Raw genomic sequence first — 231,765 nt, 5'->3', positions numbered from 1 at the left:
TCCTCTTTCTAGGGCTCTAGTCTCTTCTTTCTAGGGCTCTAGTCTCCTCTTTCTAGGGCTCTAGTCTCCTCTTTCTAGGGCTCTAGTCTCTTCTTTCTAGGGCTCCAGTCTCCTCTTTAGGGCTCTAGTCTCCTCCATCTAGGGCTCTAGTCTCTTCTTTCTAGGGCTCCAGTCTCCTCTTTTAGGGCTCTAGTCTCTTCTTTCTAGGGCTCCAGTCTCCTCTTTTGGGGCTCTAGTCTCCTCCATCTAGGGCTCTAGTCTCTTCTTTCTAGGGCTCTAGTCTCCTCTTTCTAGGGCTCTAGTCTCTTCTTTCTAGGGCTCTAGTCTCTTCTTTCTAGGGCTCCAGTCTCCTCTTTTAGGGCTCTAGTCTCCTCCATCTAGGGCTCTAGTCTCTTCTTTCTAGGGCTCTAGTCTCTTCTTTCTAGGGCTCTAGTCTCTTCTTTCTAGGGCTCTAGTCTCTTCTTTCTAGGGCTCTAGTCTCTTCTTTCTAGGGCTCTAGTCTCCTCTTTCTAGGGCTCTAGCCTCCTCTTTCTAGGGCTCTAAGTCTCCTCTTTCTAGGGCTCTAAGTCTCCTCTTTTTATTGCTCTAGTGTCCTCTTTCTAGGGCTCTAAGTCTTCTCTTTTCTAGGGCTCTAGCCTCCTCTTTCTAGGGCTCTAAGTCTCCTCTTTCTAGGGCTCTAGTCTCCTCCTTCTAGGGCTCTAGTCTCCTCTTTCTATGGCTCTAAGTCTCCTCTTTCTAGGGCTCTAAGTCTCCTCTTTCTAGGGCTCTAAGTCTCCTCTTTTTATTGCTCTAGTGTCCTCTTTCTAGGGCTCTAAGTCTCCTCTTTCTAGGGCTCTAGCCTCCTCTTTTTATTGCTCTAGTCTCCTCATTCTAGGGCTCTAGTCTTCTTGTTCTAGGACTCTAGTATAGGGTCCCATCCACAATGCACTGCTACAGCAACCCATACCTACCCTCCTGTGAATGTTTGGCCATCCACACCCATATGGATTGGACTTTGTGGGTGCCGACAGTAGAACAGTAGAGGACGGGGCGGAAGCAGTTCCTTATCAGACCTCTCCCCAGGCCCCCCAGGACTCCTTATGGTGGGTGTGAGATTTAAGGACATGCTGCATTCAGTAATGCTGTGAATGTGTTGGTTTCACTGGTCTAATTAACTGCAAATATTTGGCAAGCTCTGGGCTTTGGGCAACCTGAGCCGCCATAGGACACAGAACACCACCTGCCGGTGAAGGGCCCTAATGGGGGCCAATACATTATGCATAAAGGGACAGGTGTAACCCTGACATATTGGTACTTGCAGTGTGAGAACAGGGGCAGAACTAAATAGCTGAGGTTTCCAGCCCCTTATTTGTTTGTTTTATGTGCCCTTTAGTCTGAAAGATGGGATCCCAAATGTCTGGGCGCCCAGTGGGAGACAATAGGAACCAGTTAAGAGGGAAATCCACTGTGGCTTCTGAGCTCAGAGAAGGAAAACAGGACTAACTGCACCCCAACCCAACTCCAGGGCTTTGTGCCAATGGCCACCTTAAATCGCATTGTATTGGCTGACCTGTGAGTGGGGGGGTTAAGAATTTGGCCCCTGTATGAGATGAAATGGTATGGTAGCTCCCACGCATAAGAATGAAAAATGTGCAGGTCCATAAGGTGCCATGGGCAGAATAACCAGTCCTGTGTCACAACAGCTCCCAATGAGAAAGCCACAGAGTACCCATTCCAGCTGCCATTCTGTGCCCCGGTCATGCTGAGAGCCCCCCATTATATATTGCCCCTCATGTACCAGGTATATAGCCACTTTGCGGTAGCCAGAGGGGTCTCATAGATAAAGGGGTAAGAAACAATACTGTCAATCCCAGATTCATTCCTTCCCATGCTCTCACTGTACCCCCCCCATCCTAGAATTAGCCCCCTCTTTTATTTCTCTTTATGTCCAACCATTCAGTTCTTAACCCTTTCCTGCACCCTTCTAAATCTTAATTCTCATTCATTTAACCCCCACCTGCCCCCCCATAATCCTTCATTGCCTTTTTTCCCTTATTTATATTTCTCTTTCCACCCTCCTTCCATCCCTCTCTTGTCTCCTCCATTCCATTGCAGTTAGTCTTCCCTGTACTTAACCCTTTCTAGGTCTTCTCCTAAAACCTGCCGTCTCCCCTTACATCTCTACCTCTTTCTATAAGTCGCCCCTATTCCCATTGCTTTCTATAAATCGCCCCTATTCCCGTTGCTTTCTATAAATCGCCCCTATTCCCGTTGCTTTCTATAAATCGCCCCTATTCCCGTTGCTTTCTATAAATCGCCCCTATTCCCGTTGCTTTCTATAAATCGCCCCTATTCCCGTTGCTTTCTATAAATCGCCCCTATTCCCGTTGCTTTCTATAAATCGCCCCTATTCCCGTTGTTTCTATAAATCGCCCCTATTCCCGTTGCTTTCTATAAATCGCCCCTATTCCAGTTGCTTTCTATAAATCGCCCCTATTCCGTTGCTTTCTATAAATCGCCCCTATTCCCGTTGCTTTCTATAAATCGCCCCTATTCTCACTGCTTTCTATAAATCGCCCCTATTCCCGTTGCTTTCTATAAATCGCCCCTATTCCCGTTGCTTTCTATAAATCGCCCCTATTCCCGTTGCTTCTAAATCGCCCCATTCCGTTGCTTTCTATAAATCGCCCCTATTCCCGTTGCTTTCTATAAATCGCCCCTATTCCCGTTGCTTTCTATAAATCGCCCCTATTCCCGTTGCTTTCTATAAATCGCCCCTATTCCCGTTGCTTTCTATAAATCGCCCCTATTCCCGTTGCTTTCTATAAATCGCCCCTATTCCCGTTGCTTTCTATAAATCGCCCCTATTCCCGTTGCTTTCTATAAATCGCCCCTATTCCCGTTGCTTTCTATAAATCGCCCCTATTCCCGTTGCTTTCTATAAATCGCCCCTATTCCCGTTGCTTTCTATAAATCGCCCCTATTCCCGTTGCTTTCTATAAATCGCCCCTATTCCCGTTGCTTTCTATAAATCGCCCCTATTCCCGTTGCTTTCTATAAATCGCCCCTATTCCCATTGCTTTCTTACTTGCCCCTAAACCCATTTATGCCTCGGCACTTGTTCATCACCTTTTATTTGGTTAATGCAACTCTCTCTCATTCCCCCTTCCTTTGCTCTTCCCAAATGTCTTTACCTGCTATGTTTGCACCCCAGTCACTCTCAAATCTACATTAAATTTTCCTTCCCAGCTCCACCCTCTGTCTCTCACCCCAATTCATATTTCATGTATCATGTCTTCTCCCCAAACTCCCCACCTTCCTAGAGTCGCCTACTCACTTCTTTCCCTAACACCCTTCTCTCTCTGAGCTCCATCTCACTCATAACTGACCCTTTCTACCTAAAGACAGATAATAAATGTACCCCCAATCCTTCCATGCCTCTGTCCACCTTTCCCTAGATCCCTCCCCAAAATCATACGGATGGTTGGTCCATAAACCCTCCACTAATAACCCATTTAACATTTCTCCATTCAATTATCGTGCCCCATCTTTCCTCCTCATGTAACCTTACTTTATTCTCCCTCTTATTCTTGCCCCTTCCCACCCAACAAGCAGCAGATATCAGACAGTGAAGGAGAGGCCTCCCCATTACTTACAGTGCTCCCCTTGGCAAGAGCGAGGTTGCGTCTCATGTCTGTACCTGTGGGGCTCAGCAGTGCAGCTCCCGGTGCCTCTCACCTGAGTCACAAGACGTTGCTAAGAGCCCAAGAACAGGTGTCACCAAGGCTCGTTCCCTGCTTGAATTCCCCAGCATTGTTGCAGGACGTGCTCCACTACCCTAAAGTCTCCCCGTGTCCCAGGGATAAGGTGCCGGGCTAATGGGCGGAGTAACCATAGGGTGGGGGTCTTTATTTGGCACATTTTCTTTCTGTGAATAGGTAACTGCCGGTCCCTTAGACTGATTCGGCAGCTAATCGGCCCATGTATGGGCACTACCGACGGCCTGCCCGACCAATATCTGGCCTGAAATCGGCCAGATCTTGATCGGACAGGTTAGAAAATCTAGTTGGATCAGAGACCGCATTGGCTTGTTGATGCGGCCCCTGGACTGACTTTGCCTATACCCGTCGTTATAATTCCATCATTTGGCCCCAGGGCCAAACGATTGAATTATCCTGGATTCTCCCAATATCGCACTTCCGTAGGTGGGGATATCGGGAGAAGATCCCGTTTGAAAACGACCGAATTAGCCTGGATTCTCCCGATATCGCACACCCGTAGGTGGGGATATCGGGAGAAGATCTCGATTGAAAACGATCGAATTAGCCTGGATTCTCCCAATATCGCCCCCCCCGTAGGTGGGGGATATCGGGAGAAGATCCGCTCGCTTGGCCTTAAGGGGACCTTAAGGTCTGACCTTTTCGACATCAGCTGCTATGCAGTTCTGAGTGTCAGCACTGTGCCCGAGAAACACAAATACCAGACACTGGTAGCCTTATTGGGCGGTACAGCTTTTGATTTTACCAGAAGTTGCCCAAATGGTCAGATCACATGACCTTACTTCTGGAATAACGTGCGTTTTACAGCAATAGCAAATATCCGGCTGCTCGGAGCATCTCTCTGGTTTGGGTTTGCGTAGCCTTTACAGATCCTGTATAATTTATCCCAAACTGTTAATCTTGTCGGCTCATTTTCACTTCTCCTTCGCCTCTTGTTCGTTTAAATAGGGCCCCGAGGTGCCGCTGTCATACCAATTGCTGGCGGCCGGGAGATGCCATAGGGCTGTCTGTTTGTATGTACATTGGGCTTCATGAATAATAACTGCCGCCTAATGCGCCAATGAGCAGATCCACACAGGCCGCAAATGTTTCTGAGGAGATTATGGTGTTTAGAGAAACACTTTCTGGGCTACTCATGGGATTGGGCTGTTAGATATGTAGTGCATTTATTTAACTTCTAATCTTAGCTGCTGTGCATGTATTCTTTCCATTGGTTGTATGAGCCGAGATTGTAGCCCTGGGGTCATTAAATGGGATGTTGTTAGTACAGCTTATTGTGTGCCCAGAACATTCCTTCTCTGTATATTTGTATTTATACATATGGGAGGGAGGTGCCATAGTGTTTCCCTTAGACAGTACAGTATGGGGGTACAGCTTATTGTGTGCCCAGAACATTCCTTCTCTGTATATTTGTATTTATACATATGGGAGGGAGGTGCCATAGTGTTTCCCTTAGACAGTACAGTATGGGGGTACAGCTTATTGTGTGCCCAGAACATTCCTTCTCTGTATATTTGTATTTATATTGCAAGAAGACAGGCACTCACGTATAAGTAGGTCCAAGGGAGCCTGGGTGCAGTCCCAAAATAATACATGGAATAGCTGTAGAGAGAGTCCGCACTCACAGGTCTTAAGAAAATATAGAAGTTTTATTCAAATCAACATCTAACGTTTCGGCTGCATCCACAGCCTTTCTCAAAGACTTTGAGAAAGGCTGTGGATGCAGCCGAAACGTTAGATGTTGATTTGAATAAAACTTCTATATTTTCTTAAGACCTGTGAGTGCGGACTCTCTCTACAGCTATTTGTATTTATACATATGGGTAGGGGGTGCCATAGTTTTTCCCTTAGACAGTACAGTATGGGGGTACAGCTTATTGTGTGCCCAGAACATTCCTTCTCTGTATATTTGTATTTATACATATGGGTAGGAGGTGCCATAGTGTTTCCCTTAGACAGTACAGTATGGGGGTACAGCTTATTGTGTGCCCAGAACATTCCTTCTCTGTATATTTGTATTTATACATATGGGTAGGAGGTGCCATAGTGTTTCCCTTAGACAGTACAGTATGGGGGTACAGCTTATTGTGTGCCCAGAACATTCCTTCTCTGTATATTTGTATTTATACATATGGGTAGGAGGTGCCATAGTGTTTCCCTTAGACAGTACAGTATGGGGGTACAGCTTATTGTGTGCCCAGAACATTCCTTCTCTGTATATTTGTATTTATACATATGGGTAGGGGGTGCCATAGTGTTTCCCTTAGACAGTACAGTATGGGGGTACAGCTTATTGTGTGCCCAGAACATTCCTTCTCTGTATATTTGTATTTATACATATGGGAGGGAGGTGCCATAGTGTTTCCCTTAGACAGTACAGTATGGGGGTACAGCTTATTGTGTGCCCAGAACATTCCTTCTTAGAACATGATCAGCACAATATTCTCCTTTAACACAGTATACCATTCCAATCTACCATTGTTAGAGGAAGATGTTGGTAAGTGCCCTCAGTGTTTCCCACCTGTTTGAACCCAGCAAACGATAGCTCTGCACTGGAACACAATTACTGTTGCTCTTAACACAATCAAATAATTCCAATAAATATTTTATTTCTCACCACACAAAATAAACTGTGGGAAGAGGAAGCTCAGCTTCTGATAGGTCTACAGACGGGGCGGTTTTACTGGATCAAGTCGGACACATGAACAATTATTTACAGACTCTTTTCCTCCGACCCATCAGTTTGGACCTTCTCTGCAAGACCATTGAGATGTCTGGGCTGCAGATCAGCAATGGAGTTTGAGTGTCTACAGCTTCCTTCATTGGCTCCTCCCAGCCGTTCTGGAAGACCTATCACAAAATAAACATCTTAAAAATGCGGCCCGCCTTTCTTTATTTTATCCGCATTGAAGTACTTGAATTCACCCAGGTACGTCTGGACTTTACAGGACACCAGGCCGTAGTACGTTTCGAGGACAGAGCACTCCTTGCCGTTGCTCATGTCCCTCCAGAGGAAAGACAGTTCTTCTTCTCCCACCGAGGAGGAAGAGAAGATGAACCTGTAGCAACATCTGTTATACGTGATGTGTTTGGGGCCGGAGAATCGGGAGCTGTGAACGGGAACGACCCCTGCCTTCCGAGCACACATCCCGAGGAAGACATCTGGTGGTAGCAGCGTTGTCTCATCTTTGGAGACCAGATAGACCTTCCTTGCTACATCTTGAGAAATCACCAAGGCGGTCCCGCTGCAGTAGTCGGGGTAGAAGGCATCTGGATAGGAAGAAGTGGGGACAAAATGGAGACTCTTTGGTTCTCTATCTGGAACCCCCTGGTGGATGACTCTTCCAATGTAGACATCTTCAGAACGTCTTTCCAAGGTCAGCAGGTAGCTCAGATAATCAACTAGGCTCTCCACGTTCACAAACGCCTCTTGGTCGACTTTGAGGATGAATCTGGCGTTGGGGCAAAAGGTTACAATCCACTCCATGGACGTGATGACTTTCAGTGTTCTGTTCTCATAGGTATCCAAGAAGCTTGCTTCCACCATGTCCTTATGGACCTGGGATTCAACTAGGAGCTCCGCCTGAGTTTCTTCCGAGGTTGGCCTTCCCAAAGCAAACATCCGCACCACTACAAGGTCTTTGTAATTGGTCATGTTACCCCAAGTGCGTCGGATCGTGTCCCGCCTTGTCTTGTTTTCTGGGCTGCTGGAAACCACCATAAGCAGAAAGACATCCCGACCAGAACAAAGACCTTCCTCCCTAATTACATAGGACTCGGAGATATTTTTCTTCAGGAGTTGCATGTTCAGGTTCCTCGCTTGTTCTCTGATCTCAAGGAACCTTCCTTCTGTGTAAGACACGGGCACAGATTGCATCAGGTATTCCTCCATGAAGTCCGCTCCGAAGAGCAAGGCGTGGAACAGCACAATGTTGAAAAGGATGAAGCACCATTGGTGGGTGCGGAGCCTGCAAGGTGCCACCTAGAACACATTAAAAAGAGAATTTTTTATGTTTGGCTAGTAGAACCAAGGAATATGGAGAACATTCATCAATCAATAGGAGTGGACCTGTGGTGTTAAGACTGTTGGGGTGATATATCTGAACCAGCCCTTGGAGACACGGTTGTAACCAGTGATCTCCTTGATGCATCCTTAGGGCAAATAAAACTATCCTCTTCAGGGTATGGGAGGCAAAAGTGATTGGTGCAATTGCATGATCACTCTTAAGACATCCTTGCCAATCAAAATTAGCTGATGTGTGGTTAACCAGTCACAACTAAGTAATTAAGGCATGGCGTTCTCCTATAGGTCCTGTACCTGTTCTATATGAGAAAGCAAACTACCTTATTAAGAGGAGGACTACATGAATATTCTGTGGGTAGGGGGCGCCATATTGCTTAACCACTGGAATGGCTGTGAACTAAAAGCAATATGGCAGCTCTTTGTGGGAAATATGAATGGTCAGAGCTGAATATTAACTACAGCACCAACTGGAGGCCCAAACTACAGCCCCCCAGCATCTCCCCCACAGCCAAGGCCCAGCAGATTCAGTTGCACCACGGCCTTCTATTGTTGGAGGAGCAATATCTGGAAGGCTTCCAGTTTTCGAGTACAAGACTATTTCCCCTTTGCTTCCCGTCTGTTTTAGGGCAGTGGTTAATATTAACTTCAGCACCAACTGGAGGCCCAAACTACAGCTCCCCCATAGCCAAGGCCCAGCAGATTCAGTTGCACCATGGCCTTCTACTGTTGGAGGAGCAATATCTGGAGGGCTTCCAGTTTCCGAGTACAAGACTATTTCCCCTTTGCTTCCCGTCTGTTTTAGGGCAGTGGTTAATATTAACTTCAGCACCAAATGGAGGCCCAAACTACAGCCCCCCAGCATCTCCCCCATAGCAAAGGCCCAGCAGATTCAGTTGCACCACGGCCTTCTATTGTTGGAGGAGCAATATCTGGAAGGCTTCCAGTTTTCGAGTACAAGACTATTTCCCCTTTGCTTCCCGTCTGTTTTAGGGCAGTGGTTAATATTAACTTCAGCACCAAATGGAGGCCCAAACTACAGCCCCCCAGCATCTCCCCCATAGCAAAGGCCCAGCAGATTCAGTTGCACCACGGCCTTCTATTGTTGGAGGAGCAATATCTGGAAGGCTTCCAGTTTCCGAGTACAAGACTATTTACCCTTTGCTTCCCATTTGTCTTAGGGCATCATAAGGTGATTCCCTTTGCCCCAATGCAAACTGGGTGGCTCTCATGTTGCCCCTCTCTTATATGGTAACTGCCTGCCCCCTGCTGGTGCCCCTTTTCTTTCTCCCTGGTATTACAGATACCATAGCTTTCAGTTATGGGAAGGCTCCGGGGCATCAATTGCACCACATATACAGTAAATAATTGATCAGGACTCATATAAAATAAAGGTATTGCTTACCTGCATGCTTCTGGGGCTTCCCGTCCCCCTCGGGCCGATATTCACTTTAATATAATAATGCCCCGGAGGAACGCTATCAGCCCCTCGCCTCACTCCCGGCTCTGCTTATTGCTGGAAACCCTCCGGATAAAGTTACTTTCCCAACCACCTGATCCACGTTTCCACTCCGCCGGAGCCCAAGGCATAGGAAATAGGAGCCCACGGTGGGATCAGGTGGCACCGGCGCTTGTCTGTGTGCGCCCTACGGAACAGGCTCTTCCCAAGGGTGCCACGCAGCACCATTACTGTCAATAGCAGGATTAGGGGGCGTCTGTCCCTCTACTTTGGACTGTATATAATATAGCAGCATATAAGGGGCCAATATTTGATCTTTATTCATACAGAGCAGCCTATTGGCTGTGTGTGAGACATCATCATTGTGATATAATCTCACAATTAGACACTTTTATTTAAATACCAGGCTGCTGTTTTACCCCCTACTGTATATGATTAGGATATTCAAAGGGTTCTGTGACCAAACTAGGTTGAGAATTATAGGGGACACTTTATTATAAGAGATAATGTCTCCCCTACTGTAACTCAGTGACTTCTAATATCCTTATCATTTACAGTAGGGGGTACATTATCCCTTATAATACATGAGTGATACTCAGAGTTCCCTGTATAACTCAGCCTGCAGCCTTGTGCCTTTATATGGGCACAGAACCCCTCAGTGACTGCTAATATCCTTATCATTTACAGTAGGGGGTACATTATCCCTTATAATACATGAGTGATACTCAGAGTTCCCTGTATAACTCAGCCTGCAGCCTTGTGCCTTTATATGGGCACAGAACCCCTCAGTGACTGCTAATATCCTTATCATTTACAGTAGGGGGTACATTATCCCTTATAATACATGAGTGATACTCAGAGTTCCCTGTATAACTCAGCCTGCAGCCTTGTGTCTTTATATGGGGGGCACAGAACCCCTCAGTGACTGCTAATATCCTTATCATTTACAGTAGGGGGTACATTATCCCTTATAATACATGAGTGATACTCAGAGTTCCCTGTATAACTCAGCCTGCAGCCTTGTGCCTTTATATGGGCACAGAACCCCTCAGTGACTGCTAATATCCTTATCATTTACAGTAGGGGGTACATTATCCCTTATAATACATGAGTGATACTCAGAGTTCCCTGTATAACTCAGCCTGCAGCCTTGTGCCTTTATATGGGGGGCACAGAACCCCTCAGTGCCTGCTAATATCCTTATCATTTACAGTAGGGGGTACATTATACCTTATAATACATGAGTGATACTCAGAGTTCCCTGTATAACTCAGCCTGCAGCCTTGTGCCTTTATATGGGCACAGAACCCCTCAGTGACTGCTAATATCCTTATCATTTACAGTAGGGGGTACATTATCCCTTATAATACATGAGTGATACTCAGAGTTCCCTGTATAACTCAGCCTGCAGCCTTGTGCCTTTATATGGGCACAGAACCCCTCAGTGACTGCTAATATCCTTATCATTTACAGTAGGGGGTACATTATCCCTTATAATACATGAGTGATACTCAGAGTTCCCTGTATAACTCAGCCTGCAGCCTTGTGCCTTTATATGGGGGGCACAGAACCCCTCAGTGACTGCTAATATCCTTATCATTTACAGTAGGGGGTACATTATCCCTTATAATACATGAGTGATACTCAGAGTTCCCTGTATAACTCAGCCTGCAGCCTTGTGCCTTTATATGGGGGGCACAGAACCCCTCAGTGACTGCTAATATCCTTATCATTTACAGTAGGGGGTACATTACCCCTTATAATACATGAGTGATACTCAGAGTTCCCTGTATAACTCAGCCTGCAGCCTTGTGCCTTTATATGGGCACAGAACCCCTCAGTGACTGCTAATATCCTTATCATTTACAGTAGGGGGTTACACTGTTTATAAACTCTTGTGTATATTTGCATATAACATCTTTCTGTGTGTGTCTGGTGTATTAAGGGAGAAATTCGGCGAATCAGATCTGGGATAAATTCAGCGAATCAGCATACAGCCTCTGGCCGGAGCGGGAATTGTGGGTGCTTCCAAGAAAACATGATACAAACGCAGCCAGATCTGGAATGACTTTAATTCCGTTAAAAGATGCGCCGGCAACATTCCACCAATCAGTTCCTCATACGCCTGCCGTAGATCAGCATTATAAATCTTATATACAAGTAGTACGGGCGAAAGGAGCCAAAGGCGGCGGTCAGGCTCGGCCTGCGGAATGCAAGAGGGTGTCACTTCAGGGAGTGTCTGTTGTGCAAATGTCTCAGGTAGGAGGGGCTTGGTCCGGAGTGGGGGAGCTCATTGGACCCCTTCCTCTTCCACGTACGTCGAGGGAAACCACCCAATCTGTAAGAAGGAAACAGCAGTAAATATCACCTGGCTACAATCCGTTTAGCACATCGACTGGTTGCTAAGGGCAGAGGCCTTGGAAGCCAATTCATACACCAAGACACACACATCTGGATAGAGCCGCCATGTTTTTTTACCCACAATGACGTATCCCCGAAATTTCAGTGTGATGCATCAGCTACAGCTGCACCAGTGTTGCCCTTCTAAAGAGAAGCCTTCTGATTGGCCCACGCACTCACCCTGCCATTGGTCTCTCCTTTCCACCATCCCTGGTCCCCTCCAATCCGGCTGTAGATCCTGACGACGTCCCCTTCCCGTAGGGAAAGCTCGCGCATGTCTCTGGCGGCGAAGTTGTACCTGGCGATGGCCGTTCCTACCGGTCGTGGCGTGAACACTGCCGGGGGGAGAAAGTAAATGGTTTGGGGGTGAGGGGTGTGGCCTGTCTGTCCCATTGGCCATCTCTGGCTGCGGCTAAGGGCTTGGTGCTACAACCAAACACTGCAGCCACTTGGGCCACTCTATTCCTACAACTCATTGATTGTAAGCTCTTGGTACGTGGGCACCAATGGGTACACTTATGGGCACAGAACCCCTCAGTGACTGCTAATATCCTTATCATTTACAGTAGGGGGTACATTATCCCTTATAATACATGAGTGATACTCAGAGTTCCCTGTATAACTCAGCCTGCAGCCTTGTGCCTTTATATGGGCACAGAACCCCTCAGTGACTGCTAATATCCTTATCATTTACAGTAGGGGGTACATTATCCCTTATAATACATGAGTGATACTCAGAGTTCCCTGTATAACTCAGCCTGCAGCCTTGTGCCTTTATATGGGCACAGAACCCCTCAGTGACTGCTAATATCCTTATCATTTACAGTAGGGGGTACATTATCCCTTATAATACATGAGTGATACTCAGAGTTCCCTGTATAACTCAGCCTGCAGCCTTGTGCCTTTATATGGGCACAGAACCCCTCAGTGACTGCTAATATCCTTATCATTTACAGTAGGGGGTACAGTATCCCTTATAATACATGAGTGATACTCAGAGTTCCCTGTATAACTCAGCCTGCAGCCTTGTGCCTTTATATGGGCACAGAACCCTTCAGTGACTGCTAATATCCTTATCATTTACAGTAGGGGTACATTATCCCTTATAATACATGAGTGATACTCAGAGTTCCCTGTATAACTCAGCCTGCAGCCTTGTGCCTTTATATGGGGGGCACAGACCCCCTCAGTGACTGCTAATATCCTTATCATTTACAGTAGGGGGTACATTATCCCTTATAATACATGAGTGATACTCAGAGTTCCCTGTATAACTCAGCCTGCAGCCTTGTGCCTTTATATGGGCACAGAACCCCTCAGTGACTGCTAATATCCTTATCATTTACAGTAGGGGGTACATTATACCTTATAATACATGAGTGATACTCAGAGTTCCCTGTATAACTCAGCCTGCAGCCTTGTGCCTTTATATGGGCACAGAACCCCTCAGTGCCTGCTAATATCCTTATCATTTACAGTAGGGGGTACATTATACCTTATAATACATGAGTGATACTCAGAGTTCCCAAGTAAAAGTAGTATATTTATTTAGCTACTGGAGTTAAGCTCCAATCTCCCAGCAACCCCAGCCAGCCAAGCAAGGGCAGGTTCACTAACTGACCCAATGGGAATGTCTATACCTCCATTAGCTGAGGCTGCTGGGAGTTGCAGGTTGGAATGCTGTAGATCCAGGAATGATGGATATGAAAGAAGCAGGACTGTTGGGTGAAAAGACAAAGAAAAAGGACGTAACACATGAAAGGAAATGGTATTAGAAGGTGACTTCCTGCCCTGTGCCAGGCTAAATGAGACGGGGGGCTGCTTTATACAACCCCCCCAAACAGCAGCACCGAGCCCCCTGCTGCACAATGACAAACAGCTCCATGCAGTGCCCAGACATGACCACAAGGTGACGCTGTGTTCCACATGTAACGAAAGGCAGGAAATAAAACAAAAAAAAAACCCATTAAAAGGGCGCCAGTACCTGACCAGAAGGGAGTGGACGGGTTCTGGCAAGGGAAGTTGAGGCCCTGAGGACTGAGAAAAGAAAAGTTGTAGGAAGCGCAGGAGGCTGCAAAGAGGTCAGAGAAAAACAAAAAGGTAGAAGAACGGCAAGAAGTAAAGACCATTTCCAAAGCAGCAAAACCCAAATAATAAAGTTCTAGATTAGGTTCTAGATTAATGCTTACAATTGCAAAGTAACTGGGAGAAGCAATTGGACAAAATATAAATAATTTAGGTTAAATGGGAAAGCGCCGGTGTGACCAACCCGCCCACCAAGGCACGACCAATGGTAGGAGCCTCCAACTTATCCGCATACTGATCCGTGCGCTCTTACCTGGGGCCCGGGGCGTATTGCTGCTGCTGCTGCTACTGCTGCGGCCCGTTCTGGATTTGTAGGGGTACTTTAACGTGGTGTCCAGCTGCTTAAAGCTTTCCTTCAGCGAGTGCGTCTGATAGTATTCCACCAGTTCCTGCGCAGACAAAGACCAGGGCATCAGTTCCGCCACCAGTTCAGCAGGAACAGCCTGGTACTGGCATGGGCCTATATCTGCCCTATTATCTACCCCCCCAAACACGAGCCGCACTTACCAATAAGCTTTCAAACTTCTTGGCCTCTGTGATGTGGATCCAGTTGTTCTTCTCTACAACCTTTATGTGTTTGACTTCGTCATTGAACCTGCCGAGGGATAAAACGACAGTCAGTCGGAGGAGAGGCCAGACAGAGGCTATCAACTGGCACTTAGTAAGCCCTGGGTACATACTTAATGCTGATGGCGAAGCGTTCGGCCTCTGCCGGCCTCTCTCGGATTAGGTACGTCCCACTAACGTGGCCTTTGAGAAGGTTGTCCGCTTGGGGCCTCTCCACGTTACCGGCAAACCTACAGGGAGAAGATGGAGAGAAGTTAGCTTGGAAGGTCGGGAATGTTACGGACACAAAACATCAGTAATGTGCTGGGACCTACCACGGGTATTTACTGTAATCACTGCGGATCACAAGCTGGATGGGAAGAAAGGGAAAATAAGACTTGTTATGTAGTATTCAAAGCAATTTCATAGAGGAACGCCAAGGGAGTGATAAAGTAGCGCTTACTGGTTCCACAGGACATGGCTCCACCGAGGAACTTGGGAAATAACCAGACTTCTTAGTAAGCAATAGCCGTCCCTGTAGAGCAACAAAAACAGCAGCCATGTTAGTTTTACAGAGCATCAACCAGGCGGAGTAGGACATAGACCCGCCCCTCCAACCATCGCCAAGAATTAGTGCACCGAGCCTCAACATCTTCCATGAACAATTAGAGAATGGAGCCTTGAATCATCGTCTTCTCCCCACCACCACTGAGAATGAACACATTAAGCCTTGACTCAACCTATCAATACTAAAGCGCAACTCACCCACCAAGAGTTAATTGATGCACCATCTAATCTTCACCCCACTACCAAGAATTAGCACACTGAGTCACAGCTCTTCACCCCACCACCACTGGGAATTATTGCAACAAACCTTAACCAACCACCAACTACTGGGAATTACAGAACCAAGCCTCAAACTCTTCATCCTACCACCGAACAACTCAAACTCCATCTCAAATCTTCACCCGCGCCACCAAGAACTAAGAATTCAACACTGAGCCATGATTCTTGACCCTAGCACTGAGAATTAGCACACTAAAGCTTGACTCGCCACTGGGAGTTTGTGTTTAGCTGAGAATTAGCCATTGAGCCTTGGTTCACACTCCACAACTGAGCATTAGCGAAGAAAGTCTCAAACTCTTCATCCTATCACCAAGAATGATTACACTTGGTCTTGAATCTTCACCCCGCCACCAAGAATTGGCAAACTGAGCCTTGACTTGCCTCCCATCACCAAGAATTAGCTCAATAAGCCTCAAACTCTTCATCCTATCAACAAGAATGAATGCACTCGGCCTTGAATGTTCATCCCACCACCAAGAAATGGCAAACTGAGCCTTAACTTGCCTCTCATCACCAAGAATTATCTCAATAAGCCTCAAACTCTTCATCCTATCAACAAGAATGAATGCACTCGGCCTTGAATGTTCATCCCACCACCAAGAAATGGCAAACTGAGCCTTGCCTCACCTCTCATCATCAAGAATTAGCTCAATAAGCCTCAAACTTTTCATCCTACCACCAAGAATGATTGCACTCAGCCTTGAATCTTCATCCCACCACCAAGAAATGGCAAACTGAGCCTTGCCTCACCTCTCATCAAGAATTAGCTCAATAAGCCTCAAACTTTTCATCCTACCACCAAGAATGATTGCACTCAGCCTTGAATCTTCATCCCACCACCAAGAATTGGCAAACTGAGCCTTAACTTGCCTCTCATCATCAAGAATTAGCTCAATAAGCCTCAAACTTTTCATCCAACCACCAAAAATGATTGCACTTGGTCTTGAATCTTCACCCCACCACCAAGAATTGGCAAACTAAGCCTTGACTTGCCTCTCATCACCAAGAATTAGCTCAATAAGCCTCAAACTCTTCACCCTACCACCAAGAAATGCCAACTGAGCCTTGACTCACCTCCCACCACTGAGAATTAGCTCAATAAGCCTCAAACTCTTCATCCTATCACCAAGAATGAATTCACTCGGCCTTGAATCTTCATCCCACCACCAAGAATTGGCAAACTGAGCCTCAAACTCTTCACCCTACTACCAAGAAATGCCAACTGAGCCATGACTCACCTCCCACCACTGAGAATTGGGGTCACCTCGCAGCAACTCGATCACATCGTCTTTCTGAAACGTTAACACGGGTTTCCCTGGAGGCGCCGGGTTTCCAAAGTAGTTCTGTACCGCAACCATTTTAGGCCCTAGAAAGAGGACACGGCGGTCAATAACCCAATGGGCGTAGAGCGCCATCATGCAAATCCTCAGGGAGCCGCACTCCGTAGTATCACACAGCATGCAACAAGCCTCGGCCTCTATACCCTTCTACTTAGGGGGAGGCTACGAACATGGGCAGATCTGCGTCACTGCAAAATAAGTCTGGCTTAACCAGCTGAGCGCCGACGATAAATCCCCATGTGGGCGGAGCTGCTTATCGTAATAAGGTCGTTAAATTAAATTATTGAGCTTGATAATCAGATGCGTCAAACGAGAGGCTATAAGTTCATTAATAAATCACAGATATGGATGAGTTTTTAAGCCAAGCTTATTTCAAGGACACGTTTAGGATCCTTCCCGGACCATGCGCGTTTCGGGCTCCGTACCTTGGTAACATTTGAGATTTATCAAATTACATGAGCTGTTTCTCAGAAGGCCGGAGAAATCATTTGTCACTGCACTTCTCATTTTCTGCTGTGTCCTACATGGGAGAGTCCTGCCCCCTGGCCGGGAAGGGAGCAGTGCAGGTTAAAATTGGTGCCCGGGCGTCGCCCAAAACCAGTGCATGCACATTGCCTTATACCAACGGGGGGCGCCAGAGGGAACTGTCAGTGGGATGGACCATAGGGCAACAGGCAAACATGGCTGGGACTCGGGTTGTGAAATGGTAGGTTAGAATGGATGGCGCCCCCTATTTATATGTATAGTTATGTGTAACGGTCTGTCCCTTCTCTGCACTGCTGGTTCTGACTCCTGATACAACTCCCCAATACCCATTCATCCCTCATTCTCACAGGGTTTATAGTTATGTGTAACTGTCACTGTGTCTGTCCCTTTCCCTTCCCTGCACTGCTGGTTCTGACTCCTGATACAACTCCCCAATATCCATTCATTCCTCATTCTCACTGGGTTTATAGTTATGTGTAACTGTCACTGTGTCTGTCCCTTTCCCTTCCCTGCACTGCTGGTTCTGACTCCTGATACAACTCCCCAATACCCATTCATTCCTCATTCTCACTGGGTTTATAGTTATGTGTAACTGTCACTGTGTCTGTCCCTTTCCCTTCCCTGCACTGCTGGTTCTGACTCCTGATACAACTCCCCAATATCCATTCATTCCTCATTCTCACTGGGTTTATAGTTATGTGTAACTGTCACTGTGTCTGTCCCTTTCCCTTCCCTGCACTGCTGGTTCTGACTCCTGATACAACTCCCCAATACCCATTCATTCCTCATTCTCACTGGGTTTATAGTTATGTGTAACTGTCACTGTGTCTGTCCCTTTCCCTTCCCTGCACTGCTGGTTCTGACTCCTGATACAACTCCCCAATACCCATTCATTCCTCATTCTCACTGGGTTTATAGTTATGTGTAACTGTCACTGTGTCTGTCCCTTTCCCTTCCCTGCACTGCTGGTTCTGACTCCTGATACAACTCCCCAATATCCATTCATTCCTCATTCTCACTGGGTTTGGGACTGGGCATCCCCTTTAGGACACTGGATCTGATCTGGGAGAGACTGCGCCAGTTTAGCACCAATCTCACTGACTATGTTTGGGAACCCAATAGGACATTACGGTACAATCCGGGGGAGGAGCTGCCATAGTGAAGGTAGTTGGCGCTTACCTGACACTGTGATTAGAGAATCCTGAAAAAAGCAAGGGCAGACTTTAGAAATGTGACAGAAACAAACATATTTACAGACAGAGATGGAGACAGAGACAGTAGAGAAAGAGACTACAAGGCAAGGGAAAGGGGAAATCTTACCACATCATCCGTAGAGCCACCTGAAATAAAAAAAAAAATAGATATATATTATCTGGATACAGCTATATATTATCTGGATACAGCTATATATTATCTGGATACAGCTATATATTATCTGGATACAGCTATATATTATCTGGATACAGCTATATATTATCTGGATACAGCTATATATTATCTGGATACAGCTATATATTATCTGGATACAGCTATGTATTATCTGGATACAGCTATGTATTATCTGGATACAGCTATGTATTATCTGGATATAGATATGTATTATCTGGATATAGATATGTATTATCTGGATATAGATATGTATTATCTGGATACAGCTATATATTATCTGGATACAGCTATATATTATCTGGATATAAATATATATTATCTGGATACAGCTATATATTATCTGGATACAGCTATATATTATCTGGATACAGCTATATATTATCCGGATATAAATATATATTGTCATTCTGGATATAGATACATGTTATCTGGATATAGATATATATTGTCATTCTGGATATAGATACATACTATCTGGATATAGATATATATTGTCATTCTGGATATAGATACATGTTATCTGGATATAGATATATATTACCGATTTTGCAGGCGTGAATTGTTTCCAGGCACTCCTTATGGACCCCAACGCCGCACCGTGAACAAAAATATCCCTGGTAAAAAGTGCCCCTGTGGGGGGAGAAAAGAGAATGACAATCTATTACTCCCCCTGCCCCACACGTGGCACTTTCCCAACTATATACTAGTAATGTGCCCCGTTGTTACTGTCTCTTTAAGAGCAAACTGTATTTTACCTTTATAATAAAAACTGATGGGGCAGATACACATTTCTTCCCCCCCTCCGTCCGGGCCCCCCGGTGCTTATTTTATTACTCTGATTCGATCGCCAGCGCTGACTCAAAGTGATATTTAATTGCACGCTCATTACTGATGGATGATTATGGCGGGGGCTTATCAGCGAATGGGAGAGCGGCCACGCGTCGGATGAATTACTCGGTCACGTAGAGTTCAGCTGCAGCCAGTAAAGTGCCAGACGGGCACCCCAGGAACCCGCTTGATTAGCCTTCTCCATAAATCATCTTTGGGGGGGGGCCAAACCATACAATGGGGGTGGTGCCGTCGGCGCTTTCTGAGTATCAACTGCTATAAAACCTATTGACTGTTTATTAGATTTCCTACTTACAATGCACTGTTTGAAAGCATCTATGTGATTGGTTGCTATGGGTTACTAGACCCCCTGCTACCCTTGTTAGAGTACCAGCGCAGAGTCGTCAAGTTATAGCTTAAAAAGTAAGTTGATGAACCATGACAGGATCCCGGGTCGGACTGGGCCACTGGGAAAAATCCCGGTGGGCCCCGGCTCTAGTGGGCCCCCGGGAAAAATCCCGGTGGGCCCCGGCTCTAGTGGGCCCCAGCAACCCAGACCCGACCCTTGCTGCGCTCCCTCTGCCCGACAGCTCCTCCCGATGCGTTAAATTATGCGCACTCGGGGGAGGACGTTGGGTGGGGGGCGCTGAGAGGGGGGTCAGGGGGGAGAGACTTAAGGGACGCAGCCGGCGGGAGCCCCGGTGGGCCCTTCACCCCCCAGTCCGACGCTGACAGGATCAACCTTTTTGAGAAGGAACGGGGCTCAAGTATGAGAATCTGGCAGCTCTTCTGATAGAGTTCTAGATCAAGGTCAAGCTGAATTACCACTACCATGGAGACAAAGTATAACCCACTCACCTTAGGAACATCTTGCAGGCTTTGCAGTTGGTGGTTTTGTCGAATGTAAACATCTGGAAGTTGTGGTGGTTGGCGTTGGCCTTGTCGGGCTTTATGTTTGACCTGATAGAAATGAAAGTTTAGCTAGGGTTCCCTTCAAGATGGCCTGAGGGACCTGCCGACTACTGGAGAGGTGGCTAGGGGTAGCCCATATGCAGTATCTTCATCTACCCAAGAAGCTTTTATTGGTCTAAAGGAGACTGGTTGTCATGGGGTAATGGACTGAAAGACGACACTTGATTGGTTGTAGGTGGCTAGATGACTGCCAATGTGATTACTTGCTATGGGCTGAAACTAAATGTGATTGGATTCGACTGGGGGAGCAACCACCTTCATTTTCTCTTACATTGCCATTTCAAACTGCTCCATCCACTTCCTCTTCATCTCTTCCGTCTTGCAAAAGAACTGGAAGCCCTGCTTGCCCTGGAGATGGATCAGGAAGAACCCATAGGACCACTGAAAGAGACAGAGACAACATGGCTCCTTGAGTGAGGGGAGTGGCAATTAGACATCTCCCAACACCTTCAGTAAACCAGCCAAGAGAAAGCCACCAATAGGACAACCCTAGAGGCCCAACCATGGATAATGGAGAAGAGGATTCGGGGGGGGGGGGGGGGGAACATGCACCGCCTCCTTTGCAATGTCAAACTGAATGAAGAAGAAGACATGTTCAATAAGTTCCGTTGAGGTGTCCTTACCATTTTCCCATGGGACTAGGTCAGCGTAGGGGGAGTAAAGTAGAGAGAGGTAGTTAGACATAAGGAAACATTATACCTATCAACTAAACAGAGGTTCTACTTCTACTCAATGAGGTCCTTGGACCACTGCTCCCACCCACACCCAAGGCTCCACTCAAGGAAGTTTGTGGGTTCCAAGGAATGCTGGGAGATACTTAAGGCCCCTCACCTTTTTAACATCTTTGTTGTTCATGGGGTCGTCGCTCATCTTGTGACACAGCAGTTCGATGATTTCCTTCAGCTCGTAGTTGTAGCCTCTCCTTTTGCAGACAATCACTACTTTGTCGAACAGAAAGAGATACCTGACCGGGTAAAACACGAGAGTCATCGAGTCACCGACACGATCTAACCAGTCAGGAGCAACGTTACTGAGAGCGCCACTCACCTGTCCTGTTTGGCCTGGTTGACCATGGAACGAACTTTTAACTCCCCATCTATCTTTGGCCGCCCAAATTCTTCCAGGTTGACTTGCTGGAAAAGGAGGAGTGGGTTTGGGTATAGACTATTGAGTGGGAATGCTTAAACATCACATAGATCCAAACACGGCATCTGTACAGGTGACTGCAGGCCGGTAGATACTATTCTAGGAAATCGTATCTCTGGAAGAACTTACCAGGTTCTCTATGGAGTTCTGGAACTCGCTAATTTTCTTTAAGGTTTCTTTGTCCCGTTTCACTTCATTAATGTACATGGCAAGGTCCTACAAAAGTGAATGGGTTTAGTATATATCCAATCAAGTGATCATTTCTGACCAAGAAGCGAACCTCTTGAGAAAACCACTGATGGCACAATCTGGCTAGGGTCACCCATCGGCTGATGACCTACCTGCATGGCGTCCAGGGCTTCCTTTAGCGTCTGTCTCTCTGGGCTGTCTGCTGTGTGGCTGAGAAGTTCCTGCAATGAGAAGCCATCTGTCAACCCTTATAAAGCCAAACGTCTCTGCTGCACCCTATGAAGAACTGCACCCACATTCTGGAACAGAACCCACAAAGCTCAAAAATCTAGAACCACTTCTTATAACTGGTAGACTGTGACCAAAAGTAACACTCTCTTGTGGCTGAATGGGAGCAACTCCCAGCAGCACTGTTCCACCATCTAGTGGGAACCTTCCCTGACTGAGCCCTGAGCCCAACCCAACTGAACCCCTGTGGGATGGAACCCCGACTGTGAGCCTGATCCCCAACATCACTGCCCAACCTGACTAATGCTCTTGTGGCTGAATGGGAGCAACTCCCAGCAACACTGTTCCACCATCTAGTGGGAACCTTCCCTGACTGAGCCCTGAGCCCAACCCAACTGACCCCTGTGGGATGGAACCCCGACTGTGAGCCTGATCCCCAACATCACTGCCCAACCTGACTAATGCTCTTGTGGCTGAATGGGAGCAACTCCCAGCAACACTGTTCCAACATCTAGTGGGAACCTTCCCTGACTGAGCCCTGAGCCCAACCCAACTGCCCCCTGTGGGATGGAACCCCGACTGTGAGCCTGACCCCCAACATCAGTGTCCGACCTTACTAATGCTCTTGTGGCTGAATGGGAGCAACTCCCAGCAACACTGTTCCAACATCTAGTGGGAACCTTCCCTGACTGAGCCCTGAGCCCAACCCAACTGACCCCCTGTGGGATGGAACCCCGACTGTGAGCCTGATCCCCAACATCACTGCCCAACATGACTAATGCTCTTGTGGCTGAATGGGAGCAACTCCCAGCAACACTGTTCCACCATCTAGTGGGAACCTTCCCTGACTGAGCCCTGAGCCCAACCCAACTGACCCCTGTGGGATGGAACCCCGACTGTGAGCCTGATCCCCAACACTGTTCCACCATCTAGTGGGAACCTGTGGCTTTAAATGTATTTATGGAATTTCTTATTTTATACAAATGAACCTGAACTCTTCAGGTTGAGTTTGGACTTTGTTCCCTGGTGACATTAATACGTAACTTACTTTGAGCAGGAGATGGTACTTGAGGACTCTCTGCATGGGAATCACCAGCAAATCTTGCAGCTTGAACTTCCCTTCCTGAACCTTGAGGGAACATTCCTGCGGGGCGAGGGGGGAACAGATTGGGGGGGGGGGGGTGTTAATGCAATCTCACTTCCAATGCCTCCCCCGATCATTGGGGCTGAGATGCAGTACTTGCACCATTGAGTTACTCCCTACCTCCAGTTTAGTACGCACGTCTTCACGGGTTGCTATGAGCTGGTCCAGGGTCTTCTGGGAATATTCAATATGGCTGCAGTACTCCCCGTAGATGAGCAGCCTGTGGTTGGTGACAAAATTGATATTGGTTTTCCCTTTGGTCACCTAAGTCCTACTGCCAATTCTGCCTATTAAGGTCCCCCTGGAATCAGGGCTATCGAGAGCCAAGAGCTGTTCCAGAATGTGCCGCAGATTTATACACAAAGTGTTCTGCCACTTGGTTCCGTATAAGGAACCTGGAATGCTCTGCAGAGACCACGGCCAAACCTAATAAACCATTAACCATGATTTAAAACCCAACGGTCCAGTGTTCCCCCGTCCAAACCACAAGCCAATAAAGCTGGGAAACGGCCCAAACTGGAGAAGAGAAGCCGCCCTTTGTGCATTAGAGAAAGCCATGTTCCACCGCCCACACTATGGCTTTAGCAAGAACTCACAAACAAGCCATTAACCCCGGCCAATAAACGTCTGACCTTGGCCGCTATGTTTGAAATGAAACGTTTCCATTGAAACACATCAACAACAACGGGTCGGCACAACTGCTTCCTACACAGAGGGGTCTCAATTTGCACAGGGGACACTACGACTTAAGGCGGCCATACTTGGCAAGCTATTGGCCTGTGCTTGGGCCCTTCCAATGGCCTTCATGACCAATAGGTCATCTGCATTCCTCCTCAGGCGGGACTTCACAAACAAGCCATTAACCCCGGCCAATAAACGTCTGACCTTGGCCGCTATGTTTGAAATGAAACGTTTCCATTGAAACACATCAACAACAACGGGTCGGCACAACTGCTTCCTACACAGAGGGGTCTCAATTTGCACAGGGGACACTACGACTTAAGGCGGCCATACTTGGCAAGCTATTGGCCTGTGCTTGGGCCCTTCCAATGGCCTTCATGACCAATAGGTCATCTGCATTCCTCCTCAGGCGGGACTTCACAAACAAGCCATTAACCCCGGCCAATAAACGTCTGACCTTGGCCGCTATGTTTGAAATGAAACGTTTCCATTGAAACACATCAACAACAACGGGTCGGCACAACTGCTTCCTACACAGAGGGGTCTCAATTTGCACAGGGGACACTACGACTTAAGGTGGCCATATTGGCAGCTTATTGGCCTGTGAATGGGCCCTTCCAATGGCCTTTCCAAAGGGCACAGGCGGGACTTCCTAGAGCCCCTTATCATTGATCTGGGAGGCCATGCAACTGGATCTTGGCCCAGTGTCTTCATAAAGGCCACCATCAAGAATCACGGAGCCCCATACTATGTTGCCGTGGGCAAATAGCTCTGTCAACTATTAAAAAGGTCCCCCCCCCCCATGAAAAAAAAGTCCTGAGCATGCAAGGCCACTCCCCTTATACCACCTAGCCACACCCCATTAGGAAAAGGAAATGCACTATACAAGGCTGCATCAAATGAAAGCGTTGGACTGGCCTGAAACCCTGTCTAATTCAGATTAATAGGATTAATAATGGAAGGCGCAGACGGCCTGCGTGATGTACAACCTTAATTATAAACTAAACAGGAGAATCACAGGAGGTCTCGGAATAATTAGCGTTCCTTCGGAAATGAAGTTTCCAGGCTCACCACTAGGGGGCAATGTTGACAAAGCTAAACAAATACAATGGCATAGATCAGATGTACAGCAGGCTATATACACCAGCCAAATGACACACTGGGCCTTGCAACTCCTCATGGGAACAAACAGTAGCCAACCAATCCCCAGCCCTTTCATTGCCATGTCATTGACCCCCCTCATACTTTTACCCTGGGGAACAGCTTGCGCCCCAACTGTCGGTATCTGCTTATGGAGGTTACTGCTGTTTCTGGCGGTAGGGGGAGGAGTCACAGAACTCACTGACAGCAATAGGATCAGTCCACTGGGGGTCCCCCAATGAGCCAGCCCCCCAACAAAATCACTTCTGAAAAAGAGTGGCACAAAGTGATTGGGTGTAATGTATCTGCCCCATAGCCAGAGGCATCTATTCCACCCAAGGGAAGTAGTGCCTAGCCCAAGCCTACCTGTGGGGAGCAGTACCTAGCCCAAGCCTACCTGTGGGGAGCAGTACCTAGCCCAAGGCTACCTGTGGGGAGCAGTACCTAGCCCAAGCCTACCTGTGGGGAGCAGTACCTAGCCCAAGCCTACCTGTGGGGAGCAGTACCTAGCCCAAGCCTACCTGTGGGGAGCAGTACCTAGCCCAAGGCTACCTGTGGGGAGCAGTACCTAGCCCAAGGCTACCTGTGGGGAGCAGTACCTAGCCCAAGCCTACCTGTGGGGAGCAGTACCTAGCCCAATGCTACCTGTGGGGAGCAGTACCTAGCCCAAGGCTACCCGCGGGGAGTAGTTCCTAGCCCAAGGCTACCCGCGGGGAGCAGTACCTAGCCCAAGGCTACCCGCGGGGAGCAGTTCCTAGCCCAAGGCTACCCGCGGGGAGCAGTTCCTAGCCCAAGGCTACCCGCGGGGAGCAGTTCCTAGCCCAAGGCTACCCGCGGGGAGTAGTTCCTAGCCCAAGGCTACCCGCGGGGAGTCGTTTCTAGCCCAAGGCTACCCGCGGGGAGTCGTTCCTAGCCCAAGGCTACCCGCGGGGAATAGTTCCTAGCCCAAGGCTACCCGCGGGGAGTAGTTCCTAGCCCAAGGCTACCCGCGGGGAGTAGTTCCTAGCCCAAGGCTACCCGCGGGGAGTAGTTCCTAGCCCAAGGCTACCCGCGGGGAGTAGTTCCTAGTCCAAGGCTACCCGCGGGGAGTAGTTCCTAGCCCAAGCCTGATATAAAGCTTTGCCAATGTGCCGTGTTGGCACCTTTGGAAACATTTCTCTGTATGGAATACAATGGCGTCTGTATCTGTACCACCATGTTTTATATCTCATATCACAGGAGCTAAACTCACTTTATGGTCAATGTGATGGAATCCAACTCAATGGTACCAAGAGCTGTTGTGTTACCAGGCCTGCAAACAGCCCCTGATAATATCCAGAGAGAGAATCTCAGGACACTCTCTTTAGGATAAAGGAATTCCTCGGGGTCCTGACCGGGAAACCCCCCCAGGCCAACGTGCGTCTAGACTTTCTATTATTCACCTTAGCATCGCATACCTCTGCCCTGAGTCAGCGCAGCGGCCTATTCGCTCCCCCCATACCTTCCATTCCCGTGTTCCTGGCACGGCCCAGTGATGTCACCCAGCAAATATGCCCACCCCGGGGCACAGGCACGGAGTATAACAAATGTATTGCAGAAACATGACTGAAGAGTTAAGTTGCCCTTTAATGTGTAATGAAAGAGCCATGCAGCGGGGCAAGAGGAAGCCAGGAGCATTCCATAGGCATAACTGCCCCGGGGGTAACTGTACAACTGTTTTACCCTCCCCATTTCGGATTAAGTGCAGAGACTGAGCTCCGCTGGCCGATGTTTTGGCTTTTACGGCTCCGGCCCATAAAACTGACGATTGAGGAGGCAGAACCGGTAATGGAGCCGTTTATATTGGGCCACAAATCGCCGGGAGAAATAAAACTGTAATTTCAGCTGGAATTCTGCGCAATAAATAACCCCAAACGGACTACAGAGGAGAGTTGCCTTTATTCTGTACCGGCCGGAGTCAGGCCCCTGATACAGGCCGGCGGGGCTACCGGGGCTTGGGAAACGGCCACTGGGCAAATGAGGCAGAGAATGGGGGGTAAAGTCCTTACTTTTCCTTATAATCCAGAAACACCTGCCCGATGGTGCTGCCCCCCGACATGACCGAGAGCTCGATGGTCCGAAGGAAATTAAAATGCACCTTGATGAGTTCCTAGAGGGGAATAACGAGAAGAGAGTGAGTCCAACTGAGCTACACAGGATGCCTCCTTCTAATATCCTTATCATTTACAGTAGGGGGTACATTATCCCTTATAATACATGAGTGATACTCAGAGTTCCCTGTATAACTCAGCCTGCAGCCTTGTGCCTTTATATGGGCACAGAACCCCTCAGTGACTGCTAATATCCTTATCATTTACAGTAGGGGGTACACTATCCCTTATAATACATGAGTGATACTCAGAGTTCCCTGTATAACTCAGCCTGCAGCCTTGTGCCTTTATATGGTCACAGAACCCCTCAGTGACTGCTAATATCCTTATCATTTACAGTAGGGGGTACATTATCCCTTATAATACATGAGTGATACTCAGAGTTCCCTGTATAACTCAGCCTGCAGCCTTGTGCCTTTATATGGGGGGCACAGAACCCCTCAGTGACTGCTAATATCCTTATCATTTACAGTAGGGGGTACATTATCCCTTATAATACATGAGTGATACTCAGAGTTCCCTGTATAACTCAGCCTGCAGCCTTGTGCCTTTATATGGGCACAGAACCCCTCAGTGACTGCTAATATCCTTATCATTTACAGTAGGGGGTACATTATCCCTTATAATACATGAGTGATACTCAGAGTTCCCTGTATAACTCAGCCTGCAGCCTTGTGCCTTTATATGGGCACAGAACCCCTCAGTGACTGCTAATATCCTTATCATTTACAGTAGGGGGTACATTATCCCTTATAATACATGAGTGATACTCAGAGTTCCCTGTATAACTCAGCCTGCAGCCTTGTGCCTTTATATGGGCACAGAACCCCTCAGTGACTGCTAATATCCTTATCATTTACAGTAGGGGGTACATTATCCTTTATAATACATGAGTGATACTCAGAGTTCTCTGTATAACTCAGCCTGCAGCCTTGTGCCTTTATATGGGGGGCACAGAGCCCCTCAGTGACTGCTAATATCCTTATCATTTACAGTAGGGGGTACATTATCCCTTATAATACATGAGTGATACTCAGAGTTCCCTGTATAACTCAGCCTGCAGCCTTGTGCCTTTATATGGGGGGCACAGAACCCCTCAGTGACTGCTAATATCCTTATCATTTACAGTAGGGGGTACATTATCCCTTATAATACATGAGTGATACTCAGAGTTCCCTGTATAACTCAGCCTGCAGCCTTGTGCCTTTATATGGGCACAGAACCCCTCAGTGACTGCTAATATCCTTATCATTTACAGTAGGGGGTACATTATCCCTTATAATACATGAGTGATACTCAGAGTTCCCTGTATAACTCAGCCTGCAGCCTTGTGCCTTTATATGGGCACAGAACCCCTCAGTGACTGCTAATATCCTTATCATTTACAGTAGGGGGTACATTATCCCTTATAATACATGAGTGATACTCAGAGTTCCCTGTATAACTCAGCCTGCAGCCTTGTGCCTTTATATGGGGGGCACAGAACCCCACAGTGACTGCTAATATCCTTATCATTTACAGTAGGGGGTACATTATGCCTTATAATACATGACAGTTTACCTCTAAATTAATGAATATGGTGGAGATCTCCTGCACACTCAGTATCTGCTTGAGGGGGATCATGTAATACTGAAGGAGAGAGAGAGAATTTACAGATGAGAAGTCGTTACTGCGGCTCCTACACATCCCCATGTTCTTTAATCTCTATTATTATTATTATTATCATTCATAGGAACAAGGTGCGGGGGCCCCGCTGTATGAATGACGGGCGTTTTTATGAGAAGATGACTAGAGACATTAGATAACAGCCGTTTGCATGTCAGCGCCGGGGCAAGGTCCTTCTTTACTGCACGGCCATAAAGTAACAATTTATGCCCCCTGAGATATGGAAGTGCCTGCTCAGGGATATCAGGCCCCCCTTGTTGCACCCATTATCTTTTTCGGCACCTCCCTGAGCTTAGGGACCGGCTCCCGATATACAAAATTAACTATATAATGTTCCAATGATTTTCCCATAACCCCTAAGCTTAGCTTCTCAGCAGCAGTCCAGAGCACACTGAGCACGTGCAAAGCCCAGGGCCTTACAAGATCTAAGATGGAAGAGCTGCTATAAAAAAAGATTAGTAAAGACTTATACCCCACCCCATTAGATTTAAATATCACCAATAAAACAAGTGGTAATACCCCCCCCCAACACGTACAGTCTTAATATCCTCTAACGTTCTGTAATACCGGTCTTCCGTTTCCCGAATCTCCAGTAAGCAGCAATTCCTTTTGTCGTCCTCCGTCATGCCCATTTTCTATGGTACAAGAGAGGGTATATTGTAAGATCAAGGGCAAAACCTGGTACCTTATGGGAGATATGGAGATGGCCAAGCATGCTTGGGGCTATTGGGGCGGTTCTGGGAAGGTCACAATCAGTAACGTCACAATTATCAGCGACGTCACAATTATTCATTAGATGAATGGTGCAGTTTATGGGTTCTAAATGGAAGTCCTGCTGGATTACGCTCACTTTCAGTGTTGGACCGGACTCCGAGGGCCCACCCCTGGCAAGTTATTAGAGGAGGCCATGCCAATTGGTATAGAGGTTATGGTGGAAACAGAAAGGCGCTGATGGAATTGCCCCAGAGTGGTGGCCCAATAGGAAATTCCCTGGTATCTACACAGGCCACTCCCACCCTACTCTCCTTATTGAGAGTTGTCATTGGTTCTGAGCTGTGAAAGGCTGGGCCTACAATTCAGAACATCAAGGATGAGCAGGACGTCCCTAATAGGAAGATGAGCAGGACGTCCCTAATAGGAAGATGGGCAGGACGTCCCTAATAGGAAGATGGGCAGGACATCCCTAATAGGAAGATGGGCAGGACGGCAAGCATGCTTGGGGCTATTGGGGCGGTTCTGGGAAGGTCACAATCAGTAACGTCACAATTGTCAGCGACGTCACAATGATTCATTCGATGAATGGTGCAGTTTATGGGTTCTAAATGGACGTCCTGGTGGACTACACTCTCTTTCAGTGTTGGACCGGACTCCGAGGGCCCACCGGAGACATCCCCGGCCAATTGGTATAGAGGATATGGTGGAAACAGGAAAGCGCTGATGGTGGCCCAATAGGAGATTCCCTGGTATCTACACAGGCCACTCCCACCCTACTCTGGGCCTTCAATTCAGAACATCAAGGATTTGTAGAACGAACAGAAAATCCATGGTATCAGAACTAATTTTGGGTCATAAATGGGATAGAGAGGAACCTTCCTTACCTGCATATACCTTATCTGAGGCATGGAAAGATAAGCACAACCATTAGCTCAGGTTCAACCAATCAAACAACTGTGATCCCCCATTCAGATCCAACCCCAATTTAGGCTTGCAAACAAGTAAAACGGACCTTAGTCAGAACCGTAGATATATATATGTATATACATAGAAAGGAACTGGTCAATAAATGTACTATTTAAGAAGTAAAGGGTAAGTTCTTTGGGCACCAAAATTATTATAAGAAGCCTACACTCCAACCAATGGGTTCTCAGGAACCTTGATAATGAGTTCTGTGTGCATTTTGGGTTGGACTTCTCAGATTTCCATAGAAATATCTGAAAGGAGCACAGGAAGTGCCGTGCCGCCGGGGCAGATATGAGCGCTTCCATTTGCCGTGACAGTTTGAGATCTCTAAAGCCCCCACAGAGCAGCCGGCTCTCTCTTCGCTCTCAAACCGCCGCCCTCCCCTCCCTGATCTGTCAGCTCCTCGCAAGGAGGATGCTTTCCAGACTGCCAGCCTTTGGGTTTCCAGCTGATCGCAGGGTCGCCCCGAGGCAGCTTGGGAAGAAAAAAAACAAACTCTGTGCCTATCGAGGCAAGAGACGACTAATGGCTCCTATTCTCCTTCCATATGTCTCGGAGAAGGGCAACTGGCTTCATTTACAGAATAAAATACTATGGAGTTTGGTCAAATTGGCAACACTTGGATTCGGTAGGACCCTTAATATCATGTGACTTTAGACCACTAGACAACTAAAGGTGGCAAACGGTGGCTTTGTTGGAGTCCTACATCAGGTTGGGAAACCATGGTCAGGATTTGGGTGGAAAATCGGTCTCCATGTCTGGCTAAAGTCTACGTTCCTATGGTTCCTCCTCAGGTTCCGACCCAACTGACTCACCATCGGTTGCTGGTTTTCAACTTTGATGATGTCTTCGTAGATATCATCCTCTTCGCACGGGACGTCGTACGTATCATTCTCCCCCAGGTCGTGCTCGCTGGAACCAACAAGAAGGCAAAGTCAGGGCTTACAACAAAGATGGGCAGAGGTGCTTATTATATATATCTTATTGGCATCGGTGTAGTCATCTAGACAAGGGAACCCCCAACCAAGTCCTTTGGGGGTGCCAAATAAGGGCTGTGATTGGTTATTTGGTGGCCCCATGGGGACTACTGGCCTACAGAAGGTTCTGCTTGGAGTAAAATGGAGTCTCTGGGCTTCCATAACTTGTCTCCAAGCCAGAAATATAAAAAATGGGCACCTACTTTGAGGCATCAAAGAAGGTAGCGAGGAACATGTTGCCCCCGAGACACTAGTTGGGGTTCACCTAAAGTGTCAGAAGGCACCACGGTACCTGAAGGCATCACTAGTGGCTGGACAATATATGAGTTATGGGCCAGGGTAAAGCTAAAACTTGCCCTGGAACTTTCCCCCTTGGCCCCATTGTCCCCACTTGGCCAACTGGAAGTAACCCTCGTGGTTTGTCACCACTACTTCCTGTGCAGGGAGTTATACTTCCCCAGGTGTAACTTACAGGGTACATAGGGTACATCATGAATTTTGGGGTTATCATACTATTATCTTAGGGGTCGTTCCCCCCTAAAGGGGTCTTATTTATCCCAACACCCCTTTGGCAGAGGACATATAGCTCCACCCATTATACTAAATATGCACCCACAATTATATATCTTGGGGCGACTCTGCCATTGGGCCCTTGACTACAGTACCACTTGCACACCCCTAATAGTGGCCATGCTACTTTGGGCAAAGAGTAGAGTGCTGTTTGGATCTGGTTGCAGGTCAAAGCATGGCCCCTCCCCTTGTGATGTATTAATGCTGGCCACACCCCCTATTGTGGCTGATCCCGCCCATTAATAAGTGATCAGATGGGATTTGTATTGGCTGCTGCTCATACAGTAGAAGAGGGCTTTAGGTTGGTTTGGGTGCAGGTTGGAAAGCAGTGGGATCAGGTTCAGGTTTGAACCGGTGGCCAAAAAAGGGGCAGAGCATTGGCCAGTTTGGCCAGACTCATTACTTACAACAATGGTCATGACAAACCCCGACACCACTGTTTGGGAGCTACCAAACTATAAGATCTGGGGGGGGTGGGGAACCCTACTTCGAGTAGGCACTTACTTGCCCCAATGACTCTCTGGATTCTGCCCCCCCAGTGCTCCCCCTTTTTGCTCAGAGTTTATTGGTGATTTCCCGGATCACCTTTGAGTTCTGAGCCAAGTCATAGAGTGGAGATCCCAACGCTTATGGGATCCAATGAGAAGCCTGCAGCCCTGGCCCCATTCCCCCTCCCAGTAGCCCCACAGAAGCAGCGACTTTATGAGCCGCATTGATATTCAGCCCCAGAGGGGAGTCAGCAGTTCAGAATAACATGTACATCTCTGTCACAGGGACCCCCCCCCCCAGTATTTGTCTCGCTCCGTAAGGAGGAACAGCCACAATCTGCTGTTTATTTAACCCGCTAACATGGCATCTGTCAGCAGCGCCAGAACCCTCAGCATCCATGGTAATGAAAAGTAGCGCAACATCTGACAGCCAGGAGCGATTTCTCAGCAAAGGGAGAGGGTACATGAGGTCAGAACTCCAGTGGTCTCTCTGTATTAGGGGGGGTTCTCATTCCAGATAGGATCTGTGCCACTGTGACAGAATGCTCTGTTATACAGATAGCTAGAATCTCAGCCATAAAGCAGGGCAGGACTGCTGCTTACAATGGGGGGATCAGATAGGATCTGTGCCACTGTGACAGAATGCTCTGTTATACAGATAGCTAGAATCTCAGCCATAAAGCAGGGCAGGACTGCTGCTTACAATGGGGGGATCAGATAGGATCTGTGCCACTGTGACAGAATGCTCTGTTATACAGATAGCTAGAATCTCAGCCATAAAGCAGGGCAGGACTGCTGCTTACAATGGGGGGGATCAGATAGGATCTGTGCCACTGTGACAGAATGCTCTGTTATACAGATAGCTAGAATCTCAGCCATAAAGCAGGGCAGGACTGCTGCTTACAATGGGGGGATCAGATAGGATCTGTGCCACTGTGACAGAATGCTCTGTTATACAGATAGCTAGAATCTCAGCCATAAAGCAGGGCAGGACTGCTGCTTACAATGGGGGGGTCAGATAGGATCTGTGCCACTGTGACAGAATGCTCTGTTATACAGATAGCTAGAATCTCAGCCATAAAGCAGGGCAGGACTGCTGCTTACAATGGGGGGGATCAGATAGGATCTGTGCCACTGTGACAGAATGCTCTGTTATACAGATAGCTAGAATCTCAGCCATAAAGCAGGGCAGGACTGCTGCTTACAATGGGGGGGGGATCAGATAGGATCTGTGCCACTGTGACAGAATGCTCTGTTATACAGATAGCTAGAATCTCAGCCATAAAGCAGGGCAGGACTGCTGCTTACAATGGGGGGATCAGATAGGATCTGTGCCACTGTGACAGAATGCTCTGTTATACAGATAGCTAGAATCTCAGCCATAAAGCAGGGCAGGACTGCTGCTTACAATGGGGGATCAGATAGGATCTGTGCCACTGTGACAGAATGCTCTGTTATACAGATAGCTAGAATCTCAGCCATAAAGCAGGGCAGGACTGCTGCTTACAATGGGGGGATCAGATAGGATCTGTGCCACTGTGACAGAATGCTCTGTTATACAGATAGCTAGAATCTCAGCCATAAAGCAGGGCAGGACTGCTGCTTACAATGGGGGGATCAGATAGGATCTGTGCCACTGTGACAGAATGCTCTGTTATACAGATAGCTAGAATCTCAGCCATAAAGCAGGGCAGGACTGCTGCTTACAATGGGGGGGATCAGATAGGATCTGTGCCACTGTGACAGAATGCTCTGTTATACAGATAGCTAGAATCTCAGCCATAAAGCAGGGCAGGACTGCTGCTTACAATGGGGGGGGATCAGATAGGATCTGTGCCACTGTGACAGAATGCTCTGTTATACAGATAGCTAGAATCTCAGCCATAAAGCAGGGCTGTACCCTCTCCCCCCAGTTAAAATGATACAGACCCTTTTGGGGTGTGGGGATAGGGGGGTATTGGTGGGGCAGGAGGGTAAGTGCTATTGTGGCCACAGGGCAATTTGCTGCATCTGACCATTAAAACAGTATAAGAGAAGCCCGGCGCTGCCTGGAACCAATTTGCACCCAATACTCGGGCAGCACCCTGTATCCCACAGAGCCAAGGTTTCCCCGCTGATCCTGCCCAAGGTGATCAGATCAATTAAGCGCACAATTAGGCGTTTATGTAGCGCTGATATATATCTACCCCCCCCCCCAGTCCTAGCCATCTGCTGCCTCTCCTGCCCCCCCCGGGCCATCTGGCCAACGTATCCCAGGTAAGCGGCTCCAGTGCAGCCATCAGCGTCTGCCAGAGGTAATGGGGGGCCTGTAGCCTGTCCTAGAACTGAGTAACCCAGCGGGGGCGCTACAGTATTATCCTTTATATCAAATGCATTCCATCCCAGGAGCTCACTGGGGCAGGGGCTGATGGGAATGTGATAGGGACCTTAGATTGTAAGCTCACTGGGGCAGGGGCTGATGGGAATGGGATAGGGACCTTAGATTGTAAGCTCACTGGGGCAGGGACTGATGGGAATGTGATAGGGACCTTAGATTGTAAGCTCACTGGGGCAGGGACTGATGGGAATGTGATAGGGACCTTAGATTGTAAGCTCACTGGGGCAGGGGCTGATGGGAATGCGATAGGGACCTTAGATTGTAAGCTCACTGGGGCAGGGGCTGATGGGAATGCGATAGGGACCTTAGATTGTAAGCTCACTGGGGCAGGGGCTGATGGGAATGTGATAGGGACATTAGATTGTAAGCTCACTGGGGCAGGGACTGATGGGAATGTGATAGGGACCTTAGATTGTAAGCTCACTGGGGCAGGGACTGATGGGAATGGGATAGGGACCTTAGATTGTAAACTCACTGGGGCAGGGACTGATGGGAATGTGATAGGGACCTTAGATTGTAAGCTCACTGGGGCAGGGACTGATGGGAATGGGATAGGGACCTTAGATTGTAAGCTCACTGGGGCAGGGACTGATGGGAATGGGATAGGGACCTTAGATTGTAAACTCACTGGGGCAGGGACTGATGGGAATGGGATAGGGACCTTAGATTGTAAGCTCCACTGGGGCAGGGGCTGATGGGAATGTGATAGGGACCTTAGATTGTAAGCTCACTGGGGCAGGGGCTGATGGGAATGGGATAGGGACCTTAGATTGTAAGCTCCACTGGGGCAGGGGCTGATGGGAATGGGATAGGGACCTTAGATTGTAAGCTCACTGGGGCAGGGGCTGATGGGAATGGGATAGGGACCTTAGATTGTAAGCTCACTGGGGCAGGGACTGATGGGAATGTGATAGGGACCTTAGATTGTAAGCTCACTGGGGCAGGGGCTGATGGGAATGGGATAGGGACCTTAGATTGTAAGCTCACTGGGGCAGGGGCTGATGGGAATGGGATAGGGGCCTTAGATTGTAAGCTCACTGGGGCAGGGACTGATGGGAATGGGATAGGGACCTTAGATTGTAAGCTCACTGGGGCAGGGGCTGATGGGAATATGATAGGGACCTTAGATTGTAAGCTCCACTGGGGCAGGGGCTGATGGGAATGGGATAGGGACCTTAGATTGTAAGCTCACTGGGGCAGGGGCTGATGGGAATGTGATAGGGACCTTAGATTGTAAGCTCACTGGGGCAGGGACTGATGGGAATGGGATAGGGACCTTAGATTGTAAGCTCACTGGGGCAGGGGCTGATGGGAATGGGATAGGGACCTTAGATTGTAAGCTCACTGGGGCAGGGGCTGATGGGAATGTGATAGGGACCTTAGATTGTAAGCTCCACTGGGGCAGGGGCTGATGGGAATGTGATAGGGACCTTAGATTGTAAGCTCACTGGGGCAGGGGCTGATGGGAATGTGATAGGGACCTTAGATTGTAAGCTCACTGGGGCAGGGACTGATGGGAATGGGATAGGGACCTTAGATTGTAAGCTCACTGGGGCAGGGACTGATGGGAATGGGATAGGGACCTTAGTTTGTAAGCTCACTGGGGCAGGGGCTGATGGGAACATACAACCTCTTTGCTGATAAGAATGAAAGCAGCCCAGCACAGCAATGCAGTAAAGCACTGAGCCACCAGGCTGCCATTGGGGCCTATCTGTAACTGTATATGAATACATAGGATTAAAGAGCCCCCCCTGCCCCCCTGACAGTGGATGGAGGGACGCACAGAAATGAGAGGAATGAGGCTGCCCCCCCGCGCCCCCCCAGGCTGAGCATACGCCGCTCACTGCCCCGAGGGGAACACATGCTCTAACGGCACAATCAATACAGGGAATCTGGCGCCGGAAGCCCGGGGGGGTTGGGGGGGCTCATTCATTCATTTCCCCCATTCATCAGAAAGGCATTTATAGCGCTCAGGCTGTTAGGGATCGATTGCCCTAACGAGGTCACGCTGGCAGAGATTGGCATCATAGGGGCTCAGTGTTAAACAACTAAAGCACCCAGGGGTGGCATCATGGCTTTGGGTGCTGTACCGTGACTTAGAGGTGCTATACCTTGGCCTTGGGGTGCTATATCATAGCCTTGGGGTGCTGTACCTTGGTCTTGGGGTGCTATACCTTGGCCTCAGCGTGCTGTACCTTGGCCTCGGGGTGCTATATCATAGCCTCGGGGTGCTGTACCTTGGCCTCGGGGTGCTATATCATAGCCTCAGGGTGCTGTACCTTGGTCTTGGGATGCTATATCATAGCCTCAGGGTGCTGTACCTTGGTCTTGGGGTGCTATATCATAGCCTCAGGGTGGTGTACCTTGGCCTTGGGGTGCTATATCATAGCCTCAGGGTGGTGTACCTTGGCCTTGGGGTGCTATATCATAGCCTCGGGGTGCTGTACCTTGGTCTTGGGATGCTATATCATAGCCTCAGGGTGGTGTACCTTGGCCTTGGGGTGCTATATCATAGCCTCAGGGTGGTGTACCTTGGCCTTGGGGTGCTATATCATAGCCTCGGGGTGCTGTACCTTGGCCTCGGGGTGCTATATGATAGCCTCAGGGTGCTGTACCTTGGCCTCGGGGTGCTATATCATAGCCTTGGGGTGCTGTACCTTGGCCTCGGGGTGCTATATATCATAGCCTCGGGGTGCTGTACCTTGGCCTCGGGGTGCTATATGATAGCCTCAGGGTGCTGTACCTTGGTCTTGGGATGCTATATCATAGCCTCGGGGGGTTCTATATCATGGCCTCGGGGTGCTGTACAATGGCCTTGGGGTGTTGCATCATGGCTCCGGGTGCTGTACCCTGGCACCTGGCTTAGGGGTGCTATACCTTGGCCTTGGGGTGCTGTACTGTGGCCTTGGGATCCTATATAATGGCCTTGGGGTGCTGTACCTTGGCCTAGGGGTGCTATATCATAGCCTTGGGGTGCTGTACCTTGGCCTAGGGGTGCTATATCATAGCCTTGGGGTGCTGTACCTTGGTCTTGGGGTGCTATATCATAGCCTTGGGGTGCTGTACCTTGGTCTTGGGGTGCTATATCATAGCCTTGGGGTGCTATATCATAGCCTCAGGGTGCTGTACAATGACCTTGGGGTGTTGCATCATGGCTCCGGGTGCTGTACCCTGACTTAGGGGTGCTGTACCTTGGCCTCGGGGTGCTGAGGATTACAAGGAGCACAGCTGCGCTATGTTTGGGGATATTTCCTGCAGCACTGGGGGTGCCTGGAGCGTGAAAAAAACAAAACAACCCCCCCCCCCCCCCTTATTTCCCAGGCAGAGTGAAGAGCTGAGTGTTATTATACAGACTCCTCCCCCCCCCCCCCCGTAGGGATCCTCTCATCCAATCGACTTGTTTCTGTCTAATTTACAGGCAGTGATATTAATATAAGGGCCCCATGCTGTTACCCTGTCAGGCTGGGGAGCCCCGGGGGGGAGCTTTATACACGCAGCCACAAAGGCAAATCAAAGAGCATGAAATGGAAGTCAAAAACGCATTTTGTGCCGGCAAAGAGCTCCGCCCCCCCAGCAGCCCCTCTTTTACTGGTGGAAAAAATACTAAAATATCTTTCTCAATATCAAGGCTGTATCCTAGCGCTCAGCTGCAGTACTGCCTGCATCCAGGAGATGGCGACAGGATAATGCTGTACTCAGTAGGCCAGCTCATAGCAGGTAATATACAGTAAATTGCATTATATTTTGGGGTGCAATGGGCAATAACTCACTCGGCAAGTTCCTCCAGGCTCCTGTAGATGTCATCATCGTTCTCTGCGGTGTCCTCAGAAGGGAAAGGCCTGCAATGGAGAAGGGAGATCAGAAAGTTGTGTTGAAATAAGCAGTATGGCAGCACCCCCCCATATTAATACATAACACAAGAGGGTCTTCTGACGATATAAAGGCACAAGGCTGCAGGCTGAGTTATACAGGGAACTCTGAGTATCACTCATGTATTATAAGGGATAATGTACCCCCTACTGTAAATGATAAGGATATTAGCAGTCACTGAGGGGTTCTGTGCCCCCCATATAAAGGCACAAGGCTGCAGGCTGAGTTATACAGGGAACTCTGAGTATCACTCATGTATTATAAGGGATAATGTACCCCCTACTGTAAATGATAAGGATATTAGCAGTCACTGAGGGGTTCTGTGCCCATATAAAGGCACAAGGCTGCAGGCTGAGTTATACAGGGAACTCTGAGTATCACTCATGTATTATAAGGGATAATGTACCCCCTACTGTAAATGATAAGGATATTAGAGTTCACTTATGGCCATGGAACTCTGTAATATACTTTATCATGGGGGTTACAATATAAGCTGAATGGAACGGATGCCCCTAAGGCCACAGTACAACGGGGCAGGAATGAGGAAAGGGCACAGCGAGTGAATGGAGAGAAGAGAGGGCTCATTGTTTGAGCCGCAGGAGAGAGGAGGAGGCGCCGGCGCAGGAAAAATAAATGCAGTGTGTGTGGAACAGGAGCAAGTGCCCAAATCACTGCGATTTTTCATGCTTGTTCCCCGGCACTGTTCCTCCCAGGAGCAAAGTTTGTCAGTACGAAGCTTATTGTACAGCTTATTGTGTGCCCAGAACATTCCTTCTCTGTATATTTGTATTTATACATATGGGTAGGGGGTGCCATAGTTTTTCCCTTAGACAGTACAGTATGGGGGTACAGCTTATTGTGTGCCCAGAACATTCCTTCTCTGTATATTTGTATTTATACATATGGGAAGGGGGTGCCATAGTGTTTCCCTTAGACAGTACAGTATGGGGGTACAGCTTATTGTGTGCCCAGAACATTCCTTCTCTGTATATTTGTATTTATACATATGGGAGGGAGGTGCCATAGTATTTCCCTTAGACAGTACAGTATGGGGGTACAGCTTATTGTGTGCCCAGAACATTCCTTCTCTGTATATTTGTATTTATACACGAGGAAGCTTCAGTTATTTAGGCCCCACTAAGCTGGAAGTGACAAGCCCGGGACCCTACACGTGAGACTCAGAGGGGGCAGATGAATGCCAGGGGGCAGTACAGTAAATTATATCTGACGCTCCGCTCAGTCACGGGAATGAATACAAATGCTTTTAAATAAACATTATCCCTAAAACACAAATTGCTTTCTATAAAGGCCCCCCAGTCACGGTTTACTGCAATGTGGTTATTGTGCAGCGCCAGTCAGTAGGGGCGGAGCCGGATACACCCGCCGTTACATGAATATTTCATGCGCCCAAAGGCTCTGATTTCTCTTCTTGCCCCTCGGACATTTTACCATCTAGGAATCCGCACAGAGGCCTCAAAACCAGGCAGTGATCTCTCTGGCACTGCCAGGCTGACAGTTTGACAGCTGTGAATCTGACACTTTTGGGTGGATCCAAGAAACGAGCCAAAGTCTCCGGGCGCTGGGAATGCGGATGTTGCCAATGGCGGCTGGGAGTGCACGTTATGGCGCAGCCTCGTTCTAAACGCACCATTCGCCACTTTCCTAAATGACAGTTTATGACTGCAGATAAATGTAACGGCTGCTAACTGTCGGCCAAGTTTGAGTCCAACCAGGGCATGGAAGGCTGTTTTATGCCCCCCGCCGGCGGTGCCAAGTTTCAAACAGAAACATTCCAGCCATATTTCTTAATTCCCCCGTCCTCCATTCCTTCATTTTATCCACGAGAGCCCCCTCCCCGCTCTCCAAACTGTCATACAACCCTCGGCCACGGTGCTCGGGCCCTACAGACAGACGGCGGCCATCATGCTGAGCCTGCGTGGGTGGCTGAGCAAACTCCTGAACTGTGGCCGCCACATACCTCTGGCACAGAGAGGGAAGAATGCGTATTTGGGAAGGATTTCATAAGCCGAGTAGGAGGTTTCTCCCGCGGCACAATAACCCCCTGAGGAATCTTTGGGCAGGGGAAATGGCTCTTTGTTTCTGAGGCGGCTTTTTGTTATCTGGCCTCCACTTATGGGATACGGTGGGAGACATAGAAGCTACACGGGCCTGGAAAGTGGGGGCAGTAGGGCTTCTCCCTCTTCTTCATCTTTCACCATCTCACTGTTATGGCCTCCCTTTCACTTATCTTCTGCCCCAGTACTGCGATTTTCTCATGTCTCCAAACAGGGCACGCCCTCTTCTGGTGTCAAGACATTGGGCCAGTTGGAGTATTCCCTATTCTGCTAGAGCCTACATAGATCAGTCTGTGGGTACATAGATCCTGTCTGTGGCCTCCTCCCAATCCAATTTGGGTTATCTCTGTGCCAGACTTTGTAAGCAGTTGGTAGTTGTGGTGATCAAGTTCCTATCGAGAGCTGAGGGAAGGTGTAGGAGATACTACATGTAAGTCAGATAGTTGTAGGACATGTATCCCCATGTAGGTCAGATGGTTGTAGGACTCATCTCCCCATGTAGGTCAGATGGTTGTAGGACTCCTATCCCCATGTAGGTCTGATGGTTGTAGGACTTCTATCGCCATATAGGTCAGATGATTGTAGGACTTGTATACCCATATAGGTCAGATGGTTGTAGGACTCATATCCCCATGTAGGTCTGATGGTTGTAGGACTTCTATCGCCATATAGGTCAGATGATTGTAGGACTTGTATCCCCATATAGGTCAGATGGTTGTAGGACTCGTATCCCCATATAGGTCAGATGGTTGTAGGACTCCTATCCCCATGTAGGTCTGATGGTTGTAGGACTTCTATCGCCATATAGGTCAGATGATTGTAGGACTTGTATCCCCATATAGGTCAGATGGTTGTAGGACTCGTATCCCCATATAGGTCAGATGGTTGTAGGACTTGTTGCCCCATATAGGTCAGATGGTTGTAGGACTCATATCCCCATGTAGGTCAGATGGTTGTAAGATTTGTATCCCCATATAGGTCAGATGATTGTAGGACTCCTATCCCTATGTAAGTCAGATGGTTGTAGGACTTCGCCTTCATGTAGGTCAGATGGTTGTAGGACTCGCATCCCCATGTAGGTCAGATGATTGTAGGACTCGTATCCCCATATAGGTCAGATAGTTGTAGGATTTGTATCCCCATATAGGTCAGATGGTTGTAGGACTCCTATCCCAATATAGGTCAGATGATTGCATGACTTGTATACCCCATGTAGGTCAGATGGTTGTAGGACTCGCATCCCCATATAGGTCAGATGGTTGTAGGACTCGCATCCCCATATAGGTCAGATGGTTGTAGGACTCGCATCCCCATATAGGTCAGATGGTTGTAGGACTCGCATCCCCATATAGGTCAGATGGTTGTAGGACTTGATCCCCATATAGGTCAGATGGTTGTAGGACTCCTATCCCAATGTAGGTCAGATGATTGTAGGACTCGTATCCCCATATAGGTCAGATAGTTGTAGGATTTGTATCCCCATATAGGTCAGATGGTTGTAGGACTCCTATCCCAATATAGGTCAGATGATTGCATGACTTGTATACCCCATGTAGGTCAGATGGTTGTAGGACTCGCATCCCCATATAGGTCAGATGGTTGTAGGACTTGCATCCCCATATAGGTCAGATGGTTGTAGGACTCCTATCCCAATATAGGTCAGATGATTGTAGGACTCGTATCCCCATATAGGTCAGATAGTTGTAGGATTTGTATCCCCATATAGGTCAGATGGTTGTAGGACTCCTATCCCAATATAGGTCAGATGATTGCATGACTTGTATACCCCATGTAGGTCAGATGGTTGTAGGACTCGCATCCCCATATAGGTCAGATGGTTGTAGGACTCGCATCCCCATATAGGTCAGATGGTTGTAGGACTTGCATCCCCATATAGGTCAGATGGTTGTAGGACTCCTATCCCAATATAGGTCAGATGGTTGTAGGACTTGCATCCCCATATAGGTCAGATGGTTGTAGGACTCCTATCCCAATATAGGTCAGATGATTGTAGGACTCGTATCCCCATATAGGTCAGATAGTTGTAGGATTTGTATCCCCATATAGGTCAGATGATTGTAGGACTCGTATCCCCATATAGGTCAGATAGTTGTAGGATTTGTATCCCCATATAGGTCAGATGATTGTAGGACTCGTATCCCCATATAGGTCAGATAGTTGTAGGATTTGTATCCCCATATAGGTCAGATGGTTGTAGGACTCCTATCCCAATATAGGTCAGATGATTGTAGGACTCGTATCCCCATATAGGTCAGATGGTTGTAGGACTTGCATCCCCATATAGGTCAGATGGTTGTAGGACTCCTATCCCAATATAGGTCAGATGATTGCATGACTTGTATACCCCATGTAGGTCAGATGGTTGTAGGACTCGCATCCCCATATAGGTCAGATGGTTGTAGGACTCGCATCCCCATATAGGTCAGATGGTTGTAGGACTCCTATCCCAATATAGGTCAGATGATTGCATGACTTGTATACCCCATATAGGTCAGATGGTTGTAGGACGCAAATCCACATGTAGGTCTTATAGTTGTAGGACTCCTATCCCCATGTAGGTCAGATGGTTGTAGGACTCGTATCCCTATGTAGGTCAGATGGTTGTAGGACTTGTTTCCCCATGTAGGTCAGATGATTGTAGGACTCGTATCCCTATGTAGGTCAGATGGTTGTTAATCTTTTTAATTTCAAGCATCTCTTGGGGGTCCAACCAAGCACAGTGCAAGAATATCTATGACATCAATAAAGTTTTAACCTACAATCTCATCAACCTTCAAGCTTTGCTTTCAGGAGTGTGTAGGAGAGCCAAAAGGCATTTTCACCAGTAGCTGCTGACTCGGGTAAGTACCACCCCGACTCGCCTGTACCTTCTCACAGCGTTTATTATAAAGAGAAGGTGTCACAGGAGACAGCTCCCAGGGGAGGCGCGCAGCATGTCGGGCAGTCGGGGCCGGGGGTGACAAGCAACGTGTGATAACGGAGAATCTCGAGTGAAAGGAATGGTGTGAAATTGAGAGGGATACAATGGGTACGTAGCCAGGAACCCCAGAGGGGGGAGTGAAGCTCAACTGGAAATGTGTTTGCGGATTATCAGGTGGGGCTTCTCTTTAATTTGTCCCCTGGACCCCGTGCAAAGGTTGGACCTGCGAGGCAATGTTAAACACTAAGCTGACTATGGGAAACACTATGACACCTCCCTCCCATATGTATAAATACAAATATACAGAGAAGGAATGTTCTGGGCACACAATAAGCTGTACCCCCATATTGTACTGTCTAAGGGAAACACTATGGCACCTCCCTCCCATATGTAGAAATACAAATATACAGAGAAGGAATGTTCTGGGCACACAATAAGCTGTACCCCCATACTGTACTGTCTAAGGGAAACACTATGGCACCTCCCTCCCATATGTATAAATACAAATATACAGAGAAGGAATGTTCTGGGCACACAATAAGCTGTACCCCCATACTGTACTGTCTAAGGGAAACACTATGGCACCTCCCTCCCATATGTATAAATACAAATATACAGAGAAGGAATGTTCTGGGCACACAATAAGCTGTACCCCCATACTGTACTGTCTAAGGGAAACACTATGGCACCCCCTACCCATATGTATAAATACAAATATACAGAGAGGGAAAGTTCTGGGCACACAATAAGCTGTACCCCCATACTGTACTGTCTAAGGGAAACACTATGGCACCTCCCTCCCATATGTATAAATACAAATATACAGAGAAGGAATGTTCTGGGCACACAATAAGCTGTACCCCCATACTGTACTGTCTAAGGGAAACACTATGGCACCCCCTACCCATATGTATAAATACAAATATACAGAGAAGGAATGTTCTGGGCACACAATAAGCTGTACCCCCATACTGTACTGTCTAAGGGAAACACTATGGCACCTCCTACCCATATGTATAAATACAAATATACAGAGAAGGAATGTTCTGGGCACACAATAAGCTGTACCCCCATACTGTACTGTCTAAGGGAAACACTATGGCACCCCCTACCCATATGTATAAATACAAATATACAGAGAAGGAATGTTCTGGGCACACAATAAGCTGTACCCCCATACTGTACTGTCTAAGGGAAACACTATGGCACCTCCTACCCATATGTATAAATACAAATATACAGAGAAGGAATGTTCTGGGCACACAATAAGCTGTACCCCCATACTGTACTGTCTAAGGCAAACACTATGGCACCTCCTACCCATATGTATAAATACAAATATACAGAGAAGGAATGTTCTGGGCACACAATAAGCTGTACCCCCATACTGTACTGTCTAAGGGAAACACTATGGCACCCCCTACCCATATGTATAAATACAAATATACAGAGAAGGAATGTTCTGGGCACACAATAAGCTGTACCCCCATACTGTACTGTCTAAGGGAAACACTATGGCACCTCCCTCCCATATGTATAAATACAAATATACAGAGAAGGAAATTTTTTTTCCTTAAATGAGCTGCTAAACTTCAGGCAACGTTCTCTCCCTCTGGGGCCTCCGTCTCTCTCTCTCTATTTTTCAGTTTAATATTAAGGGAGTCAAACAGCACCCCATTCACTGGAGGAGGCCGAGTGATTGAGATAAAACAAGCGTTTTGGAGACACAGGGGCAGGAACAGAACTTTGAGAAGGTGGCACAGATGGACAACGAAGAGGTGGGAGAGGGAGGTCCAAGACCAATGAAGGAATATAGACCAGAAGAGCCACCGGGGTCCATCGGCCATCTTGCTGTGCCCTCATTAAGTGAAGAGGGTGGTACGAAAGCTTTTCCCAGGGGGCAGTAGCCGCACAGGGTGTAGGAACATTTACACACAGGGATGAATATGTTCAACGTAACAGCTGCTCTGGCCCCCGATTGGCCCTGTTGGATTCAGTGCAGGATTAGGTTACAGAAGAACATATAAACATCGAGGTGTGGTCCTGCCGGCTGGATCTATGAGATATTATGTCTGGCTGTGTGTGTGTGGAAGGGAGGGGGGTGCAATAGGAAACAGGCCAACCCCACCATCCAACAGGCCCATCTACCCCAGCTTTTCCATCAGCCACTTCTACACATGAATATTTGCCAACCTGGTTGCCCCACTAGTATCAGCTCAAGTACCCTGAACCCCTTCTGTATATACAAATAGTAGCTATGGGGCTCCCCCACCTTGGAGGGAAGTGTAGAAGTGGCCAATTAGGGTTAAACAAATGACTATTTGGTCTTCTAAATCTTCATGGAGGAGGCATGAAGGTCAAATCGAGTGAGATTTGGTAAGCAGATGAATTGTTGGACCTATGACTGATTGATACAGTAGGTTATTGTGCTTCAGGATTTGCCCTTGCCCAGCTGCTCCATCTACAGGCACCACAGATGGATAGGGAGAGTGGACATTTGCTCTCCTAGATACACCTAAACGTCCAGCTTGAAGGCCAATTAGGGTGGGATTTGGGGTGGATATTTGCTGCCCTAGACATTCTTGAATTCATGAACTATGACTAAAGATACACCAATGTTTTCCTATATCTGTACCAACCTCGCAAGCTTGGGGGGGGGCTCTTGCCAAATGTTGGACCTTTACAGCAAGCACCGACCAAAAGTTGGACCATTAAGGAAAGAGCAGACCAAAGGCCGGACCTTAAAAAGGAGCACTAACCAAAGATTTGGCCAACCTTCAAGGGGGGCACTGACCAAAGGATGGACTATCAAGGGAGGAGTAGATCAAAGGTTGGACCTTAAAAAGGAGCACTAACCAAATGTTTGGCCAACCTTCAAGGGGGGCACTGACCACAGGATGGACCATCAAGGGAAAAGCTGACCAAAGGTTGGACTGGCCTTCAAGGGGGCACTGACCAAAAGATGGACCATCAAGGGAAGAGCTGGCCAAAGGTTGGACCTTAAAAAGAGCACTGACCAAAGGTTGGACTGGCCTTCAAGGGGGCACTGACCAAAAGATGGACCATCAAGGGAGGAGCTGGCCAAAGGTTGGACCTTAAAAAGAGCACTAATCAAAGGTTGGACCTGCCTTCAAGGGGGCACTGACCAAAAGATGGACCATCAAGGGAAAAGCTGACCAAAGGTTGGACTGGCCTTCAAGGGGGCACTGACCAAAAGATGGACCATCAAGGGAAGAGCTGGCCAAAGGTTGGACCTTAAAAAGAGCACTGACCAAAGGTTGGACTGGCCTTCAAGGGGGCACTGACCAAAAGATGGACCATCAAGGGAGGAGCTGGCCAAAGGTTGGACCTTAAAAAGAGCACTGACCAAAGGTTGGACTGGCCTTCAAGGGGGCACTGACCAAAAGATGGACCATCAAGGGAGGAGCTGACCAAAGGTTGGACCTTAAAAAGAGCACTGACCAAAGGTTGGACTGGCCTTGAAGGGGGCACTGACCAAAAGATGGACCATCAAGGGAGGAGCTGGCCAAAGGTTGGACCTGAAAAAGAGCACTGACCAAAGGTTGGACCTGCCTTCAAGGGGGCACTCACCAAAAGATGGACCATCAAGGAGCTTGACCAAAGGTTGGACCTTAAAAAGGAACACTAACCAAACGTTTGACCAACCTTCAAAGGGGGGCAACTTGATCAAATTTTGTCTTCGGGAACCAATTAGATGTTTGCTATCATTATTCTAACTGTGTTAGATGGGTAAAAGGTAACTGGTGATTGGTTGCAATGGATTACTGGATTGGTTTAGACAGACAGTAGGAAGTGACAGACGGTCCTTACCGAATCCCCTTGGTTTGGGCAATGTTGTGGTAGGACACCTTGGACAAAGCGGCAATCACCTGAAACACAAAAACAGCAAGAGGAGCCCATTAGTGAGGGAGCAGAGGGGGGGATAACAGAACCCCTAGAGGGCAGTGGGACAGCTGAAAGGGCGCCCCCTGTCTGGGACGTACCAACGAACCCTGACCGATGGGATTCTCTATTGAGGGGCTACTAAGTGCCAGTTAAGCGCATTACCCAGACATTATACGTCCGGCCAAGGGTCCCATTAATACTTGTCTCATTTTGGCCTAATCGTTATTGACAGCTCCCCAGGTTAGAACGGGAGGGCGGGCCGTTGCCATGGCAACACTAAGCCACTTCGATAAAATGGGACAATATTCACCCGCGGGTACAAAATGGGGAATTATTACTGATATGAAAGGGAAACAGAGAGGTAAAAGCAGGTCTCGTGGGCCTCATTCTCTCCCTGACTCCTCCCCCCAATCCAGCCCCCCCCCCCCCACATGTCATTTAAACAGTTGGAGTGATTAGTAAGAGCGCGTGGGAGATGCAATTGCGCTTGTGGTGATAAAGGGAGAGCAATGAAGCGGAAAAGTTATTTTCATGTCTGGGAGGCTTCCCCATTGGTTCAATCAGTCGAATATAAATAGGGCATTAATGAAATGAAAGCGCATTACTGGCTCAGTATTGGAGGGGACCGGCCCATTGGGGTTCTGCCCCGGACATGTGATTCTCCGTAACCCCCCCAGGTGGCCACGGGCCGTGGGTTGGGAGGAAAGGCGGCTAACGAGCTCATTAAATATTAGAAAGTGAGGAGAGTGAGGCCTTCTGGGAGTGCGAGTTAATTATCTCTGTCTCTCACACTAAGGGAAACAACATTCTGTTTAACCATAGGGAGAGCTCTGGAGGGGGGTGTGACTTACCCGCGGGGGTAACAATGCCTGGGCCTTGTATAATGTTGCCCCCCGCACTCACTGTATTATATCCTTATAGTCTCACCCCCCCGCACTGTATTATATCCTTATAGTCTCACCCCCCCCACTCACTGTATTATATCCTTATAGTCTCACTCCCCCGCACTGTATTATATCCTTATAGTCTCACTCCCCCACTCACTGTATTATATCCTTATAGTCTCACTCCCCCCCGCACTGTATTATATCCTTATAGTCTCACCCCCCCCCCGCACTGTATTATATCCTTATAGTCTCACCCCCCCCTGCACTGTATTATATCCTTATAGTCTCACTCCCCCGCACTGTATTATATCCTTATAGTCTCACTCCCCCACTCACTGTATTATATCCTTATAGTCTCACCCCCCCACTCACTGTATTATATCCTTATAGTCTCACCCCCCCCACTCACTGTATTATATCCTTATAGTCTCACTCCCCCGCACTGTATTATATCCTTATAGTCTCACTCCCCCACTCACTGTATTATATCCTTATAGTCTCACTCCCCCCCGCACTGTATTATATCCTTATAGTCTCACCCCCCCCCGCACTGTATTATATCCTTATAGTCTCACCCCCCCCGCACTATATTATATCCTTATAGTCTCACCCCCCCCGCACTGTATTATATCCTTATAGTCTCACCCCCCGCACTGTATTATATCCTTATAGTCTCACCCCCCCGCACTGTATTATATCCTTATAGTCTCACCCCCCCGCACTGTATTATATCCTTATAGTCTCACTCCCCCCCGCACTGTATTATATCCTTATAGTCTCACCCCCCCGCACTGTATTATATCCTTATAGTCTCACTCCCCCACTCACTGTATTATATCCTTATAGTCTCACCCCCCCCCCGCACTGTATTATATCCTTATAGTCTCACCCCCCCGCACTGTATTATATCCTTATAGTTTCACCCCCCCGCACTATATTATATCCTTATAGTCTCACCCCCCCGCACTGTATTATATCCTTATAGTCTCACCCCCCCCCCGCACTGTATTATATCCTTATAGTCTCACCCCCCCGCACTGTATTATATCCTTATAGTCTCACCCCCCCCCGCACTGTATTATATCCTTATAGTCTCACCCCCCCGCACTGTATTATATCCTTATAGTCTCACCCCCCCCCGCACTGTATTATATCCTTATAGTCTCACCCCCCCGCACTGTATTATATCCTTATAGTCTCACCCCCCCGCACTGTATTATATCCTTATAGTCTCACCCCCCCCCCGCACTGTAACATATCCTTATAGTCTCACCCCCCCCCGCACTGTATTATATCGTTATAGTCTCACCCCCCCGCACTATATTATATCCTTATAGTCTCACCCCCCCCGCACTGTATTATATCCTTATAGTCTCACCCCCCCGCACTGTATTATATCCTTATATTCTCACCCCCCCCGCACTATATTATATCCTTATAGCCCTAACCCCCCCGCACTGTATTATATCCTTATAGTCTCACCCCCCCACACGCTCACTGTATTATACCCCTTATAGTCTCACCCCCCACTCTCACTGTATTATACCCCTTATAGTCTCACCCCCCCACTCTCACTGTATTATATCCTTATAGTCTCACATTATGCATGGAGACAAATCAGGCTGTGTAATCTCAATACTCTCCATTTAAGGCACAAACAGGAGAGAGTAACTGCCCCCAGGCACGTGCCAACCCCCATATGTATAAATACAAATATACAGAGAAGGAATGTTCTGGGCACACAATAAGCTGTACCCCCATACTGTAGTGTCTAAGGGAAACACTATGGCACCTCCCTCCCATATGTATAAATACAAATATACAGAGAAGGAATGTTCTGGGCACACAATAAGCTGTACCCCCATACTGTACTGTCTAAGGGAAACACTATGGCACCTCCCTCCCATATGTATAAATACAAATATACAGAGAAGGAATGTTCTGGGCACACAATAAGCTGTACCCCCATACTGTAGTGTCTAAGGGAAACACTATGGCACCTCCCTCCCATATGTATAAATACAAATATACAGAGAAGGAATGTTCTGGGCACACAATAAGCTGTACCCCCGTACTGTACTGTCTAAGGGAAACACTATGGCACCTCCCTCCCATATGTATAAATACAAATATACAGAGAAGGAATGTTCTGGGCACACAATAAGCTGTACCCCCGTACTGTACTGTCTAAGGGAAACACTATGGCACCCCCTACCCATATGTATAAATACAAATATACAGAGAAGGAATGTTCTGGGCACACAATAAGCTGTACCCCCATACTGTACTGTCTAAGGGAAACACTATGGCACCTCCCTCCCATATGTATAAATACAAATATACAGAGAAGGAATGTTCTGGGCACACAATAAGCTGTACCCCCATACTGTACTGTCTAAGGGAAACACTATGGCACCTCCTACCCATATGTATAAATACAAATATACAGAGAAGGAATGTTCTGGGCACACAATAAGCTGTACCCTCATACTGTACTGTCTAAGGGAAACACTATGGCACCTCCCTCCCATATGTATAAATACAAATATACAGAGAAGGAATGTTCTGGGCACACAATAAGCTGTACCCCCATACTGTACTGTCTAAGGGAAACACTATGGCACCCCCTACCCATATGTATAAATACAAATATACAGAGAAGGAATGTTCTGGGCACACAATAAGCTGTACCCCCATACTGTACTGTCTAAGGGAAACACTATGGCACCCCCTACCCATATGTATAAATACAAATATACAGAGAAGGAATGTTCTGGGCACACAATAAGCTGTACCCCCATACTGTACTGTCTAAGGGAAACACTATGGCACCTCCCACCCATATGTATAAATACAAATATACAGAGAAGGAATGTTCTGGGCACATAAGCTTTGCCATTAAAGTGCTTATAAATGGGATCGTTCCTTCCTGTAGAGCGCTGATTGGAGAAATGGACACCGAGAGACCATATTGAATAGAGTGCATTACAGTTATTAGACAGACACAATGCGAATAAAAGCAGAGAGGGCCCTGGCCGTTAGCCACCGAGCTGGTTTAGATGCCAAGTCCTGGCGCCGTTTTGATTTTAATTGACCTTTCCATTTGGGTAATAGAATTTTATTTGGAATCTGCTTGCATAAACAACCCCCCCCCCCCCCCATTCGTGCGTCACTAGATCACAGATAGGGAATAGTCCCAGACTGACTCTCCCATACTCCTGACTAAATTGCCGGTCAATACCTAATAGCGAATGAACTCCGAGACCAGTCATTTGTCATTTTAAAGGCCAAGTAAAGCCCCAAGGAAATATAAAAGCCATTTTATCCGATATTAGGGTTATTCAGTTACGGTCCCTTATTCATCCCTGACTCCTCCTTCATGCAGCGCTATTGAAATATTAACGCAGGGTTTTACTTGCCCTTTAATTTGTATTCTGGCGCTTATAAGTAACAGTTAATGGTCGGATTCTCCTATTGGGGCGGGCCGGCCAACCCACCAGGCCTGCGTCAATCTCTAATTCTATTAAGGAGGAAAAGTGATTAGGGGTCTCGCTAACGCGGTTACAGGGTCTCTGGCCGGTCTGGACAAAATCATGGCGGATCCTGCGCTATAAGGAGAAGGAACTCAAATCAGCCGAGTTATTTAAAGAGACAGTACACCTTATTATCCCAATAAAATGACTTGACTGTATAATGAACTCCTCCTTATCTGTAAGCCTGAGACACACAGGCAGAGGGGATAAATGCTCCTTTATAGGAAGCTCCCTATGTGATTCCTGGGGGGGAATAGTAAGGGTTAAAACGCGGCCGCCACCCATTGGTGCTGAATAAAGGATTTTAATAGGCGGAACACATTTTCATCACAAGTCGGGGTTATTTTGCTTCTAATGAAGGCGTGCATTAATTACAAGCCCCCCCTGCAGTACCACTTTCCCCCTCTGTGTGGCGCCATTCCTTTCAATGCAGTAACTGTGGAATATGGTAAATGCAAAAATAACACAACCCATTACTTCCCCTTTAAACACTTATCTGACTTTTTTTTCCCTTCAATACACATTGGAAACATCTACATATCACTGCTTTGGGACACTGCTGTAAATGGGAGTGTCGCTGCTTTGGGACACTGCTGTAAATGGGAGTGTCGCTGCTTTGGGACACTGCTGTAAATGGGAGTGTCGCTGCTTTGGGACACTGCTGTAAATGGGAGTGTCGCTGCTTTGGGACATTGCTGTAAATGGGAGTGTCGCTGCTTTGGTACACTGCTGTAAATGGGAGTGTCGCTGCTTTGGGACACTGCTGTAAATGGGAGTGTCGCTGCTTTGGGACACTGCTGTAAATGGGAGTGTCGCTGCTTTGGGACACTGCTGTAAATGGGAGTGTCGCTGCTTTGGGACACTGCTGTAAATGGGAGTGTCGCTGCTTTGGGACACTGCTGTAAATGGGAGTGTCGCTGCTTTGGGACATTGCTGTAAATGGGAGTGTCGCTGCTTTGGTACACTGCTGTAAATGGGAGTGTCGCTGCTTTGGGACACTGCTGTAAATGGGAGTGTCGCTGCTTTGGGACACTGCTGTAAATGGGAGTGTCGCTGCTTTGGGACACTGCTGTAAATGGGAGCGTCGCTGCTTTGGTACATTGCTGTAAATGGGAGTGTCGCTGCTTTGGGACATTGCTGTAAATGGGAGTGTCGCTGCTTTGGGACACTGCTGTAAATGGGAGTGTCGCTGCTTTGGTACATTGCTGTAAATGGGAGTGTCGCTGCTTTGGTACATTGCTGTAAATGGGAGTGTCGCTGCTTTGGGACACTGCTGTAAATGGGAGTGTCGCTGCTTTGGTACATTGCTGTAAATGGGAGTGTCGCTGCTTTGGGACACTGCTGTAAATGGGAGTGTCGCTGCTTTGGTACACTGCTGTAAATGGGAGTGTCGCTGCTTTGGGACACTGCTGTAAATGGGAGTGTCGCTGCTTTGGTACATTGCTGTAAATGGGAGTGTCGCTGCTTTGGGACACTGCTGTAAATGGGAGTGTCGCTGCTTTGGGACACTGCTGTAAATGGGAGTGTCGCTGCTTTGGGACACTGCTGTAAATGGGAGTGTCGCTGCTTTGGGACACTGCTGTAAATGGGAGTGTCGCTGCTTTGGGACACTGCTGTAAATGGGAGTGTCGCTGCTTTGGAACACTGCTGTTAATGGGAGCGTCACTGCTTTGGTACACTGCTGTTAATGGGAGCGTCGCTGCTTTGGTACACTGCTGTTAATGGGAGTGTCGCTGCTTTGGTACATTGCTGTAAATGGGAGTGTTGCTGCTTTGGGACACTGCTGTAAATGGGAGTGTCGCTGCTTTGGGACACTGCTGTAAATGGGAGTGTCGCTGCTTTGGGACACTGCTGTAAATGGGAGTGTCGCTGCTTTGGGACACTGCTGTAAATGGGAGCGTCGCTGCTTTGGAACACTGCTGTTAATGGGAGCGTCACTGCTTTGGTACACTGCTGTTAATGGGAGCGTCACTGCTTTGGTACACTGCTGTTAATGGGAGTGTCGCTGCTTTGGTACACTGCTGTTAATGGGAGCGTCACTGCTTTGGTACACTGCTGTAAATGGGAGTGTCGCTGCTTTGGTACACTGCTGTTAATGGGAGTGTCGCTGCTTTGGAACACTGCTGTTAATGGGAGTGTCGCTGCTTTGGAACACTGCTGTTAATGGGAGTGTCGCTGCTTTGGTACACTGCTGTTAATGGGAGTGTCGCTGCTTTGGTACACTGCTGTTAATGGGAGTGTCGCTGCTTTGGAACACTGCTGTTAATGGGAGTGTCGCTGCTTTGGGACACTGCTGTAAATGGGAGTGTCGCTGCTTTGGAACACTGCTGTTAATGGGAGTGTCGCTGCTTTGGAACACTGCTGTAAATGGGAGTGTCGCTGCTTTGGAACACTGCTGTTAATGGGAGTGTCGCTGCTTTGGAACACTGCTGTTAATGGGAGTGTCGCTGCTTTGGGACACTGCTGTTAATGGGAGTGTCGCTGCTTTGGGACACTGCTGTAAATGGGAGTGTCGCTGCTTTGGTACACTGCTGTAAATGGGAGTGTCGCTGCTTTGGTACACTGCTGTAAATGGGAGTGTCGCTGCTTTGGGACACTGCTGTTAATGGGAGTGTCGCTGCTTTGGGACACTGCTGTAAATGGGAGTGTCGCTGCTTTGGTACACTGCTGTAAATGGGAGTGTCGCTGCTTTGGTACATTGCTATAAATGGGAGTGTCACTGCAAATGGGAGAGTCACTGCTTTGGTACATTGCTGTAAATGGCAACGCCTGGAAGTACTTACTGCTTGGAAACAGGGCGGGGGCGGGGGCACCAACCCCAAAATACTAAAAGTTTCAGCACAGCAATGCCAGAAATCCCTATCTGCCCTAAATGTCCCTATTTCAGCCAATTCAAACTCATCATTATGCCCAGGTAACCGCCACGGAGCCCCTGAACCCCCAAATCAGATCTCTGGCCTTGGAACTCTGTAACCCCAGACCGAGAAACGTTACGTAGTAAAGCTGCACGTATTCCGACGTACTGACCCGGTGTCTTTATTTAGCGCCGGCTGTGTATCCGATCTGATCCGAGCCCACTGGGAATGTTCCCACTGTGTAAACACACGGAGAGCAGAACGAACCCCCCCGGCCGGGTCAGGCCTTTCCCATAACACTCATCCCAATACGGAGTCAGACTGGGGGTTCTGTCTCTCTGGGAGTCTCCTCCATCCCTGGCACTCACATCAGAGACAGCTTGGGAGAGAGAGCGCAGCCCTGGCCATCTGGGATCAGCCCTGCCCAAAGCTCTGCGGGCCCCACGCTTGTTTAATAATACAAGGACCTGTTATCCAGAATGCTCGGGACCTGGGGTATTCCGGATAAGGGATCTTTCCATAATTTGGATCTCCATACCTTAAGTCTGCTAAAAGAAACTTATTTAAACAGAAATTAAATCGAATAGGGCTGTTCTGTCCCAATAAGGGGTAATTATATCTTAGTTGGGATCAAGTACAGGTACTGTTTTATTATTACAGAGAAAAGGGAATCATTTAACCATTAAATAAACCCAATAGGGCTGTTCTGCCCCCAATAAGGTGTAATTATATCTTAGTTGGGATCAAGTACAGGTACTGTTTTATTATTACAGAGAAAAGGGAATCATTTAACCATTAAATAAACCCAATAGGGCTGTTCTGCCCCCAATAAGGGGTAATTATATCTTAGTTGGGATCAAGTACAGGTACTGTTTTATTATTACAGAGAAAAGGGAATCATTTAACCATGAAATAAACCCAATAGGGCTGTTCTGCCCCAATAAGGGGTAATTATATCTTAGTTGGGATCAAGTACAGGTACTGTTTTATTATTACAGAGAAAAGGGAATCATTTAACCATGAAATAAACCCAATAGGGCTGTTCTGCCCCAATAAGGGGTAATTATATCTTAGTTGGGATCAAGTACAGGTACTGTTTTATTATTACAGAGAAAAGGGAATCATTTAACCATTAAATAAACCCAATAGGGCTGTTCTGCCCCAATAAGGGGTAATTATATCTTAGTTGGGATCAAGTACAGGTACTGTTTTATTATTACAGAGAAAAGGGAATCATTTAACCATTAAATAAACCCAATAGGGCTGTTCTGCCCCCAATAAGGGGTAATTATATCTTAGTTGGGATCAAGTACAGGTACTGTTTTATTATTACAGAGAAAAGGGAATCATTTAACCATGAAATAAACCCAATAGGGCTGTTCTGCCCCAATAAGGGGTAATTATATCTTAGTTGGGATCAAGTACAGGTACTGTTTTATTATTACAGAGAAAAGGGAATCATTTTTAAAAATGTTAATTATTTGATTAAAATGGAGTCTATGGGACATGGCCTTTCCATAATTCAGAACTTTCTGGATAATAGGTTTCCAGATAACGGGTCTGATACCTGTAATACTTCCCTCTGATTCGCTAGTGATCGACACAGATAAAGGACCAATGGGAGACTGTGACGCCCCTCTACGGAATTATTCACATGTATAGGAGCTGCCATATTGCCATTCCAATACACAGGATCTGGTTGCTTTATTATATCAATATAACTAGGGCCTTGGGGGGCCTTGGTACATAATGTACCCCCTCCTAGCAGGCACCATAATTGGGGGGGGGTGCTCCATTGGGCCGGCCAACCAGCGCCCGAGCATAACACCCCATTCGGTGCCAAGTGCTGCAATAAAAGATCAAATTTTAGACTTTTTATATTTCAGGGAATTGCTATTTCCAGGGTGATATCATCCCGGAATTATTCCTAAACTTGCCATTCTGTTCTTTTTTGGTAGCTGAAAGGCTCCCTGTAATTACTCCCTGCCCCTCTGTAATTGGCCGCCGGCACGCTGAGACTTCTCATTATGTCACATAAACCCCCAATTGTCTGGGGATGCGCTCACGTGCCAGCGAGTACGTCTCAGCGTGAGAGGGGAGAGATGGGCATCCCAGGCGTGCCAAGCGTGGCACCGAAACACTATGGCACCTCCCTCCCATATGTATAAATACAAATATACAGAGAAGGAATGTTCTGGGCACACAATAAGCTGTACCCCCATACTGTACTGTCTAAGGGAAACACTATGGCACCTCCCTCCCATATGTATAAATACAAATATACAGAGAAGGAATGTTCTGGGCACACAATAAGCTGTACCCCCATACTGTACTGTCTAAGGGAAACACTATGGCACCTCCCTCCCATATGTATAAATACAAATATACAGAGAAGGAATGTTCTGGGCACACAATAAGCTGTACCCCCATACTGTACTGTCTAAGGGAAACACTATGGCACCCCCTACCCATATGTATAAATACAAATATACAGAGAAGGAATGTTCTGGGCACACAATAAGCTGTACCCCCATACTGTACTGTCTAAGGGAAACACTATGGCACCTCCTACCCATATGTATAAATACAAATATACAGAGAAGGAATGTTCTGGGCACACAATAAGCTGTACCCCCATACTGTACTGTCTAAGGGAAACACTATGGCACCTCCTACCCATATGTATAAATACAAATATACAGAGAAGGAATGTTCTGGGCACACAATAAGCTGTACCCCCATACTGTACTGTCTAAGGGAAACACTATGGCACCTCCTACCCATATGTATAAATACAAATATACAGAGAAGGAATGTTCTGGGCACACAATAAGCTGTACCCCCATACTGTACTGTCTAAGGGAAACACTATGGCACCCCCTCCCATATGTATAAATACAAATATACAGAGAAGGAATGTTCTGGGCACACAATAAGCTGTACCCCCATACTGTACTGTCTAAGGGAAACACTATGGCATCTCCCTCCCATATGTATAAATACAAATATACAGAGAACCGGATCCCTTTAAGTTTGGGGGAAAGTCTCATAATGGCAGACATTTAATGGGCCCCATACAGACCCCAGCACACAGCAGTAGGAGGGGGGGTAGCTCTATACCATATGCCACATTCATCCAGTAAAATAACAGGTCAGCACTCTGGTTTCCCCCAGTGAGAGACACGTGCAGGGGAGAGGGGCGGCTGGGTATCTTGCAGCCAATAATCGAATCTCGTGCTGCTGACACAGGGCAGAACCGGCCGCTCAAGGTGAATAGAACTGCGCTGGGAACTATCCTTTATCTAAGCTTAAAGGGGAACTACAAATAGTTTTTAGCATAATAAAGGGTTTATAGTTATGTGTAACTGTCACTGTGTCTGTCCCTTTCCCTTCCCTGCACTGCTGGTTCTGACTCCTGATACAACTCCCCAATATCCATTCATTCCTCATTATCACTGGGTTTATAGTTATGTGTAACTGTCACTGTGTCTGTCCCTTTCCCTTCCCTGCACTGCTGGTTCTGACTCCTGATACAACTCCCCAATATCCATTCATTCCTCATTCTCACTGGGTTTATAGTTATGTGTAACTGTCACTGTGTCTGTCCCTTTCCCTTCCCTGCACTGCTGGTTCTGACTCCTGATACAACTCCCCAATATCCATTCATTCCTCATTCTCACTGGGTTTATAGTTATGTGTAACTGTCACTGTGTCTGTCCCTTTCCCTTCCCTGCACTGCTGGTTCTGACTCCTGATACAACTCCCCAATATCCATTCATTCCTCATTCTCACTGGGTTTATAGTTATGTGTAACTGTCACTGTGTCTGTCCCTTTCCCTTCCCTGCACTGCTGGTTCTGACTCCTGATACAACTCCCCAATATCCATTCATCCCTCATTCTCACTGGGTTTATAGTTATGTGTAACTGTCACTGTGTCTGTCCCTTTCCCTTCCCTGCACTGCTGGTTCTGACTCCTGATACAACTCCCCAATATCCATTCATTCCTCATTATCACTGGGTTTATAGTTATGTGTAACTGTCACTGTGTCTGTCCCTTTCCCTTCCCTGCACTGCTGGTTCTGACTCCTGATACAACTCCCCAATATCCATTCATTCCTCATTCTCACTGGGTTTATAGTTATGTGTAACTGTCACTGTGTCTGTCCCTTTCCCTTCCCTGCACTGCTGGTTCTGACTCCTGATACAACTCCCCAATATCCATTCATTCCTCATTCTCACTGGGTTTATAGTTATGTGTAACTGTCACTGTGTCTGTCCCTTTCCCTTCCCTGCACTGCTGGTTCTGACTCCTGATACAACTCCCCAATATCCATTCATCCCTCATTCTCACTGGGTTTATAGTTATGTGTAACTGTCACTGTGTCTGTCCCTTTCCCTTCCCTGCACTGCTGGTTCTGACTCCTGATACAACTCCCCAATATCCATTCATTCCTCATTATCACTGGGTTTATAGTTATGTGTAACTGTCACTGTGTCTGTCCCTTTCCCTTCCCTGCACTGCTGGTTCTGACTCCTGATACAACTCCCCAATATCCATTCATTCCTCATTCTCACTGGGTTTATAGTTATGTGTAACTGTCACTGTGTCTGTCCCTTTCCCTTCCCTGCACTGCTGGTTCTGACTCCTGATACAACTCCCCAATATCCATTCATTCCTCATTCTCACTGGGTTTATAGTTATGTGTAACTGTCACTGTGTCTGTCCCTTTCCCTTCCCTGCACTGCTGGTTCTGACTCCTGATACAACTCCCCAATATCCATTCATTCCTCATTCTCACTGGGTTTATAGTTATGTGTAACTGTCACTGTGTCTGTCCCTTTCCCTTCCCTGCACTGCTGGTTCTGACTCCTGATACAACTCCCCAATATCCATTCATTCCTCATTCTCACTGGGTTTATAGTTATGTGTAACTGTCACTGTGTCTGTCCCTTTCCCTTCCCTGCACTGCTGGTTCTGACTCCTGATACAACTCCCCAATATCCATTCATCCCTCATTCTCACTGGGTTTATAGTTATGTGTAACTGTCACTGTGTCTGTCCCCTTCCCTGCACTGCTGGTTCTGACTCCTGATACAACTCCCCAATATCCATTCATTCCTCATTCTCACTGGGTTTATAGTTATGTGTAACTGTCACTGTGTCTGTCCCTTTCCCTTCCCTGCACTGCTGGTTCTGACTCCTGATACAACTCCCCAATATCCATTCATTCCTCATTCTCACTGGGTTTATAGTTATGTGTAACTGTCACTGTGTCTGTCCCTTTCCCTTCCCTGCACTGCTGGTTCTGACTCCTGATACAACTCCCCAATACCCATTCATTCCTCATTCTCACTGGGTTTATAGTTATGTGTAACTGTCACTGTGTCTGTCCCTTTCCCTTCCCTGCACTGCTGGTTCTGACTCCTGATACAACTCCCCAATATCCATTCATTCCTCATTCTCACTCTGATCCAAGTTGGCCTGAGTCGGGACACAGAGGCAGCAGGAAGGGGGAATCCAGGAATAAGTGAGGGCTGCCTTCATTACATGCCAGGCCGCGGGCGGAGATACCCGGCTGCCCGGCACTGAATACCCCCCGGCACAGACACTGCTCTCTGTCGCACAAACAGTGTAACGGGGCGGCTCAATAACAGCGTTTTCAATGAATGGATATTGGGAAGCTGTTGGAATTACATTTTCTTTCCATTTTTGGTTTAGTTCCCCTTTAATTTGAGAACAAATCAGGATTATGTAGTGCAAAGCCCCCCAGCATTCCCCACAAGCCACCAGATGGGGGGCTTTATGAATGATGGGGTTCCCTGCTCAGTAATGGGCAGGTTTGGGCACCCCACACCCTAACCATAGGGGCAATAATTACTCCAGATCATCATCATGGGGCTTATCCATATTTCTTATATTATATTAAATATATTATCAATATTTTACCCCTTTAAAAACAGTACGATGCAGAGAGTGATATTCTGAGACAATTTGCAATTGGTCTTCATTTTTTATTATTGGTAGTTTTTATTTGACTTTTTGTTCAGGAGCTCTCCAGTTTGGAGTTTCAGCAGCTATCTGGTTGCTAGGGTCCAAGCTACCTTAGCAACCAGGGAGTGGTTGGAATGAGAGACAGGTATATGAATAGGGGAGGGGCTGAATAGAAAGATAAGGAATAACAAGTAACAATAACAATAAAACTGGAGCCTCACAGAGCAATAGGGTTTGGCTGCCGGGGTCAGTGACCCCCATTGGAAGAAGAAGGCAAATAATTAAAAACTATAATAAATAAATAATGAAGACCAATTGAAAAGTTGCTTAGATATGGCCATTCTATAACATACCAAAACTTAACTTAAAAGGTAACCCACCCCCTATAAGATGTTTTTCTGCCCCCACCCACTTCTGATGATGTCACTTCCGGGCTGCAGCAAGAGCACTTCCTGTTTAATGGGGGTCAGCGGGTCACAGATAAAAGCAATTAAAACTGTTAATCAGGGCTGTGGGTCCAGATACAGTAAAGAAGAATGGGCTACTACGCTGTTTGGCACAACTTCCCCTTGAAAAGCCATTGACCAATCGGTGACGGACTCAGGGAGCATGCTCAGTAGGGGCTGGAGCTGCCAACTAACGTCATGGGAACCATTAATTCTGGGTTTAACAATAAAAATACAAACGACCGAAAATGATCATTTTCTTCAGTTTCAAGGGTATAATGTTTCCTAGCAACCCAGATACACAAAGCCCCGCCCCCTCCCGCAGGGCCTGACCCTGATTTCGGCCATGATGGATTCCCTAAATGAGATATTAAGCGCAAGGGGCCGAGTTTACGATCCATAACGACATTCCGGCCGCGCTGGGGCTCAGCAGGTGGAGGGATAATTCCAATGACTGATGAACCAACATCTCTGCGCCCCCCCGCCGGGTCCGAATGGAGGACTATTTAACCCTTTGAAGTCAATTTATCCACTAAAAATAAGAAAATTATTCATTCTACAGTCACAGAACAGAGGCATTCTGTATCCTTTGGGGGCAATCGCACATTAGGAAATAGCTGCCATGTTCCCTAGCAACACTGCCATAGCAACGGCAATGTTGGGCACCGCCTACCCATATGTATAAATACAAATATACAGAGAAGGAATGTTCTGGGCACACAATAAGCTGTACCCCCATACTGTACTGTCTAAGGGAAACACTATGGCACCTCCCTCCCATATGTATAAATACAAATATACAGAGAAGGAATGTTCTGGGCATACAATAAGCTGTACCCCCATACTGTACTGTCTAAGGGAAACACTATGGCACCTCCCTCCCATATGTATAAATACAAATATACAGAGAAGGAATGTTCTGGGCACACAATAAGCTGTACCCCCATACTGTACTGTCTAAGGGAAACACTATGGCACCTCCCTCCCATATGTATAAATACAAATATACAGAGAAGGAATGTTCTGGGCACACAATAAGCTGTACCCCCATACTGTACTGTCTAAGGGAAACACTATGGCACCTCCCTCCCATATGTATAAATACAAATATACAGAGAAGGAATGTTCTGGGCACACAATAAGCTGTACCCCCATACTGTACTGTCTAAGGGAAACACTATGGCACCTCCCTCCCATATGTATAAATACAAATATACAGAGAAGGAATGTTCTGGGCACACAATAAGCTGTACCCCCATACTGTACTGTCTAAGGGAAACACTATGGCACCTCCTACCCATATGTATAAATACAAATATACAGAGAAGGAATGTTCTGGGCACACAATAAGCTGTACCCCCATACTGTACTGTCTAAGGGAAACACTATGGCACCTCCCTCCCATATGTATAAATACAAAAGCTCTCATTCTGTACTTGCTATTTAATGGAAATAAATCAAATTAGAAACTTGCCCTCGGTTAATTTTTCTTTATTTGACATTTTCTACCAAACTGCTAAAAAATTCCCATTCCCCGCCCCCTGCGTCAGGCTGCCTAATGGCGCTATAACTGTATAGGGAGGCTGAATCCTGCACAGTATCTCTCTTATAGGGGGGGGTTAATGAAGTGCAAGGGAAGGAGATCTCATTAACGTATTCGCTGCAAATAATGTTCCTGTATTTCCCTGAGTAATGAGGCAGCAAACCCAGAGCTGGAATATACCCACAGGCACCGCTATAGCACTCTGACTGGCGCCTCTGTCATATGGTCTGTACCCAGCAGCCACGTAAAGGGCAAGTAAAGCCCATAATAACAGTCTCACTGGGTTTATAGTTATGTGTAACTGTCACTGTGTCTGTCCCTTTCCCTTCCCTGCACTGCTGGTTCTGACTCCTGATACAACTCCCCAATATCCATTCATTCCTCATTCTCACTGGGTTTATAGTTATGTGTAACTGTCACTGTGTCTGTCCCTTTCCCTTCCCTGCACTGCTGGTTCTGACTCCTGATACAACTCCCCAATATCCATTCATTCCTCATTCTCACTGGGTTTATAGTTATGTGTAACTGTCACTGTGTCTGTCCCTTTCCCTTCCCTGCACTGCTGGTTCTGACTCCTGATACAACTCCCCAATATCCATTCATCCCTCATTCTCACTGGGTTTATAGTTATGTGTAACTGTCACTGTGTCTGTCCCTTTCCCTTCCCTGCACTGCTGGTTCTGACTCCTGATACAACTCCCCAATATCCATTCATTCCTCATTCTCACTGGGTTTATAGTTATGTGTAACTGTCACTGTGTCTGTCCCTTTCCCTTCCCTGCACTGCTGGTTCTGACTCCTGATACAACTCCCCAATATCCATTCATTCCTCATTCTCACTGGGTTTATAGTTATGTGTAACTGTCACTGTGTCTGTCCCTTTCCCTTCCCTGCACTGCTGGTTCTGACTCCTGATACAACTCCCCAATATCCATTCATCCCTCATTCTCACTGGGTTTATAGTTATGTGTAACTGTCACTGTGTCTGTCCCTTTCCCTTCCCTGCACTGCTGGTTCTGACTCCTGATACAACTCCCCAATATCCATTCATTCCTCATTCTCACTGGGTTTATAGTTATGTGTAACTGTCACTGTGTCTGTCCCTTTCCCTTCTCTGCACTGCTGGTTCTGACTCCTGATACAACTCCCCAATATCCATTCATTCCTCATTCTCACTGGGTTTATAGTTATGTGTAACTGTCACTGTGTCTGTCCCTTTCCCTTCCCTGCACTGCTGGTTCTGACTCCTGATACAACTCCCCAATACCCATTCATCCCTCATTCTCACTGGGTTTATAGTTATGTGTAACTGTCACTGTGTCTGTCCCTTTCCCTTCTCTGCACTGCTGGTTCTGACTCCTGATACAACTCCCCAATATCCATTCATTCCTCATTCTCACTGGGTTTATAGTTATGTGTAACTGTCACTGTGTCTGTCCCTTTCCCTTCCCTGCACTGCTGGTTCTGACTCCTGATACAACTCCCCAATATCCATTCATTTCTCATTCTCACTGGGTTTATAGTTATGTGTAACTGTCACTGTGTCTGTCCCTTTCCCTTCCCTGCACTGCTGGTTCTGACTCCTGATACAACTCCCCAATATCCATTCATCCCTCATTCTCACTGGGTTTATAGTTATGTGTAACTGTCACTGTGTCTGTCCCTTTCTCCTGTCTGTCTGTCTCTTCCATTGGAAACTTACGGGAAATCAAAGCGTCACATTTTAGCGATGAATACGGTTTAAACAAAATGTCAGACGTAAATTGATCACCTTCCCCTCTCGCGTTGCCCATTCGCTCCCATAGATCAGCGACAGTGATCCCAAAGACGTGACGGCGCATTTGTTTTTCCAATCGCCACTTTCAAAAAGCACAAAGGTGTTTCGAGCAGATTAAAGGGGAAGTTCATCTTGAATGTTTGCAGATAGTGATACCTTAATAACCAGCTTCCCATTGGCTGCAAAGGGGCCACTTGATACCCCAAAGTGCAGTCTCTGGGGTGAGAACTGCCAGTGCCAAGCCGTATTGGGAACATCGTATACATCGTACATGTTTCACAAGTATTTATTTCCCCTTTAAAGCCAAAAGCCTGGATGTTAAAGGCCCCCGTCGGGGGTTTCTCCTGCTCTCGGTTCCTTCCTTCCACCCTAAATGCGACATTATTAGTTCTGGAGCGACGGAACAGCGATCTGATATATTGTCTGCCATGAGTCTCGCTACCCAAACCCCAGGCTTGAATGTGGTTTCCTTGGAAACAGGCGGAAATGCGGCTGCGCAAGTCCCCCCCCCCCCCCTCACCGCCGGAGGATTATCAGCGGGGGGTACAAGGAATTAATAAAACTGGGGCGACCGGTCTTTTAACCTCTTCCCGTGAAGTCGGCACGGAGTCACTCTTCCCTTCTCAGCCTGAGATACTGGAACAGGGCATTCTGGGGATTATTGTACAGCTGGAAAGGGATGACCGGGCAAGTCTCTTGTCTGATGAGCTTGCAATCACAATGGCAAGTCGGCAAGTGTATGAGGTTCCTTAACAACGACTTAACCCTAGGTCAGTGGTCTTCAAAAGTTTTGGCCAAGGCCTCCTATTATCAACTAAATTTGGTTGGGTTTCTTATATCTCCATAGTTCCAGGTATATCTTGGACAGTAAGGAAGCCACCTAATGCCCTCAGGCTGGACCAAGCTATCCCAGGAAGCCACCTAATGCCCTCAGGCTGGGCCATGCTATCCCAGGAAGCCACCTAATGCCCTCAGGCTGGGCCATGCTATCCCAGGAAGCCACCTAATGCCCTCAGGCTGGGCCATGCTATACCAGGAAGCCACCTAATGCCCTCAGGCTGGGCCATGCTATTCCAGGAAGCCACCTAATGCCCTCAGGCTGGGCCATGCTATCCCAGGAAGCCACCTAATGCCCTCAGGCTGGGCCATGCTATCCCAGGAAGCCATCTAATGCCCTCAGGCTGGGCCATGCTATCCCAGGAAGCCACCTAATGCCCTCAGGGCTGGGCATGCTATCCCAGGAAGCCACCTAATGCCCTCAGGCTGGGCCATGCTATCCCAGGAAGCCACCTAATGCCCTCAGGCTGGGCCATGCTATCCCAGGAAGCCACCTAATGCCCTCAGGCTGGGCCATGCTATCCCAGGAAGCCACCTAATGCCCTCAGGCTGGGCCAATCTATCCCAGGAAGCCATCTAATGCCCTCAGGCTGGGCCATGCTATCCCAGGAAGCCACCTAATGCCCTCAGGCTGGGCCATGCTATCCCAGGAAGCCACCTAATGCCCTCAGGCTGGGCCATGCTATCCCAGGAAGCCACCTAATGCCCTCAGGCTGGCCATGCTATCCAGGAAGCCACCTAATGCCCTCAGGCTGGGCCATGCTATCCCAGGAAGCCACCTAATGCCCTCAGGCTGCCAAACCATGCCTAGTCCATCCCAGGAAGCCACCTAATGCCCTAAGGCCGTACCATGCTATCCCAGGAAGCCACCTAATGCCCTCAGGCTGCGCCATGCTATCCCAGGAAGCCACCTAATGCTCTCAGGCTGGGCCATGCTATCCCAGGAAGCCACCTAATGCCCTCAGGCAGGGCCAAGCTATCCCAGGAAGCCACCTAATGCTCTCAGGCTGGGCCATGCTATCCCAGGAAGCCACCTAATGCCCTCAGGCTGGGCCATGCTATCCCAGGAAGCCACCTAATGCCCTCAGGCTGGGCCATGCTACTCCAGGCTGGTCAGTCTTAAGGTCTTGGGGATTTGGGGTGAAGGACACATCACCCCAAGCTCAGATTCATACTAAATTTGGTTGGGTTCCTTATAGCTCACAAGACTTTAGGTTGATAAAGGTATATTCAGGACAGTAAGGAAGCCACCTAATGCCCTCAACTGGCCCATGCTATCTCAGGCTGGTCAGTCTTAAGGTCTTAGCAATTTTGGGTAAGCGGTAAAATTAACGGCAACAAGGTATTTACTGATTGTTGTCCACCTCCATGGGGACCACCAAGGAGCTCCTGGTTCCTTTGCAGGATCCAGCTCTGAACAGGGAAGGTTGAAGCTCAGATTCAAGCTCCTGCTCTGCAGACATAACAAGGTTAATTCGCCGAGTCACTGCCGAAAAAGTGTTAAGCTCAGACTGACAGCGAGAGCCCCCAGGCTCCGACAGGAGTTATTGAAATACAGCTCAGCGAGAAGCACTGTCTTTCACATCATATGGCGCTGGATACAAAGAGTCTTCCTGGGTAATTTTACGATCAAGCAGGAGGGTGCGGGAAGTAATTGCCTGGCTGATTCCCGCTGAATAGAAGAAAGATATAACCCTGGAAGTTCTGCTGTGGAGGAAATGTGTTTCTGCTGATCATGTATATTCAGGAGAAGTCTCTAGGATGGTGACTCGGCCACACTGTGGGTTCAAGACAAAGTGAAACGTTCTACCTCTATGGAAGTAACAGTTACTAAGGTCTGGGTTCAAGAGAAAGGACAGTGTCTTAATGATTATGACTTCCACCACTGTGAGTTCAAGACCAGGGTAGAAGACCAGGAAGTTGTATTTGACCCCCTATGATACTGATGTTGCCATATTATGGATAGAAGAAGACCAGGAGATGTGATGGTATTGCTATTCTATGTGTTCAGGACTAGGATTCTAGATCAGAAGTTGAGTTTGTTCCTCTACAGTAGAGAACGGTAGCGATTTCAACATAATATGGGTTCAGGAGCAGGCTAGAAGACTAGGAGATAAGATCATATTGCTATTCTGTGGTTCCAAGACAATACTGCAATACCGGAAGGCAGATTCTGCCTCCTTCCGGGTGATTGTGTTTCCTTTCTGTGGGTTCAGGACCAGGATCAGCAGTTGTATCTGTTACTCTGTGGTGGTGATTGGTATTGATGTTGCCATACTATAGATTCAAGACTAGACAAGATAGAAGACCATTTTAGGTTAGAAGACCATTCTATGGGTTCAAGACTATTTTAGGTTAGAAGACCATTTTAGCTTAGAAGATCATTCTATGGATTCAATATTATTTTAGGTTAGAAGACCATTCTATGGGTTCAAGACCATGTTAGGCTAGAAGACCATTCTATGGATTCAGTATTATTTTAGGTTAGAAGACTATTCTACGGGTTCAAGACCATTTTAGGTTAGAAGACCATTCTATGGGTTCAAGGCCATTTTAGGTTAGAAGACCATTCTATGAGTTCAAGACCATATTAGGCTAGAAGACCATTCTATGGGTTCAAGAGCATTTTAGGTTAGAAGACCATTCTATGAGTCCAAGACCATTTTAGGTTAGAAGACCATTCTATGAGTCCAAGACCATTTTAGGTTAGAAGACCATTCTATGGGTTCAAGGCCATTTTAGGTTAGAAGACCATTCTATGAGTTCAAGACCATATTAGGCTAGAAGACCATTCTATGGGTTCAAGACCATTTTAGGTTAGAAGACCATTCTATGAGTCCAAGACCATTTTAGGTTAGAAGACCATTCTATGGGTTCAAGAGCATTTTAGGTTAGAAGACAATTCTATGGGTTCAATATTATTTTAGGTTAGAAGACCATTCTATGAGTCCAAGACCATTTTAGGTTAGAAGACCATTCTATGGGTTCAAGAGCATTTTAGGTTAGAAGACAATTCTATGGGTTCAATATTATTTTAGGTTAGAAGACAATTCTATGGGTTCAATATTATTTTAGGTTAGAAGACTATTCTATGGGTTCAAGACCATTTTAGGTTAGAAGACCATTCTATGGGTTCAATATTATTTTAGGTTAGAAGACCAATCTATGGGTTCAAGATCAAAGAAGGCGGAACCCAGTGCCCATAATTAATCACCAATACCAATTGTTACCCCCCCCCCCTCGTATATTCTCTATATAGCATCTTGTGACTAGTTCTAAGCATTATTAATGGTATTTTTCTCCAGTAAATTTATATTGGAAGATTGAAAACAATTGCTCCACTGATTTATGGCACGGGATCGGTGTGTAAAAGGGCAACTCCACCCAAACGCTGTTTTGTTAGCATAAAGAACGAATGTAGCAGCGGCCAACTGATTAACATCAAGGGGGTGAAGTTCCCCTTTAAACCAAACAATGCCTCCTAGTGAGTAGCCCGTAGCTAATCCATCAGCCGTGCCAAGTGAGCGTCCCTAACCCAGAGAGAGCCAATCAACACATCTATCATCATCCGCCACATGACAGGGAGATCCCAGGCCACTAAAGGTCACACAAACTGCAAACAGACAGTGTGAATCCTCCCAATTAACAAGAACCGGAGGCCCCCCCCATCTCATCCAATTTGCTTTAGGCCTGACCCCCTCCCCCTGCACTTTCCTTCTTAATTTTATCAACACATTTGTATGCGCCAACATTTCCCAATCAGCCGGCTGCACTAAGTGTCGACTCACAGTCGGGGTCCTCCCTGTATTGGCTCCTTATCATTAGCCCCAGTAATATCTCCCCCTCCTTCAATTAAAACTCAACACAACCAGGATTTTTTCAGTAATAGCTCAGATAACCCATCTTGCTATATAAAAATATACAGAGAAGGAATGTTCTGGGCACACAATAAGCTGTACCCCCATACTGTACTGTCTAAGGGAAACACTATGGCACCCCCTACCCATATGTATAAATACAAATATACAGAGAGGGAATGTTCTGGGCACACAATAAGCTGTACCCCCATACTGTACTGTCTAAGGGAAACACTATGGCACCTCCTACCCATATGTATAAATACAAATATACAGAGAAGGAATGCTCTGGGCACACAATAAGCCACACACTCAGACACTTGCCCATCAGAGCGACACGCCGGCAGTAGGTTAATGCCTCCATAAAACAAACACAGACCCCGGCTCCTCACCCCCAAACAGCTGGGCAGGCCCGGGACATATGTTCGCAGGCAGCGCAGCCATCAGAGCGCAGTGACCATTACGGGAGCCTATGAGAGCGGACTCCCGGGGGGACCCTGTAGGAAAGCCTACCCCCCCACCTTATCATTTTAATGGCAGTTAATCTAATAATTCATGCAGGACTATTGTGCCAAGTGGCGGCCGTACCCCCCGCCCAGCTGAGCCCTCCCTCTCGCTTTGTGGCGGAACAATGATACATTAAGTGACTCCGAGTGTCGGGGGAATAGCCGCTCATTTGTGGCTCCTGTGTTCCCTTTAGCGGCAGACAAAAGGGCCCGACTCCTCCAGTCCCTAAATCACAGGGCCCCTCCCCAGACACGGACGCCCCCCCGCTGGGTCTAGTCCGACTCTATTTGCAAACACAGACGCCGGAGTCTGGGGGCCAAACGGCACAAAGAGCTTATAATTATAACCAGACGCCCCCCCGCACTGGCTTTCATCCCGGTAGCCCCCCCATTTATATCAGAGCCCAATCCTTACAAACACTGCTCTGGAAAGGGCAACTTAACCCGATAACATAATTGTTTTACTATATGTGGAAAAGTACTGAACTACCCCTTTAAGTTTGCCTAAAAGGAAGTCTGTAACTCAAGCAGTGGGCGGGACTAATAAAACTCTGATGGCAGCTCATAGGGTGAGGGGAACGAAGTCTTTAACTCAAACAGTGGGTGGGACTAATAAAACTCTGATGGAAGCTCATAGGTTAAGGGGACTGAAGTCTTTAACTCAAGCAGTGGGCGGGACTAAAACGCTCTGATGGAAGCTCATAGGTTGAGGGGAATGGAGTCTGTAACTCAAGCAGTGGGTGGGACTAAAACACTCTGATGGAAGCTCATAGGGTGAGGGGAACGAAGTCTTTAACTCAAGCAGTGGGTGGGACTAATAAAACTCTGATGGAAGCTCATAGGTTAAGGGGACTGAAGTCTTTAACTCAAGCAGTGGGCAGGACTAAAACGCTCTGATGGAAGCTCATAGGGTGAGGGGAATAAAGTCTTTTACTCAAGCAGTGGGTGGGACTAATAAAACTCTGATGGAAGCTCATAGGTTGAGGGGAATGGAGTCTGTAATTCAAGCAGTGGGCGGGACTTACTTCCCCTCACCCTATGAGCTGCCATCAGAGTGTTTAAGTCTTTAACTCAAACAGTGGGCGGGACTAATAAAACTCTGATGGAAGCTCATAGGTTAAGGGGACTGAAGTCTTTATCTCAAGCAGTGGGTGGGACTAATAAAAACTGATGGAAACCCATGCATAGAGGCGGGGCCGGAAATGACTTTCACTTTCCATTCAGCACGTCACAGATACAATTGCGTATATTTAACCTGCGCATGGGCTCAGGTATCAGGTTCAAAAATGTGGAGCATAAACAAGATTTTGGGATGAAGTTTGTTTTAATTTCAAAATGGCAGCTGCCTGCTTGCAGCGATTGTGCACTTGTAAGACTGAGGGAGACACGATTTATATCATTAATTTAGTATAAATAAAGTCGATTTTATTGAACTAACATGATATAGAAGGATCTGGAATTATTTCTTAAGGCCCCCTTTAAGCTTTAGTTCCCCTTTAATGCAAGCAAGAATAGGATTAACCCCTACTTTGCAGTTTCCCTCACAGGCAGCAAATGTCCTGACCTCCCCTCAGTCCTACAGGGTTCCCTCCAATGTCATCTTCATAAAACTGGTGCAGCCCCGGGGGGGGGGGGGGGAAATACGGACATCGAGGGTCCGCTCCGTGACACAATCCATGGGAACATCTGTCTGTTTGTATTACTGTAGAGCAGCCTCCTCGACCCTAAAGGAACCCTGTAACAAGGTCGACACCCCTCAGGCTGCCATGGTGGGTCGACCCAAGCCCTGGGGGGGAGGCAGTCCCCCCCCCCAATGCATTAGTCATGGCTGACTCGAACAAGGCGACTTCGAGAAGGATTTTATGGGGGGGGGATAATGTGTTACAGTTGATAGGATGGGCACAGGTTCTACCCATACGCTAACAAGGGCCATACCACTGGGGCAGGGAGGGGCTCGCCAACTCTATCAGGGCAGGGGGGGTATTTAAACAAAGGCGAATGGAGAGTAAATGCTTGCTCTTGAATATTATGATTACCCTTCATTTATATACCCCTCCCAGGTCAGCACCTCCATATCCTGCATCATGTGGGGTTATTAACACCTTGTCAGTCAGCTATAGAGGCAGGGTGTTATTAACCCTATCCCTGCTGGCTGGAAAGACAGCTGAAATACCCAGAATGCTTCTATGACGAGGGGGATGATTCTGTGCCACAATATTGCAGTATAAATATAATTACCCCTTATTGGGGGCAGAACAGCCCTATTGGGTTTATTTAATGGTTAAATGATTCCCTTTTCTCTGTAATAATAAAACAGTACCTGTACTTGATCCCAACTAAGATATAATTACCCCTTATTGGGGCAGAACAGCCCTATTGGGTTTATTTAATGGTTAAATGATTCCCTTTTCTCTGTAATAATAAAACAGTACCTGTACTTGATCCCAACTAAGATATAATTACCCCTTATTGGGGCAGAACAGCCCTATTGGGTTTATTTAATGGTTAATGATTCCCTTTTCTCTGTAATAATAAAACAGTAACCTGTACTTGATCCCAACTAAGATATAATTACCCTTATTGGGGCAGAACAGCCCTATTGGGTTTATTTAATGGTTAAATGATTCCCTTTTCTCTGTAAATAATAAACAGTACCTGTACTTGATCCCAACTAAGATATAATTACCCCTTATTGGGGCAGAACAGCCCTATTGGGTTTATTTAATGGTTAAATGATTCCCTTTTCTCTGTAATAATAAAACAGTACCTGTACTTGATCCCAACTAAGATATAATTACCCCTTATTGGGGCAGAACAGCCCTATTGGGTTTATTTACTGGTTAAATGATTCCCTTTTTCCCCACTCTAGGGGAGTGATGGGGGGGCTATAGGGGAAGCCATAAAGCAAGGAACACTTGTGTTTCTGCACCATTGCCCTATAACACCGGCACCCCCGGAGCAGGGAGACGACAGCTTGATCCGCCAATTGCACTTTTAAGCCTAAATGCCACCTAGACTTGTTTCCCTGGAGACACAGCTGTTTTGGGGGGTCTCGGAAAGGGCACTGGTACAGAGCGAAGACAAGGGGGGCAGCAGGGCCCCGGGGCTACTGGGGGGGGGGGGGTGTTAATAGCAGCGCTCGTGACAAAGGACTCTGTTAGGAGAGGCCACACCGAGGAGGAGCTGGCATTTGGAATGCGTGCCGCACTGGCACAATCAATGGGGGCACTGTTACACATCCCCGACCCTGAGGGGCCCGGACACACAGAGACCCTCACAGCTTATAGGGCATGTACGAGTGCAGAGACCCCCAGGGCAGAGTAGGGTGGGGGGGATACAGATCAGTAAATAACCCCTTCACTGCCAGATGGGCGACTAACACATACTGAGACCCTCTGGAACACCCTGATATGGACCCAATGCAAAAAGGCTAGATTTTTGCCCCCAATAAGGGGTAATTATATCTTAGTTGGGATCAAGTACAGGTACTGTTTTATTATTACAGAGAAAAGGGAATCATTTAACCATTAAATAAACCCAATAGGGCTGTTCTGCCCCCAATAAGGGGTAATTATATCTTAGTTGGGATCAAGTACAGGTACTGTTTTATTATTACAGAGAAAAGGGAATCATTTAACCATTAAATAAACCCACTAGGGCTGTTCTGCCCCAATAAGGGGTAATTATATCTTAGTTGGGATCAAGTACAGGTACTGTTTTATTATTACAGAGAAAAGGGAATCATTTAACCATTAAATAAACCCAATAGGGCTGTTCTGCCCCCAATAAGGGGTAATTATATCTTAGTTGGGATCAAGTACAGGTACTGTTTTATTATTACAGAGAAAAGGGAATCATTTAACCATTAAATAAACCCAATAGGGCTGTTCTGCCCCAAAAAGGGGTAATTATATCTTAGTTGGGATCAAGTACAGGTACTGTTTTATTATTACAGAGAAAAGGGAATCATTTAACCATTAAATAAACCCAATAGGGCTGTTCTGCCCCCAATAAGGGGTAATTATATCTTAGTTGGGATCAAGTACAGGTACTGTTTTATTATTACAGAGAAAAGGGAATCATTTAACCATTAAATAAACCCAATAGGGCTGTTCTGCCCCAATAAGGGGTCATTATATCTTAGTTGGGATCAAGTACAGGTACTGTTTTATTATTACAGAGAAAAAGGGAATCATTTTTAAAAATGTGAATTATTTGATTACAATGGAGTCTATGGGAGATTACCCTTCCGTAATTGGGAACCTTCTGGATAATGGGTTTCCGGATAATGGGTTTCCGGATAAGGGGTCCGATACCTGTACTGGTTATAGGCACGGGGGGGGGGGGGAAGGGGCTTCTACGCTTTGCCTCTCTGTCGCTGTTCATTTAGCCAATGAAATCAGTTTTCCGCTGTACAAACAGTCTGACAGGCCCACAGAGGGGCTCCTAATGCCGTCGCAACAGCTCATCAATCCGCACGTTAGACTGGAAAAGTGGATTACGGCGCAGTGTGTGTGACACGCAGAATGCAATACAGCGCGGCTGATAGATGAGCTCCAATACGGCTGTAAATGGAGGTAGAAATGTCCCTGAGCGTCAGCAATTACCCTGATCCCTATAAACCCCCGATAATGATTCCCCACTCTGCACGGCACCTTCTGTGTGTTATTCCTTATGCTGCATCTCATATGCCCAGAAACTGACAGCGGCTATAGTGCCCTCCCCAGTGGCACAGTGACAGTTACACATAACGATAAACCCAGTGAGAATGAGGAATGAATGGGTATTGGGGAGTTGTATCAGGAGTCAGAACCAGCAGTGCAGGGAAGGGAAAGGGACAGACACAGTGACAGTTACACATAACTATAAACCCAGTGAGAATGAGGAATGAATGGATATTGGGGAGTTGTATCAGGAGTCAGAACCAGCAGTGCAGGGAAGGGAAAGGGACAGACACAGTGACAGTTACACATAACTATAAACCCAGTGAGAATGAGGAATGAATGGGTATTGGGGAGTTGTATCAGGAGTCAGAACCAGCAGTGCAGGGAAGGGAAAGGGACAGACACAGTGACAGTTACACATAACTATAAACCCAGTGAGAATGAGGAATGAATGGATATTGGGGAGTTGTATCAGGAGTCAGAACCAGCAGTGCAGAGAAGGGAAAGGGACAGACACAGTGACAGTTACACATAACGATAAACCCAGTGAGAATGAGGGATGAATGGATATTGGGGAGTTGTATCAGGAGTCAGAACCAGCAGTGCAGGGAAGGGAAAGGGACAGACACAGTGACAGTTACACATAACTATAAACCCAGTGAGAATGAGGAATGAATGGATATTGGGGAGTTGTATCAGGAGTCAGAACCAGCAGTGCAGAGAAGGGAAAGGGACAGACACAGTGACAGTTACACATAACGATAAACCCAGTGAGAATGAGGGATGAATGGATATTGGGGAGTTGTATCAGGAGTCAGAACCAGCAGTGCAGGGAAGGGAAAGGGACAGACACAGTGACAGTTACACATAACTATAAACCCAGTGAGAATGAGGAATGAAAGTATATTGGGGAGTTGTATCAGGAGTCAGAACCAGCAGTGCAGGGAAGGGAAAGGGACAGACACAGTGACAGTTACACATAACTATAAACCCAGTGAGAATGAGGGATGAATGGATATTGGGGAGTTGTATCAGGAGTCAGAACCAGCAGTGCAGAGAAGGGAAAGGGACAGACACAGTGACAGTTACACATAACTATAAACCCAGTGAGAATGAGGAATAAATGGATATTGGGGAGTTGTATCAGGAGTCAGAACCAGCAGTGCAGGGAAGGGAAAGGGACAGACACAGTGACAGTTACACATAACTATAAACACAGTGAGAATGAGGAATGAATGGATATTGGGGAGTTGTATCAGGAGTCAGAACCAGCAGTGCAGGGAAGGGAAAGGGACAGACACAGTGACAGTTACACATAACTATAAACCCAGTGAGAATGAGGGATGAAAGTATATTGGGGAGTTGTATCAGGAGTCAGAACCAGCAGTGCAGAGAAGGGAAAGGGACAGACACAGTGACAGTTACACATAACTATAAACCCAGTGAGAATGAGGAATAAATGGATATTGGGGAGTTGTATCAGGAGTCAGAACCAGCAGTGCAGGGAAGGGAAAGGGACAGACACAGTGACAGTTACACATAACTATAAACACAGTGAGAATGAGGAATGAATGGATATTGGGGAGTTGTATCAGGAGTCAGAACCAGCAGTGCAGGGAAGGGAAAGGGACAGACACAGTGACAGTTACACATAACTATAAACCCAGTGAGAATGAGGAATGAATGGATATTGGGGAGTTGTATCAGGAGTCAGAACCAGCAGTGCAGGGAAGGGAAAGGGACAGACACAGTGACAGTTACACATAACTATAAACCCAGTGAGAATGAGGAATGAATGGATATTGGGGAGTTGTATCAGGAGTCAGAACCAGCAGTGCAGGGAAGGGAAAGGGACAGACACAGTGACAGTTACACATAACTATAAACCCAGTGAGAATGAGGAATGAATGGATATTGGGGAGTTGTATCAGGAGTCAGAACCAGCAGTGCAGGGAAGGGAAAGGGACAGACACAGTGACAGTTACACATAACTATAAACCCAGTGAGAATGAGGAATGAATGGGTATTGGGGAGTTGTATCAGGAGTCAGAACCAGCAGTGCAGGGAAGGGAAAGGGACAGACACAGTGACAGTTACACATAACTATAAACCCAGTGAGAATGAGGAATGAATGGATATTGGGGAGTTGTATCAGGAGTCAGAACCAGCAGTGCAGGGAAGGGAAAGGGACAGACACAGTGACAGTTACACATAACTATAAACCCAGTGAGAATGAGGGATGAATGGATATTGGGGAGTTGTATCAGGAGTCAGAACCAGCAGTGCAGGGAAGGGAAAGGGACAGACACAGTGACAGTTACACATAACTATAAACCCAGTGAGAATGAGGAATGAATGGATATTGGGGAGTTGTATCAGGAGTCAGAACCAGCAGTTCTGTTTGGCTCTATATCAGGGGGTGGGGGCCACATTAGGAAGGGACCGGGCCCCCTGCGTTCGCTATATGCCGCCAACTTACACCCCGCGCAGAGCGGACATGTTCCCCATTAGGGATGTTCGGCGGGGATTAAAGGAACAGGCGCGGAGTAAAACACAAAGTAAACGTAATCCCTCATAAAGCCACAAACTGCAGTTTCCCTGCCCGCGGCGCTGTTCGTGCAGGAGCCGCCATCTGTCTCTGGCGGAGAAGGGCGACAGCTGAAACCCATTTCGGACCATTTCCGCTGCCCATAAATCCGTAACGGAACGCTGGTGCTGAAAAGCGCTGGAACGTGCGACATGATAAACAATATTTATTCCATCTGTTCTTCAAATAATAGGCCCGACCCAAAATCCAAACTTCTGCTGCCGCTCTGCGCCGAACGTTGGAGCGAGATCCTTCTACCCATAGGGGGCGCTGCTGTGGTAATGCTGGGGGTCCTGGGGCCGGGACCCCTAATATCCCTATCCCTGCAATCTGTTCCTTCATTAACTAGGAATAAATCCCATGTTTATATGCTGAAATCCAGCTGCAAAACGGTTCTTCTCTTTCTGCATCATTTGAAATCCTGGCAGGGGAGGAGGGACTGAAACACCGATGTTACAGATTGTAACAACTTCTCCACAGCTTACAGACAGCCTGCAGGAACTACATAACCCACAATGCATTGCACTGGGATGTTCCTTTCCTTATTGACATCACGTGTGCAGCAGGGGATTGTGGGATTGGGAGGAGGAAGGCTGAAAAGTAGTCAGATCAGCAGGTGAACAGGGGGCGGGGCTTAGGGAACTGTTCCAAACCAGATTATTACATTCAAAATAATGAAAATGCTTCATATTGTTTAACTTATGTATATTGCAAAGCTGCTTGAAATTATGTTTTATGGTTTGGAAGTCAGAGTTCCCCTTTAATAAGGCATACATTTTACCTTAGGAAAGAAAATATTGTAACCAACTCCCCAATATCCATTCATTCCTCATTCTCACTGGGTTTATAGTTATGTGTAACTGTCACTGTGTCTGTCCCTTTCCCTTCCCTGCACTGCTGGTTCTGACTCCTGATACAACTCCCCAATATCCATTCATTCCCCATTCTCACTGGGTTTATAGTTATGTGTAACTGTCACTGTGTCTGTCCCTTTCCCTTCCCTGCACTGCTGGTTCTGACTCCTGATACAACTCCCCAATACCCATTCATTCCCCATTCTCACTGGGTTTATAGTTATGTGTAACTGTCACTGTGTCTGTCCCTTTCCCTTCCCTGCACTGCTGGTTCTGACTCCTGATACAACTCCCCAATATCCATTCATCCCTCATTCTCACTGGGTTTATAGTTATGTGTAACTGTCACTGTGTCTGTCCCTTTCCCTTCCCTGCACTGCTGGTTCTGACTCCTGATACAACTCCCCAATACCCATTCATTCCCCATTCTCACTGGGTTTATAGTTATGTGTAACTGTCACTGTGTCTGTCCCTTTCCCTTCCCTGCACTGCTGGTTCTGACTCCTGATACAACTCCCCAATATCCATTCATTCCTCATTCTCACTGGGTTTATAGTTATGTGTAACTGTCACTGTGTCTGTCCCTTTCCCTTCCCTGCACTGCTGGTTCTGACTCCTGATACAACTCCCCAATATCCATTCATCCCTCATTCTCACTGGGTTTATAGTTATGTGTAACTGTCACTGTGTCTGTCCCTTTCCCTTCCCTGCACTGCTGGTTCTGACTCCTGATACAACTCCCCAATATCCATTCATCCCTCATTCTCACTGGGTTTATAGTTATGTGTAACTGTCACTGTGTCTGTCCCTTTCCCTTCCCTGCACTGCTGGTTCTGACTCCTGATACGACTCCCCAATATCCATTCATTCCTCATTCGCACTGGGTTTATAGTTATGTGTAACTGTCACTGTGTCTGTCCCTTTCCCTTCCCTGCACTGCTGGTTCTGACTCCTGATACGAACTCCCCAATATCCATTCATTCCTCATTCGCACTGGGTTATAGTTATGTGTAACTGTCACTGTGTCTGTCCCTTTCCCTTCCCTGCACTGCTGGTTCTGACTCCTGATACAACTCCCCAATATCCATTCATCCCTCATTCTCACTGGGTTTATTAGTTATGTGTAACTGTCACTGTGTCTGTCCCTTTCCCTTCCCTGCACTGCTGGTTCTGACTCCTGATACAACTCCCCAATATCCATTCATCCCTCATTCTCACTGGGTTTATAGTTATGTGTAACTGTCACTGTGTCTGTCCCTTTCCCTTCCCTGCACTGCTGGTTCTGACTCCTGATACAACTCCCCAATATCCATTCATCCCTCATTCTCACTGGGTTTATAGTTATGTGTAACTGTCACTGTGTCTGTCCCTTTCCCTTCCCTGCACTGCTGGTTCTGACTCCTGATACAACTCCCCAATACCCATTCATTCCTCATTCTCACTGGGTTTATAGTTATGTGTAACTGTCACTGTGCCTGTCCCTTTCCCTTCCCTGCACTGCTGGTTCTGACTCCTGATACAACTCCCCAATAGAGGATTCCCCATACGGCGCAGAAGCTCCATAAGGCGCTTTGGGGGGATCGGTATTTACATCAGTAAAATACAAGAATAAGGGGCTCGGGCGGTTTTCCTAATATACAAGATTTTCCGCAAATGGCCCCGTTGCTGGGAATCAGGAGCGACGAACAGAAGGGCCTTTGGGGATTCCGGACTCACAAAGAAGAAGATAAAAATGGAAGATCCCAGAAATAAAACAGGTGCAGTAAAGCAGATACAGGCGGCGGAACTGTTCCGCATTAATAAATCTGGGCCGCGGGGAATATCCGGATCAGAGTCCGACCCCCCGGAATCTCAATGAGGTTGTTATAACGTGGGGGGGTATCTTCTGTAACGAGAAAACAGCTCCGATCCGGATAAACCGTCGGCCCCGCCGCAGCGCGGAGAGCGCGGCTTCCTGCGAATCAGCACATTTTTATGTCCGGATTGGGACGTTTCGAGGAAAGGAAAACATAAAACTGAGAACTTTGCCTTCCTTGTTACGTTCTCTTCAATGCGGCACGGGATACTTAAAGGGGAAGTAAACCCAAAACAAAAACAGCATCTACTGAAAGAATACGGAATTCTGAACAACTCTCCCATAGACATTCATTACGGATTTGCAACGGTTTTGTCATTATCTGTATATATACAACAGTAATATCTATTCTCTTCCTGCTTTTCATACAGAAGTCAGCTGACCTGCCAATTATGACGTAACTCACTTTGCTGCTACATTGTATCAAGCAATAGAACAGAAATGGCTGAACAGACGCTGCTTTCAGTAGCAAAGACATTTCCATCTATCTTTAAAACCGTCGACATTTTTTCATGAATGTACATTGGGAAGTCGATAAGAACGGCGTTTTCGTTTAGTAGCCACAGTTTTATTTTTGGGATTCCATCACCTTTAAGACAGGTAGCACAATACGTGGTTTGGGGTAATTTGGCCGCAGCAGTAATGCCAAAGAATTCCCTACAGCTTTACATGGTCAATATTTTAATGGTACAGGTATGGGATCCCTTATCCGGAAACCCGTTATCCAGAAAGCCCGTCTCCCATAGACTCCATTTAATCAAATAATTTAGATTTTTCTCTGTAATAATAAAACAGTACCTGTACTTGATCCCAACTAAGATATAATTACCCCTTATTGGGGGCAGAACAGCCCTATTGGGTTTATTTAATGGTTAAATGATTCCCTTTTCTCTGTAATAATAAAACAGTACCTGTACTTGATCCCAACTAAGATATAATTACCCCTTATTGGGGCAGAACAGCCCTATTGGGTTTATTTAATGGTTAAATGATTCCCTTTTCTCTGTAATAATAAAACAGTACCTGTACTTGATCCCAACTAAGATATAATTCCCCTTAATTGTGGGTTCAGAATCAAGCATCCTGACTGAGGCGCTTTAATTATTTATTCAGATAGGTTTAATATGATTCCCCTTTTCGTCTGTAATATTATAGAAACCAGTACCTGATACTTGGATACCAAGATCGTATTATCTAATCATTACGGCCGTTATGTCGGGTGGTCAGAAACATAATGCCCTAATTGGGTTATTTTAATAGTTAAGATGATTCCCTTTCTCTGTAAATTAATGATAAACAGGTACCTGTACCGTCTCATTACTGATCCACTAAATTATAGATTGATAGAATCGACGGCCTTATCTGGGGCAGTGAGGACAGACCCCTATTGGATTTATTTCATGGTTTAATGATGATGATTAATTCCCTTTGTCTCTGTAATAATATACAGTACCAGTTGTACTTGATCCACCATACGTCAAATGATATAATTACTTTCCGCTCCTTTATTTGATTGGACAAGAACAGGCCGTAATTGGGTTTAAAGTTTACGCATGGTTAAATAGATTTCCATTGTTTCATCTCTGGATTAATAATAATGGAACAGAGTATCTCTTGTAAGTATGATTTTCCACTCAACGCAATAATAGAGTTCTACCCCTTACATTTGACGGGCAGAACTATAGCCGTTAAGGGCAGCGATTTATTTTCATACTGTTTATTTATTAGTTGATTTTTAGTGAGGAACTTATAAGCTGTAATAGAGATTTACCAAATTTAACAGGAAAGAACCAATCATCCTTTCATCTGCGAACATTCACTTGTTCAATTTGTATAAACACTGCCTTCGTTCTGATCGTCAAGATCCGTTCAAATAGAAATGCCATATGATAAATGTGTTGAGTATCAGTGTGGTAAGTATGATTAGAGAAAATTTGAGCGAGAGGGTGGGTATATGGACCGCAGATACAGGTGCAATGAATTAAATCACAGTAGATGTGATTAAATTAATTATTATGATCAGGTATAGATATGGCTCAGCTCTTGGTTGCCATATAATCACAGCGTAGTACTATCGGAGAGCTACTGTTATCAATTACGGAGTGTAACTAGCTCTCAATCTCGACCTTCGACTTAAGCTCCAAAATGCTAGCGACAATACCAGCTTGTAGTGTGAATAATGTGTGGCTCGGCCACTCGACCCAGTGACAATTGTGCTGCAATAAACATTCGACGCTCTGATCCGACAATTTAATTACAGCCGTTGCGTTATGAGTTGTATACCTTAGCACTATTCATTCGTGGACTGAACTCGCGTAGACAAAGCGTTATTTGGTGTGTTCTTTCTTCCGCATAGCTGTTGGCGAAGAATTAAGTTGAGATCCTAGCCTACGAGAGGTCCACACCAGAGTGATTTTTGCTGCCAGGTGGTTATTGGCGCAGTGTGCGAATCAGAGAAGGTCTAGGACCCCAGTGTCTCATGGTCTTAACAGCATTTAACGCAGCCTGATTTGAAAACCAATACGACAACCTTGAGATTGCTTCCTATCACAGCAGAGGTAACATAAGGACCTCTTAGCCTTGAACTCGAAAGAGACTTGGCTGGTTCTTAATCAGTGCAGGCTAGAGTGCGTTCTCACCCCTGCCAAAATTGTTTCTGATTATATCTAATCAGGAGCTCGAATTGCATCCAGTGGAAGGCATCTTTCTTTGGATTGGATCCCTATACTCCGGTGCTCTTAGACAGGAGCATGCCTAGAAGCTCAAGAGCTGTGATGGCTGTGTCGGAGATGTGTTATCAGAGCACGCTATCTGTCGATTGAGAGATGGGTACTCACTCGCTGCATAAGTGGCTATAAGGAAACTGACTATAGAGCTGATGGGGACCTGTCCTTGGAGTGGGCCTCTTGCTAGGCCATCAAAGAGCTGATGGACTTCTGTCTTGGAAATGATGTCCATCTGCTAGACCACTCAATAAGAGCTGAATGGGGAACCTGTTCTATAGGAATGGGTACCTCTGCTAGCGGCGCACTCCCAAGAAGCAGCTGATGGAGTATCATGCTCCTTGGATGGGTCGCTCACTGTCTAGGTCTACTCAAGAGAGGAGAACATGAATGGGAGGACAGGTCTGCTCTTGAATCGGTCTGCTCTGCTAGGAGCGATATTCCAACTCAACGATAGAGCTGGATGGGACTGGTGTTCCCTTCGGCAAGTGGGTCCTAGCGCTGTTATGGATACCCACTCAAACGAAGCTGTAATAGGAGGACCCGAAAGTTGTCTTGGATGGTCCTCTGCACTAAGGTACCGCCACGTCAAACTCAGCTTGATGGACCTGTCCTTATGGATGTGTCTCTGCTGAGGGCCACCTCAAATAGATGTATGTCACGGCTACTATGTCCTTAAAGGAGTAGTCCTCCTGCGAGGCTTTTATCCACCTTTGATCAAGAGACTGACCGTGAGGACACATATGGTCCTCTAATTAGATCACAGCTCAAAAGGAAGCTGATATGGACGCCTAGGTCCAATCTGGTAGGTCGTCAAGTTCCATCAAGAGAGCTGGATGTAGATCTCTCGTACTCGTCGTGGGCATTGTGGTTCCTGTCTTGACACTAAGGCTTCTACTCCAATATGCCAGTGATAAAGCATGTTTAATTGGCAAAATGCATTTCTATTGATGTACTGAAATAAGAAGGCTCAAAGCTGGAAGCCCTAGTGCACTGATATGATTGCTTCTGACGTCGGAATTTTCCTGGTGGGTTGACTTCGTTCATCTGATAGGTGCATATCGCACGACGACCCCCCGTAACACTACTACTATACAAACAACAATCTGCATCATACATTGGAGCTGAGACTAGTTCCACCATAGCACCATTGTATGCTGTCTGCGATCATTTGTTAACTGGGCGAGCAGCCTAGAATAACTTAACCTTCCAGACCACTTATATGAATTGCAAGCGAAGTATCTAATCGAGAATTGTAGTCGATTATATGAAATCTGAGTCCAGTAGTTCACTGTCAGTCCCAACGACTCGGTAGCGACTAACATAGGTCGGGAAAATGGGATAGTCGGTAAAGTTAGAAGATGTGGACGAACGAATGTTGGGGATATACGTCTCAATACAAAGAGTCGTTCCTCATTGTGGCCATCACTGTGGTAAGGTTCTCCCGACTTCCAAGCGTGTTAAGGGTAATTATTTACCGCAGAGTGAGGATGTACGGAGTCCTTCATTGGTATCCTTCTAACTAACACAGAGCAATAATGGCATCTTGGCTTTACTAGTTTCGCTTTCCTCCAACCCGCAGGGGGATTGTATCGTGATTAATGCTCGACATATCGGTCAGATGATATACTCCCGAAGTGCGACGCCCAGAGCACAAGAATATTAAGCAGAATGATCCAGTGTAGAACGATTGATAGCACAGTTGTCCGTAGATACAGACGTGACGTCCTGCGCTATATATACGGCTCGCTATGTGTATGTATATTCCACAGTAAGGACAAGTGGTTTACCGCACTCATAATAGGCAGGCTAGTATCACGAGGTCAGCTTGCGATAGACTGGGGGCTATAATTATGTACCATTGCTGATGCTCTTGCAAGCTGAGACAGTTTCCATGTAGGACATGCAGAGACTGAAATAGGGTCGATTTGTGCACTGCAAGAATTTAGCTCCCAGGCTATGATTTAACAATGGTCACATAGTAATACCCGGTCTGTTACTAAGGATTCAACCAACTGCATGACTTATGGGAAATATAACAATACTACAACAACACTAGAATTTTCAAATCAGGCCAACGCGTGGTTTCACTCCATTGTCTATAGTCACAGAAAAATGTTCCGGTGATTTTGATTAAATACATTCCGCCACCTCATGTGGCATGCTAGAGTAAGCTCCAGTTGTCACGGTAATCAAGTGAGATCCTATTTATTATGTGATGCAAACTTTATACTGCCCGCTCCGATCATCGGAAGAACACACCCAACTCCAAGGCAGAAAGGCTGGCATGGAAGGAATTACTGGTGAACTGTCACATCGAAATCACAAAGTCCCATCAACACAACCGTATCACCAGAGCGAAGTCATTTTAGGCTTCTAGAATAGGTTCTTTGTCGCTAGACTTTTGTTCAGGAGCAAAGCAAAAAAACTCCGCCTGCTATTCTATATGGCCTCGGCGATGGTACTCTGAGTGCCTCTCCTTTTTCATTTCGATGTTTTTTTTTTGTTTTTATTAAAAATCAAAATCTGTACAGAGATTCTATCGGCAAATGACACGAGAGGCTTCTAATATATCGATCCATTGAGCGAAGCCAACCTGCATAATTACAGTTCCGATCCAAACACCGTTTTCTTCTTGTGTATTTAACAGTCTGTCCTTCACTCCCATGTCAAGTTGTCGAGTTGGTTCCAACATGTAATTTACTCCAATGTCAACTGCCTAGGGTTAAAAATAACTCTACAGGATCTTCTTTCATCCAACCTCAGTTCGTCTACGAAGAGCTGGTTACCAAGTATATCTTAGTACACTAATGTACAATGATTACTAGGGTTTAGGTAAGACCGCCTTATGTTTATGTCCTTGACAAACACAATGTCACCCGTACGCGGATAGAGTTGGGCTTTCCAATATGTAAATTGAGCTCCAATGTCAATCATTACTTAGGGTTAACACGTAACTCTTACCAAGAATCTTGCTTCCTATATCCAACTCGATCGCGCCCCAGATTAGCCGTAGAGCTGTTTCTCAATCATAGAATATCTTTACCAACTAATTCAAGTTCCTTAGGGTCCAGTAAAAGTAACCCTTCATGTTCTATAGATGCTTTCACACCAACACCAGGTTGTAGAGTTGGTTCCAACGTGTAATTAACCCCAGTGTTAACTTCCTAGGATCAGAAACTCTTCCAAGATCTTTGTCGATGATCAGCGTCTTTCATCAACCAGGACCGCCCAAGCTTAGCTCTAGGCATTGGTTTCCGCATATGTTACTCTGTCAGTGCACATAATGTCACAGTTTCCTAGGGTCAGTAGACCTTATGTGTATGTCTTTCACATCAACAGAAACTTGTGGAGCGCGTGGGTTTTCTATGACCCTCGACTCATTGAAGTAAATACTACCATGATGAAACTCTCCTAAGGAAGATCAGCGATAACCTCTTTCATGAGTCTGTTCTTATGCACATACATCAACACCGCAAGTTTGCTCATGAAGGTACTGTCCAATACTACTCTCTTTGCACACCTAATGGACAACGGTCCATCAAGAGGATCAGTGATCAGACCTGGTATATTGGTTATGTCTATATATCAGACCAACACCAGGATTGTAGGGACGGTTGGGTCTCAAACGTGTATCTGCTAAGCCCCAGTAGTGGTATATTCTGTCCTAGGATGAGAGAAATTCTTTCCCAGATCTGTTTCTTAGTCATACCGAAACCAGCCAGACAGTTGCCCGTCAGAGTATGTGATTCTAGTTATATACTGTATTCACAACACAATAGGTAATGGTTACTTTCAAAGGCATGTAGACACCTTATGTGGTAAATGGTCTTTCCACTTTCTAACAACCAAGTTGGGTGAGTTGGTTTTTCCCACCAGTGATCATTCTTTATTGACCCAATGTGTCCAACTTGTCAGGATGCCTAGAAATTCTTTAACTACAGATTGTTTCTTTTCAATAACCAACACGCCAAAGTGGTTACTGGAGCTGGGTGTCCGAGGATAATAGTCTTGATACCCAATGTCCAAGTTCCGTAGGGTAGTATGTTACCATTATATGAGGAGTTAACATAATACTTTTTAACTAGTAACTTTCTTTAGACACTAACCACACTCTAAAAGTTGCTAAGAGTTGTTTCCTAAGTATGTAATAGCTGGGCCCAAATGCCGGACATCTGTCCTAGAGTCAGTGAACCCTAATGTTGTAGTGTTCCTTATACACCAATGCAGTTAGCCAAAAGTTGGTTTCCCCTAGGCGTTTAATCGTTAGACAAGGCCAAGCTCTTAAGGGTCAATTGAAACTTATAATATAACATATCTTTTAAAACTAAACACGCACACAAATGTTGCTTAGAGTTGGGCTTATCCAGAGTAATGACGTAACATAGATTGGTGCCATGGAGAGTTACTAGCGGGTCAATTCCCCTTACGTATGTTATGTTCTTAAAAACACCAATTAAGAGGCCAAAGTTGCCACAAGTCGATTTGTTCCCACACTACTAAACGGCATAGAGGACAGCCAAGCGGGCTATATTTACTGCTGTTAGGGTAATAAACACTACAAGTATTTGCAGCATCTATAAAACGTAAACACCGACAGGAGCTGCCAAAAGTATTTGGTTCCAGATATGTCCACTTCGTTGCAGGAGTGTTGCCAATGCCTGTACGATATTATCAGAGCTCAGGAACCCCTAAGTGTGTAGTGTACTTAAACGCCTAAATTGCCAAGTAAAATTGCCAAAAAGTTGTGTCGTCCTAATCGTAATTCTACACAAAAGGCCTAAGCTACACTTAGGGTCAATAAACTGTTACATATGACCCTAGTTTAATAACCGATACCGAGGCCTCAAGTAGTATCTTGAGGCTTGTAGATGAGAAGCTTTCGTGATACTTCTAGCACAGAATTTAGCGATATATGTCTCACGTATTCTTCTATAAGGGCTGCCAAGCTAGCCGAGATGGTCCATGGCTCACTTGCTTTACTCGAGGAGAGAGCATTCTATTAATGATTAAAGCTATGACATGCTAGATACGCATACTAGTTGTGCTGTAAGTATCCGCGAGGTCGCGTTCTAACGGCCACATGACCTGACTTAGGTGACTGTACAGCCAAAGGCTTTGCGTATAAATAGACTTGTTTTCTGTGAGTACTTTCATGTGAGTCAAGATGTAACGTATGATTATATGGTCAGCAGGCCACCCAAGGCCTGATAGCTTCCCTAAGGTTTTCAAACCCTTACTTCTACCTCTTTTACACCATGAAACCAATACGAGTTTATTTCAGGTCGATTAAGTCCAATAGCTGAGTATCTAAGTGACATCAGGACTAACAGTCTCAAGATTCGGTCCTGAAGAGAGGTGGGCTTTCCTGTTGTGTGCTCTAAAACTTATATGCGTCACTGATCTACCAGTTCTATTTTGTGGGTGATTGTTATTTTATTTAGGAAAGGATACTATTAGTTATACTGCACTTCGCTTTCTAGAAAGCTCCACCAAACTAACTAAAGCTAGGGAGAGAGAGATACAAGACGGTATTTTTATTCTTTTATGAGTCTATGCGCAAACTCATGTATACATGAGTTATGCACTCTGGGAGATCCAAATGTCAGGGAGCACTAATAATGAGTTAGATCAAGTGGAGGTTACCCATGCCTGCCGGATCGCATAGAGGTTTGCAAATTGATATCTCATAAATGGCTTCGCATTTTCATCCCAGGGCCAAGCTGATGCCCATTCGGCAACGCGGGACCCGGAGAAGATTTATATAGACCTCACCCGGACAGGGAAGAGAGGAGACAGAATTGTACAATTTGATGTTATACAGATACAAAGTGCTTAGTATCAGTCCAATCAATTCGCCTCGCTTGACACTTGGAAGCAAGACAACTGGTAGCCTGTGGGAAGGAACCGTCGCTTAAATGGAGAATTACATCGAGATGCTTCACTGCTAGATTGTATTAGTAATATTAGCTACGTACCTACTGAAAATATGGCCATTTCTGGCTGAGATGGTAAAGGAGGTCCAGTGTCTACGTGATGGAACCGACTGTCGCTCTGCACCCAGTCTCGATACCGCACTAGTATACGTAAATTCAGCTGCTAATGCTTCCTCATTCAGCACATTGCCCCAGTGCCAATACCTTTCCACGCAAGTAGCCTCGATTATCTCCCTGCCCAGCCACGGTGATTAGCGGCTGACATATAAGACATTACGAACAGTGCGTCACTACCACTTCTACTAATTTATAACGTTCATCGCACTACCCATGATAAATCCGGCAGCCCTTTGTCTACATTATCACCACAGTGCGCACCAGTCCTCGGTTGCCCAGAGTCATCCTACGACCTCCCACTTGGCTAGCTCTATAAGCCGCTTCACCTGCATAGCATATTCCCGCGTACGGTATACCCGCTCTTGTATTCAACGGGCTCGTATCACAAGGACCACCAGTTCCTGTCACAGAAGACTGTATTATGCAATCCTGCTTAGTTACTGGCTAACCTAATATTACCTCAGGCGATCACATCTCTCACCTCTACGTAATTAAGGCACTGCTACCATAGCGTATTATGTCGGACGCCACGAGCCCAGTCCCTGTATTACTGACAGAGAGGGCTTATTGTATATTTGCCACTCACCTTAGCTGGTGCTTACTTCATGATTGTAGCACGATTCTCTCTCCCTTACACTGGATCATATCAACTAATCGCGCATTAAAAGACTGTCGCCGTCTGCTATATCAGTACTCATCTAGTTGTCCCAGTAAAGCAGTCTCCCGAGAGGCTATTATCCCCCCACTTGCTACTATAGGCACCATCTCTCCCTACTATAGCTGCTATCGCCACAGCCCCAGTCCCTTCCCAGAGGCTATTATCCCCCCACTGCTACTATAGGCACCATCTCTCCCTACTATACCTGCTATCCCACAGCCCCAGTCCCTTCCCAGAGGCTATTATCCCCCCACTGCTACTATAGGCACCATCTCTCCCTACTATACCTGCTATCCCACAGCCCCAGTCCCTTCCCAGAGGCTATTATCCCCACTGCTACTATAGGCACCATCTCTCCCTACTATACCTGCTATCCCACAGCCCAGTCCCTTCCCAGAGGCTATTATCCCCCCACTGCTACTATAGGCACCATCTCTCCCTACTATACCTTGCTATCCCACAGCCCCAGTCCCTTCCCAGAGGCTATTATCCCCCCACTGCTACTAATAGGCACCATCTCTCCCTACTATAACCTGCTATCCACAGCCCCAAGTCCCTTCCCAGAGGCTATTATCCCCCCACTGCTACTATAGGCACCATCTCTCCCTACTATACCTGCTATCCCACAGCCCCAGTCCCTTCCCAGAGGCTATTATCCCCCCCACTGCTACTATAGGCACCATCTCTCCCTACTATAACCTGCTATCCCACAGCCCCAGTCCCTTCCCAGAGGCTATTATCCCCCACTGCCTACTATAGGCACCATCTCTCCCTACTATACCTGCTATCCCACAGCCCCAGTCCCTTCCCAGAGGCTATTATCCCACTGCTACTATAGGCACCATCTCTCCCTACTATACCTGCTATCCCACAGCCACAGTCCCTTCCCAGAGGCTATTATCCCCCACTGCTACTATAGGCACCATCTCTCCCTACTATACCTGCTATCCCTCCAGCCCCCTTCCAAGAGGCTATTATTCCCCCCACTCCGCTACTCTATACTGGCACCAATCCTCTCCCTACTATACCTTGCCTACTCCCATCTAGCCCCACCCTTCCCAGAGGCTATTAATCCCCCACTGCTACTACTACGGCATCAACTCCTCCCTACTATACCTGCCTACCACACCCAGCCCTTCCCAAGAGGCTATTTCCCCCCATCTGCTACTATACTGGCACCATCTCTCCCTACTATACCCCTGCTATCCCCACAGCCCCAGTCCCTTCCTCAGAAGGCCTATTATCCCCCCCACTGCTACTATAGGCATCCAATCTCTCCCTACTATACCTGCTACCCACAGCCCCAGTCCCTTCCCAGAGGCTATCTATCCCCCCACTGCTACTATAGGCATCATCTCTCCCTACTATACCTGCTATCCCACAAGCCCCAGTCCCTCCCAGAGGCTATATATCTGCCCTCCCCACTGCTACTATAGGCACCATCTCTCGCCTACTATACCTGCTATCCCACAGCCCCAGTCCCTTTCCCAGAGGCTATTATCCCCCCACTGCTACTATAGGCACCATCTCTCCCTACTATACCTGCTATCCCACAGCCCAGTCCCTTCCAGAAGGCTATTATCCCCCCACTGCTACTATAGGCACCATCTCTCCCCTACTATACCTGCTATCCCACAGCCCCAGTCCCTTCCGCAGAGGCTATTATCCCCCCACTGCTACTATAGGCACCATCTCTCCCTACTATACCTGCTATCCCACAGCCCCAGTCCCTTCCCAGAGGCTATTATCCCCCACTGCTACTATAGGCACCATCTCTCCCTACTATACCTGCTATCCCACAGCCCCAGTCCCTTCCCAGAGGCTATTATCCCCCTGCTACTATAGGCACCATCTCTCCCTACTATACCTGCTATCCCACAGCCCCAGTCCCTTCCCAGAGGCTATTATCCCCCACTGCTACTATAGGCACCATCTCTCCCTACTATACCTGCTATCCCACAGCCCCAGTCCCTTCCAGAGGCTATTATCCCCCACTGCTACTATAGGCACCATCTCTCCCTACTATACCTGCTATCCCACAGCCCCAGTCCCTTCCCAGAGGCTATTATCCCACTGCTACTATAAGGCACCATCTCTCCCTACTATACCTGCTATCACACCAGCACCCAGTCCCTTCCCGGAGGCTATTATCCCCCCACTGCTACTATAGGCAACCATCTCTCCCTACTATAACCTGCTATCCCACAGCCCCAGTCCCTTCCCGGAGGCTATTATCCCCCCACTGCTACTAATAGGCACCATCTCTCCCTACTATAACCTGCTATCCCACAGCCCCAGTCCCTTCCCAGAGGCTATTATCCCCCACTGCTACTATAGGCACCATCCTCCCTACTATACCTGCTATCCCACAGCCCCAGTCCCTTCCCAGAGGCTATTATCCCCCCACTGCTACTATAGGCACCATCTCTCCCTACTATACCTGCTATCCCACAGCCCCAGTCCCTTCCCAGAGGATATTATCCCCCCCACTGCTACTATAGGCACCATCTCTCCCTACTATACCTGCTATCCCACAGCCCCAGTCCCTTCCCAGAGGCTATTATCCCCCACTGCTACTATAGGCACCATCTCTCCCTACTATACCTGCTATCCCACAGCCCCAGTCCCTTCCCAGAGGCTATTATCCCCCCACTGTTACTATAGGCACCATCTCTCCCTACTATACCTGCTATCCCACAGCCCCAGTCCCTTCCCGGAGGCTATTATGACGTATCTAACCCAATTACCATTGAGAATGAGCCTGCAGACACCAGCTCCCATTATTAGGCCTTATCAGCGCACAACAGGATTTCTGACCGGCCACGTAAAGCCGGCTGAACCCATTGGCTCGGAAGGCTTATCCCAGATAATTAGAGCAGGGAGAGCGACCATAACCTTTTGGAACCCATCGCTACAAATGCATTTGTGAGTCTCTCCCCAGCGCAAAGTGATGAGGCCGAGCCCCCCTCGGTTTGTTTTGTATCTTTGAGTCGCACAAGAGTGTGTGTCATTCCTAATTACTGTTCCCTAAACGAACACGGACTTATAAATAAATAACGAGCCTATATCTTATTATAGCCCGTGGCTGCCAGGGGTAAAGACGCAGACGCGCGTTAGCGAGTTAACCCAATAAGCTTACTCCCAGGAGCACCCGTATGGGGGGTCGCGGAGGTTTAATATCCCCTTTGACAGAGCCCCAGGGGGCGGCACATCTGGATTAATCTGGAAACAAGATATTATAGTTCTAAAATAAAAAAATAAAAACAAATGGGGGGGTGGAGTAGTGTATGAAATGTGCTAAATCTGTGTCGGCGGGAACCGAAATGAATGGGAATGAGCCTCCCAGGTGATGGGGAAGATAAACAGAGCCGGAGAGGAAACGCGCCCGTCAATCATATTTAGGCAGAGGGAACCTATCATTTACTGAATCAGATTCACGGCGCAGAGCGAGAGGCACCATAATATATTTTATTACTGTCCTATTGTAACTGTATATTACAGGGGGGAGGGCCGATTCCCTAGGGCCAAAAGGGAGGCAGTTACTCCTCCCCGATGATTACAGTGGGGGGGCTGCATTTATACTGATACAATATCTGGCCTTCCACTCTCCTTCTGTTAAGGCAGAAAATTAATGTATCCCCTTGCTGGTGCCTTTATATGGGCACGGAACCCCTCAGTGACTGCTAATATCCTTATCATTTACAGTAGGGGGTACATTATCCCTTATAATACATGAGTGATACTCAGAGTTCCCTGTATAACTCAGCCTGCAGCCTTGTGCCTTTATATGGGGGGCACAGAACCCCTCAGTGACTGCTAATATCCTTATCATTTACAGTAGGGGGTACATTATCCCTTATAATACATGAGTGATACTCAGAGTTCCCTGTATAACTCAGCCTGCAGCCTTGTGCCTTTATATGGGCACAGAACCCCTCAGTGACTGCTAATATCCTTATCATTTACAGTAGGGGGTACATTATCCCTTATAATACATGAGTGATACTCAGAGTTCCCTGTATAACTCAGCCTGCAGCCTTGTGCCTTTATATGGGGGGCACAGAACCCCTCAGTGACTGCTAATATCCTTATCATTTACAGTAGGGGGTACATTATCCCTTATAATACATGAGTGATACTCAGAGTTCCCTGTATAACTCAGCCTGCAGCCTTGTGCCTTTATATGGGGGGCACAGAACCCCTCAGTGACTGCTAATATCCTTATCATTTACAGTAGGGGGTACATTATCCCTTATAATACATGAGTGATACTCAGAGTTCCCTGTATAACTCAGCCTGCAGCCTTGTGCCTTTATATGGGCACAGAACCCCTCAGTGACTGCTAATATCCCTTATCATTTACAGTAGGGGGTACATTATCCCTTATAATACATGAGTGATACTCAGAGTTCCCTGTATAACTCAGCCTGCAGCCTTGTGCCTTTATATGGGGGGCACAGAACCCCTCAGTGACTGCTAATATCCTTATCATTTACAGTAGGGGGTACATTATCCCTTATAATACATGAGTGATACTCAGAGTTCCCTGTATAACTCAGCCTGCAGCCTTGTGCCTTTATATGGGGGGCACAGAACCCCTCAGTGACTGCTAATATCCTTATCATTTACAGTAGGGGGTACATTACCCCTTATAATACATGAGTGATACTCAGAGTTCCCTGTATAACTCAGCCTGCAGCCTTGTGCCTTTATATGGGCACAGAGCCCCTCAGTGACTGCTAATATCCTTATAATTTACAGTAGGGGGTACATTATCCCTTATAATACATGAGTGATACTCAGAGTTCCCTGTATAACTCAGCCTGCAGCCTTGTGCCTTTATATGGGGGGCACAGAACCCCTCAGTGACTGCTAATATCCTTATCATTTACAGTAGGGGGTACATTATCCCTTATAATACATGGGTTCCCCTGCAGGCCGTGGATAGAGACAAATATATCCATAGAAGCCTATTCTCACACACAAATCTAACCCTCAGGAAGCCCCTCAGGAAGCCAATGGGCTCTCTCTCCCCCCGCCTGTCTCTGTGCGAGGAGGAGAGGCTCATTGAGGGGTTCTAATTGGACTTTTATCTTTGATGCAGTTCAGCCAAGCAAAATATTTTGGCCTCTAATTTCCCCGCACAAAAGCGGAGCCCAGCAGCGCCAGAAGGATTTAACTGCCCCTATTTACCCAGCGTAACCCTTGGGTGGCTGCCACGGTGCGGGTGTTAGCGCCAGGCCGGTGTGCGGGGGGGGGGGGGGGGTATTAAGCAGGATGGAGGGCCTTGATGTTGCAGCTGGGAGAGAATAAAAGGCTTTTATTACAGACGCACAGGGTTCCCCCCGACCGCTCTCGGCCCAACACTGACACCATTACTGTAAGGGAGACGATGGCCCCTGAGTGGCTGCCGGTTGAGAGGAAGGATTAACCCTTGAATTAATCATGGAATCCCTTTCAGTATCACTTGGGCCGAGGGACTCGACTGGATCAGATGGGAGCCCAGCTCCGCCCTATACCCTCCATTATATTACTCGCACTCCATCTGCCCTCACTATTTCTACTCCATTTCTTCTTCCTTTTACTCTACTCAATATTATTCACTCCCTGGAGGCTGCTATACGGCTATTCCTGCCATCATGGCTACTATTCCCTCTATTTACTCACTCACCCCTGCCCTTCCTTTATTCTGCACCGCTCCTTTGCCTTCTCTCTGTTCTGTAGCACTCCCACCCCTGCCTGCCCCTTCTCTCTCTTTTGTCCCCCCTTTATCCCCATTGCACTCCCCCTTCTCCACTCAAAGCCTTTCTCTCCCTTCTGTGTCACTGTTCCTTGTTAAAGGGCAACTCAACCCAAACAGAATTTAAAGGGGACCTGTCACCTTATATATGTCACCTAATATCCTTATCATTTACAGTAGGGGGTACATTATCCCTTATAATACATGAGTGATACTCAGAGTTCCCTGTATAACTCAGCCTGCAGCCTTGTGCCTTTATATGGGCACAGAACCCCTCAGTGACTTCTAATATCCTTATCATTTACAGTAGGGGGTACATTATCCCTTATAATACATGAGAGATACTCAGAGTTCCCTGTATAACTCAGCCTGCAGCCTTGTGCCTTTATATGGGCACAGAACCCCTCAGTGACTGCTAATATCCTTATCATTTACAGTAGGGGGTACATTATCCCTTATAATACATGAGTGATACTCAGAGTTCCCTGTATAACTCAGCCTGCAGCCTTGTGCCTTTATATGGGGGGCACAGAACCCCTCAGTGACTGCTAATATCCTTATCATTTACAGTAGGGGGTACATTATCCCTTATAATACATGAGTGATACTCAGAGTTCCCTGTATAACTCAGCCTGCCAGCCTTGTGCCTTTATATGGGCACAGAACCCCTCAGTGACTGCTAATATCCTTATCATTTACAGTAGGGGGTACATTATCCCTTATAATACATGAGTGATACTCAGAGTTCCCTGTATAACTCAGCCTGCAGCCTTGTGCCTTTATATGGGGGGCACAGAACCCCTCAGTGACTGCTAATATCCTTATCATTTACAGTAGGGGGTACATTATCCCTTATAATAAACGAGTGATACTCAGATTTCCCCTGCAGGTATTTTTAATGTAATAATGTGTTTGGGAACAGTTCCCTAAGCCCCGCCCCCTGTTCCCCTGCTGACCTGCCTGACTACGTTGTGACTCCAATAAAATGTAACAGTAGTCGCCTGCCCCCTCCCAATCCCACAATCCCCTGCTGCTCACGTGAAGCCAATAAGGAAAGGAACATCCCAGTGCAATGCATTGTGGGTTATGTAGTTCCTGCAGGCTGTCTGTAAGCTGTGGAGAAGTTGTAACATCAGTGGTTTAGTCCCTCCTCCCCTGCCAGGATTACAAATGATGCAGAAAGAGAAGAACTGTTTTGCAGCTGGATTTCAGCATATAAACATGGGATTTATTCCTACTTTTTGAAGGATTCCAGTGATGGAGTTCCCCCTTATCTACCTTCCAAGCAGCTCTCCATGAACTCCAACCCCTTCTTTCCTTTCCGCGCCACCATATAAATGAATAATGTTCCATTACGGGACAGCCCCCCCCCCCCCCCCCGTAGCGCTACGAGCCGATTATATAGGTCACTTTCCCAGCCTGCACCAGGAGGCACGGGGAGCCATACAGATGTCACTTTGATTATCCTCTCCCGCTGCCCCGTAGCTTATTATTAATATATTATCATTTATTTAAAAAGTTCCCGCTTGAACAGCTCGTTCCGACTACTCACAGGCCGACAGCGAAAAATGCAGATACAAATGGCAGCTCCTGGCGGCAGGGACGTGTAGCGCTGGGGGGCGACTGTCTCTCTAAGAGACTCCAGTTCTTGATGTCACTACAGGCGACATTTCCTTCAGTCTAAGGGCCCCAGGGCCCCGTCTTACCTACTCCCCATAGCGACTCTTCTCTCTCCATTATATAAGAGCAGCCGAGTGAGGAACGACACCTGCCATGTCCCTTCTCCTTAGGCCTCTGGGTATAAATGCGGATTTAATTATATCAATTTTTGTTCAGCAGCTCTCCAGTTTGGAGTTTTAGCTGCTGTCTGGTTGCTAGGGTCATAATTACCTTAGCAACCAGGGAGTGGTTGGGATGAGAGACTGGTATATGAATAGGGGAGGGGCTGAATAGAAAATATGGAATAAAAAGTAACAATAACAATAAAACTGGAGCCTCACGGAGCAATAGGTTTTGGCTGCCGGGGTCAGATATCCAGTTGCTAGGGCTCAAATTACCTTAGCAACCATGGAGAGGTTTGGATGAGAGGCTGGTATATGAATAAGAGAGGGACCTGAATAGAAAGATAAGGAATAAAAAGTAACAATAATAATAAAACTGGAGCTTCACGGAGCAATAGGTTTTGGCTGCCGGGGTCAGATATCCAGTTGCTAGGGCTCAAATTACCTTAGCAACCATGGAGAGGTTTGGATGAGAGACTGGTATATGAATAAGAGGGGGACTTGAATAGAAAGATAAGGAATAAAAAGTAACAATAACAATAAAACTGGAGCCTCACGGAGCAATAGGGTTTGGCTGCCGGGGTCAGTGACCCCCATTTTAAAGCTGAACAACCCCTACACTACAGATTTAAGACTGCAGATTTGGGCCCTTCAATGGGGCCTCTGACAGGCCTTCCCCGGATCAGGGACCATAAAAGACGGAGTCCCCCAAAGTATTGGCCCGATATCATTTTCCTATGGGACCAAACTGTAAATAAGAATATCCTTATAAACGGAGCTTAGTGATGTCATCAGTTATAATCAGAGCTTAGTGATGTCATTTCTGTCACATGACTCACTGAAACTTGTATATTATAATAAATAAAGTCCCCCCTGTTGTAAAATATGAGGATATTAGAAGTCACCTTCGGCCTCGTGCTTTTATATGGTCATGGAACTCCTCGGGGGCTTATAATATCCCTATATGTTACAATAGGGGGCACTTTATTCACTATATATTATAAGGAACCCCTCGGGGGCTTATAATATCCCTATATGTTACAATAGGGGGCACTTTATTCACTATATATTATAAGGAACTCCTCGGGGGCTTATAATATCCCTATATGTTACAATAGGGGGCACTTTATTCACTATATATTATAAGGAACTCCTCGGGGGCTTATAATATCCCTATATGTTACAATAGGGGGCACTTTATTCACTATATATTATAAGGAACTCCTCGGGGGCTTATAATATCCCTATATGTTACAATAGGGGGCACTTTATTCACTATATATTATAAGGAACTCCTCGGGGGCTTATAATATCCTTATATTTTACAATAGGGGGCACTTTATTCAATATATATGGTACATTAATGCCCTGGATCCTTATTAACATCACACAGCGCCGTTCTGGCCGGGGGAACTAACCAGCCCTTGGCAATTGCCTCTTTTTAATGACATTGATTGATGCCGTATGGATTTCCCATGGCCGAGCGAGGGGGGAGGAATGCCCTTCATAATCAAGTTTATTTCAGCATCTTTATGGCCTTCGAGCGGAGCCCCCCCCCCCTTTCTGCGCAGGGGGCTCAATAAGCAGATATGATCTCCATTCCCGTTCCGATCCCTTCCGCCCCCCACGCCATAGAACAGAAGGGGCCATTGATTTTGTGATCGAAAACCGATAACTTGCTGGAGAACTCAATGAGGCTATTTTTGCAATAGGAATGGCTTTCTCTGATGGGGGGGGGGGTTACAATACAGCGCCAGAGCAGGTTGTAACATGGGGACCTAAAGTTTATATCTTTGTAATAGTCACGTCAGCCCAGGGCCGCCATCAGAAATCACGGGGCCCCTCACAAAAAAATTTCCTGGGCCCCCCCTCCTCCCACGTCCCCAATGCCCCCCACCAATAAAAAGGACACACAGACATTGGTAGCCAGGGCCCCCTAAAACATTGGTAGCCAGGGATTACGTTTTGCATTGGTGCCAGCCCAGGGACCCCTAAAACATTGGTAGTCCTCCCCCAGCATCCTCCTGCTTCCTCCAGGGCCCCCCAGCATCCTCCAGCTCTCCCCCAAGCATCCTCCTGCTTCCTCCAGGGCCCCCCAAGCATCGTCCGGGGCCTCCCAAGAATCCTCCTGCTTCCTCCAGGGCCCCCCAAGCATCCTCCTGCTTCCTCCAGGGCCCCCCAAGCATCGTCCGGGGCCTCCCAAGAATCCTCCTGCTTCCTCCAGGGCCCCCCAAGCATCCTCCTGCTTCCTCCAGGGCCCCCCAAGCATCCTCCAGCTCCCCCCCAAGGATCCTCAAGCTCCCCCCCAAGCATCCTCCTGCTTCCTCCAGGGCCCCCTTAGCATCCTTCAGCACCCCCCAGCATCCCCCTGCTTCCTCCAGGGCCCCCCAAGCATCCTCCAGCTCCCCCCCAAGCATCCTCCTGCTTCCTCCAGGGCCCCCCAAGCATCCTCCAGCTCCCCCCCCCAAGCATCCTCCTGCTTCCTCCAGGGCCCCCCAAGCATCCTCCAGCTCCCCCCCCAAGCATCCTCCTGCTTCCTCCAGGGCCCTCCAAGCACCCTCTAGCTCCCCCCAAGCATACTCCTGCTTCCTCCAGGGCCCCCCAAGCATCCTCCAGCACCCCCCCCAAGCATCCTCCTGCTTCCTCCAGGGCCCCCCAACATCCTCCTGCTTCCTCCAGGGCCCCCCAAGCACCCTCCAGCTCCCCCCAAGCATCCTCCTGCTTCCTCCAGGGCCCCCCAAGCATCCTCCTGCTTCCTCCAGGGCCCCCCAAGCATCCTCCAGCACCCCCCCAAGCATCTCCTGCTTCCTCCAGGGCCCCCAACATCCTCCTGCTTCCTCCAGGGCCCCCCAAGCATCCTCCAGCACCCCCCAAGCATCCTCCTGCTTCCTCCAGGGCCCCCCAACATCCTCCTGCTTCCTCCAGGGCCCCCCAAGCATTCTCTAGCTCCTCCCCCCCAGCGTCCTCCAGCTCCCCCCGGCTCCCCCTGTGCCCTCCGGCTATGTCCCACGGCTCCCCGCTGCATCTTCACTTATATATGGTTGAGCCCCGTGCGTACTGACGTCACACTTACGCACAGGGCCGACCAATGACAGGGGGGCCCGGAGTTGATTAAGGGGGGCAAGAGCTACTAAGAAAACTGTAGCATGGCCGGACCCCCTTTCCCCCTGATGGTGGCCCTGCGTCCACCCTGTGTGGTACTTGGCTCCTTGGCCCGCAGGCTAATTGGCTACAGCAGCGTAAGGCCCAGTGTTTGGCCGCCTTTATTCAGATTTGGGCACAAGTGGTGTTACATTATCCCTGCTGGATAAGTCCCCTTTATACACAATACGCAGTTGGCAGACTCCGAGCCGCTGTAACGCTAGGAATCAGTAAGCCATTGTACGCGCTCATTCTCATGCACCCCGTGTCCCGTCTCCCCCTGCGCCTTATCGCTCTCACTTGGCCGCGTTCCACGCTGCAAATCCGGGGCTTACAAATACTCGTGTTGGGAAGCGAAAGGGAACAAATCCAATAAGCGCCACTCATCATTCGCCATAAGCCTTTCTGCCGGCGTCCCCCGAACCCTGGGTGCCTCCGAGCAGAAGTCGTTTCTGAATGGTTGCTATGGGTTACTAGACCTGGAGCAATGTTAGTGCTTTCAACTTTTCTTTGCTTTTCTTTTTTATTTTAAAGGGTAACAAATACACAGTTTCATTTTCTAACAAATTAGTACATTAATGTTTGATTTCCAGATGTCCCAGGTGTTCCTCATAGCTAGGTGGGGTTGGCAGTGCCAGGCCTAGTAGTATTGCCCCCAAGGCAAATAGCCTGGCCTAGGGACCTTAGATTGTAAGCTCACTGGGGCAGGGATTGATGGGAATGGGATAGGGACCTTAGATTGTAAGCTCACTGGGGCAGGGGCTGATGGGAATGGGATAGGGACCTTAGATTGTAAGCTCACTGGGGCAGGGGCTGATGGGAATGTGATAGGGACCTTAGATTGTAAGCTCACTGGGGCAGGGACTGATGGGAATGTGATATGGACCTTAGATTGTAAGCTCACTGGGGCAGGGGCTGATGGGAATGTGATAGGGACCTTAGATTGTAAGCTCCACTGGGGCAGGGGCTGATGGGAATGTGATAGGGACCTTAGATTGTAAGCTCACTGGGGCAGGGGCTGATGGGAATGTGATAAGGACCTTAGATTGTAAGCTCACTGGGGCAGGGACTGATGGGAATGGGATAGGGACCTTAGATTGTAAGCTCCACTGGGGCAGGGGCTGATGGGAATGTGATAAGGACCTTAGATTGTAAGCTCACTGGGGCAGGGGCTGATGGGAATGTGATAGGGACCTTAGATTGTAAGCTCACTGGGGCAGGGACTGATGGGAATGTGATAGGGACCTTAGATTGTAAGCTCACTGGGGCAGGGGCTGATGGGAATGTGATAGGGACCTTAGATTGTAAGCTCCACTGGGGCAGGGGCTGATGGGAATGTGATAGGGACCTTAGATGGTAAGCTCACTGGGGCAGGGGTCTGATGGGAATGTGATAAGGACCTTAGATTGTAAGCTCCACTGGGCAGGGGCTGATGGGAATGTGATAAGGACCTTAGGATTGTAAGCTCACTGGGGCAGGGCTGATGGGAATGTGATAGGGACCTTAGATTGTAAGCTCACTGGGGCATGGGACTGATGGGAATGTGATAGGGACCTTAGATTGTAAGCTCACTGGGGCAGGGGCTGATGGGAATGGGATAGGGACCTTAGATTGTAAGCTCACTGGGGCAGGGACTGATGGGAATGGGATAGGGACCTTAGATTGTAAGCTCACTGGGGCAGGGGCTGATGGGAATGGGATAGGGACCTTAGAGTGTAAAGCTCACTGGGGCAGGGACTGATGGGAATGTGATAGGGACCTTAGATTGTAAGCTCACTGGGGCAGGGGCTGATGGGAATGGGATAGGGACCTTAGATTGTAAGCTCACTGGGGCAGGGGCTGATGGGAATGGGATAGGGACCTTAGATTGTAAGCTCACTGGGGCAGGGGCTGATGGGAATGTGAGGAATTATACATTATTAAATAACAGACGTACTGGTTACTGATTAACAGATCCCTTATCAGATTCCCTAATGTACTTCCTTGTGACAACTGAGATTTGTTAGCATTTACAAGAACATTAACTAGTGACTGCTGATATTCAATGTCATGCCCCCATATATATATATATATATAATTCAGCTTTAATTTAGGCTTAATACTGAATATGCTGTAAGAGAGTAAAGCCCAGCATACTTATGCCTCAAAACCCGGAGCCCGACAATCGAATTAGAACGGCAGGTATAGGCGCCATCGGTTTGGGGACCACGTCAACAAGCCAATGCGGTTCCCGATCCAACGGGAAAAATCCAACCAGCCCGATTGAGATCTGGCCAGATGTTGGTCGGGCAGGCCCATCGTTTGTGCCCATACACGGGGCAGATAAGCTACCCAATCAGTATAAATGACCATTATCGGCAGCTAGACTTGGCCCGTGTATGGCCGCCCTAAGGAATGTCCAACAGAGGTACAACCACTCAATGCACCTGGTGGAAAGCATTGAGGCTGAGACGAGGGTTTGCCCGGTGCGACCAACTGATTCCAGAACAAGTCGATAGACGTTCAAACCGACTTCAAACAACGGTAAAAGCAGAAGGTGGATAGAGCACCCAATTACAGTAGTTAATGTCTTAAAACATGGGTGCACTTTTCATAGCTAGGGCCGGGGCCCTTTAAGTAGGGGGTGAAAATGTTCTGCTGAGGTTCTATGCGTCATCAACAAGCAGATGCGGTTCCCGATCCAACGGGAAAAATCGAACCTGCCCGATTGAGATCTGGCCAGATGTTGGTTGGACAGGCCCATCGTTTGTGCCCATACAGGGGCAGATAAGCTACCCAATCAGTATAAAGGACCAATCAGCCTGTGTATAGCTGCCCCAAGGAATGTCCAACAGAGGTACAACCACTCAATGCACCTGGTGGAAAGCACTGAAGCTGAGACGAGGGTTTGCCCGGCGCGACCAACTGATTCCAGAAGTTGATAGAAGGTCCGACTTCAAAACAGAAAAAGATGGATAGAGCACCCTATTACAGCAGTTAATGTCTCAAAACGTGGGTGCAGGGGCCCTTTAAGTAGGGGGGAAATGTTCCGCTGAGGTTCGGTGCGTCATCAACAAACCGATGTGGTTCCCGATTCGACGGGAAAAATCCAACCAGCCCGATTGAGATCTGGCCAGATGTTGGTTGGACAGGCCTGTCGTTTGTGCCCATACAGGGGCAGATAAGCTAACCAATCAGTATAAAGGACCAATATCAGCAGCAACAATTGGCCCATGTATGGTCAGAATGTCCAACAGATCTACCAGAGAGGCATTGAGCCTGAGACGAGGGTTTGCCCGGCGCGACCAACTGATTCCAGAACAAGTCGATAGAAGGTCCAACTTCAAAACAGAAGAAGGTGGATAGAGCACCCTATTACAGCAGTTAATGTCTCAAAACGTGGGTGCCGGGGCCCTTTAAGTAGGGGGGAAATGTTCCGCTGAGGTTCGGTGCGACTCGTGGAAGGGGGGACAGGCGTAAGCGATGGGAAAGTGCATTAGTAACAAACAGAAGGCGGCACGGCAGTAACCCCATGCCCATTAGGATCCTCTCCAACTCACTAGGGTAGAGCTTGGCCGCCATCAATCAGTTCCACCCCACTGGGTGCCCACGCTCCCGTCTGCTCCCCGCGCCAGTCATTCATATTTATGGCGAAGATAATCCGATCGCTCTTTCTTCCTTCCCATTAAGTATGCACGCGGATATGTCAAATGGAAAGAGGGATTTTATACTTGATCATGACTGAATTGTGTCTTTGTTCAACCTTAACTACTGCGTGTGTCGGGTATACGTGTAACCTTCACAGCGGGGCAATAAAATCAGGGGCAGAGAGTAGAGAGCGGGGTTGGTCCCGGTGAAAGTGACTTTGGCCGTGCAGGATTCAGCCGTATCTCTGTTTATCTACACTTCCTGGTTCCCAGAGGCTTCATTCCCCCTCAACTAATTCTCATTTCCTTGTTCCTCAGTTACTTGCCCACAATTACCCACGCTGCCCTTCACTCCCATAGCCAAGGTTGGCTCTTCGAGATCCTTCAGGCAAACAATCGAGCACACATTCCATTCTGAAATGTTTTACATTTTTTAGAACTTTCTAGAACTTCCCCTCCCCCGACACAGGTCCATTAAAGGGGAACCGTCACCTTAAGAAATGATTCCAAATTTATTTCTATCATGTTAGTAGAGCTAAATAAACTTTACTTACACTATATAAACTATTTCATTATTTTACCCTTCAGTCCTGGAATTCACAATCACAGCCAGCAGGCCGGCGCCATTTTGTATTCACTGTTATTAAGGCAAAGCTTTGTTTCACCCCAAAATCTTATGCATTTGCCATCAAGGAAGTGCTGAATGGAAAATTAAAAGTAATTATAATTAAAAATCTGAGCTGTCAATCATATGTTGGCTGCCCCGCCTCTATGCCTGCGGCATAGAGGCGGGGCAGCCAACATATGATTGACAGCTCAGATTTTTAAACACATTTATAACAGGTATGGACGATTTAATAAAAAATATATTATATATATTATACAGCATTATATCTGTGGGCGACAGGTCCCCCCTTTTAAAGGACAAGTAAAACCAAACCATCACCCAACTCCAAAATATTGCCCCGCCCCTCTCCCAAAATGCTATGGTTCTGATTTTTTAAAAATCCACCATGAAAAGATGATCAGCCATCTTCCTATCTTACAAGTAGGCGGCCATCTTGCCTTGGAAAAAGCACGTTTAGATAGGGGGCGTGGTCTGTTAATCACTGTTCCACTAAAGATTAGACCCCACCCCTTGTACAGGCTACAAAAGCAAGTGATACATTACACTTTTGATGATACGGCCAGCAGAGGGCGGTGCTTTTATTAGAGTTTTCTTAACACAACCGTCATGGCCGCTCACAGTATTAAAAGATCCCAAATCTGCAGATAATACGTTCCACTTTCTCATATAACCTACATCAAAATGAACGATGGGATGACTATCGAATAGCAGAGTGGATTTGAACCCCGTTATCAAACTATAAAAATGTGATTCCCCTTTAAGAAAAAAAATGCCGCACCCCATGGGAATTCTCATTCCTCCTATTGCCAGATATAAACAGAGCGAGGCTTGCTGGAAACGGGGCAGCAATAACAGGAAAGACGCATGGGAGGGAAATGACAAATATTATCTGTGCGGGATATTTATATTATCAGTCATTCGGCCTGTCAGTCTCTGTATGAACAGGGAAGAGAATAACAACAAAAAAGGAGAAGTGTGGGAGAGGATGCTGGGAAGTGTAGTTCAAAGGCTACATGGTGGGTTGCTTCCCCATTTAGATGGGTTTAAACAGGCCAGTACCAGACTGGGCCTCTTAGGGAACAGTTATAACTCATTATAATAGAAGTAAGAGGCCTACTAGAGCCCCCACGGGAGCACCTACCATCACTGGTAGAAGCACTCCAGCTCCATATATACTGTAACTGCTAAAGGAACATCACATAAACATGCATGAAACGCGTCTCCACAGTAAGCAATGCTCAGACCTGTTCTCCATGCAGGATTACTTCTCTCTCCCGACTTTAGCCGAGGAGAGAGTCAAGTGAAACCCAGCAGGTCTCTATTACTGCTATAGATCATCGGATGCATCTGTTCACGGTTATATACGGCTGAGCACCGCGGCGCATTTTAAACATCCTAGTGGTTTCAATCACTTCTAGTGAAACAGAAAATCAATGGCCTAATATATATTGTTAGACAGTGCTCATGGCCCATGTAGACCCAACACCAAGCTCTTAAGCCTGATAATGATCAGCAGTTACGGTCTAGTCCTCCTAAAAGCAGAGGTCACCAGAAGAGCAGATCAGGTCCATGTAGACCAACACCAAGCTCAGAAGCCTGATAATGATCAGCAGTTAAGGTCTAGTCCACCTAAAAGCAGAGGTCACCAAAAGAGCAGATCTTCTCCCAATATGCCCACCTAAGGTGGGCATATTGGGAGAAGATCTGATCCACGTAGACCAACACCGCACTCATGGTCCATGTAGACCGGTGATCCCCAACCAGTGCCTCGTGAGCAACATGTTGCTCCCCAACCCATTGGATGTTGCTCCCTGTGGCCTCAAAGAAGGCTCTTATTTTTGAATTGCTGGCTTGGAGGCAAGTTTTGGTTGCATAAAAACCCAGAATAATGTCAAGCAGAACCTTCTGTAGGCTGCCAGTCTTCATGGGGGCTATTAAATAGCCAATTATAGCTCTTATTGGCACCACCAGGGACCTTTTTCATGGTTGTGTTGCTCCCCGACACTTATTCCATTTGAATGTGGCTCACTGGTCTAAAAGGTTGGGGATCACTGATGTAGACCAACACCGAGCTCATAAGCCTGATAATGATCAGCAGTTACGGTCTAGTCCTCCTAAAAGCAGAGGTCACCAGAAGAGCAGATCAGGTCCATGAAGACCAACACCGCACTCATGGTCCATGTAGACCCAACACCAAGCTCAGAAGCCGGATAACGATCAGCAGTGAAGGTCTAGTCCTCCTAAAAGCAGAGGTCACCAGAAGAGCAGATCTGGTCCATGTAGACCAGTGATCCCCAACCAGCAACATGTTGCTCTCCAACCCCTTGGATGTTGCCCCCAGTGGCTTCAAAGTAGGTGCTTATTTTTGAATTTCTGGCTTGGGGGCAACTTTTGGTTGCATAAAACCCAGTGTAAAGCCAAACAGAGCCTCCTGTAGGCTGCCAGTCCACATAGGGGCTACCTAATAGCCAATTATAGCCCTTATTTGCACCCCCAGGGGTGCAAATGTTTCCATGCTTGTGTTGCTCCCCAACACTTTTTCCAGTTGAATGTGGCTCACAAGTTAAAAAGGTTGGGGATCCCTGATGTAGACCAACACCGCACTCATGGTCCATATAGACCCAACACCGAGCTCAGAAGCCTGATAATGATCTGCAGTTAAGGTCTAGTCCTCCTAAAAGCGGAGGCCACCAAAAAAGCAGATCTTGTCCATGTAAACCAACACCGTGCTCATGGTCCATGTAGACCAACACCAAGCTCATAAGCCTGATAATGATCACTAATTAAGGTCTAGTCCACCTAAAAGCAGAGGTCACCAAAATAGCAGATCTTCTCCCAATATGCGATACTTGGCTAATTCAATCATTTGGCCCCAGGGCCAAGCTCGTTGATGAGGCCCCTGATCCCACGGAAAACCTGCCAAATTGACAATTTTAGGCCAGATGTTGCTCGGTTAGGCCCGTTGGTGGTGCCCATACATGGGCAGATAAGCTACTGAATCGGTCTGAAGGACCTCAATTGGCAGCTGAAGTCTTTCAGTGTATGGCCACCTTTACAACAGATAGCTGGTTCCACTGGGAGCCCCAAGCAGTGCTCTTCTTGGGCAAAATGGTCTATTTGAACCAAGGAAGCAGTGTCCAAAGGCCCCCCCTCATTCCTTATTCTGACCGCAAACTGCCATAGCAGTTGACTATCTGCAATCACTGCCATTCTCTGGATTGTGGACCACGCAGCCGGGGCCTACACAAGGGTCCTACGGGCATATTATTGGCTTTACTTCTCCTTTAAGAGCAAGTAGTGTGTTACAAATGAAGCTGGCACACTGTATTTGGGCCGACTCCAGACCACTTGCAGCAACTGCCCATTTGTTCATTAAATAAAAATTACGCTCGATACTGGCAAAAATCTCACGAGGGAAATCCTTTCTGGCACGGCGCGAGGAACGGCTTCCAGCAAACGCGGAGGTGAAATTATTTTTTTGCCAACTGTTAGCGAAAACTCGTTTTATTAAGTGTATTAGGAAGAATATTTTGCTGGATTTAAATGTTCATACAATTTCCGTGGGAAAAAGATACGTCGAACCGTTTTTGTGGTCTTGGGGAAGATCCCAACAGAAGCCCCAACAGAAGGCTTTGCCACCTACTGCCACCTAACCAGAAGTATCTAGGCAACAGAAGGCTTTGCCACGTACTGCCACCTAACCAGAAGTATCTAGGCAACAGAAGGCCTTGCCACCTACTGCCACCTAACCAGAAGTATCTAGGCAACAGAAGGCCTTGCCACCTACTGCCACCTAACCAGAAGTATCTAGGCAACAGAAGGCTTTGCCACCTACTGCCACCTAACTAGAAGTATCAAGGCAACAGAAGGCTTTGCCACCTACTGCCACCTAACCAGAAGTATCTAGGCAACAGAAGGCCTTGCCACCTACTGCCACCTAACCAGAAGTATCTAGGCAACAGAAGGCTTTGCCACGTACTGCCACCTAACCAGAAGTATCTAGGCAACAGAAGGCCTTGCCACCTACTGCCACCTAACCAGAAGTATCTAGGCAACAGAAGGCCTTGCCACCTACTGCCACCTAACCAGAAGTATCTAGGCAACAGAAGGCTTTGCCACCTACTGCCACCTAACTAGAAGTATCAAGGCAACAGAAGGCTTTGCCACCTACTGCCACCTAACCAGAAGTATCTATGCAACAGTAGGCTTGGCCACCTAACCAGAGGTATCTATGCAACATTAGGCTTGGCCACCTAACCAGAGGTATCTATACAACAGTAGGCTTGGCCACCTAACCAGAGGTATCTATGCAACAGTAGGCTTGGCCACCTAACCAGAGGTATCTATGCAACAGTAAGCTTGGCCACCTAACCAGTGGTATCTAAGGGACAGTAGGCTTGGCCACCTAACCAGTGGTATCTAAGGGACAGTAGGCTTGGCCACCTAACCAGAGGTATCTATGCAACAGTAAGCTTGGCCAACTAACCAGTGGTATCTAAGGGACAATAGGCTTGGCCACCTAACCAGTGGTATCTAAGGGACAGTAGACTAACTAACAAGCAATCCAAGTGGCAGCCAGCTTTACCAAGTAAATAAGGGTATCTAGGCAACAGCAGGCTTTGCAGCCTAACGAACTATAAAACTTTCCGTAAATAATTTATGAAGTTTAGGGTAATGGTTCAGAGTAACTTACTGCGGCTTCAACTAATAAACCCCGCAATTTAGTTTTATAACAGATAATCTTTGACACCGGTTTGAAGCAAAAAGAGATACAATAAAAAGAGATGCAATTCTTTTTGAAATTCCTTGTTTTATACATAGAGGGGTTCTTAAAAAGTCAGCCATTGCACCGCAGCCTCCGAGACAGGCAACTGGCCTCGTAACCCATAGCAACCAGTCAGCAGTTAGCACAACGTCTGTTGGGTTGCTATAGGTTACTAGACCCTTGCAAACTTTCCACTTCTAATACATTATACCCTCTTATAGGGGACTTCCAAGGCTTCCAACCAGCCCATCAAGAAGGTTTTACTGAACATCTGCAAGTTCCTCGGCAGGGGATTACCAGAAACCGCGTCTAACAGGCAGATCATACATCAGGCTGAATAGAACATCAGCCGCCAGTAAGCAATGCTGGGAACCAGTGAAGCATGGGGGGAAATTTAATTTTTACGGTAGGAACCCCACTCATCGCTGCTCTGTGTTCAACAGACCAAGACCGAGAGAGCCTACACACTGTGATTTCCTAGAACTTATTTACATTATTGTATCTGGATATGTTCGCAGACAGAGGAACTTGGGGAATTTGATATATTAATAACACAGTCGATGTAAGGGCAACTAAAACAGGGTTTTTGCCCTTTCCTGGACCAAACGGCCCTTGTCTTCCTGGTGTTTCATGCAATACACATCAGTACTCAAAGAGACGGAGGACCATGGTCAACTTCTTGGAGGCCACACTCAACTTCTTGGAGAACTACTTGCTTGATTCAGCCCAATGTTTTAGGTCATCATTACCCCCTCACTGCCCTCACCGTGAGGAACCCCCTACCCAACATCCCCCGGCAGGGCATTCCCCAACCCCCTCACTGCCCTCACCGTGAGGAACCCCCTACCCAACATCCCCCGGCAGGGCATTCCCCAACCCCCTCACTGCCCTCACCCTGAGGAACCCCCTACCCAACATCCCCCGGCAGGGCATTCCCCAACCCCCTCACTGCCCTCACCGTGAGGAACCCCCTACCCAACATCCCCCGGCAGGGCATTCCCCAACCCCCTCACTGCCCTCACCGTGAGGAACCCCCTACCCAACATCCCCCGGCAGGGCATTCCCCAACCCCCTCACTGCCCTCACCGTGAGGAACCCCCTACCCAACATCCCCCGGCAGGGCATTCCCCAACCCCCTCACTGCCCTCACTGTGAGGAACCCCCTACACTGCTTCAGACGGAAGCTCCGTTCCTCTAATCTAAAGGGGTGACCTCTGGTGCGTTGATAGTTTTTATGGGAAAACACAACCCCCCATCTGGCTATAATCCCCTCTAATGTACTTGTACAGAGTAATCATGTCCCCTCGCAAGCGCCTCTTTTCCAGAGAAAACAACCCCAACCCTGACAGTCTCACCTCATAGTTTAACCCTTCCATCCCCTTTACCAGTTTAGTTGCAGTCTCTGCACTCTCTCCAGCTCATTAATATCCTTCTTAAGGACTGGAGCCCAAAACTGCCCCCCATACTCACTGTTACTGCCCCCCATACTCACGGTGAGGCCTTACCAGGGACCTATAAAGGGGCAAAATGATGTTCTCATCCCTTGAGTCAATGCCCTTTTTTATACAAGACAGCACTTTATTTGATTTAGTAGCCACAGAATGACACTGCCTGGAATTAGACAACTTGTTATCTACAAAAACCCCCAGATCCTTCTCCATTAAGGATCCCCCCAACAAACTACCACTCACCCCCTTTCTCTTAGATCTCAAACCCCTCCTCTACAACCCAGAGACGAAAGGTCAGAGTGTTATATACACACTGGCAACGATGCTCCTCTCTGCCTATTAAACACTTGAGTAGCACACAGTTCAATGCGGCAGGGCAGACGGGATTCCCCCGTGGGTGGGGGGGGGGGGGGTGTTATTGTAACCTTCTGGATCCTCTCCAAACATCTCAACAATGAGGAACTAAAGTCAACATATCAACTCTGGTTTACCGTCTTGAGTTTACAGGGCAAACAGTCATTTAATTTCAAAGCATTGGTTCAGAGCACTTTTTAACGACCAATAAAAACCACCATGACATCAGGAACAGAGTGTTTCGAAGAAAAGCGGCAACATACAAGCCAACTCCAGATGAATAGATTCTTTATCATGCCAGGGTTTGAAGAGAGGTAAATACAAGTTAACCTTATAGGTCTGCCCTCAATACCCAAAAGGACCAGGATGCCTACATAAGCCAACATGTCATATACGGGATGATACTTATGACCTCATTGGCAATTTATTCACTCATGTAATGGGCCAAACTGCAACTTCCCAGACTGATATTTGGTTGGAACATGGGCAGATATTGATTGTGTTGACTTTATATTACCATTGGGTGAGGACCACTTTGAGCTGCGAATGCAGTCTTCTCTAGACAAGCTAGGTGGTCAGTTAGTTGACCTGGAGACCAAACTATCAGATCATCACATTTTGGCCTTCGTGCTGACTTTATATTACCATTGGGTGAGGACCACTTTGAGCTGCGAATGCAGTCTTCTCTAGACAAGCTAGGTGGTCAGTTAGTTGACCTGGAGACCAAACTATCAGAGCATCACATTTTGGCCTTCTACCTAGGTTTCTATATTGGGCAGAGAACCGTTCTTTAATGACCACCCCAAGGCCGAGAAACCTAGTGTTTAAGTTTTAGACAAAATGTAACGTTTGGTGGGTGGGGGGGGTTTCTTACCTTTCCGAAATCCCGGACGTCGAACAGGTCGAAGGGGTCGAAGAGATCGCAGTTCCGTAATCCAAACTTGTCGTGGCAAACTTTGAGGAATGTTCGAATGTTCTTCAGGCACAAGAACTAGAAGAGACAAGGACAAAATTGAGGACCAAAGATTCGGGCATGGTTTTTATTTCCGGTATTAAGACACGTTTGTAAAATTGATAAGGTGGGCATTAAAGGGTAACTAAACCAAAAAGAGAAAAACAGCTTATTTTTGACCGCGAGATTATCTAAGGCAGGGGTCCTCAAACTTCTTAAGCAAGGGGTCATATCATGGCCCCTGAAACTGTTGGGGGGCCAGACCGCCATCACCCCGCCTCCCGCGCTCTGTTCATCTGTCTGTACACCCTCCCGCTGAGTCCTCCCTCTTCCAGTTCCCCCCGGTCTGCAGTCCGTCTACCTTACTTTCTGTAAGCGCCGTCCGTCCTCCCCCTCAGCTACCCTGAGTCTCTCGCAGCGGGGGGCCCGGTAAATTTCCCGGGGGGGGGGCGGAGCCGTAGTTTGAGGACCCCTGATCTAAGGGCACTACATGGGAATTAATACTGTTACTGATCTGATTTACAGCTGTAGAGAACCATGTTCCCTGACATCTCTCAGTATCAAGTGTTCAAGCTATCGACTCCCCAAGGTGAAGAGATGGAGGTAGAAAAGGTGAGGAGGGGGTCATAATTTAGTCATGTAACACCAACCAGAACTCCACATTGATCTGTATTCCCCATAGTTGTTGTGTTTAGGTGCCCATATAAAGACAGTTGGCACCCAAGATTGTCTCCGATTGGTATCTGTTTAGGGCTTGTTTAATTATTGATTAGCATTGGAAGGAAAATCCCATTGGCCAAGGGTTGGGCTATGCCTTTGATTGGACACCCCCCTGGCCCTATTGGGTGTTCAAACCAGGTCCATTTGACGTCACCCTTTAGGTGGACATACACAATAACTACTCCCCTAGGCATATTGGGAGAAGATCAATTCATTTGGCGACCTCGCCAAAAGAGTGGATCTTCTCCCAATATGCCCAGTTGAGGTGGGTGATATAGGGCTAATTAGATCATCTGAATTAAAATGGTGGATATATGGGCAGTCGTACCCAGAATCACATCAACAAGCAGATGTAGTCCCTGATCCGACGGGAACATCAAACCTACTGAATCAAGATCTGGCCAATTTTAGGCCAGATAACGGTCAGGTAGGCCCATCAGGGGTGCCCATACACGGGCAGATAAGCTGCCAAATTCGTCTGCAGGACCCGAATCGACAGCTGAAATCTGCCCGTGTAAGCCTGCCTTTACCGCTACATCCCAAACATATGATCATTTGCTTCATTAACTGCAAAGCCAGGAGAAAGCCAATCTCTCACGTTAAAACACAACTAGTTACGGTCACCATAAAACATTCCGCTAAAAAATAATGCAAATGTCGATAATCCTTTTAAACGGCAACAGCCAACGGCCAAATGATTCCTTCACCTTCCAACAGGCGTCACAGTCGGCCGACTCTGGAAAGGAAGTGTTTAATTGCCGCATTAAAATGGTGCATTTGGAAAAGCCCTAATGACTTCTATTTTTAAAGGCAACATTAAAAAAAAAAAAAAAAGAAAATGTACGAAGTCATTGCGAGACCGAAGCTCAGTGCTTATGTATTCAGGCACTAAGGAAACGCACTTGGAAAGGCACCAATAATCCTGAAGACAATTTAGGCCGGCTAGAATCATCAGTGATAAAGACTAGGACAATAAAGGGAAACTTCAATCTAAAGCTATCAGTCACCGGTTGCCATTACGGAGCTAAAGGTGGCAATACACGGCAAGATTCGCTCGTTTGGAGAGTTTGCCAAATGAGAAGATCTTCTCCCGATATACTCACCTAAAGGTGGGCGATATAGGGGCCATTTTGGCCAAACGATTGATTTACAAGGGCGACATAGGTGCCGTCGGACCAAGGACCGCATTGACGAGCCAATGCAGTCCCAGATCTGATGGAAAAATCAAACCTGCCTAATAGAGATCTGGCTAATTTTAGGCCACATATTGGTCGGGTAGGCCCAGTTGGGGGTGCCCATAAACTGCCAGATAATCTGCCGAATAGGTCTGAAGAACCCCAATTGTTCGCCAAATGAGCAGATCTTCTCCCGATATACTCACCTAAAGGTGGGTGAGTTTAATTTTGGCCCTAGGGCCAAACAATCGAATAGGTGCCGTCGGACCAAGGACCGTATTAATGAGCCAATGCAGTCCCTGATCTGATGGTAAATCAAAGCTGCCCAATTGAGATCTGGCTAATTTTAGGCCAGATATTGGTTGGGGGTGCCCATAAACTGGCAGATAATCTGCCGAAATGGTCCGAAGAACCCCAATTGGCAGTTGAAATCTACCAGTGTATGGCCACCTTAACTCCGCTATTAGCCAGACCCTTTGCATGGTAGCCATCACCTCCCTCCGAAGCAGAGTGCCTAGATCTGAGGTAGAGTTGGGTTCTATCACTTTGCCAAGAGAGAATAATACAAGGAGAAGGGACTGGAAATATCTTTATATGGAATGAAGGCAAAATGCAGATCGGTGCGGCCAACAAGAACATATAATGCGAGATATTCAGCAATGACCCCAAGGCTTTCGGTGAGAAACTGTGTCCAAAAACTTCTGTCCTGAAAAGCCCAGATGGAAGATGATTCCCTTCAGAGACCCCAGGAGAAGAGTATCCCATAGGATGGGGGCCACAACAATCCCTTGGAAGGGAAGTGAATCCATCAATCATGTTCTGATCCCACCCCCAACCCGGAAACCATTGATGGAATGGGCACCCTGGCACGGAGAGCGTCTTTGGACCACTAAACCCTCATGAATGGTGTCCATGAAGGCAATGGGCTCCTCCATTTCTCTACAAGCACAACTGCCATTGGGGGCCTATTACTCCTATCCTCTTTAGTTAAGTTAGTCTTCAATTACCGGATTTGGCCGGATTAACTGCTTATTATTTTAGTTCCTGATCTGCAAGTCTGCTCTTAATTTGCATACGTGGTCACCAGGGTGCAAGGAGACAAAAATCCCAAACAAAAATGCCATCGAGTCAAGTAGGTGCATCGGCTTGGCACGTTAATTCAGAGTTATTTCCTGCTCCTTGGTACTGTAACCCACAGCTCGGGGCTATGCACTGGTAGGTACAACAACAAATTAACCACGGAGGGCTTGGCCGCTGCTACTGCTCTGATTGGTGGAGCACTTATGCATATTAAATAAGTTTAACCTCCTGGAAGGGCTTACAGATTGCTCTTGAGGTGGCCAAACACGGGCCGACTGTGGTCCCTTGGACCGATTTGGCAGCTTATTGGCCCGTGTAGGGGCAACAACGACTGGCCTGCCTGACCGATATCTGGCCTGAAATCGAGCAGATCTCGATTAAAAAATTCAGTCGGATCGGGGACCGCATCAACGAGCCAATGCGGTCCCCGATCCGACTGAATTTTTTAACCTGCACGATCGAGATCTGCTCGATTTCAGGCCAGATATCGGTCGGGCAGGCCAGACTGCGCCCATTACAGTCGTTATAATTTGATCGTTTGGCCCATATACATCTCTATGTGTTTAGTATTGGTGCCTTGGAGTACTGGGGTCCTGGGTTCGATTCCAGCTAGGACACTACCTGCAAGTAGTATGTAGGTTCTCCCCATGTCTGAATGGGTTTCCTCCAGGTACACTGGTTTCCTCCCACGCTCCAAAAATGTACAGGCAGGATAATTGGCATCTAATAAAATTAAATGCAACAGTACTCGCCTTTCCCAGAGAGGGCGCATTCCGCTCCGGGACCTCTTCAGAGGTCCACTTGTACCCTGCCCCCTTCTATGCTTCGGCTTGGAGGAGAATGGATAAAGGGACCTCCCAAGCCTTGTGGCGAAGGGGATTCGAAGCCCCTTGCCTCCTGCGGGCCTTTTGGCCGTGGAGGTCGGGGATAAAATGGTTCCCCCTGAGCTTTGGCAATGGGGTTCCTTAAGATTAGGAATCATTTTTTGCTTTTTGGCAAGGTGAACCTGAATGTTTTGGACTTAAGGTCCCCAAACACTATAAGATCCGCTCGCTTGGCGATGTCGCCAAGCGAGTGGATCTTTACCCCGATATCCCCACCTACGGGTGGGCGATATCGGGTAGCAAGTTGCTTTAAAAAAAATAATCCGATCGTTTGGCCCATTACATTTGCGGCCATGGGGCAGTCGGTTCGGGGACCGCATCAACGAGCCGATGCGGTCCCCGATCCGACTGGATTTTCTAACCTGGCCGATCGATATCTGGCCAATTTCAGGCCAGATATCGGTCGGCCAGGCCGCTCCTTTCTGCCCATACACAAGCCGATTAGCTGTCGAATCGGTCCAAGGGACCGATATCGGCAGCTTCTATCAGCCTGTGTATGGGGACCTTTAGTCTCCCAATCCCACAATCCCCTGCTGCACACGTAATGTCAATAAGGAAAGGAACATCCCAGTGCAATGCATTGTGGGTTACGTAGTTCCTGCAGGCTGTCTGTAAGCTGTGGGGAAGTGGTTACAATTTGTAACATCAGTGTTTTAGTCCCTCCTCCCCTGCCAGGATTTCCAATGATGCAGAAAGAGAAGAGCAGTTTGGCAGCTGGATTTCAGCATATAAAATGGGATTTATTCCTACTTTGTGAAGGAACAGATTGCAGGGATAGACTTGTATAGTAACAACTATTCTCTTTTCTCACGTAATTTTCCCTTTACATTTTTTGGGTTTCCTCCTACAACAGGTCTAACAGGAACGTTGTAAATAAAATGTAAAATATGCTCAGAATGTTCCAACAACCTTCATTCGCAGAAAAAACTATGTCGCATTTCGGGAAGGTAGGAGGAAAAAAAGTATGTTTTGCAAAACATGTAAATCACACACGTTGGCATTCACAGGACATTTGAAGACGATTCTTTGTACAGGTATGGGATCCCTTATCCGGAAACCCATTATCCACAAAGCTCCGAATTACATAAAGCCCGTCTCCCATAGACTCCATTTTAATCAAATAATTCAGAATTTTAAAACTGATTCCCTTTTCTCTGTAATAATAAAACAGTACCTGTACTTGATCCCAACTAAGATATAATTACCCCTTATTGGGGCAGAACAGCCCTATTGGGTTTATTTAATGGTTAAATGATTCCCTTTTCTCTGTAATAATAAAACAGAACCTGTACTTGATCCCAACTAAGATATAATTACCCCTTATTGGGGGCAGAACAGCCCTATTGGGTTTATTTAATGGTTAAATGATTCCCTTTTCTCTGTAATAATAAAACAGTACCTGTACTTGATCCCAACTAAGATATAATTACCCCTTATTGGGGGCAGAACAGCCCTATTGGGTTTATTTCATGGTTAAATGATTCCCTTTTCTCTGTAATAATAAAACAGTACCTGTACTTGATCCCAACTAAGATATAATTACCCCTTATTGGGGCAGAACAGCCCTATTGGGTTTAATTAATTTATTGATTTTTTAGCAGACTTAAGGTATGGAGATCCAAATTACAGAAAGACCCCTTATCCGGAATACCCTTGGTCCCGTGCATTCTGGATAACGGGTCCTATACCTGTATATAAGGTGAGATGCAAGAGGGAGGAGAGGCCGAAGAGACACCAGTTATCCAGCAACTGTTTCGGCTTCGTTTTGCTTTAAAAAAAACGAGATTGTAAGTGATCTCTAGAGAGCAGACATTTCCGACTGTACGCAGGAATTTCCGCGCTGAGCCAGACAAGCACTGAAGAATAAAAGGCAAAGCGGCTGAATTTGTCTGTGTAAGAAGGAGAATCCTCTTCCTGCTAGTTGAAAGGTTACGCTACGAGCCCACACACGCTAAACTTGGCCGCCGTCCATGGATAATGGCTCCGTGCCTAGCTTGCACTTACGCCGCCATCGCTCATCCGGCTTCCGAGTTTGCCTCGGCCATCCCTGTTTCCACTCAAACATGGGGGCTTATTATGTAGCCCATACGCACACACGTACATACAAAATCTCAAAACTGCCCAGGAACCAAATATTGCCTTGCTTGCCAGGAACCAAGATGGAGTCCAAGATATCAGTGGTTCCCAACCTTCCTAATGCCGCGACCCTTTAATACAGTTCCTCATGTTGTGGTGACCCCCAACCATAAAATTATTCCTAAGACCATCGGAAATATGTGTTTTCCCATGGTCTTAGGCGACCCCTGTGAAAGGGACGTTCCACCCCCAAAGGGGTCCCGACTAGTGATGAGCGAATCTGTCCCATTTCGCTTTGCCAGAAAAATTTGGGAATCTTTTAAAAGATTCACAAAACGGCGAAAAATTCATGAATCGGCGAAAATGTCACACATAAAAAAAATTTGTCACCTGCGACTATTCTTTTGACGTCCGCTACTATTTTTTTGACATGCGACTATTTACTTGGATGCCCGCGCACGACTATTCTTTGACGCGCTACTATTTATTTTGACCCCGCAACTATTTTTTTGAAGGACCGACTATTCTCTTGAAGCGCGACTATTTATTTGATGCGCAACTATTCCTTGATGCCCGTGACTATTTTTTTGACATGCGACTATTTAGTTTGAAGCCCGTGACTATTTATTTGGACACGCAACTATTTATTTGGAGGCCCGCGACTATTTATTTGGACGCCCGCGACTATTTATTTGGACGCCCGCGACTATTTATTTGGACGCCCGCGACTATTTATTTGGACGCCCGCGACTATTTATTTGGACGCCCGCGACTATTCCTTGATGCCCGTGACTATTTTTTTGACGTGCGACTATTTAGTTTGAAGCCCGCGACTATTTAGTTTGAAGCCTGTGACTATTTATTTGGACGCGCAACTATTTATTTGGAGGCCCGCAACTATTTATTTGGACGCCCGCAACTATTTATTTGGACGCCTGCGACAATTTTTGGACACACAGCGAATTTTTCCGCAGCAAAGTTTTTTCATCCGTTTCGCAAAACAATCCGCCAGTGGCGAAATGCGGAAATTATCCGCGAATCCATGCCTCACCCCTCACTAGTCCTGACCCACAGGTTGAAAACCGCTGCCCTATTACTAAAGAACTGCATGTTGTTGTCCAGTCCCCACCCAAGCCTAATACTGACCTGGTACCTACAGTCGTCTCCCCACAGTTTGAGAAACTCTTATATAGCTCACACCGTTACTTCCCGACACTTGGTCACCCCAGGCCAAGTCGTCAGCTTACAAAACAGCAGCTAATTGGTCAGGAAGGCCACATATCAAGCAAAAAGAAAAATCAGGCAAGAACCACATATGACTATTAATGCTGTTCCTCCTCATAGGCCCGATTGTGATCCAATCACAAACAAGTAGATCAGCTCAAGTTGACCCACCACATTTATAGCCAAATCAGGTTCTTCTGGTGACCTTAGCAATAAAATGTTCCCAGTAACAAACCAACTGCCATGAACAATATCTTTATAGGGCCCCTAAAATCTTCAGGGACAATGACCTGTTTTACAAACATGGACTGTTTATCCAACCACACCAGGTTCTGTGCTCCCACTGTTTCCTCTCCATCTACAAGTTCTACAAGCATCCACTAAACCAAATTAGAGAACAACGTTTCCAAATCAAGAGCTGCCCATTTCTGGTACACCCTTTGAGTAGCTAAGATATGTTCTACGGCAGTGATCCCCAACCAGTGGCTCCATGTTCCTCACCATCCCTTTGATGTTGTTCCCAGTGGCCTCAAAGTAGGAGCCATTTTTACATTTCTGGCTTGGAGACAAGTTTTGGAAGCCCAGAGACACAGTTTTACCCCAAGCAGAACCTCCTGCAGGCCAGTAGGCCACATGGGGCTTCCAAAGAACCCAATCACAGCCCTTATTTGGCACCCCCAAAGAACTTTTTTCATGCTGGTGTGGCTCCCCAACACTCTTTACAACCGAGTGTGGCTCACATGTAAAATAAAAGTTGGCAATCCCTGTTCTATGGGACATACTCCATAAGCAAATAGACCACACAACAGCATCTTAATATGTTAGCTACACCCATGAGTACCTATAATACATAAAAGAAACACCACCTCCATATTTAGTGTCGATCAGTCTATGACTTTAAGCTTATGCCATTGTGAAATAAAAGGCTGAACCACTTCCACCTGAAACAATAGTCATAAATGTCAAGGGACCGAATGCATACTCATTCATTTACACTTGTGTTTGCGGCTATCTTTAAGATAATTCTATGCGGTTGCACCTGGCAGGACGAACACGAGTGTGCCTCGGGAAGGGAGTATTAATAGAAATGGCGGTTACTCATGCACGATTCCCTTTTGTGCAATGGGTTTCTGGTGAGCGCTCTTTACAATAAATGCTTTGGTTGCTTCATGGGCTTTTCTAGAGGCTACATGTTATAGAAGGAGCTCTTCAAAAGCTTCAGTCATTTATGGGAGGAAATCTAAGAAGATAGGGACCCGCAGGGAAATCTCCTCCTCTTCAAGCAGAGCGGAGTTGTCGTTACTCAAGTGCAAAAAATAAACAAAGGGAAATTAAAAGAAAAGAAAATGTAAATCTGCTACGTTGGTCTTCAACAATCAACGTCATGAAAAACTTTGGAAATCTTTAAAGAAGATCTACCAGCGATGATAGTTGATGCCATGTTTCCATGGGTGTAGAGAAAACCTAGAACCAAACCTTGGAGTTTCCTAGCAGTTTTCCAAATGTGTGGAAGCTGGGAAGTCCTTAGAATTCCCAACGGGAAGGCATAGGCAACAACCTAGAACTGATGTTCCACCAATATTAAATAACCAATAACTACTGAAGGTTCCTCTGTAGCAGAACAGGTTTACACACTATGAATGGTGGCCTCAGATGTTGCTCATACAAGGACATCGTTCTGGACATAATATTGTAAATTTCGGAGCCAGATGACGCGAAAAAGACTGAAATGAGAAGCAAGGAGGCCATTTGGACCTCCACAGAAGTGCAAGTTGACAAGAATGCTGTCCTCACAGTTTAAGAAACACTTATTTAGCTCACATCATTATTTCCAACAATGGCTACTAAAGGTGGCCATACACGGGCCGATTGTAGCGGTCGATATGGGTCCCTTAGACCGATTCGGCAGCTTATCGGCCCGTGTAGGGGCAGGAATGAGGGGCATGCCCGACCGATATCTGGCCTGAAATTGGCCAGATATCGATCGGGCAGGTTAAAAGATTCAGTCGGATCGGGGACCGCATCAGCTCGTTGATTCGGTCCCCAAACTGACTGCCCCATTGCCGCCATTATAATTCGAATTAGCCTACATGTTTCCCGATATCGCCCACCTGTAGGTGAGGCGAAGTCGCCAAGCGAGCGAATCTTATGGGCACCTTAACTTGGCCACTCCAGACTAGGTCATCATCTAACAAAACCACAGTCTGCCCAACTAAAATTTAGTTAGAAAGGCCACTGTTGTGCCAAAACACTTGGCAAAACACACACAAAATCCAAACACCTCGCCGCCATCACTCTTAAACTTTAGGGCGATGAAAGACAGAGAGAGTGACCTCTTATGGCCACACCATAAAGCTGGGCATACACGCACCGATATTATTGTGCAAAAGCTCGTTTCGTACGATATTCGGTGCAGATCGGCGAGACGACCGATATTGCAAAAGCTTCATTATCTTGTCGATCAGGTGGGACAAAAGATTTTGATTGGTGCCCGAGCAACATCTGCGTTTAGGAATGAATCGTCAGGTGGAGGTAGAATCCCTATCCATATCCGACAATTCAGTCCTGAACGTCAATGGAGGGAACGAACGATTATTGGTACGTGTATGGCCACCTTAGATCACACACGTCTGGAAGTGTCATTATTGTTACAGCCATATATGAAGGTTTGAAAATCAGGCAAGGACCACATAGAGCTATTGATGATGTTGGTCCACATAGGCCTTAAGGTGGCCATACACGTTAAGATCTGCTCGCTTGGTGAGGTCGCCAAGCGAGCGGATCTTCTCCCGATATCCCCACCTACGGGAATTTAGGCTAATTCGGTCATTTGACCCTGAGACCGAACAATCGAATTATAACAACAGCAATGGGCACAGTTGGTTCAGGGACCGCATCAATGAGCCGATGCGGTCCCCAATCCGACTAAATCTTTTAACCTGCCCGATCGATGTCTGGCCAATTTCCGGCCCTGATATCGGTTGGGCATGCCGGTTGTTCCTGCCCCTACACGGGCCGGTAAGCTGCTAAATCGGTCCAAGGGACCAATATCAGCAGCTACAATCGGCCCAGTGTATGGCCACCTTTACCGTGATCCAATCACAAACAATTAGATTACACATTCACAGCCACATCAAGTTCATCTAGTGACCTCACCAATAAAGTGCTCTCTACAACCAATTTCCCAACTGCCGTAAGAGATTCCTAATCTTTCGGGCACTTCCACAGCCTACGTGTGATGATACCATTCCCCACTTCAGATAACGAGCTTCAATAACGAAAGGCACTTGTGTTTCTCTAGCCAAAGGCAGCTGGCAGAGCACTAAAACACATGCACAAATGTTCACTACTAAATTACAGCAGTCATGAATATTGATCTCTTTGTTCTGTGGCACCTGGTACAGATCCTTTTTTAGAATGATCTATATGGTGAGCCTTCTAAACGCCTCTGGGAATCATCAAGCTCAACTCTGATGGGAATCTGAAACACATGTCTCTTTAGGTGGCCACGACTTTACAATAACCATTCAAAGAGTTTCCAGCTAAGCCCTCCGTGACAAGTCTACGTCTTCCCCAAAGTGCCTCTCGCTTTATTTTGATTGTGGGTGCGGTCGCTTGCTGTCTGTACACCCTGCCTGGTATCCACAAAACCCTGGCACTGTTGAAAATGTCTACTAAAATTGTGTACTGGAACGAGTTTAACCCACCCAATACTGTCTCCATGCACAATTGTGTAGCCTTTTGTGCACTGAAATACAGTGGAACAGTGGTGGATCGGTCTAATCCAGTATGTTGTTTGTAGAACAAATTCTCTGAGCTTGACAATTTGTTGTGTGCGATGGTGTGAATTCACAACATTGTATAGCTTGAGGGAAAATTGTGTTACGAGATGTGCATACAGTGGAGGAAATAATTATTTGACCCCTCACTGATTTTGTAAGTTTGTCCAATGACAAAGAAATGAAAAGTCTCAGAACAGTATCATTTCAATGGTAGGTTTAACAGTGGCAGATAGCACATCAAAAGGAAAATCGAAAAAATAACTTTAAATAAAAGATAGCAACTGATTTGCATTTCATTGAGTGAAATAAGTTTTTGAACCCTCTAACAAAAAAAGACTTAATACTTAGTGGAAAACACCTTGTTTGCAAGCACAGAGGTCAAACGTTTCTTGTAATTGATGAGCAAGTTTGCGCACATTTTAGGAGGAATGTTGGTCCCACTCCTCTTTGCAGATCATCTCTAAATCCCTAAGGTTTCTGTCTCTGTGCAACTCTGAGCTTGAGCTCCCTCCATAGGTTTTCTATTGGATTAAGGTCCGGAGACTGACTAGGCCACTCCATGACCTTAATGTGCTTCTTCTTGAGCCACTCCTTTGTTGCCTTTGCTGTATGTTTTGGGTCATTGTCGTGCTGGAACACCCATCCACCACCCATTTTCAGTTTCCTGGCAGAGGGAAGGAGGTTGTCGTTCAGGATTTCACGATACATGGCTCCGTCCATTTTCCCGTTAATGCGAAAAAGTTGTCCTGTGCCCTTAGCAGGAAAACACCTCCAAAGCAAAATGTTTCCACCCCCATGCTTGACGGTGGGGACGGTGTTTTGGGGGTCATAGGCAGCATTTTTCTTCCTCCAAACACAGCGAGTTGAGTTAATGCCAAAGAGCTCTATTTTGGTCTCATCAGACCACAGCACCTTCTCCCAGTCACTCACAGAATCATTCAGGTGTTCATTGGCAAACTTCAGATGGGCCTGCACATGTGCCTTCTTGAGCAGGGGGACCTTGCGAGCCCTGCAGGATTTTAATCCATTGGTGTAATGTGTTTCCAATGGTTTTCTTGGTGACTGTGGTCCCTGCTAATTTGAGGTCATTAACTAACTCCTCCCGTGTAGTTCTAGGATGCTTTTTCACCTTTCTCAGAATCATTGACACCCCACGAGGTGAGATCTTGCGTGGAGCCCCAGAGCGAGGTCGATTGATGGTCATTTTGTGCTCCTTCCATTTTCGAACAATCGCACCAACAGTTGTCACCTTCTCTCCCAGCTTCTTGCTAATGGTTTTGTAGCCCATTCCAGCCTTGTGCAGGTCTACAATTTTGTCTCTGACATCCTTGGACAGCTCTTTGGTCTTTCCCATGTTGGAGAGTTTGGAGTCTGCTTGATTGATTGATTCTGTGGACAGGTGGCTTTTATACAGGTGACTAGTTAAGACAGGTGTCCTTAATGAGGTTGACTAATTGAGTAGAAGTGTCTAACCACTCTGTGGGAGCCAGAACTCTTAATGGTTGGTAGGGGTTCAAAAACTTATTTCACTCAATGAAATGCAAATCAGTTGCTATCTTTTATTTAAAGTTATTTTTTCGATTTTCCTTTTGATGTGCTATCTGCCACTGTTAAAATAAACCTACCATTGAAATGATACTGTTCTGAGACTTTTCATTTCTTTGTCATTGGACAAACTTACAAAATCAGTGAGGGGTCAAATAATTATTTCCTCCACTGTATAATGAGAGAGCAAGAAAGAAAGAAAGAAAGAGAGAAACAGAGCGAGAGAAAGAATGGAGCATGTGGAACTTCAAGCACTCTGTGTTCTTTCTGAACCATACCAACTTACCACAATAGGTGTTATTCTTCCCCTTTACAGAGCGCTGGTAAGGCCCCATCTAGAATATGCCCTTCAGGTTTGGTCTCCAGTGCTCAAATGGGACATTGACTTAGAGAGAGGGTCCAGAGAAGGGCAACTAAGCTGGTAAAGGGTATGGGAAGTCTCAGTTATGGGGAAAGACTGGCCAAGTTGGGTCACAAGGATCATTTCCTTGACTGGTGTTTCTAGAAGTCAAGGAAGGGCAAAGATTAACGGGAGGAGGGGGTTATTCTTCCCCTTTACAGAGCGCTGGTAAGGCCCCATCTAGAATATGTTCAGTTCTGGTCTCCAGTGCTCAAACGGGACATTATTGAGTTAGAGAGGGTCCAGAGAAAGGCAACTAAGCTGGTAAAGGGTATGGGAAGTCTCAGTTATGGGGAAAGACTGGACAAGTTGGGTCACAAGATCATTTCCTCCATTGGCATTTCTAGAAGTCAAGGAAGAACAAAGATTCACGGGAGGAGGGGGTTATTCTTCCCCTTTACAGAGCGCTGGTAAGGCCCCATCTAGAATATGCTGTTCAGTTCTGGTCTCCAGTGCTCAAACGGGACATTATTGAGTTAGAGAGGGTCCAGAGAAGGGCAACTAAGCTGGTAAAGGGTATGGGAAGTCTCAGTTATGGGGAAAGACTGGCCAAGTTGGGTCTGTTTACACTGGAGAAGAGGCGCTTAAGGGGGGACATGATAACTATGTATAAATATATAAGGGGATCATATAATAACTTCTCTAATGTTTTATTTACCAGTAGGGCCTTCCAACGGGCACGAGGGCACCCACACCGTTTAGAAGAAGGGAGGTTCCATTTAAATATTGGGAAAGGGTTTGTTACTGTGAGAGCTGTGAAGTTGTGGAATTCCCTCCCCGAATCAGTGGTACCGGCTGATACATTATATAGCTTAAAGAAGGGGTTGGATGGGTATTTAGCAAGTGAGGGAATACAGGGTTATGGGAGATAGCTCTTATACAAGTTGCCCCAGGGACTGGTCCGATTGCCATCTTGTAGTCAGGAAGGAATTTTTTTCCCCTCTGTGGCAAATTAGAGAGGCTTCAGATGGGAAGAAGTTAGGCATTATGGTTGAACGTGATGGACGTATGTCTTTTTTCAACCTAACTATGTTACTATGTTATATGTTACTATGTTATGTAACAGAGGGTGTTGCAAAATAGCTTTCTGTTACTAAAAAGTGCTTAAACATGATGAAAGACCTTGCAGGTAGGGTAGTATATCATAAAAATTGTCATTTCTGTTCTTCCCCCTTTTAAAAGATGTGGTATGGCCCAGAGAGCAGTAAATGCTTATCCTGCCAAATAGTGTAGACAAGTTATAGCTAGTTGTCTACTGAGCCACCCATTGGCCACATTTCACGCATCACCCCATTTAGACTGCCATTAAGGTGGCCATACATGATGAATACTCTTCAGAACCCCAAATGGCGATCAGGTCCAGGTGGAGATGTTTCCAAGTGGAGATACGTTGATGACGAATCAGAGCAGCAATGATATCAGTTGGAAGGTCTGCCCAACACATACATAGGAAACAGTAGGTGTACGGTCAGATTAACAAAGTTTTTCTCAGGCATTCCCAGAATTCCAGAGAACATGACAAGTTGCCTTCACTCCCACCGCTAATTCTTACAAATTAAGGAACGGTTGGATGATAAGTGAGCGCTAATGGATGACTGGTGGAAACCAGAGGAGGGAAACCATCACTCTGCATCCTGGCAGCGTTGCGGAATAGGAAAGAGGTTTTGTCTCCGAATGCAAAACAGATGTGAGCTAGCTGCGGCCAGCGAAGATAACAGCTCTCTTAATGATAAGCTGACGGAATTTTGGGAGGTGGTTGATGTTCTGCACTGCAAATTGGATCCAGAATACTGGCAAAGAGAAAGACATAACCTCTGTAACTCTTTAAAGGATAACGGAACATGTGATATATAGTTTTAGTAAGGCAGAGGGGTACCAACGTCCTCCAGTACCGGATCTCCAAACTGGAGGCAGGAGTGGCATTCTGCTCATGGAGGCCTCCAGGACAACCAAGGATGAGTATCCAGCATATGGCTCCATATACATCTAAACCAAAGGTGGCCAGATACAGGCAAGCTGCTGATTCAGGTCCTTAAGACTGGGGAGTTTATCTGCCTGTGTATGGGGCCCTCTACTAACGTCCACCAGTACCAGATCTCCAAACTGGAGGCATTCTGCTCATAGAGGCCTCTAGGACAACCAAGGACGAGTATCCGGCATATGGCTCCATATACATCTGTAAAGGACCCCTACATTAAAGGTGGCCAGATACAGGCAAGCTGTTGATTCAGGTCCTTGAGACTCGGGAGCTTATCTGCCTGTGTATGGGGCCCTCTACCAACGTCCACCAGTACCAGATCTCCAAACTGGAGGCATTCTGCTCATAGAGGCCTCTAGGACAATCAAGGACGAGTATCCAGCATATGGCTCCATATACATCTGAAAAGGACCCCTACATTAAAGGTGGCCAGATACAGGAAAGCAGTTGATTGAGGTCCTTAAGATTCGGGAGCTTATCTGCCTGTGTATGGGGCCCTCTACCAACGTCCACCAGTACACTGCCATTAAGGTGGCCATACATGACCAATACTCTTCAGAACCCCAAATGGCGATCAGGTCAAGGTGGAGATGTTTCCAAGTGGAGATACATTGATGACCAATCAGAGCAGCAAAGATATCAGTTGGGAAGGTCTTCCCAACATATACAGAAGATCATAGGAAACAGTAGGTGTAAGACTCTGGAGCTTATCTGCCTGTGAATGGGGCCCTCTACCAACGTCCACCAGTACACTGCCATTAAGGTGGCCATACATGACCAATACTCTTCAGAACCCCAAATGGCGATCAGGTCAAGGTGGAGATGTTTCCAAGTGGAGATACATTGATGACCAATCAGAGCAGCAAAGATATCAGTTGGGAAGGTCTTCCCAACATATACAGAAGATCATAGGAAACAGTAGGTGTAAGGTCCTTAAGACTCTGGAGCTTATCTGCCTGTGAATGGGGCCCTCTACCAACGTCCACCTGTACCAGATCTCCATACTGGAGGCAGGAGTGGCATTCTGCTCAAAGAGGCCTCTAGGACAACCAAGGACGAGTATCCAGCATATGGCTTCATATACATCTGTAATGGACCCCTACATTAAAGGTGGCCAGATACAGACAAGCTGTTGATTCAGGTCCTTAAGACTCAGGAGCTTATCTACCTGTGTATGGGGCCCTCTACCAACGTCCACCAGTACCAGATCTCCAAACTGGAGGCATTCTGCTCATAGAGGCCTCTAGGACAATCAAGGACGAGTATCCAGCATATGGCTCCATATACATCTGAAAAGGACCCCTAAACTAAAGGTGGCCACATACAGGCAAGCTGTTGATTCAGGTCCTTAAGACTCGGGGGCTTATCTGCCTGTGTATGGGGCCCTCTACCAACGTCCACCAGTACCAGATCTCCAAACTGGAGGCAGGAGTGGCATTCTGCTCATGGAGGCCTCTAGGACAACCAAGGACGAGTATCCAGCATATGGCTCCATATACATCTGTCAAGGACCCCTAAATGTAAGGTTGATTCAGGTCCCTCTGATAGGTCTCCCCGACTATATCTGCCCAAAAATTGGGCAAATGTTGATTGGACAGGTTTGATTTTTCCTCAAATCGGGGACCACATCGACTCACCCAAGGTGGGCATATTGGGGGAAAGATTTGCTTGTTTGGCAACCATGGCAAACGAGGAAATTTAACAATGTTGCTTCAGGAACTTAGTTAACCATTAAAGGGCAAGTAAAGCTCTTATAAACCACTGGAAAAGGTGAAGGACACGCAGAAACATCCAGGAATATAAAAAGGCACAAGCCTGAACAGCTTGCCTGAAATCCTATCTCTCATTAATGCACGTTCGGTGTCCAGTGGGCAGGGGGGGGGGGAAACGATTTTACCTTGCACTTCCAGCTGTTCCTTGTCATATTACATTACACGCTCATCAGCAGGAAGCGCGCAGCTCGCACGGAAAATTTATGTCACCGGCTCGACGAAAACATTAAAAAGGAAAGCGCTGCTCAGAGTTCCGCTGAGGTGAAGAATGTTCCACAGCTATACCGGCGAATACAGTGATCTCGTCTTCAAGCAACGATAATTCTAGTTCTGAAATGTTTTTAAAGGGGAACTGAAACCTAAATCGGGTTTTCGAAATTCAAAAAAAGCAACACTTTACTAATATTAAAACTGGTACGGGTTAACCGCCCCTTAATAACGTTATTGAATGCTTACATGGGGTGGGGGAGTCGATAACTAACGCAGTGGGTGGGGCTAGAAAACTCTGATGGATGCTTACGGGAGGAAGCAATGAGTCTGTAACTGAAGCAGTGCGTGTACTGAGAAAACTCTGATGGAAGCTTAAATGGGGAGGGGCAGGGATTCTGGAATTAAAGTGGTGGGCGGGGCTAGAAAACTCTGATGGGGCAGAGTGTCTGCAACTAAAGCAGTGGGTGTGACTAGAACACTCTGGGGTAAACTGAAAGGGGGTGGGGCAGGGAGTGGGTGGGATTTGTGTACTGTGATGGAAGTTTACAAAGGGAGGGGCAGGGAGTCTGTAACTGAAGCAGTGGGTGGGACTAAAGTGGTGGGCGGGGCTAGAAAACTCTGATGGGGCAGAGAGTCTGTAACCAAAGCACTGGGTGGGACTAGAACACTCTGGTGTAAACTAAAAGGGGGTGGGGCAGGGAGTGGGTGGGATTTGTGCACTGTGATGGAAGTTTACAAAGGGAGGGGCAGGGAGTTTGTAACTGAAGCAGTGGGTGGGACTAAAGTGGTGGGTGGGGCTAGAAAACTCTGATGGGGCAGAGAGTCTGTAACTAAAGCAGTGGGTGGGACTAGAACACTCTGTGTGAACTGTAAGGGGGTGGGGCAGGGAGTGGGTGGGATTTCTGCACTGTGATGGAAGTTTACAAAGGGAGGGGCAGGGAGTCTGTAACTGAAGCAGTGGGTGGGACTAAAGTGGTGGGTGGGGCTAGAAAACTCTGATGGGGCAGAGAGTCTGTAACTAAAGCAGTGGGTGGGACTAGAACACTCTGTGTGAACTGTAAGGGGGTGGGGCAGGGAGTGGGTGGGATTTCTGCACTGTGATGGAAGTTTACAAAGGGAGGGGCAGGGAGTCTGTAACTGAAGCAGTGGGTGGGACTAATGTACTCTGATGGCATCTTAAAAGGAGAATATCAGAAAGCCCATTTATTTTCAGCCACAGAGGAGGCCGGAATCCTTGCACAAAAAGTTTCCCCAAATCAAAATCCTGCAGTATATATCAATAAATGGTACAGTTTCACATTCACAACTGTAATACTGGCCACACCTGGATTGGCCGTAGAGTTTGGTCATTTCCAACCATAGTGACTAACCACAGCCCCACATGTGACCTCCCCAATCTCGCCAGCCCAATTGATATCTGCCCGATTTCAGGCCAGATATGGGTCGGGCAGGCTGGTTGTTGTTTCCCCTACACGGGCCGATTAGCTGCTGAATCGGTCTAAGGGACCCAAATCGGCAGCTACAATCGGCCCGTGTATGGCCACTTTAACTAGCCATGTGACTTCTTATAACCGTGGCCCCATTTGACCCCATTGGCCACGTCCTACGGTTCTGGATCCAAAGGGGTTACGGGCTGCCCTGAATTCACCCCACAAAGCCCCCGGCATGCTTACGATCAGTGATTAAATAGCCCAGATTAGGATAAGCCTTGGAAATGCTTCATGCCAGTTCTAATAATGCAGAACAGAAGCAGCCAGATATTGGCCCGGGCAGAGGGCACGTAGGGCCGTAACCCAGATATTACCCCCTCTGTGCTATAAATTTATACCGCTGCTAATTGCCCTTGTACAGACTCACTTTCGATTTACAGCTGTACATGGGCTTCAGGTGTCCGACAGAACACCAGCGGGCGGGCAGAGGGATCATTCATTTTTATGTATTTTTTTCCTTTATTACCTGCCCAATGAGGCGCGCAGCGTTACTGCTGGCCTGTAAGCCTCGGATCAACAGTAACATATTCCACATATTTAATTGCTTTTTATTCTTCTCCGGCTGCGCGCTGACCAAAGCACTAAAGGGGACATAAACCCAATTTCCCACGTTCATCTTACTGTATTCAAACAGAAGGAAACAATCTTTAAATCTTCACTGGGCTCAATTATTTATTTATTTTTTTAAACGTTCATTTTATGTCCGAAGGCGTTCCTGCTCCAGACTAGCAGCACTGGGGTCCTAGGTTCGATTCCAGCCAGGGCTGGGGTTGCCACTTTTTTTTCTTTCAAATACTGGGCTTCGGGTTTGGGCGGAAGGCAGTCACATCACTTGGGGGCAGGCAATGATATCTCAGGGTGGGTAAATGGGCAGGTTAGGCAGAGGATTGGGCATGTGGGGTGGGTAAATGGGCGGGTTAGGCAGAGGAATGGGCATGTGGGGTGGGTGAATGGGCGTGTGGGGTGGGTAAATGGGCGGGCTAGGCAGAGGAATGGACGTGTGGGGTGGGTAAATTGGCGGGCTAGGCAGAGGAATGGACGTGTGGGGTGGGTAAATGGGCGGGCTAGGCAGAGGAATGGGCATGTGGGGTGGGTAAATGGGCATGTTAGGCAGAGGAATGGGCATGTGGGGTGGGTAAATGGGCATGTTAGGCAGAGGAATGGGCATGTGGGGTGGGTAAATGGGCATGTTAGGCAGAGGAATGGGCATGTGGGGTGGGTAAATGGGCATGTTAGGCAGAGGAATGGGCATGTGGGGTGGGTAAATGGGCATGTTAGGCAGAGGAATGGGCATGTGGGGTGGGTAAATGGGCATGTTAGGCAGAGGAATGGGCATGTGGGGTGGGTAAATGGGCGGTTTAGGCAGAGGAATGGGCATGTGGGGTGGGTAAATGGGCATGTGGGGTGGGTAAATGGGCATGTTAGGCAGAGGAATGGGCATGTGGGGTGGGTAAATGGGCAGGTTAGGAAGAGGAATGGGCATGTGGGGTGGGTAAATGGGCAGGTTAGGAAGAGGAATGGGCATGTGGGGTGGGTAAATGGGCGGTTTAGGCAGAGGAATGGGCTTGTGGGATGGGTAAATGGGCGGTTTAGGCAGAGGAATGGGCATGTGGGGTGGGTAAATGGGCGGTTTAGGCAGAGGAATGGGCATGTGGGGTGGGTAAATGGGCGGTTTAGGCAGAGGAATGGGCATGTGGGGTGGGTAAATGGGTGGGCTAGGCAGAGCAATGGGCATGTGGGGTGGGTAAATGGGCGGGCTAGGCAGAGGAATGGGCATGTGGGGGGGGTAAATGGGTGGGCTAGGCAGAGCAATGGGCATGTGGGGTGGGTAAATGGGCGGGCTAGGCAGAGGAATGGGCATGTGCATGTGGGGTGGGTAAAAGGGCGGGCTAGGCAGAGGAATGGGCATGTGGGGTGGGCAATTTACATCCAAATATCAGACTGACAGGCTGAGGGGTCAAGTGGGCAGCTTATGGGCCTGTGTACTTGCCCTTTAATGCATCAAAACACTAAATGATTCTTTTTAAAAAGAATTTGCACCCAAAATCAAAAAGTTACTTATGGCAATTTTTTGGTCACAGGACATTTATGTGCAAAATTCAGAAATTTGGCAAACACGCCGTACCATGTCAAGCAAAAGGTTTCATTTCATGAATGACACGTACATAGAGACATATATATCTATATATACAGCAACCCGTGCAACTGCATCTCCCTATATAATTGCTGACAATTTAGCACCGTGCCAGGCAGCCGAGATGCAGCGCTGAAGACATTATCTGTCAGGGGCAGTTTACGTTCCAAGAAAAATTAAATTTAATGAGCAAGACAGGCCCTAAGCCGAACGCCTTCCTGCAATCCTCAGGAGGTTGGAATGAGGTCAGCTAGAAAGTTTAATATGGAAATATAGCCTATTTATAAGTTGGGATGCCTCTTCCATAAATAGAAAGTAAAAGCACAAAGATATAGTTTATCTTGTATTTTATTTGTATTTATACATATGTGCCCAGAGCATTCCTTCTCTGTATATTTGTATTTATACATATGGGAGGGAGGTGCCATAGTGTTTCCCTTAGACAGTACAGTATGGGGGTACAGCTTATTGTGTGCCCAGAACATTCCTTCTCTGTATATTTGTATTTATACATATGGGAGGGAGGTGCCATAGTGTTTCCCTTAGACAGTACAGTATGGGGGTACAGCTTATTGTGTGTCCAGAACATTCCTTCTCTGTATATTTGTATTTATACATATGGGTAGGGGGTGCCATAGTGTTTCCCTTAGACAGTACAGTATGGGGGTACAGCTTATTGTGTGCCCAGAACATTCCTTCTCTTTATATTTGTATTTATACATATGGGTAGGAGGTGCCATAGTGTTTCCCTTAGACAGTACAGTATGGGGGTACAGCTTATTGTGTGTCCAGAACATTCCTTCTCTGTATATTTGTATTTATACATATGGGAGGGAGGTGCCATAGTGTTTCCCTTAGACAGTACAGTATGGGGGTACAGCTTATTGTGTGCCCAGAGCATTCCTCTCTGTATATTTGTATTTATACATATGGGAGGGAGGTGCCATAGTGTTTCCCTTAGACAGTACAGTATGGGGGTACAGCTTATTGTGTGCCCAGAACATTCCTTCTCTGTATATTTGTATTTATACATATGGGTAGGGGGTGCCATAGTGTTTCCCTTAGACAGTACAGTATGGGGGTACAGCTTATTGTGTGCCCAGAACATTCCTTCTCTGTATATTTGTATTTATACATATGGGTAGGAGGTGCCATAGTGTTTCCCTTAGACAGTACAGTATGGGGGTACAGCTTATTGTGTGCCCAGAACATTCCTTCTCTGTATATTTGTATTTATACATATGGGTAGGAGGTGCCATAGTGTTTCCCTTAGACAGTACAGTATGGGGGTACAGCTTATTGTGTGCCCAGAACATTCCTTCTCTGTATGTTTGTATTTATACATATGGGAGGGAGGTGCCATAGTGTTTCCCTTAGACAGTACAGTATGGGGGTACAGCTTATTGTGTGCCCAGAACATTCCTTCTCTGTATATTTGTATTTATACATATGGGTAGGAGGTGCCATAGTGTTTCCCTTAGACAGTACAGTATGGGGGTACAGCTTATTGTGTGCCCAGAACATTCCTTCTCTGTATATTTGTATTTATACATATGGGTAGGAGGTGCCATAGTGTTTCCCTTAGACAGTACAGTATGGGGGTACAGCTCCTTCCTCCACACTAGCGAGGCTACTAATTAGCGATGTAGTATCAGATGCGGTGCCTACGGAGAATACTCACACGGCTGCCCTAACTGGGATGTTAGCAGGTCTCTGGTTTGCCACAATGAATTACCGGCAGTCACCGAGCCAGGCGGCCTTTGGCTGGTACTATTTATATGAATATGTGTGAAGCTCGAGGCTCAGAGCCAATAAGATCTGACAGCTGGTACGAGCCTCGCTGCAAATGATTTACACACAAATTCATCACGGCGCAGAGGGTTTTTTTCTAAAATAAATATATATATATTTTTTGGCAGGTGTTTCCGCCGGCGATGCCAAGGTAGCTCCCCGCTCACTTGTTGCGACTGAATGCGAGAGATGGCAGTTTAGGTGCTAACGCGGCACGGACAAGCGGAGCAGCCGGAGAACGGCCGCGTCACATTGGTCCAATTTAAGTGTCATCTACTTGTGCCCTTGAACATCCAAGTTGCGGTTCCCTAAATGATCAATGTTGTTTAAAGGGGAAGTGTCACCCTAAGAAATGATTCCAAATCCTTTTCTATCAGGTTAGTTGAGCAAAATAAACTTTAATTACACTATATAAGTTATTTATTTTTTTTTCCCCTTCAGTCTTGGAGCTTACAATTACAGCCAGCAGGCCGGCGCCATTTTGTATACACTGTTATTTAGGAAAGCTCAACCAAACAGCATGCATTTGCCATCTAAGTGATATCTAGGAAGTGCTGAATGGAAAGTTAAAGTAACTGTAATTAGTAATCTGAGCTGTCAATCATATATTGCCTGCCCCGCCTCTATGCCGCAGGCATAGAGGCGGGGCAGGCAATATATGATTGACAACTCAGATGATTCATTGTAAAACTCTACCGGTGGACCAAACGAGCAGATCTGAACTTAGTCAACATATGCCGAACCAATGTTTCTTAGATGGTCACCTATGGACCAACCAACTGGAAACCCAACAGAAAATCAAACCTAGATGTTCAAGATCACATGATAACAACAAGTACCTACAAAGGTTACCGCCCATGGACACATTGTACTGCAGTCCAAAGAAACTCACCACTGGTTGGTGTTAGCACTGTGATATAATAATATGGAGAGTCCAGAAGACTGCCCAAGATTGGACCGACCAACTGATAATCACAAGTGTCTACAAAGGGTACTTTGATATAATAAGTCCAGGAGACAAATGGTTACTTCTCCTGGACATGAACACCACCAGTGATAAGGTCAACCAGTTTGGCTACAGTTGATGCAGTCAGGGGTGGACACTGCCAGATGTCCCCTGTGCAGAACAGTGCAAGAACCCACAATAGTGTAGTCTCTAGTTCCCCTCACTCTTGTTGAAGGATCCTCTATATCCTGGGCTACATGCCCTTGAGATGGGTCCGCTCTATCCTGGGCTATATGCCCTTGAGAAGGGTCTGCTCTATCTTGGACTATATGCCCTTGAGAAGGGTCTGCTCTATCCTGGGCTACATGCCCTTGAGATGGGTCCCCTCTATCCTGGGCTACATGCCCTTGAGAAGGGTCCCCTCTATCCTGGGCTACATGCCATTGAGAAGGGTCCCCTATATCCTGGGCTACATGCCCTTGAGATGGGTCCCCTCTATCCTGGGCTACATGCCCTTGAGAAGGGTCCCCTCTATCCTGGGCTACATGCCCTTGAGAAGGGTCCCCTCTATCCTGGGCTACATGCCCTTGAGAAGGGTCCCCTATATCCTGGGCTACATGCCCTTGAGAAGGGTCCCCTCTATCCTGGGCTACATGCCCTTGAGAAGGGTCCCCTATATCCTGGGCTACATGCCCTTGAGAAGGGTCCCCTATATCCTGGGCTACATGCCCTTGAGAAGGGTCCCCTCTATCCTGGGCTACATGCCCTTGAGAAGGGTCCCCTCTATCCTGGGCTACATGCCCTTGAGAAGGGTCCCCTCTATCCTGGGCTACATGCCCTTGAGATGGGTCCCCTCTATCCTGGGCTACATGCCCTTGAGAAGGGTCCGCTCTATCCTGGGCTACATGCCCTTGAGAAGGATCCCCTATATCCTGGGCTACATGCCCTTGAGATGGGTCCCCTCTATCCTGGGCTACATGCCCTTGAGAAGGGTCCGCTCTATCCTGGGCTACATGCCCTTGAGAAGGATCCCCTATATCCTGGGCTACATGCCCTTGAGGTGGGTCCCCTATATCCTGGGCTACATGCCCTTGAGATGGGTCCCCTATATGCTGGGCTACATGCCCTTGAGATGGGTCCCCTATATCCTGGGCTACATGCCCTTGAGGAGGGTCCCCTATATCTTGGGCTACATGCCCTTGAGAAGGGTCCCCTATATCCTGGGCTACATGCCCTTGAGAAGGGTCCCCTATATCCTGGGCTACATGCCCTTGGGAAGGGTCCCCTATATCCTGGGCTACATGCCCTTGGGAAGGGTCCCCTATATCCTGGGCTACATGCCCTTGAGAAGGGTCCCCTATATCCTGGGCTACATGCCCTTGGGAAGGGTCCCCTATATCCTGGGCTACATGCCCTTGAGAAGGGTCCCCTATATCCTGGGCTACATGCCCTTGAGAAGGGTCCCCTATATCCTGGGCTACATGCCCTTGGGAAGGGTCCCCTATATCCTGGGCTACATGCCCTTGAGAAGGGTCCCCTATATCCTGGGCTACATGCCCTTGGGAAGGGTCCCCTATATCCTGGGCTACATGCCCTTGAGAAGGGTCCCCTCTATCCTGGGCTACATGCCCTTGAGAAGGGTCCCCTATATCCTGGGGTACATGCCCTTGAGAAGGGTCCCCTATATCCTGGGGTACATGCCCTTGAGAAGGGTCCCCTCTATCCTGGGCTACATGCCCTTGAGAAGGGTCCCCTCTATCCTGGGCTACATGCCCTTGAGAAGGGTCCGCTCTATCCTGGGCTACATGCCCTTGAGAAGGGTCCCCTATATCCTGGGCTACATGCCCTTGAGAAGGGTCCCCTATATCCTGGGCTACATGTCCTTGAGAAGGGTCCCCTATATCCTGGGCTACATGTCCTTGAGAAGGGTCCCCTATATCCTGGGCTACATGCCCTTGAGAAGGGTCCCCTATATCCTGGGCTACATGCCCTTGGGAAGGGTCCCCTATATCCTGGGCTACATGCCCTTGAGAAGGGTCCCCTCTATCCTGGGCTACATGCCCTTGGGAAGGGTCCCCTATACCCTGGGCTACATGCCCTTGGGAAGGGTCCCCTATATCCTGGGCTACATGCCCTTGAGAAGGGTCCCCTATATCCTGGGCTACATGCCCTTGGGAAGGGTCCCCTCTATCCTGGGCTACATGCCCTTGAGAAGGGTCCGCTCTATCCTGGGCTACATGCCCTTGAGAAGGGTCCCCTATATCCTGGGCTACATGCCCTTGAGATGGGTCCCCTATATCCTGGGCTACATGCCCTTGGGAAGGGTCCCCTATATCCTGGGCTACATGCCCTTGGGAAGGGTCCCCTATATCCTGGGCTACATGCCCTTGGGAAGGGTCCCCTACCATCCCCTCACTCTCTCTGGTTTGTTCGTTTTAATTCATAAAACTGTTCATAAAATATTCCCACTTTATATATTTTCTCTCATTATAACCCGATTTGGCCTGTCTGTAAGAAAAATCTCCTTGATTTGTATCCTACTGTACCGTAGCGGGTAAAATCGCTACTTTTTTTTTTTTTCCTTAATGAGAAACACTGAGATTCGGCTTCTCTTGTAATGAAATCAGAACCTCGTTTGTAATAATTAAACTTTTCTTTTTTTTAGGTATTGACGACAGGGAGAAGGAAGATCCGTCTTTGTTTAAATGAACATATGACAGCTCTGCTCCGTATATTGACAGGACCTTTTTTTTTGTCTTCATTTCAAGACAAAGGGCAATTAGAATTGTGAGTGGTACAAAGGGATTCAACCCTTTCATTTTCCCTTTCACCGAAATTGCTATTGACGCGCAGACAGCAGCCCTTTTTTTATTTTGCTTTTTCATTAGTGCAACTTGAAAAGCGATAACTACGGTAAATGTTAGTAGGGGAAATTATCTTGAAAGGGGGCAATTCAGTAATGAATAGATTAACAAAGAAGCCATAGAGCTCGCTTGTAGCAGGTTAAATACCCCTTGTAACTGACGTAAAAGCCTAGTGATCCATTAAGAAGAGAGCGAAACCCTCAATGATATCCATACCGATGGAATAAAGGACAACTTTGCCATCAGAGATGATTATAGAGTTGTACAATATGAACGTTTCAGATAGTTTCCATAGTTCCATAGACTAAAGGTGCCCGTACACGTGAACATTCGCTCGCTTGGCGAGGTCGCCAAGTTAGCGGATTTTCTCCCGATATCCCCATCTACAAGTGGGCAATATCGGGGAACATGTAGGCTAACTCTGGGGCCAAACGAGCGAATTATAATGGCGGCAATGGGGCAATCGGTTCCCCCGATCCAACTGAATCTTTTAACTTGCCCGATCGATATCTGCCCAATTTCAGGCCAGATATCGATTGGGTATGGCCGTCGTTTCTGCCCCTACACAGGCCGATAAGCTGCCGAATCCAAGTCACATACGTCTGGAAGTGTCATTATTGTAACAGCCACATATCAAGGTTTGAAAATCGCCAAGCGAGCGGATCTTCTCCCGATATCCCCACCTACGGGTGGGCAATATCGGACAAATTTAGGCTGATTCGGTCGTTTGGCCCTGGGGCCGAACAATCGAATTATAACGGCGGCAATGGGCGCAGTTGGTTCGGGGACCACATCAACGAGCCGATCGATATCTGGCTGATTTCAGGGCAGATATCGGTCGGGCAGGCCCGTCGTTTCTACCCCTACACGGGCCAATAAGCTGCTGAATCGGTCTAAGGGACCCATATCGGCAGCTACAATCGGCCCGTGTATGGGGACTAGAGATGTAGCGAACTGTTCGCCAGCGAACTAATTCGCGCGAACATCGGGTGTTCGCAAATTCGCGAACTTTTCGTGATGTTCGCAATTTGGGTTCGCCGGCACCGGAAAAATTGCAAAACTTACGATAACGTTACGAATGCTCCGAAAAAGTGGCAAAACTTACGATAACGTTACGAATGATCCGAAAAAGTCGCAAAACTTACGATAACGTTACGAATGCTCCGAAAAAGTGGCAAAACTTACGATAACGTTACGAATGCTCCGAAAAAGTGGCAAAACTTACGATAACGTTACGAATGCTCCGAAAAAGTCGCAAAACTTACGATAACATTACGAATGCTCCGAAAAAGTCGCAAAACTTACGATAACTTTACGAAAGCGCCGGAAAATACGAAAAAGTCGCAAAACTACCGATCATTTCGAAAAACGGCGTGTGTCAATTTTTCAGAGGTTTTTGCCCTTGATCCCCCTCCTGCATGCCGCTGTCCAGGTCGTGGCACCCTTTAAACAACTTTAAAATCAGTTTTCTGGGCAGAAATGGCTTTTCTAGGTTTTAAAGTTCGCCTTCCCATTGAAGTCTATGGGGTTTGCAAAGTTCGCGAATATTCGCAATTTTCGGCGGAAGTTCGCGAACAGGTTCGCGAACTTTTTTTTTGAGGTTCGCTACATCCCTAATGGGGACCTTAAAACGAGGGATCACGTTGGCACTATTGACCAAATTCGAAACATAAACAACATCTACAGAATGAAAAACTGAAATCGAGACAGATGGGTGGGGTTAAAAAAAAAACTATGTATGGGGCACAATCAGCTCCGGGAGGCAGAAATTCAATAGAAAGTCCCAGAGATAATTAATTTTGGCCGTTTAGCTCTTGTGTGTCCTCAGCTGCCCAGATATTTTGGAACTCTATCTCCCATTATTGGCTGGCTGAGAAGGAGGAACATTGTGCTTTCACTGAAATGGCCAAGAGTGAACAACCCCAGGGCCTTTGTACTTGAACAGTTTGTTGTCAATGGGCTAATCTTCTAGGCTACAAAGATGCCAAACAATGTGCAAAATGAATATAATATAAATTATACAATCGCAGCACAAATACATTTTTCAAAACCTCATGCCTATGAAGATTTTCATTCATCCAGGTCATGGTATATCTAGTATAAATAAATCTAAAGCAACTGGACTTGGAGATGGGAGTGGTTGCCCGTGGGATGGGAGATGTTCTAAAGAGTTGACATTGGTTTGACTGTTTGCTAGATGGTTGATATTGGTTATTGACTTGTCTTCTTCATTAGATGGGAGTGGTTGCCCATGGGATGGGAGATGTTCTAAAGAGTTGACATTGATTTGGCTTTTTGCTAGATGGTTGATATTGCTGATGTAAATGTTTCCTTTGCCTTCCACAGGGGTTTATGGGACAACTGAGGCTTTGAATATCTAGTATAAATAAATCTAAAGCAACTGGACTTACTAAGTAATCATGGAAGATGTTTCACTACTCATCCCGAGCAGCTTCTTCAGTTCAACTGATTGGTATGGCCATTGTGATTGGATTAGTGGAAGAGTTCATATGCCGAGGACTTCCCATACCAGTCAGTTGGACTGAAGAAGCTGCTCGGATGAGTAGTGAAACGTCTTCAATGATTACTTAGTAAGTCCAGTTGCTTTAGATTTATTTATACTAGATATTCAAAGCCTCAGTTGTCCCATAAACCCCTCTGGAAGGCAAAGGAAACATTTACATCAGCAATTTCAACCATCTAGCAAAAAGCCAAATCAATGTCAACTCTTTAGAACATCTCCCACCCCAGGGGCAACCACTCCCATCTAACGAAGAGGACAAGTCAATAAGCAATATCAACCATCTAGCAAATAGCCAAACCAATGTCAACTCTTTAGAACATCTCCCATCCCATGGGCAACCACTCTCAATGAAATTTCTCCAACCAGGATTGGAACTTAAGGTGGTCATACACAGGCCGATTGTAGCTGCCGATTCGGCAGCTTATCGGCCCGTGTAGGGGCAGCAACGACTGGCCTGCCCGACAGATATCTGGTCTGAAATCGGCCATATATTGATCGGACAGGTTAAAAAATTTAGTCGGATTGGGGACCGCATCGGCTCGTTGATGCAGTCCCCAAACCGACTCCACCCTTAACAGTCTTTATAATTCCCCCGATATCACCCACCCATAGGTGGGGATATCGGGAGACGATCAGCTCACTTGGCGACCTCGAGCGGATCGTTACGAGTATGGCCACCTTTACTTCAGTTTGTATCCAATCTGGAATAGAAGAATGTACAAATGCTCTTTTATTAGGAAAGTCTTCCAAATTCCAAGGCCAAGCCAATAAAAGCCTTTCATTACATGACCAAGTTGACTTAACATCTCTTCACTGCTAAATAGTGCCAACCTAGTGTGTAGATTCCCAAACTACAAATCCTCCCTAAGAAGGCCCTTTGGCAGAAAAAAGAAGGTCCAATTTAAGACCAATTGAAAGTGATTTTCAAATCTATGACCTTATTGCGAGCTCCAAGAGACCAACAAGTCTTGGACCACAAAAGCCTAACTTGAAGTTCTGATCCTATTTTACAAAGAACCAGCTTTTCAAAACCCTCCTACGGACAGTTGCCCTCATCCTAGCAAAAAGGTCAAGTCAACATTAACTTCTTCATTAGCAAAAACTCCAGTAACAACAAACATTTCCAAGGGGGCTTAGAAGGCTGCCGTCAAATCTCTACCAGAGGCAGAACTTCAAAGAGTTCAGCTTGAAACTCCGAGGAACAAGAAATAACATTTGTCTTTGAATTTTATCGTTTCTAGATGTATATGGTATTTTAGTAAGTCCCGATATCCCTTCCAGTTAATTCCCTTGTATAATAAATTGCTTCTTCGTAATTACGCCTACAAGGCACAGACAGCACAGAGGTGGTTGGAGGACATCGGGGTAATGAAGTCCCCACTCCACTTGCACTAAAAAATAAAATCTATAATTTTTTTCCACCTTAATTAAAAGAAGAGGTTTCCTTAAACCTGCTTTTTTGACCTTAACAGTGACGTTACATGTAACTGCTCTGACAAACGTGCCCTACAGCTGTTCCACCGAGGCCCGAGCGGAGGGCAACGCGTTCACGCTTCGTCCCCTTCCCTTTTCATTTGGAACAAACCAACTACATAACTGGGTTCCGAAGAGGAAGGATCATTAAAATGGACGTAACCCGATGGCACCATTCATACATTAGTTCCAATAGGCTGGAAAGTTCAAGGGGTGGAGTTGTATGCGATAACCACAGTAGTAGCCTCAAGGTATAGCACCATTGTTGGTCCTCTGTGCATCCTGCAGCACTTATCCGGAGAGAAGCTAGTAAAATAAGCATCAGCGTCTTTCTTTATTACAGTGATGGGTCTCGCACAGATACATTTCACATCAATCATTTAGCACCGAGGCTTTTAAAGTAAGAGAGAATAAAAAAATGAAAATTCATATTTTGCACAGCAGGTTTATAGGTAGGTTTGAGAAGGTTCCCACAGCTTAGTAGTAATAAGAAATTGCTGGATTATTCCCCCGTACGCAGAAGCAAAAAAAAAAAAGCTGACTATCTCATGCAGAGTAGACGTTAATAAAGTTGGGAGATCCAGCAGATCAAACTTTTGTACTCCTGAGCTGCATGTAGAATGTCTTGGGGGGGGGGGCTGCCTAATAAGGGCTGTTCCTTAAGGTTCCCATACATGGGCCGGTTGTAGCTGCCGATATGGTTCCCTTAGACCGATTCGGCAGCTTATCGGCCCATGTAGGGGCAGAAGTGACGGCCATAACCAACAGATATCTGGCCTGAAATTGGCCGGATATCGATCGGGCAGGTTAAAAGATTCAGTCGGATCGGATTCGGCAGCTTATCGGCCTGTGTAGGGGCAGGAACGACAGGCATGCCCGACCTATATCTGGTCTGAAATTGGCGAGATATCGATCAGGGAGGTTAAAAAATTTAAGGTCCCCATACACGGGCCGATTCTAGCTGCCAATATCGGTCCCTTAGACTGATTCGGCAGCTTATCAGCCCGTGTATGGGCACTAACGACGGGCCTGCCTGACCGATATCTGGCCTGAAATCGGCAGATATCGATCGGGCAGGTTTAAAAATCTAGTCAGATCAGGGACCGCATCGGCTCGTTGATGTGGTCCCCGAACCGACTTTGCCTATACCCGTCATTATAATTCGATTGATTGGCCCCAGGGCCAAACGATCGAATTAGCCTGGATTCTCCAGATATCGCCCACCCATAGGTGGGGGATATCGGGAGAAGATCCGCTCACTTGGCGACAAGTGAGCGGATCTTAAGGTGTATGGGGACCTTTAGTCGGATCAGGGACCACATCGGCTTGTTATTGCGGTCGCCAAACCAACTGCACCCATTGCCACCATCATAATTCGATTGTTTGGCCACAGGGCCACACAATCGAATTAGCCTTCATTTGCCCAATATCAACCACCCGTACGTGGGGATATCGGGAGAATATCCGCTCGAATATCGACCTCGCCAAGCGAGCAGATCTTAACTTGTATGGCCGCCTTTAGCAATGTGGACTGCCGGTCTTTGTGTCTCCAAGACTTGTCTCCAAGGCTTGCCTCCAAGCCAGGAATTTAAAAAATGAGCATCTGCTTTGAGGCAATTAGGAGCAATAAGAAAAGGGGCAAAGAGCAATGTGTTGGTTAGATAATACTGAAGTTGATCATAAGCCAGATGTTGACTCATGTCAGAACAAACTGCCCATAGTCTTTCTTTACAGCCAAGAACTGTTTTGAAACCTCCCATCTTGGCATTGTCACATAATTCCATGGCCAAAATGAAAATACATTTGAGCATCTGTGCTGGTCCATCGATCCCAACCAATGCACTATGGATATTGTTCATGCATCTGGCAGGTTTGAAAGGACCACGTTGGACATGATCCATTTGTCCCACGGGTGTAGGATATTGGGCCTTATGGTCGCCAGGCTGAAGAAGAAACACAACCATGGTCACCACATCTACCATAATTATTTATGGCCAAAGGACCACGTTGGACTTCTGCATCCCTCTCAGATACAATCTTCAGAACCCCCAAAAGATGGATCATGTTGAAGACCGAATGCAAAATTCCAAAAACATTAAAAAGAAAAAGACCTTTGTAAGATCATAATAGAAGGAAGGCTAAGGGTCGAGACAAAACGAAGAAACTCCAGTTGACTGTAACAATTTAACAAGCGGCCAAGGCTCCCTGGGAAGCGGCCGTTCCATTCACACCCCTGCGAGTCACATCAAAAACCTTTCAATTGACCCCTTTCAGCGTCTAGCACTGATGTGTCTCGGCAGCTCTTTCAGAAGGTGACGAGTCTCCGCGGCGAAGATGGATCACGCAGCCTTCCTATACCAGATTCACCCTGGCATTTTCAGGATTCCGTCATCATCATCAGAAGAACAGAACTGAAATGAACGAAGAGCGATGTTGACAGCGACGGCCAGAAGAACACTGGTTGGGTTTCTCAGTCTGGGAATATCCAGAACCCTTGGCTACAAAAAGTACCGCTGAACTGTATTATTGAGCAGTGAAAATAGTCCCTGTGTATAAAATATCCCTTTTGGCCGCAGAGTATTTTATTTTTTACGGGGCGGCTAATTTGCTCCGGTCGGAAGTAAATCTAAGGAAGATGATATTGGGCGCGACGGGGAACGTTTATCGATTAAAGACTTAAAAAAAAAATTTGTGGCAGTTTGTAACGCAAACAGATTTAGAGACTCTGGCAAATGTATTCATACGCCTATAAGCGCTTGATAAAATATTCCCCTTTCTAAATCATTTTTGTCACGAAAAAAAAAAAATCAATGCTCACATTAACCGGATCATAAATGCAGCTGTACCGGAGCAGCAAATAAAGAAATATACTGGTTATTGGGGGAGGAAAAGAGAAATAGCCATAAAGTGAAGATAGCGGAACATCTTGCTTCCCACTCTGGGTGAGTGGGGGTCATAAACAGGCGCATTTTATGGGTGCAATAAACAGTCCTAAAATGTGCACAATATGGCCGCCAAGGCCAGCTTCCTCATTGATGCTCCATATTCCCTTATGTAATTGTAAAAAGATCTATTTCATTATGTTAAAGTGGAAGGAAACCCCAGAGGCCTCCCTACCACTGCCAGACAGGGCCATTCAGGAACCCCAATACTGGCCCCCCTAATAGGGGGCTGGGGCCGCCAACGCTAAGGGGACCGGGGCCGCCAACGCTAAGGGGACCGGGGCCGCCAACGCTAAGGGGACCGGGGCAGACAACGCTAAGGGGACCGGGGCAGACAACGCTAAGGGGACCGGGGCAGCCAACGCCAAGGGACCGGACTGGGGCAGACAACGCTAAGGGGACCGGACTGGGGCAGACAACGCTAAGGGGACCGGACTGGGGCAGACAACGCTAAGGGGACCGGACTGGGGCAGACAACGCTAAGGGGACCGGGGCAGACAACGCTAAGGGGACCGGGGCAGACAACGCTAAGGGGACCGGGGCAGACAACGCCAAGGGACCGGACCGGGGCAGACAACGCCAAGGGACCGGACCGGGGCAGACAACGCCAAGGGACCGGACCGGGGCAGACAACGCTAAGGGGACCGGACCGGGGCAGACAACGCCAAGGGACCGGACCGGGGCAGACAACGCCAAGGGACCGGACCGGGGCAGACAACGCCAAGGGACCGGACCGGGGCAGACAACGCCAAGGGACCGGACCGGGGCAGACAACGCCAAGGGACCGGACCGGGGCAGACAACGCCAAGGGACCGGACCGGGGCAGACAACGCCAAGGGACCGGACCGGGGCAGACAACGCCAAGGGACCGGACCGGGGCAGCCAGCGCTCGGGGACCGGACCGGGGCAGCAAGCGCTAGGGGACTGGACCGGGGAAGCAAGCACTCGGGGACTGGACAGGGGCAGCCAGCGCTCGGGGACTGGACAGGGGCAGCCAGCGCTCGGGGACTGGACAGGGGCAGCCAGCGCTAGGGGACTGGACAGGGGCAGCCAGCACTAGGGGACTGGACAGGGGCAGCCAGCGCTCGGGGACTGGACAGGGGCAGCCAGCGCTAGGGGACTGGACAGGGGCAGCCAGCGCTAGGGGACTGGACAGGGGCAGCCAGCGCTAGGGGACTGGACAGGGGCAGCCAGCGCTAGGGGACTGGACAGGGGCAGCCAGCGCTAGGGGACTGGACAGGGGCAGCCAGCGCTAGGGGACTGGACAGGGGCAGCCAGCGCTAGGGGACTGGACAGGGGCAGCCAGCGCTCGGGGACTGGACAGGGGCAGCCAGCGCTCGGGGACTGGACAGGGGCAGCCAGCGCTAGGGGACTGGACAGGGGCAGCCAGCGCTAGGGGACTGGACAGGGGCAGCCAGCGCTAGGGGACTGGACAGGGGCAGCCAGCGCTAGGGGACTGGACAGGGGCAGCCAGCGCTCGGGGACTGGACAGGGGCAGCCAGCGCATACGCAGAGCACTTGCATTAAGGGCAAGGGCTTCATGCTGTAAAATCAGACAGAATCTTCTCCTTACAGCAGATAAAACCACACATATAGGAAATGGCCCGACATAACTAGAAAGCGTGCCACAATATCTAAATTTGAATGTGAAATTGCCACTCTGTACTACAAAATCTCTATGCATTTTTTAACAGTACAGAAAATTCTGCCACGCTTTTCCCCAGGGGCTGACAGATAAAGTAATCCAGAAATAGTCCGACAGGATTATGCATCACTAATCTCATTCCAAATGGATAATGGCAGCCATCTTGTCGCAGCCATAATGCGACGATCATCCAACCACAGCCAGGGAGGCTTCCAGGAAAGTAGCATTCCCGGGATTTTATAGGCGGATAAAGGCAACAACGGATATTTATTTTGCAATGAAACAATAATTAAAATATCACGTGGGGGGGGGAATATAATCGATAGAGGCATTAGCTGAGCCCATGAACGGCTCGGATATTATTAATAAGCGGGCAGCTGCCTAGCAGGCGCGGTATTTATTGACATGTTACACAGCGAGCGAAAACGATTGATGATCAATGAGCGTTCCAAGGTCAATTAAATGAGATTTCCCCGTTACAGACTTACAAAGTAATGCGCTGAGCCGGGGGGCGCGTTCTGCCCGCGTTGTAATAAGGCCCCGATCGATGGATATAATCGCGCCGCATTACAAGATTGGTTAAAAAAATTATATTTTCATTTCTTTTTTATTTGTAGAAAGATGCCACCAGTGGGGGGATATAACACTGGCAAGAACTCCTGGAGTGGCGGCCATTGACTAGCCTATAGAACTAGAACAACAAAAGGTGGCCATATAGGGCTAATCCCGTACAGTGTGCACATGGAGCTCCATGGCCAACGTGATCACTAGCAATGAAATGTTCAACCTGCCCCTTCATCCATAGTAAAGTCCTGAGAAGGTCTGGTCATGTGCCCAACCTGAACCCAGTAACCCCCAACCTGACCCAATGGGGTCAAGAGTAAAATACTGCTTGCACATCAAGGGTGGGAGGACTATTAGTGCACTTTAACCAATTACCCAAGTGGGGTACCCCGGGACAACCAACCCGGTTCGCATTCCCAGTACCCAGAGGCACAAACAGCCCCACCAGCCCAATAAATAGTGACTGTCTGTGGCACCTTACAGCCCCCCTGGCATTCCCAGTACCCAGAGGCACAAACAGCCCCCCCCAGCCCAATAAATAGTGACTGTCTGTGGCACCTTACAGCCCCCCTGGCATTCCCAGTACCCAGAGGCACAAACAGCCCCCCCCCCCCAGCCCAATAAATAGTGACTGTCTGTGGCACCTTACAGCCCCCCCTGGCATTCCCAGTACCCAGAGGCACAAACAGCCCCCCCAGCCCAATAAATAGTGACTGTCTGTGGCACCTTACAGCCCCCTGGCATTCCCAGTACCCAGAGGCACAAACAGCCCCCCCCCCCAGCCCAATAAATAGTGACTGTCTGTGGCACCTTACAGCCCCCCTGGCATTCCCAGTACCCAGAGGCACAAACAGCCCCCCCAGCCCAATAAATAGTGACTGTCTGTGGCACCTTACAGCCCCCCTGGCATTCCCAGTACCCAGAGGCACAAACAGCCCCCCCAGCCCAATAAATAGTGACTGTCTGTGGCACCTTACAGCCCCCCTGGCATTCCCAGTACCCAGAGGCACAAACAGCCCCCCCCCCCAGCCCAATAAATAGTGACTGTCTGTGGCACCTTACAGCCCCCCGGCATTCCCAGTACCCAGAGGCACAAACATCCCCCCCCCCCAGCCCAATAAATAGTGACTGTCTGTGGCACCTTACAGCCCCCCCGGCATTCCCAGTACCCAGAGGCACAAACAGCCCCCCCAGCCCAATAAATAGTGACTGTCTGTGGCACCTTACAGCCCCCCTGGCATTCCCAGTACCCAGAGGCACAAACAGCCCCCCCCCCCCCAGCCCAATAAATAGTGACTGTCTGTGGCACCTTACAGCCCCCCCGGCATTCCCAGTACCCAGAGGCACAAACAGCCCCCCCCAGCCCAATAAATAGTGACTGTCTGTGGCACCTTACAGCCCCCCCGGCATTCCCAGTACCCAGAGGCACAAACAGCCCCCCCCAGCCCAATAAATAGTGACTGTCTGTGGCACCTTACAGCCCCCCTGGCATTCCCAGTACCCAGAGGCACAAACAGCCCCCCCAGCCCAATAAATAGTGACTGTCTGTGGCACCTTACAGCCCCCCTGGCATTCCCAGTACCCAGAGGCACAAACAGCCCCCCCCCCAGCCAAATAAATAGTGAGTGTCTGTGGCGCCTTACAGCCCCCCCATTCCCAGTACCCAGAGGCACAAACAGCCCCCCCCCCAGCCAAATAAATAGTGACTGTCTGTGGCATCTTACAGCCCCCCTGGCATTCCCAGTACCCAGAGGCACAAACAGCCCCCCCAGCCCAATAAATAGTGACTGTCTGTGGCACCTTACAGCCCCCTGGCATTCCCAGTACCCAGAGGCACAAACAGCCCCCCCCAGCCTAATAAATAGTGACTGTCTGTGGCACCTTACAGCCCCCCTGGCATTCCCAGTACCCAGAGGCACAAACAGCCCCCCCAGCCCAATAAATAGTGACTGTCTGTGGCACCTTACAGCCCCCCTGGCATTCCCAGTACCCAGAGGCACAAACAGCCCCCCCCCAGCCCAATAAATAGTGACTGTCTGTGGCACCTTACAGTTATACTACTATAAAGGTAACATTACGGTTCTAATTTAAAGGAAAAAGAAACGTAATATCCCAGATTAGAGAAAATAATGAGAAAAATGTTCTCTGCTTCCCTAACCCTCTTGAATGATATTTCCAGTCGCTAAATCAGATTATATTCAAAGCTGTGATTAAAAGCCGAAAATGCAACGGTTTTTTGGGTAAGAGGATTGAAAAAAATTAATTTTTTTTTTAACCCAACCTCTGCCAGGGGTTGTGCATGACAGGAAGCGAATGCAGCTGGATAGCTTATAGGCAATCCCCCAGCCATATGTCTGTATATAGGGTATAAGTGCCGCCGGTTATCGGATTACGGCACATAATTCTATCCTATACACACACAGGATGACTTTCCCTTGTGGTTTTGAATCCATTTTGGTTTTTCCTCTTAAGTAGAACATCTGATGCCAAAAAGAGGCTTATTGGGAAAGTGACTCCCTGGGAGCCAGGACAGGGCAAGAACAGGGCCAGGGGAGAGGGACAGGACAAGGAGAAGGAATGTTCTGGGCATACAATAAGCTGTACCCCCATACTGTACTGTCTAAGGGAAACACTATGGCACCCCCTACCCATATGTATAAATACAAATATACAGAGAAGGAATGTTCTGGGCACACAATAAGCTGTACCCCCATACTGTACTGTCTAAGGGAAACACTATGGCACCCCCTACCCATATGTATAAATACAAATATACAGAGAAGGAATGTTCTGGACACACAATAAGCTGTACCCCCATACTGTACTGTCTAAGGGAAACACTATGGCACCTCCCTCCCATATGTATAAATACAAATATACAGAGAAGGAATGTTCTGGGCACACAATAAGCTGTACCCCCATACTGTACTGTCTAAGGGAAACACTATGGCACCTCCCTCCCATATGTATAAATACAAATATACAGAGAAGGAATGTTCTGGGCACACAATAAGCTGTACCCCCATACTGTACTGTCTAAGGGAAACACTATGGCACCTCCCTCCCATATGTATAAATACAAATATACAGAGAAGGAATGTTCTGGGCACACAATAAGCTGTACCCCCATACTGTACTGTCTAAGGGAAACACTATGGCACCCCCTACCCATATGTATAAATACAAATATACAGAGAAGGAATGTTCTGGGCACACAATAAGCTGTACCCCCATACTGTACTGTCTAAGGGAAACACTATGGCACCCCCTACCCATATGTATAAATACAAATATACAGAGAGGGAATGTTCTGGGCACACAATAAGCTGTACCCCCATTCTGTACTGTCTAAGGGAAACACTATGGCACCCCCTACCCATATGTATAAATACAAATATACAGAGAAGGAATGTTCTGGGCACACAATAAGCTGTACCCCCATACTGTACTGTCTAAGGGAAACACTATGGCACCTCCCTCCCATATGTATAAATACAAATATACAGAGAAGGAATGTTCTGGGCACACAATAAGCTGTACCCCCATACTGTACTGTCTAAGGGAAACACTATGGCACCTCCCTCCCAAATGTATAAATACAAATATACAGAGAAGGAATGTTCTGGGCACACAATAAGCTGTACCCCCATACTGTACTGTCTAAGGGAAACACTATGGCACCTCCCTCCCATATGTATAAATACAAATATACAGAGAAGGAATGTTCTGGGCACACAATAAGCTGTACCCCCATACTGTACTGTCTAAGGGAAACACTATGGCACCTCCCTCCCAAATGTATAAATACAAATATACAGAGAAGGAATGTTCTGGGCACACAATAAGCTGTACCCCCATACTGTACTGTCTAAGGGAAACACTATGGCACCTCCCTCCCATATGTATAAATACAAATATACAGAGAAGGAATGCTCTGGGCACACAATAAGCAATACATTTATTTAGCCTTAAGGTACAGAAGTAATACACAAAACTGTAGGTTAATGAATGACGCTCTCCTTGTCCCTGACACACTCTGGAGAAGAAGTATTAATCTAGAGTTCAATACAATACAGCACACAATGTTTTTCCTTTGCCTCCAGCGTTTCTTTTTCGCTTATTACCATACAAATTGCTTGAACCATTGCGCCAAGTTCATACATGTGTCTATTGTAATACATTATTTTAATAAAGAACAGAAGTGTAAGGGTTGGCTAGTAAATGTCATGGCAGGCACACAAGTAAGGGGCCGGCCACAGAGAAGGCAAAACGGATCCACGTGTTCCCACCCGTACTGTGCCGCCAGCGAGTTACACTATGGGGGGGGTCATGTTGCTGCCAACGGGGAAGGAGGGGCAAGTAACGCAAATAATGAAATATTGCAACACCTCTCCTATACTCTGTCCAGGGATTTAAAGGGCAAAGTATCGTATGAATTCATAGGCCTGACGTCCCAGGGCAGCTCCAGTTATACTGCATTTATTTGTATGGGTTCTGGCTCATTAGAACTAAATCCAATGGAGAAAGAACAATAAATTAACCCAATAGGGCTGTTCTGCCCCAATAAGGGGTAATTATATCTTAGTTGGGATCAAGTACAGGTACTGTTTTATTATTACAGAGAAAAGGGAATCATTTAACCATTAAATAAACCCAATAGGTTTGTTCTGCCCCCAATAAGGGGTAATTATATCTTAGTTGGGATCAAGTACAGGTACTGTTTTATTATTACAGAGAAAAGGGAATCATTTAACCATTTAATAAACCCAATAGGGCTGTTCTGCCCCCAATAATGGGTAATTATATCTTAGTTGGGATCAAGTACAGGTACTGTTTTATTATTACAGAGAAAAGGGAATCATTTAACCATTAAATAAACCCAATAGGGCTGTTCTGCCCCCAATAAGGGGTAATTATATCTTAGTTGGGATCAAGTACAGGTACTGTTTTATTATTACAGAGAAAAGGGAATCATTTAACCATGAAATAAAGCCAATAGGGCTGTTCTGCCCCAATAAGGGGTAATTATATCTTAGTTGGGATCAAGTACAGGTACTGTTTTATTATTACAGAGAAAAGGGAATCATTTAACCATGAAATAAACCCAATAGGGCTGTTCTGCCCCCAATAAGGGGTAATTATATCTTAGTTGGGATCAAGTACAGGTACTGTTTTATTATTACAGAGAAAAGGGAATCATTTAACCATGAAATAAACCCAATAGGGCTGTTCTGCCCCAATAAGGGGTAATTATATCTTAGTTGGGATCAAGTACAGGTACTGTTTTATTATTACAGAGAAAAGGGAATCATTTAACCATTAAATAAACCCAATAGGGCTGTTCTGCCCCAATAAGGGGTAATTATATCTTAGTTGGGATCAAGTACAGGTACTGTTTTATTATTACAGAGAAAAGGGAATTATTTAACCATTAAATAAACCCAATAGGGCTGTTCTGCCCCAATAAGGGGTAATTATATCTTAGTTGGGATCAAGTACAGGTACTGTTTTATTATTACAGAGAAAAGGGAATCATTTAACCATGAAATAAACCCAATAGGGCTGTTCTGCCCCCAATAAGGCTTTGGCATTTTAAGGTAAGAACCCACCAAGTTATTGCAGGCGACAAACCGCTCTGAAAAGGCATTCCATCGGCGACTGAACCACCCTGTAGGCCTTACCCTCAAGTGCCAGAAGGCCCCATTCATGTGTTAAAACCAGCGTTTGCCAACTTTGCAGGGAGACTGGCATAGAACACAGCCAGAGTATCCTTAGCGGAAATAAAAACTCAGATGGCCTCTTAGTATTATATCTTGTTGTCTATTGCTATTATGCTTGGCTGTGACTAAGCTGGCGGCCAGGGTGACCTAACAGCACAGGCGACAGTTAGCATTGTGCTCTGTAAGGGCTGCTCCTAAGCAACACACCAGGGACAATAAATATGCGCCTCACATACAGAATCACACAAATATAACCTATAAAGCCAAGGAAAGTGTTCTTGCGTATCTTGTGCATCACTGTATTTGTTACTTGAATGTTAATTACATTTCATTTATTATTTCAAGGACTCTTCTTTAGGGACCTAAATGACCTTTAAAATACACGTCTGATTGTATGCTGGGATGAATTTAGATTTGGTGCCACCCAAGGGTGCCCTTGTGCCTTTATATGGGCACAGAACCCCTCAGTGACTGCTAATATCCTTATCATTTACAGTAGGGGGTACATTATCCCTTATAATACATGAGTGATACTCAAGAGTTCCCTGTATAACTCAGCCTGCAGCCTTGTGCCTTTATATGGGCACAGAACCCCTCAGTGACTGCTAATATCCTTATCATTTACAGTAGGGGGTACATTATCCCTTATAATACATGAGTGATACTCAGAGTTCCCTGTATAACTCAGCCTGCAGCCTTGTGCCTTTATATGGGGGGCACAGAACCCCTCAGTGACTGCTAATATCCTTATCATTTACAGTAGGGGTACATTATCCCTTATAATACATGAGTGATACTCAGAGTTCCCTGTATAACTCAGCCTGCAGCCTTGTGCCTTTATATGGGCACAGAACCCCTCAGTGACTGCTAATATCCTTATCATTTACAGTAGGGGGTACATTATCCCTTATAATACATGAGTGATACTCAGAGTTCCCTGTATAACTCAGCCTGCAGCCTTGTGCCTTTATATGGGGGGCACAGAACCCCTCAGTGACTGCTAATATCCTTATCATTTACAGTAGGGGGTACATTATCCCTTATAATACATGAGTGATACTCAGAGTTCCCTGTATAACTCAGCCTGCAGCCTTGTGCCTTTATATGGGCACAGAACCCCTCAGTGACTGCTAATATCCTTATCATTTACAGTAGGGGGTACATTATCCCTTATAATACATGAGTGATACTCAGAGTTCCCTGTATAACTCAGCCTGCAGCCTTGTGCCTTTATATGGGCACAGAACCCCTCAGTGACTGCTAATATCCTTATCATTTACAGAAGGGGGTACATTATCCCTTATAATACATGAGTGAATCGCATTCTGTTGGTATGAACCCAAGAATTTAATGCTGAGGTGGATTTCCCCTTTAAAAAGCACAATGGTCGCTGCACAGGCAGACACGTCTGAGAGCCCCTTGTTCTTGTAAATATTTCTGAGAGCCGAGCAGTAGGCGTCTGCGTCCGTCTACAAGAATCCACAGAGGGGGATTTTCAGGGCTGTGATCTCTCTATTATTATTTTTTTTTTCTGCTAAAAGCCAAACACAATAGCCCGCAGGATATCTGAAATAGAGCTTTGATATGAGCCGTGACCCCCTCGCTGCCCCCCAACCCCCCCACTCACACTAAGCACTTAAGGCCCCTGGCCAGGAAGAGACGAGGAGAGATCTGGCTCCATCCAGGAAAACTTTTTTTTTTTTATTATATCAATATCCAGGCAGTAGGGACACTGGCACGAGTACAAAGATCTCGGCGCGGGACACATCCTCTGGGCGCTTAAAACAGCCCCGGAATAATGAACTCGCGCTCTGCATTTACAGCCGCTCATTAAGGTGGAACTATGATGTGAAAAATCAATGGAGAGTTTATTAAAGTTGAAATGGCCGGGCTGTCAAGCCTTTGGGAGATGTAGATACGCGGGTTGAAGGGAAATCCTATTTAACAACGAAGGTTTGCTTTCCCTTTAAAATAGAATCCCAAAAGCAGAAACCACCATTTACAGTAGGGGGTACATTATCCCTTATAATACATAAGGGATACTCAGAGTTCCCTGTATAACTCAGCCTGCAGCCTTGTGCCTTTATATGGGGGGCACAGAACCCCTCAGTGACTGCTAATATCCTTATCATTTACAGTAGGGGGTACATTATCCCTTATAATACATGAGTGATACTCAGAGTTCCCTGTATAACTCAGCCTGCAGCCTTGTGCCTTTATATGGGGGGCACAGAACCCCTCAGTGACTGCTAATATCCTTATCATTTACAGTAGGGGGTACATTATTCCTTATAATACATGAGTGATACTCAGAGTTCCCTGTATAACTCAGCCTGCAGCCTTGTGCCTTTATATGGGCACAGAACCCCTCAGTGACTTCTAATATCCTTATCATTTACAGTAGGGGGTACATTATCCCTTATAATACATGAGTGATACTCAGAGTTCCCTGTATAACTCAGCCTGCAGCCTTGTGCCTTTATATGGGGGCACAGAACCCCTCAGTGACTGCTAATATCCTTATCATTTACAGTAGGGGGTACATTATCCCTTATAATACATGAGTGATACTCAGAGTTCCCTGTATAACTCAGCCTGCAGCCTTGTGCCTTTATATGGGGGGCACAGAACCCCTCAGTGACTGCTAATATCCTTATCATTTACAGTAGGGGGTACATTATCCCTTATAATACATGAGTGATACTCAGAGTTCCCTGTATAACTCAGCCTGCAGCCTTGTGCCTTTATATGGGCACAGAACCCCTCAGTGACTGCTAATATCCTTATCATTTACAGTAGGGGGTACATTATCCCTTATAATACATGAGTGATACTCAGAGTTCCCTGTATAACTCAGCCTGCAGCCTTGTGCCTTTATATGGGGGGCACAGAACCCCTCAGTGACTGCTAATATCCTTATCCTTTATAGTAGGGGGTACATTATCCCTTATAATACATGAGTGATACTCAGAGTTCCCTGTATAACTCAGCCTGCAGCCTTGTGCCTTTATATGGGGGGCACAGAACCCCTCAGTGACTGCTAATATCCTTATCCTTTATAGTAGGGGGTACATTATCAATGGAAAAATAAATGGAGAGTTTATTAAAGTTGAAATGCCCAGCCTGTCAAGCTTTCAGATGTAGATACGCATATCGGAGCAAAATCCTATTTAACAACGAAGGTTTGCTTTCCCTTTAAAATAGAATCCCAAAAGCAGAAACCACCAACTGCCTTGAATAAATGGCAGAATTCCTACCGTGAACCAGAGGCCTTCATCCCAAATAACAGACTAAGCACCAACATACAAATACGCATTCTCAGTTGCACACACACACTCTTCCGGGGTAAATGAAACATATATGTCACCGGCGGCGCAGCAATGTTGACACAACTCATTAGAAGTAAAAGGGCACTCTGACATCTGTACAAGGCAAAGTGCTATTTAATGATCCTGAACATACGTGTAGCAGCTCAGATAATATACACATTCACACACATGCTTATTAAAGGGACAGTAGCCTGTATAACTCAGCCTGCAGCCTTGTGCCTTTATATGGGCACAGAACCCCTCAGTGACTGCTAATATCCTTATCATTTACAGTAGGGGGTACATTATCCCTTATAATACATGAGTGATACTCAGAGTTCCCTGTATAACTCAGCCTGAAGCCTTGTGCCTTTATATGGGGGGCACAGAACCCCTCAGTGACTGCTAATATCCTTATCATTTACAGTAGGGGGTACATTATCCCTTATAATACATGAGTGATACTCAGAGTTCCCTGTATAACACAGCCTGCAGCCTTGTGCCTTTATATGGGCACAGAACCCCTCAGTGACTGCTAATATCCTTATCATTTACAGTAGGGGGTACATTATCCCTTATAATACATGAGTGATACTCAGAGTTCCCTGTATAACTCAGCCTGCAGCCTTGTACCTTTATATGGGCACAGAACCCCTCAGTGACTGCTAATATCCTTATCATTTACAGTAGGGGGTACATTATCCCTTATAATACATGAGTGATACTCAGAGTTCCCTGTATAACTCAGCCTGCAGCCTTGTGCCTTTATATGGGGGGCACAGAACCCCTCAGTGACTGCTAATATCCTTATCATTTACAGTAGGGGGGTACATTATCCCTTATAATACATGAGTGAAAAAGTGAACTAGCCCTTTAATTGCTCACTTTAGCTAGCCAGTTTAAAGGAAAAGGCCCAATGAAGAGAAGTGTAAATGCAGTCTCCGGAGAGAGAGAGAAGCAGAGGAACGGACACACTGCATTTACTTGTGTTAACATGTAACTGGAATACAGTTTATCAACCGCAAATGTGGTCTGGCTGAGAATCTCTAGAGGGGAGACACCTAGGAACCGGGCATGTAATCTGATTATTTCTCATTATTCAAGGAGAGGCAGGGAACAGATCAGCTTTACACAATAAAATGTAGTGCTGCTGGGTGTAACCAGGACTCCAATATACAGGGGATACATTTCAACATTACATTCCACCTCTGATTTTTTTTATTTATTACAAGAAGGTGCCATAGTGTTTCCCTTAGACAGTACAGAATGGGGGTACAGCTTATTGTGTGCCCAGAACATTCCTTCTCTGTATATTTGTATTTATACATATGGGTAGGGGGTGCCATAGTGTTTCCCTTAGACAGTACAGTATGGGGGTACAGCTTATTGTGTGCCCAGAACATTCCTTCTCTGTATATTTGTATTTATACATATGGGAGGGAGGTGCCATAGTGTTTCCCTTAGACAGTACAGTATGGGGGTACAGCTTATTGTGTGCCCAGAACATTCCTTCTCTGTATATTTGTATTTATACATATGGGAGGGAGGTGCCATAGTGTTTCCCTTAGACAGTACAGTATGGGGGTACAGCTTATTGTGTGCCCAGAACATTCCCTCTCTGTATATTTGTATTTATACATATGGGTAGGAGGTGCCATAGTGTTTCCCTTAGACAGTACAGTATGGGGGTACAGCTTATTGTGTGCCCAGAACATTCCTTCTCTGTATATTTGTATTTATACATATGGGTAGGGGGTGCCATAGTGTTTCCCTTAGACAGTACAGTATGGGGGTACAGCTTATTGTGTGCCCAGAACATTCCTTCTCTGTATATTTGTATTTATACATATGGGTAGGGGGTGCCATAGTGTTTCCCTTAGACAGTACAGTATGGGGGTACAGCTTATTGTGTGCCCAGAACATTCCCTCTCTGTATATTTGTATTTATACATATGGGTAGGGATTTTATTGAAAGTAAAAACATTACAAGTAAAATATAAACATTTCAGAAACAGAAAAGCAAACAAAAATGCATCACATTTTTACTCAATGAAATTCAGAAGCAAAGAAGAATCACAAATGAAAATGTACATTTACCCAGAGTGCAACATTCTCTGCCTTTCGCTCAGTCTCTCTGGATTTAATGAAAGCAAGCTCCCTTACAATTGCCCCTGTGACTTGCCCCACTGCTTCTCTCTTCTGACTGAGGGTTAACTTGCAGCGCATATGCCACAGATAATAGCGCATAACAGATATTATAAGATACAGGGTTTCCGTAGTTACCGCGCCAGCACACTCACGCCCCCACTATCCCGTACGCCATCTCCGTATAATTCAAGTTCTCCAAAAAACCCAAGTGTAAAGTATTTGCCAGGGAAGATTTGAGGCTCTTGGTAATGACACAGTCTAACAGAAAGTGCTCCTGGGTCTCATCCGTGCCACAGCCCCAGGGGCATTCCCTGTCCCCCACATTCAGATACCGTAGGTTCCCCCTGACAAACAGTTTCCCCTGGAGGGAGAGCCAAGCGTTATCCTGAAACTTTTTGGGCAGTCTCTTACTGTTTAGGAACTTTAGGCTCAGAGCCAGGGTCTCGCTCGTGCAGTCTCTCAGAGCAAGGGGAACACAAAAGAAAACCTCCAAAATCCTGAAATAAATGTTTTTCCTAGGGGCAGACTTGAGTTCCTCCATCCCTATGTGCCACTTCCTAATGAGCTTCAAGGCCTGAGCTACATGGGGTGGGACACAACCTCCTCTTATCCGGACACTCTTCAGCCTATCATTGAGCAGCCAGTCCTTGATAAAAGGCGATACCCAGGCCCTAATACTGCTCTCCCACAGAGAGTCGTTCCCCTGAGCCATACCCCCAAGGTTACATTTGAGGAATATGACACAGAAGAAAGCCACCGGGCACAGCATGCCCAAACCTCCCTCCTTTCTCTGCAGGAAAGTTACTCCCCTTTTAACTGGGTTCAGTCTGCTCCCCCAGAGCATTTGGAAGAACAGACTGTGGACTCTTGCGTAGAAAGATTCTGGCAACAAGAAGATATGAGAGACAAACAGAAGCAGAGGGACCAAGAAAGACTTGATAACGTTAATCCTTTCCCTATAGGTCAGCCTCCAAGCCTTCCATCGCTGAACCTTTGCTGCACAGGCATTCAGTTTCTCATCCCAATTTGCCTTTGCATCATCGCCCTTCCCAAATTTTACACCCAAGATCTTAATCCTCTCTGGGGCTACAGGGAAGTCTTTTAGTTGGAAACCCGGCTCTTCCTCTAAGACCCAAAAAGCTTCCGATTTTTCTTGGTTGACAAGAGACCCAGAGGCCTCTGAGTAGCTTCTGATGTGCTCCATTACCATAGACACCTCCTCTGGTCTAGACAGAACAATGGTCACATCATCCGCGTAGGCTACTAACTTAAAGGGCTGACTCAAGGGAAACCGAACACCCTCCAATGCACTATGCTGTAATGCTCTTAGGAAAGGGTCCAGAGCAAACACATACAAAAGTGGACTGAGAGGGCACCCCTGTCTTACCCTGCTCCCACCTCAAAGTCTTTGCCTCTCCAACCATTAATCAATGGAAAGCTTCTTGCCCCTTGATACAAAGTCTGTAACCATCTGACAAACTGACCCGGAATGCCGTATTTCAGCAAAGCAGCCCATAGGTATTGGTGATTAACTTTATCAAAAGCCTTTGCTTGGTCCAAGGTCAGGATATACTTTCCCCATTTATGGACTTTGCACCTCTCTAAGGCCTCTCTTATTGTAAGGACTGCTCCAAAAATGCTACGTCCCTCCACTGTGCAGTACTGAAAAGAAGATAGTAAAGTGCCAGCCAACTTACTTAGCCTTGAAAAGAGAATTCTTGCAAGAATCTTTCTGTCAGTGTTAAGAAGAGCAATGGGCCTCCAATTCTCAACATGCCTTGAGTCCTTCCCCTTTGAAAGCAGGATCAAGGAAGAGTATCCCATAGAGGGAGGAAGACTACCCTTCTCCAAACTCTCATTGAAGACTTCAACAAGAACAGGAGCAAGTCTGTCTTTAAATCTTTTGTAAAACTCAGCTGTTAGACCATCAGGCCCTGGGGCCTTTTTCTTTTGCTGTTTGTCTATGGCCTGAATCACCTCTTCCAGTGTTATTTCTGCTTCCAAAGTGGAAAAATCCAAATGATCAGCATTGGGACCTGGGGTTGCCTTCAAGAAAGCCTCGGTCTTTCCCTTATCCAAAACTCTTTCCCTGAAAAGCCCAACATAGTAAGATCTAACGGCTTCCAAGATCCCCTCCCTTGACTTATGAAAATGACCCTGGGAGTCATAAAGACCCTCAACCAGCTTTTTCTCAACAACCTCTTTGCAGTTCTGGCAAGGATCTGGGCAAACAGAAGCCCCATAGTCTCTTTCCAGAACCAAAGACTTGTACCGGCTGTACTGATGTTGCCTGATCAGTTGCTTGAGTCGGTTTCGCTTTTCAGCCCCCTCCCCTTCCGAAATACAGACCTCTAGCTCCTTTCTTAAGGACTGGTACCTCCTCTCCTTCTCCCTCCCTTTTTTATAAGAGATAGACTTGAAGAGGGACCGGAAAGAATCCTTGGCTGCATCCCACCATACAGATAGAGAATCATACAGCTCAACCTTTGATATCTGCACCAGCAGCAGATCCTCAAAAGATTGTTCTGCCTGTTCTCCTTCCAGGGAACCTACATCAAGTCTCCATAAACCCCTCCCAATCTTGGGCTGGTTCCGGATACCATACAGAAAGGAGAGTACCGAGTGATCTGAGAACTCAACGGCCTTCTCACAGACCTCTGTAAAGGATTCACCTTTCTTAACAAAAATCATATCTATTCTGCTGCTTCTCTGCCCACAGAAATACGTATGTTTGCCTGCCCGACCCCCCCATGTGGCCACATCTACTAAACCCGCATCCTCAGCCAACTTATTCATAAATGAACCCTCATATTTACAGAATCTGCCAGTCCTGTCTACTGCCCTCAGGACTTGGTTGAAGTCCCCTGCCAAAATGACTGGACTTGATGTATACAGGTACGGTTTGATCTCTAATAAGAGTTCCCTTCTCTCTGAGGGCCCCTGGGGGCCATACACATTGATCAATCTGATCAGATTCCCTTGGAATACAATGTCAAGCATCAAACAACGCCCAACCTGGATTTCTATGATTTTTTTAATCTCCAACCCCTGAACATTTTTGAAAAGTATTCCTACCCCTCCTGCCGGCTCCTCAGCAATAGACCAAAAGGAGGGCCCATGCCACCAATCTCTTTTGGCTTCAAAAATCTCACTTCTGGTTGTGAGCCTGGTCTCCTGCAAGAAAAGGATTTCAGCCTCCACCTTTCTAAAAAAATCAAAAGCCAAAAATCTGGTCTTCTTATTCTTAATGCTACAGACATTGGCTGTAAGGAATGGGATAGGATGATCCATCATTAGGTCTTGTTTTGCTTCTGCCTACCACCAACCCCTTCATCACCCCTTCTTTTCACCTGAACTTTTGGGGTACTCTCTGCCCCCTCCAGGTCAACCACCAGCTCCTCCCCTGGGGACTCTGCCTCCTGACTCTCCTCCCCACTCTCTTTCCTCTCTCTTTTTTTCCTGTCCTTCTTTGCCAAGGCCCTAGCCTTCCTCTCCTCTTTCCTCTCCTCTTTCCTCTCCTCCTCCCGCAGCCTCTCCTCCTCTTCCTCAGCGAGATCCCCCCAGGTTTTACCATCTGGCAGGACAAATCTGTTGTCTGTTGCTACCGTCATTTTTGGGGGAATGTTTTTATTTTTCTCTGAGGATTTTCCCCCCGCCACACTCCACTCCCCTTCTCCTCTAGGCTTACTGACCCTCTGCTCTCCTTCCTTTTTCCCACTGTTCCCCTTGGGTAACCTCCTTTGTGCCCCGCTCATCACCTTAGTAACTGGGGCAGAGGATTCAGGCTGCACAGCCTCCCTCTCTGGTTCCACTACCTCTGAGGTTTGATCCCCTTCCTCCAGAAGTTCCATTGAGAGGCTCATTTCCTCCTCCAAATTAGAACATTCTGCCACCATATTGTGCCATGCGTCGGGGCAAGAGCTGTGGGCGTGGCCTAACTTCAAGCACAAATTGCAGCGGATTTTCTGGCATTCCTTACTGGGGTGCCCAGTCTCACCACAGAGGGCGCACTTTAGAACTGTGCATTTAACTGCAAAGTGCCTGTTTGATCCGCACTTGAAGCACACCCTGGGTTGGCCGGGGTAGAAACAAACGCCCCTGTCCTTCCCAATAAAAAAGGAATTGGGGAGGTGCTTGGGGACATGGAGATTCATGTGCAGTTTGACCTGCACCTTCCAACCTCCTACCCAGAAACCCTCCTCATCATACAGTGGGGTGAAGGGGGACAGAACGGTACACTGTCTCTTTAGCCAGATCAGCACGTCATCCGGGTGCACAGACTCAGTCTTAAACATGATGGTGACTGTCTTGGTGTCGGGCCTGGAGACTGGGGTCACCCTAAACCCCTCCCACTCTGGGGCACCTTTTTTACCCTCATACCTGCGCCAGAAATCATCCAACCCCTGAGACAGTTTGAAGCCAAGATCAAACTCAGTGTCTGTGACACTTATCAGCCCACTTACGTCTGCAGGGGTAAAACCCAGGGACTGTTTGATGAGATTCCTGCCCACAAACCTGCGCCCCGGGAACTCACCCCTCTCCTTCTCCCACTTGATCTTCACTACATTCTTCCTCCTACTGGCCGCACTCTCACCCGCCATAGAGACATTCTGCTGAAACAGTCTCTTACCGTCCCAGGCACCTCTCCTCCCTTGTGCCCCTTCACTCTCGGTATTACAGGGGGATTCCCTGCACCCTCTGTGGCACCACTTTCACCCACTCTTGCTGCAGCATCACATACGGTTTTATCAGTCAGTGGTGCAGTCATGTCAGTACTCCCTGCAGCCATATTAGTACTCCCAGCAGCCATGTCAGTACTCCCAGCAGCCATGCCAGTACTCCCAGCAGCCATATGAGTACTCCCAGCAGCCGCGCCAGTACTCCCAGTAGCCATGTCAGCACTCCCAGTAGCCGTATGAGTACTCCCAGCAGCCATACCAGCACTCCCAGCAGCCATACCAGCACTCCCAGCAGCTATACCAGTACTCCCAGCAGCTATGCCAGTACTCCCAGCAGCCGTGTTACACTGCCCACTCACATGAGGCACACTCCCACCAGACACACTCACAGTATTAACATTATTGCATGGCAAAGAATTAGTCAGTGGATCCCAGGAATCCGCACATGACGGACCCCCATTCCCACCCGCAGGAGTCACAGTCCCTTTAGGAAAAGCAAAAGAGTCTTTCAAAACCTTTTTCAGTTGGTTTCTCTCCATTTCCTGGAACCTCCTGCGGTTATGATAAAGCTCTCTCCAGGGCTCTATAACTGCCAGAACCCCGGTAATGTTACTTTCAATGTCCTCCAAGTCTTTATTTAAATAAGCAATTTTTTGAATAGCTTTTGCTCTCTGTGCCCCCCTAAGGGCCCCCAGTCCAGCCACCATATTGTCTATACTCCCCTCCAAAATGTTCCTTTTCTCCTCCAGAATACTGATGTCTCTCAGAGCCCTGATGATCTGGGTCTGATTGGGCCCAGCTGAGCCCACAGTCTCTGGCTTCCCAGCGCCATTGCTAGCAGCTGTCTCTCCCCCATCACACAGGTGCATTGCTCCTACCTGGGCCATTGCAGCAGTCTCAGAACTCTCTCTCAGCGCCTCCTCAGCCACTTCCATAGCCACACAGCCTGCGGCCTCAGCACTCTCCATGGCTGCCTCGCAGCCTGCAGCACTTCCCTCCTGGGTCCCAGCATGCCTTGCAGCAGCTTCCTGGCTTGCCTCTGAACTGCAGCTCCCAGCAACAGAACTGCCATTTTCCGCAGCAGAACTGCAACTCTCTGCAGTAACCTCGGCTTGGTCGTCCAGGGTGTTCGCTCGCTCAGGGACCTCCATTACAGATGGAACGCCGCACGTGCCGGTACTTTCTCCTTCTTTGTCACTTTTAGCCATGGCCTTCACCTCCTTGCGCACCTCACTGCTCTCAGCCGCTGCTGCCAGATTGGGGGGAGCAGCCTTCCTGCTGGATCTCAGGCAGATCCTCACTCCTTTACCCGGAGTTACCACAACTTTCTTCCTCATTTTTTGGAGGAAATGTTTTTGGGGAAAATGCAGGAGAAAAAAAAAAAAATAAAGAAATCTCCTGAGAGAAATCCTCACAACCTGCAAGGTTTGCAGGTAAAAAAACACTCCTCCCAGACCCAAAAAGGGCCTGGGAAACCCTCACAGTCTGGAGCTCACACACACACCTCCTCTCAGTATGGGAGTACAGCTTATTGTGTGCCCAGAACATTCCTTCTCTGTATATTTGTATTTATACATATGGGTAGGGGGTGCCATAGTGTTTCCCTTAGACAGTACAGTATGGGGGTACAGCTTATTGTGTGCCCAGAACATTCCTTCTCTGTATATTTGTATTTATACATATGGGAGGGAGGTGCCATAGTGTTTCCCTTAGACAGTACAGTATGGGGGTACAGCTTATTGTGTGCCCAGAACATTCCTTCTCTGTATATTTGTATTTATACATATGGGAGGGAGGTGCCATAGTGTTTCCCTTAGACAGTACAGTATGGGGGTACAGCTTATTGTGTGCCCAGAACATTCCTTCTCTGTATATTTGTATTTATACATATGGGAGGGAGGTGCCATAGTGTTTCCCTTAGACAGTACAGTATGGGGGTACAGCTTATTGTGTGCCCAGAACATTCCTCTCTGTATATCTGTATTTATACATATAGGAGGAAGGTAAGGGTATAACAGTGTGCACTAAACAATCTTTACGTGCATTAGAAACTATGTAGAATGTGTCTGTTTTAATTATTTGCTCATTATCCCTTTCAGGAAGCAGGCTGGATTCTTTTGTGCCCCACACAAACAGGTGCATGATCCTCTCTGAATTTCAGACATTTCCTGCTAAGTTTGTTTACTGCACACTGTCTGATTTCTGTATATTTTTGTAAGAAGAAAAAACAATGTTTCTTTTTTCTTTTTATAGAGGGTAGGGGAGAGTGCAAACTTGAGTTCAGATTCACCCAGTTATCATAGAAGACCCCCAGACAGACCTGCCCTCCCATACGTATAAATACAAACATACAGAGAAGGAATGTTCTGGGCACACAATAAGCTGTACCCCCATACTGTACTGTCTAAGGGAAACACTATGGCACCTCCCTCCCATATGTATAAATACAAATATACAGAGAAGGAATGTTCTGGGCACACAATAAGCTGTACCCCCCATACTGTACTGTCTAAGGGAAACACTATGGCACCTCCCTCCCATATGTATAAATACAAATATACAGAGAAGGAATGTTCTGGGCACACAATAAGCTGTACCCCCATACTGTACTGTCTAAGGGAAACACTATGGCACCTCCCTCCCATATGTATAAATACAAATATACAGAGAAGGAATGTTCTGGGCACACAATAAGCTGTACCCCCATACTGTACTGTCTAAGGGAAACACTATGGCACCTCCCTCCCATATGTATAAATACAAATATACAGAGAAGGAATGTTCTGGGCACACAATAAGCTGTACCCCCATACTGTACTGTCTAAGGGAAACACTATGGCCCCTCCCTCCCATACGTATAAATACAAACATACAGAGAAGGAATGTTCTGGGCACACAATAAGCTGTACCCCCATACTGTACTGTCTAAGGGAAACACTATGGCACCTACCTCCCATACGTATAAATACAAACATACAGAGAAGGAATGTTCTGGGCACACAATAAGCTGTACCCCCATACTGTACTGTCTAAGGGAAACACTATGGCACCTCCCTACCCATATGTATAAATACAAATATACAGAGAAGGAATGTTCTGGGCACACAATAAGCTGTACCCCCATACTGTACTGTCTAAGGGAAACACTATGGCACCCCCTACCCATATGTATAAATACAAATATACAGAGAAGGAATGTTCTGGGCACACAATAAGCTGTACCCCCATACTGTACTGTCTAAGGGAAACACTATGGCACCTCCTACCCATATGTATAAATACAAATATACAGAGAAGGAATGTTCTGGGCACACAATAAGCTGTACCCCCATACTGTACTGTCTAAGGGAAACACTATGGCAGCCCCTACCCATATGTATAAATACAAATATACAGAGAAGGAATGTTCTGGGCACACAATAAGCTGTACCCCCATACTGTACTGTCTAAGGGAAACACTATGGCACCCCCTACCCATATGTATAAATACAAATATACAGAGAAGGAATGTTCTGGGCACGCAATAAGTTGTACCCCTATACTGTACTGTCTAAGGGAAACACTATGGCACCTTCCAGCCATTCGTATAAATCCAAATAAACAGATGTATAATATATTGTATGCCACCCCTACTTATCTCTATAAAAATCGTGGGCACGTTGCCTTGGTGATGCCCTTAAATGCTACCATCTAAGAAATAAATGGAAGAGAAGCCCAGTACCTGAATATGATATACTTTCCCTTAGCACAGAAAGAGATATTATCTACTTGGAAAGTTGACAATTAAATGCATGTCAAAAACAACATGAAATATTCATTCTGCCCTTCAGCAATAGAAAAGAATGTAAATATATACATGGCTTTCTTGATATCTGCACCTCAAAGCACTTCGCTCGTACAGAGGGGGATTTGAAAGGCTAAAGGATCTTGAGGGGGGGGGGCGCTTGTCTCCTTCAATCAGTATCATGAGAAACATACCTGGTCTATTCACCTACCATTGCCCCGGGTGTGTAATTAATATATAAATATACAGTCTGGTCCAAACTGTAAATTATATCCTTATAATCGGAGCTTAGTGATGTCATTTCTGTCACATGACTCACTAAAACTTGTATATTATAATAAATAAAGTCCCCCCTGTTGTAAAATATGAGGATATTAGAAGTCACCTCGACCTGTATAAATGGTCGAGGAACTCCTCAGGGACTTATAAAATCCCTATATGTTACAATAGGGGGTACTTTATTCACTATATATTATAAGGAACTCCTCGGGGGTTTATAATATCCCTATATGTTACATTAGGGGGTACTTTATTCACTATATATTATAAGGAACCCCTCGGGGGCTTATAATATCCCTATATGTTACAATAGGGGGTACTTTATTCACTATATATTATAAGGAACCCCTCGGGGGCTTATAATATCCCTATATGTTACAATAGGGGGTACTTTATTCACTATATATTATAAGGAACCCCTCGGGGGCTTATAATATCCCTATATGTTACAATAGGGGGTACTTTATTCACTATATATTATAAGGAACCCCTCGGGGGCTTATAATATCCCTATATGTTACAATAGGGGGTACTTTATTCACTATATATTATAAGGAACCCCTCGGGGGCTTATAATATCCCTATATGTTACAATAGGGGGTACTTTATTCACTATATATTATAAGGAACCCCTCGGGGGCTTATAATATCCCTATATGTTACAATAGGGGGTACTTTATTCACTATATATTATAAGGAACTCCTCGGGGGCTTATAATATCCCTATATGTTAAAATAGGGGGTACTTTATTCACTATATATTATAAGGAACTCCTCAGGGGCTTATAATATCCCTATATGTTACAATAGGGGGCACTTTATTCACTATATATTATAAGGAACTCCTCGGGGCTTATAATATCCCTATATGTTACAATAGAGGGTACTCTATTCACTATATTATTTACTATTGCCCTACACTGATAAAAACTGTGTGTTTGCTTCAGAAACCCTGCTATTGTTTATATAACCAAAGCTGCTGTGTAGCCCGAGGGCAGCCATTCAAATATAAAAAAGAAGAAAAAGCACAGGTTACATAGCAGATAACAAATAAGCTGTATTGATTCCCATTGTATTCTATAGAGCTTATCTGTTACCTGTTATGTAACCTGTGCCCTTTTTCCTTTTTCCCACAGCAGGGTATTTATATAAAGTATAGCAAACACCCCAGCTGTACCAGTGCAGGAATGGCTGCCCCCGGGGCTACACAGCGGGGTATTTATATAAACTATAGTAGGGTTTCTGTAGCAAACACCCCAGCTGTACCAGTGCAGGAATGGCTGCCCCCGGGGCTACACAGCGGGGTATTTATATAAACTATAGTAGGGTTTCTGTAGCAAACACCCCAGCTGTACCGGTGCAGGAATGGCTGCCCCCGGGGCTACACAGCGGGGTATTTATATAAACTATAGTAGGGTTTCTGTAGCAAACACCCCAGCTGTACCAGTGCAGGAATGGCTGCCCCCGGGGCTACACAGCGGGGTATTTATATAAACTATAGTAGGGTTTCTGTAGCAAACACCCCAGCTGTACCAGTGCAGGAATGGCTGCCCCCGGGGCTACACAGCGGGGTATTTATATAAACTATAGTAGGGTTTCTGTAGCAAACACCCCAGCTGTACCAGTGCAGGAATGGCTGCCCCCGGGGCTACACAGCGGGGTATTTATATAAACTATAGTAGGGTTTCTGTACCAAACACCCCAGCTGTACCAGTGCAGGAATGGCTGCCCCCGGGGCTACACAGCGGGGTATTTATATAAACTATAGTAGGGTTTCTGTAGCAAACACCCCAGCTGTACCAGTGCAGGAATGGCTGCCCCCGGGGCTACACAGCGGGGTATTTATATAAACTATAGTAGGGTTTCTGTAGCAAACACCCCAGCTGTACCAGTGCAGGAATGGCTGCCCCCGGGGCTACACAGCGGGGTATTTATATAAACTATAGTAGGGTTTCTGTAGCAAACAGAACCCCTACAGTGATTTGTGCCCATTATTTGCACTGTGCTCTATCTTTAAAATGGGATTGTATCCCTTTAAATATGTAACAACCAAATAACACATGGGGGTAATTATTCAGTGACAGCATGGCTTCTAATTAGTGTTATCCACACCCAGCAGCGGCCCACTCAGCCACGCTCCTCTTCAAATCACGCTGAAGATTCATGTTTGAAGCTCGCAATCTATCTTACAGAGCAAACAGCGGCACAATCATTATTAACGGCAATTTGACAAATTAAACGGTGCCTATCGTTAATTAATTGCTTTTCTCTTACAGTATTACAATCAGTAGAGTGGGGGGGGATGTATAATCATAATCTGAAGGATGTTGAGAACTGTAGTCGAGCAACATCTGGAGACCCGAGGTTAAGAATCACTGCTTTAATTAGTGCTGAGGCCTAGCCCTTTATATATAAACAATGTGGTTTCATGGGGATAAACCAATCACACGAGCAGGTTAATTGGCGCCTGATTAAATCAATTAATTGACCCTGGTGGCCAAAAAACTATTTCTCTTTGAGGCTACAATGTTATTGTTACTTTTTAATCCTTATCTTTCTATTTAGTCCCTCCTCTATTCGTATTCCTGTCTTTCATTCATACCACTGCCTGGTTGCTAAGGTAAACAAGACCCTAGCAACCAGGATAGCTGTTGAAATTGCAAACTGGAGAGCTGCTAAACAAATAGCTAAATGACTGAAAAACTACAAAAAAATGAAGACCAATTGCAAATTGTCTCCGAATATTTATGTCTACTTCCTAATAAAAGATATACTGAAGGTGCCCCCGGGGCTACACAGCGGGGTATTTATATAAACTATAGTAGGGTTTCTGTAGCAAACACCCCAGCTGTACCAGTGCAGGAACGGCTGCCCCCGGGGCTACACAGCGGGGTATTTATATAAACTATAGTAGGGTTTCTGTAGCAAACACCCCAGCTGTACCAGTGCAGGAATGGCTGCCCCCGGGGCTACACAGCGGGGTATTTATATAAACTATAGTAGGGTTTCTGTAGCAAACACCCCAGCTGTACCAGTGCAGGAATGGCTGCCCCCGGGGCTACACAGCGGGGTATTTATATAAACTATAGTAGGGTTTCTGTAGCAAACACCCCAGCTGTACCAGTGCAGGAATGGCTGCCCCCGGGGCTACACAGCGGGGTATTTATATAAACTATAGTAGGGTTTCTGTAGCAAACACCCCAGCTGTACCGGTGCAGGAATGGCTGCCCCCGGGGCTACACAGCAGGGTATTTATATAAACTATAGTAGGGTTTCTGTAGCAAACACCCCAGCTGTACCGGTGCAGGAATGGCTGCCCCCGGGGCTACACAGCGGGGTATTTATATAAACTATAGTAGGGTTTCTGTAGCAAACACCCCAGCTGTACCGGTGCAGGAATGGCTGCCCCCGGGGCTACACAGCGGGGTATTTATATAAACTATAGTAGGGTTTCTGTAGCAAACACCCCAGCTGTACCAGTGCAGGAACGGCTGCCCCCGGGGCTACACAGCGGGGTATTTATATAAACTATAGTAGGGTTTCTGTAGCAAACACCCCAGCTGTACCGGTGCAGGAATGGCTGCCCCCGGGGCTACACAGTGGGGTATTTATATAAACTATAGTAGGGTTTCTGTAGCAAACACCCCAGCTGTACCAGTGCAGGAATGGCTGCCCCCGGGGCTACACAGGGGGGTATTTATATAAACTATAGTAGGGTTTCTGTAGCAAACACCCCAGTTTTACCACTGCAGGGCAACAATACATTATATTGCCCTTCTTTTAAAACACTTTGGTTATTAGGTGTTACTGTTCCTTTAAGAGGCACGGCAGGCAGCTATTACCCAGAAAATGCAGGTAGGCAGCCACACTCTCATATCCAACTATATGGCAGCGCCAAATGTCATGTCAATCCGTTTTAACCCCCGGGCGACTTCCCAAACAAGCAGATTGTGTTATAAAAAAGCCACACTGCAGCCACATAAAAAGAACCCATATTGCCCGTTCCGCTATGCCATTTAGATTGTAAGCACTTGAGGCAAGAGGTCCATTAAGCCGCAGTTTGTGCCTCACACTGCTGGCTCTTATCCCCTTTGTTTCTCAAGCAGTTGCACAGTAGCAAAGGATTTCCAATTATCCCTGGTGCAAGAATGCAAATTCTGCATCACTTAATTGTTTTTGTGCCAATTTCCCATAATGCACTTAAAGGGGAAACAAAATCCGGTTACTACCTACTGCCCATATAACTTCTGTGTTACCCCCCACTGAATCCCTCTATCTGCTGTTCCTACAAGTATTCCAGAATAAAACAGCAAGGAATATCATATTTTGGAACAGAACTATGCAGCGGCAGGCTTAATAATATGCTCGTGCACCCCCAGACCCTTAACGGAACTGCAGCACTGCCATACAGCAGGTTCATAGCACAGACTTGTAAATGGGTGCAGTCAGAATGGGTGTCTGTAGAGTGAGCCGAGTGAAGAGATCGGATCAGACCTGCCATAAGTTTAGTCCAGCTAGGGCAAGGTGCCTTTATATGGTCCAAGAACCCCTCAGTGATTTCTAATATCCTTATCATTTACAGCAGGGGGTACATTATCCCTTATAATACATGAGTGATACTCAGAGTTCCCTGTATAACTCAGCCTGCAGCCTTGTGCCTTTATATGGGCACAGAACCCCTCAGTGACTGCTAATATCCTTATCATTTACAGTAGGGGGTACATTATCCCTTATAATACATGAGTGATACTCAGAGTTCCCTGTATAACTCAGCCTGCAGCCTTGTGCCTTTATATGGGCACAGAACCCCTCAGTGACTGCTAATATCCTTATCATTTACAGTACGGGGTACATTATTACTTATAATGCATTGGATTCTCTAATAATTTATATTTGGAATTACATTATTCACTCTATTCACTATTTACAATAGGCAGTACATTATTTCAGATACATTTCCATAAAGGAAGCATAGATTATTTTAAAGGGGAACTCCACCCAAGAAGCCTTTTTTTTTTTACATAATGAAAGACAAATGTATTCCTCAGCAACTTTTCAAAATACATTCATTAAAAACGTTCAACGGCTTTGAAGTTCGTTACTGTCATTGCAAGGGAAAGCTGTACATGTCTGTTCTCTGGTTCCGACTCTTGAAATAATGTAGTCAGCTCTGCTCTTGTTCTGTTAATCAACTGGTTTCTGCTGCACTGTTTCAGGAGTCAGAACCAGCAGTGCAGGGAATATAAACTGCCAGACACTGCTTTCTATCACGTTGAAAATGTACCTGTAACTTTACAAGAAGTCCAAATGGGGACTTAATGGATATTGGGAAGTTGCACTGTTTTTCATTAGGCAATAAAAACTCTCTCTTTGGGTGGAGTTACCCTTTAATGACCAGCACAAGAATGACAGCAGGACAGTCGCCTTCTCCGCAAGTCCGAGCCACATTGCGAGGGGTTTCCTGCAGTGCGGCAGGGCTCCACATGCTGAACGCAGGTGATGGGATTGCAGCGCTGATGCAAATCTTTCAGATTGGGCTGGTAGCCCCCTTAGCCAGACAATAAGCCACCCAGCACAGAACAGCAGGGATGAATCTGGGTTTGGACAGGAGGAAGGAAGGGAGGGATCCAAGGTTCACAGAACAAAGAGGAAGAGAAATGAAGGGTCTGTAGGATGGAATCCCACCCCAGACTGCCCCCCCCCCCCCAAACCCCCCCAGCCATAGTTACCTGTGACATCTGGGGCCTGAAGTTGATGTCCTTGAGGTCGATAGATCCAGGGGACAGGTTGTGGAGCAGCTGACAGAGCAGGACTCCATCCCGCAGAGCTTGGGCCAGGTCAAAGACCACGGCAGAAGGCCACACGACCCGGTGGTCCACTGGGAGAACTTTGCAGTCTATGAGCCAGCGTCCGCACTGCCGCCAACCCTCGGTCATGTTGGCAAGCCCGGCAAGGAATCCCCACGGAGAAAGGAGGCAGGGGGATCCCCCCTCGGCCACTCGGCAGATCACAGGGAAGGGGACAATCAGATGGCCAGCAGGTGTCCTTCTCTCATGCAGCGCCTATGGGTGTCCATCGCTCAGCTCCCTAAGCAACCATGCTGCTCCATGCAGCCAGCGGAGAGGGGGTCATCCAGCGCACTCCCACGGCTATTAACCCTTGGCTGCTCCCCGGTACACCCCCAACAGAGATTCAAGCTGCAATTCCCCGTCACTGCCAATTAGGGCAACCCCCCCTTAACCCCTTGCAACCCCACTCACATTATTAACCCTTTCCACCTTTCAGAAAACAAGGGGCCCCTCACCTTCCCATAAGAGGTCAACTGTTATTAAACGGCACCCAATGTGCCGGGGGTCTTGCAAGTCTGTGCAGCCCACTCTTCCCCCCTACTTGTTAACCCTTTAATCCCCCTTATGATCAGTAACTGCTGTCCTGCTCCTATCCCACTATACTGCTCATTAACCCTAATGTGCTAGTGACCCCCTTTGGGATCACTTGGTGCCCCCTGTAAGCTCTAAGCTTGTTAACCCTTGCTCAGTACACCCCAGCTTATTAACCCTTGCCTGCCCACTTCCTAGATGCAGGGACTCACCCTTGCCTTTTGTTGGAGGGGTGCTGCCTTGGGGTCTCCCAGCCCACCCTGTGCCTTGTCACAAGCACCCTTGCTGGGTGCCGGGGAGGAAAGGGTGCTACTCGGTTTGTGGGGAACTCTCCTGTCCCCCCGGCTCCGGCTCTTTCCGCTGCCACTCTCTGCCGGACCCCGTCCCCGCAAGCACTACCCTCGCCGCGCACACCCAGAGACGCGCATTTAGGGCTGGAATCAGAAGATGGGGCGTGGCTATCCGGGAAGAAGGCGTGGTGTCGGGAAAGGGGGCGTGTCTGGTTGGACTAGAGCGTTGCATGTGCGGAGTTCTATTGTTACTGCCATAGAATGGATCGCAGCTTCGGTACCGGTGCCTGCAGTCTCCTTTGTCAGCCCCATAGGAAGGATCCCGGCATTGGTACCGGTTCTGTGTCCCATTGTCACTTCTATAGAACAGATCCCTGCTGCATTGGTACTGGTGCTGCCTGAGTGTCCCATTGTCACTTCTATAGAGCAGATCCCTGCTGCATTGGTACTGGTGCTGCCTGAGTGTCCCGTTGTCACTTCTATAGAACAGATCCCTGCTGCATTGGTACTGGTGCTGCCTGAGTGTCCCGTTGTCACTTCTATAGAACAGATCCCTGCTGCATTGGTACTGGTGCTGCCTGAGTGTCCCATTGTCACTTCTATAGAACAGATCCCTGCTGCATTGGTACTGGTGCTGCCTGAGTGTCCCATTGTCACTTCTATAGAACAGATCCCTGCTGCATTGGTACTGGTGCTGCCTGAGTGTCCCATTGTCACTTCTATAGAACAGATCCCTGCTGTATTGGTACTGGTGCTGCCTGAGTGTCCCATTGTCACTTCTATAGAACAGATCCCTGCTGCATTGGTACTGGTGCTGCCTGAGTGTCCCATTGTCACTTCTATAGAACAGATCCCTGCTGCATTGGTACTGGTGCTGCCTGAGTGTCCCATTGTCACTTCCATAGAACAGATCCCTGCTGCATTGGTACTGGTGCTGCCTGAGTGTCCCATTGTCACTTCCATAGAACAGATCCCTGCTGCATGGTACTGGTGCTGCCTGAGTGTCCCATTGTCACTTCTATAGAACAGATCCCTGCTGCATTGGTACTGGTGCTGCCTGAGTGTCCCATTGTCACTTCTATAGAACAGATCCCTGCTGCATTGGTACTGGTGCTGCCTGAGTGTCCCATTGTCACTTCTATAGAACAGATCCCTGCTGCATTGGTACTGGTGGCTGCCTGAGTGTCCCATTGTCACTTTTATAGAACAGATCCCTGCTGCATTGGTACTGGGGCTGCCTGGGTGTCCCATTGTCACTTCTATAGAACAGATCCCTGCTGCATTGGTACTGGTGCTGCCTGAGTGTCCATTGTCACTTCTATAGAACAGATCCCTGCTGCATTGGTACTGGTGCTGCCTGGGTGTCCCATTGTCACTTCTATAGAACAGATCCCTGCTGCATTGGTACTGGTGCTGCCTGAGTGTCCCATTGTCACTTCTATAGAACAGATCCCTGCTGCATTGGTACTGGTGCTGCCTGAGTGTCCCATTGTCACTTCTATAGAACAGATCCCTGCTGCATTGGTACTGGTGCTGCCTGAGTGTCCCATTGTCACTTCTATAGAAGAGATCCCTGCTGCATTGGTACTGGTGCATGCCTGAGTGTCCCATTGTCACTTCTATAAGAACAGATCCCTGCTGCATTGGTACTGGTGCTGCCTGAATGTCCATTGTCACTTCTATAGAACAGATCCCTGCTGCATTGGTACTGGTACTGGTACTGGTACTGAGTGTCCCCATTGTCACTTCTATAGAACAGATCCCTGCTGCATTGGTAACTGGTACTGAGTGTCCCATTGTCACTTCTATAGAACAGATCCCTGCTGCATTGGTACTGGTGCTGCTGAGTGTCCCATTGTCACTTCTATAGAACAGATCCCTGCCTGCAATTGGTTAACTGGTACTGGTACTGAGTGTCCGCATTGTCACTTCCATAGAACAGATCCCTGCTGCATTGGTACTGGTGCTGCCTGAGTGTCCCATTGTCACTTCTATTAGAACAGATCCCTGCTGCATTGGTACTGGTGCTGCCTGAGTGTCCCATTGTCACTTCTATAGAACAGATCCCTGCTGCATTGGTACTGGTGCAGCCTGAGTGTCCCATTGTCCACTTCTATAGAACAGATCCCTGCTGCATTGGTACTGGTGCTGCCTGAGTGTCCCATTGTCACTTCTATAGAACAGATCCCTGCTGTATTGGTACTGGTGCTGCCTGAGTGTCCCATTGTCACTTCTATAGAACAGATCCCTGCTGCATTGGTACTGGTGCTGCCTGAGTGTCCCATTGTCACTTCTATAGAACAGATCCCTGCTGTATTGGTACTGGTGCTGCCTGAGTGTCCCATTGTCACTTCTATAGAACAGATCCCTGCTGCATTGGTACTGGTGCTGCCTGAGTGTCCCATTGTCACTTCTATAGAACAGATCCCTGCTGCATTGGTACTGGTGCTGCCTGGGTGTCCCATTGTCACTTCTATAGAACAGATCCCTGCTGCATTGGTACTGGTGCTGCCTGAGTGTCCCATTGTCACTTCTATAGAACAGATCCCTGCTGCATTGGTACTGGTGCTGCCTGAGTGTCCCATTGTCACTTCTATAGAACTTAGAACCCCTGCTGGCATTGGGTACTGGTCTGGTACTGAGTGTCCCATTGCACTTCTATAGAAACAGATCCCTGCTTCTGGCTGGTTGGGTCCCATTCACTCCAAAATCCCTGGGTGGGCCTGCCTGAGTGTCCCATTGTCAACTTCTATAGAACAAGATCCCTGCTGCATTGGTACTGGTGCTGCCTGAGTGTCCCATTGTCACTTCTATAGAACAGATCCCTGCTGCATTGGTACTGGTGCTGCCTTGAGTGTCCCATTGTCACTTCTATAGAACAGATCCCTGCTGCATTGGTACTGGTGCTGCCTGAGTGTCCCATTGTCACTTCTATAGAACAGATCCCTGCTGCATTGGTACTGGTACTGGTACTGGTACTGAGTGTCCCATTGTCACTTCTATAGAACAGATCCCTGCTGCATTGGTACTGGTGCTGCCTGAGTGTCCCATTGTCACTTCTATAGAACAGATCCCTGCTGCATTGGTACTGGTGCTGCCTGAGTTGTCCATTGTCACTTATATAGAACAGATCCCTGCTGTATGGTACTGGTGCTGCCTGAGTGTCCCATTGTCACTTCTATAGAACAGATCCCTGCTGCATTGGTACTGGTGCTGCCTGAGTGTCTCATTGTCACTTCTATAGAACAGATCCCTGCTGCATTGGTACTGGTGCTGCCTGAGTGTCCCATTGTCACTTCTATAGAACAGATCCCTGCTGCATTGGTACTGGTGCTGCCTGAGTGTCCCATTGTCACTTCTATAGAACAGATCCCTGCTGCATTGGTACTGGTGCTTGCCTGAGTGTCCCATTGTCACTTCTATAGAACAGATCCCTGCTGCATTGGTACTGGTGCTGCCTGAGTGTCCCATTGTCACTTCTATAGAACAGATCCCTGCTGCATTGGTACTGGTGCTGCCTGAGTGTCCCATTGTCACTTCTATAGAACAGATCCCTGCTGCATTGGTACTGGTGCTGCCTGAGTGTCCCATTGTCACTTCTATAGAACAGATCCCTGCTGCATTGGTACTGGTGCTGCCTGAGTGTCCCATTGTCACTTCTATAGAACAGATCCCTGCTGCATTGGTACTGGTGCTGCCTGAGTGTCCCATTGTCACTTCTATAGAACAGATCCCTGCTGCATTGGTACTGGTGCTGCCTGAGTGTCCCATTGTCACTTCTATAGAACAGATCCCTGCTGAATTGGTACTGGTGCTGCCTGAGTGTCCCATTGTCACTTCTATAGACAGATCCCTGCTGCATTGGTACTGGTGCTGCCTTAGTGTCCCATTGTCACTTCTATAGAGCAGATCCCTGCTGCATTGGTACTGGTGCTGCCTGAGTGTCTATTGTCACTTCTATAGAACAGATCCCTGCTGTATTGGTACTGGTGCTGCCTGAGTGTCCCATTGTCACTTCTATAGAACAGATCCCTGCTGCATTGGTACTGGTGCTGCCTGAGTGTCCCATTGTCACTTCTATAGAACGGATCCCTGCTGCATTGGTATTGGTGCTGCCTGAGTGTCCCATTGTCACTTTTATAGAACGGATCCCTGCTGCATTGGTACTGGTGCTGCCTGAGTGTCCCATTGTCACTTCTATAGAACAGATCCCTGCTGCATTGGTACTGGTGCAGCCTGAGTGTCCCATTGTCACTTCTATAGAACAGATCCCTGCTGCATTGGTACTGGTGCTGCCTGAGTGTCCCTTTGTCACTTCTATAGAACAGATCCCTGCTGCATTGGTACTGGTACTGGTACTGAGTGTCCCATTGTCACTTCTATAGAACAGATCCCTGCTGCATTGGTACTGGTACTGCCTGAGTGTCCCATTGTCACTTCCATAGAACAGATCCCTGCTGCATTGGTACTGGTGCTGCCCGAGTGCCCCATTGTCACTTTTATAGAACAGATCCCTGCTGCATTGGTACTGGGGCTGCCTGAGTGTCCCTTTGTCACTTCTATAGAACAGATCCCTGCTGCATTGGTACTGGTACTGGTACTGAGTGTCCCATTGTCACTTCTATAGAACAGATCCCTGCTGCATTGGTACTGGTACTGCCTGAGTGTCCCATTGTCACTTCCATAGAACAGATCCCTGCTGCATTGGTACTGGTGCTGCCCGAGTGCCCCATTGTCACTTCTATAGAACAGATCCCTGCTGCATTGGTACTGGTGCTGCCCGAGTGTCCCATTGTCACTTTTATAGAACATATTGCCCTGTAGTCCCATGCATCCCCTGCCTTTGCTGTTGTTTTTGATAAAGAATGGATTTTGCCACAGTCCCACACACACAAGGGCATTCTGGGAATTGTAGTTCAGCAGTGACATGATCTATTATAATAATAGATGGGGGTGTCTGTAGCACAGGAGGAAGCCAGGAGAAGCTCCTTGTTCTGTGGAACAGGAAGTGATGGAGACTAAGGGAATTTTCTTCCTGTTCCTTTCTCCCATAGAAAAATCTCGTGTTATATAAATAAGAGCCAGTAAGTGAGAGGAAGAAGCTGCCTATACCCTCGCCTGTGGATCCTTATACCCTAGGGTTGCCACATTGTCTGAAAAAAAAATTTAATCCTTCTGCCCTATTAATAACATTGGTATTAGGTATTTTATTTATCGGCTATGAAGGCAAAATACTGGCCAGGTGGCAACCCAAATACAACCCCACCGTGGCAGCCATTAGGGGGATTTTTAATTGGAGCAGGCCCTGAACTCCAATATTTACATTGGTCACAGGAGGCCCCACATAATACTCTTGTACTGGGCACCAAATAATAAAATGGGTTTTTGATAGTAGCCCTGTCCCTCGCTACTGGAGAAGCATTTAGGGGCTGACCATGTTGCTATATCAGCCATATTACTGACATTTAGCACTCTAAGATGCCCCATTTTTACCTCAGGGAAGGAAAACCCTATGATACTATAAAGTAAGGTTAGTTCTGTACTGGTCTAGGCCAATGGCATGCAAGTGAGTAAAGCTCTGCCCTCTACAGACACTTCTTAGCACCAACTGCATGCTGGGAAAGGAAAGGAACCATTTTACCTCACAAAAAACAAGTACAAATAAAGACCAGGCAAAACCCAAAGGGAACTCTGGTAGTTCTGTTTGTAGTAGTGCTGGCCAGGCCCGCCTAGTTGGATATATATATTATATGCTTATCTGGTGTTGTTACCTAACACATTTACCTCACATTGAGTAGTTGGTATACCAAGGATATGTCTGGGTTCCTCCAGGGGTTGTTAAGCTTCAGTCATGTGTCTCCTTCAGGTGCTTATTAGCTTTGCAGGTTAGAAAATGATAGTGCCAATGATTGGTTGCTGTGGGTAACTGGTTCAATTTGGCCATTCTGTTTTTATATATATATATATATATATATATATATATATATATTTGCAGTCCCTACAGCATAACTCCTGCAATATAAACAGTCGGGGGCCACGGTGACACAGATGTGCCCGCTGAGGTTCACGGTTCATGGCCCTATCTGCAAGGAGTGTGAAGGTTCTCCCTCTGCCCTCTTCTGGATACTCCATTTTCTCCCACACTCCAAAGACATACAGGTAGGTGAATTCGCTCCTAATAAAGCTGACGCTTGTGGGCAGAGATGGGAAATGAGGTATAATCTCTGTATAATGCTGCAGCAGTAACGTAAGTAACCATGGACGGGCCCAGGATGTGCAACTGGGGTCCCCACCCACTCCAGGCATGGATTTTCTTACCGGCAGTGCATGTGAAGAAAGGCATCATTTCTGCTCAGGGCCAGGCCCGGATTTGTGGCAAGGCCACAAAAGCCCGGGCCTAGGGCGGCAGAAATGTAGGGGCTCATACGGAGCAATGGGAACCGGAAGCGCAGAAACTTTAGCACGTCCGCTCCCCACTGCTAAGTATGTGACCAAAGCAGCGGGCATGCGCGGGGGAGGGGGTCCGGCATGAGGCGAAAGGGGGCAGCCTCGGGGCGCCCCATTCTCAAATCCGGCCTTGCTCAGGAAGAGGAGCTGCCTAAACCGCAACGATTGGGGGGCACCAGGCAAGAGCCTCTCCTGCCTACCCCTAGTCTACGCTCCTTTGTCATTGCCCCCCCCCCGCTTGTCATTACGCGGTGGGGACAATGGCCCATTGCATTGCACCCCCCCCCGCGTGAACTATGCAAAACTCGCCAAAGCACATGCGAGGGGGGTGAGATGGCCGACCGAGTTGCCTAGGGTGGCCAGTCGGCTTGGCCTGCAGTCACACACCCAGTAGTTACGCAGGTGCACTGTAGAATAGTTCAATGCTATATAAATAAAGGATAATAATATATAGGCCATGCATGGATCCAACTCAGTTTTGTACAGTCACGCAGACATGTCAACTCACCAGGAATTTTTGGGGAATCACCCTATTCTCCCCTATGCTTTCCCCGTCACCCACATCCTTTGATATGCAAACAAATTGCCTTTAAACCCCTCCTTCAAAAAGCATTTAAATGCTCCCAAATACACAACCAGAGAGTTGCCATCTCTGCAATGCTCCGCAATCTGCCAAGAATCCCCCCCATCCATATGCCACACTCCTTCTGGGGTCCACAAATTGGGACTAAATCAGGACTGGTTCTTAACCTCAGTTTCCGTGTATATCCTGTAGCTTTTCAATTTATTAGGAACATAATAGCCATAATGGAACAATAATCTTTAATGGTGTAGAATACATATCATATACAAACCTAAACTGCTTCCAATAGCATTTACATTATGTTTATATATACTTTTAAATACATTAAAAACATTTAATAACCTGTTTCCTGTTTTACCAGGAGCCCCCCTGTCACCTGACTCCCCCCTCCATAGTTATACCACTTAACCCATCTATAGGCCATATATATGCCACAATTATATATTTTTTTACCTTTCTGATTTAGCTGATCTTTTTACAGCCCCCCCTTCCTATCTTTCATTTTATATGTGTGTGTGTGAGCAATTATTTTTAATGTAACTGTAGTTTCCCTTTAGGAATATTCCTGCTGCTCAAGGGGAAGCACACAGTGCCTAGATATAATCCCAGCAATGAGAAAGCGAATTGAAATTCACCAGTCGGATCATTAGAGGCCTAAGCACAGGGGTATCATTGTTAGCTCTGGAGTTGGCGGTGGGAGGAGAAATCAGGAAGGGAGAGGCAGAAAAAAAAAAGGGAAACTAAAAATCAAGGATATTGTGTGGGAGAGAAGCTGGAAATCTGCTCTGTTAAACTGCTGCAAGGAGCCAGAAGTCAGTGGGAAGGAGACAGAGGGCAAAAGGAATAGACAGCTGCGAGATAAGAGAGGGCAAAAGCCCCAGGCACACATAATAACTCAAGCAGCCTTATACTCTGGACTGTATGACAGTGTATGACAGACAGGCATTGCAAGCAATTATGATAACAGCCAGGTTCTAAACTCTGATCTCTGGAATATAGTCTTTGATATATGAATTGTAACTGCTGATACAACTTCAACCCTTGCAACATAACCTTGGAGACTCAACAATCATATCTTGCCCCCACCTGCATATAATGCTTCTCTGCTCAGTCCCATTGAGCAACAGTACCGAGCAGAGAGGTGTCAGAAGACGCTTCCTGCATCTGCAACTTAAGCTGGCCATACACCATAAGGTGGGCGATATTGGAGTAATTTGATTGTTTGGCCCTGGGGTCTAACGAACAAATTATAATAATGATAGCAATAGGACCTGTAGGAGCGAGGACTGCATCAATGAACTGATCCAATGGGAAAGTCAAACCTGCCAATTTTAGGCCAGATATCGGTCAGATAGGCCTGTCTGGGGTCCTCATACACGGGCAGAAACACTGAAGGACCTGAATCAGCAGCTGAAATCTGCTTGTGTACAGCCACTAACATTATCATTTTATATTATGAACATTAGGTAGCAAATTGCCATAGATCCCTTTTACAGTTAAACCACCAAAGAAATGGAACTAAGGGAGGAACAACCCACTCTTAAGGTGGTCATACACGCTAAGATCCGCTCGCTTAGCGAGGTCACCAAGCGTGTGGATCTTCTCCCAATATCCCCACCTAAGGATGGGCGATATTGGGCTAATTAGGTCATTTGGCACTGGGGGCAAACGATCGAATTAGAGCGACTGGGATAGGCGTTGGTTGGTTTGGGGATCACATCAACGAGCCGATGTGGTCCCCCACCTGGTCTGGCAGGCCAGTCTTTAGTGCCCATACACTGGCCGATAAGCTGGCGAATCGGTCTAAGGGACCGTTATCGGCAGCTAGAATCGGCCCATGTATGGCCACCTTTACCTCAAACCCCAGAGCTCACCGTCCTTCTTTTACATATGGAAGGTTCATGGCCACAAATATGTTCCAAAAACACCTTCTGCCAATTCATCTGAACACAAACTGAGGGGGGGGGCTGGTTTTATGCATTTATCATATTAGCAGTGTAAAACTGCATTTCTATTATCTTTATAACAGAAAGTAGAAAATGTATGTAATTTTCAAAAGTGCTCGCAAGGGCACTACAAGCTATTTAATATTAGGTTGTGTGGGTGGGTATAGGTCCCCTTTACTTCTATGTATGTATGTATGTATATCTTTATTTATAAAGCGCTACTTATGTACGCAGCGCTGTACAGTAGAATTCATTAATACAGACAGGGGGTTAAAGATAATGGATAAATACAAAAGATAATGGATAAATACAAAGTACAACAATAAATACAATAAATACAAAGTGCAGTTGCAATAAGAGTCAGAAACACAAGATGAAGGAGGTCCCTGCCCCGTAGAGCTTACAATCTATATATGTGATCCCATAGAGTTCCCATAGAGTTCAATAGTATGGCATTTCCTTGATGTATTGGCGTTTCTGCTGAAAAACGCAAACGCTGATGTAACGTGGCGGATGTCAGCTTGCAGGCGCCCCATGGGAATTGCTACGGTGCGTATTCCATTATTATCAGTAGGCTTAATTTTGTGCGTAGTTTTGCTCGAATCCACGTTTTTTAAAAATGCCTCACCCTTAAACTGACATTCAGAAATTGTAGGATAAAGCCCTAAAAATAACAATCCAATCGACTAAACGACCGATGGCACGAAAATTATGGAGGCGATAATTTAGAGCCCACACGTAGTCCGAAAATGGCACTAAACTGATTATATTGGTGTGTGTATGGCCAGCTTTAATCATTTGGCTGGTTTCCGATAATGAATTGGAAGCTGTTATCTAATATTTGCTCTGGAGTCGCAAACACAGCGCTTACCTATTCTACTGAATGACAAAACTGTGATTAATGTACTGGGATACCACAAAGGAACTGCCTGTAGAGACAGAGGTCATCCAGGGCCCTAACATTGATTTCATCAGTAGCTTTCCTTTTATAAATCTAGAGTCTGACCTTTAACCGGCTAATTGGAACGGCAATTATTTTTTTTTGAGGGAGAATACACTCAGGATTGGGACCATAATAAGGAAGGTTTCCATTTGGGATTTGGCTGAATCCCAAGTTAAAACACTGCCTGGGTCAGTGAGTTTCTTTCTTGGCTTAGCACTGTGCTGCCATTTTTGATCCATTTCCAAAACATTCCATTTGACTCCCAGGGCAGGTACATGCACACTAAGGGCAGTGGCAGATTGGGAGATTAGTTGCCCCGCGACAAATCTTTGTTGCCGCGGGTGACTAATCTCCCCGCAATGCCATCGTCGCTGTGCTGTCCCGAAGTCGCACAAGGTTGTCTTGAGAGAAAACTTCGGGCAACTTCGGGAAATTGCAGCGATGCATATGGCATCCCACCGGCGATTTACATTCTAGCCGGTGGGATGGCATTGCGGGGAGATTAGTCGCCCCTGACAATGAAGATTTGTCGCGGGGCGACTAACCTCCCCGTCTGCCACTGCCCTAAGGGTGAAGACACATGGAGCTACTAGTAGCAGCTACTTGTCGTGGCTACTAGAAAAGACAATGCTGATCATTTACTGATAATTGTCTCCATGTGTGTTTTAGCAGAGGCAATTCTCAGTATTGTCTATGGCAGGGGATTTTCTGGAATTTAGTAGCCTTGAAAAAGTAGCTGCTACTAGTAGCCCAGTGTGTCTTCACCCTAAGGGTGAAGACACACGGAGCTACTAGTTGCAGCTACTTGCCACGACTACAAAAACAGACAATGCTGATCATTTACTGTGTCTACGTGTGTTTTAAGGTTCTGGCACAAGAGGGAGATTAGTCGCCTGCGATAAATCTCCCTTGTTGCGGGAGACCGTGGGTTCTTACCCGTAGGGCAAGGATACACGGAGATACTTAGTAGCTGCTACTTGTCACAGCTACTAAACTCCAGAAAATCCCCTGCCATAGACAATACTGAGAATTGCCTCTGCTAGGGGCTCTGGCACACAAGGGAGATTAGTCGGCCGCGCCCCGCCGCGTATGCCATCCCACCGACGAGTTACATTTTCACCGGTGGGATGTCATATCGGGGAGATTAGTCGCCCGCAACAAGGGAGATTTGTCGCGGGCGACTAATCTCCCTTGTGTGCCAGAGCCCTTAGCAGAGGCAATTCTCAGTATTGTCTATGGCAGGGGATTTTCTGGAGTTTAGTGGCTGTGACAAGTAGCAGCTACTAAGTATCTCCGTGTGTCCTTGCCCTACGGGTAAGAACCCACGGAGCAGTTCACTCGGCCGTAATAGATCTATACTATCACAGGTGACTAATCGCTCCAAAAGAAGTTGCCAGTGGAAAGCCCTTCACACCGCTTTGTTTTCCAAAGTTGCCTGTGGAAAGAAACTTGTGTGACTACCGGATTACCAAAGCGATAGAAAGGGCTTTCCACCGGTGACTCCCAGAGATCTATCTTGGGCAACTGAATCCTTCCTTGGGTGGTCGTAATGCAATCGTGTTACCCTGGATGTCCCTTGTTATCACCCACCCAAAGTGGCCATATTGGGGGAAAGATCCACTCGTTTGGCAGATCTTATAGAGTATGGCCACCTCAATAAATAGCACCCCCACCAAAGTATTTTAACTCTTTCTAATTCTGCACTTTTTTTAATGCAAATGATGGCTCAGTGTCTATCCAAAATTAAAAAATATGGCCTTGGTGCCTCCCAAAGATAAGTGTGCCCACAATGGCTGCTTTCATTGTTATAATGACTACATATGTCTATCCAGTCGTGCTTTACGCATTGAAATAAACGTTATGTAAATCAGACATCGCTAGTATAATGTAAGTTAATGCAATTAAAGCGACTTCCAATTACAGAGGTGCTTTCCAGAAGCCACTGAAGCGCAGGAAGGCTCCCTGGCGTTGATCCGAGAGGGTTAAGCAGCGCGGGAGAAGGCCATTAATAAGCAGGTTCCGCTCAGCTCCGGCAGATGTGCTCGATGTGCACTTTCTGTAGTGAAAGGGGAAGATAAAACCTGGTTATCGGAGAGATTAGCAAAATGAGGTGTAAATATGAACAAAATGCAGCCTCATCAGTATCTATTGAGCTGCCAGTCAGGCAGGTAATTTCATGCTGATAAAGGCAGAGACGTTAACTAACTTGGGGGAAGCACCGGTACAGTCCTGTGGTTTTTGTTACCTTATGCCACTTGGCACCAAACCTATAGAATGCCAGAGAGAAACAGAGCTGGGCTGGGGGGGATGTTTGTGCCTCTGGGTACTGGGAATGCCAGGGGGGCTGTAAGGTGCCACAGACAGTCACTATTTATTGGGCTGGGGGGGGGCTGTTTGTGCCTCTGGGTACTGGGAATGCCAGGGGGGCTGTAAGGTGCCACAGACACTCACTATTTATTGGGCTGGGGGGGCTGTTTGTGCCTCTGGGTACTGGGAATGCCAGGGGTGCTGTAAGGTGCCACAGACAATCACTATTTATTGGGCTGGGGGGGCTGTTTGTCCCTCTGGGTACTGGGAATGCCAGGGGTGCTGTAAGGTGCCACAGACAATCACTATTTATTGGGCTGGGGGGGCTGTTTGTCCCTCTGGGTACTGGGAATGCCAGGGGGGCTGTAAGGTGCCACAGACAATCACTATTTATTGGGCTGGGGGGGGGCTGTTTGTGCCTCTGGGTACTGGGAATGCCAGGGGGGCTGTAAGGTGCCACAGACAGTCACTATTTATTGGGCTGGGGGGGCTGTTTGTGCCTCTGGGTACTGGGAATGCCAGGGGGCTGTAAGGTGCCACAGACAGTCACTATTTATTGGGCTGGGGGGGCTGTTTGTGCCTCTGGGTACTGGGAATGCCAGGGGGGCTGTAAGGTTCCACAGACAGTCACTATTTATTGGGCTGGGGGGGCTGTTTGTGCCTCTGGGTACTGGGAATGCCAGGGGGGCTGTAAGGTTCCACAGACAGTCACTATTTATTGGGCTGGGGGGGGGGGCTGTTTGTGCCTCTGGGTACTGGGAATGCCAGGGGGACTGTAAGGTGCCACAGACAGTCACTATTTATTGGGCTGGGGGGGGGGCTGTTTGTGCCTCTGGGTACTGGGAATGCCAGGGGGGCTGTAAGGTGCCACAGACAGTCACTATTTATTGGGCTGGGGGGGCTGTTTGTGCCTCTGGGTACTGGGAATGCCAGGGGGGCTGTAAGGTGCCACAGACAGTCACTATTTATTGGGCCGGGGGGGCTGTTTGTGCCTCTGGGTACTGGGAATGCCAGGGGGGCTGTAAGGTGCCACAGACAGTCACTATTTATTGGGCTGGGGGGGGGCTGTTTGTGCCTCTGGGTACTGGGAATGCCAGGGGGGCTGTAAGGTGCCACAGACAGTCACTATTTATTGGGCTGGGGGGGCTGTTTGTGCCTCTGGGTACTGGGAATGCCAGGGGGGCTGTACGGTGCCACAGACAGTCACTATTTATTGGGCTGTGGGGGGCTGTTTGTGTCTCTGGGTACTGGGAATGCCAGGGGGGCTGTAAGGTGCCACAGTCAGTCATTATTTATTGGGCTTGGGGGGGCTGTTTGTGCCTCTGGGTACTGGGAATGCCATGGGGGCTGTAAGGTGCCACAGACAGTCACTATTTATTGGGCTGGGGGGGCTGTTTGTGCCTCTGGGTACTGGGAATGCCAGGGGGGCTGTAAGGTGCCACAGACAGTCACTATTTATTGGGCTGGGGGGGGGGGCTGTTTGTGCCTCTGGGTACTGGGAATGCCAGGGGGGCTGTAAGGTGCCACAGACAGTCACTATTTATTGGGCTGGGGGGGCTGTTTGTGCCTCTGGGTACTGGGAATGCCAGGGGGGCTGTAAGGTGCCACAGACAGTCACTATTTATTGGGCTGGGGGGGGCTGTTTGTGCCTCTGGGTACTGGGAATGCCAGGGGGGCTGTAAGGTGCCACAGACAGTCACTATTTATTGGGCTGGGGGGGCTGTTTGTGCCTCTGGGTACTGGGAATGCCAGGGGGGCTGTAAGGTGCCACAGACAGTCACTATTTATTGGGCTGGGGGGGCTGTTTGTGCCTCTGGGTACTGGGAATGCCAGGGGGGCTGTAAGGTGCCACAGACAGTCACTATTTATTGGGCTGGGGGGGGGGCTGTTTGTGCCTCTGGGTACTGGGAATGCCAGGGGGGCTGTAAGGTGCCACAGACAGTCACTATTTATTGGGCTGGGGGGGCTGTTTGTGCCTCTGGGTACTGGGAATGCCAGAGTGCATTATAAACGTCAGTCCAGACCTGGCTGAATCTATTGCTACAGTACTGGTGGATGGAAGAACTGGTGACCGAGTTGGGCCAATACATGGTGCCAGAGTCGGCTCTTATTGACCTTTGTGATGGATCAAATAAACCTTCACTTCCTGCAGATGCGGCCATTTGGTCTCCATGCCTGACACATTCATGTGTACGGGGCGATATTGTCTATTAGGCTGCAGGAAGATGGCTCGGGTATCATTGGGTTTCTTAAACGAACAGTTCCGTGTAAAAATGAAACTGGGTAAAACAGACAGACTGAGCAAAATAAAAAATGCTTTCAGTATAGTTAGTTTGGCAAATATGTAATCTAAAAAGGCTGGAGTGAGCAGATGTCTAACATAATAGCCAGAACACTACCTCCTTTACAGCTCTCTAAGTTTAGTGATTAAAACGTAAAAACTCACCCACATTCTACTCATTCCTACGGGTTTTTTAGAAAGTCCGTTTGATTAATACACTTCTAAAAACCCCATAGGAATGAATAGAACACGGGTAAGTTTGTATTTATTAAACCCTAAAATAATATTTTGGTAAATCTGCCCCTATCTGAACAGTTTTGTCCCATGTTACCCCCTCCCTAAATTCACTGACTAACTAAGAGGTTAGAGAGCTACAAGGGAGGAAGTAGTGTTCTGGCTTTTATGTTAGACATCTGCTCACTCCAGCCTTTATAGATTACATTTTTACCTAACTATATGTACCCCCCCCCAAAGTCAATGACTAAGAGGTTAGAGAGCTACAAGGGAGCAAGTAGTGTTCTGGCTATTATGTTAGACATCTGCTCACTCCAGCCTTTATAGATTACATTTTTGCCTAACTAACTATATGTGCCCCCCCCCCCCACCAAAGTAACTGACTAAGAGGTTAGAGAGCTACAAGGGAGGAAGTAGTGTTCTGGCTATTATGTTAGACATCTGCTCACTCCAGCCTTTATAGATTACATTTTTGCCTAACTAACTATATGTACCCCCCTCCCCCAAAGTCACTGACTAAGAGGTTAGAGAGCTACAAGGGAGGACGTAGTGTTCTGGCTATTATGTTAGACATCTTCTCACTCAAGCCTTTATAGATTACATTTTTGCCTAACTAACTATATGTACCCCCCCAAGTCACTGACTAAGAGGTTAGAGAGCTACAAGGGAGGAAGTAGGGTTCTGGCTATTATGTTAGACATCTGCTCACTCCAGCCTTTATAGATTACATTTTTGCCTAACTAACTATATGTTAGAGGTTAGACTAAGAGGTTAGAGAGCTACAAGGGAGAAAGTAGTGTTCTGGCTATTATGTTAGACATCTGCTCACTCCAGCCTTTATAGATTACATCTAACTATATTAGAAATATTTTTTATTTTGCACAGTCTGTCTGTTTTACCCAGTCTGTGGCCCCTTACAGCAGCCCCCCTGGCATTTGCCAGTACCCACAGATTGCCAGTCCTGCAATCGTTTCCCTGGTGTCTGCAGCAAAATTCTATTTAACGTGTCACGAGCTGGGTTAATTTACAGACTAATAGCTCGCTAATGAACAAGCCCCTTCCTATTGGACGCCTGCTCCGTGCCCAATCCCCCAGCGTGCTTAGAAATGTAAATCCTGATGAAGGGCCACAGGCAACGTGTCTGCTTCATTAAAATGAGACGTGAAAGTGAACGTTCGCTAATTATGCCCCGTGAATTACACATGTCAGGAACGTGACTGCTTAATCCTTTTAACCTCTTCTCTGCCGCAGGAGAGACAAAGGCGTCGACGCTCGGGCACTGCCGCAGATATACCTGGCACTCTTCCGTGTTTCTATTGGACAAACACAACCAGAAAACAAAGGAACATAAACATCAACAACGACTGCGCCCATTTATTCACTCAGCACATCACTTACATTTCACAGGCCTTATAATTGCTTTAGCAAATATTGACCGAGTCAAGCTGGAACAGCCTGGGGGGGGTTTCGATGAAATCTGTATACACACTGAAGAACTACATGCTAAGTAACTATATACTTATTGTACAGCGCTGCGGAATATGTTGGCGCTTTATAAATAAATGTTAATAATATATAGACTGGGAATTTCAATGACAACTGAAGCCTTAATAATGCGAATTTCGGCCCACAATATGCCATTGGCCTCTTCTTCGGCCAGTCAACATTTATAACGAATGGAAAGTTCTTTAGACTGATATATTATTTTATTTACGCCCCCTAAACATGACAGGGACCCCAAACTATGTAAACCAGCCCCTATTACCGTCGCTAGATCCTGGCGCTCATTAACGTGTATTTGTCGCCATCTGCTGGAAATACCGGTTAACTGCACTGGACAAGGACGATGACAGCAGCATATTGTTCCTAATCCACATAATCTGCTTTTATGGTTGAGACACAGAGATTTTCCAGAGTGTAAATCAACATCATTGAATGGCACGATTTTTTTTTTTTAACATTTGAGAGGCCACACAAGGGAGAAAGAGAGCAGTTTTAATACAAATATTGTGCAGGAGAGGTAACTTACAGCCTCCTTTAATGGATCATTATATGTCTTGTAATGGGACAGCAGGTAAGTGTGCAAACTGGTGTCCTCTGTCTATGGCTATTGAGGGTTCAGCTTCACAAAATTTCTGCCTATTGCCTATGCTTTATTATAAAAATATTTAGCTAAAATATGTATTTATATATATGGTCGCATTTATAGATATGGGAAGGAGCTGCCATATTGTTTCCCTTAGACAGTACAGTATGGGGGTACAGTTTATTGTGTGCCCAGAACATTCCTTCTCTGTATATTTGTATTTATACATATGGGAGGGAGGTGCCATAGTGTTTCCCTTAGTCAGTACAGTATGGGGGTACAGCTTATTGTGTGCCCAGAACATTCCTTCTCTGTATATTTGTATTTATACATATGGGTAGGAGCTGCCATATTGTTTCCCTTAGACAGTACAGTATGGGGGTACAGTTTATTGTGTGCCCAGAACATTCCTTCTCTGTATATTTGTATTTATACATATGGGAGGGAGGTGCCATAGTGTTTCCCTTAGACAGTACAGTATGGGGGTACAGCTTATTGTGTGCCCAGAACATTCCTTCTCTGTATATTTCTATTTATACATATGGGTAGGAGGTGCCATAGTGTTTCCCTTAGACAGTACAGTATGGGGGTACAGCTTATTGTGTGCCCAGAACATTCCTTCTCTGTATATTTGTATTTATACATATGGGAGGGAGGTGCCGTAGTGTTTCCCTTAGACAGCACAGTATGGGGGTACAGCTTATTGTGTGCCCAGAACATTCCTTCTCTGTATATTTGTAGTTATACAAATGGGGAGGAGGTGCCATAGTGTTTCCCTTAGACAGTACAGTATGGGGGTACAGCTTATTGTGTGCCCAGAACATTCCTTCTCTGTATATTTGTATTTATACAAATGGGGAGGAGGTGCCATAGTGTTTCCCTTAGACAGTACAGTATGGGGGTACAGCTTATTATGTGCCCAGAACATTCCTTCTCTGTATATTTGTATTTATACATATGGGAGGGAGGTGCCATAGTGTTTCCCTTAGACAGTACAGTATGGGGGTACAGCTTATTGTGTGCCCAGAACATTCCTTCTCTGTATATTTGTATTTATACATATGGGTAGGGGGTGCCATAGTGTTTCCCTTAGACAGTACAGTATGGGGGTACAGCTTATTGTGTGCCCAGAACATTCCTTCTCTGTATATTTATATTTATACATATGGGTAGGAGGTGCCATAGTGTTTCCCTTAGACAGTACAGTATGGGGGTACAGCTTATTGTGTGCCCAGAACATTCCTTCTCTGTATATTTATATTTATACATATGGGTAGGAGGTGCCATAGTGTTTCCCTTAGACAGTACAGTATGGGGGTACAGCTTATTGTGTGCCCAGAACATTCCTTCTCTGTATATTTGTATTTATACATATGGGAGGGAGGTGCCATAGTGTTTCCCTTAGACAGTACAGTATGGGGGTACAGCTTATTGTGTGCCCAGAACATTCCTTCTCTGTATATTTGTATTTATACATATGGGAGGGAGGTGCCATAGTGTTTCCCTTAGACAGTACAGTGTGGGGGTACAGCTTATTGTGTGCCCAGAACATTCCTTCTCTGTATATTTGTATTTATACATATGGGAGGGAGGTGCCATAGTGTTTCCCTTAGACAGTACAGTATGGGGGTACAGCTTATTGTGTGCCCAGAACATTCCTTCTCTGTATATTTGTATTTATACATATGGGAGGGAGGTGCCATAGTGTTTCCCTTAGACAGTACAGTGTGGGGGTACAGCTTATTGTGTGCCCAGAACATTCCTTCTCTGTATATTTGTATTTATACATATGGGAGGGAGGTGCCATAGTGTTTCCCTTAGACAGTACAGTATGGGGGTACAGCTTATTGTGTGCCCAGAACATTCCTTCTCTGTATATTTGTATTTATACATATGGGTAGGGGGTGCCATAGTGTTTCCCTTAGACAGTACAGTATGGGGGTACAGCTTATTGTGTGCCCAGAACATTCCTTCTCTGTATATTTGTATTTATACATATGGGTAGGGGGTGCCATAGTGTTTCCCTTAGACAGTACAGTATGGGGGTACAGCTTATTATTAGATTCCAAATGCTGCATTAACCCCAGACATGATATACATATGGGTGCATTGACTATAACTCTCAGCAGCCCCAAGATACCCTGAGAGTTATAGCTTAATGACCAACTGCAGAATTGCCCCCACATCCCAGTAGAAAGTAACAGTACAATCACATACCCGATAGAGCAGGGAGCAGGGGGTAGAACTGCCCCACATCCCAGTAGAAAGTAACAGTACAATCACATACCCGATAGAGCAGGGAGCAGGGGGTAGAACTGCCCCACATCCCAGTAGAAAGTAACAGTACAATCACATTCCCTATAGAGCAGGGAGTAGAACTGCCCCACATCCCAGTAGAAAGTAACAGTACAATCACATACCCTATAGAGCAGGGAGCAGGGGGTAGAACTGCCCCACATCCCAGTAGAAAGTAACAGTACAATCACATACCCTATAGAGCAAAAGGGAATACAAAAGGGAGCCTCTGTCTATACTGGCCAATTGCATGCTGGGTATTGTAGTTTTATATTAATCCTAGCTGTAGGCTAGTTGTTAGCTACAAACTACATTACCCAGCATGCAGTGGAACAAGCACGCTAAAGGGAAAAACTCTGGCTAGTTTACAAACTACAAACCCAAAACCTTGGCGGGTTTGTACTTTGGAAAGCCACCTGAGCTTTATATTAGTAGCCCAATTTGGCGGAAAAACAGCCAATCTGGCAACCCTGGTCATTATTGACTAATACACACAGCTACCATGGCCCCTTAACTGTGTAGGGGCGGGCTTAATGATGATTGGCTCGTATGTGCGTCACACAGAGAAGCTTTGATTGGGGCCCGAACGTTGATGTTAGGGACTGAGGTAAAAAAACCTTGTCTCACAGTGAATGAAAAATGTCAGCAGTCACTGACTGAATAATTGAGGTAAATCTGGCTTCTCCCTGATATATACTAACCCTGTGTTTCTATCTGTATTGTTACTGGGCTCTAGAGCAGCGTTGAGTTAGAGGCGGAACCCTTTGTGGTGCGGCTTTGTTTCCTGGGGAGCGCTGTGCTTGGGAACGCTGCCAGGCAAAACGTTGCCATGGAGAGTGGCTGAGTGAGGAAAGCTGCCCTTGGGCAGGTAGGTGCTTCAGCCCTAAAGGGGTGTGTGGGGACACAGGGGACACATTAAACTGCATTGGAAAGGGGGTTGGGAGTGACTGGCCACCATTTTACCACATGAGCCAGCCATAGCTCTATAGGGAATGCCTATGAAGATTTTCATTCATCCAGGTCAAGGTATATCTAGTATAAATAAATCTAAAGCAACTGGACTTGGTAAGTCATCATTGGAACAACTGGACTTAAGTGCAGTGGCTTTAGATTTATTTATACTAGATACTGTATAGCAGTGGTTCTCAACCTGTGGGTCGGGACTCCTTTGGGCAGGGTCGGGACTCCTTTGGGCAGGGTCGGGACTCCTTTGGGCAGGGTCGGGACTCCTTTGGGCAGGGTCGGGACTCCTTTGGGCAGGGTCGGGACTCCTTTGGGCAGGGTCGGGACTCCTTAGGGCAGGGTCGGGACTCCTTAGGGCAGGGTCGGGACTCCTTAGGGCAGGGTCGGGACTCCTTAGGGCAGGGTCGGGACTCCTTTGGGCAGGGTCGGGACTCCTTTGGGCAGGGTCGGGACTCCTTTGGGCAGGGTCGGGACTCCTTTGGGCAGGGTCGGGACTCCTTAGGGCAGGGTCGGGACTCCTCTGGGCAGGGTCGGGACTCCTCTGGGCAGGGTCTGGACTCCTTTGGGCAGGGTCGGGACTCCTCAGGGCAGGGTCGGGACTCCTCAGGGCAGGGTCGGGACTCCTCTGGGCAGGGTCGGGACTCCTCTGGGCAGGGTCGGGACTCCTCTGGGCAGGGTCGGGACTGATTTGGGCAGGGTCTGGACTCCTTTGGGCAGGGTCTGGACTCCTTTGGGCAGGGTCGGGACTCCTTTGGGCAGGGTCGGGACTCCTTTGGGCAGGGTCGGGACACCTTTGGGCAGGGTCGGGACACCTTTGGGCAGGGTCGGGACTGATTTGGGCAGGGTCTGGACTCCTTTGGGCAGGGTCGGGACTCCTTAGGGCAGGGTCGGGACTCCTTAGGGCAGGGTCGGGACTCCTTAGGGCAGGGTCGGGACTCCTTTGGGCAGGGTCGGGACTCCTTTGGGCAGGGTCGGGACTCCTTTGGGCAGGGTCGGACTGGGGGTGCAGGTGCTCCCGCCGGCTGCATCCCCTAACCCCTCCCCCACAGGGGCCCCCCTAACCCGACGTCCTCCCTCAAGCGCGTGTAAGTTTAAAGCATCAGGGGAGGAGCAGTCGGACAGAGGGAGCACCGGCAAGGGTCGGGTCTGGGCCGCCGGAGCCCACTGGGAATTTTTCTGGCGGCCCAGTCCGACCCTGCCTTTGGGGGTTTGACCAACTCTTTCACAGGGGTCACCCATCAGAAAACACATATTTCCAAATAATTTTATGGTTGGGGGTCACCACAACATGAGGAACTGTATTAAAGGGTCGCGGCATCAGGAAGGTTGGGAACCACTGAGTCTATAGGGAATGCTGCCAGTCTGGGGCACTGCTTTATTCTTTATTAAAACAGCTGTACCAACATCTGGTTATATGCCAGGGTGTTGGGAACTGTAGTTCTGCAATACCTAGAGGCGAGCCGGTATTTAGGAATTAGCTCATACATGACAGTGGCACCGCAGCGAACACAATAAATGGGTCACCTCAGTGTTTGGGGGTGCATTTTATTGCACTTTGCTGCGTGTAAAAATAGCGATCATTAATCCCTATGGCCCTGTACACACGGACCACTGAATGACCCCTGAAAAGCCGTCCTCTCTGTCGAACGCACGTCTGTGATTTGCGTCTACACACAAAAAGCATCTGTCGCTTTAAATTGCTGTATTTTGTTTTTTTTTCATACTCCATTATAGGAACTGTTGTTTGATTTGACTGTGAAGTGCTGAGATCTCTAGTCCGTTTGGAGAACTCTCCCCCACGCCATTAAGGATTTCTTTACCATTTGGTATTCTGTATGAATGGAAAAATGCACACAATACAGACAGTACTTTGTGTTGCCATAATGCGAATCGGTAGCAACTGGTAGTGTATAAATGGACTGAGGGCGTGCCCTAATGATTTTGGTTGGGGACCCTCTGTTTTCCCGTTTCCGTACCAAGCCATGAACGACGGGCGATTACCGTTGGCTGAGAAGGCCATGTCGGAAGGATACGCTCGGCTGAGATACCGGGATACTTCGCTACTCATTTGGCAACAGCAGCAACAGAAACTGGAGACGGTCGCCCCTGGGACTTACCTCAGCCGCAGTCAGAGCATGTGGTACTCGCAGTACGGCAACCAGTCCATACTGGTACGCGACAAGAACACCCTCAGTATTTCAAGAGACACCGGCCAATCAAAATTTTGCGTAGTCATGTGACAACGTCTTTTGCACACCTTAAGGCACTTTATATTGTATATATTGCTTAGGGGCTTATTTATCAATTGTCGAGTCTGTGAATTTGAGTTTGTTTTTTTTTTTTTTTAAATCGAATAAACTCGAATATCTACAATTTTACGATCAAGTTTACGAACTCTAAAAACTCGTAAAATTCGAGTCTGAGAATACGGCTTGACTTTGCCTATGACAACTCCTATTGACATGGCGAATTCTTACAGTCGAGTTTTCGGGCTTCTTGCACTTCATAAATACCAGACATTCGAGTTTTCAAACCATAATTCAAATACGAGTTTCTTCGGAGCAAAAAAAATCAAACTCGACTGTTGATAAATCACCCCCTTAGGGGCTGATTTACTAACCCACGAACGGGTCGAAATGAGTCCGATTGCGTTTTTTTCGTAAAGATCGGTATTTTGCGATTTTTTCGTATTTTTTGCGATTTTTTTCGGCGTCTTTACGAATTTTTCGTTACCAATACGATTTTTGCGTAAAAACGCGAGTTTTTCGTAGCCTTTACGAAAGTTGCGTAAAATCTTGCGATTTTTCCGTAGCGTTAAAAACTTACGCGAAAAGTTGCGCCTTTTTCGTAGCGTTAAAACTTAAAAGGTGCGAAGTTTCGCATACGTTTTAACGCTACGAAAAAAGCGCAACTTTTTGCGCAAGTTTTAACGCTACGGAAAAATCGCAAGATTTTACGCAACTTTCGTAATGGCTACGAAAAACTCGCGTTTTTACGCAAAAATCGTATTGGTAACGAAAAATTCGTAAAGACGCCGAAAAAATCGCAAAACATACGAAAAAGTCGCAAAATGTTCGTTTTCAAGTCGGAACTTTTCCAATTCGGGTCGGATTCGTGGGTTAGTAAATCAGCCCCTTAGTGTCAAATAGTACGGCGTGCAGGAATTATTAGAATATCGTTATTTTTTGCAACGAGTGAAATTGTTTTTGGCACGTTTTGCAGCGAAAAAACCAGGGTCGGACTGGGGGGTGCAGGGCCCACCGGGGCTCCCGCCCCAGGGGCCCTGCAGGTGCCCCAGCCGCGTCCCCTAACCCCCCCAAGGGCCCCCCTAACCCCCCCCGAAGGGCCCCCGCCTGACGTCCTCCCCGAGCGCGTATAAATTGAACGCGTCGGGGAGGAACAGTCAGTAGCGGGGAGCGCCGGCAAAGATCGGACTGGGCCGCTGGGGCCCACTAGGGCCGGGGCCCACCGGGATTTTTCCCGGTGTCCCGGCGGCCCAGTCCGACCCTGGAAAAAACACCCAATGGGAAAAAAAAAATCGTGAAAAAACGCCCATTGCCGTTTCAGGAATTTTTCGGCGAAACGAATGGGGCAGATTCACTCATCACTAATTATTTTAGTTCTGTATTATTTCATTTCTCTCTCAAAAATAATTTGGGAGTTGATCATTTTTAATAATATCTGTATAAGCTACACTTTATAAAATCGACTTTGTGAACTGGTTTGTAAATTGCAAAAATGGAGATGTAACTTTTTAGCAGATTTTTCAAAGATTTGGGGAAAATAAAAACTCAAATTGCCAGGAATTTTCCCCATATTTATCGTTGTTTCTTAGCATTTTTCAGATATACCATAGTCTTTATATTTATCACCAATGAAAACACTTGATTTGTCAGAAAGTTTCCCCAATGAATAATTTTTTCCTAGTACTTTTTTGTTAATGTTTACAATCACAGGTCTTAGATTTTTTGGGTGAAAATTCCCAGTGGAAAAATTTGACGCGCAAGTTTTGCGAGTCTTTTTAAAGATTGGCAAATTTTTGGGCGAAACGGGACAGATTTGCTCGTCACTACTATAGACTAGAATTGAGATAAAATTTCCAAAATGTGAAAGACTTTTCACATATTTTCGCTTTGTTTGGAGAAGGAATTTTGATGTTTTTGGTCTATAGCAGGGATCCCCAACCTTTTTTACTCTTGAGCAACATTCAAATTTAAAAAGAGTTGGGGAGCAACACAAGCATGAAAAAGGTACCTAGAGGTGCCAAATAAGGGCTATGATTGGCTATTTTGTAGCCCCTATGTGGACTGGCAGCCTATAGAAGGCTCTCTTTGACTTTACACTGGGTTTTATGCAATCAAAACTTGCCTCCAGGCCAAGCGAGCGGATCTTCTCCCGATATCCCCCACCTACGGGTGGGTAATATCAGGAGAATCCAGGCTAATTCCCTGGGGCCAAACGATCAAATTATAACGACGGGTATAGGCAAAGTCGGTCCGAGGACCGCATCAACGAGCCGATGCGGTCCCCGATCCAACTAGATTTTTTAACCTGCCCGATCGAGATCTGGCCGATTTCAGGCCAGATATCGGTCGGGCAGGCCCGTCGTTAGTGCCCATACACGGGCCGATTAGCTGCCGAATCTGTCTAAGATCATATCGGCAGCTAGAATCGGCCCGTATATGGGGACCTTAGATATATTTGCCCCTCTTGAACCTGAAACTCAGTAAATATTTTCACCCATTATATTCATCATATTTTATAACTAGGAAAAAAACTTGTTAGAAAAGTTTCATAAATTTATTATACTTTCCTAGTAAATTTTTTTTTTTTTTTTAATTGCAGGACTTTCATTGTACAGACTGAATATTTTCTTAAAAAACATTTCTCCTAGTTTTGACTTATTCCAGTGCTTTGATAAATGAGCCAGATTGGTCTTTTTTTTTCCAATTCTGGAAGAAGAAAAGTGTTTAGAATGTCGCAAAAAAGACATAAATGTAATAAATGCATTTAAAAAATTACTTTTTTTTTTTCAATACAGAAATTGGAATCATGATAAATTCTGCAAGTTCTTTATAAAAAAAAAAAAAAGAACTATGGATGCACCGAATCCACTTTTTTGGATTCGGCTGAACCCCCTAACCCTTCGTAAAGGATTCTACCGAATACTGAACCAAATCCTAATTAGGTTTTGGAAGGGTTAAATCTGGGAAAAATTTTCAACTTCCGTGTTTACGCGACAAAAAGTCACATCATTTCTAGGATTCGGTCCGGCCAGAGGCATGGATTCAGCCTAATACCGAACCGAATCCTGGCTTCGGTGCATCCCTACTTTTAACCCAATAAGAAATATTAGGAAAGAACGATAAATACGAATGATAAATATGAAGGATAAATGGAACTTTCCCTCCTAAACTTTGATAAATCTGCTACCTCATACCTTGATCATTTTGCTGTTACTGTAAGTATTCTGTTATTTTGCCACTGCAATAAGTATTATCTATGGCATGTATGTCGTGTTCAAGCTCAGTATACTGTATTAGCATCGGAATTCTCAGTTTCCGTTATATATTACACTACACACACAACCCTGTGAGGTGCCAAGAATGTTAAGGAGTTCCACTGAGGGAGGTATACGTTCAGTGCAGGGTTAATAACATTTGACGGTCGTGCACCCAAGTTTGGGCAGACAAATTAAGGTGGCAGTACACTATAAGATCCGGTCGCCAAGCGAGTGGATCTTCTCCCGATATCCCCACCTATGGGTGCACGATATGGGGCTAATTCGGTCGTTTGGCCCAGGGGCCAAACGATAGAATTAAAACGGCAGTTCAGGGACCACATCAACAAGCCGATGCAGTCCTCGATCTGACAATTTTTTAACCTGCCCGATTTCAGGCCAGATATCGGTCGGGCATGCCCGTCGTTGCTGCCCCTACATGGGCCGATAAGCTGCCGAATCAGTCTAAGGGACTGATATCGGCAGCTAGAATCGGCCCATGTATGGCCACCTTAACTCTACCCCATCGCTGATTTCACCTTCCTGTCTGTCTCCCAGTGATGCATCTGCAATACCCGCCCATCTTTGATTCCACTAGGAGGTGGCAACATGTATTTCAGTAGTCACATTCAATTGCTTTGCGTGTAAAGGTGCCCATACACGTTGGCGAGGTCACCAAGCAAGTGGATCTTCTCTCGATATACCCCCCTCCTGGTGGCCGATATTGTGAAAAAGTAGGCTAATTCGAACGGCAGCAATGGCACAGTCGGTTCAGGGGCTGCATCAACGAGTTCCCGATCCGACTAAATATTTTAACCTGCCCGATCAATATTTTGCCAATTTCAGGCCAGATGTCGGTCAGGCATGGTCATCGTTTCTGCCCCTACACGGGCCGATAAGCTGCTAAGGGACCGATATCGGCAGCTACAATCGCCCTGTGTATGGCCACATTAATAGATCTCAGCAATGAGGCACCTAGTTAGACTTTCAGAATGTAGATTTTATTTGCCCTTGTTTTAAATAGGCGGGGCAGTAATGCCAAGAATTGGGACAGCTTTTTGGGTCGTCTTACCCAGTGGGGAAGAGTCAGTAGTGAAACACTGCACACTTGAATGGTCAAAGAATATAGCAGCTCAAGGCCTTGTAACAAAGTTTACCACTTCATGAAAATGGACAATATAAGACATTTAGGGGCCATAGTCTGAAGGTAGAAAACCTATTTATTGATTGACCTTCAAGGTGGGCTTCTCCCCAAATCTTACCTTAACTGGCCTACTTAGCCAAGACTACTCAGCCGCTGCTCCATGGCTTTCAGCGGGTTGGCTAACTCTGCAGCTCAAGAACCACAAATTTAACAAGTGTTCAGTAATGATCTCAGTAAAAATATGTAATTTTACTAAATTACTGAGAATTTATAGAGGAAACCAGCACAGAAACTGCAGTATTTGTGTCTATTGCCTTCTGTTTGTACATGGTCCCATCTTTTGGCGCCATCTTTGATCTAGAACATTGTCATCTGTACCAACCAGATCAACACTGTAACTGAACCCTGAGAAAATAAACACAGTACTTTCCTCCTGAGCTTGTCTCAAATTTTTTTTTTCTTCTTCCAGAAGTTTTGTTGGTTGGCTAGAGGTCATTTCATGGGCTCTTAACTCATCTCCACTGGGCCTTTGGTGACCAGCCAAAAACAGTCCATCGAACAGTAGTGGGGGATCAAAATTAGCCATGCAAGGAGGAAAAAAAATGCTAATACACGCAGGAATATTGTTTGAAAAAAGAAAAAAAAAAAACTCCAAAAACGGGAGTAATCTGAAGCACTAGCACTTGATAAAAAAAAAATTTTATATTTCTATTTTTTCCCCTCAAACTTATATCTGCCCCAATATATTCTCAGAGGCTTATCAATTTTTAAATTTGTGAATTTGTTTTTTTTTTTCCCCAATTCAAATAAAATTATGAACATTTTCCAAAACACTGAAATTTTTAAAAACAAACAAACAAAAAAAAAAACCCTCATATTGACTTCTACATGAACTCAAAAGCTTTTACATACTGAAGTGTTACATTTTTGGTTTTTCCAATTTTTTTTACGTTCAATAAAAATGTTAAACATTCAAGGCCATAATGATTTTTTTTTTTTTGTGGGAAAAAAAAAAAATCTGGATTCAGACATTAATAAATCAGCCCCTCCGTGTTGGTAGGAATAAAGACTAGGGATGCACCGAATCCCGGCATTTCCATCGGTAGCCCAGTCCGACCCCGAGTGCACATAAATGAAACACATTAGGGTACTGCCAACAGGGATCAGGCGGTGTCCTGATACACATGATCAGGGTCGGACTTGGGTAAGTGAAACACGTTAGGGGAGTGCCAACAGGGATCGGGGGGGGGGGGCGGCGGTGTCTCGGTAGCCCAGTCCGACCCGGAGCGCACATAAGTGAAACACATTAGGGGACTGCCAACAGGGATCAGGCGGTGTCCTGATACACATGATCAGGGTCGGACTTGGGTAAGTGAAACACGTTAGGGGAGTGCCAACAGGGATTGGGGGGGCCGGCGGTGTCTCGGTAGCCCAGTCCGACCCTGAGCGCACATAAGTGAAACACATTAGGGGAGTGCCAACAGGGATCAGGCGGTGTCCTGATACCCAAGTCCGACCCTGATCATGTGTAAGTGAAACACGATAGGGGAGTGCCAACAGGGTTCGGGGGGGGGGGGGGGGCGGCGTCTTGGTAGCCCAGTCCGACCCGGAGCGTACATAAGTGAAACACATTAGGGGAGTGCCAACAGGGATCAGGCGGTGTCCTGATACCCAAGTCCGACCCTGATCATGTGTAAGTGAAACACGATAGGGGAGTGCCAACAGGGATTGGGGGGGGGGGGGCGGCGGTGTCCTGATATCCCAGTCCAACCCCGCCAATCCCCAACAACAAAAGTAGAAACAAGTCTGAATAAAAGAAGAAAATGAACTAAACCTTGTAGTGAAAAAGAATGAATTCAAACCATAAAACAGTTATGATTTTGTAGTTTATTATGAAAAAAAAATTTGCCCTGGAGCAGGACCCATAGTTATCAGAACATCAAAGAGTACGTTTTTAAGTATTTTTTTTTTTACCGTATTTTCTTTTTTTTTTTTTTTAATGTTGCGTCGATGCCAGCATTGCAATAAACAAGCTAAAACTACTTTACATTGACTTTATCAATATAACTGACATGTACAGGAATATACTATGAACAGCACTAAAAATATCTGAGAAGGTACAGGAAACTGGCATGCACGGCAGATGGAGCAGAAATTTAAAAAATAACAGTATTTAGAGAAGAGCTGACTTTACAAAAATTACAGAGGGCGCCGTCGACGCCCACGTTGATTGCGATAACCGTTTTTTCCGGTGCCAGCGACTTAAAGTTGTTTACCCCCTGGCAGTATTTTTTTTTTTATTATTGCCCAGAGGCAGTTTAATGTCTTTGTTGGAACTTCAGAAAGAACAAAAATATAGGTCAACCTTTATACAGCATAAAATTGCTGGTCATACAGTATAGCTCCTCCCCTCCAAAAACAAACTTATTTCTAAAGAGATTTAGGATCGGTCACTAGATATTTTAAAATTAAAACTTGATATTTAACCACAATACCAAGCTTTTTCTACCCAATACTAAAATAAGCCCCGCTTAAAAAAGAAAAAAAAGTTAGCACACATTTTTGTACAGGGTCTACAAAAATTCTAAATTCTTGGACTGTCGTTTAAGTGGTTTTTCTCCCACAGGTAGAAAGATCTGATGTACGAGATGTTACGAGCTAAAAAAAAAAAAAAATCTGAGCTGTCCAAGAGCTAATGAAAGGCACCCATTTTGGGGGTTTTGGTGAGAAAGGAGTTAACAGTTCAGACTACAACAATCATACAGATATTTATCGTATGGCATTAAAGCCAAATCCTCAAGTTGAGCCAGAAGAGGAGCAAAGAAGGGAACAAGTACCCGGACCGTCTATCAGGGGTCCTCAAACTTTTTAAACAGGTCTCTCGGACTGTTGGGGGTCTGGACTATAGTTAAGGTGGCCGTCCCCGAACAGACTGCGCCCATTACCGTTGTTACAATTCCATCGTTTGACCCCAGGGCCAAACGACCAAATTAGTCTAAATTCGTCCAATATCGCCCACCTGTAGGTGGGGATATCGGGAGAAGATCCACTCGCTTGGCGACCTCGGGGCCAAACGATGGAATTATAACGTCGTTAATGGGCGCAGTCGGTTTGGGGACTGCATCAACGAGCCGATGCGGTCCCCAATTCGACTAAATTTTTTAACCTGCCCGATCGATTTCTGGCCAGATGTCAGTTGGGCAGGCCAGTCGTTGCTGCCCCAACACAGGCCAATACGCTGCCGAATCGGTCCAAGGGAACGATATCGGCCGTTACGATCGGCCCGTGTATGGCTGCCTTTAGCCCTCAAACTACGGGCCCCTGCTGGACGCGTCATTAGTGTCGGCCGGTGGGGCTTGGTGACGTGATGCGCTGGGGCCGAGGACAACGCTGAGTGAGGGAGACAGGTAGTAGCTAGGGGTAAGGACGCAGCGGGGGCTGGGTAAATTACCTTGGGGGGGGCCTTAGTTCCACTGATGAGAAAAAAAAAAAAAAGTGGTGTGCCTTAAAAAAATTTTTTAAAAAATACTTCAAGTGCCAAAAAGTCATACATTTGTAAAATGTAACAAACCATTAAAATTTTAAAACATTAAAAAGGGACCCCCCATTTCTAATCAGGGTACATCATACACAAAGTTATGGAAAAGGGTAAAATATAGGCCGGGGTGCTGAAGGCGTTACTTGTCATCGTTGGCACCCAGATCTCATTTTCCTGGAACTTTGCTACTAAAATTACAATTGGGTGTAGGTTTTGGCCGGTTTTATACTTTGCTTCCACGGAAATCATAACCCGACTAATTCCACGATCTAAAGACGTATTTGCTTCCATCAAGGAGCCAAGCATGGGGCCTCAGATTTACAATAAAGCCCCCCAAGTTTTTAGAAAAATGCAGCAGTTGTGGAATTTTTCATTAAAAATTATTCAATTTCACCGGTAGGAAAGCCTTAGCCAAAAATATACCAAAAGCATCAACTTTCCCCAATATTCCCAACCTGTTCTTTCTCCATCACAAATGGATGAAAAAATATTTAATAATGATGAATTACATGGCTTCTTTAATAAATCTGATATCAGGATACAAATTGTTTTTTTTTTGGGGGGGGGGGGTGGAACCACTGAATATGAGTCATGTGGAAAGTTCCACCCACAATGGTACTGCCTTCAAGTAGGAGGAGTTTTATATAGCATTAGCACAAAGATCTAGATTGAGGGGTTATCTTAATATAAACTAAGGTCCAGATTCATCAAAGTACGAGTTCGAATCCCGAAATGAGTAAAATTCGAATTAGATAGGGAAATTTCTGATGTCACGGAAATGCTTACGAGTTCGAATCCCGAAAATGGGGAAAATTTGGATTAGATACGATAATTTGTGATGATCACAAATATCACAAAAATTCTTACAGAAAAATTGTAGTAGTCACGATATCGTATTGGCCACCCGAAAGTCATGAAATTTTCGTATCCGAACGATTGTAAACGGTGGGAAAACCTTTCTGACTTTGATTCTTCAGTGCATGATTTTGGAAGCCTCCTATAGGACTCAATGGCACTCTGCAGCTCCATCCTGGCCCAAGGAAAGATACCAAAGCTTGAACGAATCAGACACTTTTGTACTCGTTGCGACAAATACGATTTTGATTCAAGGTACGAAAAAAAATTGTAGAAAATACGCACAGTTCTATAAATGAGAAAAAATACGATTCCGAGTCCGAATACAAAAAATTTGTACCGGTTCGTATTGTGCGTATTTTCTGTGACTTTTTCGTACTTTGCGACAAAATTTGTGCAATTCGTACGAGTACGAATGTTTCAGATTCATTCAAGCTTCGGTATCGTGACTTTCCTCGGGGCAGGTTGGAGCAGTAGAGTGCCGTTGAGTCCAGAAGGTTCCAAGTCAGAAAGGTTTTCCCACCGTTAACAATCCTTCGATATGAAAATTTCATGACTGTCAGATCCCCAATACGATATCGTGACTATTACAAAAAAAAAAATTGGGATATTTGCGATCATCAGAAATTATCGTATCTAATCTGAATTTTTCCCATTTCGGGATTCGAACTCATACTTTGATGAATGTGCCCCTAAGTGTGCAAATGAATGTACCATGTTAAAAACTGAACACCGCCCTCCCAAAAAAATAAAACCAAGCCATGAAACACAATTTAAAATTTTTTTGACGAGCATTATTTACAGAGTAGGCTGCAACATTTCAGGAATTTATTTAAAAAAAAAAAAAAAAAAAGTGCACCACATCCTCGACTACCAGAATTTAAATGTATTAAAATCAAAAAATATTACGTTGGGGGTGAAAAATATTAAAAAGAAAAACAAAAATTGTCATTAAAATCGGCCTAATCAGTAACTCTGAAAAGCACCACAAATAGATCCGAAACCCAGCCTATACTTTTTAATGGTAAAAAATGGTTTCGATTTTAAAAACTGGGCGTTACCCGTTAAATCTCTTAACTTTGACGTTTCCTAAAGATATTTATGACGAAACAAAAAATAGATTTTAAAAAAAAAGTTATATATATAGATTTATATATTTAAAAACGTATTTTTGCCGCTAACTGGGATAGAAAGCCGCCATTAAAAATGAACAGAAAAAACTGTACATCAGAAAAAATAAGAGCCCCTCCCTCCCCCCCAACTTTTAGCACCAAAAATAGGAGGAAATAAAGGGGAAGATAAGTTACGGCAATATAAAGCACACATGGGCTGCAAATTTTATCTTTTAGGATTCATACTTTGCTTTTGCTAGGCAAGCCACAAACTCTAGTTACGCCATACATATTCGAAATAAAAGCCCCTACACATCCCCGCCCCCCCGCCGCATCCTAAAAGGGTTAAGGATAGATACAACTGCCCACACTACAAAGCGCAAGATGTCAATGAATCTACTGCAACAAAACTAAAAAAGGGGCAAATGCTACCCGGTGAGAAAAAACTGATGGACAAGAACGTAAAATCCTCCCCCCACCAAAAACAGAATATAGCTGTTTTCTCGAATCTATCAAATTTACAAAAAGGACTAAGCGAATCGGAAATGAAAAAAAAAAAAAAAACAATCGTAATTTCGAGGCAGACTTGTGTTTTTGAATTTGAAAAACTTCTATACTTGAGCTGCTGTCCGTGTTGGGGCGTTCGCGTTAGACAGTGTACATATAAAACAAAGTCCAACTTATGAACCCAGTCAAAGACGCCATTTTGCCCCTCCTCATTTATGTCAACGTAAGCCGGTCGTCTATGGAATGCAAGCTGCACTCTTGTCGCTAAAAATTGTCCCATTGAAGCAATTGTCTATCATTTTTATATGATTCACCCACCATTTCAATGAATTTATGGACTTGGGAGGCAAAAAAAATAAAAAAAATAAATGAAACCATGTCAATAAATAGTTGCTATGTACAGGAAAAAAAATGAAGGTGGCGAATGAATGGAATGTTGAACTGGTGAGAAAATATTGCTTCAGAAAAAGGGTTAAAAAAAAATTAACTGGTGGGGGAAAACCCTTAGAAAATAGTGTTTTTGAGGTTAAAAAACTGCCTATGTGTGGTTTTTGTGATCATGGCCCATACGGAGGCAGTGATGCCGCATTTCGTCCTATTTTGCCGTTTGAAAGCCCCGTGGACGCTTTCAATTTAAAAAAAAAAAAAAAAAAAAAATTCGTAAACTTGTGGTTAACAACTCCATGTACTACCGAGAGGATACGAACACCATTTAATTACAAGGCAGACAAGTCCTTTTCAAGAAAAAAAAGTACCATGTGGGATATCGAGAGTTTAAAACGCGTTAGTATCATTCGGAGAGGATGTTAGAGACCGGGGACGAGTTTCCGTTGGATGGGATTAAAAAAAAAAATAAAAAATAAAAAAAGTTCCTTTCCCAAGAACTAAAGAAAAATTCTGCAAAGTAAACCTTCATAAAATCCAATGAAGGCAACAGGATCGTCTACGTTGCTGGTTATTGCTGTGCCTGCTTGCCAAACTGGAGAATGTTTTTTTTTTTTCAGCGTTTTTCATTTTTTTTTTTTTAAAAACCAAAATAAAATTAGTTTCTAGTTTTTCCCAGCAGCACACAAAAGTGTGGGAACACTGCAAAGAATTAGGATCTCGTGTGTGTGCGCGGGGATCTATTCCGAGTCACTGCTGTCTGAACTGGATCCGCTCGAACTGCTGCTGCCGGATTCTGAAGAAGAGCTGCTACTGCTCAGCCGGGATGGACCTCCCGCCGCTCCAGAACCGGTTTTCTCTGCAAAAAAAATAGTAGTTGAGATAAAAGTTTAGATACCGGAATGAACCCTAATCGTAAACCATCCCCTATTTTAGGTGGGATGTTTGCCTCCTACTTCAGAACTAGAAAGGTTGCACCCCACCAAAGCCCTAAAGAGGTTCCAAGTATGGAGTCAATGACTCCTCCCAAGACCACCATGGACAGTTTATTGGTCTGTGATTAGAGAGGAGTCGTCAAAAATCGAAATTCCAGTTTAAAAAATTAAATTTGGTGCCCATACTCTGGCAGGCTACTAGCCAATTAACGTTTCAAAATGGAGCACCTCCCCAACTGGTATGATGGCGACATATTCAGATTTTGACTGAGGAGAGCAAAAACATCCTATTAGCTGTGGTCTGTATCAGACTATGGGTGAGGTTTGGATCCAGTGGCTCTGTACAAAACCATGATGGTTCCTACGAGCGAGAGACAGACCATTTCCCAACCCCTTTTAGAATAAAGGTGGCCATACACGGGCAGATTGTAGCTGCCGATATGGGTCCCTTGGACCGTTTCGGCAGCTTATCGGCCCGTGTAGGAGCAGCAATACAAAGGGCTTTCCACCGACTACCTCAGTTGGTGCCGGTGGAAAGCCATTTAGTCGCTCGTGATAGCAGAGATCTGTTGTGGGTGACTCAACCGTTGCGCAGGTTCTTGCCCTTAGGGTGAAGACACACGGAGCTGCAAGTAGCAGCTACTAAACGCCAGAAAATACCCTGCCATAGACAATATTGTGAATTGCCTTTGCTAAAACATGCACAGACAATGCTGATCATTTACTATTTTACTATTTTAGTAGTCATGACAAGTAGCTGCTACTAGTAGCTCCGTGTGTCTTCACCCTTACGACTTTAAAGGAGAGAAAAGGGGAGGATATTTGCCCCAGGAAACTTTCATTTAATTTTACATTTTTCATAAAAAGCAAAATGCAAATTGTCAATATTTAATATACAGGTATGGGACCTGTTATCCAGAATGCTCAGGACCTGGGGTTTTCCGGATAAGGGATCTTTCCGTAATTTGGATCTCCATAACTTAAGTCTGCTAAAAATCATTTAAATATTGAATAAACCCAATAGGGCTGTTCTGCCCCAATAAGGGGTAATTATATCTTAGTTGGGATCAAGTACAGGTACTGTTTTATTATTACAGAGAAAAGGGAATCATTTAACCATTAAATAAACCCAATAGGGCTGTTCTGCCCCCAATAAGGGGTAATTATATCTTAGTTGGGATCAAGTACAGGTACTGTTTTATTATTACAGAGAAAAGGGAATCATTTAACCATGAAATAAACCCAATAGGGCTGTTCTGCCCCCAATAAGGGGTAATTATATCTTAGTTGGGATCAAGTACAGGTACTGTTTTATTATTACAGAGAAAAGGGAATCATTTAACCATGAAATAAACCCAATAGGGCTGTTCTGCCCCAATAAGGGGTAATTATATCTTAGTTGGGATCAAGTACAGGTACTGTTTTATTATTACAGAGAAAAGGGAATCATTTAACCATTAAATAAACCCAATAGGGCTGTTCTGCCCCAATAAGGGGTAATATCTTAGTTGGGATCAAGTACAGGTACTGTTTTATTATTACAGAGAAAAGGGAATCATTTAACCATGAAATAAACCCAATAGGGCTGTTCTGCCCCAATAAGGGGTAATTATATCTTAGTTGGGATCAAGTACAGGTACTGTTTTATTATTACCGAGAAAAAGGAAATCATTTTTAAAAATTAGAATTAGTTGCTTATAATGGAGTCTATGGGAAACGGGCTTTCCGTAATTTGGAGCTTTCCGGTTAACGGGTTTTCGGATAAGGGATCCCATACCTGTATAATATTTATATATTCTGTTACCTGAACACTACATAGGATTACTTTATTATCTAAAACCTTGAAATATGAAGGCATGGGCAATAAGGTCACTTATCTTCTGTAGTTAATGTTAAGATATAGAAAAGGGGATAAGGACAAGAACCATAGGAGAAATTCTACTATTTTTTAATTCCACATTAATTAATTAAAATCCAATGTTCGGATACAAAGCATATATATGTTTTGTAGAACCTATGACCCATCTGTGATGGTTAGAAGATACTCTTTCATATAAGAGCAGTTTTTGAGCGTTCCCAGAGGCTGCAACTTACTCCCCAATTTCGTACTCTCAAACTTTTTACCTTTTTTCTGAGCTTTCTTGTTATTTAAATGGCCGCTTACGTCCTGGAGTCGCTTCTCCAACTCCCTTTTCTTTTCCTGAGCGAGCTCCTCCTTGGACTTAACCGCTTGTTTTTTCCCAGATGCTGCTGGGAGATTGCAGAGATCAGTGTCAAACAAGGACCAAAATTGGAGAGGAACTAGATATCAACAGCAATTGCTCCAGGCTTTCTGGGCCTTCAGAATATTATCTCTAAAAAAGGACCTCCAATCTCCTTAAACAAGCACCAACGGTAAAAATGAAAACTTGCGCATATATGAAAGGGCATTTTTGGAACGCTCACAGATAGTGATGTTTTTGAACGTCTTGGTAGGACTTGTATGATATTGTTTGTGCCGTTTCTTTATTCAGGGGGGAAAAAAAAAAAAAAAGCCATTTTCCGTCACCATCTACATTACTTTGTGTCGCAGAGCAAATGGAATTTTGTTTCTCCCAGAATGCTGAAGAAAAAGCACACACAACTTCATATGGATACAAGCTCCAAGCGGTATGGCAGCTTTCAGATCAGTTCCTGCTTTGTTTGCACATTGCCCCTTCCAGAAGGCCATATTGTAAAGCCACCACTAGTTCAGCAAAATCGTAAGATATGAATGGAGTTTCCAAAATTCGATAGTACTCTAAACCCAAAAATGGCCAAGTTTTTCCTATTTGTGTAACCCAGGGGTGGCCAATACTTCGATTGCGGTCCACCAGTCTATCCCCAGAGGATTTCTGGTGGACTGCGATGAAGCCGGGGATGCGGAAGTGCGCGAGTGCGTACGTACGCTGTCGTCAGTCGATCGTGGAGGAAAAAAAGTCTGCCAATGCCTGGTCTAACCCAAGTGCTTAGGAAAATCTATGTATAGAAGTTGTTTGCTATGTGGACAAATATCAGTCAGGGGTACTTTTGGGGGGGGGGGGGGGGGGGGGGGGATTATTTACAAACATAGGCACTGACCAACAACTGGTAGTAGGCTGATCAAAGCAAATTTCTGATTGGTGGCACTTGTTTGTTTAGAACAGGGGTGGGCAGACTACGGCCCACGTCCAGCCCGTTGGCCTTCTTAATCCGGCCCACCATCACGTGAGACTTGGGGACTGGGAAACGGCGTAACGCTGGCCCATCCAAGTCAATGTGGCCCCTTAGCCAAAAAGTTTGCCCACCCCTGGTTTAGAACATATGTTTATAATTAAAGTCAGATTTGGGTGGGTATGCAAGTACTAAAATTGTGTGTTTTCACACAAAACAGTGAATTTGTGCAGGGAACATTGGACTGTCCTCTTTCCTGCTCCTAAAGCCCCTTTACTGATGGAGTATTTTGAATCCTAAGCTGGTCGTACACTTTAAGATCTGCTCATTTGGTGAAGTCTTCAAATAACCGATTTTAACATGAGTTTACCAATACCACTCTGAGGATCTGGCTCCAACAGTCAGATCATAAATGGGGGCCTACGGGGTCCTACAGGAACAAGACGACCTTATCATTGCTCTGATGAGGTCCTTCACCTTATGGGATTTTTAAAGCTGCCGATCTTTGAACAGATATTGGCCTGTGTATGGGACCCGATAAGTTGTCTAGGTCTGGAAGAAATGTTAGAAGCTTTTATTGGCCTGTGTATGGCTAGCTTTACTGCCTGTATAGCTGCAGCTGTAATTGGCTTCTAGGCTATTGGCAACAAAAAGATATAGATTGCTGGAGAATATGTTCCCAAGCATCCAACCTTTACTTTCTGGTAAAGTGGGCATACAAGGTACGAACCACTTGTTTGGCAAGGTCTGCAAATGTGCGTATCATCTCCCACTTAAGGTGGACAATATCTGGCTAATTCGATCAAATAAGGGCCAAATGACAACAGTGGGTATATGGGCCGTCGGGCAGAGGACTGAATCAACAAGCCAATGTGGTTCCCGATCCGATGGGAACATTAAACCTGCCAATCAATTTAAACCCAGGTATTGGATGTGTAGGCCTGTCGGGGTTGCCCAGACGCGGGCAGATAAGCTGCCAAATCAGTCTGAAGGAGCCGAACCAGCAGTTGAAGTCGGCCGTGTGTGGGCACCCTAGTAACGTACCGACTGTCAGATAAATACCACTAAGCCAACTTACTTGTCTTTGGACCGAAAGCTTAGGCTAAGATTTAATTTGAACTTTACTCTGCTATAATAAGGATATTAGCTGAGGGGTTCTGTGCCCATAAAGGCACAAGGCTGCAGGCTGAGTTATACAGGGAACTCTGAGTATCACTCATGTATTATAAGGGATAATGTACCCCCTACTGTAAATGATAAGACCATGGTTCTGGAAGGAGCAAATTCAACGACTGGCACAATTAATATTTTTATACTCTTATGTGTTAAAAGGTAACTACTAAATATGCTCCCATATGTTAGAATTATACATGGCACCTTTGGTTTGATCCACTTTCCACACCGACGTAATAAAAAACTACTTACAAAATGGTTTTCTCTGCTTTTTTTGTAAACACGACTTGACGTATCGCTCCAGTTCTCGCAAAGTGGTGGGCTTCAAGGTTTCAAAATCAATTTCTATCTCGTCGGGATTGGAGTCTCTTAAAGAAGGCTCCCGGGATTGTATGATGTGAACTACGCGCCCCAGTTTTTCTCCCGGGAGCCGGTTAATGTCCAAGCTGAGCTGCCTCTTTTCGTCATAAGTCATGGGAAGGCTCTCCTCCTCCTCTTCCGAGTCGTAGGCCGCCGATGGAGGCTGCTTCCCGCCCTTTTTCGGTTGCTTGCTGGAGATTCCCAGGAGCGAGGGAAAGGAAATACACGAAAAGTGAAGCTAGTTGTGTCAGAAACCAGGCACTTGTTGATAGGTACATGAATTAAAAGGAGAGGACGTTGATGTAAGGGATTTATATAGGTATAAACATAATGGTACCTGTTCCCAACGCCTAACTACAACCCATAAACCAATGGAGGCACAGAACTTCAGAAACTCACACTTCATCAAAACGGTTCTTCATGAAAGCCCTATTGGCCTTTATTTTTGATTATGAAAAGCATTGGACCTCAGCTACCTTATTATGGGGATAAGGACTCTCCGAGGAACAGGTCTCTGGTATCCGACTTAAGGTGGCCATACACGGGCCAATTGTAGTTGCCAATATAGGTCCCTTGGACCGATTCGTCAGCTTATTGGCCCGTGTAGGGGAAACAACGACTGGCCTGCCCGATATCGATCGGACAGGTTAAAAAAAATTCAGTCGGATCGGGGACCGCACCGACTGCGCCTATTCCAGTTGTTATAATTTGAACGTTTGGCCCCAGGCGAGCGGATCTTTACGTGTATGGCCACCTTTAGGTGGTGGAGGCATTAGGGATGGACCGCCGTGCAATGAAACAGAAGCAGACCTACCTGTTAGCAGTAGCGTTGGAAGCAGCGGCTATGGTTGTTGCACTTGCCGTTGTACTGCTTGCTTTCTTTGTCGGGGCTTTTTTGGGTGGAACTGGCTTTGCCGGTTGAGCAGCTTTGATCTTTTTTTCTTCCTCCATCTTGACTTTGTGCTTTTCCTTATCCTTCTCTTTGTCTTTCTCCTTGTCCTTTTTCTTCTTCTCTTTTTCCTTCTTTTCTTTCTTCTTCTTTGGTTTGTTGACAGGAGCCTGTGACAATGCAGCCAATTGCTCATGAACGGCTTTTAGCTGGTAGGGGAGGGTTGAAAGGAGCAAAGGTATTAGCAGGCAGTAAGTGAAGGTTAGATATCAGCTAGGTATGCAAGGAAGGCCTGAAAATTCAGGCATGGACCACAGTGGGTCCATGAAGCATTCTTCTCATAACTGGTCTGCAAAGAAGCCTATTATGAACGGATCATTGGCCAAGGAACCAAACCATTCATTAATTCACTAATCATATGCCCCTACAACTTGCTAAGCAATCATGCAAAGATCTGCTTGTTTGGCAACCTCTCCAACTAAACTGGAAGCTATTATCTCTTAGACCGATTCGGCAGCTAATCGGGCCGTGTATGGGCACTACCGACGGGCCTGCCCGACTGATATCTGGCCTCAAATCGGCCAGATCTCGATCGGGCAGGTTAAAAAAATCTAGTCGGATCGAGGACTGCATCAGCTTGTTTTTCCTATACCCGTTGTTATAATTCGATCGTTTGGCCCCAAGGATTCTCCCGATATCGCCCACCCGTAGGTGGGGGATATCGGGAGAAGATCCGCTCACTTGGCGACATCCCCAAGCTAGCGGATCTGAAGGTGTATGGGCACCTTTAGATCAGTGATCTCCAACCAGGGGCTTGCAAGCAACATCCAGACCCTTGGATGTTGCTCCCAGTGGCCTCAAAGCAAGGGCTTATTTTTAAGTTCCTTAATTGGGGGCAAGTAATGGGTGTGTACTGACAAACAGAACCTGTAGGCTGACAGTCCATATAGCGACTACCAAATAACCAAGCACAGCCCTTTATTTGGCACCATAGAACTTTTTTTATGCTTGTATTGCTTCAACTTTTTACATTTGAATGTGGCTTATTTATAGAAAAAAAAAAAAAAGTTTGGGGACTTCTGCTCTAGATGGACAGATGAGTGAAGAGATATTGAAACATAAGAAAGGCTCAATTTACAAGCTACGGTTGGTTTAATCTCACCTGCTCCTGGAGTTCCGCCAACCTGGTGGCCCTCTCCTCCTCAGAATCAGAACTGTCGGAGTCCGAAGAGCTTTCTTCGCTTGTATGGCTGCTCTCTGTGCTTTTACTGACCACTGGGGCGGCCGCCGTAGGAGGAGCTGGAGGATCTAAAGGTTCATCGGGCATCTTTGCAAATCTCATCTCGAAAACATCCTGCCGGGCAGAATCGCACAATAAGGAATTGAAACAAACCTGGCCAAGCCAACACACTCACATAAGAGAAACCTATGACCAACACTGGTCATTACCTGGAGCTTTCTAGCCATGGCTACCACCTCGTGGTCAGGAGGATTATATTTGTAGCAGTTAGAAAACATTAAGCGGATATCAGCTGCAAAAGCCTGTGCATCTGCATATTCCCGGGCGTCCATTTTTCTCTAGGGTGGTTAAAGACAAAAGAAAGGGAAAAAAAAAAAAATAATCACATTAAAAGCTGGGTAGAGGCTAAGAAAGTCTAGATATCCATGTCACCATTGGGTCAGACCGCCAGAAGTAATGTTGGTCAACCCAGCAGCAGGATACAGAGAAGACTTACAAACAGAAGTGAATAGGAGCTGCTACCCATAAACATGCAGATATGGTGCACTGGCATATTCGATTTTCAAGCCTGCCCAGAAGAAAAACTGACCAGTTCCGACGGTACACCCATACCCATACTGATCAAGGTCATTGGGGATCGTTTGATACTTGTATGTGTATGGCTAACGTAGAGGTAGGCATAGCTCAAAGTCTATGAAACAGAGGTGGTGTTCCACTAGTGGGACTAGAACCAGAACTGAGCAGGCCAAGAGAGACTGGATTTAAGGTGGACATACACTGCCGATTGTAGCTGTAGATATGGGTCCCTTGGACCGATTCGGCAGCTAATCGGCCGTGTAGGGGCATGCCCAACTGATATCTGGCCTGAAATCAGGCAGGTTAAAAGATTTAGTCAGATTGGGGACCATATCGGCTCGTTGATGCAGTCCCCGAACAGACTGCGTCCATTGCTCCCGTCATAATGAAGGGCCAAACGATCGAATTAGCCTACATTTGCCCGATATCGCCCACCCGTAGGTGGGGATATCAGGAGAAGATCCACTCGCTTGGCGACCTCACCAAGCGAGCAGATCTTAACGTGTATGGGCACCTTTACTCTATTATCTTCGGCATGCTTTGCCCCAGGGAAGAGAGCCTTTGTTCTGTGCCAACACAACCAGGTGTAATAGAACAGCACTCTAGCCTTAATGGGTATATATGAACATTTGCTGTGGTCATCAATGGAGCAGGTCAGAGAGGCTTCATCTTATTGTACCCTAAGGATTAAATTTCACAAGGCCTAAAATGGTAGCATCTGCAAGTCTAGACTGTTGTTTTAATTGGCTTTGAGCTTTTTAGTTTGGCCCATGTGATGGTGTATTGGTTGGATTTGGTAATGAATATCCGCTCAACATACTAGTAAAGCTGTTCATACACGTACCGATAAAATCTTTTTGAACTGTGTAGGCTCCGAATTATCATCCTGATTATTTTCCTACCATGTCGATCAGTCGTTTAGTTTATCAGCAAGGTTAGAAAATTTTGGTCGGATAACAAAAAAATCTGTGCGTGTATTGTGTATCTGACAATATCCTTGGGGGACCTATAATGGAAGTCACTTTTGTATGATTGGCGTTTGCCAACTATTTCATGTTCAGAACATCCTCCGACAATTTCAGTCCGAATGTTAGTTTCAGATCAAATCATTGCAATGTATGACCGATATCCGAACGTATGTCGTAAGAAGACTAAAATCTGAATGCGTATGGCCACCTTAAGTCTCCCGGTAATTCATGGACTCGACTATGTGAGTAGATAGGTCAGTGTGGGTGTGTGGGTGCTGGGTTTACTTGGAAGGGTTGAATTTGATGGACTCTGGTCTTTGTTCAACCCTATGTAACTATGTACTAACTATGTAACCTCAGCATTTGATTGGTAAAGCAGAACGGTGATAATGGAAAGTGAGGCATTATCATCACAGGATGATGGGCGCTCAGATAGGAAGCACTATGCTGTAACACAAGCAGGGCACATACACATGTAGTAGGGTACAGCTGATTTCATACAAGGAGAAAAGGAGCAAGAGTAGACCTACTTTAACCGAACTGAGGTCCATTGGGTGCTTGATGATATCATGGTAGTCATGCAGTTCCAAGGCTTCTGCATCCACCGGTTTGTAGAAGGGCCAGGCGTAGGCAGCATGTTTCTTGGAAAGCATCTCTTTCAAGATGCTATCACAGTATTTAAGATGTTCGTTAAGTTTGCCCTTTTTTCCTGCATGCTGGGGGACCTCCCCGTCTTCCAAGTCCTTTTTTGGTGGCTTAATGGGACGGCCACCGCTTTCCCGCCGATTCGAAACCTTTGCCAGCTTGGCATCGGAGACGGAGACGGAAACAGGAACGGGAATGGGGGACTCACTACGGCTGGCCGTGATCGCTGAAGTAGTGGGGGTGGTGGTGTCGGCTTTTCGTTTCACTCCTTTCCTCTGAATTGATGGGGGGGGGGGGGGGGAAAGAGATAAATGGTGAGTGACCTGAAGAAGGGGATTTTGACAGCTTTTAGCCTTACTAAAGAGGGCGTGGGGGCCAAATTATGGGTTCCAACCCATCAGTTAAGATCACCGCAGTTAAAAAGAGCTTTACCTCGGTTCACTATGACCTACCTTTACGACTGGAGCTGCTGGAGGTACCACAGGAACCATCTGAGAAGCAGCAGCTGGTGCCGACGGCTGGGTGGAGGCTGGGGCGACATTTGCCGTTATGGTTGGCACAGGAGTGGCGGCGATGACTGGGGTCTGAGAAGCCACGGGGGCCACATTAGTATGGGGTATGGATGGGCTCACACTAGACACTGCCGATGCTTGCGTCGCTCCTGAAGAATGGAAAAGATATACTGGAAGTTAATCTTAGAAAAAGAGTTGTGACTTCGACCGTGGTTTTCTAAGAGTTTGCACTAGGGATTCACCGAATCCCCTTATTTTAGGGAGAAGTAAAGGGACTTGGACCGATTCGGCAGCTAATCGGCCCGTGTATGGGAACTCATGACGGGCCTGCCCGACCGATATCTGGCCTGAAATCGGCCAGATCTCGATTGGGCAGGTTAGAAAATCTAGTCGGATCGGGGACCGCATTGGCTTGTTGATGTGGTCCCCGGACCGACTTTGCCTATACCCATCATTATAACTCGATCGTTTGGCGCCAGGGCCAAACGATCGAATTAGCCTGGATTCTCCCGATATCACCCACCTGTCGATGTCGCCAAGCGAGCGGATCTGCCCATGTATGGGCACCTTAAGAGCTAAAGAACTGTACTCAAACCATACGGTGGAACATTTTTAACTTGGGTGCCTCCCTAATTTACACTAGAGGTTTCATTTCTGAAATGTAAACTACTATCTGGTTGCTGGGATTCTACCGACCCTACCAACCATCTAACCTGGTCATTTCACCTAAATGCCGGGTCTGTAAAGTGCAGTTTATGTGCCTTGTTGTGAGTATTAACAAAACAGCCCAGAACCTTCCTTTTTTGCCCCACTTAGCCAGACAGGTGCTGAGCGGTCAGTTTATTTTTTTTTTATACCCACACCCATCCTTTCCTACTGGGAATAGGAAGAAAAAAAAATTCAAAGTCAGTAGAAATACATGGTTAGTAATAGGGATGCACCGAATCCAGTTTTTCGGGTTTGGCCAAACCTCCGAATCCACCGTAAGGGATTCAGCCGAATACTGAACCGGGTTAAAGGGTTCAGTAGGAAGGGTTAAAAAGTCATGTAATTCTTAGGATCCATATTAGGTTCAGCGAGGACCGTGGATTCGTCTGAATGTGCATCCCTAGTTAGGAATAACTCTAAAGGTGGCCATACACCTTCAGATCCGCTCGCTTGGCGAGGTCGCCAAGCGAGCGGATCTTCTCCCGATATCCCCACCTACGGGTGGGCGACATCGGGAGAATCCAGGCTAATTCGATCGTTTGGCCCTGGGGCCAAATGATCGAATTATAACGACGAGTATAGGCAAAGTCTAGATTTTTTAACCTGCCCGATCGATATCTGTCCGATTTCAGGCCAGATATCGGTCGGGCAGGCCCGTCGGTAGTGCCCATACACGGCCCGATTAGCTGTTGAATCGGTCTAAGGGACTGATATCGGCAGCTAGAATCAGCCCGTGTATAGGAACCTTAAGCCAGGGGTGGCCAGACTTTTTTCATCCGCGATCGACCGGACCGATGCAGAATGCGGAAGTGCGGTGTGAATGTGTACGTACGCGACAGCACTTCCGCATCCCCGGGCTTCATTGCAGTCCAACAGAAATCCACAGGAGATCGACTGGTGGACCGCGATCGACGTATTAACCACCCCTGCTCTAAACGTTCTCAGCTATGCAAAAAAAAAAACCCCACCTTTGTATCGCTCCCGGCGTGGTTCTGCCGGAGGTTCAGTCCGTCTCGTGGAGACACGTTCAACTTCTACAGGCTTTGGGGCAGGGGCGGGGGCAGGGGCCGGGGCCGGGGGTGGCGTTGGTTTTTCTACAGGCGTCTCGGCTTCTCTAACAACTGGAGACATAAGGCGATGCATTATAATACTTGAATTTTATATATCGGAAGAGTAAACATATATTTAAGAAAAGAGATAATACTGTAGAAATAAGAGAAAGGATACTTACCTGGTGCTTGGGGGGTCGCTGTGGGAGGTTTCCGGCCTTTGCCTTTTGGGGCGGGGGGTAGTAATTCCACCTCTTCCTGAGGCATCTGTGCTACCTTCTGCAGGAAGATCTTCTCCAACGCTTGTGCCATTAAAACAATGTCATCGGTAGACTGGAACAGAATATTATTTATACCTAAGTTGTGTTTTAAAAGCAATATACATCCTAATTCTCAAACTGACAGTAGGGGGAGCAACTTCATCGTGAACTGTAGCCTTTGTAGCCTGTTATAAGCCCATACATCACAAAGTTTCTAAACTCGATGTATCATTTACAAAAATATCTAGTTGGGGCAGCCATTAAAGCAAGAGACTTACCTTATTATAGATGTAACAGTTTGTAAACATGGTATTGAAATCCTGCATGCACTCATTAGCACTCCAGTAGTAGTTGTTTTCCAGCCTCTTCTTTATTGTCCCCATGTCCATTGGGTTCTTAATAATCTTGTGATAGTCCTGCACAATGGAAGGGAAGGGGACGTAAAATCAAATAGATGTTAATCAATAGTTTTTATAAGCACTCACCCCAAATCCCCCCTAACTGGCCTTCAGGCTGGGCCCCCTTAGCCCATAACAAGGTTACAGATATATAGAAACATTGGGGTAACAGTCACCCCGCTATAGTTCCAGGGGTACCCAGGGCACAAATAAGCACTCACCCCAAATCCCCCCCTAACTGGCCTTCAGGCTGGGCCCCCTTAGCCCATAACAAGGTTACAGATATATAGAAACATTGGGGTAACAGTCACCCCGCTATAGTTCCAGGGGTACCCAGGGCACAAATAAGCACTCACCCCAAATCCCCCCCTAACTGGCCTTCAGGCTGGGCCCCCTTAGCCCATAACAAGGTTACAGATATATAGAAACATTGGGGTAACAGTCACCCTGCTATAGTTCCAGGGGTACCCAGGGCACAAATAAGCCCAAATCCCCCCCTAACTGGCCTAGCACGTTAGAGCGTTACTTACAGGGAGGTTCAGCTTCACACAGTCGACTGGTTGGTAGAACGGCCAGGCAAACTGGTGCTTCCAAAGAGTCTTTACCACTACATTCTGCATGTACTGCAATTGGTTGGTTTTCCGGCCCGGTTTATTAGAGTTGGTGACTTCAGGAGCAGGCAGGTTGGAAGGCCCTTGTGGAGCCTGCGCTCCTGCAGTCACAGTAGACATCTCGTTGTTCGCTCTAGCACTTCCTTTCGCGACAGCTGAGCAACACAATCTCTTCCTTTATGGTCCCCAAATGGGAAAGACATCCCATTTCAGGAGTCTGACCATAAAGCCTAGTAGATAATAAAAAGGTGATAGAAACCAATCAGAATCTGGCATGGGGGGGGGGGGGGAATATGCACAGTTTTTATTTAAATAGTAACAGACTTTCTAATCCATGTGGCCCTAAACTAAGGGTTGTTCGCTTTCCAGTAAACCAGATGAACCTATGGTAGGTCAGGTTTGGCCCGCCATATTGGCTTTAACAAATCCAAACATGTTGCATGTTAAATAATATTACACAAGACTTTTTAAATAAGAAAACTTACACTTCCAGAGTCAGGAGTCAACCATCTTGGTCTGTGGCATCACCGCCGGCATAGGGAAAAAAGATCAGAGGGGGCAGATTTCTGTCGGCAAATCTTTTTAGATTCTTGAGCAACAGCACAAGGGATACTCCTCCTTGGGACTGTAATAGAGAAGATAAAAACATAATAAATAAAACATACACAATAATTAATGTCCCACTTTATCAGATTTTAATCAAGTGGTTGTCCATCTTTAGGGTTCATTTTCGGCCAGAGTTGCCCTGTCAAAATCATAGATAAATTAGGACGAGGCACAGCTATATCAGTAGGTTCTAATGAAATTCCAGAGAAGTGTTCACCTGAAATCTCACATTGACCCTAACAGGCTTCCATACTGGCCCCCAAACCCCTGCTCTCCCATTGAGGGCAACAGTTGAGGTCCACCATGTTCTAAACAATCTTGAGGGCACCAGATTGACCCATAGTCCGTCATTAGCTAAGGCACAGCCCAGAGCAACCAGACTTGCTTGGGAGTGGACCTTCTTATAGATAGTAGACTAGCCCAATCAATGGTTTTTCCCGACTCCCAGAACCACAGAATTCAGCTACCAGTGGGTTTTGAGAGTTCCACTTCAACACAACACTAATATCACATCTTGCCCTACTATATCTGGTATCTACTACTCTTCCTACCACCACTGCAGTACCCATACACGGGCCAATCCGCTCGCTTGGCGATGTCACCAAGCGAGCGGATCTTCTCCTGATATCCCCCACCTACGGAAGGGCGATATCAGGAGAATCCAGGCTAATTTGATAGTTTGGCCCTGGGGCCAAATGATCGAATTATAACAATGGGTATAGGAAAAGTCTGTCCGGGGACCACATCAACGAGCTGATGTGGTACCTGATCTGACTAGATTTTTTAACCTGCCCAATCGATATCTCCCCGATTTCAGGCCAGATACTGGTCGGGCAGGCCCGTCGTTTGTGCCCCTACACGGGCCGATTAGATGCTGAATCGGTCTAAGGGACCCATATCGGCAGCTAGAATCGGCCTGTGTATGGGGACCTTTAGACCAGTGGCTCCTATCTGCACCCCAATAAGAACAAATTCTGTGAGCCCCCATGCTTCCCAGTTATAAGACTGGAAACACTGGGCTCCTAATCAAGATAAATTCAGGAGGGTTTTATTAGAAAACCATTTAGGAACTTGCCGCCGTGTATAACCCACACTGCCGGGGCACAGGCCTTCTATTACTCACATGTGAATCATACACACAAGGCTGAAGGCACGGAAAATTGCTGGGCTTGTACTGTAATTAGGGCCACACAGCGGGACTCAAACGTGTGCATATGGATGGAGATTTGGGGCGAGCGAGGAGTTGGAGAAGGCATTTACACGCCAAGTCTCTGCATCTGGTTGCACTATATAATCAGCCTTAGATACAATGACATGGTGTGTGGTGGGAATGCTCGGTGTCGGGATGAGCCCCTGGGTGCAGAATATTATATATTGGTTTTAAAATTCTGAATTATTTGATTAAAATGGAGTCTACGGGAGACAAGCTTTCCGTAATTTGGAGCTTTCTGGATAATGGGTTTCCAGATAAGGGAATACATACATACGTGACAGGTAGATAGACGATATAGAGGAGAATAAGTACTGAAATAGCAGGTGATTTTATTGCCAATCCATTACCAGCTCTGTAATATATAATTACTACTAATACCATAGAAAGAAAATTAAAAAAATGAAACACTATGTAGTATAAAATTCCCAACACCAGGTTATTTAGTAATTAACTCACATTCATATTACATTGCAGACAATGGAAACCAAATCAAAATGCTCAACATGATTTCTAACACAAGCAATGGGTGGTGGGGCCTCAATGACGGATATTGGACACTGGGCACCCCATAAGCAGGGGTGCGGTTTTGAGGGGGGGTGATTAAGGGTTGAGGTTGTTGAGAAAACTCACAAAGAGGCCGCAACCCTGTTTCCATTCTTAACCTATAGGAAGTTACCAGTTATCTAACTGGATTAGACATCACAAGGCACTGGGACCAGTTATTGACTGGGTTTAAATAGGATTAGGGTAGAGGTGTGGCCCACTCAATTCCTTGGGAGATATCTGGATGGAATTCCTTATCCAAACACTCCCAAGTCTGACTTAATACTTTCCCAGGGCAAGCAGCATAGCTAGGAACCTTTTTAGGACCCACCTAATCCCTCAGATTGTCAAGATTCTCCTTAGGGTGAAGACACACGGAGCTACTTAGTAGCAGCTACTTCTCATGGCTACTAAAAGCCAGAAAATCACCTGCCATAGACAATACTGAGAATTGTAAAACACACGTAGAGACAATTATCGGTAAATGATCAGCATTGTCTATTTCTGTAGCCATTACAAGTTGCTGCTACTAGTAGCCCAGTGTGTCTTCACCCTTAGATTCCCCTTTGCAGCTTCATCCATTAGTTCTCAGATATTCAGGGTGGAACAAACACCCAGCGCTGATCCATCACTGTAGTTACAATCGGAGTTGCAAAAAGGACTAAACGAAGTTGAGAACGTACCATTCCGTACCATTGTGTGACCTCAGTACCCAAGTCAACTAGATTCCAATACAACACTGCCAATGAGCTTTTGCTTCTTATCAAGCAACCCTCCATAGACTGGGAACTAAATCTCTAATTATCCAATGAAATGTAATGCTTTTTAATTATGGGGACAACCATTCCTGGACATTCCAACATCTAACCCAAGGGGACGTTGACCATCCCATCGCTGAAATAGGAGTCCCTACTCTTCTGGGAAGGTTCCTTAGATGTTGTTGGGAGTTCAGCCATTAGTGAGGTTGAGCACTGATGATGGGGAGCAGGTCTGGCTCATGGTTAGGGTTCCAATTGACCCAATAGGGGTTCACTTAAGATGAGGTCAGGGCCCTGTACAGTCAGGTTCCTCCCATCTCGGCAAACCCATTCTGTAGGACCTGGCTTTGTGCATGGGGGCATTATTGTGCTGAAACAGGAAAGGGTCGTCCCCAAACTGTCCCACAAAGTAGGCAGTATGGAATGGTCAGGACGGTCATTGTACACTATTCACTGAACCCACAGGGCCCTAGCCAAAACCATGGAAAAAAAGCCCCAAAACATTATTCCTCCTCCACTAAAACTTTAGTCTTCAGACAGATAATCTCCAAACCCAGTCTTGTCTACCAGACCGTTCTAGATTCCAATGGCAGCAACCTTTCCACCACTCCAGCCGACACTTGGAAGCACGGATGTTAAGGTGGCCATACACGTTGAGATCCCTGGGGCCAAACGATCTAATTTGTTTGGGGACCACATAAACGAGCCGATGCGTTCCCCGATCAGACGGAATCATTTAACCTGCCCGATTGATATCTGGCCAATTTCAGGCCAGATATCGGTTGGGCATGGCCGTCGTTTCTGCCCCTACATGGGCCGATAAGCTACAATCGGCCCGTGTATGGCCACCTTTAGGCCTGTGTGCAGCAATTTGCCCATGCCGGTTCTCCGCCTAAAGATAGGCCGTTGTAGTAGAGGATAATTTTAGGTTGTGTGCAATTTAAAAACACAAAGATGCGTCTTTGAAGTCTACGTAGTAGATCTATAGGATATATTTTTAGCCATGACAAAGGGGCACACCTGCAGGGGCAGGAAATAAGCCCCTACATCAAAAGAGTAGAATATTTTGTTCTCCTCAGAAGGTTTCAGCTTGATGAAGAAAAGGTTGAAGACTGATCTCCAGTAGGAGCTTACTTTAGCCGTCTCCTGAGCCTAGAGATGATCCTGGACCATTGTGGGGCAGATTGGCCATACTACAAGCTTAGGCCACAGCTAAGCTCCCATAAGTAGCAATAAATTCATCTTTTTATGCTTTTACAGAAATGAAGGATATCGGAACAAGGTACCCATTTTGAAACTAGAACAACTGCAACTTCACCAGTTCAGGAACAAAAAGCACCCCCCCCCCACCCCTACATCAAGAGAGTAGAATACTGCGTTCTCCTCAGAAGGTTTCAGCTTGAGGTAAAAGAAAAAAAGTCTGAAGACCGATCTCCAGTAGGAGCTTACTTTAGCCGTCTCCCGAGCCTAGAGATGATTATGGACCATTGTGGGGCAGATTGGCCATAGCTAAGCTCCCATAAGTAACAGTAAATTCATCTTTTTATAGAAATGAAGGATATCTGAAACAAGTGCTGAACAAGGTACCTATTTTACAACTAGAACAATTGCAACTTCACCATTTCAGAAAACAAAAAGCACCCCCACCCCTACATCAAGAGAGTAGAATACTCGGTTCTCCTCAAGAACAAGAAAAGGTTGAAGACTGATCTCCAGTAGGAGCTTACTTTAGCAGTCTCCTGTTCTTGGGTAAACTGGAGCCTAGAGATAATTCTGGACCATTGTGGGGCAGATAGGCCATACTACAAGCTCAGGTCACAGCTAAGCTCCCATAAAAAGCAATAAATTCATCTTTTTATGCTTTTACAGAATATCGGAAACAGGTGCTGAACAAGGTACCCATTTTGCAACTTCACCAGTTCAGAAACACAAAGCACCCCCACCCCGTCCTCTATAAAGTGCCGACCCATCAGTCCAGCGTGCTTAACATTCAATGGCAGTGACGTAACCGCGTCCACGGCTTTTGTGGGAGTCCCTACTCTTTCTGCTCCATGGAACCTGCAGACTGCTGAGTCAGAGAAAATCAGCCAAGCCAGCACCGGGGCGAGCCATTCCACCGGCTAGGAACAACAGGCTTTTCATCGACACAGACCTGGTGTCTTCCTTAATCCTTTATATAGAAGTCTGACATAAGCAGGGTCTCCATAAGCAATAAAGGCCAAGCAAAGATAAAAACCATTTCCCACCGTTAATCCAGCAATCGGACGGGGCCACAGTGCGGAAAACAGAAGGAGCTTTGATACGATTTCATCTCCTTTCCAAAATAAAAGCCATTTGTAGCAGATCAGCCTCCCTGCCAGAACAAGAGTAAAGGTGGCCATACACGGGCCGATTGTAGCTGCCGATATTGGTCCCTTGGACCGATTTGGCATCTTATCGTCCCGTGTATGGGCAGGACGACCAATATCTGGCCTGAAATTGGGTAGATATCGATCGGGCTGGTTAATAGATTCAGTCGGAACGGGGACCTCATTGGCTCGTTGATGCGGCCCCCGAACCGACTGCCCCATTGCCGCCAATATAATTCAATTGTTTGGCCCCAGGGTCAAACGACTGAATTAGCCTAAATTCCCCCGATATTGCCCACCCGTAGGTGGGGATATTAGGAGAAGATCCACTCGCTTGGCGACCTCGCCAAGCGAGCAGATCTTCACGTGTATGGCCACCTTAAGATCTTCATGATCGCAGGTAGCCAAGAAGTTGCTTGAAGAGGCCAAAATGTTCTTGGGCCGCTGGGCAGCATATATACAACTGATACACAGGCCACTAGTAGGAGTCGGCTGAGCAACAATGCTTCGTATGTTTGCAGAATTCCCATTTAACACTATCAACATGTTGGAGTATTTGATTTCTGAAGGGCTTTTGCCAAGGTGACACAAGGAGAAACACCCAGTGGAGCTCACATAAACAGCAAAGTAAATGGCAAACAGGTATGCGACCCAACTATCCTTCTGTGTCTGCCCCCTGTTTCCATACAACACATTCTGTGAAGGTTGGACAGTCGCAAAAGGTCCAAGAAAGCATTTAGCAGTGACCCCCAACCAGTGGCTCAGGGGGCAACCTGTTGTTCCCAGTGGCCCCACCAAGTAGGTGCCATTTTTACATTTCTGGCTTGGAGGCAAATTTTTGGAAGCCCAGAGACACAGTTTTACTCCAAACAGAGCCTCCAGAAGGCCAGCAGTCCCCATGGGGCTACCAAATAGCCAATCACAGCCATTATTTGCCATCCCCAAAAGATTTTTTTACACCAACACTTTTTACATCCCCCCCCAATTCAAAAACGATGGGGATCCCCGCCATATAGAATAAACCGAAGCCCTACTTTTATTCTTCACCGATCTACTTTAGTGCTATTTCTTTGCATTCCCAATGTCCCGACCTTTCATAGCCGTCTTTTAGCTGCAAAGGATGCTGGGAGATTTTTAACACATAAGAAGCCACTACTTTGTACTAGAGACTGTGAGACTAGAGACAGGAGTGCTACTTTGCACCATGGAACTTAAATCTCCGGGTTTGGCTTGTCTCATTGCTCAGCTTGATGGTATTCTGGGTTCTTTGGTTACTGCTAGGGCTGGTTGGGTGCATTGGTCTCTAACGGAAGCCATACATGTTAAGATTCGCTCGTTTGGCGAGATCGCCAAGCGAGCGGATCTTCACCCGATATCCCCACCTACGGGTGGACGATATTGGGGAGTGTCTAGGCTAATTTGATTGTTTGGCCCTGGGGCCAAACAATCGAATTATATTGGGGGCAATCTGTTCTGGGACGAGCCGATGCGGTCCCCAGTCCGACTGAATTTTCTAACCTGGCCAATCGATATCTGCCCAATTTCAGGCCAGATATCGGTCGGGCAGGCCCCTCGTTTGTGCCCCTACACGGGCCGATATGCTGCCAAAACGGTCCAAGGGACCCATAGACAGCTACAATCGGCCCGTGTAGGGGCACCTCAAGTCTTGTCCCACCCATGGAATGAGTATTTTGGTGGGGGAGTGACCAGCGTGATGTCACCTGTGACATTCTGAGCTACTCACTAGTATGAGAGTTGCCTAAACAAAAACGATCAATTCAGAAAACCTACGGGAATGTAATTTGGTAGCCTAGAAGGCATCTGCCCAGGGAAACCATGTTGACCAGGCTTCAGTCAATGCTCTACTGCGGGGCACTCACCTGCGGGACGTTACCGGGGGCATCTCGCCTGCTTGGATACAGTGTCGGACTGGGCCGCCGGGACACCGGGAAAATACCCAGTGGGCCCCAGCGGCCCAGACCCGATCCTATTGCCACTTCCTCTGGCCTCCAATGTCCCCCACGACGCGTTTCACATACGCGCGTTCAGGGGAGGACGTTGGACAGGGGCCCCTGCGGCGTGCGGGACCTGGAAGAGGCACCTTCAAAAAAGTAGTAATAGTAGTAATAAATACCATTTGTATATGCTGAAATCCAGCTGCAAAACAGTTCTATTCTTTCTGCATCATTTGAAATCCTGGCAGGGGAGGAGGGACTAAATACGGATGTTACATATTGCAACAACTCCTCCACAGCTTACAGCTTTCTCTACAGCTTAAGCTTACTTTTCAAAAAGTTGTGTTTGGGTGGATCTCCCCCTTTAATTGCAGAAAGTCTGTCCTTGGTGGGTCACAACCAAAAGCCATATACCCAGTTTGAACCAATAGTAGATTTGTTTTTTAACTTTGGAATTCCATCATAGCAAATACCCTGTCATTGTATATTAATACATGTATAGGACCCGTTATCCAGAATGCTCGGGACCAAGGGTATTCCGGATAAGGGGTCTTTCCGTAATTTGGATCTCCATACCTTTTGTCTGCTAAAAAAATCAATAAACCATTAATTAAACCCAATAGAATTGTTTTGCACCCAATAAGGGGTAATTATATCTTAGTTGGGATCAAGTACAGGTACTGTTTTATTATTACAGAGAAAAGGGAATCATTTAACCATTAAATAAACCCAATAGGGCTGTTCTGCCCCCAATAAGGGGTAATTATATCTTAGTTGGGATCAAGTACAGGTACTGTTTTATTATTACAGAGAAAAGGGAATCATTTAACCATGAAATAAACCCAATAGGGCTGTTCTGCCCCAATAAGGGGTAATTATATCTTAGTTGGGATCAAGTACAGGTACTGTTTTATTATTACAGAGAAAAGGGAATCATTTAACCATGAAATAAACCCAATAGGGCTGTTCTGCCCCAATAAGGGGTAATTATATCTTAGTTGGGATCAAGTACAGGTACTGTTTTATTATTACAGAGAAAAGGGAATCAGTTTTAAAATTATGAATTATTTGATTAAAATGGAGTCTATGGGAGACATGCTTTCCGTAATTCGGAGCTTTCTGGATAATGGGTTTCCTGATAAGGAATCCCATACCTGTATATCAACTCTATCCCAATTCCCTATGAGGGGCCCTGCACTGAGCACTATGGCCAGGTTGTCTGTTTGGAGTACGTACGGTACAGGCCTAATTACAGGGGGGGGGGGGGGGCTAAACACAACAAGTTACCCCAATAGACACCTGTCTGTCTGTGGCGCATTCCCCAAACTACAAGAGAAGCAACAGATGTGATTAACCTTATACTCCCCAAAGGACCGCTCTGATGAGATTATACAGAAGGGCACACCTGAGACACCTCCACCTGTATATTAGGGATATTTTTACCTGTATACCTTGAAATCAGTCTCCGGGGGGAGCCCTGCTTACCAGCACGGTTATCCAAACCTGAACCAGCTACTTGCCCCCCTTCCCCAGCAGCCACAAACACCCAGATTTTAGCCCCCACCCAACCCACAGACACGGGTCCCACGTCCCTAGGCAGCAGGTAGGTAAGAAAAATTTGATATTTTGAAAGCCCCCCCTACCTCTAATCTCTCAAACAGATTAGATTGTAAGCTCTATGGGCAGGGAAATGCTGCAGGAAACCAACACAGTGATTGAATGATGAATGGAAGGGTGTCAAAGTATGAAAATCAGCTTGAAGAACAGACCATAACCTCCACTATTAGCCAATAAGTCAGAAATAGGACTCCTGCACAGCAAGAACATTTTCATGGTAGACATTTAATGGGGTACTTTAACTTTAAAATTAACTTTTAGGTCTCCAATTTGGAATTTCAGCAACTACCTGGTTGCTAAGGTTCAAATGACCCTAGCAACCAGGCAGAAAGGAATATGAATAGGGGCCTAAATAGAAAGATAAAGAATAAAAAGTAACAATAATACTGGAGCCTCACAGAGCAATAGTTTTTTTTGGCTGCCGGGGTCAGCGACCCCCATTTGAAAGCTGCAAAGAGTCAGAAGAATTCAAAAACTATAAAAGTTAAACAATGAAGACCAATTGAAAAGTTGCTAAGAATATACACATATAACATACTAAGACAGCAGAAAGTTATTATTCTTATAAATTCCAACAATAACATACTAAAAGTTAACCTAAAGCTGAACCACCCCTTTTTAAAGACTGGCCTATTTCAATTGGTCTTCATTTTGTATAGTTTTTAAAGTTATTCGACTTCTTCTGACTCTTCCCAGCTTTCAAATGGAGGGGTCACTGACCCCGGCAACCAAAAACCTATTACTCTTTTAATGTTATTCTTACTTTATACTCCTTATCTTTCTATTTAGGCCTCTCCTCTATCCATATTCCTGTCTCTCTTTCAAACCACGGCCCGGTTGCTCGGTAAAACTGGACCCTAGCAACCCAGACAGCTGCTGAAATTCCAAACTGGGGAGCTGCTGAACAAAAAAGCTAGTTATAGGCTACCTTTATAGCCAATCACAGCCCTTATTTGGCACCTCCATGAACTTTTATGGTGCTTGTGCTGCTCCCCAAGTCTTTTTCCAATTGACCCCCCCCCCCCCCAATGCACTTTATAATGGGCAAAGTACTCTTGACCTGCTTGTTCTACACTTAGGAACTATACTTCCCAGCATTCTTAGCAATACAACCTCCAACTGAGGATGCTGAAAGACTGTAATACATGGTGGTGGCACCTTTGCCATTATGGTTACACTGAATAAGGAATATGTGCTGCTCCCCAAGTCTTTTTACAATTGACCCCCCCCCCCAATGCACTTTATAATGGGCAAACTACTCTTGACCTGCTTGTTCTACACTTAGAAACTATACTTCCCAGCATTCTTAGCAAGACAACCAATGCTGGACGACTAATACATGGTGGTGGCACCTTTGTCATTACTGTAAACGAGTCCAGGAACTATTACACTGAATAGGGAATATGTTATTAAACTACAGGTAAAAAATATCAACACTTTAGCAGAGTGGGGGCTATAATTAAACGCATGGACCCCCATAACCAGTAACAGTGTATATAATTCAGTCATAACACACCTGATGTACAGTATCAAATAGTAATAATCAACACCGCCGTTGCCCAACAAGCCATAATAAACAGAAGAGGCAATAATAACATCCTTTCGCTTTAACTTGCCCTTTAAACGCAAAAGATCTCAATGTCGCAAGTCATTGGCCCAAAGGAAACAATCAAGGTGAGACATTTCTACAGGTAACATTATAATCGTATAGCAGAGCCGTCCTACAGCCTGACACCATGCAATTATTAATTATTATTATTATTATGATGATGATGATGCAGGGAACAGTCCCAGCCATGACAGATTAAAGAGTTAACCCTTTCAGGTTATACAGAGGCACATAATAGAGAGTAAATGCCTTTCTGTGAGTGATGATGATGATGATGAAGTAGAAGCCCAGACTGAAAGACATAGGGGGGGGGACACAGGCCCATAGCCCACCAAGTTATTATATTGGAACGGTCCAATGTAAACAAGCAGCAGGGGGGTGCTGAGGGCCATACCATATACATTCAATGCTAGTATAACATAGGAAGGAACCATACAGACAATGCAGGGGGGGGGGGTAAGTGTGTGCGGGGAATCATGTCTGGTGGTCCCCCCTCACTCCTCAGCTGCCCCTCCTCTAATTCTCTCCTTCAAAAGATGGCGGGCAGGGGAAGAAGCGTCCCCTTGTGCTGGGAAGCCTGCTCTCCCCTTTCCCTCCCCCCAGTAACCAGGCCCGAGTTGTGGAGGGAGAGAAAGAGCAGTGCTGCCCCCTCCCGCTCCCCGCATGGTACAGCCCGGCTCCCACACTCCCAGCTACGGGGATACAATGTAGCGAGTGCCCAGCTGGCTTTGTTACATTGTCACGGCGCCGCGGTGGCTTCCCTCCCGCCCGTTCCCTGTGCCTCAGAGCCCCGGCCAGTAGAACACCCCTAGCCCCAGATAAGAGGAATAGGAAATGGATTACTTGTTCCCCCCGGCGGCTCCCGGAACGTTTGCCGTACGCTGCCTCCAGTTGCTCTTCTTTTTATCCCCAGCCAAGCAGCATAATAGAGGAGTTCCAACTGTGCGGCGCGCATGCGCCTACCACGTACGGGGCTTCTGGGATTTGTAGTCTTCGCGCACGTAGGCGTCCACGCAATAGACGTCTTAGGGGACTACAAGTCCCGGCACCGCCCACTCCCCTCCCCTCCCAAGGCTGGAGCGGCAGGGAGAAAGAGAGAGCCGAGCCTGGGGGGAGATTCCACGGCCGAGGGGGGAGTAGGTGACCTTTGATTTCAGGTTAAGGCGCGGTACCATGGGCTTCTGGCTCCGGGGGTGTAGAATTATAGCAAAACAAGGCAGGGATAGGGGGTTAATAGGGTTCGGAGGGGAATGTGGAGATGGAAGGCTCCAGAGCTCCCCCCCTGCCTGT

At 46.6% G+C, this 231,765-nt stretch overlaps 4 protein-coding genes across 15 annotated transcripts; 1 reads left to right on the top strand and 3 right to left on the bottom strand.

The window, feature by feature from the left end:
- Nucleotides 1–6,346: 6,346 nt before the first annotated feature.
- Nucleotides 6,347–9,787, bottom strand: b3gnt10 (UDP-GlcNAc:betaGal beta-1,3-N-acetylglucosaminyltransferase 10 (putative)). The gene is made up of 2 exons (XM_002935226.5): nucleotides 9,185–9,787; nucleotides 6,347–7,740 (listed from the first exon to the last, which is right to left on the bottom strand). Exons 1-2 carry the CDS (start codon nucleotides 9,188–9,190, stop codon nucleotides 6,628–6,630), a joined length of 1,119 nt encoding a protein of 372 aa, XP_002935272.1. The 5' UTR covers nucleotides 9,191–9,787; the 3' UTR covers nucleotides 6,347–6,627.
- Nucleotides 9,788–11,291: 1,504 nt separating this feature from the next.
- On the bottom strand, nucleotides 11,292–173,351 carry vav2 (vav guanine nucleotide exchange factor 2). 9 transcript variants are annotated; one of them, XR_004219473.1, is made up of 31 exons: nucleotides 172,266–173,351; nucleotides 111,322–111,438; nucleotides 47,262–47,320; nucleotides 38,315–38,383; nucleotides 30,948–31,044; nucleotides 30,051–30,065; nucleotides 28,989–29,087; nucleotides 28,348–28,416; nucleotides 26,686–26,786; nucleotides 22,958–23,057; nucleotides 22,742–22,837; nucleotides 21,618–21,686; nucleotides 21,406–21,492; nucleotides 21,178–21,263; nucleotides 20,962–21,094; nucleotides 20,754–20,768; nucleotides 20,402–20,511; nucleotides 20,017–20,118; nucleotides 18,872–18,960; nucleotides 18,262–18,281; nucleotides 18,121–18,142; nucleotides 16,881–16,997; nucleotides 16,354–16,481; nucleotides 14,733–14,804; nucleotides 14,605–14,639; nucleotides 14,404–14,520; nucleotides 14,231–14,318; nucleotides 13,977–14,112; nucleotides 13,623–13,675; nucleotides 11,819–11,973; nucleotides 11,292–11,576 (listed from the first exon to the last, which is right to left on the bottom strand). XR_004219473.1 is itself a non-coding variant. In XM_031890516.1 (31 exons), the coding sequence occupies exons 1-31, from the start codon at nucleotides 172,470–172,472 to the stop codon at nucleotides 11,529–11,531; spliced, it is 2,745 nt and encodes a 914-aa protein (XP_031746376.1). In that variant the 5' UTR covers nucleotides 172,473–173,351; the 3' UTR covers nucleotides 11,292–11,528.
- A 19,502-nt stretch (nucleotides 173,352–192,853) lies between these two features.
- On the top strand, nucleotides 192,854–195,867 carry brd3os (BRD3 opposite strand). Of its 2 annotated transcripts, XM_031891247.1 has the most exons (3): nucleotides 192,854–192,935; nucleotides 193,065–193,196; nucleotides 195,026–195,867. In XM_031891247.1, exon 3 carries the CDS (start codon nucleotides 195,274–195,276, stop codon nucleotides 195,529–195,531), a length of 258 nt encoding a protein of 85 aa, XP_031747107.1. In that variant the 5' UTR covers nucleotides 192,854–192,935; nucleotides 193,065–193,196; nucleotides 195,026–195,273; the 3' UTR covers nucleotides 195,532–195,867. The 2 variants fall into 2 exon arrangements, with proteins under 2 accessions (XP_031747107.1, XP_031747108.1); XM_031891248.1 differs by lacking the exon at nucleotides 193,065–193,196 and having other exon boundaries at nucleotides 192,910–192,997.
- Nucleotides 195,868–205,695: 9,828 nt separating this feature from the next.
- On the bottom strand, nucleotides 205,696–231,444 carry brd3 (bromodomain containing 3). 3 transcript variants are annotated; one of them, XM_012968544.3, is made up of 14 exons: nucleotides 231,319–231,444; nucleotides 220,312–220,451; nucleotides 219,746–220,056; nucleotides 219,096–219,233; nucleotides 218,740–218,890; nucleotides 218,477–218,629; nucleotides 216,741–216,949; nucleotides 216,174–216,563; nucleotides 214,309–214,437; nucleotides 214,022–214,213; nucleotides 212,785–213,068; nucleotides 211,863–212,161; nucleotides 209,391–209,516; nucleotides 205,696–207,190 (listed from the first exon to the last, which is right to left on the bottom strand). In XM_012968544.3, exons 3-14 carry the CDS (start codon nucleotides 219,944–219,946, stop codon nucleotides 207,072–207,074), a joined length of 2,391 nt encoding a protein of 796 aa, XP_012823998.1. In that variant the 5' UTR covers nucleotides 219,947–220,056; nucleotides 220,312–220,451; nucleotides 231,319–231,444; the 3' UTR covers nucleotides 205,696–207,071. The 3 variants fall into 3 exon arrangements, with proteins under 3 accessions (XP_012823998.1, XP_031746364.1, NP_001243832.1); NM_001256903.1 differs by having other exon boundaries at nucleotides 206,961–207,190; nucleotides 209,391–209,513; nucleotides 231,319–231,427; XM_031890504.1 differs by lacking the exon at nucleotides 209,391–209,516.
- Nucleotides 231,445–231,765: the final 321 nt, after the last annotated feature.

The sequence above is a fragment of the Xenopus tropicalis genome, chromosome 8 (assembly GCF_000004195.4).
Source record: "Xenopus tropicalis strain Nigerian chromosome 8, UCB_Xtro_10.0, whole genome shotgun sequence".
Classification (NCBI taxonomy): Eukaryota; Metazoa; Chordata; class Amphibia; order Anura; family Pipidae; genus Xenopus; species Xenopus tropicalis.
This window is presented reverse-complemented; position numbering and strand designations above follow the sequence as displayed.

Coding starts and splice junctions, on each gene's coding strand:
- vav2 (XM_031890516.1), bottom strand. CDS start 172,472: ATGACCGAGGGTTGGCGGCAGTGCGGACGCTGGCTCATAGACTGCAAA. Junction 21,493..21,617: donor AAGCCCTGGACGCCATGCAG/GTAGGTCATCAG, acceptor TCACTTTTGTAG/GACCTTGCCATGTACATTAA. Junction 14,319..14,403: donor CGCTTCGCCATCAGCATTAA/GTATGTACCCAG, acceptor ATCCCTCGGCAG/GTTCAATGACGAAGTCAAAC.
- brd3os (XM_031891247.1), top strand. CDS start 195,274: ATGAACGACGGGCGATTACCGTTGGCTGAGAAGGCCATGTCGGAAGGA.
- brd3 (XM_012968544.3), bottom strand. CDS start 219,946: ATGTCTACTGTGACTGCAGGAGCGCAGGCTCCACAAGGGCCTTCCAAC. Junction 218,891..219,095: donor ACTGTTACATCTATAATAAG/GTAAGTCTCTTG, acceptor ATTCTGTTCCAG/TCTACCGATGACATTGTTTT. Junction 213,069..214,021: donor TGGCGGAACTCCAGGAGCAG/GTGAGATTAAAC, acceptor CTCCCCTACCAG/CTAAAAGCCGTTCATGAGCA.